The sequence below is a fragment of the Muntiacus reevesi genome, chromosome 8, assembly GCF_963930625.1.
Source record: "Muntiacus reevesi chromosome 8, mMunRee1.1, whole genome shotgun sequence".
Lineage (NCBI taxonomy): Eukaryota > Metazoa > Chordata > Mammalia > Artiodactyla > Cervidae > Muntiacus > Muntiacus reevesi.
In genome coordinates, this window is record NC_089256.1 from 10436097 (window position 1) to 10699142 (window position 263046).

The 263046-nt window shown below is 38.5% G+C and overlaps 2 protein-coding genes, 1 non-coding gene and 2 pseudogenes across 5 annotated transcripts; 3 read left to right on the forward strand and 2 right to left on the reverse strand.

Moving 5' to 3' along the window:
• Positions 1–31389: 31389 nt before the first annotated feature.
• PIK3CB (phosphatidylinositol-4,5-bisphosphate 3-kinase catalytic subunit beta) lies at positions 31390–218843 on the forward strand. The gene is made up of 24 exons (XM_065942782.1): positions 31390–31595; positions 81890–81995; positions 115865–116051; positions 119177–119402; positions 127632–127855; positions 130087–130266; positions 132724–132894; positions 133809–133886; positions 145943–146194; positions 147668–147764; positions 150494–150624; positions 152748–152798; positions 165550–165738; positions 171207–171328; positions 177045–177188; positions 178974–179073; positions 190939–191117; positions 191926–192035; positions 193008–193086; positions 207734–207901; positions 209081–209204; positions 212598–212743; positions 213792–213924; positions 214282–218843. Exons 3-24 carry the CDS (start codon positions 115881–115883, stop codon positions 214417–214419), a joined length of 3213 nt encoding a protein of 1070 aa, XP_065798854.1. The 5' UTR covers positions 31390–31595; positions 81890–81995; positions 115865–115880; the 3' UTR covers positions 214420–218843.
• Positions 56637–79435, reverse strand: LOC136173569 (ubiquitin-like FUBI-ribosomal protein eS30 fusion protein; annotated as a pseudogene).
• On the forward strand, positions 130299–130405 carry LOC136173814 (U6 spliceosomal RNA). The gene has a single exon (XR_010664294.1). It is a non-coding gene; the product is annotated as a U6 spliceosomal RNA (small nuclear RNA).
• Positions 142001–142082, forward strand: LOC136173807 (U4 spliceosomal RNA; annotated as a pseudogene).
• A 14108-nt stretch (positions 218844–232951) lies between the features above and the next one.
• FAIM (Fas apoptotic inhibitory molecule) lies at positions 232952–248411 on the reverse strand. Of its 3 annotated transcripts, none has more exons than XM_065942482.1 (5): positions 248400–248411; positions 242904–243036; positions 242331–242559; positions 238433–238482; positions 232952–233419 (listed from the first exon to the last, which is right to left on the reverse strand). In XM_065942482.1, the coding sequence occupies exons 2-5, from the start codon at positions 243012–243014 to the stop codon at positions 233270–233272; spliced, it is 540 nt and encodes a 179-aa protein (XP_065798554.1). In that variant the 5' UTR covers positions 243015–243036; positions 248400–248411; the 3' UTR covers positions 232952–233269. The 3 variants fall into 3 exon arrangements, with proteins under 3 accessions (XP_065798554.1, XP_065798553.1, XP_065798552.1); XM_065942481.1 differs by lacking the exon at positions 248400–248411 and adding an exon at positions 248106–248373; XM_065942480.1 differs by lacking the exon at positions 248400–248411 and adding an exon at positions 248014–248102.
• Positions 248412–263046: the final 14635 nt, after the last annotated feature.

Below are 263046 nucleotides of genomic sequence, written 5' to 3' on the forward strand. Positions count from 1 at the left end.
CTGCCCCCTTCTCATTTTGCCTTCAATCTTTCCCAGCATCAAGCTCTTTTCCAATGAGTTAGCTCTTCACATCAGGTGACCAAAGTATTGGAGCTTCAGCTTCAGCATCAGTCCTTCCAATGAATATTCAAGGTTGATTTCCTTTAGTATTGACTGGTTTGATCTCCTTGCTGTCCAAGAGACTCTCAAGAATCTTCTCTAGCACCACAATTTGAAGGCACAGTTCTTCAGCACTCAGCCTTTTTTATGGTCCAACTCTCACATCGGTAGTTCCCAGACTAAGGATCAAACCCACACCAACTGCAGTGGAAGTGCAGAATTAACCACTGGACTGCCAGGGAATTCCCACAGAACTTACACTTAATGTGTACTGAATGAATGACTGCAGTAGTGTACAAATACATGCTCAAATGAATAGAGGGGTAAATAAATGCATAAATATATGCATTAATTAATGACACACTTTCTCATGGGGGCAGACAGACATACTATGTATGGGTCATGGATACCGATAGACGGAGAAAGTAGAGATAGGATGTATTGAATGACAGGCATTCGGAGCAGTTCTAATGATGGTTCACAACCTGCAACTATTTGGCCAGAATGGAGTGTGTCTGCATTACAGCAAGTGGCCTGCAAGAAACAAGTGGGGATCCCCAAGGAGGCAGCATACAAGCTGACATGTGGGATGCTCTTCTCTACCCACTCCTTTGTTTGCAAGATGTCCCTGCCAGACATGAAGGACAGCTTTCTGGATTTCCAAACTAGTTGTTACAAGTTCCACTACTATAAGACACTCACTGGGATCAAGGGTTGTCATGAGTACTGACTGGGTGTGGGGCCCAGCCGAGATGTGCCTTGCCACACCCGCAGTGTGCTGTGGGTTCAGCTGGTGGTAAAGAATCCCCTGCGCCCTCTGGGCCAAACTGTGCCAAGTGAGCACTTCCTCTTGGACTGGTCTCCCACGTCCATCTACTCTCTGCCCTTCTCTGCCAGGTTGGGTGAAGGCAGCACTCGACATCACCCTTCAGAAGAATTCCTGTCCATTCCCAGCCCTCTCTAAGCTGTTTCACTTGAGGGCCCCCTACTGAAAGCCCTGCCCCGCCTCAGACCCCTCTAGCCCTCCAGGAAAACAGCCGTAAGCCCTCCCTAGTACCGTCCGGCACAGAAAGGACGCCTACTGGGGTTCCTACACCTCCAAACCAGGCCCTCTCTCCAGGTTTATCCCCTACCTGATGCTGCGCGAAACACCAAATAAATTTTCCATCACCCTAAAAAAAAAAAAAAAAGCAGAGATAGAAACAATGAGCACAATGAGCCCCAAACTGGGGCGCTTTCTGTTGGGACCAAAAATGGCCCCACCTCCTGGTCAGTGGCCAAGACTGTCCCCACAGCGCACAGGGTCACAGCCTTAAGTGGGTGCTTACCATGTGTGGGTCCCTGCAAAGGAAACTTTTATCCTTCCTGAGGGCCAAGGTTCAGCTACGACTTCAAAAAATACCTACCGAAGCCTCCTGATTCCCAAAGAGGGAAAATTGATGCTGAAAGCTCAGCTTCTCTGTACACCAATCCCAAATCAAATCTCAGAGACAGAGCTTGGGGGTAGTAGAAGAGCGTAGCTTTATTGCTTTGCCAGGCAAAAGTGGAGATAGCAGCCTAACGCCTCAAAACCATGTGTCTTAACTTGGGGAAGATAGTGACAGGTTTTATAGTAAAAGAGGGAGTAATCGGCTTGTGGATATTCTTCTGATGGATTCGTGGTGAGGTAAGCAGGAGTCAACATTGCCAGTCTTGAGGTTTAACTGTCCTGGGGTCTACCTGCTTGTGGGCAGCTTACCATAACTTTTCCCATCTGGAGGGGGTTTCAGTATCCACAAAATAGCTCAAAGATGTTGTTGTGGGTTTCCGTTGATGGGGAAATGGCACCTCTCCCAAGGCAGCTCGTGACTTTCTTTCTCCCTGGTCTCACATCCCATCCCCTCTAGTCCCTAACTGACAACTGCTTGAATCTGCCCACTGAAACGCAGGGAAGGTCCTGGAGGCTGAATGAAGGTTGTTTCCTATAGTCAAAAAAATGGGTGACAGGAAAAAGCTTTGTGCTCAGGAGCCCCACAGGGCCCTGCAGAGTATGAAATATATTTGCATAACAGTGCAAACAAGTAAAATGTTGCATTAAACTGTTGCTTCATTTGTTTTCTTTGCCATCTAAGAACTCTACATTTCATTTCTGGACAGTTTCCCAATTTTAGCATAAAATGAAGTATTTTAGACCGGTAGTAATCTTTTTATTTTATCTTCACATATTTCCCTTTACCAGAGGTATGTAAATTTGGGGATGTTAAGGAATTATTTCAGGGCTTCCCTGGATACTCAGACAGGAAAGAACTTGCCTGCAATGCAGGAGACCAGCATTCAGTTCCTGGGTTGGAAAAATCCCCTGGAAAAGGGAATGGCTACCCACTTCAGTATTTTTGCTGGAAAATCCCATGGACAGAGGAGCCTGGCAGGCTACAGTCCATGGGGTCACAAAGAGTAGGACACAACTGAGTGACTAAAACTTTCTTTAAGGAATTATTTAATTCCAAGGTCTGAACTGACAATAAATTGCCTAATTCTACAGAAAAAAAAAAAAAAAAGGTTTTCTCCATATTTGAATCTTTATGATTTAATATTCTATCCCCAATTTTTTTTTTTCTCCACAGCAGGAAACATGTATATGTCCCAGTGTCATCATATCCAAAAAAATTTTTTAATCTCTGTTTCATTCTCTCCCTCTCTTTCTCTTCCTCTCATACAAATGTATACTCTCACACACATACACACCATACCAACAGCAAATGGCAATTATAGCCCAAAAACTTACAAAGTCCAAAATGTGGTCAAGATAAATAATGATATAAAATGCTACTTTGGGCTTCCCTGGTGGTCCAGTGTTAAGAATCCCCCTTGCAATGCAAGGGACACTGGTTTGATCCCTGGTCTGGAAGATCCCACATGCCATGGAGCAACTAAGCCTCTTTGCCACAACTACTGAGCCCAGGAGCTGCAACTACCGAAGTCCCTGTGGCTAGAACCCAAGCTCCACAGTAAGAGAAGCCACCACAATGAGATGCTTGTGTACCACAAGGAAGAGTAGCCTCCACTCACGGCAACCAGAGAAAGCCCAAGTACAACAGCAAAGACGCACTATAGCCAAAAAACAAAAAATAAAATCTTTTAAAAAAAAGAAAGAAAAGTTAAACTGGAAAAAATAAAAGCCCCTTTGACAAAAGGTGAATCACCTATTAAATTGGCAAAGTTTTCTTTTTTAATAAGAATGCTCAGTGTTACTGTTGTCCAAGCTGCTCATTTGGCAAATTCATACTGGTGGCAGTATAAATTGGGAAAACTCTTGGAAGAGTACTGGGCCATCCATCTTGAAAGCCTTAACAAAAAAAAAAAAAAAAGAAAGAAAGCCTTAACAATATTCCCGCCCTATGTCCTTGTGATCTCACTTCTCACAACAAGGAGGTGATACAAAAGAAATTATCCTTTATTCTTAGAATATAATCCCAAAACATTTTAAAAAAGATTTAAAAACAGCAAACCCCACCCCTTCTCCCCATTCTGTAGGCTTTAATCTCTTTTCTTACTTTTCTCCATATTGCATATTATATATTCATGTGTTTGTGTTTCCTCCCCACTGCTCACAAAGAATCAAAGCAAATGGTGTCCTTAATGCCCTTGAATAATTCCTTACACATAGTAGGTACTCATATATATCCATTTAGCTAATAAATTATTTATAATAGTGAAAATTAAAACAAATGCAAAAACTAGAGTAATAATGATTAAGTACATTTTGGCCGTCCTTTGATTGGTTATTTTACAGTTATTACAAATATAATTATAAAAACTATATCCTTCCTATCCTCTCAACCTCTTCAGAGCAGTTCCTTAGAGCTGTCTGAAACACTGTCTCCTAGGCTATAGTCCTCGTTTTGCCCCAAATAAAACTTGACTCACAGCACTAAAAAAAAAAAAAAATTGTAAAATTTGGAAAATAGATAAAATATTTTTTCTTTTTAAAAGGTGTTTACTGGAGTATAGTTGATTTACAATGCTGTGTTAGTTTCAGGGGTACAGCAAAGTGAATCTGTTATACATATATCCACGCTTTTTTAGGTTGTTTTCCCATATAGGCCTTTGTAGAGTATTGAGTAGAGTCCCCTGTGCTGTACAGTAGGTCCTTATTAGTTATCTATTTTATATATAGTAATGTATATATGTCAATCCCAGTCTTCCAATTTATCCCTGCCTCCTTACACCCTGATAACCATAAGTTTGTTTTCCACATCTGTAACTCTTGAAAACAGATACACTGTTAAGGAGGAAATGAAAACACATAATATTATGTAGGTGTGGTAGATTGTTACAGTAATGATCCCAATGAGCCATACCTGCCTCTGTCTGGATTTTCATTAAATCCCCTCTCACACTGACTCTGGGTTTTCCCATATGACTTGTTTTGGATGATGGGACATCAGCAAAGATGATCCAACGGCTGCTTAAGAACTATTTGTACACTGGGTCTTGACCTCTCTCTCTTGTTGCTTCTGGAACCCTGTTACCTAGGTAGCATGCTGGAAATAAACTACCCAGCCCATAGCCAGTGCCAGACACTGAATGTCTTATTCATAAAATAAGGTCATATAGCATATAGCATCCAGCTCCAGTTGGGCCACCAGAAGACTGCAGGGACATGTATGATCCTAGTTGATAAGACCAGAAGAAATGCCCAGTTGAGCTCTGCTCAAACTGATGACTGACAGTATTGTGAGCCAGTGAAAGGGTTGTAGTATTAAGCACTAAGTTTTGAGGTGGTGTGATCGAATACCTGCTTTGTTGAAATAGGTATGCATATGTAGGTCAAAAGTATCAGTACTGTTTACACAGAAAGAACTCATGGCAATCCTGTGATGAAAGAAACTCAGGTGAGGAGAACTCGACTAGGTGTGACTGACCAGGCAAGACTCCCAGTACAAGGATCACCACATTCTAGAGAAAAAAACAGCCACAGAAACAAGCACACAGAGGAGTACAAAGGTTCTCTTTAGAGCAGTGGAAAAGTTTTGGAGGGACTTTTGGTGGTCCAGTGGTTAAGTATCCACCTTGCATTGCAGGGGACATGGATGTAAGATCCCACATGCACTGATGCAACCAAGTCCTTGGCTGCAACTACTGAACCCTTGAATTTTGGAGCCTGCACACCACAGCTAGAGAGTTCACAACTAAAGAGTCTGTGTGCCACATTGAAATATCTCTCATGCTGCAACTACCACCAAACACAGCCAAATTAAAAAAAAGGTTTTGGAATTAGTTAGTAGTGATAGTTGTACAGCATTGTGAATGTAATTATTTACGGTATAATTAAAACATGGTTAGTTAAAATGGCACATTTAGAGGAGTTCCCTGGTGGTCCAGTGATTAGGATTCCATGATCCCACTGCAGGGGGTACTGGTTCAATCCCTGGTCAGTGAGCTAAGATCCCACAAGACCCAGGGTTCGGTCAGAAAACCCCACAAAATAGCAAAACTAAAAAGAGTGAAGTGAAAGTCACTCAGTTGTGTCCAGCTGTTTGTAACCCCATGGAATTCTCCAAACCAGAATGCTGGAGTGGGTAGCTTTTCCCTTCTCCAGGGGATCTCCCCAACCCAGGGATCAAACCCAGGTCTCCTGCACAGCAGGCAGATTCTTTACCAGCTGAACCACTAGGGAAGCCTACTTCCCTACTTCAAGAATACTGGAGTGGGTAGCCTACCCCTTCTCCAGGGGATCATCCCAACTGTAACAGGAGGAAAAGGGGCAAGGCACAACTTTTGAAAGAATGACATAGCCCAAGGACACAACATAAACTGATTAGAATCAAATGGTACTAAGATGGCAGACAAGACTAGACCTTGAGCCTCAATCAGCAAGTGAAATGACACACCCAGAGGTGCCATGACAGTTTCAAGTCACTGCTAAAAGACCAAGGAGTGGGCAGTGGCCCAAATCCTGGAAATCTCTGCCCCTTCCCAAAAATAGTTGGAATAATCCTCCCACTGATTAGCATATGAAATTACCCAGCCTGTAAAAACTAACCACACCCCGAATTTCGGGGTCGCACTCGCCCTCTGCAACAGCCCAGACTCTGTGGAGTGTGCGTCTCTCTGATTCTGAATAACTCCATTTACCTATCACTTTGTCTCTCACTGAATTCTTTCTGCAATGAAACATCAAGAACCTGAGCTTCATTAGGTCCTGAAACCAGATACCAAGGGTTTTGACTGGGTTTGAGTCCCAGCCACAAGGGTTCAAGTCCCAAGCAGGGTTTTGGCTGGGTTCGAGTCCCAGCACATAGGTTCAAGTCCCAATCTGTGGTAAATGGCTTCACAACCCAGGGATTGAACCCAGGTCTCCCACATTGCAGGCAGATCCCTTACCAGCTGAACTACCAGGGAAGCCCAAGAATACTGGAGTGGGTAGCCTATTCCTTCTCCCTCGGATCTTCCTGACCCAGGAGTCAAACCGGGTCTCCTGCATTGCAGGTGGATTCTTTACCATCTGAGTTACCAGGGAAGCTCCTAAAAAAAAAAATCCCCACAAAACCATATAAGCAAAGTCACCTATCTAAAACTTCCTCCAAAGATGGCAACCTTTCCCTTACATGCACTATAATAATCGGTTCCTTAGCCTCTGTGAACCGCTCTCACAGGCTGAGTGCTGAGCTCGCAGGCTGAGTGATGCAACCGGTCCTGCCATCCTTTCAACAATCCTGAATGCCATGATGGGGTGGTGGAACTTACCTTCTTCAAAGGAACTGTTGCAGGAAGGGGGACGCCTTCCAGGGCCCGAAACTGGGCTCTTGTCTAACACTCGGAAATGAATTGTCCGAGGAGACACATGTTGACAAAGCAAGAGATTTTATTGGGAAAGGGCACCCGGGTGGAGAGCAGGAGGGTAAGGGAACCCAGGAGAACTGCTCTGCCGCATGGCTCGCAGTCTTGGGTTTTATGGTGATGGGATTCATTTCCGGGTGGTCTTTGGCCAATCATTCTAATTCAGAGTCTTTCCTGGTGGCGCACGCAGCGCTCAGCCAAGGTGGATGCTAGCAAGAGGGATTCTGGGAAGTGGACGGACAGGTAGTGTCTCCTTTCGATCCTTCCCGAACTCTTCCGGCTGGTGGTGGCTTATTAGTTCCGTATTCCTTATCAGGATCTCCTGCCATAAAACAACTCATGCAAATGGTTACTATGGTGCCTGGCCAGGGTGGGCGGTTTCAGTCAGTGTGCTTCCCCTAACAACTCCCCCCTGAGAGACTTCACACTCAAGATGCTTCTTGGGAATTGGGGCGGAGGTCTCTTTCTTCTGTAACTTCTTCCTGCTGTGCCTGGGCGTAGGCCTGCCTAGCAGAGCAGAAGTCTCTCTCTACCTGATCTAAGTTGGGGTGTTTTATATCTGAAACCAGCTTTTACTCTTGTAATAACAGCGACTTAGTTTGAAACTGTCAGCGCCTCTCAGAGGTAAAATAGACAGGGGCCAAACAGGAGACCTAACAGGATGGTCATCACTGGTCCCCAGAAACAGGAGGTACCGCTGGGATGATTGGCTGGTGGTCAAGCGACAGAGCTGTGTTCTAAGAATCTTATGTTTAGTCTGAAGTTACCATCTTTCACCTGGGTGGGGGCTCTAGTTCTGTAGAAGAACTCAAAAGACATTGTTATGCATTTTTTTTTTTTTTTTTTTTTTGAGTAGGAACCAGGACCTGTCTCAAGGCTGTACCACCATTTGATTGTTTCCCCTCTGTTTCTATATTTTTTTCCTTCTCTGATTGGCAATTGTTTGAATCTACCCGTTGGAACTCAGGGAAGGTCAAGGAGGCTGAATAAAGCCTATATTTTACAGTACAGCAGATCTGTACTCCAGAGTCGCCACCCCGCAGAGTCCTGTTCAGTTTTATTTAGGGAACAGGGCAACTATGACTGTGATAACTTTTTGTCAAAATGGGGCATAGGATCGCCTCAGCTTGGAGAAGAGACACTGAATTGGAAGTATTCCTGAGTTCTAAGTCTTAGATCTGAGTCTTGTATGATTAAAATCTCAATCTCTTGGTCTGCCATTTTGTTGTAACATACCCAGTTAGTAGTAGCTGGAGAAGGGATAACTGGAGTTTTAATAGACAAAGTAAATCTCTTTTTTTTAGAAGAATAGGCCTGAAATCCAGTCCGGACCTGGCACTTCAGGGAGACTTATAGCCAGGTGGCCAGTTGCCTAGTTTTATAAAAAGTAAGATAGAAGTTACTCGCTTCCAGCAGACACTTTTGAGAATGGTAGCATCTAAGCCTGACATGACTCAGAAAACTCAAGTGTTTAGCAATACAATGTCTAATCTGAAATTATACCCATAGTAACACCTGGTTATTTCCCAGGATGTCTGAACCATAGCTGAGTACTCTATTTGACATTTAATTGTAAAATTTTTCTTTAATAGCCAAAGCAGATGGCACCATTAATGATGTCAGTGTTTCTCTAGGTATGAGAAGATGCAAGAATTGGGACTCATAAAATCTCTTGAAAAGATCTAACTATCTGAAGGCCTGTTCTGCCAGTTTTTCCCAGAGCACGGAGCGCCTCATTCCTGATCTTCACCCTGAACTCCTTTCAGGGCCGTTGAAAGTCAGCAGTTGCAGTGGCCATGATATATAATCACTGTAGATGTAGATGGCAAGTGTCAATCTTCAATTGGCAAAGCCCCTTTTTGCTCACAAACTTGACGACGACTTTGAGGGGGGCATTTCATGACCATTTTATCCCATGGTGCTGAGAATGTCCATTCTCAGGTTTGGCAAAGATTTTGTCGACCGGCTTCTCAATGTGCTGTTACTGGATTAGGCCATAAAACAGTATCTAAAATTCTCTGGACCACCTGTCTTACTAGCCTCTTGGTCCAGGAAAACATTCCCTCTTGTTGCTTTTTCTCATATCTAGAGTTACACTGTCATATCATCGATTTCATAAGGAACTATATATTATTTTATCAGAGGCCTCAGTCACACATTTGGCAGTGTAAGAAACAGCAATTTTGTAAAACAGGTGAAATACAAAGAACATAGCCAGCAGTATTAGTAAAGTCACGAGTAAGACTTAAGAGCTTCCATTAGATGTAGCCCAGTATATCCCAGGTCGTCTGACTTAGTCTACTCTGTACGAATCTTTATCTTTCAGGGAAATTATACATTGGCACCACCATCTATAACGCACATAGCCCAGTTTTTTTAGTGTTACTAGACTGATTATCCTTAGTATGATTTAATTGTTTTTAACACAGAGGAGACTTTAAACCTAAATTACCATAGCTTAGTGTTATCTATATAAATCTATCTCATAATTGTGGGAGACTTTTTTTCTCCTTTGCTAAAACTTTTTTGTTGCTCTGATTTAGCTTGAGGAATAGAAAAAGGCTCAAATTTATGGCCAGAGTCAGAGTAGGCATTATTAATTGGCCCAGTGAGGGGATCTCGTCTGGTAGTATCACAGTGACCTGAATATGACTATAATTTTCTTTTTTTTAAGTAAATTTCCTCAGGGCCAACCAGTTAGAGTCTTGTAATAGAGAAATTTACCAAGGTAACCCAGAACTAGATACAGGTAATTGGCCACAAACCCAACAATTGGATTGATTTTTAAAACTAGCATAGGATCAGGCCTATGATAGAAAAGCATTTGATTTATATGCAAAGGTCTAAGAAGTCAAGAAAACATTATAAATGATCATATGAATCAGGGCCAGCATCTTGGACAAGCTCTCTACCTCTGATGTCGTTGTCGTCTCATCATGGTGTAGTGTAGTTTCTCTTGTTTGAGCATCATTTTAAGGTGAGATCAGGTCAGCTGTCTTCTCTATAGACCAATCCAGTGTAGGGGACTTTGGAAGTGGGAATTAATCTAAGAGTTAATTTTCTTTAGTTTCATTGTGCAAGAGCTAGTTAAGAGTACCTGATAAAAAGTCCTTCCATCCAGGTTGGAGACAGTCCCTTAAATTATGTCTTTTTCCAGTCCTGGTTGCAGGTCATGAGGCATCTAATCTTCATCCAAAGATAGATTATTGAGGTAAGCTTCAGAAACAAACTTAGGGTGTTCTTTAAGAATTTAATTAAATTTTGCATTAATATCACATAACAGCAAAGAACTATCTAAGAAATGAGTCTTACTACATACAGACCTCCATAAACAAACTGGGATTTAACATTTTTTGAAATATCTTTTTTCCCCAAAGTTACCCTCATTTTTATCAAATATAACCAAATTAAGGCTATTTTGTTTGCAAAATAGGTCTGTTCTCACTAATTTTGGTCTGATGATTTATATAACCATAATTGATTATAGACTTTTTATTTTGCTGAAACACCTATAGAATCTCAGACTGAACTTTTAATATAAAACAGGGCTGGGAAACTCACACCAAAGGTTTATCACAGATTTTGAATAACAAATTTAGGTGAACTCTTCTCTTTTTAAGGTCTCAAAAATTCCTTGAGATTTTTGTACCTGTTAGTGAGATAACATTTTTAGCTCATTTGATAAACTTACTGGAAACTTAAGAGTTTCAAATTTCTGGAGGAGTCAGATAGAGAGAAAATACAATTGTTTTGTTCATAACGTATAATTTTACCAAATTATTTTCATAATTAGTTTGAGAGGAATGTTTTCCTTACTCCCGGAAAACACAAGATTAAACCTGTAATTTTTCAGATAGAAACCATAAAAATTATAAGCATATTCGCTGGTTCATTTAGTCCTTTGTTAACTTTTGTGAAGTCATCAGGTTTCTCATTAGAACACCAAGACATATCAAAATGTTAAGAACTCCATATAATTTCTAGGATATCTGTATTAGTAATTTTACCATACATTATAACATGAGCAGATTTTTTGCTCATTTGATAATCTTTTTCATGTAATTTAACCAACCAAATAAACACAGTTTAATATCTCTCTTTGGGATGTTTCAGGGGCCCTCTGAAGCACCCCAAAGTTAGCTAGAGGTCAAAGGAATTTTAAAAGAATTCGATTTAGGAATTTTTATCGAAAAGATCAATTAAAAGCGTTTAGAACATTTGGTCAGATTTAGTCAATGTTGATGGCTGTATCATTTAGTTTGTTGATATGTCACAATGGGCGTAAATACCAAGGCTCAAGGTCTAGTGAAAGTCAGCTCCGCTATCTTGGACCTAATTGGCTCTAAGCAGTTTTCTTACACCCATGTCATTCTTAACAAAATCTACTTATCTAACTAATTGTAATCCAATTTTAGAAAATCCTGATTATGCATAACTCTTTTTAATACTTTTTTTATACTTTTTACTGAAAGCACACTTCCTGCTTTCCTTTAGCAACCAAGAGCTAACTTTTATATTAGCATTTTATAGATTGGTGAGCATAAATACCAGGGATAAATTCTAAAACCCTTGCTTTCTTAAAACATTTTAGGATGGCATCAAACATTATTTATTTATGGTCCCAAATCTCTTTAGTTTTTCTGTAAAAGCAAATCAGTGTTTAGTAGTAAATGTTTCAAAATCTTATTTCATTTGGAAATGACCTAATTATTTAATAGACTTCCAATACTTGGTTTAGCACAACCCTTAGAAATTCAAGTTACGCCAATCTGGGGAGACTATTGTAGACAGATATTCTTAAAGAATACAAACTCATATCTCATTTACATTTTTTAGAAGTTTCTTCACTCGAGGTAATTTCCTTGTTGACAAACTTGTAACAGATATAATATTTAACTTATATTAAACCTAGGTTTAATCTTCTTCTTGATGTTAATTACTCTAAGACATGTCTATATTAGATAGGTCAACAAACAAACATTAATATCAGATATTTAATACTGAATATTTCCCAGTTCACCTGAACCTGGAATTTATTGTTTAATTTAGAATTATTTGATTTGTAAGCGCTTACCTTTTTTAAGCCAATTAAATAGAGCTCATTTACAAATTAACCTAAAAAATATTACCCAGAGACAAAAACATACCAAGACATATTTAGACAGACACACTGCAAGATCTAGCTTCATTTTCGAAGTTTGGTCATGAATTAGATATTACAATATAAAATTTAAATAACATTTTAAAAGGCTTTTTTCCTTTTTCTCTCAGTCTCAGGTGTTAGAGATGGTCTAGATAAGTGTTCCTGAGAGCCCTGGCCTCAAGGCACAGGGAAAGAAAATCAAGTTTTAACAAAATGGCAGCAGGTCTAAATGGTGGCCAGACAAAGCAAAATGGCCGTCACAAATCACAACACAGAACAGAGTTAAAACACACACATATAAACCTGGCAGTCCTCATCAGACACTCCCTTAAACACAAGAATGCAGTCTCTCAGAAAACCTTCCATAGAGACACAGAACTTCAGATGTCTTCAAAGATTTCAAAAGGAGGAAAGGAAGCCAGGTTGAAAGAAGGAGGAGGAGGAGGCGGGAAAGGGGGGCAAAAGGGGTGGCCTTACAGACGTCTCCTGCCACCTGCAGACACCCAGGCGTTACGGGACTTTTCCCTGGGCTTCCAGAGAAGGGAGGACTGGAACTCGGCCCTACCAGAAACAAGACCAGAATTCGAGTTCTCTGCCAAGAGGAGGTGATCAGTCTCCAATCCACAGCTCAGGCTGAGGCCCTTCGACCAGATTCCTGCGTCCAGGACCGGGGGACTAGAAAAACGGGAAGGATAGGAAGGGCTAAGGAGAGGAAAGAGAGAGGGAAGGGGAGGGAGGTCAATAAAATCTCTTGTTCCTTACCGGTCGGGGCACTCTGGCCAGTTGTCCGCGTCAGGAGGAGACCAGGGACAAAAGGGTCCCAGTCGCGGCCGCTGGGTCTGGTCCATTGGCAGGCAAACTGGCGCCTGAGTACCCCGAGTGGTCAGGATGTCAGTCTCAGCGAAGAAGATGTCCCTTCGTGGTCGCCATTTGTTGCAGGAAGGGGGACGCCTTCCAGGGCCCGAAACTGGGCTCTTGTCTAACACTCGGAAATGAATTGTCCGAGGAGACACATGTTGACAAAGCAAGAGATTTTATTGGGAAAGGGCACCCGGGTGGAGAGCAGGAGGGTAAGGGAACCCAGGAGAACTGCTCTGCCGCATGGCTCGCAGTCTTGGGTTTTATGGTGATGGGATTCATTTCCGGGTGGTCTTTGGCCAATCATTCTAATTCAGAGTCTTTCCTGGTGGCGCACGCAGCGCTCAGCCAAGGTGGATGCTAGCAAGAGGGATTCTGGGAAGTGGACGGACAGGTAGTGTCTCCTTTCGATCCTTCCCGAACTCTTCCGGCTGGTGGTGGCTTATTAGTTCCGTATTCCTTATCAGGATCTCCTGCCATAAAACAACTCATGCAAATGGTTACTATGGTGCCTGGCCAGGGTGGGCGGTTTCAGTCAGTGTGCTTCCCCTAACAGAACCACATGCCAGTTGGCCAGATCCCCACACCATTCCTCAGTCTCCCCTGTGAGGCACCCAAGCACTCTGTGTACTTACAGCCACACCCGAGACCGAGAATATTCTTTAGTTTCCAGGTTTCCTTGCCTCCCGCAGCAAGGCGTGACAGTCACAGCCATCAGCTGGGACTCACCCCTCTGCCCTCTGTGCTCTGCCAACCTTGGCTTTAGATAGCTTTATGAAACTAATGGGCAGCATGTCTGGCAGAAACCTCCTGTAGAGGAAAGAAGGTGGATTACGTGGGCACTTCACTCTCCTTCTCTCAGAGAAGGAACTCTTCTGCAGGGGCCAGGGACCCCCTAGTTTCCTGCATAGGGCCAGGGCTTGGGTGGTGAGATAGCCCTCTCACAGGAAACGCGTTTGCCCGGTGCCTTCCAGAGGCTTTTACCCTGCAGTTGGGTCTGCTGGCACTGACTCATCCTTCCCTTGAGGCACCGATACTCAGTATCAGGCCAAGGCAGCCGCCAAGAAATCCTGGCGGGGCTTGGAGCTTTCTCTCTTCCTCTGGGGATCCTGCCCCGGCCCAGACCTGCCTGCCAATCTCAGCTTTCCTCAGTGCCTGAGCAGTTCAGCTCTGGGCTTTTGACTTTTTTGCTTCTGGACACAAGTGAATATCTGTTACTAATTTCCCCACTCCTCGTCTTTGTGTGCTGTCTTCAGCCCTTCTTTCTGGGAGCTGCTTCACCTCTGCTCCAGGGTCTTGGTAATTCCCCTTCTAATTCAACTAGATGACCTGATTCTTTCCCACTTCCTCTTTCCTTCCATTGTTATGCTGGCGCGGAGAGCTGGATTAGGTAGCAGGGTGACTCCACAGCTCTCTTCCGGGTTCTGCCTCTGCCCTTGAGGTCTCACTTCCAACAAGCCCCACACCCCCTCCACACTATCTTCCCACCTGCAAAATGTGGAACAAAGGAGCTGGGAGTGTGGGAGAAATGAACAAGGGGGCTTTGGCTGAGGCAGGGGAGAGGAGGAAAAAGTTGCACTCTTAGGACCCCTGGCTGGGTATGAAAATGAAACTGGCAAAGACAGGTTAACAGGAAAACTGCATACAGCTTTTAAAACATTTTAATTTAGTTCTTCACAAGTGAATGAAGACGTGATCAGAGCAGGAAGCTTTTCCATCTCTTAGGCAAATAATGAATGTGTGAAGAATTGACAAGACAGAGGGTTTGGGCTAGGAGTAGTAAATGGCCAATAAGTAATTAGGAAGATAACCGTTAGCTTAACACAGTTTGTTTATATAGCCTCTGCCCCAAATTCACTGTTCCTGGCAACAAGAAAGTTCTCCTTCCTCCTGATTTAGGGAGGGTACTTTCACAAGGGAGTTTTATGACCTGTTTCAGGGAAGAAGGGTAGGGAGGTCAGAATGACCATCCTGCTTCTGCGACTTTTTAGAATTATTTTATTTTTAAAAATCTTATTGTCTTTTAAAATTATTATTTTATTTTTAAACTTTTGGCTGCACCAAGAAGTGTGAGGGCTCTTAGTTCTCTAACCAGGGATCAAACTTGAGCCCCCTGCAGTGGAAACACAGAGTCTTAACCACTGGACAGTCAGAGAAGTCCCTCTGCTGCTTTTTAAAATTCCTTCCGAAAAAAAAAAAAAAAATTCCTTCCGATTAAGGCATTTAATATGCCAAGGTGTCATATTTTGGGGTAGCATGTCTTGAACCTCATTGGCATCTCCTTACCATTTCCTCAGATGAACGGGAGATTCTGACATTACCAAGTAACACACCCCAAGAGATTATATGTAGGAAGAAAGCAGTAGTTCAGGAAAATGAATTGGAAGACAAATTTATATAAAACATCCATCTTGGACTATGTTCTTAAGTGATCATCCTTCTGCGGGACACACACCCTTTTGAAAATCTGATGAGTGATTCAGAATCCTATCCTTAGGAAAATACGTATAAACACGGAAACCAAGCCTCAGGGGCTCATTGCCTTCTTGAATCCTGGAGGTACAGGATAAGTGGGTAATCAGGCCTTTCCTTCTTTGTAAATCCCATCCAGAGTCCAGTGTAGTTTGGAGAAAGCATTCATTTGTTCATTCATTCAAGAAGTAACTCTTTGAGAAACTTCCAAGTGTCAGGCCCCATGCTGGGCCACATTGTGAGGCAGAAAGAGGTGAATCGGACACAGTGCCTGCTCCTGGGACGCTCATGGTCTGGCTGGGGAGACCTACAGAGAGCAGACAATGAGGGTACAGTGATGGAAGAGGCAGCCCAGGGAACGGTGGGAGCAGGGAGGGAGGGGGCAGAACTGCTTCCCACACTTCCCCCTTTCCACAGCAGTCAGTTCCTACACCTCTGACTACAAAGCAAAGCGGTTTTAGAAAGCCCAAGTGTAGCCTGAGGGGTTAACTGAGCTCTTACCCCCACCCCCATCCCCACCCCTCACCCCAGCCAGCATTCACACCTCCACGCAATGGACTCCTTTCCCTCTCTCCTCACAGACCCCCTGGGTGCTGTCCATTCACAGCCACCCAACCCCCACCTACCCCATCTGGGGGTGTTCTCAGCCCCCCAGACCGGTTTTTAAGTAAGTAGCCAACAAACCCCCCCACCCCCCACCCCGGCCGCCCCGTTGCACTTCCTCCTTTCTTTGCTTAAAGCTTATTCAGTTTACTAGTTGAGCTGCAGGGAAACGAGGAATAACAAAAATAACCAACTTTAAGGAAGTTACAGATTTGTAAGAAACCTGGGGAGTCCTGGTATGAGCTGGTCTTTATTCATATGACTGAGGGCTGGGCAGGGCTGGGTTGGACCTCGCCCGGCTTCAGCTCACGTCTTCCCTTGATTCCCCATTCTTGGAGTCCTAGGGAAAAGCCACTTGCTACAACTTTGGGTGTCAACCATCCTACCCGTCTCGGTTGGATGCTAGGCTGCTCTGCTTATTCCAGTTGCTTCCCTATCACACCTCTGGCTACTGTCCCCCAAGCACCCCTTGGAAGGCTCTGGCTGCCCCTCTTCCCTTCCTGCTTTCAGCTCTTGACTCCTGAAGAAGAAGGTCCCCTTCCTCTTTGCTATCTGAAGAGCCTTTGTCAGGGCTTCAGGCCCTCTTGGCCGGAGTAGTTTTCACCCCTAGCGGAAGCTCCTCCAGCTTGAAGACCTGGAAGTCTTACTGGCATTGTGCATTTGTTTCTAGACTATTTGAGTTTATTTTAGAAAAAGAACAAACTTATAGTTTTTTAAGATGAAGGCAAAACCCTATATAGATTTGTGAAGTAAAGATAGTAAGTACAGGTCTTCGCTGGTAATCCAGTAGTTAAGACTCTACTTCCAATGCAGGGGACACTGGTTTGATACCTAGTGGGGAACAAAGATCCCACATGCTGAGTGGCACGACCTAAAAAGCAACACAAACAAACACATGACAAGCCTATACCAATTTTTAAAAAAAGGTAGTAAGTACAAGATGTGTGAGTTTAAACACAGAGAGGAAAGATGGAGGGACCAAGAGATACTTAGTATTCTGTGCATGTGTGCCAAGTTGTTTCAGTCGGGTCGACTCTTTGCAACCCCCATGGACTGTAGCCTGCCAGGCTCCTCTGACCATGGGATTCTCCAGGCAAGAATACCGGAGTAGGTTGCCATGTTCTCCTCCAGGGGATTTTCTTGATCCAGGGATCGAACCTGCATCTTTTATGTCTCCTGCATTGGCAGGGGGATTCTTTACCACTAGTGCCACCTGGAAAGCCCACCTAATATTTCTGAGGTACTAAATATATGTGAGGTACTGGAATTCTAAGCATTCATGATACCCTAAATATATAAGGCAGTAAATATTCATGCATGAAATCTTAATGAAGAAGATAGCAACCACTGTGGCTCCATCCTCTCAAAAGTATATAAATAAAACTCACAACTGCTCAACTGACTAATTGGTGAGCAACATCCGTGGCCAAGTATATTGCTGTGGGCATTTCTTTGGCATTTGTTTATTGATGAGGAAATTTCCATCCATAGGCATAACTTTGCTCAAACCTCAAAACTCTGGTCTGTAACTCACCATTAGCAGGGAAGGCTAATGCAACTAAGGGACAATATACAAGCCCTGTGTTCCCCCAAGATTCAAATTCTCCCATGTTTATACCTCTTTGCTTCCTATCTTAAATGTGACAACTGACTCTAACTCTTTCCCCTTGCTTTTCCATATGTATTTTTCCTTGGTTCAATAAAGCATGCAATCCAAGCATTTAATCACATGGCCTCTGAGATAACTGGCCTGATACTGTCCTTAGATGTTCCCATTCAATCATCATCATAAAGCAGCTACTCTCATACCTCTTGTTTCTCCAAATCTTATGCAGCTGGAAACTCAGCAATTCCACCCTGCACACAGTTTTGTCCCCCTCTTTTTTTCCTTCCCCTCAAACACTCCTCTCAATGCCATTCCAAGTCCTTCTGCTGACCCCTACAACAGCCTGAGGAATCTGCAGACTCGGTTACACATCAACACAAGTCCTGTCTTCCAAAGGCAAGGCTAAGGCCCCCACATCTGGGACTACAAAGCTCATTCTCTCAAGTCCAGGTGAGCCCTTCACTACTCTTGGTTTGGTTTGTTGTTATTGTTCATTTTTTTGTTTCTCTTCTGAATGTTAAGGGCTCCTCTTCTGTAAAATCCTTGAAGGCAAGGACTGCTTTCACCTCTGCTATCCTAGCTCCTACTACAGGGTCTAAGACATTCCAGCTACTCTGTGACTGTTTAACTTAGCATTTGTTAAATACCCGTTTAATCCATTCATCTAGACAGTTCAGTCCCTTGTATCTAATCCATGACCAAGTCCTAGCAACTCAACCAAAATTGTTCTTAAATTTGCTTCTCTTGATCTCTATTGTTGGCAGCACATCTTCATTTAAGCCACATTATCTAGATATTTTTTTCTAGCTGGGAATATATTGTAGCTTCCCAGCTTTCTCTAAAAACTCCCCTAACATTTCTCCACTCAGCTGATAAAATAGTGAGAGAGAAAGAAGGAAGGAAGGAAGGAAAGAAGGGAGAAAATGACAATCTCATAAATCTGGAAATCTTGAAACCTGGCATATTCCAGGCAAATTTCCCATTCATGGAAGAAGTGTGTATGTGACCCCACAAACATATTTCTTCTTTAAAAAAGAAATTAATTGTCTTTCTACCCTTCCTTTTCACACTTGCAGTCAGTTGCAAATAGTCAGTTGCAAATAAAACCAGTAATAGGGAAGAATGGAACTATTAGCTCAAACAATTATGAAGTATTGCTGGTTCTGGCTTGAGGCGATCTGGACCCGCAGGGATTTTGTTGTTATTTTTGTTTCTGTTCTTTTCTCTTTTGTTGGCCTCACGGTATGTAGGATCTTTGTTCCTAGACCAGGGATTGAACCCATCCTCCCTGCCGTGGAAGTGTCAGGTGAGTGTATGCTCCTCGGTTCTTTGTCTTGTCACAACAAAAATATGGAGTGATGGACATTGAAGCCCCCTCGGTGGGTCACAGCTCTTGGGTCTTGGACAGACCAGTGTTATAGCTCTTAAATAAATCAGTGTTACAGCTCAGTGTTACAGCTCTATTTTATTTAGATGATAGCAGGAAAATCCATCTTCGAGGTGTGAGGGCACTTTGATCCAAAGACGGGAAGAGAAGAGCGCCCCATCGTGCAGGAGAGAGAGAGCGCGAAGAGGGCTTTGGCTCCTCTTTTTATATGTTTCTCTGTCCCTGGGCCTGTCTTATGTAAATTGGGCCAGCCAGGAGTGTTGTTTGTTTTACCTGAGGTTCTCACTCCGGTCCTCGGACCTTCCTTTGTTCTATTTTTGCGGACTTTTCCCTTCCAGGTCTTTTAGCCAACGCCATTTTGGACTCCTTTTCCCTATTCTAACTACCTAACAGAAGTGTGGTGTCTTAACCACTGGACTACCAGGGAAGTCCTGGACCCAGAGTTTCAATTGATGTTCTTTCTTCTTCTATTCCTCCTGCTCTTAGCACTCTTTTCCTCTGCATTTGGTTTCACTTTCTAACCTACTCCTTCACACAATGGAAGAGAGCTCTGGCTTTACTTATATCCAGAGTTCCAGAGGAAAAAAGACCCTTTCCACATACAAATTATAAAGGTGACTTTGGTCCAGTGAAAGTCACCTGCTCTTCCCTGAATGAATCACATTCATCATTGTGGTCAGGTAGGTGCAGAGCTCTGATTGGCTGGGCCCCAACTCATGCCTGTGAGATAAGAGCAAATCTCCTCCAAAGCAGTCCCACCAGGTCCTTGTAGAGTAAGAGGTCAGGGCTTCTAAAGGAAAAGTGGGGACAGATCCAATAGAGGTCCAGGCTTCTTTCTGCAGACTCTGTGTGAGGAGAGATTTCATGTGTACCTAACTCCTTGTTGCCTCTGTTCACTGATACAGGTGCTCTTTCCTCTGCCTTGAATGCTCTCCCCACCTCTTTGCCACTCACATCCTATGTGGCCAATTTCTTTCCTTTTTTTTTTTTTTTCACTTGAAATATAGTTGATTTACAATGCTGTGCCAATCTGCTGTGTAGCAAAGGGACTCAATTATACACATATAGACATTCTTTTTTAAATATTATTTTTCATAATTGTCTATCACAGGGTATTGAATATAGTCCCCTGTGCTACACATTAGGATCTTGTTTTTTTGTTTGTTTGTTTTGTTTTCTGCACTAAAAGGTATGTGGAACTTCCCCAACCAGGGATCAAACTCCTGCCCCTGCAGTGGAAGCAGGGAGTCTCAACCCTTGAACCACCAGGGAAGTCCCAGGACCTTGTTGTTTATCTATTCTAAATGTGATAGTTTGCATCTACCAACTCCAAACTGGAAGGCCATTGCTCCCCCGCCCCCACCCTTGGCAACCTCAAGTCTGTTCTCTATGCCTATGAGTCCGTTTTGTGGATAGGTTCATTTGTGAGACGACACATATAAGTGATATCATATGGTATTTGTCTTTCTCTTTCTGATTTGCTTCACTTAGTATGATAATCTCTAGCTGCATTCCATGTGGCTAACTTCTATTTGGATGTTAGGTCTCAGCTTAAATGTCACTCTGAGAGATGCCACCCCTAGCCCCACACATTGTTACATATATCTGCTGACATTCTTATGCCAATTTTGTAATTCAAAAATAGTTTTTTATTTAGTTTCGTATTGGTTGAAAGTCTGTCTCCCTCAGTAGGCTATAATCTCCATCAGGGCAAGGATTCCCTCAGCTTTAGCTCTTAGTTTTGCTCTTGGTTGCATACTTAGCTCCTACTTTGGTTGCCTATGGTAGGTATTCACTCCCTTATTTATCCAGAAAAATAAATAAATAAAAGGAAGTGATAGGTGCTAAAGATTCAGGTAAATAAGATATGTATCCCTGGATTCAGGGCTTCCCAGATGGCTCAGTGGTAGAAAATCTGCCTGACAATGCAGGAGACACAGGAGACTTGGATTTGATCCATGGGTTGGGAAGGTTCTCTGGAGGAGGAAATGGCAACCTACTCCAGTACACTTGCCTGGAAAATCCTGTGAACACAGAAGCCTGTCTGGCAGTCCATGGGTTCACAGTCAGATACAACTTAGCGACTGAACACACACATATTCCTGCATTCACGGAGTGTTGCTTGTTGTTTAGTTGCCCAGTCATGTTTGACTCTTTGCAACCCCATGGACTGCAGCACACCAGGCCTCTCTGTTGCTCATCATCACTTCTATATTTGCATTAAACCAGTAATTTTCAAACTGCAAGACTCAATGGATAACAAAATTAACTTGGTGGATTGCAACTACAATTCTTAAAATATGAACTAGTATAGCACAGAAAATAGAAATGGCCTAGAAAACATCAAAATGCATCACACATGATGTGTGTTATTCCATCACATTCTTATTTCATTATATAATATTACAAATACACATATACACACATCCCTCCTTATGTACTTACTGGGTTGCAGTAAAATGCATCTTTTATTGTAGGTTGGGTCAAAAAGGTTTGGAAGCTCTGCATGAAGCTGCTTGGACTAAAGTATGATAAGATGCTATCTTTCCATTTCAGAGCAATCCAGACCTACAGATATTAAGTCATGTCATCTTTGGAAAATAACACCTGGGAAGCTCATTCTCATTCAAAAATCCAGAGTGGAAGTAGAGACACAATTTCAGGATGCTCTTGCAGGGTGAACTCTGGGTTTCTGTGCTTAGATTGGCTTGTGTAACATCCTCAAGCCATTTAATCATCCGTACAATTAGGTGTGTTTTCTCTATTCTTTCTTTTTCAAATAACAGATGACTTAATGTTTTTCAAAGCTGAATACAAAATTAAAAAAAAAAAAACTTTTCCCCATTGTCATGTATGGTTGGGTCATAAATTGCATATTTCTAGAATTCACTGAATTAATTAAGAACCTGGAGGAATAGAACTCAGGGAGGCTAGAGTGGTGTGAGTACGGTGTGGAAGGAACTGGGGCTCTTGTCCTGAACAGATGGGGTTTGAATCCCTGTTTCATGACTTGCTATATGGATTCGGTTAAAGGGATCTAATAAATATTTGTTGAAGACTCACTGAGAGGGAGGCCCTGTGTCAACTGTGGGAAGTATAGAAATAAACACTATACCATGGGCTTCCTCGGTGGCTCAGTGGTAAAGAATCCACCTGCCAATGCCAGAGACACAGGTTTGACCCTTGATCTGGGAAGAACCCACATGCCACAGGGCAACTAAGCCTGTGGGCCACAATTACTGAGCCTGTGCCCTATAGCCTGTGAGCCACAACTACTGAACCCATGTACCGCAACTACTGAAGCATGTGTGACCTAGAACCACTGCTCTACAACAAGAGAAGCCACTGCAAGAAGCCTGCACACAGCAACAAAGGGTAGCTCCCATTCACTGCAACTAAAAAAGCCTGCATGCATCAACAAAGATCCAGTGCAACCAAAAATAAACAACTCTTAAACAAACAAAACACTTATGCTGAAGCTGAAGCTTCGATACTTTGGCCACCTGATGTGAAGAGCTGACTCATTGGAAGACTGATGCTGGTAAAGATTAAGGGCAGGAGGAGAAGGGGGCAACAGAGGATGAGATGGTTGGATGGTATCACTGACTCAGGGGACGTGAGTTTGAGTAAACTCCAGGAGATAGTGAAAGACAGGGAATCCTGGTATGCTGCAGTCCACGGGATCACAAAGAGTCGGACACAACTTAGCGACTGAACAGCAATACCGTATCCTGTCTCCAAGGAATTTACAATCTGGTAGGAAATACAAGTACACTTGAGCCTTAGTGTTCTCATCTAGAAAATGTATATAGTAATAGGCCTTCATTTTGTCTGTTAGGAACATTAAATGAATGAATTCAGATACTTAGTTTGGTGCTAATAGTAGAGTGGTACTTGATAAATGTTTTCTATTCAATTTTATAAAATGAAAAAAAAAGACACTCTTCTTCAGTGTTTAAGACTGAAAGTCAGAAGCTTCAAGTCAGATGCGGTTCTGAAAAGCTAGATATGGAAATTTATAACTGAATAAAGGTCTGTGAATGTAGATGAGATGTAGATATAGTTGTAGATGAAAGAAAGTCTGTGTAAATTCTGAATTAATTTAGTGTTTTTCCTTTGGGTTATGTGTTTCCTCTGAGGAGTTTTTCAAATGTGGGATTGTATCAGTAAGGTATAGGTTTGCTAGGTTTACTGCAATTACAAACAACTTCTAAATCACAATGGTGGAACATGGCGAAGGTTCATACCCAGTCTGCTCCTGTCAGCTTTGCAGGGTAGCCATTCTTCAAGTGTTAGCTCCAAGATCCACAGCACTGATCCTTTCTTCTGGTTCCTTTACATCAGCAGGTGGAAAGGAGAGGATCTGGCGAAAAACACACTCTGTGTCTTAAACGCTTCCACTGAGATGTAGCAGATGCCACTTCTGCTCATATTTCATTGGCCAAAGCAAGCCTTATGTCTGCATTCAACTGCAAGGATTCCATCTAACTCCAAGGGAGCGAGGAAGTATAGGGCTCTATAGGAGAAGAGAAATGGAAATATTAGCAAGTGGTGGTAACCTCTACCAAGGGTCTCATACTGTTACCAAGGCTGTTGCCCCAGAATCATACACTTGCCCTGCTCTCAAGTGGAAACCAATTACTCTTATTGAGCTTCAAGGGGAAAAAAAACAAAACAGCCAAGGCAAGGGTCTTGTGGTAGGAGGGAGCATGGCTATTTGAAAAATCAAAAAGATCTGCAGAAGTTCAGGAAGCATGATATTGTTACCTAATTGGAGGACTAGTTCAGTTCAGTTCAGTTCAGTTCAGTCGCTCAGTCGTGTCTGACTCTTTGCGACCCCAGATTCACACATCCAACAAGGAAACCTATGTTGAGAATGGATAAGTGCTATGGATCTTGGAGACCAGCATCCAGGCCTCCTCCTTCAGAATTTGGGGATTATAAGTAACTTGTTTTAGGGCTTTGTGTAAGGCTTTTCACCTTTAAGGGCTCAGATTTGTCCCTGTGTAAGATGAGTAGGGTATACAATGTAAGTCTCCAGGCTCCAAGCTCTAATAAAATTCTAAGAGCTGCAGAGAGAAAAAAATAACTGTTTAAGCCTAATATGGTGGAAGATTTGACATGCAATACATCTTGAGCCTCATTATATGCTCACTGGAATGCATTAGCATGCTCAGTGAAATAGCCATCAGGCCTTGACAGTTGACAACAACCGGAAAAGCCTCTAGGAGGACTGAAAGCGAAGGTTGCATCTATGAAAGGTCCCAACCACACCCCTGTTCTTCAATAACTCCTGAATATTCCTCCTACTCTTCCCAAATCCCTTTTACTTTGACTTTCCAGTATGTATGGTGTCTCCATCAGAATTGGGTTGAGAAGTTGATTTGCCAGTTAGAATCCTGCTTCTCCACTCTCTGGCCATTGAGTAAAGATCCTGCTGGTCTAGTCTCACCATAGGTTTCCTCATTGGATGTGTGAATCTGATTGGAAAAAGAACCTCCCTGAGACAAGAGGTCTCTGCTGGGGCTAGAACCCTGGAGCTGGTCTAGTCGACCAATTCAACAACAATATCAGGCTTCCAGCACTCCAGCCCATCTTTTTCATTTTTTAAATAGCCATGCTCCCTCCTGCCATAGGACCCTTGCCTTGGCTGTTTTGTTTTGTTTTTTCCCCCAATTGTGACCCTTTGACTTTGCCAGGTCTTAGTTGTGGCATTCAGGATCTTCAGTTGCGGCATCTGGGATCTAGTTCCCTGACCAGGGATTGAGCCCAGCCCCTGACACTGGAAACATGAAGTCTTAGCCACTGGACCACCAGGGAAGTCCCTGATTATGACACTTTTGACTCCCACTCTTTGCTTAGTCTAATTTTCCTTCAGACTGAAGCAAGTTTGCCTTTCCTTAGGGAGTTTTGCTTTCTCTTCTCAGTCAATTCCTCTGGTATTACTTTTAAAGTGTCAGGTGCCCCTACCTATGGCATTTTGCTGTAATGTGCAGTTAATCATGTGATGATTTCATTAAAGACTGTTTCTTTCTCTGCTGCAGGCGCTGTAGGAATCATGTTGTTTTGTCCACCCCGGTATCTCCATCATTTATCCAGTGCCTGGGGCTATTGCTGGTGAATATTCTCAAGTGAATATTCTCAAGAATCCGAGATTTTATTTATTTTTTTTCCCCTCCAAAGAGTTGTGTATTATTGGAATTTGACATGACAAATACTTGCTGATTTCATTCTGGAAGTTCCATCCAGATGTAACATCCCTGAACCCTCTGAATGTGTTAAGTCTTGATCCTTGTACATTTATCCGCATCTTGACCAATTTGGGGGATTGAGGACTGGAGGAGCCATTTCACATTTTGCTTTGGTCCCCACCCTTTCAGATTGAGCAATCCAGGTTTCTGTTTTCCAGACCCATCCTGTACCTGCTAGCTTCCCCAATCACTTGCATAAGTATTTCCAGACTACTCTAGACCTGTGAGCTGGGCTTGACTGAAGTATCAAAGTTGCTACAAAAAGTCAAACCATCTCCTCTACTTACATTTTGAAATAAAGACTTGATTAAGAAGCAGTAAGTAAAGTCAACTCTTTGGTTTGCAGTCTACTTGAAAAAAAGTCTCTGATGAAGCTCATCTTTTTAGCTAAAGAAATTCCCTTTGAAATTTGGGCTTTGTTGTGCAGATACTAGGTCCTGAGTGCTGTCAAAGGATCTGAATATAGGCTCTCCAATAAAATTTCAGTAATGGATTTATTAGGGTGAAAATGTAAGCAGGCCCCTAGGCTGTTTGAGGCATTTCTGCTTCTGACTCCTCCTTAATGGGCCTGAAAATTCTGGATTCCAGTTGTTTAAGTTAGCAGATTATTTAAGACGTTAATTACATTACATCCTTATTTATAAAAACAGGTTAAACTGCAGTTTCAAGTGGCTTGTCCACAACAAAAAACTGGGTAGAACCTTTGTTGATAAATAACTCACATTCCACAAGGCAGAGTCACACCCAAACCTCTTGGGAATCAGAGCTACAATCTTTGATCTAGTTAACTCTGCATACCAGAGCTAATTGGTTTTAGAAGTGCCTGATTTATTTTTTTTCAACATTCAACTTATGTTTCTTTACTGAATGGCACCATTCTAGACTTGCAAGTTAATAGATGATGAAAGTCACTCAGTCATGTCCGACTCTTTGCGAGACCATGGACTGTATTCCAGGTCACAATACTGGAGTGGGTAGCCTTTCCCTTCTCCAGGGGATCTTCCCAATCCAGGGATTGAACCCAGGTCTCCTGCATTGCAGGCAGATTCTTTACCAGCTGAGCCACAAGGAAAGCAAGTTAATAGAGTTGAAGACAAATTGCACTTAAAATACAGTGTGATCAGACTTCTTGATTTGTGAGGCTGGTCCCTGAGTCTACTTCCTGTCCTTCTAGTGCCCTCATTGCCTCACTTGCTCCCTTACTAGGGTCCACCCCTTCCTTTCTTGTTTTTTGTCTTTCCTTCCTCAGTGACAGACATATCTCTGGCTAAATTATATCTCTTTTATATGATTTCTTTATATATATATATATGTCTATTTCTAACTATACAATAGGTTATATGTGAGCATGATAAATATTTCAAAGAGCATAAAACACAATAACCATAAAAACTAATTCTCCCTTCCACTCTTGTTTCCCAATCTCTAGTTCTCCTTTTCCAAGGCAACCACTGTTAGTTTCTTGTGTCTTTCTGATAATAATCTATGCATATACAAATAGTTGCAGACTTACTGTTCTGCATCTTGCCTACTTCATAAAATAGTATTTTAGAGATTGTTCTTGATCAGTTCATATAGAAATGCTTCATTATTTTTGCAGTTGTATACTATCACATAATTCAGTTATGACCTGTGTATGTGTCTGTGTGTGCTCATGGGTGTAACTGTTTTATTGAATTTCCATTCAAAGTCTTATATAGCTCTTTGCTTTCTGGAAGCATGTGGGGTCTGGTTCCCCAGAGTCCTCTCTGTCCTCCACTCCCTTTCACATTCTGTCCCCTTCCTCCCATGGCTGGCGGCCCTGGTGAGTGTGTGTGTATTTGTGGGGGAAGGCTAGGTCTTTTTGAAGTGGTCTTTGAAGGCAGTTGGGGAAGAGGAGGGGAGAGAGGGGCAGCATGCCAGGCGCTGTGGGCAGGACAGGATGTTTGTGGCTTTGTCGGCTCTCTCTGATATGCGAGACCAGCATCCAGGTCTCCTCCTTCAGAATTTGGGGATAAGTAACTTATTTTAGGGCTCTGTGTAAGTCTTTTCACCTCAAAGGGCTTAGATTTCTCTCTGTGTAAGATGAGTATGGTACACGATATAATTTCTGAGTTCCCCAAGCTCCAAGCTCTAAAATTCTAAGAAAATTAATTCTCAGATATTCTGCTGGTGGGAATGTAAAGGGTACATTTCACAGACAGGGCAATTTGGCAATATCTTTCAAAATTACAAATACTGATACCTATTGACCCAATAATTCTACTTCCAGGGATTTATTCTGTAGTTACACTTGCATATGCACAAAATGATATAGATTCAAGGTTGTTCATTACAGCATTATTTGTACATCCAAAGACTGGAAATAGTCTAAAAATATCCATCAATAAGGGACCATTTAAATATAGCGTATATCCTTACAATGGAACATTATACAAGAAAATAGAATGCAGATACAATGAAAATCAGCAAAATACAGTTACATGTAGTAGTGTATGAATATCAAAACAATGTAGAGGAAATGTAGAGCAAAAGAAGCCAAACTCAAAAGAAGCATACACTGTATGAATCTATTTAATTAAAGTTCAAAAACAGGAAATAGGAATCTCTAGTGATAGCAGCAGCAGCAGTGATAGAAACTGGGACTGTAGTTACCCCGGGAGAGAGGCAGTGACTGAAAGGGATCGCAGTGTGTTCTGAGATATTTTGTCATGCTCTCTATTGATTTGAGAAGTTGTTATACAGGTGTGTTCTTGTGAAAATTTTATGATGTGGGCAGTTTTTTTTTGTATTCTATATAGCAGTAAAATTGTAAAAGAATACATAAACTCTATAAGCACTGATATGAAACAACCTGCTAGATATTATGTGAAAAAAAAAAAAAGCATGAATCAAACACTTCCATAGGTGTGAAAAAATGGGGAAGTATACCTGTACTTGGTTATATATTCATACAATACGTTCAGAAAGATGCTCAAGAAACTGACAACTTTGGTTGTATGTGAAGAGAGATTCATAGCCGAGACTTCTACTGTGTGTTCTGTTGTACATTATAAAATGTATAAAGTTCCGTTGTATTATAAAATGAAAAGCACTCAAATTTTAAAGAGAAAAATGAATTTTTTGTGAGCCTAAGAAATACTCAGAAGTAAGGAAATACTCATAAGCAAGAAAAAGGAAAATACGGGTGAAACACTTCCCAAAACACCAAAAGATCATAAACTGAACATATAACTCAATACTCAGTAGTGGGGAAGTGGGGGTCATGTAGAACATTTGAATCTTCTAAAAACTGGAGAGAACTTTTTCTTTAGGTTCACAACTTTAATCATGGCTTAAAAACTAGACACAAGTTGCTTTTTTCCTTTAAAGCTCTACTTATTAAAGGAATAAGATAAAACATACAATGGTTTTAACAGTAAGATATCAAATACCTTTAAAAGAAAAGATAACTCCCTCCCACCTAACCCTTCTTCTTCAGTCCTCTGAACTATCCAATGTGATCAGCTTAGTCTGAAGTTTTCCACCCCTTTTACGATGGCCACATGAATATATCTATAAATGGTCAGCAATATACTAATAGGACCATAGCATTCTTTATCACTCTTCAGTTTGCATTTTCCACTTTAGCAATATATCATGGGCATCCCTCTGGGTCAATATAGATAGGTGTAACTTATTTTCAATGCTGATAATATTGCATAGAAGGGAGACAGTACAATTGGTTCGTGTATTCCACTACCTGTGGACAATCACATTGTTCTTAGTTTGTGTTTCTTTTGCACTTCAAGTAACACAATAAGCATCTGTATTAATTTCCTTTGGCAACTTTAACAATTACCACAAACTGGGTGGCTTAAAACAACAGAGATTTATTCTCTCCAGTTTTTGGAGTTCCAAAGTCTGAAATCAAGGTGTTAGCTCTGAGGATCTGTTCTGTGGTCTTCTCCTAGCTTCTGGAAGATGCCTGCAATCCTTGGCATTCTTTAGCTTTTATGTGCATTACTCCAATTCTACCTCATTCTTTACATCCCCTTTAACTCTGGGTCTCTATCTCAAATCTTTCTCTTGAAAGGATGACTGTCATTGAATTTAGGACCCACTCCAAATTTGGATGATCTCATTTCAAGATCCTTCACTCCTTAATTACATCTGCAAAGATCCTTTCTCCAGAAAGGCTATGTTTCCAGGTTCCTGTGGACACATTTTTTGGAGGGTCAACATTCAACCTGCCACAGCATCCTTGGATCCATCCTTGCAACTAGTATTTTCCTTAATTTTTCAATAGGGTGGAGCTAATGTATTTCTTGGTCCTTGAATAAGTATTATGTATTTAAATTTCAATAGATTACACTTAGAAAGTTTGTGGCAATTTACACTCCCATCAGAGCTTGTTTCTCCAAGTATTATTGATTGGTCTTGTTAATGTTGGCCAATCTAATGAGTGAAAAATGGATTACTGTTTTAATTTGCTTTACCACGAATACTAGTGAAATAAGCATTTTTTTTTTTTCAATAAGCATCTTTTTAATGAATCATTTGGATCTTCTCATCCATTACTTGCCTGTTTATACTTGTTGCCTGTATTATAAAAAGACTTCCCTGATAGCTCAGTTGGTAAAGAATCTGCCTGAGATGCAGGAGACCCTGGTTTGATCCCTGGGTTGGGAAGATCCCCTGCAGACAAGAAAGGCTACCCAGTCCAGTATTCTGGCCTAGAGAATTTCATGGGCTGTATAGTCCATGGGGTTGCAAAGAGTCAGACACCACTGAGAAACTTTCACTTCACTTCACTTCAAGTGGACTTTTAAAAAGCCAAATTTTCTTTTATTCAAAGTCACTCAGCCTTTCCCTTCTCCAGTGATCCTCCCAAACAAGGGATCGAACAGGTCTCCAGCATTGCAGTTGGATTCCTTACCAGTTGAGCCACAAGATAAGCCCAAGAACACAGGAATGGGTTAGCCTATCCACTTAGAGTGACTCACCTATGTTAGAGATATAGTGTGTTTGCCATGTTTAGTGCAGTTCTACTCCATCTATTTATTTCTTTTATAAAAAACTTGTCTTAGTGTGATGTCATGCAAAACTTGCAAAGTATTTATGTATTTTTTTTGGAGGGGCGGAAATAAGTCTGGGTTTCCCGTCTTAACGTTTCCCCTCACTATAGTTATATTACTATTCTTTAAAAAATTTCTTTTGTTTGTTCTGTATATTTTTATGTCTATCTCTTCTGGAACCTAATTTTTGAATATGGCAAGGCTCTAGATTTGACTACTTATGAAGAAATTAAATCAGGATCACTGATCAAATAAACTATTCTTTTATCACTGGCTTGTATGTCACCTTTGCTTTATATTACGTTTACTTGAGATTTCATCCCAAACTACTGTACTGTTTACCTGAGCTATTACACAACTTTACAACAGAGTGCCTTAACTGTAAGCTAAAATTTTGGTTTTCATTAAAAGAAATTCAACTGAGCCACTAAGAAAGAGAACCATGAAATTTCCCAGTTGAGGTCAAAAGATAACAGGAGATAAGGTATGCGAACAGAGCTGGGTAAACTGTAAGGCTCTGCAGATAAACGCTGGTTGTTATCGCAAAAAATAAGCACACAGAAAAAGAATCTTGGGCTTGAAAGGCTGAACTTTTTGGCTTTGATGGCCAATTCAGGGATTGAAGGGTCAGCGCCTGGGAGGCCGACCTAACAGCCCCACCCGTAGAACAGGAGTGACAGAGCCGGAGAAGGAAAAGCAAAGTGCGTACCCAGGAACCTAGTAATCGGTTCAAAGTCGCAGAACTGGGGACAGCGATTGAGAAGAGAAAGCCGGCAAGTAAACGTAGGAACAGAGGAATCTCTCGGAGGCGGCTGCGAGGGTCGAGGGAGGTGTGGGTCTCTCCAGAAAGTAGCTTGCTGGGAATTCCCGATCCCGAATCCTCCCAGAGCTGCAAACAGAAGAACTGCCACACAGCACCACCGCCGCAGGGCGGGCAGCGGTGGAGAAAGAGGCGCGGGTTCCGCCTAACTCCCCTCCCAGCTGGGACCGGCGCGGCAGGGCCCGGACCGCAGATCGGGGATTGGCCGGAGCGGCGCGCGGGGCGGGGCGAGGGCAGCTGGGAGGTGGGGCGGGGAGGCGAGCGCGCGCGCGCGCGGGCACAGCGGCGGCGCGCGCGTGCTCCGTCGGTCGGTACGGCGGCGGCGGAGCTTGCCATGGCAGTGGGCGGCGGGCTGGTGTAGCGCCGAGCGGTCAGGCGGTCGGCGATTGAGAGAGACTGGGATGGGGGCGCCGCAGCTGGAATGTTGCGGCGGCCTGGTCTGCTGACCGCGCACCGGGAGCTGAGAGCGGGCGGCGGCGGCGGCGGAGCGCTGAGCAGGTGAGTGCAGCGGCGCGGGACCCGGATGCGGCACGGCTGAGGCGCGGCGCGGTCGCGGCGGGCCTCTGAGGTACTCCCGCGCGGGCGGCGGGCGCGCTCTTGCCCGCCACAGCCTGCGGCGCCGGCGAATGGGATGCCCGCGCCACGCTTCCTGCTGGCGCCGAGGACACCCGCCCGCCGGCCCGTGGGGGCGCCTGGCTCGCCTGCGGCCTCCCGGGCTTTCCAAGGTGAGCGGCGCTCCCCGGCCTCCGGGCGGCAGGGACGGGGCCGGGCGCCCCAGGCTGCCGGCGATTTGAGTCGCTTTGCTGAGGGGCGTCTGCGGAGAGGCGGCGTCCTCTCCCGCTGCGTCTCTGCGGACACCCGCGAGCTGCCGACTCTCAGATACCTTTTTGCGCAGTGTATTTTAGGGGCGGGGATCATGGACTGTTGGGATAGGGTCGTGTTTTCAGATCCCAGAGCCGCTGGTGACCAGTCCTGGGGCCTTGGGTCTGAGTATCCGGATTTGTTGGTGGGAATAATTACACGTACTTCACCTGGGTTGTTGTGAAGCAAGCACAGGATGATGTGCGTGACCGAACAGCAAGTGCTGGATCAGTGGGTGGCTATCAGGAGTAACTCTGCTGAAGCATCTTACCTTGTTAACTGTTCCTGATACCTGGTTGCTGGTGTACTTTTGGGGTGCACGCCTATTTTCGAAGTGTTTTGATGCTGCAGTAACCTCCACTGAAGTTGCTTAATATTGGAGCCTGTTATCTTAATAGTAGCCAAGATCGTGGAGTCTCTTTTTTTTTTTGCGAAGGCTTTCTTGGAATACCTGTCTCAGGTACTGAATGGGAATTGCTGCTGAAATAAAATTGAGCGAATTTACTATTCTCTTCGGATGCAAGATGGTGGGACACATTAAACTTGAAGTGCTTTGCTGTTTAAAATCTTAAGTGCCACTTAAACTGTCACTTGTTACAGAGTATAAACAGAAGAATATGGAAACAGACTCCTTTTTCTGCATTGCTACATACACGAAGGGAGTGACAAGTGGTTTTGTAAACATCATTGTGGGCAGTGTTACTGTCTGGTGAAGTCATCATAATTAAATTAGATGAGTACTTATTTTGGAGCACTGAATGGATGTTTGAAAATATGAGTCCTAATAAAATCATTGCCAACGAGTCAGAATTCTCAGCAGTTCATTAATCATTTGGGGATTTTTAGGTTACACTGTTAAGATTTTTATGGTAAAAGCAGAACTGCTTAAGTCATGATAATGTAGAATAGGAGAGGGTGGTCAGGATAAAGATCTTAACTTAGTTTCAGAAGGCAAGTGTGGAACAAAGTTAAAATCTTAAACTTTAGAACTGAAATTGTATTCACCAAAGCAAAAAGGCTGAAACCGAAAACTTTGTTGTACAATCTCTGATTCCCATCCTATTGAGGGTCTTCTGCCTTCACAGAGTTTTTTAGAGGTGGAGAAAATTGATTTGGGTTTTATTTCCATTTTGCACTTCTTGTCTGTATTTCCTACTTTTCTTAGAGACTCATCCAGAAAGGTTTTTGATCCAACTTGCTTTGTGACTGTAAACATAATATATAGAAAAAAATTAAAATTAACCTTGTAATCTAAATTATGTACTTCCTTGTAGTCTAATTGTTGTTCTTCCTAAATTAAGACCTTCCCTGTTTCACTGGTGAACCGAACAGTAAAAGCACTACTAGTCACTGAGAAAAGGCTGGGTCGAAAGTCACATCTTGGTTCTTAGGGCTGATTATTGTTTAGTTGCTAAGTTGACTCTTTATGACCCCTTGGACTGTAGCCCGCCAGGCTCCTCTGTCCCTGGGATTTTCTGGGTAAAAATACTAGAGTAGGTTGTCATTTCTTTCTCCAGGGTATCTTCCCAACCCAGGGATTGAACCGACGTCTCTTGCATTAGCAGACATTGGTAGGCAGATTCTTTACAACTGAGCCACCAGGGAAGACTGGTTCTGGGTCCCAAATAGCTGGGACTTTGGGATGCCACCTGTTTTCTTGGGCCTCAGTTGTTTTGTTTATAGAATTTGAGAGTCTCTGTGGCCAGGAGTTGGGAGGGTTGTGGTTCGTTAGAGAATCATTATATAAAGAAATCTTCAGGGTACTACACTTTTATGGTTTTCTTTCTCTTTATCTCTTCTGTTGACTTTTTCTTCTCTTACTGAATTCTGAATATCCTAATGCCTCAGGGCATCCAAGTCCATCTCTCTCTTTTTTTCCACCTGTATTCTCTCTGGGTGATCTCATCCTGTCTGGTGGTTTAAATACTACCACTGTGCTGTGGACTCTTCAGATTTTTATCTCCAGCCCTGACCTTCAATTTCTTCTACCTGCCTATATATCTACACTCCATTTGTCTATATTAAATTTGACATGTTCAAAGTGGAGCTCTTGATTTTCATTCTTCAATCTATTCCTTCTCCAGCAGTCTGGATTTCATAAGAGCACTTGTCTGTCTCCTCTTCCGTCTACTTAAGTGAAAAATCTGGTGGTCATTCTTTCTTTTCTTTCTTAAATTTTGGCTGCCCTGAGTCGTCATTGTGGCTCAAAGGCTTCTCTAGTTGCAGCTCTCTAGTTGTGGCATGCTGATTTAGTTGCCCTGAAACATGTGGAATCTTTGTTCCCTGACCAGGGATCAAACCTGCATCTCCTGAATTGGAAGGCGGATTCTTAATCACTGGACCACCCTGGTGGTCATCCTGTTTTTCTTAAATTTTTTAAAAATTTATTTTTTTAATTGAATTGTGGTCATCCTTAATTCATCACTTTGCCTTACTGCTCCTCCACCACCCAGAACAATCAGTCCCTCAGCAAACCCTGTTGATTTAGCCTCCAAGATATATATATATTTTTTTTTCCCAAGATATATTTATTTTATTTTTATTTATTTTTAAAAAATGAAGCCAACTCTATTTAATTTTATTAATTTATTTTTGGCTGCACTGGATCTTCATTGCTTTGTTTGGGCTTTGCTCTAGTTGCGGTGAGCGGGGGCTTGTCTTTGTTGTGGTGCTCAGCCTTCTTATTACGGTGGCTTCTCTTGTGGAGCATGGGCTCTAGGTACATGGGCTTCAGTAGTTGCCGCACACAGACTCCAGAGTTCGGGCTCAGTAGTTGTAGCTCAGACCCAGCTGCTCCGTGGCATGTGGAATCCTCCCGGACCAGAAGTCTAACACGTGTCCTCCGTGTTGGCAGGCGGACTGTCATTCACTGGGCCACCAGTGAAGTCCGTGTTTGTTTTTATTGCCACCACTCCAGTTCTTCCTGGGTAGTGGCTTCCTAACTGGTCTCCTTGCCCCTGACCTTGCTCTCCTATAGTCCATTTGCAGACAGCAGTCAGGGTGAACTTTACTTACTTTCCTGCTCCAGTGACTTATTACACTAAAAAGTAAACCCAAACTCTTCACCTGTGTTATCAACTAATCTTGTTTATTTCCTTGCTCATTTGTTTGTGGTCTTTTCTCTCCAACATATTATATGCTCTCTGATGGAAGGAACTTTTTCTTCCCTGAGGTTTTCTCAGTAAGCAAAACAGTATCTGGAAAATTTAACTGTTATTGAATGGATGAATGTATGAATGAAATACATATAATTCCAAATATAACATGTTTTGAACACATGATTTTTTTTTTTTTGGTCCCAGGTTTGTGCAAATGAGGAAGTAATCACAGGGCCTAGAATTCTATTCTGGATATCCTTATTCTATTAGTTATCCTTCCTCTCTCAGTCTTCATTAAGGTACTGCACATCCTGAAAAGACTAAGCATTTAGACCTTAAGCCATTGATAGCAAGAACAAATGTGGATTTTGTCCATTGTATACTGGATCATTAGTATTTTTGTGAATAAGAAACCAAGCAAGCTTTTCAGCCTTGTTTTGTTCTTTAGAAGCATTAAATTTTGGTCTTGACTGGAGGGAACTGGTTCTGTAAAATGTACTTTAATCCAGTGTTGCATACCAAATTGTATAGGGTAGCAGTTGGAATTTTTAGAGAACAGGCATTTTTGTTTCAGTTGCATTATATTTTTTGAATGTGAGACTCCCCCTACCCTGCTTGTATGCATTTATGTTTCCTCTGAACCATTTGATTCAGTTGTATCCTAGCATATCTTGGAGATAAATCTCTATCATTTGTCTTCTGTTAACTGCTCACTTGCAAGCATTGTCATGTTGTAGAAAGAGGCAAATATTAATAATTTAGGATTTTTCCCCTGCCTGAGACTGAAGCCCTTAAGACTGTCTACCAGGTTTGTGAAGAAATAAGGGTATGGAAAAATCAAAGTGTAGAGTTCCATTGTCAGAGTAGATAATAGGAAAAAGTTATGTTGGAGAAGGAAATCCTAGACAAGAGGAATAATATTGAATATTTAGTAGAAGAGAAAAAGAAAAAGAAGATAGAGGAGAGCATTATAGATTTCCAGACTTGGGTGGGACAAATTCCCTTCTTACTCCTTTTACCTTCTCACCTTTGTCTCCAAACTTTGATACTTTGGATTATTTTTCCCTCTGACTTCTCTGCATTCCCTGATTTGTATGGGCTATTTTTCTAAGAAATGTCTATGTATCTTTGGTAGTCTGGGACACCTTTTGTGAGAGGATACTAATTCTTTCTTGAAGAGGCCTTTCTACTTCTCATAATCAAGGTCTGACTCTCTGGATTTTCCAGCCACTCATCCAGCTTTACCCTTTAGAGTGACTCTAAACTGGTGTACTTCCTTTTTAAAAAAAATTTTTTTTTTATTATATTTTTATTTGTCTGGCTGGTTCTTAATTGTGACATGTGGGACCTTTTACTGAAGCATGCAAACTTAGTTCAGGCATGTGGGATCTAATTCCCTGACCAGGGATTGAACCCTAGACCCCTGTGTTGGGAGCACAGAATCTTAGCCACTGGACCAACAGGGAAGTACCTGTACTTCCTTTTAAAGTTGTTCTCTCATATATCATGGTAGCCTTTATGTTATTATCTCCAGGTTAAATAATCCTGAGTCACAAGCTTCTAGTTTCGAGAGGAAAAATGAAAGGAATTAGATGTATGGTTGGGTGTGTATAGTGTGTTACCTACCAGTTGTTCTGATACTGCAGATTGCAAATGTCTAATTTAGACCTTTCTTTTTCTGAGTTACTAGATTTTTTTTTTTTTTTAAGTAAGAGGACATTTTTTTTTTAAGTAAGAGGACATTTTTAAAAGGAGAATGACATTGAACTTTAATTTTACAAAAACATTTTCATGTGCAGTCCTATGAGTTTTAACATGTACCTAGATTGTTTTTACTTTCTTTTACTTTTTTTTTCAGTCATTTTTAAAAAAACCTTTTTCTGCCTAGATTTCTGTAACTACAACTAACAGTGTACAGAATAATTTCAACACCCCAAAGAATTCTCTCATGTTACCACCTTTGCAGTCAACGCCCCTTCATTAAAAAAAATAATTAATTTTTTGGCCATGCTGAATCTTCACTGCTGCACGGGCTTTTCTCTAGTTGCAAGTGAGGGCTACTTTCTAGTTGTGGGGCGTGGGCTTCTCATTGCTGTGTCTTGTCTTGTTGTGGAGCACAGGCTTGAGGGCATGTGGCTGCAGCATGTCAGCTTAGTGGTCTCAGCTCCTAGGCTCTAGAGCACAGGCTTAATAGTTGTGGCACATGGGCTCAGCTGCACCATGGCATCAGCAGGTAGATTCTTCACCTCTGAACCACCAGGGAAGCCCACTGCTTTCCTTTTTAACACTTGGACTTACTATTCTTTTTTTCTAAACAGAACATTTCTCGTGGATAGAAAAGGTTAGAACTTGGAGTAAGTGAATAATTGATCAACCTAATTGTTGGTATTCTTTTAGAAAAAAGTACTAAACCTTGTAGATGGAGGAATATTCTCTTGTTGTTCAGGCTGTAAGTCATGTGTGACTCTTTGCGACCTCATGAACTGTAGCACGCCAGGCTTCCTTGTCCTTCACTGTGTCCCCGAGTTTGCTCAAACTCATGTCCATTGAGTCGGTGATGCCATCCAACCATCTCATCCTCTGTCGACCCCTTCTCTTCCTGCCCTCAATCTTTCTCAGCATTAGGGTCTTTTCCAATTAGCTGGCTCTTTGCATTAGATAGCCAAAGTATTGGAGCTTCACCTTCCAATGAATATTCAGGACTGATTTCCTTTAGGATTGACTGGTTTGATCTTGTAGTCCAAGGGTCTCAAGTCTCAAGAGTCTTCTCTAGCACCACAGTTGGAAAGCATAAATTCTTCGGTGCTCAGCCTTCTTTATGGTCCAGCTCTCATATCCCTACGTGACTGCTGTAAAAACCATAGCTTTGACTATATGAACCTTTGCCAGTAAAGTGATGTATCCACTTTTTAATATGCTGTCTAGGTTGGTCAGAGCTTTTCTTCCAAGGAGCAAGCATCTTTTCATTTCTGCAGTGATTTTGGAGCCCAAGAAAATAAAATCTGTCACTATTGCCACTTTTTCACATCTATTTGTCATGAAGCTATGGGACCGGATGCCATGATCTTCGTTTTTTGAATGTTTTAAGCCAGTTTTTTCACTGTCTTTCACCTTCATTAGGAGGCTCTTTAGTTCGTCTTCTCTTCTATCCAAGGTTGTCTATACTGGCAATCTTGATTCCAGCTTGTGCTTCATCCAGCCCAGCATGATGTACTCTGCATATAAATTAAAGAAACAGTGACAACATACAGCCTTGACGTACTCCTTTCCCAAAAGGCTTTAAATTTTTAAAAAATTATTGTGAAACTTCTGGAACCTGTCAAATGAGGCAAATCCCATAATGTCAAGTTACAGTAGGGAACATCTAACAAATTTGGTGGCTGAGTCTGTGATAATATCATAATGGATGACATCACATATCTTTTCATCTCCCTTCAATAAATCCAGAATTCCCACTTACTGCAATTGCAGGGTAGGCTAGGGTAAAGTAGAGATTAATTTTGCGAAGGCTTATGTTATGAAGTCTCAGCTTTTCTCCCTTTTCTCTCTGTCTAACATTGTCACTTTTTGCTGGCTTATCCATTTTATTCTGCATTTAGTTGTTTTAGCTATTCCACTTTTCTAGGATTGGAGGGAAAAGTGTGCTATCTTTATAGCTTTAGTGTTTTGCAAAGGTAGCTTTCTTGTTTCTAGCCTAAAATAGTCAGTAATCTAGAAATTCCCTCATTTCCTCAAAAAAATTTACAAATCCTTCCCCTAAGTCCTGGCTGTAGGATCTTTCCCAGACTTCTTCATCAAGAATGTATAGTTCCTCATTTTCTTAAGTATTTAAAGTAGGTCACCTAAGGTTATTAGCACTTGCCCCTTTAATTGGGAGTATGTATTGCCAAGACAAAGGATGTTAATCTGGCAGTCCCCTGTGTTGTGGTGTTGTAAAAGCCCAGGCCCGCAGTTCACAAGCCCCTGCTGCAAACCCAGGAGGGACTGGCGCGTCCTGGACCTGTAGCTTGTCTTTTGCTGCTCTGGCTACTTGGGCGACCACCAGACAAATGCTCATTTGCCTTCAGTGGAAATGCGATCCTGATTATCCATGCCTTCAGGAAGAGGATTATGTGGATTAAAAGAAATCCATGGATAAGCCAGAAGCTTTATTTAAACTGCAGTTTAACCACATTCCTGACCATAGTTTTTCCTTGCATTTCTAATAACTAGTTTATAATATTTACCAATTTCATGTTTATCTTCTTGTACCATTTAGAAGTAATGGTAGTTACAAAGTAAAGAAGATATGGGAGGGGACAAAGGAGTTGGATAATCTATAGGCTTTGCCCCACATGACTCCCTGTTGACTGGATGGTTTAACCACAGTGCTTACTAGACCTTGAAGACCAGAATTCCATGAATTCCTTACCTGCTGAGCCACTGGAAGAAATTTGAGGTGATTGTCAACAAGAGGCCAAACTCCATTTTGAGACATTTGTACTTTACTAGCTTAAATGATTGAGCTTTTGTGATTTAAATGAGTACTGGAGATTGCCAGGATTATAAATTTACTTTGATTTGAAGTTCTCTTTAATGTTTATTTAATCACTTAACCTGCTAACCATTTTCATAGGAATTAAACTGAAGATTTGCTATTCGAAATACAAGTGTTCATATTTGTAGCCAGGCAGCTATCCTGCTGCCTCTGACATGTTACATCTAGTTACACAGTAGTTAATTTCTATTAAATAGTTGAAATAAGATTATTTAAAAGTGCTTATCCCTGATGCTGGAAAAGATTGAAGGCAAGAGGAGAAGGGGACGATAGAGGTTGAGATAGTTGGATGGCGTCAACTCAATGGACGTGAGTTTGAGTAAGCTCCAGGAGTTGGTGGTGGACAGGGAAGCCTGGCGTGCTGCAGTTCATGGAGTCTCAAAGAGTCAGACATGGCTGAGCGACTGATCTGAACTGAACTGATTCTTGAGGTACTGATTTAGTGCGGGTCTTGTATTTAGATATTATGCTATTAAAATGAATGTTTTCCTCTGGCTTTATAAATCATTACAAATTTCTGCCTTTATGTTATCTGAACAAAAATTTATTTAAAACTTATTTCTGTAGTTGTGATATATTTCAAAAGTTGTTGTTCAGTTTCTAAGTCATGTCCGACTCTTTGTGACCCCATGAACTATAGTACATCAGGCTTCCCTGTCCTTTACTATCTCTCAGAGTTTGCTCAAACTCATGTCCCTTGAGTCGGTGATGCCATACCTTTCTTCTCTTGCCCTCAATCTTTCTTAGTATCAGGGTCTTTTCCAGTGAGTCAGCTCTTTGCATCAGGTGGCCAAAGTATTAGAGCTTTAGCGGCAGTCCTTCTAATGAATATTCAGGGTTGATTTCCTTCAGGATTGACTGGTTTGATCTTCTTGGTGTGGAGGGGATTCTCTAGAGTCTTCTCCAGCACCACAGTTTGAAAGCATCAATTCTTCCGGGCTCAGCCTTTTTTATGGTTCCATATTCATTAGCTCTGTGGATGACATTCCTGCAATTGAGATTCATTGTAGTTAATCGCTGGAGGCATGTCCTGGGGGAAAACCAACTGGATTTCTCTTAATGCACTTGTTTTTTGCTCTGTGAGCCTAAGGAAACATCCACAGAAGAAGGTAGTTGTTGGTTTTGGACAATGTTGTGATCCATTATAATTCTTTAATTTTTGTTCTCTTGATAGCGGTGGAAATTTCCCATTTTCATTGGAAATCATTAGTTGTCTTAAACTGATGTACTTCACCTACCATTCCATTATTAAAGTATATTAAGTTATTAAAATATCCCCTAACTAACTGAGAGGCTTCTGAGTTTAGATTCTCATTCTGCCTACAGGAAAGGAATGTTTCTCTGTGTGTGTGTGTGTGTTATGAGAACTATATATACCATACCAACCAGCAACAATTATTTTATCTTTAATTTGTGAAGAATTCACTGTCTTCTCATTGAGGTATAGGCAGTTACTTTTTAGTCAGTGATTTCTGTAATTCCATGTATTCCGTCTATTGTTACCTGTTTTCTTTTCTTTTTTTTTAACCTGTTTTCTTTTATGTTCGTTTGCCATTCAAAATTGTGGCTTCAATATAGTGTATTAGAGAAACTGTGTGATTTACTATGTAGAATTAAACTATAACCATAGTTAACGTTGTAAAATGTACACCTATGTGTCAGGTTATGCTAAGTGCTCTTTGTGTATTATTCAGTTTATCTTCGTAACAAACTTGTTGTGAAGGTACTAATGATATCCTTATTTAAGAGAAGAGAAAACTGAAGCTGTGGGAAATTAACATGCCAGGTGGCATACAGATTTTAAGTGGGAGACTCAGGTTTCAAATCTGAATCTGTATGACTCTGGAATTTATGTTCTTGTTTATTTTAAAGTTTATTTTTTTATTGAGGAATAGTTGATTTATAATGTTATATAAGTTTCAGGTATACAACATAATGATGAAAATTTTTTAAAGATTATATGGCATTTATAGTTATTACAAAATATTCCATCTTGTACAATATACCCTTCTAGCTTATTCATCTTATATGTAGTAGTTTGTACCTCTTAATCCCCTACCCCACTTTGCTCCTCCCCATTTCTCACTCCCTACTGGTAACCACTAGTTTGTTCTCTATATCTGTCAGTCTTTTTTTTTTTTTTTATTCTTTAGTTTAATTTTTATATTCCCATATAAGTATTATCATACAGTATTTTTCTTTCTCTGTCTGACTTGTTTCACCTAGCACAATAACCTCTGAATCCATCCATGTTGTTACAAATGGCAAAACTTCATTCTTGTTTTTAATGGCAGAGCAGTCATCCATTCTGTATATACCATTCTTCTTTATCCATTCATCTGTTGATGGACATTTAGGTTGTGTCCATATCTTAGCTATTGTAAACAATGTTGCAGTGAAAACTGGGATAGAATTTATGCTTATAACTGATCACCTTAATAATTTTTTTATTTTTTGTTTTTTTCAGAGGAAGGTTGGAAGAGACTATAAGTTTGAAGTGTTGTTTTTTAGCATGATAATCACCACTTTGATTTGACAGTACCTGTGTATTTGGATACAGGAAGCAATTTTTTAGTCCTTTAACCATTAACTTTCTTTTATTCAGTACTCTTTTTTTTTTTTTTTCCCCTCCTTTGGCTGCACTGAGTGGCATATAGGATCTTCGTTCCTCAGACCAGGGGTTGAACCTGCGTCCCCTGCATTGGAAGCATGGACCCTTAACCACTGGCCACCCAGAAAGTTCTTCACTCACTACTCTTAAGCAAGTTTTTATGTGAAGATATAAAGTATTTTTTTTCCCCTCGTCTTTTTAGGTCATTTGTTTGGGTGGTTCATTAAAACATATTACTAAGCTTGATCCTAAATTAATGGGAATAGAGGAAGGTAGACATAAATTTATTTTTAAATAAATGAACCAGTAGACATTTTTTTTTTTTTTCAGTAGACAATTTTTAATCCCTTAACGTTAAAAAAAAATGGTTTGAGAAGAATTGGTACTATTTGGCCTTTTTTTTCCTCTTCACATCCACATGAGAAAGGAATGTGAGCATTCACAATACATATAGCCGTTAGCAGTACCTGGACGCATAGAAGGAAATGCATAGGACAGAGTGGAGATTTTTTGTCTAACTCTGGAGCCCAGGTAACTTGTTTCAGGCAAGTTTCTGGTTGTGATGCCATTATAAGCCATTACGACAGCATATCCTATCTGCACATGGGAGATTTGTGGTGATTTTCTTTTTATTTCTTTATTTCTTTTTGGCTACACTGAGTTGCTGCATGGTCTTTTTCTAGTTGTAGTGAGCAGGGCTACTGTAGCTGTGGACACAGGCTTCTCATTGTGCTGCCTTTTTTTGTTGCTGAGCCCAGGCTCTAGGGCTCAATGGCTTCAGTAGTTTCTGTGCATGGACTTAGTTGCCATGTGGCATGCAGAATCCTCCGGGACCTGGGATCAAACCCGTGTCCCCTTCATTAGCAGATGAACTGTCATCCACTGTGCCACCAGGGAAATCTGTGTGATTATTTTCTTTACTGCCGAAGAGTTGAGATCTTACTGAATATGCTTCTTCCCATAAACAAACTCTAGCGGGCTCAAATTGGGGTAGGTGGGGTCACTTTTCTCTCTTAGAAGTGTGAATTTTTTCTGTTAGCAGTTATCTCAGTGACCACCAGGGTTATTTTAGTTACCTATTTTGCCCTCAACATTATTAACATTTCCCAAACTATTATTTAACAAAATAGAAAGCAAACATTTAGAACAGGAAAATCCTATCTTATAGATTCCATAATAATTATGTTGTTGGCAAAGTGATATCTCTACAAACCTAGACAGCATATTAAAAAGCAGAGACATCACTTTGTTGACAAAGGTCCATATAGTCAAAGCTGTGGTTTTTTTCCAGTTAGTTACGTATGGATGTGAGAGTTGGACCGTGAAGAAGGCCTCAGAACTGATGCTTTCAAACTGGTGCTGGAGAAGACTTCTGAGAGTCTCTTGAACAGCAAGGAGATCAAACCAGTCAATCCTAAAGGAAATCAACCCTGAATATTCATTGGAAGTACTGATGCTGAAGCTGAAGCTCTAGTACTTTGGCCACCTGATGCAAAGAGCCAACTCTTTGGAAAAGACCCTAATGCTGGGAAAGATTGAGGGCAAGAGAAGAGGTCTGCAGAGAATAAGATGGTTGAATTGCATCACCGACTCAATGAACATGTATTTGAGCAAACTCTGAGAGGTTGTTAAGGACAAGTAAGCTTGGTGTGCCGTAGTCCATGAGGTCTGAAAGAGTTGGACATGATTTAGTGACTGAACAAGAAAGGTTTGTCATAGCTTTCCTATCAAGGAGCAAGTGTCTTTTAATTTCATGGCTGCAGTCACCATCTGCAGTGATTTTGGAGCCCAAGAAAATAAAATCTATGACTGTTTGCACTTTTCCCCCTTCTGTTTGCCATGAAGTGATGGAACTGGATGCTGTAATCTTAGTTTTTTAGTGTTGAGGTTTTTGTTTTTTAGTGGTTAGACTTTTTTTAAAATTTATTTTTACTTATTTGTTTGGCTGCACTGGTTGTTAGTTGTGGCATGTGGTATCTATTTCCCCCACCAGGGATTGAACCCGGGCTGCTTGCTTTGGGAGCAAGGAGTGTTAGCCACTGGACCACCAGGGAGGTCCCCCAAGTGTTGAGTTTTAAGCCAGCCTTTTCACTCTCCTCTTTAACCCTCATCAATTTGCTCTGTAGTTCTCTTCAGTTACTATCATCTGCATATCTGAGGTTGTTGATATTTCTCCCGGCAATCATGTTTCCATCATGCAGGCTGGCATTTTGCATGATGTATTCTGCATAGAAGTTTAATAAGCAGGGTGGCAATATAAAGCCTTGACGTACTCCTTTTCCAATTTTGAACTAGTCCATTGTTCCATGTAAGGTTCTAACTGTTGCTTCTTGACCTGCATACAGGTTTCTCAGAAGACAGGTAAGGTGGTCTGGTATTCCCATCTCTTCTTAAGAATTTTCCAGTTTGTTGTGATTCACACAGTCAAAGCCTTTAGTGTAGTTAATGAAGCAGAAGTAGACTTTTTTCTGGAATTCCCTTGCTTTCTCTATGACCCAACAAATGTTGGCAATTTGATCTCTGGCTCCTCAGCCGTTTCTAAACCCAGCTTGTACACCTAGAAGTTCTTGGTTCACGTACTGTTGAAGCCTAGTTTGCAGGATTTTGAGCATTATTTTGCTAGCCTGTGAGCTAGCAAATTGTACAGTAGTTGGAACATTCTGTGGCATTGTCCTTCTTTGGGATTGGAATGAAAACTGACCTTTTCCAGTCCTGTGGCCACCACTGAGCTTTCCAAATTTGGTGACATATAGAGTGCAGCACTTTAAAGCATCATCTTTTCCGATTTGAAATAGCTCACCTGGAACTCCATCATCTCCACTAACTTTATTCATACTAATGCTTCCTGAGGCCCACTTGATTTCACACTCCAGGATGTCTGGCTCTTGGTGAATGACTGCAGCATTGTGGATGATTTAGATCATAAAGACTTTTCTTGTATAGTTCTTCTCTATATTCTTGCCACCTTCTCTTAATCTCTTCTGCTTCTATTAGGTCCTTACCATTTCTGTCCATTTTTGTATTCATGCTTGCATGAAATGTTCCCTTGATATCTCCAATTTTCTTGAAGAGATCCCTAGTCTTTCCCATTTTATTGTTTTCCTCTATTTCTTTGCATAGTTCATTTAAGAAGGGCTTCTTATTTCTCCTTGTTACTCTTTGGAACTCTGCATCCAGTTGAGTGTATCTTTCCCTTTCTCCTTTGCCTTTTGCTTCTCTTCTTTCCTCAGCTATTTGTAAAGTCTCCTCTTACAACCACTGTGCCTTCTTGTGTTTCTTTTTATTTTGGATGGTTTTGGTCACTGCCTCTTGTACAGTGTTATGAACCTCCATCCATAGTTCTTCGAGTACTCTGTCTACAAGATCTAATCCCTTGAATCTCTTCTTCACCCCTCTTGTCTAATCATAAGGAATTTGATTTAGGTCATACCTCAGTGGCCTGGTGGTCTTCTCTAGTTGCTTCAATTGAAATCTGACTTTTACAGTAAGAAGCTTATGATATGAGCTATGATCAGCTTCAGGTAATAGTGCTTGTGTAGAGTCTCTGGCTGACTGTATAGATCTTCTCCATCTTTGGCTGCAAAGAATATAATCAATCTGATTTTAATATTGGCTCTGGTGATGTCCATCTGTAGAGTCTTTGTCTCTTGTGTTGTTGGAAAAGGATGTTTGCTGTGAGCAACGTGTTTTAACAAAACTCTAGTAGCCTTTGCCCTCCTTCATTTTGTACTCCAGGCCAAATTCACCTGTTATTCTGGGTATTTCTTCTCTTCCTGTTTGTGCATTCCAATCCCCTGTGATGAAAAGGACATCTATTTTTGGTGTTAGTTCTAGAATCTTGTAGGTCTTTCTGCTGCTGCTGCTAAGTCGCTTCAGCTGTGTCCGACTCTGTGCGACCCCATAGATGGCAGCCCACCAGGCTCCGCTGTCCCTGGGATTCTCCAGGCAGGAACACTGGAGTGGGTTGCCATTTCCTTCTCCAATGCATGAAAGTGAAAAGTGAAAGTGAAGTCACTCAGTCATGCCCTACTCTTCACGACCCCATGGACTGTAGCCTACCAGGCTCCTCTGTCCATGGGATTTTCCACGCAAGAGTACTGGAGTAGGTTGCCATTGCTTTCTCCATGTAAAACTGGTCAGTTTCAACTTCTTTGGCACCAGTGGTTTGGATATAGATTTGGATTACTGTGATGTTAAATGGTTTGCCTTGGAAATGAACTGAGATTATTCTGTCATTTTTGAGGTTGCACCCAAGTACTGCATTTCAGATTCTTTTGTTGACTTGAGGGCTATGTCATTTCTTCTAAGGGATTCTTACTCATGGTGGTAGATACAATAGTCATCTGAGTTAACAATAAATTTGCCCATTCTTGTCCATTTTAGTTCACTGATTTCTAAATTAGCAGTATTCACTCTTGCCATCTCCTGCTTGACCATATCCAATTGACCTTGATTCATGGCCCTAAAGTTCCAGATTCCTATGTAATAATGTTCTTTACAGCACTGGACGTTACTTTCACTCGCAGACACACCCATAACTGAGCATCATTTCTGCTTTGGCCAAGCAGCTACATTCTTTCTAGAGCTATTGGTAATTGCACTCTGCTCTTCCCCAGCAGCTTAATGAACATCTACCAAGGCTCATTTTCTGGTGTCTTATCTTTTTGCTTTTTCATACGGTCCATGGGGTTCTCCAGGCAAGAATACTGGAGTGGGTTGCCATCTCCTCCTCCAGTGCACCACATTTTCTCACAACTCTCCACTATGACCTGTCCATCTTGAGTGGCCCTTCTGGGCGTGGCTCATAGCTTCATTGAGTTACACAAGTCCCTTTGCCACGACAAGGCTGTGAGCCATGATTTTATCCTGTGGTTAAATAGAATCACTGAGTACAAGTTATGATCTTAACTTACGCTCAGTTAATTACTAGTTTTGTGTGTTAGCATGTTTATCTACCCTTCTATTAGTAGATAGTATGCCTTTTACTTTTTACTTCCTATACATGCTGGCTTAACACTTTGTCTATTTTATTTTTTGGCTGTGCTGGGTCTTTGTTGCTCCAGGCAGACTTTCTCTAGTGGCGGTGCGTGGGGGCTGTTCTTCATTGCGGTGCGCAGGCTTCCCATTGCAGCGACTTTTCTTGTTGTGAAGTGCCTGCTCTTGGTGTGCAGGCTTCTGTATTGTGGCATGTGGCCGCAGTAGTTGAGTCATGCGGGCCCTTGAGTGCATTGGCTGCAGTAGTTGTGGTGCATGGGCTTAGTTGTTCTGCACCATGTGGGAGCTTGCCAGACCAAGGATTGTACCCATGTCTCCTGCACTGGCAGGTGGATTCCTTCCCACTGAGCCACCAGGAATCCCCCTGCACTGACATTTTACCTGGGTGTCTATTTTGCTTAAGTAGACTAATGGTTGCCTGCAAAGATTAGTCCATGCTCTCTGTAGCAAAGCTCTTCTCCACCAAGGATACTTTACAATAATACTGAAAATCAGGAAATAGGAACTCTGTGATTGAGATTGTGTTCAGAGGATTATTTTTGTTTATTTATATATTTATTTGGCTTCACCATATAGCGCATCTTTTGAGATCTTAGTTCTCTGACAAGGGGTTGAACCCAGTCCGTTGGCAGTGAAAGCTTAGAGTCTTAACCACTGGGCCACCAGGGATTTCCCCAGAAGATTAATTTTGTAGAGAACTTTATGTGTGCTTAATGCTCTACAGTATTAACCATGTTTTAGTTGTATACTGGTACATTATCTACTCAGTTCAGTTCAGTCCAGTCCAGTTGCTCAGTCGTTTCCGACTCTTTGCAACCCCATGGACTGCAGCGTGCCAGGCCTGCATCAACTCCCGGAGTTTACTCAAACTAATGTCAGGTAGGGTGAATAAGCTCAGGAATCCTTGGTACTATTTCATGACTCAGTGAAGAAAGGCCCGTTGTTACTAAGAAGTAAATAGTAACCTCCAAGGAGACTACTACCTTCTGGTTTTTAACATTTATTTAATTTTTAAAAAATGAATTTTTTTTTCTTAAAGGGTAGTTGTACAGTATTTTAGGTGTACAATATAGTGATCCATAAGTTTTAAAGATTATACTCCATTTAGAGTTATAAAGTATTGATATAGTCCCTGTGTTGTACAATACTCTCTTTTTTCTAATTTATTTTTTTATTGAAGAGTAATTGCTTTACAGAACCCTGTTGTTTTCTGCCAAACCTCAACATGAATCAGCCATAGGTATACTTATATCCCCTCCCTTTTGAACCTTCCTCCCGTCTCCCTTCCCACCCCATCCCTCTAGGTTGATACAGAGCCCCTATTTGAGTTTCCTGAAACATACAGCAAATTCCCGTTGGCTATCTGTTTTACATACGGTAGTGTAAGTTTCGATGTTACTCTTTCCATGCATCTCAACCTCTCCTCCCCTCTCCCCGTGTTCATAAGTCTATTCTCTATGTCTGTTTCTCCTTTGCTGCCCTGTTAATAAATTCTTCAGAAACATTTTTCTAGATTCTGTACATATGTGTTAGAATACAGTATTTTTTTCTCTTTCTGATTCACTTCACTCTGTATAATAGGTTCTGGGTTCATCCACCTCATCAGAACTGACTCAAATGCATTCCCTTTTATGGCTGAGTAATAGTCCATTGTGTATATGTACCACAACTTCTTTATCCATTCATCTGTTGATGGGCATCTAGGTTGCTTCCATGTTCTAGCTATTATAAATAGTGCTGCAGTGAACAATGGGATACATATGTCTTTTTCAATCCTGGTTTCCTCAGGGTATATGCCTAGAAGTGGGATTGCTGGGTCATATGGCAGTTTTATTCCTAGTTTTTTAAGGAATCTTCATACTGTCTTCAGTAGTGGCTGTATCAATTTACATTCCCATCAACAGTGCAAGAGCCTTCCCTTTTCTCCACACCCTCTCCAGCATTTATTGTTTGTAGACTTTTTTATGATGACCGTTCTGACTGGTGTGTGATGATATCTCATTGTGGTTTTGACTTGCATTTCTCTAATAATAAGCAGTGTTGAGCATCTTTTCATGTGTTTGTTAGCCATCTGTATGTCTTCTTTGAAGAGATGTCTGTTTAGGTCTTTTCCCCATTTTTTGATTCGGTTGTTTGTTTTCTTAGTATTGAGTTATATGAGCTGCTTGTATATTTTGAAGATTAATCCTTTTTCAGTTATTTCATTTGCTATTATTTTCTCCCATTCTAAGGGTTGTCTGTTCACCTTGCTTAGTGTTTCCTTTGCTGTGCAAAAGCCTTTAAGTTTAATCAGGTCCCACTTGTTTACTTTTTTAATTTACGTTACTCTAGGAGGTGGGTCATAGAGAATCTTGCTTTGATTTATGTCGTCTAGTGTGCTGCCTGTGTTTTCCTCTAAGAGTTTTATAGTTTCTGGTCTTACATTTAGGTCTTTAATCCAATTTGAGTTTATCTTTGTGTGTGCTGTTAGGCAGTGTTCTAATTTCATTGTTTTGCTTATAGCTGTTCAGTTTTCCCAGCACCAGTTATTGAAGAGGCTATCTTTGCCCCATTTATATTCTTGGCTCCTTTGTCAAAAATAAGGTACCCATAGGTGCATGGGTTTATTTCTGGGTTTTCTATCTTGTTCCTTTGGTCTATATTTCTGTTTTTGTGCCCATACCATACGGTCTTGATGACTAACTTTGTAGTATAATATGAAGTCAGGAAGCTTGATTCCCACAGCTCTATTCTTCTTTCTCAAGACTGCTTTGGCTTTTCAGGGTCTTTTGTGTTCCCATATGAATTGTGAAATTTTTTGTTCTAGTTCTGTGGAAAATGCCATTGGTAATTTGATAGGGATCAAATTGAATCTGTAGATTGTGTTTGGTAGTATAGTCATTTTCACAATATTGATTCTTCCTACCCAGGAACATGGGCTATCTCTTCATCTGTTTATGTCATCTTTGATTTCTTTCATCAGTTTCTTATAATTTTCTGTGTACAGTTCTTTTGTCTGCTTAGGTAAGTTTATTCCTATATACTTAATTCTTTTTGTTGCAGTGGTGAATGGGATCGATTCCTTAATTGCTCTTTCTGATTTTTCACTGTTAGTATATAGAAATACAAGTGATTTCTGTGTATTGATTTTGTATCCTGCAACTTTGCTAAATTCACTGATTAGCTCTAGTAATTTTCTGATACTATCTTCAGGGTTTTCTATGTATAGTATCATGTCATCTGCAAACAGTGAGAACTTTACTTCTTCTTTTCCGACCTGGATTCCTTCTATTTCTTTCTCTTCTCTGATTGCTGTAGCTAGAACTTCCAGAACTATGTTGAATAATGGTGGTGAAAATGGACACCCTTGTCTTGTTCCTGATCTTAGGGAGAATGCTTTCAGTTTCCCACCATTGAGAATAATGTTTGCTGTAGGCTTATCATATATGGCCTTTCCTATGTTGAGATAGGTTCCTTCTATGCCCATTTTTTGAAGAGTTTTAATCATAAATGGATGCTTAATTTTTGTCAAAGGCTTTTTCTGCATCTATTGAGATGATCATATGGTTTTTATCTTTCAATTTGTTAATATGGTGTTTCACATTGATTAATTTGCTTATATTAAAGAATTCTTGCATTCCTGGAATAAACCCAATTTGATCATGGTGTATGAGTTTTTTGATGTGTTGCTGAATTCTGTTTGCTAAAATTTATTGAGGATTTTTGCATGTATGTTCCTCAGTGATATTGGCCTGTAGTTTTCTTTTTTTGTGTTGTCTTTGTCTGGTTTTGGTATCAGGGTGACTGGCCTTGTAGAAGGAGTTTGAAAGTGTTCCTTCCTCTGCAATTTTTTGAAAGAGTTTTAGAAGGATAGGCATTAACTCTTCTCTCAATGTTTGATAGAATTCTCCTGTGAAGCCATCTGGACCTGGGCTTTTGTGTTTTGGGAGATTTTTGATCACAGCATCAATGTCAGTGCTTGTAATTGTATAGTTCATAATTTCTATTTCTTTCTGGTTCAGTCTTGGAAGATTGAACTTTTCTAAGAATCTGTCCATTTCTTCCAGGTTTTCCATTTTGTTGCCATATAGTTTGTAATAGTCTCTTATAATCCTTTGTATTTCTGCATTGTCTGTTGTAACCTCTCCTTTTTCATTTCTAATTTTTTTGATTTGATTCTGCAATATACTCTTGTAGATTATTATTTACATGATAGTTTGTACTTCTTAATGCCTTACCCCTGTTTTGCCCCTTCCCTTCCCCTCTCATTGGTAACCAGTAGTTTTTTCTCTGTATCTGAGTTTGTTTCTTTAAAAATTTAATTTATTTTTGGCTGCACTAGGTCTTTGTTTCTTTGAATGGGCTTTCTCTAGTTGTGGAAAGGGGGCTTATTCTCTGGTTGTAGTGCTTGAGTTTCTCATTGTAGTGGCTTCTCTTGTGGAGCACAGGCTCTAGAGGGTGGGCTTCAGGCATTTGGTACATTGCTTTAGTTGCCCCAGGGCATGTGAAATCTTCCTGGATGTGGGATGGAACCTGTGTCCCCTGCTGTGGCAGGTGGATTCTTAGTCACTCGACCACCAGGGAAGTTCTTGGATATATTTATTTCTGATAGTAGATACATGCCTATTATTTAAAATTTAAAAAGAATACAGTGAAGTGTAAGTCTTGTGCCTCTCCTAATTCTCTGTGAGGAGATAATTATTCTCTTAAGTTTTTTTTGTTCTTTAGATAACCCGTGTATTTATTTTATATTTTTGGCTGTGCCACTCGGCTTGTGGGGTCTTAGTTCCCCTACTAGGAATTGAACCTGGGCCTTCAGCAGTGAAAGCATGTAGTCCTAAGCCCTGGACCACCTGGGAATTCCCGACCTATTTATTAACAAATATGTTGTTGTTTAGTAGCTAAGTCGTGCCTGACTTTTTTTGTGAACCCATGGACTGTAGCCTGCCAGACTTCTCTGTCCATGGGATTTCCCAGACAAGAATACAGTAGTTGGCTGCCATTTCCTTCTCCAGGGGATCTTCCCAACCCAGGGATTGAACCTGCATCTTCTGCATTGGCAGGTGGATTCTTTACCACTGAAGCATGTGGGAAGCCACTATTGATGAATATACACACAGGTAAAACCCACCCTCACAAATGGTAGCTGACATACTCATTTTTCTTTGTGTCTTTTCTTATTACTTAGCAAGATATTTGATATTATGTATCTATAGTCACAGAACTGCTTTATTCTTTTTCGTGGCTTCTTAGTATTCTGTTGAGTCAATGTAACATAAATTTTCTCTATTTGTATATGAATTAACATTTAAATTGTTTCTAATCTTTTGCCGTAGCTTTGATAGTTTTGATGTGGCCAGATTTGAATTCAAGATTTACAAGCTATGTGTGGAGACAGAGATAGAGAGAAAGGGCATTATAATGTTTGAGATAAGGGAGGAGGATAGCAGGAGAAAATCTGGAGAGCTAGGAGAATAAAGGGAGAGAATATACAATTGAAGAAGGCAGGATTAAAGGATAGGGGTGAAATAAGCCGGATGTTTCCAAGGCAGATACTAAAATTACTGTCTTGGTACCAGACTGTTCCAAGTTATTAACCATGTAATCTTGGGCAAGTTACCTGTTCTCTTTGTGCCTTTATTTCCTTATCTGCAAAATGGGATAATAGCACCTCGTATGTAAATACACGTAAAGCTGTTGGTTTAGCATCCATCCACATTGAGAAAGCTTTCTGTTCCCTGCCCCACCCCTGCTTTGGTATTTTTCAGACTTTACAGCTCAAGTGTAGTTCTCCCCAAAACCATCTTGATTGCACCAAGAGTCCCACTTCTGTATCCTATACCTTTGTCTTAGATTTCACCTCATTCCTTTGAAATTCCCATATCCAATTATTTACCCCTATCTGAGGGTGAAGGACTATCTTTTGTACTGTTTTGTGTAATTTAGTTTTACCCTGCAACCACCACTAAAATACTTGTTAGCACAGTGTCTAGCATATAGTATGGAGAAGGAAGTGGCAGCCCATTCCAGTCTTTCCTGGAGAATACCAGAGACAGAGGATCCTGCTAGGCTGTAGTCCATGGGGTCTCAAAAAGTCAGACACAATGGAATGACCATTACTCACCCACCCATAGCATATATTAGGCACGTGGTAATATTTGTCTTAAACTGAAGAAAGCCACTGGCCTTACGAACATTGAACCTAGAGAAATGCCAATCTTTCCACCCTTTCCCCAGTCACCCAGTTTTAATTCCTGAAGCAACTAGTGGTTGAAAATGGGTTTTTCCTAGGTTTATATAAACAAATACATGTATACATACATATTTATGTATCTCCCCCTCTTTAAAACTAAAACAATATCATACTGTAAACATTGCTATGCACATTGTAGTCATCCCCCAAAAGAATGATGTTTGATTCTGTGCACACTTCACCCATATAAAATTGTAAGCATTGTTAGGTTTTCACATAAGACTCTTGCTATAGTATCAGTAGCTGTGATTGGTGAGTCAGCTGTCTAATTACAGTGAGATGATAAGAGCATTTTTTTCTGTACAGCAAAGAAGCTTTGTAAATAAAATTTTAACATCTTAAAAAAAATGATAGGCACCATTTAATTTTTTTTTTTAAATTTTGAGAATTATAGATTCACATGTAGCTATAAGAATTAAGCAGAAGAATCCTGGTTACCCTTTACTCATATTTCCCTAGTAGTAACATCTTGCATAATTATAGAAAAAACATCTAAATCAGGAAATTGATACAATCCATCTACCTTATTCAAAAGTCACCAGTTTTTCATGTACTTATTTTTGTATTTATTTCTGTACATTTTCATCACATGTATAGATTTGTGTGATCACTACAGTCAAGATAACAACAGTTACATCACAATCTTGCATGCTACCTGTTTCCCTCCCATCCTTTTAACCTCTGACAACTACTCTATGTTCTCCTTCTCTATGATTTTTGTCACTTTAAGAATTTTTTTTTAATGGGTGACTTTAATTTTAATAAGGGATTACTTTCACTGCATTAAATTCTCAAAGCCTTTAAGGTGAGAACCCTGTTTATATTGTGTGCTTAGTCGTTCAGTGGTGTGTGACTTTGTGACCCCATGGACTGTAACCTACCAGGTTCGCCTGACTGTGGAGTTTTCCATGCAAGAATACTGGAGTGGGTTGCCATTTCCCACTCCAAGAATGCTGCTTCTTAAAGTGACTTCTGTGGACTTCTGTGGTGGTCCAGTGGTTAAGAATCTACCTGCCAGTGTGGGGGACAGAGATTTGAACCCTGGTTGGAGAAGATTCTACATACCTCGGGGCAACCAAACCCCTGTGCCACAACTACTAATTCCAAGCTCTAGAGCCCGTGCTCTGCAAGCAAGAGAAGCCACCACAGTGAGAAGCCTGAGCACTGCAACTAGAGAGTAAACCTCTGCTTGTCACAACTAGAGAAAGCCTGAGTGCAGCAACAAAGTCCCAGTGCAACCAAAAATTAAAAATAAGTAAATGAATGTTAAAAAAAGAATGCTGTATAGGGAAGTCCCTGGCATCCAGTGGTTAGGACATAGCACTGTCACTGCTGGGAGCCCAATTTAGAGTCCTAGTCAGAGAACTAAGATCTCACAAGCTGTGTGACGTTCCCCGCCCCCCGCCCCCGCCCCCACCCCCAATCACACAAAAGAATGCTATGTAAATTCTCCAGTTTGTAACCCTTTAGATTGGCTTTTTTCATTCAACATAATTCCTTGAAGATCCATCCAAGGTGTTGCACTTATCAGTAGACATTCTCTTGCATAGCCTTAGTATAGTTATCAGAGTTAGGAATTTAACATTGATAAAATATTATTGTCTAAAGTCCATATTCTAGTTACACCAGTTGTATTAAGTATATTCTTTCCCTAGTGGCTCAGACAGTAAAGAATCTGCCTGCAGTGAGTGAGACCTGGGTTTGGTCCCTGGGTTGGGAAGATCCCCTGGAGAAGGGAATGACCTACTCCCAGTGTTCTTGCCTAGAGAATTCCATGGACAGAGGAGCCTGGCAAGCTACTGTCCATGGGGTTGCAAAGGTCCCATAAGACTCACTGACTGACACTTTCACTTCTTTCACTTTACACTGTCTCTACCGCTGCCAAAGCCACTGTCACATTATGATTGCCAGGTCTCAGTAGTTCCCTCAAATATGGAACTTTTTTTTTCTCCTTTAATAACTGATATATTTGGAAAGTATAGGTCAGTAGTTTATTGTAGAATGTTGCTCATTTGGGTTGGTTGTTCATCATGATTAGATCCATATTATGGATTATGGGTTTTTGGCAGGAGCACCATGTTTGATTACTTGATTAGAGTGATGTTGGCCTGATTTCTCCATTTAAAGTTGTTAAGTTTTGCTTTGGTTGTTAATTTGTGGGAGTCTAAGTAAAGATGGTGTTTCTTATCAAACTGTCACTAATTTTAGCATCCCTTGAGGGGTTTTTTTTTCCCCTGAATTATTATCAAGGTTGCAAAATGGTGATAAAATTTTAAAGATCAGCAAAAAGGCAAAGCTGACTACAGCATCCAGTTAACAAGTAGAAAAAGCAATTCTTTGCATATATGTTAATAATATAAAGACACGCCTAAAAAGGCAAGGGTTAAATTGTATAGAAAAGGATAATAAATTTAGGCCCGCTCCAAAAGTATAATTTATAAGAGAAATTGTTGCAGTAAGGAGTAATTCTTAAGAAGTTAAGATTTGATGATGAATTACAAAATTATAAAAGCTTGTCTGAAGGTAAAAGGTGGTTTAAAAAAATTTTTTAGGACAGTGTTAGATTTCCAAACATTTACAAAGATTGCCCAGAGTTCCTATATACTCTGCATCTAGTTTCTCTTATTAACATTACCATGGTACGTTTGTTACATTGATAAAACAGTGTTGGTAAATTGTTATTAATTGAATTCCATGTTTTATTCAGATTTCTTTGGACTTTAATGTATTTTTTCTGTTTTTGAATTCCACCCAAAATACCACATTGCATTTAATTGTTGTATTTCCTGAAAGGTCCTTTTGCTTCCCTGGTAGCTCGGATGGTAAAACGTCTGCCTGCAATGCGGGAGACCTCTGTTCAATCCCTGGGTCGGGAAGATCCTCTGGAGAAGGAAATGGCAACCCACTCCAGTGCTCTTGCTTGGAAAATCCCATGGACAGAGGAGCCTGGTAGGTTGCAGTCCATGGGGTTGCAAAGAGTCGTACATGACTGAGTGACTTCACTTTCCTTTTCCTTTCCTTTCTTTTAGCTGATAGTTTCTCAGATGTTCTTTATATTTGAAAATGCTGGTAGTTTTGAGGAATACTGATCAGGTATTTTTGCCATGGTATCCTTCAGTTGGATTTCTCTGATTTTTTTTTTAATGATTAGATCAGTGTCATGAAATTTTGAAAGGGAGACTATAGAGATAAAGTGCCATTTTCATCACATACTGTCAGCATGCATTGTTTTTTTCTTTCTTCGATTGGGTAAAGTGGCTTTATTAGAGAAAGCCAAGATTACAGAGGACTTAAAGGAGTTGGCAATGGGGCTCTTCTTGCCAAAGGTGGGCACAACTTTGACAAAGCACAGGTTGTACTAAGTACACCTCTTGGCCTGGCCCGCCTTCTTCATTTTCTCTCGTTTGTCCTCCTTGGGAGTCTGACATGTTAGTTTCCCAGCACAGTCCAGGGAACCATGAACTTTACCTCCAAGCATGTGGCCAGCTACTTCCAGAGTGCTCAGAGCCTCCACCTCACACTGGCCCAGGGTAACCTCATCCTCTAGGGGTGTGCCTGCCAGGAGCAGGACTTGATCTTCTGGAGTGATGCCGTCCAAGAGGCTACATGAGCCTTGATCTGGGCGACTATCTCCTGACCGGTCACCTTGAGAATGTGTAGCTCCTGGCTGTGAGCATGTTGGTGACTAGATTGTGGACAGTGCTGCCACTACCCCGAAGATGGAGTCAAGAAAGGAAGGAGAGAGGGTGCGCATATCCTCTTTGCCTACTGTGTGCTGTGTCACTCAAGAGGACTTGTTGATGTTGCTGGTGATCACCTGGCTGAGAAGGTGCTTGTCAGGTTTCTCCCTTGTAAAGTTGTTTTCTTCCCCTTTTCATGTTATACTCCTTGAATGAAAGAGTATATGTTTTGAATGAAAGGTTATACTCTTTGAATGAACTGTGTGTGACCCACTCTTAAGGAGAGGGGAGCTGTGCTCCATCTCTTTGAGGAGTGGAGTGATTCTACATAAATTAAATTCTTCCTCATGGTATATATGTCTCTGTCCCCACCTCCATTTATTTGTTTATTTTGGTCATTTATATTATTATGGACTTGTGGATATTATACTTTAGGTTATAATCCAGTACTACTTGCTTTATTGTGTTATTTAAAATGGTCCAGCTTGGCCACTGGGAATTTTTCAGTTGACTCCTGTTTCCTTTTGACACTGTTGTTGTTTTAGCACTTTCTTACTTTCTTGTACCACAAGATGCTCAGGGCTTATCTTGTTTATTTTCTGCTTCGCTCCTAGGATTAGTCATTTCTCCAAGGGACCTTGGTTCCTTTTATTGGAGGCTGGTGTTTAGAAACTAAGATGTGCCTATTAAATGTACTTATTACTACTGGTTATCACTGCCTCTAGGCCTTCTTGGCTGACAAAGCAAGGAAATACTCAAGTATATGAACTTGTGAATAAATAATTTCTAAATATATTTCTTTTATATTGTTCTTGATTTTTTAAAATTTTTGGTTGTGCTGTGAAGCATGCAGGATCTTAGTTTCCCAACCAGGGATCAAACCCTTGCCTCCTGCATTGAAAGTGTGGAGTCTTAACCACTGCACCACCAGGGAAGTCCTGTGTTTTTTATTTTTTATTTCTTTATTTAAAAATTAAAAAACAATTTAAGTGTTTCTATTTTTAGCCACCTCAATCCATTATTAAATTAAACATGAGTTTCTACTGATGTTTCCAACTGTAAATCATACTAGCTTTTTGTTGCTTAGCTGCCCCACTGCAGTGGTTAGAAATCTGGCTTTTGGTTTTCTTAGCAGTCTTTCAGTGTTATATCTTTTTGCCTTTTCATATTGTTCATGGATTCTCAAGGCAAAAATACTGAAGTGGTTTGCCATTCCCTTCTCCAGTGGACCACGTTTCATCAGAACTCCACAGTGACCTGTCTGTCTTGGGTGGCCCTGCATGGCATGGCTCATAGTTTCATTGAGTTAGACAAGGCAGTGATACATGTGAACAGTTTGGATAGTTTTCTGTGACTGTGGTTTTCATTCTGTCTGTCCTCTGATAGATAAGGATAAGAGACTTCCTGAAGCTTCCAGATGGGAGGGACTGGCTGTGGGGGAATCTGGGTCTTGCTTTGCTGGGCAGGGTTCATGCTCAGTAATCTATAATCCAATTTTCTGTGGATAGGTGGGGCTGTGTTCCCTCCCTGTAGTTTGGCCTGAGGCCAAACTATGGTAGGGTAGTGGTGACAATGGCTGCCCTCTTCAAAAGGACTGTGCCACACACCACACCTTCCAGATCTGCTGTAGCCAGAGCCCCTGTCCCCACGGCAGGGCACAGTTGGCTTGTGTGTCTGCAGGAGACACGCAAACACTCAAAGGCAGATCTGGCTCAGTTTCCTGTGGGGTCCCATGATCCTGGTGCAGACAAGGTTTTGTTTGACCCCTCTGAGTGTCTGGTGGGTTTGGGGTTTGATTCTAAACGTGATTTCACCCCTCCCACTGTCTCGTTGGGACTCCTCCTTTGCCCTTGGACCTGGGGCATCTTTTTTTGATGGGATCCAATGTTCTCCTGTAGATGGTTGTTCAGTGGTTAGTTGCAATTTTGGAGTTCTTGCAGGAGGAGATGAGCGCACATCCTTCTACTCTGCCATTCAATACCTAAATTAAATCTCTTACCATTATACAGTGTAAAGGACAAACATGTTCAAGGGATTAGATTTGATAGAGAGAGTGCCTGAAGAACTATGGATGGAGGTTTGTAACATTGTACAGGAGGCGGTGATAAAAACCATCCCCAGTAAAAAATGCAAAAAGGCAAAATGGTTGTCTGAGGAGGCCTTGCAAAATAGCTGAGAAAAGAAGAGAAACAAAAGGCAAAGGAAAATATATCCATAGGAAAATATATCCATCTGAATGCAAAGTTCCAAAGAATAACAAGGAGATATAAAAAAGACTTCTTAAGTGCTCAATGCAAAAAAAAAAAAAAAAAAAAAAAAAAGGAAAGGAATAGGATGGGAAAGACTAGAGATCTCTTGAAGAAAATTAGAGATACCAAGGGAACATTTTATGCAAAAATGGGCACAATAAAGGACAGAAATGGTATGGACCTAACAGAAGGTACGAGGAAGAGGTGGCAGGAATACAGAGAAGAACTTATAAAAAAGATCTTAATGACCTACATAAGCATGATGGTGTGATCAGTCACCTAGAACCAGGCATCCTGGAGTGTGAACTCAAGGGAGCCTTAGGAAGCATGACTATGAACAAAGCTAGTGGAGGTGACGGAATTCCAGCTGAGCTATTTCAAATCCTAAAAGATGATGCCATTAAAGTGCTGCACTCAATATGCCAGCAAATTTGGAAAACTCAGCAGTGGCCACAGGAATGGAAAAGGTCAGTTTTCATTCTAATCCCAAAGAAAGGCAATGTCAAAGAATGTTCAAACTACCGCACAATTACACTCATTTCACATTCTAGCAAGTGGAGAAGGAAATGGCAACCCATTCTAGTATTCTTGCCTAGAGAATCCTGTGGACAGAGGATCCTGGTGGGCTGCTGTCCTAGGGTCGCACAGAGTTGGACGCAACTGAAGCAACTTAGCATGCATGCATGTGTTGGAGAAGGAAATGGCAACCCACTGCAGTATGCTTGGCTGGAGAATCCTAGGGACAGACGAGCCTGGTGGGCTGCCACCTATGGGGTTGCCCAGAGTCGGACACGACTGAAGTGACGCGGCAGCAGCAGCACATGCTAGCAAAGCAGTGCTCACAACCCTCCACGCCAGGGTCTAACGGACGTGAACCGAGCGCTTCAGATGCTCAGGCTGGGTTTAGGAAAGGCAGAGGAACGAGACCACATTGCCAACATCCGTTGGATCATAGAAGAAGCCATAGACTTCCAGAAGATCATCTACTTTTGCTTCATTGACTGGCTAAAGCCTTTGACGATGTGGACAACAACAAATTATGGAAAATTCTTCAACAGATGAGGATACTGGATCACCTCACCCATCTTCTGAGTAATCTGTATGTAGGTCAAGAAGTAATAGAACCAGACATGGAGCAATGGACTGTTTCCAAATTGGGAAAGGAGTACGTTAAGGCTGTATATTGTCACCCTGCTTATTTAACTTACATGCAGAGTACATTATGCAAAACGTCAGACTGGATGAAGCACAGGGTGGAATTGGGATTGCCGGGAGAAATATCAATAACCTCAGATATGCATATGACAGCACCCTTATGGCAGAAAGCGAAGAGGAAGTAAAGAGCCTCTTGATGAAAGTGAAAGAGGAGAGAGAAAAAGCTGGCTTAAAACTCAACATTCAGAAAACTAAGATCATGGCAAATAGATGGAGAAACAATGGAAACAGTGGCAGACTTTTGTTTTCTTGGGCTCCAAAATCACTGCAGATGGTGACTGCAGCCATGAAATTAAAAGATGCTCCTTCAAAGAAAAGCTATGACAAACCTAGACAGCATTCTGAAAGACAGAGACATTTCTTTGCCAACAAAGATCTTTCTAGTCAAAGCTATGGGTTTTCCAGTAGTAATGTATGGAACTAACAGTCGGGCCATAAGCAAAGTTAAGTGCAGAAGAAATGAAGCTTTTGAATGGTGGTGCTGGAGAAGACTCTTGAGAGTCCCTTGCAAACCAGTCAATCCTAGAAGAAATCAGTCCTGGTTGTTTGTTGGAAGGACTGATGGTGCAACGCCAATACTTTGGCCACTTGATGTGACTCATTAGAAAAGATTCTGATGCTGGGAAAGATTGAAGGCAGGAGGAGAAGGGGTCGACAGAGGATGAGATGGTTGGATGGCATCACTGACTCAATGGACATGAGTTTGAGCAAGCAAGTTGGTGATGGCTAGGGAGGCCTGGCGTGCTGCAGTCCATGGGGTCACAAAGAGTCAGACACGACTGAGTGACTGAACTATACAGTGTTTCAAAGAACAGAAATTTTTGATTTTAGTTATGTCCAACTTACCACCACTCCACCACCCATGGATCGTGCTTTTTATGTTGTCTAGAAAACTCATAGTGAAATACAAGGTCACCTAGATTTTCTCCTAGAAGTTTCACAATTTTGAATTTAACATCAAAAACAGCTTTTTGAGCTTCTTTTAGATGAGAGATTTTTAGTATTTGAATAAGTAATATATTTTGGTTTTTTTTTTTCCTCCCTTTAATTTCTTGGATGGGATATAGATGTCAGTCGTAAGTTTCATGGTTAGAGAAAGAAAAAGAAATGGTGAAATGAAATTTTAGGACTTCTTTGAGGTGAATAAAAAGACGATATAATAATACCAGAATTAAAATAGCATATGTCATATGGAGAAAATAAATCCTTCTTTCTCCAGCTGTTACTGGTTGAGGGTATAAGACATATACAATAAAATAAACAATGTTAAGAGACAACATATAGTGTAATGTATATAATTGTGTTTTAAAAAACCCTAAAATTCTGAGGAGATCGAAGTCAGAGTGAGCTGGACTAGTGAGGGAAGGCATCCTGGAAGTCAGACTTGAATTAAGTCTTGAAGGACTTGGTTATTAAACTTTCTTAATTGAGAGATGGGACAAAATCTAGATTGTTAGGCAGAAAGGGAGCTAGTGTGGAGTGACAAGTGGAGATAATCATATCTGATAAGGGAAGGAGGAAAATGATTTAAGGAATGCCACCCCCCTTCCACCGCCCCCCACCTCCCTGCCAGTGTACCTCTACTTAATGTAATATGTCAACTCAGTCATTCCTGGGATGCCTCATTCTGCTGACCACGTAACATAAGGTATCATGTGACTGACTTAATGAATGTAATAGTGATGTTTCTTCTGAATGTTTCTCTTAAGTCTGAAAAATTACTGAAGATTTTATAAACAAACCACTGATGTGCTTATAATTGTATGTTAACATACCTGTCTCTTAGCCTATATAGAAACTATTGCCCTGCTTATGTTAAGGAAATCCTGGTTCTGTTTATAAGGGGAAGAATCCTTTTGAAATGGAAAGTTGACTTCCTAATGCTGATTTTAATACTTAGTGAGTTTTCTAAAGGCTGATGCTCAAAGTATGCTGGGAAAGAAATTGCAGAACTTAAGAATTCTTAAGGAATTATATATCATGCATTCAATGACCAGACTTTAGCTGATTTTATAGAGGTGTGCTTAAAAGTTAGTGAGAGTAATAAGCATTGTTGTATCCACTTAATTTAAAGACCATATAAGGCTTTTTGAATCATTGACATAAAAAAAAACAAAAATGAGAATATAGTAAAATTTTAGTGAACATTATGGATAATTTTAGTGAACATCTCTACCCTTTAGAAGAAAAGCCTGTTTTTTTAAATTCACAACCCATGGCTTGCAGGATCCTGGTTCCCAAACAAGGGATTGAACCCTGGCCCTGGGAGTGAATATGCTGAATCCTAACCACTGGACTGCCAGGGAATTCCCAGAAAAGCCTGTTTTTTAACCTATGCCATTAATATAGTTCTGTGAACCTTGTTCTAAGGGTATTGCAAAGTGAATGTCTTTGTGTGGTGCCATATTTACAGGTTGTGGTGCCAATGAAAAATATGTTGTGATTTTAACTACTAAAAGCTTAAGTAATCTGCTTTTATAAAACATAATAGAAACTGGGAAATTATTTTAATGGCTTATTCTTTTCAAGAGGTCAAATAATTTGTCAGGTTATTTCTGTTATTTCTTTATCTAGAAAATGTGATAACGGTGTTAACCCATTTGTTGTTAAATGATCTAACAGTAATTGAATGCTTTGCTAATACGATGTGGCATACTAATGAGCTGACTCTGGTTAAAATTCAGACATTTGGAATGTCAGATTATTCTTCCAAGAGGTTGGGGCTTTCCTAGGCACACAAGTTATACATTTCATGAAAATTGTGGCAGAGAATTTTAGAGCCTCTGCATTTTAGAGCTTTATTTTAGTTGAGTAATAGGAACCTAGAGAAGGAGGCTACCAGCTCTAGGGTGTGCAGGCTGCAATGGATTCCCTAGGGCCATCGGGAAGCTCTTCCTTGAATTTACCCTTCAGGCCTGAGAATTGTTCCAAGAGCTTTTCTAATCATCTTGGTTAGCGTGAAATCCACCCTAACCCCTTCCCTGGCTTTACTGAAAAAGAGTTTCTCTCTGGCACAGGTACTTCTTCAGATATCAGATATTGGAAGCTGTTTTACTGTAGATGTATTTTTAAATCTAAGGAGGTTAGAAAGATTGCGTTTTTGATTTTGTGTTGTTTGCTGAATTGCCAATTTCATTTCAGTTCAGTTACTCAGTCATGTCCGACTCTTTGCAACCCGCAGCACACCAGGCCTCCAAGTCCATCACCAACTCCCGGAGTCCACCCAAACCCATGTCTGCTGAGTTGGTGATGCCATCCAACTATCTCATCCTCTGTCGTTCCCTGATCCTCCTGCCTTCAGTCTTTCCCAGCATCAGGGTCTTTTCCAGTGAGTCAGTTCTTCACATCAGGTGGCCGAAATATTGGAGCTTCAGCTTCAACGTCGGTCCTTCCAATGAACACCCAGGACTGACCTCCTTTAGGATGGACTGGTTGGATCTCCTTGCAGTCCAGGGGACTCTCAAGAGTCTTCTCCAATACCACAGTTCAAAAGCGTCAATTCAGCTTTCTTTATAGTCCAACTCTCACATCCATACGTGACTACTGGAAAAACCATAGCCTTGACTAGACAGACCTTTGTTGGCAAAGTAATGTCTCTGCCTTTTAATACACTGTCTAGGTTGGTCATAGCTTTTCTTTTAAGGAGTATGCATCTTTTAATTTAATGGCTCCAATCACCATCTGTAGTGATTTTGGAGCCCAGAAAAATAAAGTCAGTCACTGTCTGTACTGTTTCCCCATCTATTTGCCATGAAGTGATGGGACCAGATGCTATGATCTTAGTTTTCTGAATGTCGAGCTTTAAGCCAACTTTTTCACTCTCCTGTTTCATTTTCATCAAGAGGCTCTTTAGTTCTTCACTTTCTGCCATAAGGGTGGTTTCATCTGCATATCTGAGGTTATTGATATTTCTCCATGCAATCTTGATTCCAGCTTGTGCTTCTTCCAGCCCAGCATTTCTCATGATGTACTCTGCATATAAGTTAAATAAGTAGGTTGACAGTATACAGCCTTGATATACTCCTTTTCCTATTTGGAACCAGTCTGTTGTTCCATGTCCAGTTCTAACTGTTGCTTCCTGACCTGCATACAGGTTTCTCAAGAGGCAGGTCAGGTGTTCTGGTATTCCCATCTCTTTCAGAATTTTCCACAGTTTATTGTGATCCACACAGTCAAAGGGTTTGGCATAGTCAATAAAGCAGAAATAGATGTTTTTCTGGAACTCTCTTGCTTTTTCGATGATCCAGCGGATGTTGGCAATTTGATCTCTGGTTCCTCTGCCTTGTCTAAATACAGCTTGAACATCTGGAATTTCACAGGTCATGTACTGCTGAAGCCTGGCTTGGACAATTTTGAGCATTACTTTACTAGCATGTGAGATGAGTGCAATTGTGCAGTAGTTTGAGCATTCTTTGGCATTGCCTTTCTTTGGGATTGAAATGAAAACTGACCTGTTCCAGTCCTGTGGCCACTGCTGAGTTTTCCAAATTTGCTGGCATATTGAGTGCAGCACTTTCACAGCATCGTCTTTCAGGATTTGAAATAGCTCAACGGGAATTCCATCACCTCCACTAGCTTTGTTCATAGTGATGCTTTCTAAGGTCAACTTGACTTCACATTACAGGATGTCTGGCTCTAGGCGAGTGATCACACCATCGTGATTATCTGGGTTGTAAAGATCTTTTTTGTACAGTTCTTCTGTGTATTCTTGCCACCTCTTCTTAATATCTTCTGCTTCTGTTAGGTACCTACCATTTCTGTCCTTTATTGAGTCCATCTTTGCATAAAATGTTCCCTTGGTATCTAATTTTCTTGAAGCGATCTCTAGTCTTTCCCATTCTGTTGTTTTCCTCTGTTTCTTTGCATTGATCGCTGAGGAAGGCTTTCTTATCTCTCCTTGCTATTCTTTGGAACTCTGCATTCAAATGGGTATATCTTTCCTTTTCGCTTCCCTTCTTTTCACAGCTGTTTGTAAGGCCTCCTCAGACAACCATTTTGATTTTTTTGCATTTCTTTCTCTTGGGGATGGTCTTGATTCCTGTCTCCTGTACAGTGTCACGAACCTCCGTCCGTAGTTCATCAGGCACTCTGTCTATCAGATCTAGTCCCTTAAATCTATTTCTCACTTCCACTGTATAGTCATAAGGGATTTGATTTAGGTCATACCTGAATGGTCTAGTAGTTTTCTCCACTTTCTTCAATTTCAGTCTGAATTTGGCAATAAGGAGTTCATGATCTGAGCCACAGACAGCTCTTGGTCTTGGCACTTGCCAATTTAGCATTTTGTAAATCAAAGGTGTTCTTTGCTTACAGTACTATCAAGTGTTGACAACATATGAATAATCTGTGACTCCAAATTCTCATACTACCTTAAAGAAATTATTATATCCCTATTAAATGTATGTTTTAGTAACCATTTGTCAGTGGTAACAAGTTCTTGTAAATTGTTTTTAGTATGTTGGTTATGGTTGTAGCTAACACTGACAGTCTAGAGGTTCCCTGGTGGCTCAGCCAGTAAAGAATCTGACTGCAATGTGGGAGACCTGGGTTTGATCCCTGGATTGGGAAGAGCCACCAAAGGAGGGCATGGCAACCCCCTCCAGTATTCTTGCCTGGAGAATCCCCATGGACAGAGGAGCCTGGTGGGCTGCAGTTCATGGGGTTGCAAAGAGTCAGACACAACTGAGTGACTAAGCACAGTGTTCAGATAGAGGACAAATCAGAAAATATTAGCAAAGCATGTATCTGATATGGAATATATGTAATATTATAAAGAAAATGAGAAACTCAATAATAAAAATTTACCATAATCCAACTTAAAAACTGGCAGATTAACTAGCTTGAATAAACATTTTTCTTAGGAAGATACACAAATAGCTAATATGCACATAAACAGTTGCTGAACAGTATTCGTCATTAGGGAAATGCAAATTGAAACCATTCGTTAATACTTCACTTTACAGTTCAGTTCAGCCACTCAGTCATGTCCGAGGCTTTGTGACCCCATAGACTGCAGCACACCAGGCTTCCTTGTCCATCACCAACTCTTGGAGCTTGCTCAAGCTCATGTCCATCGAATTAATGATGACATGTAACCATCTCATCCTTTGTTCCCTTCTCCTCTTGCCTTCAGTCTTTCCCAGCATCAGGCTATCTTCCAGTGAGTCAGTTCTTTGCATCAGGTGGCCAAAGTATTGGAGCTTCAATTGTAGCAGCATCCTTCCAGTGAATATTTAGGACTGATTTCCTTTAGGATTCACTGGTTTGATCTCCTTGCAGTCCAGGGGACTCTCAAGAGTCTTCTCCAACACCACAGTTCAAAAGCATCAGTTCTTTGGCACTCAACTTTCTCTATGATCCAACTCTTAGTTCCATACATGACTACTGGAAAAACCATAGCTTTGACTAGACGGACCTTTGTTAGCAAAGTAATGTGTCTGCTTTTTAATATGCTTTTTAGGTTGGTCATAGCTTTTCTTCCAAGGCCAAGCATCTTTTAATTTCATAGCTGCAGTCACCATCTGCAGTGTTTTTGGAGCCCAAGAAAACAAAGTCTGCACTGTTTTCATTGTTTCCCCGTCTATTTGTTGTGAAGTGATGGGACTGGATGCCATGATCTTTTTTTTTGAATGTTGAGTTTTAAGTCAGCTTTTTCACTCTCCTCTTTCACCTTTTTTCCTTTTTTTTCCTCTTTCACTTTCATCAAGAGGCTCTTTAGTTCCTCTTTGATTTCTGCCATAAGGGTGATGTCATCTACATATCTGAGGTTATTGATATTTCTCCCGGCAATCTCGATTCTAGCTTGTGCTTCATCCAGCTCGGCATTTTGCATGATGTCCTCTGCATAGAATTTAAACATAAGGTGACAGTATACAGCCTCAACAAACTCTTTTCCCAATTTGGAACCAGTCCATTGTGCATGTCTGATTCTTACTGTTGCTTCTTGACCTGCATACAGAGTTCTCAGAAGTAGGTAGGGTGGTCTGGTATTCCCATCTCTTTAAGAATTTTCCACACTTTATTGTGATCCACACAGTCAAAGGCTCTGGCGTAGTCAATAAAGCAGAAGTAGATATTTTTTGGAACTCTCTTGCTTTTTCTGTGATCCAACGGATGTTGGCAATTTGATCTCCAGTTCACTTTACAAGTATGGCTATAATAAAAAAAAAGTGGATAATAATAAATGTTGCATATGGAATTGGAATCCTTACATATTGCTGATTGACTTATAAAGTAGTGTAGCCATTTTGGGAAAGCAGTTTGTCAATTCCTTAAAAAGTTGAACAGAAATACCATATGACAATTGCTACCGCTAGGTTTATACCAAAGAGAATTGAAACATATGTTCATACAAACATTTGTTCATGAGTGTTCAAAGCAGTATTTTCATAATAGCCCCAAGTTGGAAACAATCTATATGTCAACAACTAATTAGTAGATAAAATGCATTTTGTCTGTACAGTGGAATATTATTCAGTCTTAAAAAGGAATACGTTTCTTATACATACTGCCATATGGATGTACCTTGTAAACATTGTGCTAAGTGAAAGAAGCCAGTTACAGAAGACTGTATTATGTGATTTATATAAAATATCCAGAATAGGCAAGTCCATGGAGAAATATTTGAAACAATTTGACTCTAGAGAGTTAAATTTATATGGATTAAAATCTATCCTCAAGACTTTACGTGTTTTCCTTTGGAAGAGATAAACATGTAAATAATAAATGAAGGCTTCCCTGGTGGTCCCAGTGTTTGAGAATATGCCTGCCAGTGCAAGGAACTCGGGTTTGATCTTTGCTGTGGGAAGATCCCACATCCCTTGGAGCAGCAAAGCCTGCGAGCCAAAACTATTAAAGCCTGCTTGTCCTAGAGCCCATACTCGACAACAAGAGAAGCCACTGCAGTGAGAAGCCTGCCAATCGCAACTAGACTGTAGCCCCTGTTCTCGACCACTAGAGAAAGCCTGCATGCAGCAACAAAGACTCAGGAGAGCCAAAAATAGATAAATCTTAAAAAAAAATTTTTTTAAGTTTAAAAAATAATAAATGAGAATGGCAAATACTAGTAAGTGTTATGAAGGTAGTCAAGTGATGTGGTAGCTGATGAATTAGGTTACAGTCTGAATTGTGGAAGGAAAGTTATGACCAACTTAGATAGCATATTAAAAAGCAGAGACATTACTTTGCCAACAAAGGTCCGTCTGGTCAAGGTTATGGTTTTTCCAGTGGTCATGTATGGATATGAGAGTTGGACTGTGAAGAAAGCTGAATGCCAAAAAATTGATGCTTTTGAACTGTGGTGTTGGAGAAGACTGTTGAGAGTCCCTTGGACTGCAAGGAGATCCAACCAGTCCATCCTAAAGGAGATCAGTCCTGGGTGTTCATTGGAAGGACTGATGCTGAAGCTGAAACTCCAATACTTTGGCCACCTGATGCAAAGAGTTGACTCATTGGAAAAGACCCTGATGCTGGGAGGGATTGGGGGCAGGAGGAGAAGGGGATGACAGAGGATGAGATGGCTGGATGGCATCACTGACTCGATGGACATGAGTTTGAGTAAACTCCGGGAGTTGGTGATGTACAGGGAGGCCTGGCGTGCTGCGATTCATTGGGTTGCAGAGTCAGACCCGACTGAGCGACTGAACTGAACTGCACTGAAGTGATTTGGGGTGGTACATAGGAAACCTCTTAGAAGAGGTGACTTTTGAGTTAAGACCTGGATGTTAGAAGGTGAGAGATAACTTGGGACAGTACATTCTAAACTGAAAGAATAACAAGTACAAGAAAGCACTAAGTTAGGAACAAAGTAAGTATGAGAGGGACAAACAGCAAACCATTATGACTGAAAGATAGTGAATGAGGAAGAGTGGAAACTGAGATCAGACTCAGACAGAGCCCAGATCTAGGGTTTTACTAGGTCATAGTTGCTGCTCAGATGGGGTTACAGTGGGAAGTTTGGGAAGGTTTTAAGCAAGCAATTTATGCTATTAATGCTCAATGAGGTGCATTCCGGTTCCTCTGACATACATGAACAGTAGAGCAATTAGGATGGAGGCAGAGACACTGATTTAGGAGGTGTTGAAGCAGAATAGCCCATAAATGCTGATAATGGCTTAGACTGAGACTGGGTCAGCGACAGTCGGAGTGTTGATTGAATTTGGTAAGTTTTGAGCTCAAAGCCAGTTTTTTTTTTTTTTGTCGTTTCATCTGAGATGTTGTTTGAAGGGGGAGCAGAAGTGCAGGATATCAGTAGTTTACATTGTAAAAATATTGGAAATAATCTGTTGTTCTTGTTTAGTCGCTAAGTCATGTCTAACTCTTTTGTGACCCAATGGACTGTAGCCCTCCAGGCTCCTCTGCCCATGGAATTCTCCAGGCAAGAATACTGGAGTGGATTGCCATTCCTTCAGGAGATCTTCCCGACCCATGGATTGATCCCGTGTCTACTGCATTGGCAGGCAGATTCTTTAGCACTGAGCCACCTCACAGTGGTATATCCACACAATGGTTATACCATTGGTATATTCAGAAGTTGAAAAAAAGAATGAGGAGTATGTCCATGAACTGATATAATGTGATTTCCAGGATATATTGCTAAAGGAAAAAAAGCCGAAAAACCAAGTACAGAAGAATGACTATTTTTATGTTAACTTGGTTAACTAAGATGTATTTAAAAGGCATCTTTCAAGTTTGCATTTCTGCATGTTTCCCAGTTTTTACCAGTGTTTGATAAAATTTGAAATCCCATCTTGAATTGTAAACAGTGGTCACACAGTTCTTTGGTGTATGTGAATAGTTGTTTATTCTCTTCTCTGTTCCTTTTCCTTGGGTCACATGGAATAGCCCATGTGTGGATGCTTGTATAAGTTAGTGTTTTGAGACTGGTAGAAATGCTTGGTTCCTATAACCCTGTCTACCTTCTTGCAAAATGTTGCCTATACTTACTTTTTGTTATCATTATATATTATACTTTCTTTAAAACAAGAGAAGAACAAAAGGTTGTGAGAATTTAGCACTGCAACATCAGCTAATTTTTTACTTCATTACCTTTTTTTTGCCACTCTGCAGAGCATGTGGGATACTAATAATGATAATATTAATTATTTTTATTATTTTGACCATGGGGCATGCAGGATCTTAGTTCCCTGACCAGGAATCAAATGAATACACTTCCCCCTCCCCCCCAGTAGTGGAAGCTCAGATTATTAACCACTGGACTGCTGGGGAAGTCTCTTTATTTTATTACCTTTTAATAGACATACTTAGTTTTTACATAGTTTTATGTAACACTTCTGAAGTGAGTGAAATGTTTTCTAAATATTTTCAGCAGCTTTATATCTATGGAAGCCTTACATCTAAGACACTGATAATATTTCAGTAAGTGTTATTGGAGTTGCTGTTTCTTCAAAACAGGGACTAAATGAAGTAAAATGCCTTAGGAGTGAAGCAGAACATTTAAGTGGGATTTTAGCTACATGTGCAGTTTCTTTAATTCATTAAGTGAACATTTTTTATTACCTGATGTGATCAGAGTCATTTTGCAGATAGTTGGATTGTAAATTTGAATGTTATTCTCTACTTGTCCTGCAAGGGATATAAGGAAACTAATTATTTATAATGCACTGTGATAAATGAGATACAAGTCACAGCAGGATCCCATGGGAGTGAGCCATGGGGGATCAGAAAGGGCTCTAGAGAAAATGTCACTGACCTGGAGCTGTTGCATAGGATCTGGCCTGATGGACAGGGTGATGGAATGGGCAACATCTGCACAGGCACCAGAGGTTTACACTCCAAACTCTCATACTTAATTTTGTTGTTACCAGAATTTAGTCAAATAATGTCTTGCATTTTAGGGAAATGAGAGATGTATGATATAATTCACTATGGAGGACAGTTCAAAATAGGGGTTATCTCATTGTTTTAGTTTAAGTAGATATTATTGGTGTCCCTTAGTTCTTGTCTCATCATAGCAAAGATTTGGAACAACAGAACACTTACCACTCAAACAGGCAGGATTTTATTAAGCAGGCAGTTTTTGTAACGACAGACTAGTTACAGCTCTGTTAGAGCTCAAGCAGGGAGCAGGCAGTGAACCCTGGAAAGGTGAGGGCAGGCAGACCTCTGGAGGAGGGCCCTAATCCCTCTTAACTTCCTTTTCTATACTGTCTTCTCCCACCGGAGCCTGACTGGTTCAGCCCTATGCAAAATAGGGCTTGTACCTGCCAACAAAATGGGCATATACCCAAGGCCAATCAGGGAAGGGGGCATGTTTTCCTGCCAGAGGTTCTCACTCTGGTCCTCAGCCTCCTCTTTACTGGGCTTTTTCTTTTTTTTTTCTTTTGTGTGCCCTCTCAGTGGTTCTAGCTATGGCCATCTTGGACTCCTTTTTATATTCCAGCTACCTAACATTGGTGTGTTTGTGTGTGTGTTCAGTTACATTTGACTCTGCAACCCCAGGAACTGTAACCCACCAGGCTTCTCTGTTCATGGAATTTTCCAAGCAAGAATACTGGAGTGAGTTGCCATTTCTGACTCCAGTGGATCTTCCTGACCCAGGGATCGAACCTGAGTCTCTTGAGTTGACTGCATGGGCAGGTGGATTCTTTACTACTGCACCACCTGGGAAATAAACTCTAAATGCTCCCTTTTGTACGTCCCCTTATTTACTAGACCATGATTTAGTTGTTAGGGTGAATTAGTGGTAAGTAGAAAAGACTAGCCCTTGGACCTACAAGGGAGAGTGCGAAAACCTTTCGGTGTGTCTTTTATTCCGAAGAGTCTTGAGGTTTTATGTAACTAGAGGAAAGGAGGTTGACCCGACTCTGAGAGAAGCAAAATGGAATTTTGGAGAAAATGTACTTTCTTAAGGAGGCTAGTGTTAGAGATGGTGACAGTCCAGGTGGATGAGTTCACACTACCAGACTTCAGTGAGATGGATACTGCTGTTGCCTCAGTTACAGATACTGTAAAAGAATAGTTTGTCATCATATGTGTATCCTGGTAGTATTTGGACCCTAATTTGGTTTATTAGTTTACTAATCTATGTACAGACTGGCCCCCAGGTGTAGAATTGCCTGCCAATGCAGGAGATACACGAGACTCAGTTTCTATCCCTGAATCATGAAGATGCCCTGGAGAAGGAAATAGCAACCCACTCCAGTATTCTTGCCTGGAAATTCGCATGGACAGAGGAGCCTGGCAGGCTATGGTCCATGGGGTCACAGAGTTGGACATAGCTTCTTGACTACACCACTACTACCACCACCACCACCACCACCACCAATCTATGCATACTGGTTTTCCCATGGTCTTAAAAACATTTCCGATATAGAAACTCTTCCGCCCTTAGCCCTCAGCCACCCTGTTCCTATTTATGACATTCCTCCAAAACTCCCTCTTTCCAGGAAACTGTTTATTAGCCTTTAATGTAGTCTTCTAGAGTTTCTATATATAAATAAAGGCAGTAAAAATATCTTTATCCAAAAAGGTCACCAACTCCAAAAGTACAGTATACCTGTTGATCTGCAGATTGGTCTTCTTACCCTTTCCTTTGTACATTGTGTTTTTTACTTAACAATGGACCCTTCCCTTTGTATGTTGTGTTTTTTACTTAACAATGGAGATCTTTACAAAAGATCTTCCTGTAGAGTAGTTTTGTTTCATTTTCCAGTATATAGTTTTTGTTTTGTATGATTTCCCTTTGATAATTTATTTAACCAGTTCTCTGTTGACTTGTTTCTGTTTTTTCATCATTGTAACAGTGTTGCAATGAACTACCTTGCACATCTGGCATTTTGCTTGTGTGCAAGTATATAATTATGGAATAAATTCAGATGTGGTACTAGTAATAAAAGGCCATATACCTTTGTAATTTTTATAGATATTGTTAGGTTGCCCTTATGTTTGGACCCTGACTCTCCCACCAGTGAAAAGGGATAATTTGTGTTTCTCTCCTCCTTCCCCAGCTTTATTGAGATTTAATTGATGTATAACATGTTTGAATTCAAGGTGTGTAGTGCGATGATTTGATACAGGTATATCTTGCAAAATATTTACCACAATAAGGTTCTTTAAAATATCGGCCACATAATTTACATACTTACTGTTCTGTTCTTGAGGTGAGTGATTTGTATTTCCTCACAGCTTTGGCAACATTGTACCCAGGCAAAGAGGTTAAATTGGGTCTAAGTATAGTCTTAATTTGCATTTTTCTAATGAGTGAGGTTAAGAATTTCTATAGTTTCAAGACTCTTTCCCTCTCCCCCTGCTTTTTTTGTGACCTTAACTATTTTAGGGTTTTGAAGCAGAAATTGCTATCCTTATTTATACATTTTTTTTTTCCTAATTCAAATTTAACAGGTAAGCAGAGTGTATAAACCTTAAGGGTGTAGTAAGGTTGAATTTTTATAAGCCTCTGACTCTCAATCTGGATTTTTTTTGTTGATTTTTTTACCAGAAGATGTCAACAAAAGTTTCAGACAACAGCCAAGATAGGTATTTTTCTTTTCGGATGGCCCTTACATGATTTGTGTACTGAAATGTTCAAGGGTTGTAGTTGTCTCATTGGGCCATCAGGAAGAAGAATCAGGTTCACATGAGGCATTCGTGCTGCCTGATAGTGACTGTAAGATGCATTTCTATATCAGAGGGGTTCAAATGCAGAAAACATTTCATCTTAAAAGTGATGAAATATGTTAGATAATGCCAGATTATTTTCCTTAGAGAGTTCATACTAATTTACACTGTCAAAAGGAAGGTAAAACATTTTGGTTGTTTAACATAATCTCAAATAGTTGATACTGTCAGATCTTTTTGTCAGTCTAACATGTAGTATGTTCACAGTTTTTTCCCTCCTTTTAACGTTTTTTTTCAGTGAAGTCGAACTCATACAGTAAATGGCAAAAAGTCATCAATGCAATAATAACGCCATGATTTTATCTCAGAGTAAACAGACTCATGTAACTGCCACCGAGAAGCAGAGCGCTGCCGAGAGCCCGCCTGTGTGCCACCCCCCACCCCACTCACTGCTGCTTGTTTCTTTCCAAAGAAGTCTCTATTCTGAAAGCTGACACCCTAGTCAGTTCTGCCCATGTTTTGAATGTTATGTACATGAATCATGCAGTAGGGGTACCTTTTCATCTGATGTCTTTTATTTAACAATATGCTGGTGACACCCGAAGCTAATCTTGTAAACAAACAAAACAAGCCAATATGTCAGTGCCACCACGGGAGGAAAAAATGGGAATACTTTACATTTGAGAATAGCATTATTTTCAAGAGGAACCACTTTTTTCATGATCGAGGCCATAATGATGGGGAGGGCAATGGTCAGAAACCAGGAGCCCAAATTAGGATTCTCATACTGCCTTGCCACAGCTGGATGACTTTGGGATCACATGAACTCAGTGCCTATAATGATCCCTACTCCAGCTACAAGAGAGGCTTTCTGTGAGGATTCTCTAAAATAATACATGGGAAAATGCTCAGCATTAAAACAATGGTGATGCTGTTACTTTAATTCCCATTGTGATGGTAAAGGTGGGTGCCTTTAGAAGATAATCAGATCATAAGTTAGAGCTCTCATTATGGCATTAAAAGTGTGAGTTAGTCTGTCAATCAGATCTGACTCTTTATGACCCCATGGACTATAGCCTGCCAGGCTCCTCTGTCCATGGAAGTCTCCAGGCAATAATACTGGAGTGGGTTGCCACTTCCTTCTCCAGGGGATCTTCCCCATCCAGGGAGTGAACCCAGGTTTCCCGTGTTGCAAGCAGATTCTTTACCATCTGAGCTACTGGGAAGCTCCAATATGGCATTAGTGTCCTTATAAAAAGAGACATGAGGGAGCTTGCTGCCTCTGTCTTCTGTTGTGCACCATATGAAGATACAAGAAGACAGTGGTCTGTAAACCAGGAAGAGGTCCCTCACCAAGAACCTGACCATGATGGCAGCCTGATTTCAAACTTCCAGCTTCTGGAACTGATATTTGTTGTTTAAGTTGATCTCCCCCTTCAAAAAAGAGAAAACTCCAATGTATTCATAACATTTATCCATGTTAAGTGTCATTGTGAGTTGTTCTGTGTGGCTTAGTAAAATGAACAAAGATATGTTCTCATTCTTACAGTGTGTAAAAGAGTGATTCCCACTGTATGTGTATGTTTGAATCACTTATGAGTTTTGTTTTATTGAGGAGTTTGCAAATCGTTTTTATTGCTGAAATATCTTTTTGTAATTCAAGTGCTCATATTTAAATAGATTTAAAACATATATATCTGTGGTCTTCGAATCCTTTTTCTGAATTATTTATATTTGTAATATGTAATAGATTCCTGTGGTTCAAAGATTAAAAGGTATTAAAAAAAGTAGTCTCCCACTTCTACAACTATCCAGTTCATGTCTATCCCAATTGCCTAATATCTGACTCTGCCCAGGAAACTAATATTACTAGTTTCTGTATAATCTTCCAGGGTCTTTTAATTGTGGTGGTAGTGATGATTGCTCAGTCGTGACACTCAGTCATGTTTGACTCTCTGCAGCTCCATGGACTTTAGCCTGCCAGGCTCCTCTGTACTGGAGTGGTTTGTCGTTCTCGTCTCCAGGGGGTCTTCCTGACCCAGGGATTGAACCCAGGTCTCCTGCGCTGCAGGCAGTTTCTTCACCGTCTGAGCCACCAGGGAAGCCCAGAGTCTTTTATACTTATAAGAAAATATGAATATAAATGACACCTTTATCCCTCTGCCCAAAACACATCACAGCAACTATCCTGTACTTTTTTGTTTGCTTAGCATTTTGCATATTTTTAATGTATCAGAGCATATTAATTATCTCTAAGGTTCTTAATTCATTTTCATTGCAATATAGTATTATATTATGCCAATATATCATCCATTCTGTTTTGCATTTATACTTTTTGGCTAGTTTGAAATAATGCTGCAGTGAACATTCTAGTAAATATCTTTTGGTGAAATGTACATACATTTCTTTTGGATTTATATCTAGGGTGGAATTTCTATGTCACAAGCAATGTAGATTTCCCCTGCTGTACATTTTCAACAAACCTGGGTATCATTAGTTTCTTTAATTTTTACCCATTCTGATGGGTACACACGTGGTATCTTATTGTGTCTTTAATTTTTATTTTCCAGAGTACTAATGAGATTGCCAATTTACCCCCTTCTATTTACTGGCTGTATTGGTCCTCTCAGAAACTGTGTTTTTAATAAAAGCCAGAATATATAATCTCCATTTGTAAGACTAACAAACTCATACACTGATAATCTGATTATTTCTTGAATAATCAAGAAGTATTTGATTTCATGGGTTTCGAAGAAACTTTTTTTGGGAGGAGAGCTGGACTGCTCAGCATGTGGGATACTAGGATTGATCCTGTGCCTTCTGCAGTAGAAATGCAGAGTCCTAACCACTGGACCACCAGGGAATTCCCTCAAAGTTTATTTTGAGTGTTCTAATTGCATTTTACAAAAATAAATGTTAGAATAGAAACTACATTCCTTTGATATAGAGCTAGGACTTTTTGGTAGTGTGTGAGGATGGGCCAGTTGGGAAAGGAGAGAGATTAGCACCTCCACTATGAAGTGATTTTTAGAATTTAATTTTTAGTTATATCATCTTTATGGACTTCCATGGTGATCTTGTGGTGAGGAATCCCCTTGCTAATGTGGGGGACACAGGTTTGATCACTGGTCCAGATAGATTACCCATGTCAAAGAGCAACTAAGCCACAACTACTGAAGCCTGAGTGCCTAGAGCCTCTGCTCCTCAACAAGAGAAGCCACTGCAATGAGGAGCCTGTGCATTGCAACACAGAGTAGTCCCAGCTCTCCACAACTAGAGAAAGCCGGCACAACAGCAATGAAGACCCAGCACAGCCAAAAATAAAATTTCAAGAATTGTTATTTTTAAAATATCAACATTGTTTATTGGTTTATATTTTTTTATTGAGAGATAGTCAATCTAAAATACTAGTTTATATTAGTTTGCAGGTGTATGTACAACATAGTGATTCAAACGTTTTATCAGTTACAGTCCATTTATAGTTCTTGTAAAATACTGACTAAATTCCCTGACTAAAATACTGACTAAAACAGTATATCCTTATAGCTTACTTATTTTATATATAGTAGCAACAGGTGAGTTTATTTCTCTCCTTGGGTTCTTGTGTTGTCATAACAAAGATTTTGAATGACAGATTAATTATAATTACTATAGCTCAAGCAAGCAGGATTTCTCAGCTCTTGTCTTGTTGTAGCAAGAATTTGAAATAACAGGCTGGTTACAGCTCAGGCAGACAGAACTTTTATTAAGGAGACAGTGGATCGTGAACTCCTGAGACTTGGCAACAGGTAACCCTGAAGGATAAGCAGCAATCCCTGTTGGCTTTCCTTTTTATACTTCCTCTTTGTTCTGCCCTGTGCAGAATAGGGCTTGTACCTGTCACCAGTCAGGAAAGGTAATGCAAATTGGGTGTACGTTCAAGGCCAATCAGGGAAGGGAGTATGTCTGGGACCCTGCACAATTGGGTTGTTACATGTTCATCTAGGTGTGCGTGGACTGTTTGGAGTGACGGTTGCACATGACATAACAACAAGCTCTATCGTGTGTGTCTTTCCCATAATTCAGTCTGTTATAATCAGTTGTGTGTATGTATAGAATACTTGTTAACCCATAATGGGCTCCTGGCTGCCTAAGGTTACTTGAGGACACAGCTTGCGTCAGTGGCTCTTGTATGGCTAGTCTGTATCCACGTCGTGCCTAGGGTGCATGGGCAGGAGTTGGAACTCTCTGTGGTTACTCTTTGTAGCGCCTCCGGGACTCTCCTGGGCCTGTCTTGCGAAGGGTTTAGAGATCAGCTTGCGTCCTTTCAGTAGGCTACCTTGTGTTGCTCCCGCCTAACTTCCTGTGTGTATGTGTGCGAATTGTGTCCACCTCCTTGCGTGGGTTTGTGTGTGTGTGTGTGTGTTACTCAATTGTGTCCAGTTCTTTGCAACCCTATGGCCTGTAGATCTCCATGCTCCTCTGTCCATGGAATTCTGCAGGCAAGAATATGGGGGAGTGGTTTGCCATTACCTTCTCCTGGGATCTAACCCCCTTCTGGGGATCTTCCACCCAACAGTAGATTGTACTTCTTAATCCCCTACCTCAGTCACACTCCCCACTGCTCCCCACCCCACCCCGCCCAATCATTAGTTTGTATCTGTGAGTCTGTTTCTCTTTTATGTTGGAATTTAGATTTTTTTCTTTTCTTTTAAATTTTGACTGTGCTGGGTGTTCATTGGCTCATGGCAGGCTTCTCTACTTGTGGTACTCTGTGTGGGGGTTTTGGTTTCATCATGTGCCATTCTCAGTGCTTGGATGAGATTTTGAAATTCTCCCTCCCACCCCCACCCCTTTAAAATTTAATAGATGTTTGTCCAGAAGTTCTTTTAGTAAGTTCTGTTTTCTTTTGACAATAAAGTTGTGAGTGGATCTTCATGTGTTAGGTTATTAATAACATTGTTTTTATCTAAAGGATACTAGAAACTTTAAGAATAAATTGTATTTAATTCTGTTTGAGTAAGTCAGAGTAATTGACTGTCGAACACAAATAAGCAGTATACTTACATTCATTTTTAGCCTGTATTAAATTAATTATTACTTTTTGCTTTCCTTTTCTCTTTTCCCTTTTAAATAGACTTTTTTTGTTGTTGTTGTTACAAAGAGCAGTTTTAGTTTTACAGTAAAATTGAACGGGAAGTGCATAGTTCCCATATATCCAAACACCACCCCCCCCACCCCCGCCCCAACACACATACCCCCACCACATAGCCTCCGTCACTGTCAACGTCCTGCACCAGCATGTTGGTGATTTTTGAGTTGACTAATTCCCTTACTTTTGGGAAAGTGAGCAGTTTGATATATGTTGACATTATTCTAAAATTATAACATTCATTCTATTTTAGAAAGCATATTATTGACCTTATTTCAAAAGAAAAGAAACCAAGACTAGAATTAAATTATTTGCTTCCTAGTCAAATTTTATTTTGAAGTTTCCAAATGAAGATTTTAGCAGCAGTTATGATCTCCTTTGATTCCTTCTAATTTATTGAGAACTTGAAGATTTTTCAGCCTTTTCTCCTTTCTTTTAAATGTAAAACGTTCAAACCGGATGTTTGAAATTTTTGTTACAGTTTCTGATTTGGGGACTTCCCTGGTGGTCCAGTAGCTAAGATTCTGTGCTCCCAGTGCAGGGGACCTGGGTTTGATTCCTGGTCGGGAAACTAGATACCACATGCCACAACTAAAGATTCCACATGCTCCAGCAAAGATCGAAGATCCGAAATACTGCAGCTAAAGACCAGGCACCGCCAAACAAATAAATATTTAAAAAAAAAAATTCTGGCTTGGAGTATTACTGACAAATGTAGATAATTCCAGACGTAGCATGGGGTACAAGTTCCAATTTAGTTTGAATGGACTAGTCCATAAATGAGTTAATGATTAGGATGCTGCTATCATAAAGGTAAAATGCTAGTTGTGATGCATGGGCTTCTTATCACAGTGACTTCTCTTGTTACAGAGTGCAGGCTCTAGAATGTGGGCTCAGCAGTTGTGGTACATGGCCTTAGTTGCCCCTCGGCATCTTGAAACTACCTGGATCAGGGATCCAGCCCATGTCCCCTGCACTGGAGGGGGATTCTTAACCACTGGACCACCAGGGAAGTCCTCCTATGTCTATTTTAATGCTAAGCTGTCAGTGTCTTGAAATTCTTAATTTTATAAAATTTAGTTTTATTTATTTGACTGTGTTGGGGCTTAGTTGGGGCACGTGGGATCTTATTGTGCCATGGGGGAATCTTTTGTTGCAGCTCATGAGTTCTCTAGTTGTGGTGTGGGGACTCAGTAGTTGTGGCTCTCTGGCTTAGTTGCTTCAGGGCATGTGTGATTTTAGTTCCCTTCCTAGGGATTAAACCTGTGTCCCCTGCGTTGCACAGTGGATTTTAAACCACTGGACCACCAAGGAAGTCCCTGATAGTCTTATTTTTGAATAAGTGGCCTAGCTTTTTTATATTGTAATGGGGACTACAAATTATGTAACCAGTCCTGGTCCTGAATAAACCAAGTGTATTATTTAATAAGAAAGAGACAACCCAATAGAAATGTCAAAGACTCTGAACAAAGGGATGCAGAAAGGAACATGAATCATGAATAAACTTGTGAAGAGATCTTCAACCTTACTAAATCTTCAACCTAGTCGGGTATAAACAGATTACAGTGTGATACCATTTTATGTGTTCTGTACTGCTACAAATTATGGAATTTGATTTTACCTAGTATTGGAGAAGTTGTGTTCATATGTTGCTGGTGAATTGGTAAGGTGATCCAATTGAAGACACTTGGGCATTTTTGATAGATGTGAGAATTTGAATGCCCTGTGACCCACCAATTTCCCACTTTGTATATCCCAAAGACGTTCTTGTATAAGCATACCTGGCGAGTTGAATAGTAATGTTGATAAAAGCAAAAAAGTAAGCCATACAGATGTTTGTAAACCAGCTAGATAAATACATTGTGGCATATTTATATATTGTGGAATACCATATAAGGCAGTGAAAATGTAACATGGATAAAGCATAGAAAAATATTAAGTGAAAAAATTCACATCCCTAAATATTTCATTCAGCATACTAGTTTATCAAGCTGAAAAAATGATGATGGGTGGGAGGAGGACACATATCTAAACAAAATATTTAAGGACATATGCATATGTGACAGTGTTATATTTTATTTTATTTTTTTTTAGTGTTATACTTTAAAAAGCAATGGGATAATACATAATTAGGATAAAGGTTAGAAGGACAGGGGCACTAGATAATGTTATTGGTGTTCTTATGTGATGTGGTGATTTACAATTTACAGTGTTCATTTTAAGCTTGCTTACATTCATCTTTCCATGTATTTTGTGTGTGTCAAACATTACCTTAAAGGGGAAAGCTCCTAATGGTTAGACACTTATGACGTAGATGGAGGGGTGGCTTGGAAAGTAGAAAGATAACTAGCATATTACAGAACAGAGGTTTCAAGAAGAGGTGATCAGCGTAAGAGATCAGATAGTTGAATAGGACATGAACTTAATTCCCTTTCAGCGCTAACATTTTGTAATTTAAATATTGTGGTTTATGTGTTTTCTGTATTTTTCCCATATTTAAAATTACAGAGTTATAAGCAATTATGTTATATGTGATATAATTACTTTTAATTTAGTCCATTTAAGTGTTAATATCTTTTATCTTTACCCTTTTTTTTTTTTGTAGTATATCTTCTAATCTGAAAAAGTCTTCCATGAAAACTTCACTTTTAAAGAAACAAGTAATGCCGTCTATTTTTCTAAAACACTGAAATGGGGGCTCTCGTTTCAAGGTAAGTATTAATTTCATATCTTTATCACATTTTTTCAGTAGTTAAATGTAGAAGGAAGGTCTGAATATTGGTTACATTGTAAATCTTTTAGTTATTCTGGGGTGGACATAGGAAGGAAATCCTAAGCTTTGTTTTAAGATAGATGCTTAGGATTATGTTTACCACATATTTTAACAAAACTTCATGAAGGAGAGAGGAGGGGTCAGTGGTATTTAAAGATTTTTAGAGAGGTTAATTAAAAACTGAAAGTTTTTTGGATTTTGCAGTTAAGAGGTCATTGCTGGCTGGTTAGAGGCCATTTTAGGTCTATGTTTGTTGCTAAAAATAAGTTTTCAGTAAAGAGTGAAAGAGAAGTTGAAAAAGTGAATATTTTAGCCCTTAAGTGATTTATTAAACCAATATATGGTAGGTACTTAGTATGTAGCAATCATTTCTCTAAGCACTGTAGTTATAGTGCATAACTATTAACATATATATATATATTATATATGTATAAACCAATATATATCTTGGTTCAAGATAATTTAATGCCCAAATATTTCCCCCCAGCTTTATTTAGATATAATTGACATACAACATTGTGTATTTACCGAACTATTTTTATGCATTTTTTCACTCTTTTGTGTGATAAATTACATGGTCCACCCTAGTTATACCGTTAACAGGGACAGATAATCCCTGCCTGGGTATAACTTGTTTGTTATACTCGGCTGGTGGTCTAGCAGGCAAGTTAGGTGTTGAACAGCACTGGTCACTGTGATAAGTGCTACAAAAGTGAAATAATGACTACCTGAGTGGGGGGTGGGATTGGAAGTTGGTGGTTTGTGAGTTCATTGAGCAGGATAGATTTAAAAGGCAGGCTTGGCAGGGCATATGGAAGAGAGAAATCATGTATATGAATGTAGGGGTTTGAGTGGCTAGAAGTGTGATAGTACCATAAGAAAAGTAAGGAAACTACAAAGAAAGACTGGTTATTAGGGGGCAAGCAGATGGGACTGTAACATGAATTCTGTTAGACCTATTTTGATTTTGGAAGTAAAGGTAGAACTTTCAGAGTATCTCCCTAAATGTGGAAATATGAGACTGAAACTTAGAAAAAAGATACAATTTAGGGCCCAAAGATACAAACTTTGGAGTAATTCACATGAAGTTTAAGCTGTGGAAGGAGGTTACATGTTTAGTATCCTAGCAGAGGCAAACTTTTAGAAATGCCTATTGTGGGAGATGAGAAGGGGGTTCAGGATGGGGAACACATATACACCCATGGCTGATTCATGGCAATGTATGGCAAAACCACTAAAATATTGTGAAGTAATTAGCCTCCAATTAAAATGAATAAATTTATATAAAAAAGATTATATATATAAAAAGAAAGTGCCAATTGTAAATATTGGTGTTAAAAATTAATAAAGGGAGAATAAGAAGAAAAACATGAAGGAGAAGGATGGGATGCTTAGATTATGTATTCTAATATCCTAGAAGGGCATTAAGTTTAATTAAATTCAATAACCTAAGGTATAAATATAACCTAATAATGAATAATTATTAGATTAATTGTATAATAAAGTAACATAGTAATTAGTATGAGATTCTTGATCTGCAAGAACAGATTGAATAGACCAAGATGAATTATAAGAGGTTAAGCAAATGGCTTTACAAAATAGAAAGAAGCGTGAAGAATAAAATAGAATGTTTTTCAAGAAGTTTGCACAGGAACAAAGACAGCAATCATTTTGGAAGGTTAGCCACATGGAAGATATTTTAGCATTTTGTTTGTGTGTGTGTGTGTGTGTGTGTGTGTGAGTGTGAGTGTGCTCAGTCATGTCCGACTCTGTGGCCCCATGGACTGTAGCCCACCAGGCTCCTCTGTCCATGGAATTTTCCAGGCAGAAACACTGGAGTAGGTTGCCATTTCCTACTCCAGGAGATGAATTTAATACAATTAAACAGATTTTTTAAGACCACAGGAAAGTAGAAAGTATAGAAAAAGGTGAATTGGATACATGGAGGGCTTGTAATTCCTGATGGATAAATTTATTTGGATTTGTTTATTTTATTTTTTAATTTTTTTAGTTTTCATTTATTTATATTAGTTGGAGGCTAATTACTTTACAATATTGTCATGCTTTTTGCCATACATTGACATGAATCAGCCATGGATTTACATGTGTTCCCCATCCTGATCCCCCCTTCCACCTCCCTCCCCATCCCTTCCCTCTGGGTCTTCCTAGTGCACCAGCCCTGAGCACTTGTCTCATGCAGCCAACCTGGGCTGGTGATCTGTTTCACACTTGATAATATACATGTTTCAATGCTATTCTCTCAGATCATCCCACCCTCGCCTTCTCCCACAGAGTCGAAAAGTCTGTTCTGTACATCTGTGTCTCTTTTTCTGTCTTGCATATAGGGTTATCGTTACCATCTTTATTTTATTTTAAAAATATTTATTTATTTGACTATGTTGAGTCCTAGTTGCGGCACACAAGGCCTTTCATTGCGGCGCACAGACATTCCCTGGTTGGGGAGCGTGGGCCCCAGACCGTGGGAGTTTCAGTAGATGCAGCACACGGCTGTCAAGTTGTGTTGGGTTCTGGAGTGTATAGACTCAGTAGTTGTGGCTCACAGGTTCAGTTGCTCCATGGCATGTGGGATCTTAGTTTCCTGAACAGGAATTGAACCTGTGTCCCTTGCATTGCAAGATAGATTCTTAACCACTGGACCACCAGGGAAGTCCCTGTTTAAATTGTAAAATGTGCATAACAAAATTGACCATTTGACTATTACTGTTTTCCTTTTTTGTGGTAAGTTAACATTTGCTATATTTGAATGAGGTCTGCTGCTTCATGTGTACAAAGCAGCTGAATGTTCAGTTTCATCTGTACAGTCATTGCTCACTTTTCTTTACTCACAGCAGATATAGGGACTGAGAAATATTGAAATGATTAATTGTTTTATTTCATGTTGTCAGGAGTCCATTCTCTTGCTGTTGCTTCTATCTATAAATTGAGAAGTGAAATATCCAAGAGTACTCCCTCTTTAAAAAGTTTAATAAAAAGGAGATTTCCATGGAGAAGTCAATGGCACCTCACGCCAGTACTCTTGCCTGGAAAATCTCATGGATGGAGGAGCCTGGTAGGCTGCAGACCATGGGGTCGTTCCGAGTCCGACTTGACTGAGCGATTTCACTTTCACTTTTCACTTTCCTGCATTGGAGAAGGAAATGGCAACCCACTCCAGTGTTCTTGCCTGGAGAATCCCAGGGATGGCGGAGCCTGGTGGGCTTCCATCTATGGAGTCGCACAGAGCCGGACATGACTGAAGTGATTTACAGCAGCAGCAGCAGTGACTATATAATACCCAGCTGAAGACTAGCAGGGGGCTACTCTTTCTGCCCCCTTCTGATGCCTATGTCAGAAGCTTTATCTATCTCTTTTATACTTTAATAAAACTTTTTTACAAACACACACACACACACACAAAGGAGATTTCCAAACCACATCGTGATTGACTAAGAGGTGGTGTCAGAGTATAGAAGCAACAAAAAGGTTGTGAAAGACCTTTTCCTGGGAATTCCCTGGCAGTCCAGTGGTTAGGACTCTGAGCTTTCATTGCTATGGGCCCAGATTGAATACCTGGTCTGGGAACTAAGATACTGCAAGCTCCAAGGTGAGGCCAAAAAATAAAGTAAGATAAAATAACACAAACACACACAAAAAATAACACAAACAAAACGTTCCTCTAAACTTCCCTCTAAGGAAGAGGTCTGGTTACTTTGCTCATTGACATTGAATACTAAGAAAAAAACACAGCTGTAGAACTTCAGATTGTCTCTAAATCCTGTGCTCCTTAGCTCCTAAAGCTAATGAAGTATAAAAATACATTAGCCTTCCCCTGTTTGCCTTTTTATACTGTTGATGGGGTTCTCAAGTCAAGAGTGTTGTAGTGGTTTGCCATTCCCTTCTCCAATGGGCCACATTTTCAGATGAATGAGCTTAAATAAATGTTAAGCCATCCACAACTCTATGTGACTTTATTGTTCTTTCTTTATCATCATATTTCATCCTATCAACAACTTGCCTCTAAAATGGAAGTTATCCACAGTTTATAGATGAAGAAATCCTTAAATTGGAGGTATGTACAAATGTGGGCATCTGGAAAGAGGTCAACATGTTCTTCCTAAACTTTGGCCATTTTAACTGTTTCTTAAGTGTACAATTTCCTGACATAAATATATTCATAGTGTTGTGCACCCATCAGCACTATCCATCTCCACAACTTATTCTATCACCCCCAAACCCAGATAACCATTATTCTGTGAAGTTGTCTGTGTCTGTGAATTTGCCTCTACTGTTTAGGTCTTGTAAGTGCAATCATACAGTGTTTGTCCTTTCGTGGCTGGTTTATTTCACTTCGCATAGATGTCCTCAAGGTTCATCTATGTTTAGCATATATCACAATGTCTCTCTTAAGGCTGAATAAATATTCATTTGTATGTATTAATATGTACCACATTTTGTTTATCCACCCATCTATTGAGTCAAATTTGACTTGCTTCCACCTTTGGCTATTGTTAATAATACTGCTGTAAACATGGGTATAGAAATATTGCTGGGTCATTTGGTGAAGTGAGGTGAAAGTTGCTCAGCCATGTCCGACTGTTTGCGACCCCATAAGACTATACAGTCCATGGAATTCTCCAGGCCAGAATACTAGGAGTGGGTAGCCTTTCCCTTCTCCAGGGGATTTTTCCGAACCCTGGGATCGAACCCAGGTCTCCTGCATTGCAGGCAAATTGTCTACCAGCTGAGCCAGAAGGGAAGCCCTGGGTCATATGGTAATTCTATTTAAATATTTTAGGAACTACCATACTCTTTCACAGTATTTGCACCATTTTTCATTCCCACCAGTAACATACAAGGGTTTACAGTTTCTTCACATCTTTGCCTTAATTTGGTTTATAGTGTGTTTTTGGCTTTGAGCACTGGAACGTTTTAAGTATATTTCCTTAAAAGAAGGTTTATCATAGATTGTTTTCTAGTAGTCTTAGAAGGAACGGAAATGTTCATGCTCTGTTGTAAGGTCAGAACTGGTATTTCTTTCCCAGTTGTCACCTAGTTATTAATAAATTTTAGTGAGAGATCCTCACAAAATGAAAATTATGCGGCTTTGGAAGGAATACATTGCCAAAAACTTAGTTATTCTGTGTAATCTGACTGTAATGTTTACTGTACTAAGGACCTTCACTTGGCTTAAGAGAAAGCTATGTGTTTTAATTTCTGAGCAGGAATAACTATGATTTCCAAGGATTGGACAGGATGATTAAATGAGTTAGAATGCTTCCCCTCCCCCAACAGATGTACTTGGAAATTGGAAATTTTATGCGGAGGTGGAGAGAGTTTCATTCTGTTGTTGACTGACACATTGTCTGTTTAATAGTTGGGAAAACACATTCCTTGTTCAGATGGATTGAAGACCAATCAGAGTTATTAAGCAAAAAAATGTGCTGATGAGATTATAGTTTCTGCAGAGAGGTTTTTGAAAGTTTGTACCTTGTTTGCAGTTGTCATTAAGATTTGGAAATATTGAAATAGTTCATATTCATTGGCTTCAGTATTGTTATAATTTTGCTTTTCCCAGGTAAATCTTATGTTCTAACTGGATAATATGGTAATGATAAACTTGAAAGTAATAAACTTGAAGAAGTTTATTTTAGAAGCTGCTTGTCATGTTATATGAACATTATGAATAAACTGAGTGGTTTAAATTTGTCTTCTAGTTTTTACTAGTTCCTCTTATCCCAGTTCGTTGGCACAGGGTTCTTTTTGTTTAATATGCACTAGATGTTTATGCATTAGAAAAATGTTCATAAAGATTATATTGTTGAGTGTCTACTTTTTCTGGTTCTTTGATAACATGCTTTTTGCTTTAACTCAGAAAATAACTGTAGTTAGATTGTCATATAGTCTGCCACAGACAGTAAGGATATTGTGATAGAAATTCTGCTGTCTATGTAGCATGACCTTTCAAAACTGTTTTCTTTGCTGCAAGCATCTCACTTAGCCTTTTGACTGCCACATGACAGAGGAAGTAGTATATATAAGGCGATACAAATGACTGCCTTGTTGATCTCGTTTATGTTGAGGATGAGCTAGTTTTATGCATTATACATAGAGTACATTTTAAGGGTAAGTTAAAAAATTTTTTTTTATTAGAGTATAATTGATTTGCAATACAGTGTTGTGTTGTTTCAGGTGTACAACAAAATGAATCAGTTATACATATATCTACGCTTTTTTTTTTGAAAGATTCTTTTCCCATATGGGCCATCACAGATTACTGAGTAGATAGGTTCCTGTTAGTTACCTATTTTATATAAAATATTTTATGTAGGTATACAGGTAACTAATGAAGTAGTGTGTATATGTCGATCTTAATGTCCCAATTTATCCCTCCCCCTTAAGTGTAATTTTTAAAAGAAAATAATAGTAAATTATAATAGTAAAAATTGAAATGGAAAATCATTTATGTTACTTTGAAGAAAGGTCTAACTTTTTTTTTCAGAGTTTTAAGAATTATTAATTAATGAAGATTATTATATATAGCTGATGACTACGGATCTAGTATTTTTGTGGCAAAGATTTTAAAGCAGCTTTGGAATTGTCTTTCTCTTGTTCCTGAAGATTCTTTTTTAGAACTGTAAAATGGTCTAGCGAACCTGAGAAAGCACCAACTTGATTTTAAACTTTAATCTTACTTTCTACTAGTAGCTTAGCTCCGTAATGTAAGTATTTACTTATTCATCATTTAGTAAATAGTTACTGAGGTCCTGTATCAGTCATGGTGCACAGAGAACCGCAAAGATGACAGAACATGTCCCTGTCATTCAGGAACTGACTATTTAGATTTCAGCAAAGGAGGCAGGAGTAGAGCTGAGCAGGATCACAACTCCTTGCTGCAGATTCTAATGTCACTTCCCTCCTGGAATCTAGAGATAAAGACAAAGTTGATGAGGAGTAGTAGTTAGGGCCATGAGGATAGTTAGGATTCTTAGGTAGGAATAATGCTGGAAAAGAAGCAACTGTCAGTGATAGAAGAAAGTCTAGAGCTTGGGTTTGATTATCATTAACCCTGAGATCATAGGCACAGTAAAATTGGGAATGGGTTCCCATCAAATGGGTTCTTCAGGCTAGGAGCTGCCGAGGAACTTTACATCTGTTACCGCTGTTAATCCATTTTGAAAGAGTGTGAAATTTAGAATCTATGCGGAAGAGCACATGAGAACCTAAATTTATAATTTAAAGAATGATGAAAAATGAACAACTCTGCATAACAGCCAGATTAATCATAGGTGCTTTCTTCTATCTTGCTTCCTCTCCCCAAGCTATTCTTTACTGAATTTTTGTTATTTTCTTGCTTTTCTTTTTAACATTACTATCTCTGTTCATCTCTATCTCTGAACGATATAAGGCTTTGAGTAAATGGAATCATATTGTATATATTCTTTTTTATTTCTCTTAATATTATTTATATGATTCATTTATGGTAGTTTGTATAGCTTTAGTAATTTCCTATATTGTAAAATGTATAATTTATTGAACCATTCTGTTTTTTGAAATTTTAGCTGTTTTTGGTTGCTCTAGGTATTTATTGCTGCGCGTGGGCTTTCTCTAGCTGCAGTGAGTGGGGGCAACTCTTCATTGCAGTTGAAGGCTTCTCATTGCAGTGGCTTCTCTAGTTGAGCACCACAGGCTGTAGGTGTGCAGGCTTCATTCGCTGTGGCCCACGGGCTCTAGAGCACATGGTATATGTCTAGCGTAGTTGTGGCAAACAGGCTTGGTTACTACGTAGCATGTGGAATCTTCCTGGTGCAGGGATCTAACCTGTGTCCCCTGCCTTGGCAGGTGGACTCTCATCCACTGTCCACCAGGGAAGTCCTGATCCATTCTGTTAATGCGCATTTAGTTTGTGTCTAGTTTTTGCATATTATGAAAAGTTTCACATTCCACACCCATGTACATGTTGACAACTTGGATAAGAGGTTTCCTGGCATGGATGCCTAGTGAAGGAATATTTGATGCCAAAATTCTTGGAAGAGGTTGAATCAGTTTACTCTCCCTCCTGATCTGTGAAATGTTAGCTCATTGTGCTTTTAATTTACTTTCCTTGGTGACTAATGATATTTATGGTATATACTCCCAATATGTTAATGGGACTTTTGGCTCCTGTGAAATTTCTATTTAATTATTTTGCACATTTTCCTCTTGGGTTTGTGTTCTTTGTATATTCATTTCTCACTGTGATGTATAAAAATTGTTTATTTGATCAATTTTTATTCACTTGTTTAACATTTATCAGTGAGTCTCCTGTTGTTTTTTGCGTAAAGAATAGTACCTTAATGTGGCCTACCAGAATGTGGATTTGGCCAGCCCTTCCACTACCATTCTGCCCCTGTTTTCCACCTCTCTCTGTTCCAAATGGTAGTCTTTGAATTTCTCAGATAATTAAGGCCTTTGCATATGTTCTTTCTCATTTTGACTAGCCAATTTCCTCTCTTCCATTAAGACTGTTCAAATATCCCTTTCTCTTGGAAAGTACTCTTGTCTCTCCCTGCCTCAAATCCATGTACTTTGTGTCTCTATACTTAGGAAAAATATGGTAGTTTTAATCAGATGATTAGTCAAGAGGAGAAAGCAAGCTGTCAACATGTCCATTTCTACCAGGGGATTACAAAGCGAATGTGCAGTGTGATAAACAAGGGTGAAAGCTAAATGATGAATGATTTCGGAACATCATAACTGTAGCCTCAACAGTGTCCCCACTCCTCTTCATAGTTCTGTTTTCTGTTTGAATGGAGAAGGGTGATTCGAAAAACTCAGTTGGTAGAGTACACAGCGGTAGAGTACACAGCATTGGACTGAATGTAACTGAGGGAGCACGTGTGAGTTTTGTTTTTTTTTTAATAAAGTGAAAGAGTTGAAGTACAATATTATGTTAGTTTCAGGTGGACTGCATATGATTTGACATATGCATACATTTTGAAAAGGGTTTCCCTGGTGGCTTAGATGGTAAGGAATCCACCTGCTATACAGATTAGGTTCGACCCCTGGATGGGGAAAGATCCCTTGGAGAAGGAAATGGCTACCCACTCCAGTATTCTTGCTTGGAGAATCACGTGAACGGAGGAGCCTGGCAGGCTGTAGTCCATAGGGTTGCACAGAGTTGGACATGCCTGAAGCGACTTAGCGTACACACATACATTATGAAATGATCACCACTAGATGGTCTAGTACCCATCTATCCCTAGACAAAGTTATTACAATTTATTATTGACTCTGTTCCTTATGCTGTATATTGTATACTTATGACTTTTTAAAAAATTATATACCTGGAGGCTTGTGCCTTCCCCCTTTATGGCTAAGTAATATTCCATTATAGATACAGATATTAGATCTTTATCAAGTTGTCTGTTGATGGACACTTAGATTGCTTCCATATCTTGACTGTTGTAAGTAATGCTACAGTGGACATTGGAATGCATATATCTTTTTGAATTAGTGTTTTGGTTTGTTTCAGGCAAATGCCCAGAAGTGAAACTGCTGGCAGTTTTATTGTTAATTTTTGGAAGAACCTCCATACTGTTTTTCAGTAATGGCTGCTCCAGTATACAGTCCCACCTACAGTGCACAGTTTCTTTAACCTGGGTCTGCTAGTGCATTATCTCTGCTTTAGTTAATTTAATTGGTCAAGCAGTCACTGAAGTCAGGTTCCAGGGGAGGGAATGTAGCCCTCACTTCCCAAAAGGAGTAAAGTGAAAGAATTTGGGAGCTTTTTAAAAATTCTTTCCAGGTCACTAGGCAGAACTCTTTGTCATGTAATTATAAAGTCTTTTTGAGTTTTCCATAGTCTGTTAATTAATTTGGATTCTTAAAACTCTCTTTCATTGTCAATACATTTTAATTTCCTTGAGAGTATTCCCTCAGTTTCCACATGATGTCAGTTTTGAAGTTGAGAAGTGAAGTCAAATGAATCTCTAATGGTAGCTTTTTTTTTTACTTTAAAAAAAGATCAAAAACAAGAGGCAAAAGTAATGCTGTTTTAATGCCAACAAATTAGACAGCCTAAAGTAAATGGATCGATTTCCAGAAACATAACCTGCCAAGAATGAATGATGAAGAATTAGAAAATCTGAACAAATATTACCAGTAAAGAGATTGATCAGTAGCAGAAAACTCTTAACAAACTAAAGTTCAGGACCAGATAGGTCCATTGGTGAATTCTACTAAACATTTAAGGAATTATCAGTCTTTCTCAAACTCTTTGAAAAAATCTCAGAGGAAAAACACTTCCAAACTTGATACCAAAACCAGACAAGAACACTGCAACAAAAGAAAATTACAGGCTCATACCCCTGATGAACACAGATGCAAAAATCCTCAAAGAAATATTAACAAATCAAATTCAGTATGTTAAAAGAATCATACACCGTGATCAGTTCAGTTCAGTTCAGTTCAGTCGCTCAGTCCTGTCCTACTCTTTGCAACCCCATGAGCTGCAGTACACCAGGCCTCCCTGTCCATCACTAGCTCCCGGAGTCCACCCAAACCTATGTGCATTGTGTCGGTGATGCCATCCAGCCATCTCATCCTCTGTTGCCCCCTTCTCCTCCCGCCCTCAATCTTTCCCAGCATCAGGGGTTTTTCCCAATGAGTCAGCTCTCCACATCAGGTGGCCAAAGTATTGGAGTTTCAGCTTCAACGTCAGTCCTGATGAACACCCAGGACTGATCTCCTTTAGGATGGACTGGTTGGATCTCCCTGCAGTCCAAGGGACTCTCAAGAGTCTTTTCCAACACCACAGTTCAAAAGCATGAATTCTTCGGCGCTCAGCTTTCTTTATAGTCCAACTCTCACATCCATACATGACTACTGGAAAAACCATAGCCTTGACTAGATGGACCTTTGTTGGCAAAGTAATGTCTCTGCTTTTTAATATGCTGTCTAGGTTGGTCATAACTTTGCTTCCAAGGATTAAACGTCTTTTAATTTCATGGCTGCAGTCACCATCCTCACTGATTTTGTAGCCCAGAAAAATAAAGTGAGCCCCTGTTTCCACTGTTTCCCCATCTATTTGCCAGGAAGTGATGGAACTGGATGCCATGATCTTAGTTTTCTGAATGTTGAGCTTTTTTTTTTTTTTTTGCCTTTTTGAATGTTGAGCTTTAAGCCAACTTTTTCACTCTCCTCTTTCACTTTCATCAAGAGGCTCTTTAGTTCTTCTTCACTTTCTTTATATCACTTTTAGTTTTTCTTCACCACCACTTAAGGTTGGTGGCATCTGCATATTCGAGGTTATTGACATAGCTAGGAATAAATTTGCGGACAAGGCAATGGCAGCCCACTCCAGTACTCTTCCCTGGAAAATCCCATGGACGGAGGAGTCTGGTAGGCTGCAGTCCATGGAGTTGCGAAGAGTCAGATGCGACTGAGCGACTTCACGTTCACTTTTCACTTTCATGCATTGGAGAAGAAAATGGCAACCGACTGCACTGTTCTTGCCTGGAGAATCCCAGGGACGGGGGAGCCTGGTGGGCTTCCATCTATGGGGTCGCACAGAGTCAAACACGAATGAAGCGACTTAGCAGCAGCAGGAGTAAATTTAACCAAGGAGATCACAGACTGAAAACTATGAGACATTGATGATAGTGAAGAAGACACAAGTAAATGGATAGATTTATGAGTTGGAAGAATTAATATTGTTAAAATATTCATTCTGTTGAAAGCAATCTATAGATTCCGTAGAACCCCTATCAAAGTTCAAATGACAGGGAGTTCTCTAGCAGTCTAGTGGTTAAGTATCTGCCTGGCAATGCACGGGAAGTAGGTTCTATCCTTGGTTGGGAAGGTAGGATTCCACATGTTGGAGAGCAAGTGAGGCTGTGAGTCACAGCTGCTGACCTGTGTGCCACAGCTAGAGAGCCCAGGTGCCGCAACCACTGAGCCTGCACACCACAACTAGAGAGAGTCTGTGCACTGAAGCGAAAGATCCTGAGTGTCCAAACTAAGACCTGATGCAACCAAACAATTAAATTCAAATGATGGTTTTGCAGAAACAGAACCTCAGAATTTCTGTGGAAACACAGAAGACCCAAATAGTCAAATCATCCTTGAGAAAGTACAAAGGTGGAGGCATTGTACTTCCTGATTTCAAACTATGTCACAAAGTTACAGATATTTTAATAGTATGGTGTTGGCAAAAAAAAAAAAAAAATACACAGACCAGTGGAATAGAATAGGGAGCCCAGAAATAAACCCATGCGTATATGGTCAGTTAGTTTATGACAAAAGAGCCAAGAATATACAGTGGAAAATAGTCTCTTTAATAAAAGGTGTTAGGAAACCTAGACAGACACATGCAGGAGGACAAAACTATATCACTACCTTACATTATACACAAACTCAAGATGGGTTAAGACTTAAGTGTTTAAGACCCAAAGCTATTAACTCTAGAACAAAATATAGGCAGTACCTTCAGTGATGTTGGTCTTGGTGATGATTTTTTGTATTTGACATCAAAAGCAATAGATAAACAAATAGGACTCCATCAAATTGAAAAGCTTCTGCAGGGAATTACCTGGTGGTCTAATAGTTAGGATTCTGTGCTTTCATTGCCATGGCTCAGGTTCAATCCCTACTCAGGCAACTGAGATCTCACAAGCACCATGGTGAAAAAACAAATAATAGCAAAATTTAAAAAACAAAAAGCTTCTGCACAACAAAGGAAACCATTAACAAAAAGAAGAGGCAACCTATCAAATGGGAGAAAATCCTAAATGCAGAAAATAATGAGTGTTTTAAGTGGAGGAAAGGGAACCCTTTTGCACTGTTGAAGGGAATGTAAATTGTTTTAGCCAATTTACATAATTGTAATAAATTGTAAATTTATGAAAATAGTTGGAGTAAATTTATGAAAATATTAAAAATAGATCTATCCTATGATTCTGCATTTTTGCTTCTGGATATTTATCTGAAGGAAGCAAAAACACTCAAAGATACATGCATCCCCATTTTCATTGTAGCATTATTTACAAAAGCCAGCACATGGAAACAAGCGAAGTGTTCATTGATGGATAAATAAATAAATTGTGGTGTGTGTATACACGCACACAAACACAGGAAAATTATTTAGCCATAAGCAAAGAAAGCTTGCCTTTCTGTGACAGCCTGGATGGCCCTTAAAGGCATTATTCTGTGACATAATTCAGACAGAGAAAGACAAGTAAGACGAGTACCTTTTGATCCCACTTACGTCTGAAATCTAAGACAAACAAAACAATAATCTCCAAACTCATAGATACAAAGAACAGATTATTGGTTGCCAGAGGCAGGGGGGTGATGGTGGGTGGGCAAAATGGGTGAAGGGGTACAGACTTCTAGTTATAGAATATGTAAGTTATGGGAATGTAATATACAGCATGGTGACTATGTGTTCTGTCGCTCAGTCATGTCCAACTTTGCGACCCCATGCACTATAGCCTGTCAGGCTCCTCTGTCCGTGGAATTTTCCAGACAAGACTACTGGAGTGGGTTGCCATTTCCTACTCCAGGGGATTTTCCCGAATCAGGGATTGAACCCAAGTCTCCTGCAAGTTTCCTGCACTGGCAAGCAGATTCCTGACCTCTCACGCCATACAGTTGATAATACTGTGTTGTACATTTAAAAATTAAGAGGTGGTGGAAGTCGCTCAGTCACTCAGTCGTGTCCGACCCTTTGCGACCCCAGGGACTGTAGCCTGCCAGGCTCCTCTGTCCATGGAGTTCTCCAGGCAAGAATACTAGGATGGGTAGCCATTCCCTTCTCCAGGGGATCTTCCCGACCCAGGGATTGAACTCAGGTCTCCTGCAAGGCAGACAGATTCTTTACCATCTGAGCTACCAGAGAGTAGATCTTACAAGTTCTCATCATAGAAAAAAGAATGCCAATTTAGAAATATTGCTGTCTGATGTTTTTGAAACAAAATGTGATTTACTAGATTAACTGCAATGTACTCTTGTTAATGGAGAAGAAAATGGAAACCCATTCCAGTGTTCTTGCTTGGAGAATCCCATGGACAGAGAATCCTGATGGGCTACAGTCCATGGGGTCACAAAGAGTTTTACCTGACTCAGTGAGTAAACACAAAGTCTTGTTAATATGGGAGAAATACAAATGTGAAAGGGAAAATCGCTCAGTTGTGTTATGAGTCCATGGAGTATACAGTCCATGGAATTCTCTAGGCCAGAATACTGGAGTGGGTAGCCTCTCGCTCCTCCAGGGAGTCTTCCCAACCCAGGGATCAAACCCAGGTCTCTCGCATAGCAGGGGGCTTCTTTACCTGGTGAGCTACAAGGAAAGCCCAAGGATACTGGAGTGGGTAGCCTATCTCTTCTCCAGCAGATTTTCCCGACCCAGGATTCAAATGGGGGTCTCCTGCATTGCAGGCCAATACTTTACTATCCAATACTTTACAGACCAATACTTTACTATCAATACTTTACTATTTACTAAAATACTTTGCTATCAAGGAAGCGCAAATACGGCGAGTATCCAAAATCTGAGTTTGAAGATTTCAGATTTCTTTGGAATGTAGAAATAGTGACCTGTGATCAATTATTATCCTCCAGGCCATGAAACTCCTAGTACTTATTCTGTTTTACACAGGTTGTAGGTTGGGCAGTGATGCAATAAAGGTGTTACTGGGGTGCTACCTCAGCATTTTAGGTGAGGTCTCCTGATCCCCAGTTAATACTACTTTCTATACCACATTGTGAAATTTATTGCAAGTACTCCAAGTTTTCCCTTTCAGTATTCCATCCTCATCTCTTGTGGTTGAAGTTCTGTGTGGGCTGGTGGAAAACACTGCAAGCAGTCATATAAGCCTTCACTATCTGTCTTTTTCTAATTTTCCCCAGCAGTCTAAGAAGGAGCAGCGTGTGAAGGAAACACATACCTCCACCTCTTTCCACTTGTCTTTCTCAACCGACCTCAGTGCCCTATACATACTGGGTTGCAAACAGCTCAGTTTTATTTTTTGTGATCCTCTCCTCTCCCCATCAGGTGTATGATAAGACATCTTAAACTGCTAAATAGTCAATAACTTAAATTCCAGTCATTTTTCTGTCTTGTCTCTTGATCAAGGCCTAGCACTGAGATGACAGACCTGCATGCCTCTCTGGTGTATTCTTAGCAGAGGATAGGCAGTGAAAGGAAAGTTGGCACCAGGGACAGATATCTCTTGTTTTTCTTTTGTTGTTGTTGTTTTGTATTCCCTGTTTAGTGTCTGAAGTGAAGGGACTATGAAAACTATGCACAGAAGCATTTTGTCATTCATTGTTGGATAGTTTATGAGGAAAATTGGTCGACAGGGAAGTTTTATTTATTTTTGTTTGTTTTAATTAAGGATTTCTTTTGGTAATTTTATTTGTTTTTGGCTTTGCTGGCTCTTTGTTGCTGTGTGGGCTTTTGTCTAGTTGTGATGACCAGGGGCATCTCTAGTTGCAGTGTGCGGGCTTCTTAATTTGGTGGCTTTCCTTGTTAGAGAGCACAGGCTCTGGGGTGTGCGGCCTTCAGCAGCTGGGGCTCCTGGGCTCTAGAGCACAAGCGCAGTAGTTGTGTGCACAGGCTTAGTTGCTCTGCAGCAAGTGCCATCTTCCTGGACCAGGGATCAAACCCATATCTCTTGCATTGGCAGGTGGATTCTTGACCACTGAGCCACCAGGGAAGCCCAGGGAAAAGTTTAAAAACAGAGAAATTCTTGCATAGACCAAACTTAGACCAGTGTGCAGAAGAGTAATCCTGAAATGGTTTCGGAGAAATGCTAGCTTTTTAGGATTCTAATTTTTACATCCTACAACTTAACGTTCAAAATGACAGCAGACGGAAATAACTGAAAGGTTCAGAGCCTGTAATAGTGCTTTTTCTACAGCTGTAAGCTATTTAAAATTCTTCTCGTTTTACCGTTTGCCATTCAGATGACTTTCTGGCACAGAGGCAGTTCCTAGATGTGAGGACTGTTGGGTAGTTACTCACCAGCCTCCCTACACATTTGTACAATCTGGTTCATGACTCACCCTCACAGCACTTATATGTGGGTACTCTTTGCTATACAGTAATTCTTGATTGTTTGATGTCACTTCTTGTAAACAGGTACCATACTTGATTATGATTTCTCAAATCAAGATTTGGTGTCATTTAAAAAGAAAAAGGAAAACCCACCCTAGTCAATCTGTTGGTTCCATTACTACTGGACTGAAAAACAGAAGAGTAGTTAGTTGTCCAGACTATGAAACTTTTGTCTAAAGCATGTATCCCATAATTGATACAACAGTGTATCCACTAAGCCAGGATTATGATATTTGCTTCACTTTGCAGTTTGTCCTGTTACCTAAAATCAGTAAAATGCAAAGAAAGGCTTACCACAGAGTTGTGCTGAGAGATGAGGGAGGCGGTTGCTATTTGGTCGGAGTATCTAAGGAGTCTCTGAGATGCTGGTGTTCTAATTCTTGATATAGATGGTGTTTTTTAAAATAGTAATTTGTAAAGTGCTTTTCTGTTTATGTATTATTTTAAGCAAAAAAAATATTTTGAAATAGAAGTACTTGTACATCATGTTGGAGAATTCCATCAGCTGTATCTTTAATGGTTGGAGAAGACCCCCATATATTAGGAATTGGTAGTGAGTTTTTGTCTGATTAATTTGATATATTTGTAAAAATAATCACATGTACTCTAAATCATGGTAATGGTCCGCCAGTGACTGAAGCAAATTTAGCAGTTAGTTCTTGTGCCTCAACTACTATTCATTGGAAGTGGAAGAGAAGGGACAGGGTGAAGGGAGAACATTGTGGGGATGAAATTCATCTTCTTGGTAATAAATATCCAATTAAAATAATTTATTATTTTTTTCTTATTGGTAAGTATGATTGAACATTTAGATTAAAAGCCAGGAGGGCAGACTGAAAATTAGGAACACTGGAAAAAATAATTAGCATTATTTAATAAAAAATGGAAATATTTCAGGACTTCCCCTGCCTGGCAATTTGGGGGAATGCAGATTCGATCCTTGTTCTAGGAACTGGGATCTCGCGTGAGCCCTCGAGCTCTCCACAGCTGAAGAATCTGTGCACCACGTGTAAAGATCCCCAGTGCTGTGACTAAGACCCAACACAGCCAAAATAAATTTAAAAGTATTTATTCATTTTTTTTCAAAATAAAAAGTATCTAAAACAAAACAAAAAATTAAATATTTTAATGAAAAATATTTAAATAACTTTTAATTGAATATCTTAAAAAGCTAATAGTTTGCAATATTTTGGAATTATGGAATGATGTGTTTTTTATTTTTTCTAAATTTTTGTAGGAAGATTAACATTCTTTAGACCTGGTAATGTGCTGAACTAAATTTTTCATTAGCCCATTGAGTGTGAAGAAATAATACCAATAATGTAATGTCCCCACACACCATGGGAGTACCATTGTTATGGATTAGATATCTAAATTTCTATTGATACTTTTATCTGACAGTAATGACTTTTAAAGAGTTGTTGGGAATGTGGGAGTAATTTAAAATTTTCTACTGCTTTTTAAATAAACAGTGCTAATTTACATGGCTTGTTTCAAACTTTATTCAAACATTCAGAGATTATCAGTGGAAGGAGTAAGAAAAAGTTAAGGTGAAAGTATGAATTGTGGAGCTACCCTGTGGTTTGATGATCCCCAGGCATTTTGAGATTCTTTGCGTTTCTGTTTGTGTGTGCTTCGTCTTTGCAAACCATAGACTGCAACCTGCCAGGCTCCCTTTGTCCATGGAGTTTTCCAGGCAAGAATACTGTAGTGGGTTGCCATTTCTTTCTCCAGGGGGATCTTGCCGACCCAGGGATCTAACCTGTGTCTTTTACCTTCTCCAGGGGGTCTTCCTGACCTAGGTATATAGCCTGTGTCTCTTGCATCTCCTACACTGGCAAGTGAATTCTTTACCACTGGCACGACTTGCAAAGCCCTGTGTCCTAAAGCATAGACTACTGCTGAGATTCTGGTGCTCTATGTGATCTTCAAGATTGTAATTCTCAGACCGTAGGCCTCTGGGATTAGCTTTGACTATTACTGATTCTGGAGACACTGAAACTCTTACCACATAAAAATCCTCAACAGGGAAAGATACCATACCAGTTGGAAATGAATAGCACTGACACTCCAAAATGGGCAGTGGATGACAACAGTTGGTTTAATTTAATTTATTTTAAAAACAGAATATCTTTTATTTGAATGCTGAAAGCATTGTGTTAGCACACAGAGTATGCTGAGAGTAGAATTTTTTTAAAAAATTATTTATTTTTGGCTGCGTTGGGTCTTAGTTGTGGCATATAGGCTCTTTGTTGCATTGCACAGGCTTATCTCTAGTTGAGGCGCACAAGCTCAGTAGCTCTGTGCCACGTGAGGTCTTAGTTCTTAGACCAGGGACTGAACCCACATCTCTTCCTTTGTAAGACAGATTCTTGATTACTGGACCACCAGGGAAGTCCCAAGAATGGAATTTTTAAAAGAAAAATTAACCTCAGTGATTCAATTAAAATGGACAAATATAATTCCTAATAATTTTTAATATAACATGAATGAGAAATAGATATGTCACCATTCTGTGAAGTTCCCTTAGGGCGTTACATTATCTGATAAACTGTTGTTCAGCCGTTCTTAACTGTTGTTCAGCCGTTCTTTGCGACCCCATAGACTGCAGCATGCCAGATTTCCCTGTGCACCACCATCCCCTGGAGTTTGCTCAACCTCATGTTCATTGAGTTGGTGATGCCATCCAACCATTTCATCCTCTGTGTCTTAGTTGTGTCATGTGAGATCTTTGATCTTCATTGTCACGTGTGGCATCTAATTTCCAGACAAGGGATCGAACCCTGGTCCACTGTATTGGCAGTGGAAAGTCTTCACCTCTGGACTACCATGGAAGTCCTAAATCCTTTCTTGAAAGTACCTTTCTAGTTTATTTTGCAATATATGTAAAGAATCTTAAAGAAATTTATAATACAGATTCTAAACCCTGTCAGACCCAGCCTGCCTTTTGGTAGTACGTTTTATTTATTAAAAAAAATGTATTTGGCTGCATCAGGTCTTGGTTGCATATTGCAGGATCTTTCATTGAAGTGCATGGGCTTAGTAGTTGTGGCACTCGGGCCTTCTAGTCATGGCACGTAGGCTTAGTTGCTCTGCGGCATGTGGGATCTTAGTTCCTCAACAAGGGATCAAACCCATGTCCCCTGCGTTGCAAGATGAATTCTTAACCATTGGACCATCAGGGAAGTCACTGTGGTATGTTTTATAATGCTTATTTTGCTATATTAAAAAAGAAATTTATAGGTAATATCTGCTTACATACATTAAGAAAAATGTGATTTAACTAAAATAAAGAAAGGTCATTTGTGATAAAAATATTGTGGTATTTACGTGCTGAAAACACTCAGGTACAATTGTAGTAGACCTCAGTTAAAACAACTCTGTGCAGCCCAATAAGCTGTAGCCCACCAGGCTCCTCTGTCCATGGGATTTCCCGGCAAGAATACTTGAGTGAGCAGCGATTCCCTTCTCCAGGAATCTTCCCGAACCAAGGATTGAACCCTGGTCTCCTGCATTGCAGGCGGACTCTTTACTCTCTGAGCCACCAGGGAAGCCCATGTAGCAGACCATGCTGCTGCTGCTGCTAAGTCGCTTCAGTCGTGTCCGACTCTGTGCAACCCTATGGACAACAGCCCAGCAGGCTCCTCTGTCCACAGGATTCTGTAGGCAGGAATACTGGAGTGGGTTGCCATTTCCTTCTCCAGCAGCAGACCATGCATGAGTGCTGTCACTTCAGTTGTGTCCAATTCTTTGTGACCCTATGGGCTGTAGCCTGATAGTCAGATGCTTATATTAGTAGTTCGATCGCTTGTGAATATATTGACGACAAGTAAAAACTGTCACTGAGATATTGTGTTGGGAACTTAAATTCCATGAATAGTACATGTAGCTGCTACTTTTGAATCTGTATCATGGATCACAAAATAACAGACCAAAATGAATAACCCGTACTCTGGTTGCATGGCTTTTCGTTTGTAAACAGAGCCTAATGTCACTGAACACTTCTCCCTCAGGAACTGTAATAGACACTTCAGGGGTTTGGGGCTTCATAAAGCAGAGTTTCTTCTAATGTACACAAAGGTAGAAATTACTCTGTCATGTTGTATGCCATTGATATTCTGAAAATCTGCGGTTTAGAGATACTGATGAACACAGACATTAAGAATAGTAACCTAGCTCTGACCTGAGTTCTTCCTTTGGATTATTCTCAGTGTCCAGAGTAGCAAAACTTTTAAAAAAAGTCTATAATCTGTATGCCCTCATTGATGAATTATTGAAAAAAGCAAGTATTTATTTATAGTTACTTTTGAACCATATTAATGTATTTCCTTCCAGCCTTAATTTCTTTCATTTTTTTCTTCTAGTTTTGTTGAGATATAATTGACATACAGCACTGTATAAGTTTAAGGTGTGCAACATAATGATTTGGGTTACATATATCATGGAATGATTACCACAGTAGGGCTAATGAATATCTGTTATCTCATATTGAAACAACCTTAAAGAAAATGTATTTTTTCCTTATGATGAGAACAGTAGTGTTAGTTATTGGTATCATGTTATACATTACATCTCTAGTATTTATTTTTCTTGTAACTGGGATTTTGGTACCATTTTACAACCTTCATCTTATATCCCCTTTCTCTCTCTCCCCCTCCCAGACTCTAGCTTTCCAGCCTAAATTTCCATGCATTAGGTTGTACTCATGACTTTTTCCTCTTTGCCGTTAACAGAATTCTAATTGTACTTACTGTACTGCTTTATATGTTACTGTATATATCATCCATAAGCATTTCTGTTATACACATTTGACAAACCAGTGTAAATAGCTGCTTAATATGCCATCAGGTGGGGTATAGCATTGTTTTTCTATTTCTTCATGATTGGACCATTGGTTTATCTGCAAGTTTGTCATTTGTGTATTTCGATTTGTGTATGAAAATTTTTCTGATTTAGGTTTTTAAACAGATAATAAGTTATTAGGTTTAAAAAAATTTTCAAGACTCAATGTATATTTGCACATAGTTTCTAAAAGCACTTTAGAGTGCCATCTTTTTTTTTTCCCCCACAACCAAATGGAATTCAGGAGCTTGGTTCCCGACCAGGGTGGAACCTGTGTCCTCTGCTGTGGAAGCTCAGATTCTTAGCTGCTGGACCACCAGGGAAGCCCTCAAGCTTCTATTTTTAGACGATAAATTTGAATATTTTATTTCAATACAAATGATAAGATTATATTGAAATAACTGCTAAATGATTTAGCAATTTTCTTTAGTAATTTTTAGAAGTACTTTATTTTTTTTTCAGTAAATGATGTCCAGGTGTTTATTATCAAGATTTTGTTTTCTTTTTTTTTTTTTTAAAGAGAGAGCTTTTACATGAAATGATAATGATTCAGAAAAAATAACCATCTTTAACAAATGGAGTTCTATAATGTTCAGTTTTTCAGTGTTCAGTATAATGGATACTTTATTGTAAATGAATCAGTAAATAAGGCTGATAGACATGGGGGGACAGAAACCCAGATAAATCAAAATCCTGTCACTTGTCTGTGATTAGAACCTGCAGGTTTAGTTAGTAAATGTGGTGTTCATGATAAGTGCACTGCCCCTTCCAGTTTTTTTATGATCATTAACTTGTCTTCTAGCTATATGTAGCTAGAAGTTTACTATTATGTAATAGTAAGCAAATAAACATTGAGTAAATACTATTCCATTTAATATTTTTTAAAATTCCCTTTCAGTGTCTACCAAATTTTTTCCCCATGACTTTCTAACAAGTTTTTGTCTGAACTTATTGTTCATCTGTATGAGGTCGATGTTGGTTTCTGCTTATCACTTTATTGAGACAAGTAAAATTCAGTAGTTTCGCTGGCACATTGCTAGGGAAACTGAGAATGTTTAAACCCCTTCCTCTCTTTCTGCAGTGAACAATTGACAGGATACGGGTTTGTAATTATAGTCTAAGGGCTTTGTTGAGCTAATTGTCACTGCTGAAGTTCCTTTGCCCTCTGATAGCTTCCTTGAAAAGTTGTTTTCACAAGTAGTTTCATGCTTGTCTGCAGCCTTTGATCATTTGCTTAATGCTCAAACTAAAGAGCCATACCTGACTGAGGTAGGGTCTTGTGCTTGCTGTGCCAGGGTAAGAATGTGCTAGAGTAACCCAGTGAAGGGTTGTTGTGCTAGGGCAACCCTGTGAAAAATATTTCCTTTAAGGAAGGGGGGGGGGAAAGGGGAAAGGTAAAGAAAAAATAATTATTAAGTATGTTAATTGCTTGGGAAAAAAATCTGACTTTGGTCTTGGCTGTGTCTCTGTGTCGCCGTGGTAATTTACGTAATTTCTCTGGGCCTTAGCTTCCTAATTTTTAAAATAGGAAGGGCCTGCCACTCCTAAGGTACTGCCCAACCTGAAACCATGAGTTACTTCTCATGTTGGACTCTTGGGTGTGATGCTCCATACAAGATAAGCTTGTCTTAGGGGAATAGGAACCAGAACACATTTATTTTTACACATTGCAATTATGTAGCAGTAATTTAATTTTCTTCAGAATATCTTTATAAAAGATTTATCTGATACCAGTTGGTTTGTTACCTTATTTGTTTTAGGTCAGATGAAGGACATACTATTTTTAATTTCAGCACAGCACATTTTGTGAGTATACCCCATCTCTCAGTACTTCGCTTAAAAGTGTTGTGAAAGAAGCTCCTAGGTGCTGCAAGTTACCCTGTGATTTTAGGTAGACTACCCCATCAGCATGTTTACTAAGGGCCTTGAAAACTAAGAGCCATTTATACTCACCTTACATTCCGCTTATCAGATAAGGGGCTAAAGTCTTCTTGACTTATGAGCTTCTTTTGCCCATCAAGAATTAGCTGAAAACAAAATAGCCAAGTATAAGAAACACTATTGATTGACAAGTAGAAATGTATGAGAAATTTTCTTCATTACTGTTCATTCAGTTCAGTTCAATTGCTCAGTTGTGACTGAATCTTTGCGACCCCATGGACTGCAGCACGCCAGGCCTCTCTGTCCATCACCAACTCTTGGAGTTTACCCAAACTCGTGTCCATTGAGTCAGTGATGCCATCCAACCTTCTCATCCTCTGTTGTCCCCTTCTCCTCCTGCTCTCAATCTTTCCCAGCATTAGGGGCTTTTCAGATGAATCAGCTCTTCACATTAGGTGGCCAAAGTATTGGAGTTTTAGCTTCAACATCAGTCCTTCCAATGAACACCCAGGACTGATCTCCTTTAGGATGGACTGGTTGGATCTCCTTGCAGTCCAAGGGACTCTCAACAGTCTTCTCCAACACCACAGTTCAAAAGCATCAATTCTTCGGCGCTCAGCTTTCTTTATAGTCCAACTCTCACATACATACATGACTACTGAAAAAACCATAGTCTTGACTAGACGGACCTTTGTTGGCAAAGTAATGTCTCTGCTTTTTAATATGCTGTCTAGGTTGGTCATAACTTTGCTTCCAAGGATTAAACGTCTTTTAATTTCATGGCTGCAGCCACAATCTGCAGTGATTTTGGAGCCCAAATAGTAAAGTCAGCCACGGTTTCCACTGTTTCCCCATCTGTTTGCCATGAAGTGATGGGACCAGATGCCATGATCTTAGTTTTCTGAATGTTGAGCTTTAAGCCAACTGTTTCACTCTCATCTTTCACTTTAATCAGGAAGCTCTTTAGTTCTTCTTCACTTTCTGCCATAAGGGTGGTGTCATCTGCATATCTGAGTTTATTGATATTTCTTCCAGCAGTCTTGATTCCAGCTTGTGCTTCCTCCAACCCAGCGTTTCTCATCATATACTGTGCATGTAAGTTAAATAAGCAGGGTGACAATGTACAGCCTTGACGTACTCCTTTTCCTGTTTGAAATCAGTCTGTTGTTCCATGTCCAATTCTAACTGTTGCTTCCTGACCTGCACACAGGTTTCTCAAGAGGCAGGTAGGTGTTCTGGTATTCCCATCTCTTTCAGAATTTTCCACAGTTTGTTGTGATCCAGTCAGTGAAAGGCTGTGGAATAGTCAATAAAGTAGAAGTAGATGTTTTTTTGGAACTCTCTTGCTTTTTCGACGATCACACGGATGTTGGCAATTTGATCTCTGGTACCTCTGCCTTTTCTAAAACTAGCTTGAACATCTGGAAGTTCATGGTTCACGTAATGCTGAAGCCTGGCCTGGAGAATTTTGAGCATTACTTCACTGGCATGTGAGATGAGTGCAATTCTGCAGTAGTTGGAGCATTCTTTGGCATTGCCTTTCTTTGGTATTGTAATGAAAACTGACCTTTTCCAGTCCTGTGGCCACTGCTGAGTTTTCCAAATTTGCTGACATATTGAGTGCAGCACTTTCACAACATCTTCTTTTATGATTTGAAATAGCTCAATTGGGATTCCATCACCTCCACTAGCTTTGTTTGTAGTGATGCTTCCTAAGGTCCACTTGACTTCACATTCCCGGATGTCTGGCTCTAGGTGAGTGATCACACCATTGTGAGTATCTGGGTTGTGACGATCTTTTTTGTACAATTCTTTTGTACGTAGTAGGTCTAGATAAATTGTGGAGATCCCATTAATCCTTTGAGAAATAGTAGGAATTATCTAGAGCAGTGATTCTCAAGCTGGACAGTGTGAAATGCCTCCTATAAGATGCTTCTGAAATTTGTGGACAATGCTTTTGTTGTTCCTGTTGTTACAGTGATTCGGGGAGGTAATACTATTACGTAATGGTTAAAAGTCTTATTATTTTCTGAACCTAGATCTGAACTTTATTTACATAAATATATAATACAAAGTATTTTTACATGATTTTAGTACATTAATTTTGGAAGATATTTTTAAAATCTATGGCACCGGTGGCTTCTGTGGCATGTAACCAGTCTGCATTTGGAGTTGTCCCATCCATGGTGATTGTACGCATAGATTCAGACCTCTGACTACGTTATTGTGCACAGAATGATTATATTCAGTTTTTCACATACTGACATATACATTTTTATTTTCTTTTATTTCTTTTTTGTATTATAATTAGAAGATCATATGGGTTTACTTTCAAATCAAGTATATATGTATGTAAATTATTTAATAATTGCATTTCAGCTTTTAAAGTATTTGTAAATTACTTAAAAGTACTGAACATAAGGATTGAAAACCATTCTCTTAGGTAGTATTTAGCTTGAAGTACTTTGAAAACCTTGAGAACTGGTTTAATAAAAGTACTTTTACTGAAGTGACACACAAATACAGTGTTAGGCTCTAATTACATACCATATGTTTATCTGGAATATTTACAAAGCGTGACAACCATTCTAGCTCAGTTGTTAGTAAATGATTAATATGAAAATATCAAGGTAGAAATTTATATACATGGATGTAACTTTTCATTATGGTTCACCTGCAGTATCTGCAGAGGTTTGATTCCAGGAGCCTCACAGATAGTGAAATCTGCCAGTTTTCAAGGCCCTCATGCTATATTCAATATTGTATGATAAACCATAAAGGAAAAGCATATGTAAAAGAATGTGTGTGTGTGTGTGTGTGTAACTGAATCACTTTCTCGAATGGTAGAATTTTACACAACACTATACATTAACTATACTTCCATAAGATATATTTTCAGAAGAAGAAATTGAAGATAGGGGAATTGATTTTGGAGATTGGTGTGATGTTGATTTAGTAAGCAATGACCATGGTTAACTGTAAAGCTAAAGGATTAAACTTTATAATGCATTTTGAGATGGCAGAGAAAATATTTGATTATTGCAATTTATAATATTTTGAAGTTTTTAAATATTTAAGGCATTATAATTGTTAAATATAGCATATTCTGAAGTAAAATTCTACTTTCTTTTCCTCTGTATTAAAAATAATGGTTGTCAGTTGACACCAGATTGGGAGTTCCTGAATCTAAATTTAATAGAAGATGTCTTTTTATGGAATAAACAGTTCTATAGTCAAACATTAGTTGAAAATACATCATTTTTGGTAATGGCTGTAACATTATTGAAATAGTGGCACAGAGGGAGTATAGTAGTTGCTAAGACGTATTTCATGTTTCTCTTCACATGACAGGCATTTATGGATTGGAGACAAGATGGTATTAAGTAATCGGAATTCTGAATGTTGGGACTTCCAGGTAGTCTGGTGGTTGAGAATCTACCTTGTAATGCAGGGCACCCAGGTTTGATTCCTGGTTGAGGAACTAAGATCTCACATGCAGTAGAGCAAATAAGCCCACAGGCCACAAGTTATTGGGCCAATGTGTTCTAGAGCCTGTGCTCCACCACAAGAGAAGCCTGGGTGCCTCAACAAAGATTGTATATAGCACATGAAAGACCCAGCAAATACCTGGTGCCTCCTCCCCCTGTCCCCCTCCCCCCAGGTGAAAAAAGTTATATCTATTTGGAAGCTGTTTATGGTATTCCTTATACTAGGTACTGAGAGACCACATTGATGACCACATAGTTACTTTTTACCTGTCAAACATGATATAAATCACATTTTTAATGGGGACTTCCCTGGCAGTTCACTCGGTAAGATTCAGTGCTTCCACTGCAGGGGGAGCAGGTTCCATCCCTGCTCAGGGAACTAAGTTTGCATGCCATGCTTTGGGGCAAAGAAAAATAAAAGAAAACAAAAAATCACATTTTTAATGATCAAATATAATTGTTCTACTAGTGATTTCCATAGAATTTGAATCCATTAATTCATTCAGCCAGAAGTAAGTGTTTATTGAACTGGAAATAGAAGAGGCTGGGAAACTATCCCATAGCAATGAATTTTAGTATAGTGTACTCCTTCATTGACACAGATAGGCCCTGGTGCTTGAGTGCACAGAGGAATATTAGGGACAGATTCCAAGAGTCTAGAAGTGTGAGAGTTGGTCAGGATGACATGCTAGGGAGAGGAATGATAGATTTCAGGTAGAAGGCAGGAAAGAGTATGAGACATGGTGATAAGTGTCAGCATTTCTGCAGGGCAGGATTAAGGATAGTACGTGTGGGGGTGTTGAATGACACATCTAGAAGAAGGGAAGGCAGGGGCCCATGAGTTCGTTCCTGTAGTTCATTTTAGATCCAACTACTTCATCAGGAATTTCTTAAATCTACCATAGTGATTTTCCCTTTAATACCTAAGAAGTTTAGAATTTTGAATCTGGGGAGTTGATGTTGTTGGGTAGTGAGGTGCAGTTTCTTTGAAAAGGTTGCTACTCTAGGCTCCAGAGGCTCAGCAATCCTTATCATTTCTAGTTGCTGGTATGGGTGAGGTTTCAGAGTCTTTGTTTTTATAGTTTTGTGCTCCTGTATTACTATCAATATTCATCAGGTGATTTGGTTTCAATTGTGAGAATCTTGCCAAAAATCTATGCTAAAGAAACCAGGGGAGTATACAGGTTTATCTTGATTATAATTCTGATGTTTCATAAACCCATCTCAATTTTACATGCTAACTTGAGTTTGTCCTCTCAGTTTTTGTTGCCAACTCCTGACTCTCGTATGTCTCCTGACTCTTGGCGTTCAGGAGATAGCTTTTTCCTGTTTGTCTTTGCATGGTGTTATTTGAATATAAGCAAAGCATGGTCTTTAAAATTTGATGTAGCATGTTTTCAGTATGCAGAAGTTTCTTGAATATCTACCTGCAAAGTTGAGAAGCTCCTCCACTGAAAATAGTTTCTAAGGCTGTTCTGCAGTGATTTGCTTAAAGCATTTCCAGGATCAGTGTCTGTTAATGACATCTTGTAGTAACTTTGTGTGTTTTTTTCTTGTCTGTGAAAGTTATCAGTTTAAAATTACTAAATATAGTGATTTCACTATATGCTTTGGTTAAAGACAGTCTTTTATTTATTTTTTCATTTATTTTTATTAGTTGAAGGCCAATTATTTATAATATTGTAGTGGTTTTTGCCATACATTGACATGAATCAGCCATGGATTTACATGACAGTCTTTTAAAAAGCTAGGCACAAGATGTCAAGGAGCTTACAGTCAGGTAATGTGGTTTATTATGGTTAAATGTCTCAGACTTCTTTTCTGGTGCTTTAGCAGTTATCATAGTATATTATAGTATCATAGCTCAGTTGGTGAAGAATCTGCCTACAATGCAGGAGACCCAGGTTCGATTCCCGAGTCAGGAAGATCCCCTAGAGATGGAAATGGCAACCCACTCAGTATTCTTGCCTGAAGAATCCCTTGCACAGAGGAGCCTGGCAGCCTGCAGTCCTTGGGGTCGCAAGATTGGATACAACTTAGCGCCTAAACCACCACCAGCAGTTATTATGTAGAGTTGGGCTCACCCTCCAGAGCTAGACCCAAGTTTGGACTCATTGGAAAAGGTGTTAATGCTGAGAAAGATTGAGGCCAAGAGAAGGGGGTGACAGAGGATAAGATGGTTGGATGGCCTCACCAACCCAATGACCGTGAGTTTGAGCAAACTCTGGGAGACAGTGAAGGACAGAGAAGCCTGGCTTGCTGCAATTCATGGGGTTGCAAAGAGTCGGACATGATTAGCGACTGAACAACAACAAATGTCTCAGACTCCTTTTCTGCTGCTTTAGCAGTTATCATGTAGAGTGTAGAGTTGGGCTCACTCTCCAGTTAGACCCAAGTTGATATCCCAAGACTGCTACTTTTTATCCATGAATGAGATCTCAAATTATCTAAGTCTCAGGTACTTTCTTCAGGAGTAGTAGTATTACCACAGGGTAGTAGTAGGATAAGATAAAGTAATGCATGTAAAGATTTTAGTAGAATCCTGATACACAGTAAGTACTTACCTTTAGTGTTATAAATTCCATTATCCCTTGAGCTTTTTAAAAAATATTGTAGGAGTAGCAACAATAGTATTTGGTCTTAAGTTCATTAAACAATTGCAAATGGCTACTATGTGTAATCACTTTTGGAGAAACAATGTGGTTGAATATATATAACTCACAGCTCAAAAGAGTTTTTGGTTTTTGAATAAAAATTAATTGTAAGTAGCAACAAACCTTGGGCCTGTTATGGTTGGGCATTCTTTACTCAGTTTTCATAACTCTGATATGATGTAGTTACTGTTGTTTTCACCATTTCACAGGTAAGGGAACTTAAGTAGGAAGATGATAATGTGATTTGCCCAAGACATCTTAATTAGTGAGTGATGGAGCCAGGTTTACAACTCAGGTGTTAGACTCTGAGAACACAGTCTTTAATTATTGTCTGTTCTGTCTACAGAAACAAGGCTGGCATGTCTGAAAGATTCAAAACCTTTAACACAGTGTCAGTGTGCTGGATCTAGGCTATGACGTGTAAGAGTTAAGAAGGAGGGATCAGCCATGGCTAGGATGTTGAGGGGAGGGAGAAATCTGTCATTGAAATGTGTCAGGCACTCCATTTTAGCTCCTTCAGTTGTCACAGTTCCCAGGAGAAATATTTTTGTATGAATCTTTTTTTGTTGTTGTTATTGAAGGTTCAAGAAGTTTAAGTGACTTATAAAAATTCACATAACTGATAAATGGTGTAGGTGGAATTTAACAAAACCTTTTTGTTATGAAAAATAGCAAACATATCCAAAATCAGAGAAGTAACACAGTGTTCTCCTCATGTCCCAACCTCAGTCAATACCAGTGTTTTGTCTCTCATTTCGTCTATTTCTCTCACTTTTATAAACGGCTTTATTGAGGTATGGGCTTCCCTGGTGGCTCAGATGGTAAAGAATCTGCCTGAACAATGCAGGAGACCTGGGTTCAATCCCTGGGTCAGGAAGATCCTTTAGAGAAGGAAACCTCAACCCACACCAGCATTCTTCTTGCCTGGAGAATTCCATGAACAGAGGAGCCTGGTGAACTACAGTCCATGGGAGCACAGAGTTGGACATGGGACTAACACTTACTGAGGGATAATTGACTTAAACCACACATATTTAAAATGTGTAATTTGATATATTTTGACATATGTACATATCCCTGAAACCATCATCTGACAAGATAATGAACATATCCATTACTCCCAAGAGTTTCCTTGTGTCCCTTTCTAATCCTCCTCTTTTACCTCTTCCTGCTTCCCGCCCCTCTCCCATAGAAGGAAAGCACTGATCTGTTACAGTAAACGAATTTACATTTTCTAGAATTTTATATAAATGGAGTCATATGTGCTCTTTTTTTGTCAGGCTTCTTTCACTCTGCATAATTATGTTGAGATTCATCCATATTGTTGCACGTGTCCATGGTGGATTTTTGTTTGTTTTTTGTTTTTTGATTTTTTTGACCATGTAACATTCCCTTGTATGAATATACCACTCTTTAAAATGTTCATTCACTTGTTGATGGGTATTTGAATTTTCCCCAACTTTTGGCTAGTGTAAATAAGGCTTCTATGAACAGTACCAATATGCCAGCAAATATGGAAAACTCAGCAGTGGCCACAGGACTGGAGAAGGTCAGTTTTCATTCCAGTCCCAAAGAAAGGCAATGCCAGAGAATGCTCAAACACTGCACAATTGCACTCATCTCACAGGCTAGTAAAGTAATGCTCAAAATTCTCCAAGCCAGGCTTCAACAGTATGTGAACTGTGAACTTCCCTATGTTCAAGTTGGATTTAGAAAAGCCAGAGGAACCAGAGTTCAAATTGCCAACATTCATTGGCTAATCAAAAAAGCAAGAGCGTTCCAGAAAAGCATCTACTTCTGCTTTATTGACTATGCCAAAGCCTTTGACTCTGTGAATCACAACAACTGTGGAAACTTCTAAAAGAGATGAGAATACCAGACCACCTGACCTGCATGTGAGAAATCTTTATGCAGGTCAGGAAGCAACAGTTAGAACTGGACTTGGAACAACACACTGGTTCCAAATCGAGAAAGTAGTCCGTCAAGGCTGTACATTGTCACCCTGCTTATTTAACTTATATGCAGAGTACATGATGAGAAATGCTGGGCTGGAGGAAGCACAACCTGGAACCAGGATTGCTGGGAGAAATATCAATAACCTCAGATAGGCAGATGATACCATCCTTATGGCAGAAAGCAAAAAGTTAAAGAGCCTCTTGATGAAAGATGAGAGGAAAAAGTTGGCTTTAAACCCAACATTTAAAAAGTTAAGATCATGGCATCCAGTGCCATCACTTCATAGCACATAGGTGGGGAAACAGTGTAAACAGTGACAGACTATTTTTTTGGGCTCCAAAATCACTGTAGATGGGGACTGTAGCCATGAAATTGAAAGATGCTTGCTCTTTGGAAGAGAAGTTGTGACCAATCTTGACAGTATATTAAAAAATAGAGACATTACTTTGCCAACAAATGTCCGTCTAGTCTAAGGTTTGGTTTGTCTAGTAGTCACGTATGGATGTGAGAGTTGGACTGTGAAGAAAGCTGAGTGCCGAAGAGCTGATAGCTTTTCAGCTGTGGTGTTGGAGTAGACTCTTGAGAGTCCCTTGGACTGCAGGGAGATCCAACCAGTCCATCCTAAAGGAGGTCAGTCCTGAGTGTTCATTGGAAGGACTGATGCTAAAGCTGAAACTCCAATACTTTGACCATCTGATTTGAAGAACTGACTCATTTGAAAAGACCCTGATGCTAGAGAAGATTGAAGGAGGGAGGAGAAGAGGATGACAGAGGATGAGGTGGTTGGATGACATCACTGACTCAATGGACATGAGTTTGAGTAAACTCCGGGAGTTGGTGATGGACAGGGAGGCTTGGTGTGCTGTGGTCCATGGGATCGCAAGAAGTTGAACATCACTGAGCAACTGAACTGAACTGAACTATGAACGGTACAAGTTTCTATGTGGACATATATCTTCATATCATTTAGGTGTATATTTAGAAGTGGGATGAGTGGATCATACGATAAATGTTATGTTAAGAAACTGCCGAACTATTTTCCAAAGTTGCTCTGTTGTTTAACCTTCCCATCAGCAGTGTATAGAGTTGCGGTTCTTCTCCCTGTCTGCACTTGGTATGGTTGGTCTTTTTAATTTTAGCCCCTGAGAGAGATGTGTATCACATTATAATTTTAGTTTATATGACTAATGTTATTAAGCCTTTTTGCCATCAGTCTATCTCCTTTGATAGTTTCTGTTCAAATCTTTTGCCAATTCAAGTAAATTGAGTTTTTTTCTTATGGTTATAGTTTGAAAGTTCTTTATGTATTCTGGATACCAGTTCTTTTTATGGTTTGCAAGCATTGTCTTCATACTGTGGCTTGTCTTTTTATGTTATAAATAGTGTCATCCTTAAGGGCAGAAGGTTTTAGTTTTGGTGATGTTCATTTTATTAATCTTTTATTTTGTGAATTGTGCCTGTGGTGGCATACTTAAGAACTGTTTGCCTAATCCAAGAACACAATATTTTCTCTGTGTTTTCTTCTAGAGGTTTTACAGTTTCAGTTTTTACATTTAGACCTACAGCCCATTATGAGTGGTATGAAATGTGGATTGAGCTTCATTTTCTTAGCTTATGGATGTCTAGGTATTCTAAACTAGAATAACTAGTTGAAGCACCATTTGTTTAAGTGACTACCCTTTTTCTCATCAGATTACCTTTTTGTCATTGTTGAAATCAGCTGCCCTTTCACTTTTTAAAAAATGGAATAATCTAAAGCACATGCCAAGGATAGTTTCATTTTTTTCCTATATATACTTTATTATGCATCTCTGAGTGATAAAGACTGATTTTTAGAAACATAACATTCTATTATTATACCTCACAAAATGAAGGTTCCTTAAAATCATCTAATATTTAATTAATATTTTAATTTCCCAGATTATTTCAAAGCAGCCTTCAAAGTTGAACAGTAAAGGGCTTTTTTTAAATTATTATTGTCTCACATTTGTATATATTTGACATGTTTCAATCCATGGATGTCATTTTTGTTTTTGATTCCCCAATGCTGTAAATTGGGTCTTGTATCTTTTGACACAAGATTTGGATTTTTTGAATAAATGAGATTTGAGCCTTTTTCTTTTTTCTTTTTTTCTTTTTTAACTTTATTGCCCATGTTCTTCTTAGGATTATTGTTGTGCTTTCTTGAAGGAAGCACTTAAAACAGATGAGACTTAAATGGCCCACTTGGAGGGGGCACTTGTTTGAATTCTGGTTTGGTAAGGAGAGTGTCAACATATCTGTGAACACAAGTCTAGCAGCAGGAGGCAAAACTTGTGGCATAAGAGCTTGGACTGTGGAATTGTTGGAGAAGCAAAGAAAAACAGGTCAGAGTTATAGGGCAAAAGGCCTTGCCAGCTGGTTTATGGAATTTGATTTTTTTAATACTTTGATGAGGGGTCATGGATCGAAGTTCACGACATTTTGTTTCTCACATCGATTGATAGAAAATTCTTTTTGAAAGAAAGCTCTCTTGATTCCCACTTTTCATGGAATTTGCCAAGAAAAACTTGGCTGAAGAATCCAATATCAATCCTCTAGGATTCTCTGGAGAGAATCCTCTGTTGAGTGGTCATTAACTGAATTTCTCAGGACCCTGTACTTCTTAAACCTTTCATCTTTACATGTCATATAGTTATGTTGAATTTGAGTCAGTATGGTGTATATACATAATTCATGTAGTGATATCTAAAAGTATTTTAAGTAATGTGGCTTAGTCTTGCTTAATTGGCCTCTTGTTACATTGTTGGCTGTATTGAAATCAAGGACTAATATGGATTGGTGGGCTTTATCATGTTTTCGTGTAAAATCTGGCTTATTAATTCACTGAGTTTTACCTACTGATTTCTAGAGCCCCGTGGTTATGAATGTGCTTCTACTTCATGATGCCTCCTGCTATGGCAGACGTCCTTGACATCTGGGCAGTGGACTCACAGATAGCGTCTGATGGCTCAATACCCGTGGATTTCCTTTTGCCCACTGGGATTTATATCCAGTTGGAGGTTCCTCGTGAAGCTACCATTTCCTGTATTAAGCAGGTATGTTACTAGGTGAGCTTTCTGTAAACCTAGCTTACTTACTTTATCACTTGGAGGATATATTCCTCCATTTTACAATGTTATTAATGTAAATCATATGGAAAATTTAAGAGATGTTTATAAGTTATTACATTTTAAAGATTTCAATCCCTATTTTGTCTTGATCTTCTTTTTGGTTTATATGTGTATAGACACATATGCAGACACACTCACAGACACAAACGGCTTCCCTGATAGCCCAGTTGGTAAAGAATGCAATGGAGGAGAGCCTGGTTCGATTCCTGGATTGGGAACATTCACTGGAGAAAGGACAGGCTACCCACTCTAGTATTCTTGTGCTTTCTTTGCGGCTCAGTGGGTAAAGAATCTGCCTGCAATGAGGGAGGGTTTGATCCCTGGGTTGGGAATATCCCTTGAAGAAGGGAAAGGCTTTGCACTCCAGTATTCTGGCCTAGAGAATTCCATGGACGGTACAGTCCTTGGGGTCCCAAAGAGTTGGACTCGGCTGAGCCACTTTCAGTTCCATTTGTGTGTGTGTGTGTGTGTGTGTGTGTGTGTGTGTGTTTGTGTGTATGTGTGTGTGTGTGTGTATAAATGTATTCATTCTTACTCCCACTTACTTTTAATTTAAAAAAAAAATCCATGTGTGATACCTGAGTTAAGACACACTAGCTTATGGCAGCTCGTTTGAAAGATTTGTTCAGCTTATCAAAAGGAATTTGACATTGTCAGAGAGTGTTTTAAGGTAAGGTCTTTGTACTTATTGTCTTTGTATTTGTCACTTTTTTTTTAATATGACTTTTGGTTTGTTTTTTCTTCTCTCTTTTTCCTTCCCTTTCTGTTCCCCATCTTCTGTCCCTATCCTCACTAGTTTTCATGGTCACTCTGGGGGAAGAAAAGGTTTTCTGCTGTTTACTAGATTCTGCCTCCCCACCCCCATAATGAATGGTATGTCCTCACTTGAAAGCAAATTCTTTCATATAACAAGGCTTGCCTGTTTTGTTGGTTGATTTTTCAAGTGAATTGGTGAGTGCTGTTTGATTTGTAAAGACTGTGACTTATAAGTGAAATTATTTTTCTAAACTTTCTCTTTAATGTATTTCAAGTAGCTGAACCCAATATGGAATCCCCGTAGAGGACTGTGATCCTTTTAAGAAAAAAATATTATGACAAAGTACTAGAGTTGGAACAGCCTCTCAACTGTTTTCCAAGCTTCTTTATTGGGGAGCCATAAAATTCTAGAGCTGCATGATCCCTGAAGTGAAAAAAAAATTAAAAATTGTTTTAGGCACTTTACAGGTGCAGTGAGTACAGTTTCTTTTGTAGTCACCAGTTGCAAGTATGGGTGACTGTGGCTAAAGCTGAAGCTTAATTCACTACTGAAACCCTGCTCATTTAAAAAAATGTATTGTTGCAAAATAAAATTAAAATTCATCAGAGTCATTTTTAGGCACATAATTTCTTGGTATTAAGTATATTCACAGTGTTGTCCAATCCATTATCATTATCCATATCTAACACTTTTCATTATCTTAAACACAGACTGTATACTTACTAAATAATAAACTTCTGCTCCCCTAACCCCTGGTAATCTCCATTCTAGTATTTATTCTAGCTACCTCATGTAAGTGGAATCACACAATAATCAGCCTTGTGTCTCGCTTTTTTCACTTAGCCATAATATTTTTAATTTCATTCATGTTGTAATATGTATCCCAATCTCTTTCCTTTTTAACACTGAATATTATTGTATGGATATACCACATTTTGTTTATTCACTCATCTTTTGTTGGACATTTTTGCTATAATCAACTTGTAACTATTGAGAATAATGCTGTTCTGAACATTGATGTTTAAGTTTCAGTATGAATCCTTGTTCTCCATATGTTGGATCATATGGTAATTCTGTTTTAACTTTTTGAGAAGCTGCCAAACTTTTTTTTCATAGTGGCTGACCGTTTTACATTCCCATCAGCAATGCACAAGGGTTCCAGTTTCTCAAAATGTTGGCTAGAACTTGTTATTTTCCTTTTTTAAAAAATAATAGCCATTCTTCTGGTTGTGAAGTGGTACCTCATTTAAATTTTTATTTCCATTTCCCTAATGGCTAATAATGTCACGTTCTCTTCATTTTCTTGTGAACTATTTTTAGAATTTTTTGTTTAGTACCATTGCCCATTTTTTAATTCAGTTATTTTTTTTTGTTGTTGAGTCATGAGAGCTCTTTATGGATACTGGCTGGTAATCTCTTGTGAAATATATATTTTGAAAATATTTTCTTTCTATTCTGTGGGTTGTCTTTTTATTTTCAAAATAGTGTCCTTTGATACCGAAAAGTTTTAAATTTTGATGAAATCCAATTTACCTGTTTTTTCTTTCTTTCTTTTTGCCTAGCCTTGAGTTTTTCTGTTTTATGTACCTGAATCTGAGGTTTGGCCATCATTTTCATTTTTCAGCTATTGGCTTTTGTCCTGGTTGCAATTAAAATATGTAATCCACCTTGTATTTGTATGGTGACCTTCTTTTATACGATCTCATTTAGGAGAATTAAGGGGAGATGATGAAAGATAGATTATGCTCGTCCTGACAAGGCAGTCCTAATTAATGGAGATGACTCTGGTGAATAGAAATGAATTCAGGACAGAAATAATGTAAATTTTGTGTGAAGGTGACAGATGATACATACTTTAAATGTTCTTTTTTTATTAGAAGTTATTTATGTTTAGAAGAATGCTAAATATGAAAGTATTCATTGATTCTTGCTCTTCATAGATACTTACTTTTAATACTTTCGTTTTTATAAATGTATTTTTTAAATTATACCATTATGTCATTTTACAAAAGTGGGTTAAGACTATTTGTATTCTCTTCCAATTTGCTATTTTAAAAGAAACCAACTGTGATTTACCTTGTATACTTTCCACATTACCATGTTTTTCTTTCTTATTTTCGTAGTTCTGTAATATTCTGTAATTCATTTAACCAAACCCATATTGTTAAACATTTGGCTTGTCCTCAGTTTTTGAATTTTCCAACAAGTGCTACAGTAAGCATCCTTGTAGATATGTCTTTGTACATTTGAGCAAGTATTTCCATTTCATAAAATGTCTTATTTTTTTCTGCAGATGTTATGGAAACAAGTTACCAATTACCCAATGTTTAACCTCCTTATGGAAATCGACTCCTATATGTTTGCATGTGTGAATCAAACTGCTGTATATGAGGAGCTCGAAGATGAAACAAGAAGACTTTGTGATGTCAGACCTTTTCTTCCAGTTCTCAAATTAGTGACAAGAAGTTGTGACCCAGGGGAAAAATTAGACTCAAAAATTGGAGTTCTTATAGGAAGAGGTAATTTAAACCATTCTTAGTATGAATTTAGCATTTGTTGCTACATATATCTATAAACATGTAGTAAGTACACTCTATAACATTGCTTTGCAAGGAGTGGTTTATGGTCTTGATGTTACCAGTCTTAGATAAAGTAAAAATAGAAATCAAAATAAATCTTTAGAAACTTCTCTAACAATGTGATATTGCCACAACAAGGGCTTATAAATTCTTTATCTTTTTCTTTTCCAGTGACTTATTTTTTTAATTTATTTTATTGAACTATAGTTGATTTATAATGTTGCATTGATTTCTGCTCTACAAAGAATGATTCAGTTTTATATATACATATATATAATACATACATTCATTTGCATATTATTTCCATTATGATTTATCATAGGATATTTTATTTTATTTTTTTTTAACTTTTAGACAATCTATTCACAAAATCAAATTTTAAATTAATATTTTAAAGTAAAAAAGATTTTAACTAAGTGAAAAGGTCACAAATGGAATTTTCAAAAATTAAGTCTTAACTAAATTTCTAAAACTTTTATTTGCAAAGGTAAATTACATTCTCAAAACTTAAATTTTAAAAACTCAAATTTCTAAATTAAATTTTGAAAAACAGTTAACAGTCAAACTTAATTAATTAAAAAAATGAAATTTCAGTAAACTTCAAAAGTTGAGCCATCCCCCACCTGGAGCCACACCTGAGTCCTTTGGGTAAAATACTACTTTGACCTCTGGAATACAAAGAAAACTCCCCTCACTTCCAGAATAGTTCTCCAAAATTTCTGGAAGAGCATGCCTCATCCCCTCTTTTTGCATCTCACCACGGAATCCTCTAGGGTAAATTATACTCGAGGGTCTACCTCGTCTTTGTCTCGTCAGCTGGGGAGTCAAGGGCTCTCAGGCTTTGAAACTCGTGGCGGACCCAAGGCCTGCTTCTGCCCTCTCCCATAGGATATTTTATTTAGTTCCCTGTGCTACACAGTAAGTAGACTTTGTTGTGTATTCATTCTATATATAATAGTTTGCATTTGCTAACCTCAACCTTCCAATTCATCTGTCCTCCAGCCCCATCCTCCTTGGCAATCATGAGTGTCTTCTCTATGAATCTTTTTTGTAGATAAGTTCATTTGTGTCATATTTTAGATTCTGTATATAAATGATAACATATAGTATTTGTTTTCTTCTTTCTACTTCACTTAATATGATAGCCTTTAGGTCCATCCATTTTGTGCAAATGGCATTATTCTTTTTTAGGACTGAATGTTCCACTGCATATATATACCTCATTTTCTTTATCCATCTATTGTTGATGGGCATTTAGGCTGTTTCTCTGTGAACAGTGCTGCTGTGAATACACAGGGAACCATCTATATTTTTTAATTACAGCTTTGTCTGGATACATGCCCAGGCTTGGGATTGCTGCATCATGTGGCAACTCTGTTTTTATTGTTCTGAGGAACCTCTATACTGTTTTTTTCACGATGGATACACCAATTTATATTGCCACCAACAACGTAGGAGGGGTCCCTTTTCTCCATATCTTTTCCAGCATTTTCTTTATAGACTTTTTAATGAAGGCCATTCTGACTGATGTGAGGTGATACCTCATTGTACTTTTCATTTGTGTTTCTCTAATAATTAGAGATGTTGAGTATCTTTTCCTCTGTCTGTTGGCCATCTGTATGTCTTTGACTTCTTTTTATTTTATAGAAGTATTGCTTTTTGTCAGATTGGAAATGGAAAAAGTTGTTCCTTTGCCTCAGTTAGTTTGAGAAGCCCTTTTCTAAGAGATACATCCCGAGTTTCTTGTAAACTACCCCTGAGGTATGAACATAATTTATATACAACTCTCTGTGGTAATTGAGACTTTAAGGTGATTGATAAGTTTTCATAAATTTGACTCCATAAGTAAAATTATCTTTTAAGTAAAAGTTATTTTTATAGCAAGTCAAGAAATATCATGTCCATATTCTTTGCATATTAATTCCAGGGAAAATTGTGAATAACACAATTAATGTGGAACAGTCATTCTTGTTCTAGTAATCTTAGGTGTTTAGTGGACCAGCGGTGTTCTGCCTTAGACAAGATATTAACTTGAATTATATACTACAAGGGATTACTGAGATGGTGACTTTGTTGGATCTGGATTGTCTACCTATATTGATCAAATTCAGGATATTATAGTACCATCTTTGATCTTCAGTTCAATTCAGTTCAGTCACTCATTCGTGTCTGACTCTTTGCGTCCCCATGAATCTCAGCACGCCAGGCCTCCCTGCCCATCACAAACTCCCTGAGTTTACTCATAACTCATGTCCATTGATTCGGTGATGCTATCCAGCCATCTCATCCTCTGTCGTCCCCTTCTCCTCCTGCCCTCAATCCGTCCCAGCATCAGGGTCTTTTCCAATGAGTCAGCTCTTCGCATGAGGTAGCCAAAGTACTGGAGTTTCAGCTTCAGCATCAGTCCTTCCAATGAACACCCAGGACTGACCTCCTTCAGGATGGACTGGTTGGATCTCCTTGCAGTTCAAGGGACTCTCAAGAGTCTTCTCCAACACCACAGTTCAAAAGCATCAATTCTTTGGCACTCAGCTTTCTTCACAGTCCAACTCTCACATCCATACATGGCTACTGGAAAAACCATAGCCTTGACTAGACGGACCTTTGTTGGCAAAGTGATGTCTCTGCTTTTGAATATGCTATCTAGGTTGGTCATAACTTTCCTTCCAAGGAGGAAGCATCTTTTTATTTCATGGCTGCAGTCACCGTCTGCAGTGATTTTTGGAGCCCCGAAAAATAAAGGCAGCCACTGTTTTCCATCTATTTCCCATGAAGTGATGGGACGAGATGCCATGATCTTAGTTTTCTGAATGTTGAGCTTTAAGCCAAATTTTTCACTCTCCTTTTTCACTTTCATCAAGAGGCTTTTTATTTCCTCTTCACTTTCTGCAATAAGGGTGGTGTCATCTGCATACCTGAGGTTATTGATATTTCTCCCGCAATCTTGATTCCAGCTTGTGCTTCTTCCAGCCCAGCGTTTCTCATGATGTACTCAGCATATAAGTTAAATAAGCTAGGTGATCTTACCCTATAGTTAAAATTCTAATGATTACATTGGGGGACTTAGTAAGCACTCTGAGTGCTTAGAACAGAAGCTTGTTGATTTACTAAGTGACACTCTGGTATTTAAAAACATTTGATTATTTCAGATGGTAACTAGTTTGCTTTGGCAGTATCCTTTTTCCCCATTAAGTAGCTTTGTAATTGTATACCTTACAGATTTTTTAAAAATATATTAATAGCTTCAGTAGAAAGTGTTCCTTTATATTGTCTAGAGCTTCAAATATTTTTTAAAAAGTGTAGTCTGCATTAGAAGTTTTTTGTTTTTTTGAAGAGTACATGTAAAAGTAGAAAGAATAAAAAATCTTATAGTCTTATCCAGAATAGGAATATCCCCTGATAATATTTTGATAGTTATTTTTAAGGGTTTTATAGTTGTTCATGAAAATACTGTTTTTCTGTATTTTTCTGCTGATTTTTAGACAAGCTGAAATATTTGATAATTCAAAAGTTTCACGTCACAGAGTTAACATTTATCAGTTAACGTATAGGTGTCTTTTTGAGACTGACCATCTTTTCAAATCTTAGATCATTGTGTTCTCTTTGGATTTGATCTCTAAAACATATGGATTCATGAGCTACCATTATGTTGACCTATGCTTGTCAGATTTACCATATAAAAATAACATCAAAAATAAATTGATGTTATACTCTTAATGCTAAAATGTCATTCACTACCTAAAATTCAAATAGAATGGTCATGCTTTTTTTTTTTTTTTAATTTGACAGTTCTAACTTTGGCACAGGGATCTCATATATATTATAACTGAATTTTTCTTTTTTTAAACAGTGCACCATATTTTATTTGGTATAAAGCTTATTGTAGAAAAAGTTTTATTCAGTGTGTTCTGCAACTTGAGTGACTAAGAAGATGTCAGGTGTGTTTTATTGAAATTAAGTAAATAGTTTATAAGCTTTTAAAGTTTACAAATTTTATATAATTTAGATCCACAATAGTTTAGCAAAGCTAGCATTATGATCGTATACACAAGTTCAAATGCTAACATTCATTTACGAAGTTGAGTAAGTCTGTTTTGATGTTTTAGAGTGAATTTCCACATTAAATACCTAACAAGTCAAGTTTTGCAGTTGCTGATTTGTATGTGATGACTACAGTCAGTACTTGGTGAGGTCATGCCTCCTGGGGAAACAATAAACAATTATTTCAGTTTAACTTCAGGAACGAGAGTTTGCTGCCTCCTCCTCCTCAAAGATAAGAATAGACCCTTTACAGACATAACTGCCCTGATGGGTCTAAAAATACCTTTTCCTGAAAAATGGTATGACTAATCATTTTATTTTCTCTTTATTCTAAATAATTATTTACAGCGTTGCTGCTGGGGCTCTGATTATTCTCTTTAGTGAAGGTACTTGTCACTCTTGCCTCAATTTCCTCAAACACCCAGCAGTAAATCTTGATCAGAGAATTTTGTCAGCATTGTGATAAAAGTATTTGAACACTCCTTTTTTCCCCTTAATATTCCTTAAAATGATGGAAATATATAGTCTAAGGATTTTAAAGTTATCTGTAGTATGTAGAAATTGTTCATTCAATACTTTTTAATAAAAAATATTCTATTCGATTGTAAACTATACAGTACTCTTAAGATTTAAGCTTTGCTATCAAATTTTCATACACAAGACACATAGGGAATTAACTAGGTTTGAAATTACTCAGCCTAACTTTTTTATTTTTGACAAAGTTTCTATTTTTAAGAAATTTTGGTAGAAATTCCCAAATTCAGACTTCTACAGTTTCTTCTTTTTTAAAAAAAGTTTGTTAGAACATAGTTGATTTACAATGTTGTGTTAGTTTCAGGTGTACACATACACATGTAGCCACTCTATTTTAGATTCTTTTCCCATATAGGCCATTACACACTATTGAGTAGTGTTTCCTGTGTTATATATAGCAGGTTCTAGTTACTTACGTATTTTATATATAGCAGTGTGTATATGTCAGTCCTAACCTCTCAGTTCTTTACCCCCCACCCATCCCCTGGTATCCATTACCATAAGCTTGTTTTCCACATCTCTAATATCATTCCTTTACATATAACTGTCCAGTTTTCCCACTTATTAAAGAGTCTGTCTTTTCTCCATTGAATATTCTCATCTCCTCTGTTAGATTAGGTGACCATTCATCAGTTTCTTGAAATACAAATTTTCAGAGATTGGGATTTAGTGAGTCTGAAGTAAATGAAAGAAATGTGTACTTTTCAGTTGACTCTCATAGTTTTATGAAAGGAGTCCCGTATTTGTAATATATTGAAGAAAATGACCAAAATGATAGCAATTGCAATTCAGCAGTTTATTTTTAGTGTTTTTACTTGAGAACCATAGCAGTGAACTTAGGTGATGTGGTCTTTGCTGCTCTGAGTCACGGAGGGTCACTTCTCTCAGCTAGGTAAGACAGGAAGATCCTCTTAAACTGAGATCTCAGTGCTCATTAGGAGTTAAGCAGGTGAATGGGGTTGGAAGAAGGAAAAGCAAATCAGAATGGCATATGTGAAAGATAGGCTATTCAAGGAATAAAGGAAATTGGCTGTGATTTGTTGACGGGGAACGCCAGGATAAGCAGGAAGTTCAGAAAGGCAGCCAGCTTCAGAGTATGCAGGGCCATCCACGTCATATAAAAAGTAGAGAACTCATAAGAGCAATTGGGAAGCTATTGAAGGGATTTAAATAGGGGCATAACAGCATTACATTTTCAGTTTAGAAAAATTATTCACATTGGGGACTGGAAATGGATTGTGAGAAGATCTAGCAAAAATCAAATGATCTACCCTTTATCTACTAAAAAAAAATGTCATGTCAAATCTACTTTATAAATGTCTCTACCTACTTCTTATAGGTCCTGTAGCCATTAGCTTAAATTATGGTTCCTTCATAACTGATTTAGAGTAATTTGTTTTATTCCAGATCTAAAGTATCCACGAAATTGCATTTTACCCTATGGATTTTACCTTTTTGTATAATGCAACTTAAAACATTTTTAATATTTAATATCAGAAATCAATGCTAATATTTTGAAAATGATAACTTTTAATGTAAGTAGACAATGCTGATGTCTGCTATTGAGGTAATACTCATTGCCATATGTATATTCAAGTGATATGATTTTTTAAAATATAATATTGGTTGTATCTTGTGGAATCAAAAGTAACAACTTGCTTTACTGTGGCTTCCTCTCCAACACTATAAAATTCTATTAATATTATCTCAAGTTTCTTTCCAAGGCAAAAATGTATACATATTGTATATTCTTTCTTTTAAATTTGCATAAAAGGAATCTTGTGAGACCCATTCTGTCCTTGCTTTATAAATTTAATATATCTGGGACCTTTCCCCCTAATAACAGAGAACATTTAAATTTTTTTATCACTTGTACCATTCTGTCATGCTGTATGGGTATACCTTAACTTTTTAAACCACGTCTTAATGATTATTTTTAGGTTATTTCCAATTTTTTATTTATAATAAAGAAAGCTACAGTGAACATTCTTGTACTTCTATCATCTTATTTGTACAATTACTTCCATCAATTCAGTTGAGTCACTCAGTCGTGTCTGACTCTTGGCTACCCTGTGGTCTGCAGCATGCCAGGCTTCCCTGTCCATCACCAAGTCCCAGAGCTTGCTCAAACTCATGTCCATCAAGTTGGTGATGCCAGCCAACCATCTCATCCTCTGTCATCCCCTTCTCCTCCTGCCTTCTATCTTTCCCAGCATCAGGGTCTTTTCTAGTGAGTCAGTTCTTCACATCAGGTGGCCAAAGTATTGGAGTTTCAGCTTCAATGTCAGTCCTTCCAATGAATATTCAGGACTGATTTCCTTTAGGATGAACTTGTTGGATCTCCTTGCAGTCCAAGGGACTCTCAAGAGTCTTCTCCAACACCACAGTTCAAGAGCATCAATTCTTTGATGCTTAGCTTGCTTTAAAGTCCAACTCTCACATCCATACGTGATTACGGGAAAAACCATACCTGACTATGGAAGAATTATTTTCCTATTTCCATAGGTGTGTGGAAAATAACCACTCAAATAAGAACATAATATTTAATCACAACTTGCCAAAATAAAGAAACTTTGTGTTTGGCAGTAACTCAGAGTCAGGCAGGGGAGTGATTAAGTTTCATTCTGGAGAAAGTGGTTGACTTTCTTGTTTAGTTGATTAGTTGTTGGCAGGGGGAAGCTGGAGGTGGGCCCAGAAGAAGCTGGACATCTTCCGTGATTGGTTTTGGGAGCACATTTGACTTTCACTTGTTTGTCCTAAGTCTCTCAGGTTGAAATTCCTGTTGGAATTCCAAGGTCAAAATATGTGTTTTTATGTGTGTAATTTTTAATAAATTATTAAATATGCTTATTTCTCTTCTATCCCTTTCAGCTCAAGGTTTTATCAAAGTATTTGCCAGTCTGATAGGTAAAAATTAATGTGCATATAAAAATGTGTACATGTTCAATTTATTTTAAGTTTCTAGAATTATTTATTAGAATAAGTATAACCTTATGAAAAAGCTGTTGTATAGATGTCTTCATGGTAGAAGTGACTCACAATTAAGTACAGCAAAGAATATATTTGTGAGATTTTTGACTAATTGATATACTGTAACCATTGTTGGAAAATCACAATAAACTAAAAGTTTGTAAAATTTAAGTTTACTGAGTTTTCAGTAATAGCTTGACTTTTAGGCTTATTTGTAACATTTTCAGATTCTTAGCCTTTGTTAGATATTTTAAATGTATTTTGATTTGTAAAGAAAACATGTGGCTCTTTCATGTATAGTTTTAAAATGGTAGTGTGAGTTTCAGTGATTATCTTTTTTTAATTGGTAACCAACTATATTTCTTTAAGCGATTTCAAGTTTGTATTCTTTTGTGTTTGTTTTTTTTTTGTATTCTTTTGATATCTAATTGTATGTTCATCTTCTGTACCTGAAATTCATTATTTTATCTTGAGTATTCTTTTTTATCTTTCATAATATTTTCCTACCGATTTTTTTTTTTAATTTCATAAGAATCAATAATCCTAATTAACTTTCCCTAAGTATATTTTGTATTCTCTTTATTATTAGGTACTCAAAGTGACACCTTTAAAATTTTTGTTTAGGTCTGCATGAATTTGATGCCTTGAAGGATCCTGAAGTGAATGAATTCCGAATAAAAATGCGCAGATTCAGTGAGGAAAAGATTCAGTCGCTTGTGGGATTATCTTGGATGGACTGGCTAAAGCATACCTATCCACCTGAGCTTGAACCATCCATCCCTGAAAATTTAGAAGATAAACTTTATGGAGGAAAGCTCATTGTGGCTGTTCATTTTGAAAATTGTCAGGTAGTATTATATTAAGAGATACTTTATAATAAACTTGTGAATTTTCCCAGAATGCAACACCAATCTTAGAGGAGGCTGTTGCTCATCTAGTAAACACTGACAAAGATCATTTTAGATTTAAGATGGAAATATATTTTAGGATTAGGTATGACAGTCTAAAGTGACATATCGTTTGCACACATACAGTTTTTTGATGCATTTTTGTGTATATCAGGGTCCAAAAACTGCAGTGTTTTTGAATGGTTTTTATATTTTTAAGGTTATATAAAACTCAAACAATTTTGAAGGGATGTTAAAAAGAAAGGAAAGAAAAGGAAGAATATGCTCATTTGTTGTCTGTTGTCAGAAGAAAATAAGACTCATTTGTTGTCAGTAAAGTCTAGTTCTTTAGAGAAAAAGTTTGCCAACTCTGGTTATAAGTAATGTAGATATAATGTAGATATAATTTAATTTAGATATAATTTATTTTCTCTTGTTTTTCTCTTGTTTATAAAATGAAAGATTTGATCAAAAGAGCTCTTTTTCTATTTTCTTACTTTTGCATTCTATGAATATGTGATCTAAGTGCTGATATGGAATTGGGCATTATAACAGGAGTATATTCAGTTAATCTGTATCTGAATGTTCATAGAATTTTACAAGCTAAATTCTGCTTTTCCTTTTGTTTCAAGTATACTCATTTTTTCATGTAAGCTCTGGCCTTAGAATTAGGGGATGAGAACAGGGATATTTTGTTTTGTCCTTCAGTTACTATGATAAAAATGGCAAAACCTTTATCAGTAACCATTCTATATTGAGGGCTTTCCAGGTGACTCTGCTGTAAAGAATTGTTGAAAGAGCTGAAGTAGGAAATTCACTGTTAAAAGGTGATTAGAATCCCGCTTGAAAATATTGACTGTGGGCAATTTGTGAAATCTTGGTCAGTCTGAATTTCATCACATATGAGTCAAATCTCTACTAGATATATAAATTTTAATGTGATTGTTATTATGTATGTGTGTATTAGTCACTCAGTGGTGTCTGACTGCGATGCCGTGCACTAACTGCAGCCTTCCAGGCTCCTCTGTCTGTGGAATTCTCCAGGGAAGATTACTGGAGTGGGTAGCCGTTCCAGCCGTTCCATTCTCCAGAGATATTTCCGACCCAGGGATCGAATCTCCTACGTTGCAGGCAGATTCTTTACTGTCTGAGATACCAGGGAAGCCCCGTGATAATCATTGTAACAGGTTATATGTGAAAAGAAGTGTTCTGAAGTCAGAAGAAAATACTGACATTGTGAAAACTTATTGGATTCCAAGCAGTCGTAGACTGGAAAGGAGTTTAGAGGTCATCTTGGCAGGCTCTTTATATAATATAATAATTCTTTCACCATTTTTTATAGCCTGTGTCTCTGACCCGATATATCCATTAGCTATGGGAAGTGTTCTGCTTACTAAATATTGATAGCACATTGGGAGCAAGAACACATTTAAATATTGTATTTAAAAAAACTAAAAAAAATTCAATCTAGCTTTCTGTGATTTCTGGTATTCTGGTTATACTTTCTTATTTGAATAAGTATCCCTTCAGTCTCCCTTTATTCTACATGCCATGTATTCAGCTAAATGAAATACATCTATCGTATCTCCTTAGTCTCCGTTTCTTCTGGCTACATATTTCCCAGAGATTAAACCAAAAAGTTTTGGATCACATAGAATAATAAATTTTGAAGTTATTAAATCATTTTGGCAGGTCACATAGAGTTGATCGCTTTTTATTTAGGCTGTTATTCCTTGAAAAATACCCTATACCGTGATTTATTACCAACACTATTTCATAATTGAATAAACATTCATGTTGCCATCAAAAAACAGGAATGGCAAAATTTCAGAGTAAAGTACGTTTGGTAACCATCATACATTATTCTCTCCCTGCCCAGTTCTGTAAAGTCCTTATTTGGCCATTTCAGCATCACTGCTGATTACAAGCATTGGGAACCAGCATGTGGGGATACTATAGTAAACATGAGATGAATTGTAACAAAATATTCATTTAGGTTAAAAAATGATTTTCCACATTGGTAGGAGTGAAGAAAATGTACTGAAACATTAAATGTATAGGATGTATATGTGTAAGCATTGTGTCTCACTGGATATAATGTAGTATAAATACTACTAATAAGTACAAATGTAAAGAGTGATATTTTCACTGTAAATATAAAATTGCTTTCTTTTTTCTACCCTTCTTTTTAGGATGTGTTTAGTTTTCAGGTATCTCCTAATATGAATCCTATCAAAATAAATGAATTGGCAATCCAAAAACGTCTGACTATTCATGGGAAAGAAGATGAGGTTAGCCCTTATGACTATGTGTTGCAAGTCAGTGGGAGAGTAGAATATGTGTTTGGTGATCACCCACTAATTCAGTTCCAGGTATGTGTTTTAACTGTCAGTTTACCATTTATGTGCTCGCTTTGGCAGCACATATACTAAAATTGGAACGATACAGAGAAGATTAGCATGGCCCCTGCGCAAGGATGACACTCAAATTCGTGAAGCGTTCCATATTTTTGAAACTGGAGCCCATTATACAGAGTGAAGTAAGCCAGAAAGATAAAGACCAATACAGTATACTAATGCATATATATGGAATTTAAAAAGATGGTAATGATAACCCTATATGCAAAACAGAGAAAGAGACACAGATGTACAGAACAGACTTTTAGACTGTGGGAGAAGGCGAGGGTGGGATGTTCTGAGAGAATAGCATTGAAACAAGTATGCTATCAAGGGTGAAACAGATCACCAGCCCAGGTTGGATGCATGAGACAAGTGCTCAGGGCTGGTGCACTGGGAAGACCCAGAGGGATGGGATGGGGAGGGAGGCGGGAGGGGGATCGGGATGGGGAACACATGTAACTCCATGGCTGATTCATGTCAATGTATGGCAAAAACCACTACAATATTGTAAAGTGATTAGCCTCCAACTAATAATAAAAGGAAAACAAAATAAAGTTCAGACGATTAAAAAAATATATCAATACAAAAAAAAAAAAAACCTGTCCGTTTGCCATTTATGAATTCTTTGAGTAGATGTTTTATGCAGAGCATTCAGGTGCCTCAGATTATTTTCAGAGTATAGTGGAGTTTAAGATACATGTAGTGAGACATCCCTCCCCCAACCATAAGGTTTGCTATTTAAAGAGGGGAATCCTGATTTTGCCTTCAAGGAACGTGAAGATATTTTTGTTGAAATTACATTTGCAGACTGAAAATAGTTGTTACATAAAGAATAATAGACTAAGTGACAAGTTAGAGGTAAATAGTAATTGAATTTTTTTTTCTTAGTAATTGAATTTTAGAAAAGTATTTGGTTGCTCTTATTTGTGATTTTTGGTATTTGTATGAAGCAAGAGGGATAATGGCCTGCCAATTATTAAGTGATGTCTGTTTTGAGAAGGAGCTCTGATTTATTAGCCAGGTAACAGGGCATTTTATATCTCCCTTCTCTTTTTATCAGATATTTAGTGTAGCCTTTAGTTCTTGGTTTTTTAGGTAGAAAATCTTACAGCAGTTATAACCTTCATGCACAGCTTTTGCATCTGTGGCATTCTGACAGTTTGAACTCTAACCCTGAGAGGAAGAAGATGAAAAGTGCTTGGTGGTAACATAAAAGTGTTGACTTCTTCTCTTCATGTTCTGCCATCTTTTAAGTAGCCTTCTGCTTCTTCAATACTTTTTAAAAAAAACCTTAACAAGGGGAAAGTATCTTGTTTTGCCCAAACTGGAATTTGTTATTACAAAGAAAATTAAAGGCATGTGTGCTTTTTTTTTTGTGCAAGGTCGTGTGAGAAAGAAAATATACAATATAGGCTAAGGATTTTGAAAGAAATGGAATGATACATCTTTCATAGTGAAAAGTTTTTGAATGAATGTATTTATCATAGTATCGTGTTAACTCCCACTTGTAGGCCATTCTTTTTAATATCAGAAATGTATTTTCAGTGGTTCTGAATTGAATGCAGTATATTGTATACTTTATACTGTATAAAGTGAATTACACTTTATATCTGTATAGGAAATTTATTCTGGTGAGGAACGCACTGTATTTTTATTCATTTTGTTAGAATCATTGGTATTGTAAGCAACCACCCTTTTTCATATATGCCTCTGGAGAGTTATTTTGGTTTCATGGAAATGAAACAGAGCATCACACTTGGATAGCCAGTGGGTTTTTGATGGAGAGACAGTAATGGTTGCCTTGAGGCCTGTGCTAATAAGGTACCATGTCCACCTCAGGGATCCATGGAAAGCTGGTCACCTCAGGACTTAAAAAAAATGGCTACTTGGGTACTGCATATTCAGCTTTTTTGACTTACTGGCCAGAGCTTGCACTGTAGCATCACAGTCTATGATGATCAAGTTCTGCCCCTGGAAAAGTGTGCCAGTTGGTCATCCTGTCAAGTGTGGAGTGCAGAAAAGAGAAAAAAAACAAAACAACATATATCCTGTGTCACATATTTCTCTAAGGTTTAGCAAAAAAAAAAAAAAAATCAGTCAGGTGGATTTAAATCCAGGTCTTAGAGATGCTAGATGTGTAACTTAGCCTTTCGTTTTAAGTTCTTTAATCTATTAAAGGGGGGAGGTCTGTCTTCTAGAGTTAAGAATATTAGCTCTGACATAGAAGAAGTATCTAGTTTAGTTCTTAGATACTTAAGTGTTCACTTAATGATAACTATTTTATGTTGTGATTTTAATTTCTCGTATTTTTGACATTGAGTTTAATATAGACTTTCAACATTATTCTGATGTTGTTCAGCTTAATTTTATTTTTCTCTTGGTTTAAGTTTTGTTTGAAAATCCGTGCCTTGCTCTCCCTTGCCACTGTAGTACATCCGGAACTGTGTAATGAGCAGAACATTACCCCATTTTATACTTGTGGAGTGTTGCAAGATCAAGAAGCTGTATGAACAGGAAATGATTGCCATAGAGGCTGCCATAAATCGAAATTCATCTAACCTTCCTCTTCCTTTACCACCAAAGAAAACTCGAATTATTTCTGTAAGTTTCACATAGGAACTTTTGGTGACCTTAAAAACCAGTGATTTGGTTGTTGTTTTGTTGTTAGGTTTTATCCTTAAGCCTCCCACACACAGTCTTTGCTCGGTTCTCCTATGGAAACTAATTAATGTTTTGCTGAAGATCCATCACCATTTTTTAATAGTAATTTTTTAAGCTACTATTATTTTTTCTTACTCAAGCTACATATGATTCTAAATAGGTCATTTATGTTTTTGATTATCTTTAGGTGCTAAAGAAAAAAATGCCCTCAAGTTGAGTATATTTCTAGATTAGAGCTAAACATGAGACAGAGAGCAAGCTGAGGCATTCTAGTAGAAAAGTTAGGTGTGCTGAGATAGTTGATTTTCTGGTGTATCTCATTTGTATTAGCTTATAATAGTGTTTTGGTGTAATTTGTCTGTTTTCCTCTTCTTGAACTTTTAGACTTTAAATGTAACAAAGACATTTCTTCTAGAATATAATATTTTTATAAAGCAGACCTTAAGTTTGTGTTCATTGGAATACTTAACAGTTTTTAAATAGTTCTTCCGTCTTAAGAAAAACCATTCCTTGATAATTAAGATAGTACCTGTATATTAATTTATATAGTCAGTTTTTTATTTATCCAAAGCCTTTAATACCATTTGTTTATGGTGCCTAGTGAATTTTGTAGCAGTATTGTTTTGCCTTGAGAAGTAAGTGCTAGTGGTTGTGATGCTTAATATATGTGGTTTTCAGTTGTTAGTTCAGAGTTGTATTTTTATTATTTTCACAGTGCACATGTGAGCTGATAGGCAGTTTCATTGTTAGCCTCAAATTTTCATTTCTTCATTAAGTATTAAGAAATGAGTGATTAAATGAATTCTTAATTAAAATTAAACATTAATACCCTGTATTTTTTCATTTTTTAACAGCATGTTTGGGAAAATAACAACCCTTTCCAAATTATCTTGGTTAAGGGAAATAAACTTAACACAGAAGAAACTGTAAAAGTAAGTACTTGTTTAGATTTTAATTTGTCTTCTGCCCTGTTATTTAAATAATTCACTAATATGCTCAGTTAATGACACATTGGAAACTACATTTTATCCATTTTGGTCAGTTACAGGATATAGAATATGGCAATTTATTATAGAACAATTATAAATTTTTGTTCTAAAATATTCTTTGCATAGTTGGAAATATACTGGATAGATTGACATTTCCCCAGTGTATGTTATGGAAAAGAAATTGGTTTAGATAAAGAATTCAGCAAGTGAAAGTTAAGCCAAAACTGTAGGTCACATGTTTCTGTGCAGGCTTATTCTTCTTTCTCAGCTTTGGTCAGAGCTTCACTCAGCCTCTTTTAGGCGCCACCCCGACCCCGGCCTCCCCCGCCGCACCCCGCCCCGTTTTTTTTTTTTTTTTTCCTCCCTTTTAAACTTGCTGAAGAGACAGAAAATGTAATACCATTCCTGAAATAAAATAGATGACTACATTGTAGACCACAACTTGTTAACATATGGGGATTTATTGCACCACCCTTACAATTAAGTAAAGACTTAACAAGGCATTTTGCTTCAAAGTGTAAAGCATGCATTTTCCTCTGTTTTGCTTGGCAGGAAATGAAGTGAATAGTTTTGTGATCCAAGAAAGAGATTCAGTTAGTTTGAGACGTTTGCTGGCATGAGGATGTATTCAGGAGTACCTTGCCAAAGATTACCAATGGCTTGTTTTTCTAAGTGGACATTAAAGATTCTTTGTGTAGCTGTCATTAAAATAAGGGTGTTTTCTCTTATATTATTAGCTAGATTTTAATTTTTAATGAATACGCTTAAGACCAACTAACCTTGTTTTCTATTTTAATGGTAATTTAATTTTTCCCTTGAATTTAAATTTTCTTTCTTAAACTTTTCCAGTTTTAAAAGTATAACATGATTATTGCAGCAGTTAAAAAAAGTCCAAATATGATTTAAGAAAGAAGTTGCTGATCTCTCCTCCTCATCTCTTTACTATCACATGGGCTTCAAGGTCATTAAGCCTTGAGTGACCTCCATGTTTATACAAATATATGTAAACTTATGCTTGTGTTTATTTTATTGATCGGTTGATTTGTTAAAGAAAAGGGATGATGTTATATATATTAATCTATAATTTGATTTCTTCATTTTATATCTTGGATGGTTCTCTGGATTATTAAATATTCAGTAGAGTTCCTTGGATGTTACTTTTCTAAGGTTAGAAGTCATACATAGGCAAATATACCCTTATATATACCCAATATACCTATACATATGGAGTGTTTTTTTAAACATATATGTATCATTTTGCTCAGTGATTTTGTATGAATCCATGTATAATTTGCATTCTAAAAATGGGAATTACTACTTATTCTTACCATTTGATTATTGTTATTGTTAGGTTATTGTTATTCATTAGCTGTTTAATTCTTTTCTAGTTATTGTTTCTCTAAAGCCTTTCATCCTTACTCAGTTTCTTCCTAAAGAAGACGAAAGAAGCATTTACTATATGCCTTTATTTTTCTTGAGCATCATGTTTTATTTTTGTCTTTGACAGATTACTTGTGAGTAACATTTTATTTCTATAGGTTTTACCAACTTCCATCAGCTATTCCAAGTTGGATTGATTTTATTGTTTGTGGTCATATATTTTTAGGACTAGTGCCCTTAATATAGTATTTCAAGTACCCTCTCCCTCCCCACTCCATCTACTTCTCTGGTTCTCCCTCCTCTACCCTTTTTCTCTTTTCAGAGAGAGATTACATAGTTGAATTGAAGTAAATTAATGCAATTATGACATCACTTTCTTGTAGGTACATCTCATTTTTTAAAAATTGCTGTTTAGATTAGGAGTTCCAGTATAATGTTGAAGAGAAAACTGGAGGGGAAAAAAAAGATTAGGGGTAGATGGGGAGCAGGGAACTTCTTTCTTTCCAAACTTTTCTTGATGTACTGACTAGGACCTTCAGGGTGCTACTAAATAAAAATGATGAGAGCAAACATCAGTCAGGATTCTCGCAAGAAAAATAATGATAGGGTGTTTGTGTGTGTGTATGTGTGTGTATATATATATATGCATACACACAGACATTTATTTATTTTTAAGTTTTGACTATGCTTGATCTTTGTTACTGCAAGGGCTTTCTCTAGTTGCTTTGAGCAGAGGCTGTTCTCTAGTTATGGTTTGCAGACTTCTTTTGTTGCAGTGCACAGATTCTAGGGCCTTTGGGCTTCTGTAACAGTGGCACATGTGGAATCTTCCTGGGCCAGAGATGCACCCATGTCCCCTGCATTTGCAGGCAGATTCTTAACCACTGAACCACCAAGAAAGTCCACCACACATAGATTTATTTAAGGAGTCAGCTCATATGATCATGGAGTTAAGATCCACAATCTGTGAAGTTTGTTTGCAAACTGAAAACCAGAAGACCCGACAGTTTAGTTCCAGTCTGAGTCTGTTCGTATTTCGTCGCTCAGTCATGTCTGACTCTACAGCCCACCAGGCTCTTCTGTCCATGGGATTTCCCAAGCCACAGTACTGGAGCATGTTGCCATTTCCTACTCTAGCGGATCTTCCAGGCCCAGGGACTGAACGGGCATTTCTTGTATCCCCTCATTGGCAGGTTGGTTCTTTACCACTAGTACCACCTGGAATGCCTGAGAAACAGGAGGCACCTATGGTGTAGTTCCTGTGGAAGTTCTATATGCTCAAGATCCAGGAAAAGCTGATGTTAGTCAGGCAAGAATTCTCTCTTACTCTCAGGAGGGCCAATCTTTTTGTTCTGTTCATTCCTTCCACTGAATGGATTAGAGCCACCTATTCTAAGGACAAAAGAACTGTAAAAAAGGATTTTCACGGCTCAGATAATCACGATGGTGTGATCACTCACCTAGAGCTAGACATCCTGGAACGTGAAGTCAAGTGGGCCTTAGAAAGCATCACTACGAACAAAGCTAGTGGAGGTGATGGAATTCCCGTTGAGCTATTTCAAATCCTGAAAGACTGATGCTGTGAAAGTGCTGCACTCAGTATGCCAGCAAATTTGGAAAACTCAGCTGTGGCCACAGGACTGGAAAAGGTCAGTTTTCATTCCAGTACCAAAGAAAGGCAATGCCAAAGAATGCTCAAACTACCGCACGATTGCACTCATCTCACACGCTAGTAAAGTAATGCTCAAATTCTCCAGGCCAGGCTTCAGCAATACGTGAACCGTGAACTTCCAGATGTTCAAGCTGGTTTTAGAAAAGGCAGAGGAACCAGAGATCAAATTGAAATTGCCAACATCTGCTGAATCATCGAAAAAGCAAGAGAGTTCCAGAAAAACATCTGTCTCTGCTTTATTGACTATGCCAAAGCCTTTGACTGTGTGGATTGCAATAAACTTTGGAAAATTCTGAAAGAGATGGGAATATCAGACCACCTGACCTGGCTGTTGAGAAACCTGTATGCAGGTCAGGAAGCAACAGTTAGAACTGGACATGGAACAACAGACTGGTTCTAAATAGGAAAAGGAGTACGTCAAGGCTGTATATTGTCACCCTGCTTATTTAACTTCTATGCAGAATACGTCATGAGAAACGCTGGGCTGGAAGAAGCACAAGCTGGAATCGAGATTGCCGGGAGAAATACCAACAACCTGAGATATGCAGATGACACCACCCTTATGGCAGAATGTGAAGAGGAACTAAAAAGCCTCTTGATGAAAGTGAAAGGGGAGAGTGAAAAATTTGGCTTAAAGCTCAACATTCAGAAAACTAATATCATGGCATCTGGTCCCATCACTTCATGGTAAATAGATAGGGAGACAGTGGAAACAGTGTCAGACTTTACTTTTTTGGGCTCCAGAATCACTGCAGATGGTGATTGCAGCCATGAAATTAAAAGACGCTTACTCCTTGGAAGGAAAGTTATGACCACCTAGACAGCATATTAAAAAGCAGAGACATTACTTTGCCAACAAAGGTCCATCTAGTCAAGGCTATGGTTTTTCCAGTGGTCATTTATGGATGTGACAGTTGGACTGTGAAGAAAGCTGAGTGCCGAAGAATTGATGCTTTTGAACTGTGGTGTTGGAGAAGACTCTTGAGAGTCCCTTGGACTGCAAGGAGATCCAACTAGTCCATCCTGAAGGAGACCAATCCTGGGTGTTTATTGGAAGGACTGATGCTGTAGCTTAAGCTCCAATACTTTGGCTATCTGATGTGAAGAGTTGACTCATTGGAAAAAACCCTGATACTGGGAGGGATGGGGGCAGGAGGAGAATGGGATGACAGAGGATGAGATGGCTGGATGGCATCACTGACTCGATGGACATGAGTTTGAGTAAACTCCGGGAGTTGGTGATGGACAGGGAGGCCTGGCATGCTGCGATTCATGGGGTCGCAAAGAGTCAGACACGACTGAGCGGCTGAGCTGAACTGAACTCTAAGGAAGGTAATCTGCTTTAGTCAGTCTACCATTTAAATGTTAATCTTATGAAAAAGAAAACACTGTCACAGAAATAACCAGAATATCTGGACACCCCAAGATCCAGTCAATGGATAAATGAAATTAATAACATCACAGTACATGTTTCTGTTTTGTTCTTTATTTTACCAAAAACCATTTAGTCTTTCAGCTTTAAGTTTAATATTACCTGTAGGTTTTTCACACATGCCCTTTATTCAAGAAATTCTCTTCTCGTTTTACTTAGCTGAGAGTTTTTATCCTGAAAGAGATAGAATAAGTTTTACTTTGTTCGGTGCCTTTTCTGTATTTATTTAGATGATTTTGTAGGTTTTATATTTTAGTCTATTAATTGGATTTCCTTTTCTTTTTTTTTTTTAATTAATTACTCTTTTTGATTGTGCTCAGTCTTCCTTGCTGCATGGGCTTTTCTTTAATTGTAAGCGAGGGCTTCCATTGCAGTGTGCTGGCTTCTCATTGCCTTGACTTCTCTTGTTGCAGAGCACTGGCTGTAAGGCACGCAGGCTTCTGTAGTGGCGGCATGTGGGCTCAGTGGGTGTGGCTCTCCAGCTCTAAGAGTACAGGTGAATAGTTGTGGCAAAAGGGCTTTGTTGCTTCCTTGCAAGTGGGATCTTCTCAGATCACGGATCAAACCTGCGTTTCCTACATTGGCAGGCAGATTCTTTACCACTAAGCCACCAGGGAAGCCCCAATTTGATTGATTTTCAAAAGTTTTATGCACTACATGTTGAAGATGTAGTAGCCTTTTATATGTTGCTGATATTGACTTATTAATATTTTGGTATGCATTTTTATGTCTGTGCTCATGGGGAATATTGGTCTGTACTTTCCAGTAATATCTCTCTCTGATTTTAAAGTTGGGTTAATGTTGACCTTATAAATTGGGTTGAGAAGCCTTTCCCTCCTCAGTTTTCTGAACAAGTTTAAGTAGGATTGGTATTGTTTCTTCCGTATTTGGTAGAATTTACTCTAAGCACCTGAACATAGAGTTTTTTTAGTGAGAATGTTTTTAATTAGAAATTTAGTTTCTTTACGGGATAGATAGATAGTCATAATTTCTGTTTCTTTTGTGTCAGCTTTGATTATTTTTGTCTTTTGAAGAATTTAAGTTGATAAATTTATTGGCATTAACTTCATTATAGCATGTTAAATTAGTTCTTTGTTGCTGTGTAGCAAATTAACACAAACCTAGCAGCTTAAAACAACACATATTTGTTAGTTCATATTTCTGTTGTTCAGAGGTCTGGGCATGGTGTGGCTGGGTTTTCTGTGTATGATCTTACAGGGTTGAAATCCAGATGTTAATTGGGCTACATTACTTACTGAAGCTCTTGGGAAGAATCTGCTTCCAAGATGATTTAAGTTATTGGCCAAACTCAGTTCCTTGCAGTTATAGGAGTGAGGTTCTCAATTCTTTGATGGCTTTTGGCTGGGAATTGCTCTCAGAATCTTCCAGGTTCTTGTTCTTGGCTCTATTTTCAATACTTGAAACAGAGTATTTCTCAAGCGTTAAATCCTTTTCTGGCTTTGAATATCCTACCAGAAGAATCTGGTCCCTTTAAGGGCTCACCAATGGTCAGGCCCATGAAGGATAATCTCTCTCCCTTTTTGTTTTGTTTGGGCATGCTGTGTGTCATGTGAAGCCTTAGTTCCCCAACCAGGGATTGAACCTGCACTCCCTGCAGTGGAAGCACAGAACCTTAACTATAGGATTGCCAGAGAAGTCCCTCCCTTTCTTAAAGTCACCTGTGTCTTATAGTAAAACCTAATCATGGGAGTGAAATCCATTTTAATTACAGTCCCAGAGAACTTATGATTCTATGGAGTCTATGATGAAATCCTAGGTGTTCAGTGAAGATTCATTACTCTGCCTGGCTGGCACTTGAATGTCTTTCATTGTGAAAGTGCTTAGAATTCTGTAGTGTAGAGCTTACTGGCCGATCTTTTACCAGCCTTGTGGTATTCCCCTTTTCATATGTCCATCTTGATATTCAGCAGAATCCCGAAATCAGTGATGCTCAAAATCTAGAAGGTGTTACTTGTGTAGACAGAGAGCTCAGATTGCCCTCTAATTATACCACCATTTGGAAGGGTTTCTTCTGAGTCTTAAAAAAGAGAGTGGGAATTTCCCCATATTTGGCCTCTCTTCTTTGTTTTCTATTCTCATTTGTCGCAGTCTCCCTAGAAGTCCTGAGGCAGCAGTAGCAGAGCGCTAGTGGTAACAGAACAGCAGTGGTTGCTAAAAATGCAGAGTTGAACCTCCCTCTTTGATTAGAGGAGTTGTCCTCCTAAGGGAAATGGTGACTATCATGATCCCTGCTCGCCTGCGCCTCCCCCAACCCCAACCCCCCACTCCGCCGCCTTCTCTGTTCAGAATTGTTGTAGGAAATGTGGGTGAATGAAGCCTCAGTTTTCTCGCTGGGTGACAATAAAAGGGAGGCCTTAGGCAGCCACAAAATATACTTGAATGATTTCAGACTGGGATGAGCTCAGAAAACTTCTAGGTTTAAAACTTCTAGGTTTATTCCTGAGCTGTACGTATATGGATCAGAGTCACAACTGCCTCTATACTTTGAGAACTGTGGCATAAACCATCACCAGTGTCTCAGACTAGTCACTGTATTATGGTGCACACACAGGACAGTTCCAGATAGCCCTACAAAGAATTTGAAAACTGAACTGGTATTGGAACCACAACTTACAGAAGGTTTGTTCAAACTTGCAGCTTGAAACTAATTATTGTCTCCTAAAACAAATCATTAGCAGTCTCTATAGAATATAAATAAAACCCAGAGACTTATAATAATCAAAATGTATAGGATAGGACTTCCTGGGTGGTCCAATGGAGAAGAATCTGACTGCCAATGCAGGGACATGGGTTCAGCCCCTGGTCTGGGAAAATTCCACAGGCAGCTAAGCCGGTGCACCACAACTCCTGAGCCCAGCCCCCTAGAGCCTGTGCTCCACAATGAGAGAGGCCCCCACAAGGAGAAGCTCCTGCGCCACAACTAGAAAAAGTCCCTGAGCAGCAACGAAGACCCAGTGCTGCCAAAATAAATAAATTTAAAAAATTTTCAGGGTACAATTCAGAAGTAATTGGCTTAAAAAGAACCAGGAAAATCTCAAGCCTTATGGACTATGAGAATCAACAGACAGCAGTGCTGAGATAACATGAATGTTGGAAGTATTCACAAAGATGTTAAAGAAATTATTATAAAAATGCTCCAGCAACTAAGGGCAAAACAAACACAATAGAAAATAATTGGAAAAAATGAGAAAGTCTTAGCCACAATACACAGTTGTACTTCAGTATCTGCAGGGGTTTGCTTCCAGGACTCTTGTAGGAAGTTCAAATTACTATATAAAATGGCATAGTAGTTTTATAAAACCTATGTACAGCCTATACTTTAAACCATCCTTTAATTACTTATAATACCTAATACAATATAAATGCTGTGTAAATTGTTACTGGAGTACAGCAAATTCAAATGTGCTTATTATAACTTTTTGGAATTTTTTTCCAAAATACTTTTTATATTTGATTGGTTTTATCTGAGGATGTAGTACCTGTGGATATGGAGGGAGAATATATAAGGAGGAACTAAGTGAAAAACAATAATGAATTAAAAAACTCTGAATGAGCTTTGCGCAGTGGCAGTATCGTAGCCAATGAGGTTTATCCGAGGCGCGATTATTGCTAATTAAAAAAAAAAAAAAACTCTGAATGGACTGAATAATGGAAATAGTGTGAAAAGAAAGAATGAAGTTGAAGATTAATCAGTAAAATTTTCCATTTTGAACAACAATTTGAGAGACAAATGGAGGAGAGAAAACTCTACAGAGCCTCAGATACCTGAGTAACAATACCAGAAGGTCTAATCCCAAAAGGAATGAGAGAGTATGGCTGAGAAAAACTAAAGTAATTATTACTGGGAACTTTCCAAAAGTTGGCAAAAGACATAAATATAACAGATTTAAGAAACCCAGTGAACCCTAAGCATGATAAACTCAGACAATTCCAAATGCAGATACTTTCTATTTCAAAAATCATAATTTGATTCTTATTAGTCAAAAATCTTAACACTTCATAAGCCTAATTATGTGGCTGTCATCACTCCTAACATGTTAAAATAGATATAACCTCAGGAAATAAAAAGCTATCTTAATCTTTTTATCTTCTTATTTCAGTAGCTGTAACACTAGATAAATATTTGTGCAGTGAATTAATACATTTTAATGTAACTGCTTCTGACATCTGTAAATCCTTAGTTAAATGTAAGACAGGGCTCCTCCCACTAAGCCAGAGCAACCATGCCTTTTTATTCAGTGGTTCTCCAGTGGCTAAGTGGTAAAGAATCCTCTGCAATGCAAGAGATGAGGGTTTGATCCTTGAGTTGGGATGATCCCTTGGAGAAGGAAGTGGCATCCCACTCTAGAATTCTTGCCTGGAAAATTCCGTGGACAGAGGAGCCTGGCAGGCTATAAGTCCATAGGGTCACAAAAAGTTGGCACGACTAAAGTGAATGAACATAACCCATACTTCTTGAAGGTTTCTCAGCTGCCTTAGTGGTAAAAAATCCACCTGGCAATGCAAGAGACACAGGAGATGTGGGTTTGACTCCTGGGTCAGAAAGATGCACTGGAGAAGGAAATGGCAACCCATTCCAGTATTCTTGCCTAGAAAATTCCATGGACACAGGAATCTGGTAGGCAGTAGTCCATGGGGTTGCAAAGAGTCAGACACAACTGCGCATGCATGCACACACTCGTATTTCATGAAACAATGGGAATTTCAACCTGTTCAGACTACTGGTCATTTTTTAGTTGTCTTATATAAAAAGGGAAAATATAGTGGGACGAAAAGGAAATTAGGTGTTGATGTTGGGAAAAAGTTTCATATCTTGCCCAACACAGTATTCCTAATTGGTGAGTTCAGGAATGGAGGCTATGTGTAGGCTTGGCACATCCTGGCTGCAGCACAGTAGAAAGTCATTTCCATGACAAAGCCTGCCTTCTCCTGATCTCCAGATATTCTGCGACTTGTGTCTGGAAGTTTACTGAGTTGGGCAATAAAATGTGTGATTGTAATTGAACAAGATGGTGCTTTAAAATTCTCAACTTTTCAGAGCCTGATGGTGATTCAGACAAAGCATCAGGAAATGTGGCGATTTTGTCAAAATTTCACAGATAAAAATTTAGAGAATGATTTTTCTTACTGCTTTTTCTGAAAACAAAAGCCTTTTTAATATCTTCTACAGGAGATTCTAAGTTGAGAAAGCACAAAGCTTTTCATTGCATTTTAAATGAAGATGCTTTTTTACTGCTCTTGTTTATTTTTAACCATGTATGAACTTCAGTTATATTAGTGGATTACTAGGAGTTTTCTCAGTCAGACTTAGTTCTAATGACTTGGTCTTAAATGATCACAGTTTGATTATTAGATAATGATTGGTATTTCAGCAGTTTTCTTCAGAATGTGCTGGGTCTCTTTGTTTATTGTTACCGCACCCAAGTTAGAGTCATTCTTTATAGCTATTCTTTTACACACAACAGCCTTGGCTGTTGCTGTTTACAGCTAGTGTAACTGAATGAACTTTTCTAGTTCATTCTACTTGAGTTCTTTTTTGAGTTTTATATTCAACTAACCCAGGCATTCCTCTCCTGTATTCTTTCTGAATTCCATGGACAGAGGAGCCCATGGGGCTATAGTCCACAGGGTTGCACAGAACTGGACAAGACTGAGAGACTAACACTTTCACTTTTCCCGTATGTCTGGATTTTGCCAATAGTTGGTTGATTGAGTGAAAACTAACATTTTTTGTTTTTGTTTTTAAAGTATTAACTAACATTTCAATTGAGTACTTTTTCTACAGTGGGCTAATTTATATTTCTCAAAAATTGTCAAAAACCAAGAGATGCAAATGTTTTTAAGCTCAGCAATTTATATTTAGTATCTTGTCTTTATCACAAAAACATGGAAGAATATTTATTTTTAAACTTGTGATTTTTCTGAATAAACTATATATTCTATATATAAAAGGTGATAGGTTCATAAGCCTTTAATGTCACTGAGAGTAAGAACTGAATATCATTTTTATTCTGAAATTCCTATCTTCCATTCTATCATACAAAAGATGCAAAATATGGTTTATTTATATTTTGTTTTATTTATAATTTCCCTAATCTCATTTCACAAATGGTTTGAGGTAAGCATGCTTCCCCACCCCCCCCCACACATACACTCACACACAGTCTCATATATATGCAAAGAATATATAAAATATGACTTCTTAAAAAATAATTGAGATGTTTAATAGTTTAAAAAGCCAGGAGCAAGATTTGCAGTAGTTATTTATATAGTAAGATCCTATGTAACTATTTGGTGTGTACTACAGGATTTACTCTTTGCTTGCAATGTAGACAGCGTCCAAAGTAAAGCAAACATGCTCAGTTATAATACCCAGAATCTCTTAAGATAAAAACAGTCTAGTTAGTCGTGTGGTTGTAGTTCATCCTTTTATTGGAAATGGAGAGATGTTTAGCAGTTTCTTATGAAGGAGACACAGTGGGTGATGGTGCACCAAAATCCCTGCCACCATCATTGTAGTAGGTAAAATAATGTTTCATATATATGTTCTTTATAATGTCTTTCATTGGATAGACTTAGAGTGTTGACAATGCAGTTCAGAAAAAGTCATTCTGTATAATTCAGTCTGTACTATACTTGGCCATGTGAATATAATTGAATAGTAATATTTGAACTTTGCAAAGTCAAAGATTTTCTGTAAGTTCCATATGTGTATTTTTACTCAAAACTGGGTTTTGTATCAATTCTTTTTTTGACCATGCTGTGTGACATGTTGGATCTTAGTTCCCCAACCAGGAATTGAACCCTTGCTCCCTGCAGTAGAGGTAAAGAATCCTAATCACTGGACTATTGGGAAAGTCTCAGGTTCTGCGTTTTAGTACTCATTTTACTGTTGCCACTCACTTTTAAATTGGAGATAATCTTGTCATGTTGTTTCATAAAACTATGTAAATGACTGAATAAAATTTTCTGGGACATGTTGCATATGTCCTAAATCACTCTGAACCTGAGTCTTTCACAAATGAAAGATAGTGGTGCGTAGGATAATCGTAAATATGGATAGACTATCTTTAAGTTGACTTTTATAATGACTGATTCATAAATTATTTGTAAGTAGAGATGTTGGAGACATTTTATCGACCCTTTCCTTCCCAGCTATACAGAAGACTAAGACAAGGCCCTTAATAAATGATTGATTGGAAGTAAGCATATAGTGGCAGTTTTTATACTTATGGTCTTGGTTTCTTTAGATCCATTTACACCATTGAGATATTTTTTAGTTAATCTGCTTAGTATGTGAAAAATAGGTTTTAACTAACAGTTTGTGAATTACGTGCTGATTAATTATCATTTAGTGGTTCTGTGGACGAATAGATTTTTCTAGAGTTTGTCTGCATCTTCTGCCTGTATGTGTTTCTCCATTCTTCAAAACAAAGATGTTTTACTGGTGCAGTGTTTATGATTCTCTCTTTGTTTTTGTCTCCATCATTACAGGTTCATGTCAGGGCCGGCCTTTTTCATGGTACTGAACTCCTGTGTAAAACTGTCGTAAGCTCAGAGATATCAGGGAAAAGTGATCATATTTGGAATGAACCACTGGAATTTGATATCAACACTTGTGACCTGCCACGAATGACTCGATTATGTTTTGCTGTTTATGCAGTTTTGGATAAAGTGAAAACTAAGAAATCAACTAAAACCATGAATCCCTCTAAATATCAGACCATCAGGAAATCTGGAAAAGTGGTAGTTATATACTAATTTCTGAAAAAATTTTATAATGGAATAATAATAACATAATGGAATAATTTTAAAAATTTAAAATAATAGAATAATATAAATGAAATTATATCATATAACTTCGGTCCCTAAGAATTGGTTTTTAAAAAGACAGTAAGTCTCCCTTATGTCGTTTTCATTTTTCTTTTGGCAAATTTAGTAAATATCATAAATATAAGTGTTCTATTATAAATGTCTGCTTTTTAGAACATATAGTTAAGAATGAGAAAAGTTAAAATATTACAGGTTAACTGAAAGTTCAGGTGTTAGATGAATTTAAGAATTCAAAATTTTATGCATTTTAGAAAGATCATAGATCACTCAACACCCCATGTAGAGTCTGGGGCAACTCAGTAATCAAACACATCACTTTCTAGACGTGAAATAAATGAATATTCACATTAAATGAGACAAATGAAGGCTATCAGTTAGCTTCATGTCATTTCTGGTCATGTTTTATTGTCAAATGAGTTACAAATGAACCTTTGTTTTTCAAGAGTTTCTTAGACTTTGAAATTGTGGATAAAGGATGGTGAACCTATTCTCATATCTCATCTTCCATTTCACATTTTCAAGTCTTTTTTGTTTTCTTCTTACTTTATAGAAAGGGGTTTTTTTTGAGGATGGGTATATGAATCTTATATGTTAAAAAATACGGTTACTATATTTATGTACAATAATTTGTATCCTTTTATTCTTAACATGAGAATGTAAGCATTTCCTCTGGTTATTATCATGTAGTTTTTAAAAAACGAATATTATTGTTTAAAAGTCAGAGAAGAGTTATTTCCTTAGTATTTTTTTCCTCCACTGATACATAATTTTAGTCAAAGTGTTCAAGCATTTATAGCCTTTTGTATACTGTACTGTACTGTATCTCCTTAATCGTGTACAACTCTTGTGACCCCATAGACTGTAGCCTGCCAGGCTCCTCTGTCCATGGGATTATCCAGGCAAGAATACTGGAATGGGTTGCCGTTTCCTGGAACTAGGTTAATTAGTCTAATTGTCTACATAAAATTTCTTTTAGCTTGGTGTTTCCTTTTTAGAAATGTAAATAAATTCTACAATACCTAGAGACATTGCCTTTTGCTGAATTAAGATTTCTGTAGACTGAAAGCTGTTAAAACATATTATCTGACATTGTATCAGACATTTTCTTGAATTATTAAAAATTCCTCATTACTTGCAATGGCTGCACAATAAATGTTCTATTTTTTGGATACTCTATTGTGAGGGACATTAATTAGCTTTTAGAATTTTCTTAAACCATTATAAAGATATTGAATATCTTTCCATGTACATCTTGTTTTTATATTGGGTCATTTGGGGGGAAATTATCTAGAACTCTAGAAACAATATTGAAGCAAAAGGTATGTGCCTATTCATACCTTAAAGTTCATTCTTAGCGTATTGATGCAATGGTGTCTTTTTCAACAGCATTATCCTGTAGCCTGGGTAAATACAATGGTTTTTGACTTTAAAGGACAGTTGAGATGTGGAGATATAACATTACACAGCTGGTCTTCATTTCCTGGTAAGATTTATATTCTAATCCTTAGTGTTAAAGAGTAATTTTTGGCATGTGGGGACTAGTTAACATGTTTTTATGACTCATTCTTTTTTCAGTCTGGTAAAGAAACCATCTTTTCATATTTTTATTGTTTATTCTAAAACAGATTTTCCCCAGAATTGTATTAATATATTTACAAGTGGTTTGTATCTGAATATATTTACTTTGATGATTATTTTCTCACATTAACTGTTTTATTTTTTATAGGTTTCTGAGAAATTCTCCTTAAGAACAGTGTCTTTTTATAAGAAGCTCTATTGTTGCTAGTTGTTCTAAACTTCTACAGCAGAAGAAACATTAACTAACATTGGAAGGATAGTAAAAATATTTTTTCTTTAGTTAGCTTTAGCCTGAAACTTGAGCTAGGAGAGGAGCATCTTCCATACACCTATATTTCTTAAATAGTACTCTTGTGAGGTAGATGGCTTTCTTCCATTTTATGGATGAAAAAGGGAAACTCACTGATAAGTCAGTCAGTCTTATGTAATTGGTTCAAACCTAGGATTTGTGCAAAAGATTACTTGACTCTTTCCATTGTTCTTATAGCTTTCTCAAATGTTGGAAATTTTTAGTCTTATTTTGTGTTAAAATACTGGCTCCCCCCCCCCCTCCGACTTCATCATTGGTTAATCTTCATCATTGGTTAATCTAAATTTACTAAATATAGTAAAATTGTGAACCTCCTTGCTTTTAAAAATTATTTTGTGGGTGACAAACATTTTTAAATGTTCCATCTTAGTCATTACTACCTGAGAAACTGTTTTTGGATAATCAGTTATCCACAGACATATTTATAAACTGCTCACATCCTAGTACTTTATTTGTGTATGTTCTTTTATCCCTACCCTTTCCTGCATACACCTCCGTGAATTTTTACTAACCACATTATTCCCTAAATATAGAGTAGTGTGCATTTACCCATTTCTTAGAGGAGCTGTAGTTTCAGAATAAAAGTTGTTCATTTCAGTAGTATACTTTGTTGAAAATTTTAATTTAGACTCACACATGTTCTCCAAAATCAGTAAGTAACTTGACTGATGTTTTTAGAAAAATTGACAATTTTTGCAATGAACTTGGCATCCCATGGACCTAAATTTATCTCTAACAAAATGTTAGAGATATTTGTTCTGCTTGTTGTGTTTCTAGAATTCACATTTATCCTTGTAGGTACAAGCTGGAAACACAGGAACTCTAAATACTCTCATTTCTAGAGTTCTTAGCTTATCATCAGAAGCTTTATAATCACATTAATTCTTTATATATATAGCAGGAAATACAAACAGGAACTTCTAGTTTTCTCCCTATTTTAAAGCAAAATAGCGTATTTTGTGCAGTGTTCTGTTCTCCATATGTTTGAGTTTGATAATACTGAAATACTACACTGGACTTTAGATAGGTTGCAATTGATAGGACAGACTAACACTACTATGTAGATTACACAGATAAAGGATATTATTTGCTGAGAAGTCAGCTTTAGAAGTGTGAAAATTATGAGAATTCCTTCAATCTAGGTCAAAATGGAATCTGTAAGATTTGAGAGTATTAAACATAATAAGCAAGGGGCTAATTAAAGAGCTGAAACTTAAATATTTTGTAAAGATTTTCTAGCTTTCAGAGATAATTCTGAATTTGCATGCAACCTGGACATCAGGTCTGGAGAGAATGTAATTTTATCTTTTATTTCCTTACTAAAGTACAAAGGAATGTGCGAAAAATCTGTTATGAGAGAAATAGTTTGGAGAGGGGAGACTTTAGTTTGTATTGCTAACTCTGTTTCCTCAGAGTTTCATGTCTTCAACAGTTTACTTCTCTGTGAAGTGAGAAAGTTATATGACCTCCAGAGTTTAAGATAATGTTGAATTTCTGATTACCATGCATTATCTGTGAATGGGCGATACTTAGAGTGATAGAGAAGATGAAGGAGTGTCTTGAAGAAGTACCACTTGGATGGAATGTTTCAGAAACTACCAAAGAAGGTGTTTATATCTCTGTGTTTATATCACAGAGAAATATTACCAACATTAGGTTTGTCAAAAGGAATGTCATTGATGACACTCAAGATACCAGTTTGGGTACTATAATGACTATGAAAATCAGAATATATGTTCATATCAGAGCATAAGAAATTAATGTATAGTGATGAAATAATAAAAATTCCTGTGGACCACCTAATTTTGAGTGAGTGAGAGTGCCAACTTTTTTTATTTGTGGATTGAGAATACTTGAACAAGTTTGAAGAAAGGTGTGAGGTAGCTATTAATTTTTATTAATTTTTTTTCATTTTAAAGATGCTATGTAAACTCATATTCAAATTTTGTGCCAAGTATTAAGAAAATTATAGGCTTAGTGATATTGTCTATCACACTTCCATAGGTGACGCAGTTGTCATCCCCCGGGCACCCCCCCGCCTCCCGACACACACACGCACACAAATATTTATTTAGTAGACTGTGCTGGGTCTTAGTTGTGGCATAAAGGATCTTTAGTTGCAGCATGCAGAATCTTGTTCCCTGACCAGGGATCACACTGGGGCCCTCTGCCCTGGGGAGCTGGGAGTCTTAGCCACTGGACCAACTGAGTGGTCCCAGTGACACACTTTAAGGTAATTTTCATGGTAGAAATCCATTAAGGTTTTGTTTTAGTTTAGTTTTAAAAACATTTTCCTAAGAATCAAAATTATTTATATGTTTTAGATGAACTTGAAGAAATGTTGAATCCCATGGGAACTGTTCAAACAAATCCATATACAGAAAATGCAACAGCTTTGCACATAAAATTCCCAGAGAATAAAAAGCAACCTTATTACTATCCTCCCTTTGATAAGGTAAGCTCATTATTTAAAGGGGCACTATGTATGAAATAATTCAGTTATTAGTTCTTGGCTCTGTATCTTTATCACTTAAGGTAGATATGTCTGTTTCTCTTTGAAGATGTCATATACATTTACAACTTGGTTCAGTGGAAAGACTACTGAGTCGGAAGCCAGCTCTGTTTAGTACTGACTTTATCACTGAGCAAGTGAGACATGGTATCTGTGGAGTTCAGATTCCTTATTTATAAAATGAGGAAATCATAATTGTTCTCTGAGGTTCTTTCCAATTTAAAAGGGCTATAAATGCATTCATGTATGGCTCTAAACGTGTGAAATATTCAGTGTGTTGGTTCAGTTTAAAGATAATCACTAGTGTGATTAGAGTTGGTATTCAAAGAACAGATTATTTATCTTGCATATGGTCTTAGTAGGACTTACTTTTGTAAAAGCTGCAGTAAGGGCTTCCAACTTTTATATCTAACTTATGACTTTTTAGTGTATAAGCTGCATGTCTTGGGGATATGGAGAGTGTGTGGTGGAGGTTGAAAATTAGGCTATTATCTTTTACATGCTAAGAGAGCTAAGCTGTCACATATTTTATCTTCAGGTTTGGCATCTTTGTCTCAGGTATGATTGATGCTGGGTTTTTTGAGGAAATTTTGATCACATTCTCAGATAATAAATAAGAAATGTATTTTATTTACTTAAGTCATTTGAGTCCAAGCTGCCTTTAAACACTTATGTTATAGTACAATTTCAATTAATATATTGTACACCTAATTGTATTTTAACATTCTGTACCACCAAATAATTCTTCCTTTACTTTCATTTTAATTGAATTTTATCCACGTAGATGTAATTTTTCATTTTCTTCTAGAATCTTTTTCTGTTCAGTAATATACAACTAAATTAAAATTTGTGACTATTACAGTAGAAATCTCAAATATATCGAGAACCATATACTTTAATGTACACTAGGTAGAAAGTACATTTTGATGCATCCATTACATTTATTCTGTGGCTTTATTCAAGTATTTTTAATCTAATATTTTTAAGAGAAGTCCAGTTTTTTGACATGTTCAATTTCAGCATTGTTGTCAACAGAATCATCTACACCTGATCATTAAACTTTACTTTTGCCTTTTTGATCCCATGGAGAGTTTGTCTTTGAAGATCTACGTAAGATGGAAAGTTTAGTCTGTAAATGTGTTTAATATATTTTTTAGTTTTCTTTTAATTGTACAATTGCATATATGATCAGTTAAAAAACATAATGCAGATATAAAAAGTGAAAATTTCTTATGTTTTTATTTGATGTTTTCTGCTTTACCCACTTGTATACATTTTACTGTTCAAATTACTTTTATGATTATTGCTTAATATTAATAACTATGATATAATTTTATCACATAACAACCTTATGAAATAGGATGGCAATTACCAGTACACTTTATACATATGGATACAATTAAATCATTTGCAGAGAATTAGTTAACTCAGTAACTGGATATGGGTCTTCAGGTTTTTTTACCTGCTGAGCCTTTCCAGTAGACCAGTAGGTTCCCCATCTTTTCAAGAATCAGAGCCAGAGCCGCTTTTGAACTTACTAAATTCAGAAAATATTTTAAGGTTTTCTCTTGACATTACTTCTGCTTTTGTTATCTGCTAATTCAGAAGAAAATCGTGCCCAACTCTGAGACACCATGTACTGTAGCCCACCAGGGTCCTGTGTTCATGGAAATCTCCAGGGAAGAACACTGGAGTGGGTTGCCGTTTCCTTCTCCAACTATTACATACTTTTGCATTTTCTTAACCAGAAAATATTTACCTATATTAAAAATTTGTTCATATATGCTCGCCACTGCTTGTTTTATCTATAGAGAATCCTAGTATACTCTGGGAGTCAATAGTCCTTTATAGTAAAGAGTTTCTCAAGTGTTTGAGGATTGGGAATTACAGCATAATACCACTTTGCATTTAAAATTCACGCTTACATTATAAACCATAGAAATGCCATATCATATGTAGCTCCTGTACATGTGGATGTATAAGTCTATGTACAAGTCTAGACATTTACACCTATAATTTTACAAATACATGAGCCAAATTTTAATTTTTTCAATTTTTTTAAACAGATTATTGAAAAAGCAGCTGAGATTGCAAGCAGTGATAGTGCTAATGTATCAGTAAGTATCAAGGTTTTAAAATAGCCTTATGTTACAAAGTTGTGCTTATTATTAGTCACTTTCTTGTCATTTACGGTAATGGACTTATGGAAGACCATACTCATATGCAAGAATAGTCTGAATGTGTGTGAGTATGTACATTCTAATATTTTGTTAAATGGCAGCTTTTTCTGGTTGGTCTGTGTTTAGTTAGTAAGCACTTTTCTGGTTCAAGCACAGGTTCAGCAGCTGGTCTGTGAGGGATGCTCCGACACTTCATAAATTAGCGATACCATGTTTTAAATGTTACTTAATTGAATGAGGGCATTATATTTTCTTAACTTCTCTGACATAATAGAGCAGATATATTTAAGGCAGGTTTTGCAGTGCTGGGGACCCAGGTTTTTTGCATCTTGGTAATCTTTCTTGTTAATATGTAGTTTTTATCTCATTTAATATTGTTGCTTCAGCTTTCTACATTACTACGTTCCAGCCCGCAGGAACAGGAAAAGTTAGACTAGAGACCTAACGATAAGTGAGACAGAAATGTTGTCCTTGACTGGCAGTCATGTACTTGGCTAAGAGTAAGAGATTATAGTTAATAAAGCAAGAAGGGGACAGTGCACATTGACAGACAAACAGCAGTCTCTGCTACACACACCATACCCATTGTTTCTGCCCAGACTTCAAAATAGATTACTTTGTTTATTTTGTTTACAATGTGTGTGATATTTCTACCATCTATATTTTTTAATAATAATTTTTTTACTTTGACCTGAAGACTTTTCTGAGTTTTCATCTGATATTATCTTTTCATGTCATCATTTTATAATTTTCAAGTGACTATAGTAATGCCACTTTATATGGAATGGTCATTAGTTTAGAAGCCAGGAGGCAAATGGAGATAACGTATATGCTTTTATTATTTGTACAGAATGAATGCAATATTTAATGTTGTAGTTAGAGAAACGTCTGGCCCAGGCTGTCTTCTTCTTTTCTTTTTCTTTTTTTTTTCTTTAATTAAGAAAATTTTAAAGATTGTTGTTTAATTGCTTTTTAAGCTTTGTTTGCCCTGGGTCTTGCTTGCTGTGCACAGCCTTTCTCTAGTTGCGGTGCGCAGGGGCTCCTCTGTAGTGGCAGCACATGTGTTTCTCACTGTTGTGGAACAGGGGCTGTAGGGCGTGTGGGCTCTAGAGCCTGGGCTCAGTAGTGGTGATGCATGGGCTTAGTTGCTCCATGCCATGTGGAATCTACCTAGACCAGGGATTGGAACCTGTATCGCCTGTGTTGGCAGGCATATTCTTAACCATTGGACTACCAAGGAAGCCCTTTTTTAATTAAGGTACAATTGCTTTACAGTGTTTCAGGTGTACAGCAGAGTGATTCAGTTTTATGTATATGTTTCAGATTCTCTTCCATTATCAATTATTACAAGATACTGAATAGAGTTCCCTTTGCTATACAATAGATCTTTATTTTCTGTTTTATATATAGTTGTGTGCATCTGTTAATTCCAAGCTCCCAATGTATTCCCCTTAACTTTCTACTTTGGTAACTGTGAAGTTTGTTTTTTGTGTTGATATCTATTTCTGTTTTGTAGATAACGTACTTCAGTTAGTGTGATAATCTCTAGGTTCATTCCTTTTGCTGTAAGTGGCAATATTTCATTCTGTTTTTAAATTTTATTTTATTAAAGTATAGCTGATGTACAATATTGTGACAATTTCTACTGTATAGCAAAGTGATTCAGTTATACATATATGTACATATTCTTTTCCATTATGTTTTATCACAGGATATTGAATATAGTTCCATGTGCTATACAGTAGGAAATACTTCATCCTTTTATGACTAATACTCCGTTGTAAGATGTGTATGTATACACACTACGTCTCTGTCCATCCATCTGTCAGTGACCATTCATCCTCCCATATCTTGGCTGTTGTCAGTAGTGCTGCTATGAACATCAGTGAGCAGGGGTCTTTTTAAGTGAAGAGTTTTCATCTTTTCTGGATATATGTCCAGGAGTGGAATAGTTGGATCACATAGCCACTCTAGTTTTCGATCTTTTAAGGAACCTCCATACTGTCTTGTATAGTGGTTGCAGCAGTTTACATTACATTCCTACCAACAGTGTAGTGGGGTTCTTTTTTCTTTACCCACTTTTCACCATTTATGAATTGTAGGCTTTTTGATGATTACCATTTTGACTGGTGTGAAGTGGTACCTCATTTTTGTCTTGATTTGTATTTCTCTAATAATTAGAAATGTTGAGAATCTTTTCTTGTGCCTATTGGCCATCTGTATGTCTCCTTTGGAGAAATAGCTATTAACATTTAGATGTTCTAAACATTAAAAAAATTTTTTTAATTGAGCTGTATAAGCTGTTTGTATATTTTGGAAATTAATTTCTTTTTGGTTTCATTGTTTGTAAATATTTTCTCCCATTCTGTAGATTGTCTTTTCATTTTGTTTAGGATTTCCTTTACTGTGCATAAGCTGTTAAGTGTAACTGGCTCCCATTTGTTTACTTTTGCTTTTGTTTCCATTACTGTAGGAGACAGATAAAAAAATGTTGCTACAGTTAATTTCAAAGAGGATTTTGCTTATGTTTCCCTCTAGGAGTTTTATAGTACCATTTTGAGTTTATTTTTGTATGTAGTGTTAGAGAATGTTCTGATTTCATTCTTTTACATGTAGCCGTCCACATTTTCTCAAGGCCACTATTGTATATACTTGCCTCCTTTCTTGTAGACTAGTTGACGATAAGTGTATGGATATATTTCTGGGCTTTCTGTTCATTTCCATTGATCTATGTGTCTGTTTTTGTGCCAGTGCCATCCTCTTTGATTACTGTAGCTTTGTAGTATAGTCTGAAGTCAGGGAGTGTGACTGCTCCAGCTTTGTTCTTCTTTCTTAAGATTGTTTTGGCTATTTCCCAGGCTGTCATCTACTTTTTTTAGAGTTCTCAAAAATGTGCATAGCCCTGCAGTGCAGGTAACTCCTACTCCAAATACTTTCTGAGTACAGTTGACCCTTGAAGAACACAGTTACTGCGTAGGTCCTTTTACACACAGATTTCTCATTAAATACATACTATAGTACCACGTGATCTGCAAGTTGATTGAATTTGTGGATACAGAACCTCAGATACAGAGTATCAGCTGTAAAATTGTACATGGTTTTCGACTGTGCCGAGAGTCTTCATCCCTAATCCTCATGTTGTTTAAGGGTCAAGTGTAGTTCTCTTTAAGGAAATAAAATAATTTTATTACAGGTATACACTTATCTGGTTGTCTGGAAATTATGGAAGCATACAATTGCAGTCTAAGAGATAACATTTATATAGGCCTATCTTCATTCTCATGCCTGTTTTTAGTTACCCTTTATTAGTCTTAATATTGCTCTTTGAATATCAGAAGTCTAAATTTGTGTTATTTCTCCTATGATCTACTGCTATCTTACATAAATCAGAGGTTCTTTCCTTAATGAGGATGCAATATTCTTGTCCAGGTTTGCTGTATTTTTTTGTTTTTAGTGGGGATAGTTGTTGTCCAGTTACTCAGTCATGTTGACTCTTTGCGACCCCATGGACTGTAGCACATCAGGCTTGCCTGTCCTTCACCATCTCCTGGAGTTTGCTCAGAACTCATGTCCATCGAGTCAGTGATGCCATCCAAACATCTCATCCTCTGTCGTCCCCTTCTCCTCCTGCCTTCAGTTGTTCTCAGCATTAGGGTGTTGTCCAGTGAGTCAGCTCTTCGCATCAGGTGGTCAAATAGTGGAACTTCAGCTTCAGCATCAGTTCTTCCAATAAATATTCAGGGTCAGTTTCCTCTAGGATTGACTGGTTTGATCACCTTGCTGTCCAAGAGACTCTCGGAAGTCTTCTCCAGCACCACAGTTCAAGGCACCAATTCTTCAGTGCTCAGCCCTTTTTATTGTCTAACTCTCACATTCGTACTTAACTACTGGAAAGACCAGAGCTTTGATGATATGGACCATTGTAGGCAAAGTAATGTCTCTGCTTTTTAATACGCTGTCTAGGTTTGTCATGGTACAATGAGTAAATTGTATGGAACCAGAAATGTAAGTTTTTTTACTAACTGCTGCTTACCTCTCTCTCCTAGAGATACGTGTATAAACAGTTTAGCTTTGTGTGTACATATCTGTATATTGTTTAAAAAGTTCGAGATCTTTTTAGTTTCTCCCTTTTTCATCCAATGTATTTTATGTATCTTGTAATGTTTGTAGGAAGAGTTCCACTTCTCTCTTTATGAAAGCCTTGTTAATATTTCATGACATTAATTACTGATAGCCATTAGTTATTAAATATTCATATCTCCACTGAGGTATGTTTGCTTATTTCCACTTATTCTCTACTAAAGCTTTGTTGCAGTGACTATTTTGTATGTCTTTATACATGTTTGTGTTTTGTAGGATAAATTCCTATAAATAAAATTATAGATTGAAAGGTTTGTCCCCTTTTAGTAAGAAGTCTATCAAGTTGCATACCCTAAAAGAGTTAAAACACACTGTGGGAGGGTTTCTATCCTTTTGCGTTTCTGCCCACCCTTTTAATGTATTGATTCAGTGAACATAAACTGATGTCACATTATTTTAACTTGCATTTTCTTATGATTACTCAGGTTGGAGTTTGTTTCTTTAGATTTTTATCTTTTAAAAGATTTCTGTTTATTCCTTTTTCATGGCTATTCTGTCACATTAGTTCTTTCTGAGGAATAAAACAATCTTATCTTTAAGGTGGTCTCGCTTCTTCTTTTGGCATATATCTTTTCTTCTTATTTTGGCTTTTCTCAATGTTTGGTGATTCTTAGTTTAGCTCTTTTGTACTTGTGGCTCCCTGGTTGTTTGCTTATTCACTGTAACCCGCATTCAGTATTTGTAGGGCTTGGGGTAGGCTGTGCTGAAAATGAGTTTCCTATATGTGAAATTTGCCTCTCTTCTGAGACCAAGTGGCTCCCAAGCACTCAGGGAGTACCCAAGTACTCCCTGCTCCTCACTTCAGGTTTGGGCTGATCCCGTTGCTGTTTCAGCTCAGCACAAACAAAGCAAGGGGCATGCGTGACCACAGCAGCTGCTCAACCTGCAGATCCTTTACTAACTCCCCTGACGATCCCCCTGGCCTCCTCTCATTCCTTGTATCCTCTGATTCTAAGCTGGAATGCCTCCTGGAACTGTGTTTCTCACTACTGCTTGAATCCTATCAGATCTGATCCCTGATCCTGTCTGCTTTCTCTCTTTAAAGGTTTCCTATGTTAGACACTTTCTCTTGTATCCCAAAACTGTTACTGGTTCGTATTTTTAAATACTTAAAATACTTCATCTTTTTAAATGAAAGGAATAAAGAGAAGTATGTTCTCGTTCCACTGTTTTAATCCCCTCTTCATGTATATGTCAAGAGCATGTTACATTCCTTAATAAGATCATGGTAAGTTCACTTGTTGAATTCTGTGTGTGTGTGTGTGTGTGTGTGTTTAGTCACCGTCATGTCTGACTCTTAGTGACCCCGTGGATTGCAGTTCTCCAGGCTCCTCTGCCCATGGAATTTTCCAGGCATGGGCAGTGGAGTAGGGTGCCAGTTCCTCCTCCAGGGGATCTTCCCATCCAGGGATCCAACCCATGTCTCTTGCATTGGCAAGCAGATTCTTTACCACTGGCGCCACTAATAACCCAGTTTATGTACTACATTTTGTTTATACACTTGTTTGATTCCACATTTTAGCTATTGTGAATAACACTGCTATGAACATGAGTGTGCAAATAAATTTTGAGATGTTTCTGTCAATTCTTTTGGCTATGTACCCATAAATAGAATTATTAGATCATGTGGTAATTCTGTTTTTTATCTTTTGAGGAACTATCATTCTTTTCTAAAAAACTGTTCCATTTTACATTCCCACCTGCAAAATCCAACTGCAAAAGGATTACTAGTTTTTTCATATCCTTCTCAACAGCATTTCTGTTCTTTTGAAAGTGTTAAGTCTAAGAGATATTGGCATTTTAAAAAACATGTAGTTGCCAAAGATTGTGGGATATCTATAGAATAGAAAAAAATGTGATCTTTGTGAATTATCATTCTTGAATTGGCAGCTTTTGATCTTCCTAGCCAGTAGTTCTCAACCTGCGACTCTTTTTTGCCTCAAGTGGGGCATTAGTACGTGTTAAGTTTTCTTATTTGTCTCAACTCACTGGAGGTTGTTTCTGACAGGTAGTGAATGGCGTTCAGGGGCTACTCAACTTCCTTCAATGCACAAGACCATCCTCCTATGAGATGGCATGGGGGTTAGAAATCCTGCTTTAATCTAAAACATCTGTGTTAAAAAATTTGTTTTATTTTCTTATTGCTGAATCTCAGGCACAAAATCTTTAACGACTGGCTTTTGTGAATGCAGATGGTGACTCAGCCTATAGTTCAGAGGTTCTGGGGATCTACCTAGAATACTTTCTTTTGTTTTTTTTCCTATCGTTTTTATTTTTATTTTTTTTTCATTTATTTTTATTAGTTGGAGGCTAATTACAATGTGTGACAAAAACCACTACATTATTGTAAAGTAGACTGTTTTCTTAATAGAATGATATGGAATCTTTAATGCCCTCCATTTGATAGAAGAAAAGAGCAAACATTTAAAAAATAAAATCTCAGACTTTCTGAAAACCTGAGAGAAGAGTATGAAGAATTCCCGTACAGCTTTCTCCAACTTCCCCAACTGTTAACACTTGCTGTATTTGTTCTATCGTTCCATGTGTGTATATGCATTTCTTTCAGAATCATTTGAGATGAAGTGGCATCCATTATGCCATTTATCCTTTAATTCTTCAGTGTACATTTCCTAAAAATGAGGACATTCTCATAGTTAACCAGAGTCAATTCATGAAAATCAGGGAAATAATGTTGATACAGTTCTATTGTCTGTTCCCCACATTCCATTCGTATTTAGCCAATTGTCTCTGTAGTGTTCTTTAGGCCCAGGATTCAACCCAGGATTACTTGTTGTATTTCTTTGACATGTGTCTCTAGTTTCCTTCATTCTAGAAGAGTTCCTCAGTCTTTCCTTATCTTTAATGAGTGATTGGTTTTTTAAAGGATACAGATCAGTTCATTTGTAGAATGTCACTCAGTTTGGATTTGCCTAATGTTTTGTCATGATCGGATTCTAGCTATGCATTTTTAGCATGAATACATTGAAGTGGTGGGGACTTCCCTGATGACTCAGTGGTAAAGAATCTGCTGCCAATACAGGAGACACACAAGACGAGGATTTGATCCCTGGGTTGGGAATATCCTCTGGAGAAGGAAATGGCAACCCAATCCAGTATTCTTGTCGGGATAATCCCATGGACAGAGAAGCCTGGCGGGCTACAGTCTATGGGCTTGCAAAGAATCGGACACAACCGAGCACATTGAAGTGGTGATGTATCCTTACTGCATTTTACTCACAGGCAAACAATGTCAATTGGTCGTTTTGGTTCTTTTTTTTTTTCGTGGTTCTTGTTCCATTACTGTTGATATTAATTATTATTACTTGGTTAGGATAGTGTCTAATATGTTCTTCTACTATGAAGTTAATAAGTAAGTAGTTTGTGGAGTTATTTTGAGACTTAGGAAACATACTGTTTCACAGCTAACTTTCACCCACTTGTTTTAGTTATTAATACAGATTGTCTGAACCAGTATTACAGTAGTTTCCAAAGTGCTGATTTTCAATTTTATTTTCCTTTTGAGTTTGTTAGTTGACTTATACTGTAGGTTAAATGTTTTTCTCACACATAGCCCCGCCCCCCCATTTATTTACTTAAAAAATTATAGTAGTTTGAATTTGTGATTTCTTATTTATTTAATGACATAGTTAATTTCAATGTGCAGATTTGACCCAGATTTTGCCTGTGGCAAGTCAAGTTCTATCTTGTGTCTGTTTGACCTTTGGTATCATTCTTTTGAGCGTCTCCTTCTTATGGTACAAAAAAGTGTTCCAGGCTCATATGGTGATTTCTTTACGCCCATTTTGGTTTCAGTCATTCCTCCTGGGAGTCCTGATTCCTTTTGTTTGTCAAAAGTATTTAGATTCCCAATCATGGGCACTCAGTATTCTCATTGTCCTTGGCATGCAATTGCATTAGGTATTTTCATGAAACAGAGCTAGGTAGTATGTGCTCGGCTGCATATTTGAGCATCCCTGGTGAGTCAGTGGTGAAGAACTCACCTGCCAATAAACAGGAGATGCAAGTTTGATTCCTAGGTCAGGAAGATCCCCTGGAGGACTACAAGATAGTCCACTCCACTGTTCTTACCTGGGAAATCCCATGGACAAAGGTACCTGGCAGGCTACACTCCATGGGGTTGTAAAAGAATCAGACATGATTTAGTGACTAAACGACAACAAAAATCACCGAGACATGTTTCTTTCCTTTATCTACTAAAAACCACGAGTTCTTATCACTGTCTCTAATATGGATTCACTACCATAGGATTTCTTTTTAGTCTGTGCCTTAATGTATTTTAATTTACCTTTTCTGACAGTGAGTAATCTGGATTCCTATCAACCTTAACATACTTATTTGCTCAGTCCTCTGTTTGTAATCAATCTCCCAATCATTTAACTGTCTTCTCAGTCGCTGTCCCACCCACTGTGACTGCATGTACTGTCTCATCCTCAGCTGTATGTTTTTCAGGTCCCCAGTCTGGCCAATGCTTAGTTAATTCTGTCCTTTGAAAGCATATTGCTAACACGTTTTGAGTTTCTAGCCTCTCTGAATATGACAGATGAATTTTCCAGACCCATGACCCCCCCACCTCCAGTGAGCAAGGGGAAAGAGCCATAATCTTTTTTCCATATGCTCATGGCAGGATACATATGTTGTGTTTCATTTTGGTCAATAAAGCATAATATGTATATGATTTGAAAAATATAGATGTTTTTTGCTTCCTGCAACATTTCCGGTAGTTGTTTGTTTTTACCTTGGATTTATTCAGTACTGTGCTTCTCATAGCTCAGTAAACAATCACAGTGCAATTACACAGTTAACTCATTGCTCTTCCCTCTTCCTTTACTGCTCTGTCTTCAGGATATTTACTTGTAGCAGGTCTGTAAAGTCTTATTTTGATCCATGAGATTATAGTAGATCTGCTAGGTTTTTTCACTATTTAACTCAATAGCAGTCTGCCTTTCTCTGGCATGAACAATTTATATTCTTTGTTGTTTGCAGTATCAGCTTTCACTTTTATATGTAAGTGTAGGATTCTGATTACTTGCAATGATCATTTTTCAAAGAAACTCAGTCAAGTTTGTGAAATAAAGCATATGATTTATAGATTGAGGCTCTGGATATAAACCCACTGTAGTTCATACATGGGGGGAGAGATTAGAGTTTGTGTCTGTATGGATATGGATACATGTCTATAAAAAGACTTTATTTTTGCTAAGAGCAGTTTTACACTCAAAACATTTAGGAGGACTGTACAGAGATTTGCCACATATCCCTGCCCCTGCACGTATATAGGCCTCCTGTTTATTAGCATCACTCACCAGAATGGTACATTATTACTAGGGAAGAATTTATATTAATATATCATAATTACTCAATGGCCATAGTTTGCCTTAGATTTCCTTCCTGCTGTTCTGTATTCTGTGGGTGTGGACAAATGTACAATGACATACAGGACTTCCAAAGTAGTGCAGTGGTAAACAAAACACCAGCCAGTGCTAGAGACTCAGGAGAGGTGGGTTGGATCCCTGGAACAGGAAGATTCCCTGGAGGAGAAAATGGCAGCCTACTTCAGTATTCTTGACTAGAAAATTCCTTGGGCAGAGCCTGGTGGTTAAAATCTATATGATCGGCAGGTTGGACACACTGAGCATATATGCACACATGCATAATGACATATCTGTCCATGGCAACCACTGATCTTTTTAATGTCTCCATAGTTTTGCTTTTTCCAGAATGTTGTAGTGGAACCATTTCGCATATAGACTTTTCAGATTGTCTTGTTTCTGTTAGTCATATGCATTTAAAGTTTCTCTGTGTCTTTTTGTGACATACATGACAGGTCATTTCCTTTAGTGCTAAATAGTTTTCCATTTTGTGTATTACAGTTTATCCATTTAGTTACCCATTCACCTACTGAAAAACATCTTGGTTGCCTCCAAGTTTTGGAAACTTTATTTATTTATTTATTTTAATTTTTTATTTATTTATTTTTTTGGAAACTTTAAAGCTGCTATAAACATCCATGTACAGGTTTTTGTGTGGACATAAGCTTTTGACTCCTTTTGGTAAATATAAATAACCAAGGAGCGTGATAACTGGATTGTGTGGTAAGAGTGTTTAGTTTTGTAGGAAATTGCCAAACGGTCTTCCTAAATGATTGTAGTATTTTGCATTCCCATCAGCATTGAACAGAGTAGCTCCACATCCTTAGCAGGTTTAGATATTGTCAGTGTTTTCGATTTGGGCCATTCTAATAGGTATGTAGTCATATTTCATTTTGTTTTAATTTGCATAACCCTGCTGACATGTGATGTTAAACATCTTTCCATATATCATCAGTTCAGTTCAATTGCTCAGTCATGTCCGACTCTTTGTGACCCCATGAACTGCATGCACCACACCAGGCTTCCTGGTCTATCACGAACTCCAGGAGCTTGCTCAGACTCATGTCTATCGAATTGGTGATGCCATCCAACCATCTCATTCTCTGTTGTCCCCTTCTTTTCCTGCCTTCAATCCCTCCCAGCATCAGGTTATTTTCCAATGAGTCAGTTATTTGCATCAGGTGGCCAAAGTATTGGAGTTTCAGCTTCAGCATCAGTCCTTCCAATGAATATTCAGGACTGATTTCCTTATATATATGTATATATTTTACCATCTGTATTTATTATTTTTGAGGTATTTCTTCAGGTCTTTGATCTATATTTTTGTCTATTGTTTGTTTTCTTGCTGTTGAGGTTTAAGAATTCTTTGTATATTTTGGATACCAGTCCTTTATTATAAGATATGTGCACATATTTCCCCCCAGTCTGTGGCCTGTGTTTTCATTCCATTGACATCTTCTTTTGCAGAGCAGATAATTTAAAATTTCAGGAAAGTTTAGCTTATCAATTATTTCAGTGATGGATCATGCATTTAGTTTTATATGTGATAAGTTATCACCAAACCCAAGGTCATTTAGATTTTCTCCTGTTTTCTTCTAGGAGTTTTATAGTTTTGTATTTCACATTTATTGTTACCTAAGTCATGTAGTTTTGGCCCTTAACCTTGTTCTTTCTGTTTTGATAATGTGTTGACTCTTCTGGGTTTTTTGCCCTTCCATATAAACTTTAAAATCAGTTTTTTGATAGCCACATAATAACTTACTGAGATCTTAATTGGGTTAGAATTGAATCTATTCATATTAAGTTGAGGAAAACTAACAGTATTGAATCTTCTTATCCATGAACATGGAATATAGCTCCATTTATTTAATTCTTTGATTACTTTCATCAGAGTTCTATAGTTTTCCTTATATAGATCTTGTATGTATTTTGTTAACTTTATACCTGTTTACTTACTTTGGGGTAGTAATGTAAAGGGCATTGTGTTAATCAATTTTAAATTCCACTTGTGTATTGCTAATACATAAGAAGATGATTTACTTTTATATATTAAACTTGTATCCCACACTTGGTGTAATTGCTTATTGGTTCCAATGGTGTTTTTGTTGACTGTTTCAGATTTTGTCTATGGGGAATTGTGTTATCCTAATTCTTTTTAACATATGCATGTACTATTTTGAATCTCACTACTTTAGAAAGTTAGTGGTTTGATTTAATTAAGTTTAATGTTGATATGAAATCCCAGCTAAAGTAATTTCAAGTACCAAATGGCAAACTAATAGAATATGTTAATAAATCCTTACACAATCTTGTCAGATAGTTCTGGAGATTTTTTGAGGGGGTGGGCTAAGGGAGATACATTTTTGCCTAAATGGTATAGTTTTTCTTTATATTTGGGAAAATGTATCTTTACTTTCATGTTAGTCTCAATTCAGAGTCTGAATTGAACAAACAGTATGGTCCATTTTCTTTATTTCAATATATTCTTATAAGAATTGTTAAAGAAAATGGGATAGCTTTTTTTTTTAATGTTTGATTTTAGCCACGATTCAATTCTTAATCTAAATGGTTTAGTGCCTCAGAGCTAAGAAGGCACCTATTACTTTTTTCTAAAAAAGAAAACTTCATAGTTTTGGTTCATCTTTGTTTTTTTCTTTGTAGCAATTAAAAATTTTAAAAGATGAGAAACTCAGTTCAAATATGACTTCTTTTTAATCCAAATTGTAATTCTGCCACCTAGTGTTTGTACATGGACTTTAAAAGAGGATTCTTTTTTTTTCTTTCTTTTAAAAAAACTAAGGATAATTTTTCCTTAATCTTTAGTTTACAAATTTAATACTCAGCTTAATGAAACTTTTGAAGGGAGCTGCAACTTTCTAATGAATTAAATTGTACATATCTCACATTTTAAAGTTCATTATTTTCAAAATTCATGATATAATTAACCCTTGAACAACATGGGTTTGTCTTGTGCAGATCAAATGAATTTTGTTTTAATATACACATTCTACAGTACCACATGATTCGTGGTTTGGTTAAATGCATGGATTTAGGGGTTTTCTACTGCTTGGGAGTTGGTGCCCCTAACCCCTGTGTTCAAGGTTTACCAGTTATGTTTACATGATTCAGTTTTGTAACCAGTAATTTTGCTCTCTTAGAGTCGAGGTGGAAAGAAGTTTCTTGCTGTACTGAAAGAAATCTTGGACAGGGATCCATTGTCTCAACTGTGTGAGAATGAAATGGATCTAATTTGGACTTTGCGACAAGACTGCAGAGAGAATTTCCCACACGCATTGCCGAAATTGCTGCTGTCGATCAAGTGGAATAAACTTGAGGATGTAGCTCAGGTAACAAGAGATCATTTTTGTAACTCCATCTGGTGGTTATGTTACTTTATTGATTTCACGTAAATTGTCCTTTCCTACAAACATATGTTTCCACAGGTTGGATAATTTTCTGCAGGAGAAGTTTTCGGGTTTTAAACTCTTAGGTCTTTTGATCTAAATGGTAGACCAGAAAGTTTTAAGATTTCAAAATCCCAAATTCTGAGTAGGTTTTCTATGTCCTTTACTAAAGATAATTAAAACTTAGGTCTTGGAATAATTTCTGCCAGCATATGGTAGATGCTGGGTTACTTTTACCAGCTTTATCAATAAAGTCCTAGGTTTTCATCTTAAGACCCTTTGCAACGAATGTCTAAAATGCATATGTATTATTTGAAATTAACCTCTATTTTTAGAAGTTAACGGTTTAGATAACAAATTAAATGATCTAAAACATCTCTTTTACGATTTATTTAAAGCTGGGCAGTGTTGATGAATGTTTGCCTTTAGGCAGTATAGAAAAAAGGAAAAAAAATTTGGATCCAGAAGAAGCCACCAGATTTTAGCTACTTAACTTTATTTTCAAGAACCTTTGAAAAAACAGTGGCATTACAAAATGCATTTGGTTACCAATTTTCTCCAGAAAGATTCTTGAATTGATTTTTTAATCAGAATGAATACATTTGTTATATTAAGAGAACCACATTTATTCACCTTACTTACTTGAATTCAATTAGTCTTTTACATTTTTTCTTGTTTTATTAAATCTATAATGACTTAAATTTAGTTGAGAAATACATATTTATTTGAATCTTATATTTTGAAGATCTTTGCTTTATTTTATTTCTCAAATTAAGTTTAGAAAGGATTTCTTTTGAGTTTATTCCTGGTGTCTAATGTTTTTTTTTTGGAATCATGCTACAAAATTATAGGATATGCCTTGTTTAAGCTGTTTATACAGCTAGGCCACATGACCATTACTTTGAAAAGGAGTTATTTTTGTCAGATGTCTGTTTTTTAAAGCTAGGTTTTAATTGTTCTGATATAGTTGTCATCTAACCAGTTATTTCTTTAAATTCAAGGTTAGTTTTCTGTGAACCCCCATAATGATTGAATGTAAGATATAAGAATTTTTTAGTTGGCACATTTGCCTATTTCTTATGAATAGTGTTCATCTCCAAGTGCCTATCCAAGAAATACATCATTTTATTATTTTGAATAGAATTAGAATAGAAAAAAATTCTTGCTGTACTCTTAAGATATCTGAAAGAGAGGTTTTGTATTCTAGCTGTCAGAAAATAGAATAAGACAGTTCAAGCTTAATATTTCTTTATTTGAACCCCAGGGACACAGATTTTTTTTTTTTTAATAAAATTTTTATTGGAGAAAAATAGAACCACCACGTACACAGGGAAAAGAACACAAAAATTCAACTGATACAGAACTGTCACAACTCCCCAATGTTGTTTGCGATTACTTTTCAATTTCTTAAATGGCTTCCCTCAATTTTTTAAATAGCCTTGCCAATTTTCAGCTGAAATAGAATCAAGTTTTCAAAAAATTAAGAGCCTCAGCGAAGGGACCAGCTTTTAAGATAACAAAGGTGACACCAAGAGTCTCCTAATAGGACCAATTCTACCGAAAAATTCCTGAAGCACATAACTACTGAGTCTGGTAGAACAGTAGCTCAGAGACCATCAGGGATTAGTTAGAACACTGACTCAGACGGTCCAGTATGCAGAGAGGGCAAACAAAAAAGCTGCATTTCCCTGTCAGATGAGTTCACGTAAGAAAACCAAGGAGGTACTAAGAAAATACAGGCAATGGCTGCTCAAAATAATTAAGAAGGCAATCTAAATACCACATATTATTAGACAACAGTGTGTAAAGTGATGCAATTAGAAAACAGGCAACTTTAAAAAAATATGGTCACAGGTTTTTGAGAACTCAAGTAAACAATCAATAGCAAACAAGAGCTGAAAGTCTTCTCAGCTGAGGGTTGAAAGTGAAAGTGAAGTCGCTCAATCACATCTGACTCTTTGCGACCCTGTGGACTGTAGCCCACCAGGCTCCTCCGTCCATGGGATTCTCCAGGCAAGAATACTGGAGTGGGTTGCCATTTCCTTCTCCAACAGATTTTTATACTGAGGAATTTAGTATACTTGTCTCATTTCCATGAGTGAATCTAAAGCATTGTGTTTCAGATGTAAGTTACTTTCCTCCATTGTGTAGAAAAAGTCAGTAGTGTAACTTAATACTCAAAAAGAAAAATTTAAATGTGTATAGGCAAGTGCAGGAAGCAGAGAAGGCATTGGGAACCCACTTCAGTACTCTTGCCTGGAAAATCCCATGGATGAAGGAGCCTAGTAGGCTGCAGTCAATGGGGTCTCGAAGTCGGACACAACTAAGCGACTTCACTTTCACTTTTCATTTTCATGCATTGGAGAAGGAAATGGCAACCCACTCCAGTGTTCTTGCCTGGAGAATCCCAGTGATGGCGGAGCCGTTGGGCTTCCGTCTGTGGGGTCGCACAGAGTCGGACAGGACTGAAGCGACTTAGCAGCAGCAGCAGCAAGTACAGGAAGACATGAATTTCATGATCCTAAGCCCCCCTTTTAGTAGTCTAGAAAGGTAGAGCAAAAGAATAAAAAAATAGTGTGTTTTATTTTCTCCCTGGTCCTATCCCATTGCCAGTTACACTAATCTGGTAGAAGAGACTATAAACCATATTTTCAATAAATTGATTTCCTGACTTCCCTAGTGGTCACTTGGTTAAGAATCCGCCTGATGATGTAGGTGACGTGGTTTGATCCCTGGGCTGGGAAGATTCCTCATGCCATGGGGCAGCTGAGCCCATTCTTCACAGTTACTGAGCCTGTGCTCTGTAGAGCCTAAGAGCCTTAAGTACTGATGGCCACGTGCCCTAGAGCTCATGCCCTATAACTAGAGTGACCCCGCTCACCAAAACTAGGGAAAGCAATTGAACGGCCACTAAGATGCAGTGCAGTCAAAAATAAATAAATGTGGAGAAGGAAATGGCAACCCACTCCATTACTCTTGCCTGGAAAATTCCATGGATGGAGGAGACTAGTAGGCTACAGTCCATGGGGTTGCAAAGAGTCAGACACAACTGAGCAACTTTGCTTTCAGTAGTATTTTATTTGTAATACTATGTGTTGTTTATTGGTCAAGTTTTGCCTATTAAAATGAAGAAAGTCTACTAAAATAAATAAATAAATGAAGAAATAAAAATTTTTTAAAAATTGGCTGCCTAAGAGAAGTGGAGAGTCAGAACCTGGTGCTAATTTTACTGTGATTCTGAAGGTATAAGCCATGGGTGAAAATTGTGTAACAGATTAGCCTCCCATTAATCCACAAGAAAGTATTCTTTTAGCATACTGCAGAAGGGATTTCAATAGCCATATAAATAGTGAAATTAATTCAATCGTCTCTGCAGCAGATGAATAATTAATTACATGTTAATTTCACTATTTTTTTTGGCTAAGTCATATTTGCCTTCCCTGTTTGCTTCCATAGCTTTCATCAAACTGAAGTGATGAGTGTTTGTAATTTAATGTTTGTATTTCAATTTAATAATTATAAATAACATGCTAAGAGAATTACTTTTCAGTAGTAGGGCTGTTTTTAACCCATAACATAGTTGAACCTCTGGTATTATATAACATTATGCATCCCAGTATTGTTTTTGTGGAGCAGTGTATTCCATGTGTTAACTGCGGATGCTAGGAGTTTTTTTAAACTATTAGTTCCTTAGGAAACAGTCCCCCTTATCTATATAAGAAGGACTACTGGTCCATTAGAATTTTGGAGAAAGTGGGTGATAAAACCTGGGGTGAGGTAGGTGTTGCATATCTTTAAACTAATATTCCTCAATCTTTTCTCATTATTACCCTCCTAGGAAGCATTTTACATATTTTTCCCCTAATAGCCCTATCCCCATGGGGTTTTGATACCACAGATAAGTGTATGTTCATCTGCCTGTGTACTGTATGCGTACATATACTGTATACATTAAAAGAGCAAGTATAAGAGGTAAACATTTTCTTTAGTAGTTTAAGAATAATTGAATCAAGATTTAATGTAAAAGTTAAAATGTAAAAAGTAACATTTCACTGTATTTGTTGAATAACTTTGACATAATTAATTATGTAAATTGCACATTTATATCCAAGTTAGTAATTTATGTAAATGTATATTAAAAATAGTAATGTAATCAGCTTCTAAAATTTACTGAAAAGGCTTATTTTTTTCTGCTAATGTAAAGCAATTTAAAATTAATATCTCTGGTCTTGATGTCAGTGCTGTTTAAGTAATACCCAGGAAAACCCAGTGATATAAGTTAGAAATTAAGGAATAAGACTTTGTTGTATAAAGTTGAGCTTTGGACAGTCACAACTCATAATTATCAGAAAAGTGTTTCACTCGCCTCCATATCCACTTTTCTTTCCACTTCCCTTCTGCGGTAAGAATGTAAGCTATAAGCATATCAAAATCATGAGGAGGAAGGGACTCTACAAAATCAACCCTTCATAAAAGGAAATCATAAAAGGAAGCTCTGATGAGTCTCACTGCATTCTGATGGGAGGCAGATAAAATCCTTTCTAGAAATTTGGGTTTTCTGGAACTTAGGTTTCCATGTCCATCTGAGCTCAGCCTTCACTGGTACTCCCAAGTCATCCCCCCATGGGATGCTTTTTTATCCTATGTCTCGATAATTTCTAAGTGGCATCTGTAGATGGGAAACTGGCTGTATTTAGTAAACTAGGTACTGTTTATTTCCTATGGGTAACTTACTATGATTTAAAGGATTTACTAAAGTTTTATAAAGTGATAGATACTCTTAAACTCAAGATAATTTTATGTTGATTTATTAATGTACTTTTTATATGTAAAGTGCCTTTTATTAGTTTGCGTCTTGCAGCTTATATTTGTACTTTGAATTTTACTTTTAAGTATTTCTTTTTTTTTAAATTTATTTTTAATTGGAGGATACTTTCTTTACAGTGTTGTGTTGATTTCTGTTGTACAACAAGATGAATCAGCTTTAAGTATATATATATATATATATCCCTCCCTCTTTAGCCTTCCTCAAAGGTGTTTAAGTATTTTTTGGTCATTTCTCTTTCCTCCCCTTCCTCTCACCTTCTCCTCTCCTCTTGCCCCTGCCTTTATTTCCTTTAAAAAGTTTTTAATGGTTAATGATTGTAGAATTCATATATTCAGTGTGTCATTCTACTTCCAGCTAAGTACATAATCACTTTTTGCCTGCTTACCTAGAGAATAGTCAGCAGAGACCATCTTTTATTAACCTATATTAGCAATAATGGATTTTTGAGACCTTAGTAATTGCACGTGTGCTTCTCCTTTCTTTTGACCCATCTCTGTTCCTGTGTACCGAGAAAAAACAGATAAGTGGTTCAGAAATGATAGGAGAGAAAAGTAATCTTTTTTTCCTTTCAATTTTTGAACAGCTTCAAGCACTACTTCAGATTTGGCCTAAACTGCCCCCCCGGGAGGCCCTCGAGCTTCTAGATTTCAACTATCCAGATCAGTATGTGCGAGAGTATGCTGTGGGCTGCCTGCAACAGATGAGGTATCTCCTGCAGGGGCTTTTTGGGGTCAAGGAATAACTTGTGGGTGAGAAGAGAAGTTGAGATCTGCTTGAATGTTCTGTAAGAAAGGAAAAGGCTAGGAATGATTCAGGTCAGAGCGCTTGTCCCCTTCCTCCCTGTTGTTCTGTCACACTCTCAAGTCTCCTATCCAACACACACACACACACACAAACACACACACACACACACACACGTCAGAGCGCTTGTCCCCTTCCTCCCTGTTGTTCTGTCACACTCTCAAGTCTCCTATCCAACACACACACACATACACACACACACACATCAGAGCGCTTGTCCCCTTCCTCCCTGTTGTTCTCTCTCAAGTCTCTCCTATCCAACAACACACAGACACACACACGCTAGGAATGATTCAGGTCAGAGCGTTTGTCCCCTTCCTCCCTGTTGTTCTATCTCTCAAGTCTCTCCTATCCAACACACACACACACACACACACACACACACACACACGTCAGAGCGTTCGTTCCCTTCCTCCCTGTTGTTCTATCTCTCAAGTCTCTCCTATCCAACACACACACACACACACACACACGTCAGAGCGTTCGTTCCCTTCCTCCCTGTTGTTCTATCACACTCTCAAGTCTGTCTTATCCAACACACACACACAATACAGATGTTTTTGTTTTTGGCCACACCACATGGCATGCAGTATCTTAGATCCTTGGCCAAGTATTAAACCCACACCCCCTGCAGTGGAAACACAGTACCTTCACCACTGTACCATCAGGGAAGTCCCCTCTCTATAACAAACAAAAAAGCAGTCAAAAACTGCATTTGGTGGTCCCCAAGATCACTCTCCAGTGTCATGACTCTTGGCTAAGATTTATTATAGCAAAAGAATCCAGAGCAGAATTGGCAGAGGAAAAATTCAGGGGGCAAAATCCCGTGGAAACCAGAGAGATGCTGCTATGAGTTCTTTCCAAAAGGAGTCACACTGACTGCACTTAATTCCCCCAGCAACAATTCATGACGGCATGCCTGAATACTGTCTACCAGAGAGCTTGTTAGAGACTTGGTTGTACTTTGTTTGTTGGCTAGTTTGATTTTTATTAAGACCTAGTCAGTTAAGTACCTCTGTCTAGCATATTCCCAAATCCTAGACTCCCGAAATGAAAATGGGTGTTGGGCATAAGCTGTACTGTTTGCAAAAGCAGTTTAAGCAGTGACCCAGTCTTATCCGTTAGGGTGGTGAGAAGCCTTCCCAGTCTATATTCCCAGATGCCAGCCAAGGGCTAACCTTGTAAGCTTACTTTTTCAAAGGATAGCAATCTGGCTTGCTATTCTATTAACTTTTTTTTTTTTTTTAAGTCTTTTTTTTTTTTTTTTTTTTAATTTTTCAGTGGGTTTTGTCATACATTGATATGAATCAGCCATAGAGTTACACGTATTCCCCATCCCGGTCCCCCATCCCACCTCCCTCTCCACCCGATTCCTCTGGGTCTTCCCAGCCCACCAGGCCCGAGCACTTGACTCATGCCTCCCACCTGGGCTGGTGGTCTGTTTCACCACAGATAATATACATGCTGTTCTTTCGAAACATCCCACCCTCACCTTCTCCCACAGAGTTCAAAAGTCTGTTCTGTACTTCTGCGTCTCTTCTTCTGCCCTGCATATAGGGCCATCGTTACCATCTTTCTAAATTCCGTATATATGTGTTAGTATACTGTAATGTTCTTTTATCTTTCTGGGTTACTTCACTCTGTATAATGGGCTTCAGTTTCATCCATCTCATTAGAACTGATTCAAATGAATTCTTTTTAACGGCTGAGTAATATTCCATGGTGTATATGTACCACAGCTTCCTTATCCATTCATCTGCTGATGGGCATCTAGGTTGCTTCCATGTCCTGGCTATTATAAACAATGCTGCGATGAACATTGGGGTGCACGTGTCTCTTTCAGATCTGGTTTCCTCAGTGTGTATGCCCAGGAGTGGGATTGCTGGGTCATATGGCAGTTCTATTTCCAGTTTTTTAAGAAATCTCCACACTGTTTTCCATAGTGGCTGTAATAGTTTGCATTCCCACCAACAGTGTAAGAGGGTTCCCTTTTCTCCACACCCTCTCCAGCATTTATTGCTTGTAGACTTTAGGATAGCAGCCATCCTGACTGGCGTGTAATGGTACCTCATTGTGGTTTTGATTTGCATTTCTCTGATAATGAGTGATGTTGAGCATCTTTTCATGTGTTTGTTAGCCATCTGTATGTCTTCTTTGGAGAAGTGTCTGTTTAGTTCTTTGGCCCATTTTTTGATTGGGTTGCTTATTTTTCTGGAATTGAGCTGCAGGAGTTGCTTGTATATTTTTGAAGTTGATCCTTTGTCTGTTGCTTCATTTGCTATTATTTTCTCCCATTTTGAAGGCTGTCCTTTCACCTTGCTTATAGTTTCCTTTGTTGTGCAAAAGCTTTTAAGTTTCATTAGGTCCCATTTGTTTGTTTTTGCTTTTATTTCCAATATTCTGGGAGGTGGGTCATAGAGGATCCTGCTGGTACCACAATTTTCTTATCCACTCATCTGCTGATGGACATCTAGGTTGCTTCCATGTCCTGGCTATTATAAACAGTGCTGCGATGAACATTGGGGTACATGTGTCTCTTTCAGATCTGGTTTCCTCAGTGTGTATGCCCAGCAGTGGGATTGCTGGGTCATATGGCAGTTCTATTTCAGTTTTTTAAGGAATCTCCACACTGTTCTCCATAGTGACTGTACTAGTTTGCATTCCCACCAACAGTGTAAGAAGGTTCCCTTTTCTCCACACCCTCTCCAGCATTTATTGCTTGTAGACTTTAGGATAGCAGCCATCCTGACTGGCGTGTAATGGTACCTCATTGTGGTTTTGATTTGCATTTCTCTGATAATGAGTGATGTTGAGCATCTTTTCATGTATTTGTTAGCCATCTGTATGTCTTCTTTGGAGAAATGTCTGTTTAGTTCTTTGGCCCATTTTTTGATTGGGTTGCTTATTTTTCTGGAATTGAGCTTCAGGAGTTGCTTGTATATTTTTGAGATTAATCCTTTGTCTGTTTCTTCATTTGCTATTATTTTCTCCCAATCTGAGGGCTGTCTTTTCACCTTACTTATAGTTTCCTTTGTTGTGCAAAAGCTTTTAATTTTCATTAGGTCCCATTTGTTTATTTTTGCTTAATGGAACTGGAGGAATCAACCTGCCTGACTTCAGACTCTACTACAAAGCCACAGTCATCAAGACAGTATGGTACTGGCACAAAGACAGAAATATAGATCAATGGAACAGAATAGAAAGCCCAGAGATAAATCCACGAACCTATGGACACCTTATCTTTGACAAAGGAGGCAAGGATATACAATGGAAAAAAGACAATCTCTTTAACAAGTGGTGCTGGGAAAACTGGTCAGCCACTTGTAAAAGAATGAAACTAGAACACTTTCTAACACCATACACAAAAATAAACTCAAAATGGATTAAAGATCTAAATATAAGACCAGAAACTATAAAACTCCTAGAGGAGAACATAGGCAAAACACTCTCCGACATAAATCACAGCAAGATCTTCTATTAACTCTTTTCTGTCTACTACCTAGAACTAAGAAATATTAATTTCTTAATTTGTATTTTTAAAGTTTTTTTTAAATTTGTATTTGTTAAGCAGTTAACATTACAGTTAGAATCTTCATAGTTTGCTTATTTAGTCCCGATTACTTTCACTTCCCAGAGACAACTGTTACCAAAAATTTGGTGTATATCCTTCTATACATCATTTTTCTGTTTTTATCACTTTCATACATCTATAAAGTATAGGTATGAGGTAATATCTTACATTTAAAAATTACATAGATGTGCCTTGTCATATATTGTTTCATATATGACAAAAAGTTTTTTTTTTCCTTTATTGAACGTTAGGTTTTTGAGGGCAGTCTTCTCCTGTTAGGTATAAATGTAATTTACTCCTTTCACTACCGTGTAATATTCTGTTGTAGAGATTTATTATGTTTCTCTATTGAAGTACATTTCAAATTTTCTCAAAATTTCCCATTGTTAACAATGCTACAGTGAACATGTTTCTATAGTCCCTTTAGGGTAGTACATGTATGAGAATCTGTGGGATTTATTTGATAAAATATCAATTTGGAGACAATCTCAGACAATGAGCATTTAAAATTTTTTCCATTTTCCTTCTAGCCTCAAAAGGAGGGGTTATACTGTATGGTTTTTATTTTTCTTTTGGCTGTGACGCACAGCATGTGGAATCTTAGTTCCCAGACCAGGGGTCAAACCTGCCCCCCCTGCATTTGCAGTGCAGAATCTTAACCATTGGACCACCAGGGAAGTCTCTGTATGATTATTTAAAAAGCAAAACTTCTCAGAAAATTAAGGATATAGTGATTTTTTTTTTTCTACTTTTAAAAATATATCATTTATGTTCTAAATTGTGTGATATTCAAAACAAATTATACAAAACATTTTTTCAGGTATGTCTGTGAGACATCTTTTTCAGTATGAGGATAGAGGAAGCCTCTTTTATAATTCTGTCATTTACACTATTTATAGATTTTATAATGGGCATGGATTTTACAGTAAGCTTAAGATAGTTGTATAGATAGTTTTTAAAAATGAGGCTCCCAATTGTTCCTCAGCCTCCCTAAGTTTGCATTGGATACCTGAGGGGTAGGGTCTACCTGGCCACCTCCTTGGAATGAGCCAATTGTTTTTTTCAAATATGTTGAACCCTAGGCAGAGATTGGGAGAAGGCAGTGGCAACCCACTCTAGTACTCTTGCCTGGGAAATCCCATGGATGGAGGGGCCTGGTAGGCTACAGTTCATGGGGTTGCGAAGAGTCGGACACGACTGATGTGACTTAGTAGCAGCAGCAGGCAGAGATTGTTGTGGTTCCATGTTTCAAATAGGTAATTCTAATGTGTCTTCCTCTGTTAAATTTTCTACTTACGAGGTCTTTTTTTTTAGGTGAATAATGTCCTAGATTTAGGTTCCACATCTGATTTAGACTACATTTTTAACCATTTATTATCCAAGATGAATCACCAAGTAGAGGACTTGAGATACGTATCTTAACCTGACTACAGGAATTGCCTCTAATGAGACTGTTTACATGTGAATGGTTTGGAGATAGATACAAAATAGAGAGCCACAATCTTAATTAATTCAGCTCATTTAATTATAGTGTTTTGTTAATTCCTTGAGTCCTTCCAACTTATAAATGCACTCTTTATTCTTCAAACTATTTGAAGATTTTAATTGTTCATTCATTATCTGGGAGCAAAATTTACTTAACCCTTTGATAGGAAAGGAAAATTAAGTTGCTGAAGTACTGATGGAATTTGTGTTTTAAAAAACTGGTTGACTGAGTAGTAAACTTCTTCAGCATGATCAGAAAACTATTTTTATTATAACTCTGGGATGATTGTAAATACAGTCATCAGTTGTATCAACCTAGTTAACTTACTGAAAGTGCCCCATATAGCTGTTCTTTGCTTCTTTTCACACACTCTTCTGCCCACCAGAAATCCTCAGCTTATCTTGTGTTATTGTAGTTGTGAAACTGAATGTACAGCATGCAACAAGCTTGACCCCAAAGAACGACTGTTTCAGTAAGTTAGTGTTTGGAGTTTGATAAGTGAAAAGGGGTCTTTTTCCAGCTCTGATTGTTGAGTGACTTACTCTGTATTTTGTTTCTTTCAGTGATGAAGAACTCTCTCAGTATCTTTTACAATTGGTGCAAGTTTTAAAATATGAGCCTTTTCTTGATTGTGCCTTGTCTAGATTCCTACTAGAAAGAGCACTTGCTAACCGGAGGATAGGGCAGTTTTTATTTTGGCACCTCAGGTAAGTCTTTTATATTTCAAATTGAGTCCACTATATGCTTTTGTAAGTATTAATCAACATAATATAGGCTATTTAGCAGAAGAGTCCAGCTGCTTTCATTGTTTCTGAGTCATCGATAACATTTATGCTTTCCTGGTGTCTCCTCCTATTTCTCAATACCCAGATTCTCAGTTTTCATTTGGCAATGTAACTCAGATAAATGTCCCTCTATGCCTCCTTGATTTTTAACTGTAATTAATAACTTTTATCATAGTAATTTTTATTGCTACTACTGATGGTTATAAGTATTGCTATTTTCCAGTAATGTATCCTTACTGGGTTAACATATTTGGATTAAAAAATACTTACTTATTCCTCGAAAAGATTGTGGGTAGTTGTATCATCATTGCTACTATTGCGTAAATAAAGATTTTAGGGATTCCCTGGTGGCTCAGATGTAAAGAGTCCACCTGCCAACGGAACAGACACAGGTTCAATCCCTGATACAGGAAGATCCGACATGCCGTGGAGCAACTAAACCCGTGTACTATAGTTATTGATCCTGTGGTGTAGAGCCCGGGAGTAGCAGCTACTGAAGTGTGTGCAGCTTAGAACTCAGGGTCTGCAACAAAAGAAGCCAACACAATGAGAAGCCAATGCACCACAACTGGAGAAAAGCCCACCCAGCAACATACACCCAACATAGCCAAAAAATAAATAAATAAAATTATATGTGTGTGTGTATATATATATATATACACACACATACACACATATATAAAAGATTTTAGTTTTCCTAAAACAGCAACTTTATTTTTAGCTTCTTTACTGACAAGGTCATTTTCAGAAATACATCAGTCTTATTAAACCAAGTTTATATGGGAGTAAAATTGGGAAAGAGAACTAAAGTTCTTTTGTTTCCTAGGAAGATTGTCACTTTTTTTTTTTTGAGGTTGTGATATATGGTTTTGTTTTTTTTTTCATTTATTTTTATTAGTTGGAGGCTAATTACTTTACAGTTTATAGTGGTTTTTGCCATACATTGACATGAATCAGCCATGAATTTACATGTGTTCCCCATCCCGATCCCCCCTCCTGCCAAGATTTTCACTTCTTTGTTTCTGACTCTACTCAGACATTTGTGATTTTTTTTCCACCTGGACTTCATATGGAAGCTAATCAGTAACAGAGAAAGATAACTTTTCACCTCTCTGGCTAAGCTTCTTAAAGAAAATAAGCTGTATAGTATTTTGATGTAATTTTAGGGGTTATAGTTCTGAATCTTGATTTCTTTATTATTAACTTTTTAACTTCTTTCTCATCTAGTTCAATCTTCTTATTTTTAAATCCTTAAAGGAATAACAGAATAAGATATTCCTTCCTTTTTCAAGTGTGTTTACCATTCTTTAAATGAGGAAAAAAATCAAATAGTAGTCACTTGAGGAATTTGTTAGTTGTGTGATATGAGTCAGATCTATTTCATCTTAATTGTCTATAAATTGGTAATAATATCATTTCACTCCAAAAAATAAGATGTAAAAACTTTGGATTTCATGGAATAAACAATTAACTAGTGTTAATATCACATATCTTTTTGAACTACAGTGTTTAAAGAATTAAAAAGTTTAGCATCCAACCAGTGACTGTATACATGATATGATCTTCCTTTCTTTTTTTTTTTTTAAATTTTTTTTCTTTCTTTCTTTTATAAGAATCATTAGTTAATTTCATAATAGAATAAAGAAGTATTTTCATTTGGGGACCTGAAGTGTTTGATAAATCTTCTTTCCTGTTAACTTTTTGCAGATCTGAAGTACACATTCCTGCTGTTTCAGTACAATTTGGTGTTATCCTTGAAGCGTACTGCCGGGGAAGTGTAGGTCACATGAAAGCGCTTTCTAAGCAGGTATCAGCTTGCTTTAATCTTAATGTTGTCTTTGCCACATGAAATTTGATAAATTTTGTCATATGTTCTATCTCCCATCACATTGTTTCATAAGAGATTTCCATAACTAAATTCAGTTAATACATGTTTTAATAAAAAATGTAAGCCAAGAAATGAAGTTTTGGCAAATTTAGCAGAATGTTATTGAATGCTATTTGAAAAGTTAGGTTTCCTCGTATATTAGTACCATGACTTAAATTTTAATAGCAAATACCTATTTAGATATGCTTAACAATGGGTTTGATGGTAACAAAGGTTGTGAAATCTTTAGACCCTGTTTATTTCATAGCACTGAGATACTCTTTCCAACTAGAATACTATATGTGATTCATATGCTCTGTCATTTGTTTTAGATTGAGATATTTTGACACCTGAGTTCATAGGTGTTATAGCTTCTAGAATTCAGTATACTCAAGCTGCTTTTTCAAACTGTGTATACGTGCCTGAAACTGATATTTCAGGTATGAAATATCTCTTGTATTCCTTCATTTTCTTCCTAGGTCTTCATTATCATTGCAGATAATGAGGTATTAGTCATTTTTAATAGATCAGATATTAAATGCTTACTATATGCCAGGAGGCATAATAAGTGTTTTAAGTATGCTATTTTACTCTCCTCATAATGTGCCAGAGTAGTTACTGATACTGCCTGGATATGACAAGGTGGAAAACAAAGTTCTAAGAGATTAAGTAAGATGCCTAAAAGCTCACAGTTATTAAGTAAAAGAAAAGTTTCAGACTTAGGTCTGTCCAACTATAAAACTAAATCTTTTTTTTTTTTTTTTGGTAAATTATATGGGGAGTTTTCAACCCTTTTTGCAAAACTCCTTTTTTTAAATCAAAAGAAAATAGAAAACAATTTCATTTTATCAGTATAAATGTATCTTTGAAGCTAAAGTAAAACATAAGCCAAGAAATAGATGCTGTTTTACTGAAAACAGAAGTCCATCAAGGGTTATTGTTGACAATTGTCTCAGTGTCCAGTTATTTGTATATTTTTGTTTTGGAGATAGTCATGACTCATACAGCTAATAATTGCAAATAGCAATGGTTTTTCAAGAGCTTTCTTGCAAATGAGATGCATAACCATGTCCCAGGTGTGATTTGTTGGTGGCTTCTTGGTGCCCTAGAGGATGAAATGAGAGCATTTCTGCCATCAAGGAAAGCAGCCCTGTATTAGCTTCTTCATTCTGAGATTCTTCCTTGACAGATAGCAGTGACATGCTTTTGTTCATTAGCAATAATTTTTCCTGAATTGAATGTTACCAACCTACCACTATAAGGTTTATAAAAATGACTTAATATATAATTATTCAGAACCTGCTATATGCCAGGGTTTGAGTTAGGTATGGGTGATGTGAAGCCCCGTTAGCTATATTGCTGCCATCAAGGATTTTATATTCCATAGAATAGGTAGGAAGCATCACTATGAACAACGCTAGTGCATGTGATGGAATTCCAGCTGAGCTATTTCAAATCATAAAAGACGATGCTGTGAAAGTGCTGCACTCAATATGCCAGCAAATTTGGAAAGCTCAGCAGTGCCCACAGGACTAGAAAAGGTCAGTTTTCATTCCAATCCCAAAGGCAATGCCAAAGAATGTTCAAACTACTGCACAATTGCACTCATTTCACATGCTAGCAAAGTAATGCTAAAAATTCTCCAAGCTAGGCTTCAGCTGTATGTGAACCAAGAACTTCCAGATGTTTAAGCTGGATTTAGAAAAGGCAGAGGAACCAGAGGTCAAATTGTCAACATACGCTGGATCATATAAAAAGCAAGAGAATTCCAGGAAAGCATCTGCTTCATTGACTATGCCAAAGCCTTTGACTGTGTGGCTCACAGCAAACTGTGGAAAATTCTTACAGAGATGGAATATGAGACCCCCTTACCTGCCTCCTGAGAAATCCATATGTAGGTCAAGAAGCAGCAGTTGAAACCAGACATGGAACAACGAACAGGTTCCACATTGTGAAAGGAGTATGTCAAGGCTGTATATTGTCACCTTGCTTATTTAACTTATATGCAGAGTACATCATGCAAAATGCCGGACTGAATGAAACACAATCTGGAATCAAGATTGCTGGGAGAAATATCAAGAACCTCAGAAATGCGGATGACACCACCCTTAGGGCAGAAAGCAAAGAACCAAAAAGCCTCTTGATGAAAGTGAAAGAGTGAAAAAGTTGGCTTAAAACTCAACATTTAAAAAACTAAGATCGTGGCATCTGGTCCCATCACTTCATGGCAAATAGATGGAGAAACAATGGAAACAGTGACAGACATTATTTTCTTGGACTCCAGAATCACTGCAGATGGTGACTGCAGCCATGAAATTAAAAGACACTTTCTCCTTGGAGGAAAAGCTATGACAAACCTAGATAGTGTATTAAAAAGGAGAGGTGTTACTTTACCAGCTAAGGTCCATCTAGTCAGAGCTGTGGTTTTTCTAGTAGCCATGTATGGATGTGAGAGTTGGACTATAAAGAAAGCTGAGTGCTGAAGAATTGATGATTTTGAACTATGGTGTTGGAGATGACTCTTGAAAGTTCCTTGGACTGCAAGGAGTTTAAAACAGTCCCTCCTAAAGAAAATCAATCTTGAATATTCATTGGAGGGAATGATGCTGAGGATGAAGCTCTAATACTTTGGTCATATGATGTGAAGAGCCAACTCACTGGAAAAGACCCTGATGCTGAGAAAGAGTGAAGGTAGGATGAGAAGGGGTGACAGAGGATGAGATGGTTGGATGGCATCACTGACTCGATGGATATGAGATTGAGCAAGGTCTGGGAGTTGGTGATGAACAGGGAAGCGTAGCATGCTGCAATCCATGGGGCTGCAGAAAGTCGGACACAACTGAGCGAGTCTACTGAACTAAGTAAGAGTAGGTATAAAAATTAGTGATCAAGTATATGATGGAGAAGGAAATGGCAACCCCCTCCAGTATACTTGCTTGGAGAATCCCATGGACAGATGATCCTGATGGGCTACAGACCCTGGCCTTGCAAAGAGTCGGACATGACTGAAGCAGCTTAGCATATGATAACAGTTTCATTAATGGCAGCATTATTTATGGCAGCACAAAAGAAAGCCACATAATCTAGCTTAGAGTGTTACAGAAGAGGTCACAGTTCAGGTGACAGTTGTGGCCTTTGATGATCTAGTTCGTGTTAACTAGTTGGGGATTGCAGTAATGCTCTACAGAGAATGGACAGCTAAGTGTATTTGTGTATATATAGAGAAAGAGTGAAAAGGGCAGTTTGGTGAGATTGAGATTTATTAAGAATTGTTTCGTGATTATGGAGACCCAGAAGTCTCAAGATCTGCAGTCAGGCAAGCTGGAAATCCAGAAGAGCTGATGGTGTAGTTCCAGCCTGAGTTGGAGGCCTGAGAACCCGAAACACCAATAGTATATGAGTACCAGCCTGACAGCAATCAAACTTGACACCCGAGAAGAGTCATCATTTCAGTTCAAGTCTGAAGGAAAGAAAAGAGCCGTGCCTCAGCTCAATACAGTCACACAGGTGGAATTCCTTTTTGCTTACAGGAAGTTCTGTCTTTTTTTCTGTTCAAGTGTTTGGATGAGACCCCCCTGCACAACGGAGAAGGCAATGGCAACGCACTCCAGTACTCTTGCCTGGAGAATCCCAGGGGCGGAGGAGCCTGGTGGGATGCCGTCTATGGGGTTGCACAGAGTCGAACACGACTGATGTGACTTAGCAGCAGCAGCAGCAGCACCTACATAAGGGTGGGCAGTAAACGTTACTCAGTCTATATATTCAAATGTTAATCTCATCCTTAAACACCCTTATTGACACATCTAGAATAATGTTGGACCAAGTATCTGGACATTCCATTACCCAGTGTAGTTGATTTGTTAAACTCACTGTCACAGACCAACTTGGCACCCATGTGTATTTTCTTAAACTCATGCTTATTCTCCAAATATAAAGAATAACAAGGTCAAAATCCCACCTAACATAATACAGCTACCATAACTACCATCAATTATGCATTAACCTCTTTCTTAGATGAGGAGATAATATCCTTGAGTGGCGGTGGTTCTTCTCCTTGATTATCCTGTAAATTAAATAGTATGATTAAAATTAACAGCAGTTAAATATTGTTTCAGATGTAAGTAAAGATATAATAAGTTAATGTGTCTTATGTTACACGATAAAGGTATAAGAGGGGAAAGGAAACTAAGACATTTGTTATATATATGTGTATACATGCATGCACACACATACTTATAACAATAAGAAGATATTCATGACAATTAGTCCTCTTTACTGTATTTGATCATGTGGATATATCTAGTATTTATCATTACCATCTTCTAACTCATCCTGTATTCCCTTTGTCTTTAGGAAGCACCTCAATTGGTTGTGTTCTTTTTCTCATGGGATGACCTAAACCCTCATTGTTGAAGAGTGTGGGGCATTAGTAATTTTATCTGGGTTAACTTGTAATTTCCCATTGATCTTAATCACAGGACATGGTAATTCTAAGAGATCAGCTGTATTCTAGACATATACTCTTCCTAATTTCCACTTTGTAGTAAGGATCAGTCACCTGTAGCCAGCAGCATAATGACCTTCTCTGCCTTTTTTCCAGAAGCATGAGGAGCCCAGAATGGCTGGGCAGGGGTCTACCTTCCAGTTGAATGGAATAATTGGTGTATCTCCCAGTGGAGTCATTCTTTCTGTAATTCAGCCTTCTGTGCCAACAGAGCTCAAGGTCTCCAGAACAGGAACCAAAAATCTTGGTAGTGGGGCACTAAGGGCTTCCCTGGTGAGTCAGTGGTAAAGAATCTGCCTGCCAATGAAGGAGATGCAGGAGACTTGGGTTTGATCCCTGGGTCAGGAAGATCCTGTGGAGGAGGGCATGGCAACCTACCCCAGTATTCTTGTCTGGAAATCCTCAGAGAAGACACTGGCGGGCTACAGTTACTGGGGTCACACAGAGTTGGACACGACTTAGTGACTGAGCAACAAGGGGTAACAGTGGTACGACCACTCAGTTCCACACTTTGATGGACCTGTGAATCCTGGCTGTTGGGAAAATAGCATCATATATTGGATATGCTGATTCGAAGGATATGCTGCCTTTTGTAGAAACTTGCCCCTGCCCTGCAAGGCATTGATGCCTAGCCAGCACTGTAACTATCTTCAAAAGTCCATTCCACTGCTTTTATCAAGGCACTTACTTCAAGATCGTAAGACCAGGGCATTCCATGAACATGAGCCCGTAGACGTACTTTATTTGTTGTAAAATGAGTTCCTTGATCAGAAGCAGTGCTGTGTGGAATGCCATGATGGTAGATAAGGTGTTTTGTAAGTTCATAGATGGTAGTTTTGGTAGATATGTTGCTTGTATGCAATTTCATATCGAGTATGTGTTGCAGTAAGAACAAGACACCGCACTTTCCAAGAGGGAGGCAGTCCCGTGTAATCAAACTTTCATTCCACAACTGGCCCACCACCCCCAGGAGATGGTGCTATACCAGGCATTCAGTGTTAGTCTCTGCTGTTGGCACATCGGGCACTCAGCAGAGGCCATAGCATATGGGCTTTGGTGAGCGGATGTCCCTGTTGCTGAGCCCATGCAGAACCTCCGTCTCTGCAGTGTTTCCCATTGAATGACGACAGGATTGGCTGAGGAAAGAGGCTGAAGGGTATCCATGGAACAGGTCACCCAATCCATTTAATTTTAAAAGTCTTCCAAGGTTAAACTTTTGTAAGGATACAGTGGGGCAGAAGTTATCTTTTATTTTTTTTGCCCATTCAGAGAGGTCTTTCACATACCTCTTCCTCAAATTTTGTGATTTTCTAATCATGTTTCTTCTAAGTCCCTGACCATCAGCTAAACGTTGGTAACAGCTCATGAATTGGTATATAACTGCAGACATGGCCATTTCACCTTCCAAGCAAAATGAACAGCTAGATACACTTTTCAAAGTTCTGCACACTCGGAGTATTTCCCTTCACTGCTGTCCTTTAGATGTATTCCTGAACTGGGCTATAGTACCTCAGTTCTATGCTGCCTGCATGTTGTAATCCATTCATCTGTAAACCATGATTAGGTCTCTTTCTGTATCTACTGGTCATAAAGGACTCCTCATGAGACCATGGTGTAGGCTAGGAGAAAGAAGATAGTGAAACAGGAGTGGGAAATCATGGACATTTGGTCTACTCCTTTATGTAACTTGAGCCATCAGGGCCAGACTGGGCACAATCTCTTATATAACTGCTTTCACTTGATCGGGAAGTCTTGCTGTGCTCATTCATCGTCATGTGTGGTGGGTTAGCTAAAACCTGGTTGTTGACAGGCAGCTCAGGTTGCATGATTACATTCACTCTCTACTAAAACCTAGAAGCAAACTCGAAGAGCTCTGTCTCAAAAAGAGAGTAGATATCAGCAGGGGATGGTAGATTTTTTGTTTCTCTGCCAAATCCTAAGGACTTGTGCTACGATTCAGCTCTAGGAGCCTGCCAAATACAGTTCAAGCCCCATTAGGTCTGTTGGATCATGTGGCTACAACTTGTATGGCAATTTGGGCCTGCTGCAGAGCCTTCTCTTGTTCTCTTGTTCATTCAAAACCAGCACCTTTTTAGTTGCACATCGGCCAAGGTACAAGAAGAATATGTTGCCTCCAAAATTCAAAGAGGCTCACTATGTTGTGCCTTATTTTGCTTGTGAAGAGGGTCCTGAGCACCAAATTATTTTTTGCCTTAGAAGGGACATCTTGACATGCTCCACACTCCTTGAGCTCTAGAAATTTCAGTGAGTTTGAAGGCCTAAAATTTTTTGTTGGATTTATTTCCCACTTTCTGAAATACGTATCTTAAGTCCAAAGAAGTTGCTGCTTTTTATTCACTGGGTTCCGTCAGCATAATGTTATCACTGTAAGGGACCAGTATGATATCTTATTGAAGGGAAAGTCAATCAGGATTCCTTCAAATGAACTATGACATAGAGCTGGAGAATTAATATACTCCTGAGTTAGGGCAATAGGAGTGTATTGTTGGCATTGCTAACTTAAGCAGATTGCTTATGGTGGTCCTTATTGACACACATGGAAAATAAAGCATTTGTCTAATCAGTAGTTACATATCAGATACCAGGAGATAACTTACTTATTTATGCAGTGAAACTGCATCTGGTATATACCACCTAGTTAAAGCTCTAACAATCCCCTGTTATTCTCTAAGAGTCATCTATCTTTTGCATAGGCCAAATAGGCAAGATGAATGAGGATGTGATGGGAATCACCACCTTGCATCTTTCAAGTCCTTGATGATAACACTAATCTGTACAGTTACTCCAGGAATGTATTTACTATTTCCTCAGGTCGAAACAGTTGTAATAACTTCCACCTGGCCTTTCTGACCATAGTAGCCCTCACTCCAGAGATCAGGGAACCAACATGGGAGTTCTGCCAGCTTCTGTTTCAGTTATACATTCCGGAACTACAGAAATTACCAGAAGATGGATTTGGAGCAACTGCCCTTTGAAGAAAGATCTGTGCTAAAACTCTCTTGTTAGCTTGCCCCCACTTAGTTTGAAGAAAGATCTGTGCTAAAACTCCCTTGTTAGCTTGCCCCCACTTAGTTTGGTGATTGTCAGTGACATTTTGAGTCACTTTGCATTAGTGTCATTTTAGAGATAGTGTCCAAAAATCCCTGAAAAGCCTGATTATTTCCTTTCCCCCAGTGTGCAGTTACTGTGGACAAAGGCCACAGTCTCTTTGGGGAAGCCAGTGGAAAGTCAGTTTCAGTCTGCTAGGTACTGTAGAGTTCTCAGGCATCATTTGATGTTGAAGAAAGTATCATGGGATTTATCAACTTCTCAGTTTTTCTACATATATGAGTACATGTTAGAAAAATGAGTCCTGAAGGTTTACCACTTAGGTGTTTATTAATGCTATGGTATAAATTTAGACCATTAGCTGTATATGATTGTAATTATTACAGTATGTAAGCTGTAAGTATTAGGAGGGTAGTTTCATCTCAGTTCAGTTCCGTCGCTCAGTCGTGTCTGACTCTTTGTGACCCCGTGAATCACAGCACTCCAGGCCTCGCTGTCCATCACCAACTCCTGGAGTTTACTCAAACTCATGTCCATCGAGTCGGTGATGCCATCCCACAATCTCCTCCTCTTTCGTCACCTTCTCCTCCTGCCCCCAATACCTCCCAGCATCAGGGTCATTTCCAATGACTCAACTCTTTGTATGAGGTGGCGAAAGTATTGGAGTTTCAGCTTCAGCATCAGTCCTTCCAGTGAACACCCAGAACTAATCTCCTTCAGGATGACAGGTTGGAACTCCTTGCAGTCCAAGGGACTCTCAAGCGTCTTCTCCAACACCACAGTTCAAAAGTATCAATTTTTCAGTGCTCAGCTTTCTTCACAGTCCAACTCTCACATCCATACTTGACCACTGGAAAAACCATAGCCTTGAGTAGATTGACCTTTGTTGTCAACATAATATCTTTGCTTTTTAATGTGCTATCTAGGTTGGTCATAACTTTCCTTCCAAGGAGCAAACGTCTTTTAATTTCATGGCTGCAGTCACCATTTGCAGTGATTTTGGAACCCAACAAAATAAAGTCTGACACTGTTTCTACTGTTTCCCCATCTATTTCCCATGATGTGATGGGATCAGATACCATGATCTTAGTTTTCTGAATGTTGAGCTTTAAGCCAACTTTTTCACTCTCCTCTTTCTCTTTCATCAAGAGGCTTTTTAGTTCCTCTTCACCTTCTGCCGTAAGGGTGGTGTCATCTGCATATCTGAGGTTATTGATATTTCTCCCAGCAATCTTGATTCCAGCTTGTGCTTCTTCCAGCCCAGCGTTTCTCATGATGTACTCTACATATAAGTTAAATAAACAGGGTGACAGTGTACAACCTTGATGTACTCCTTTTCCTATTTGGAACCAGTCTGTTGTTCCATGTCCAATTGGTGTTTATTAATGCTATGGTATATATTTAGACCACTAGCTGTATGTGATTGTAATTATTACAGTATGTAAGCTGTAAGTATTAACAGGGTAGTTTCATCTCAGTTCAGTTCAGGCGCTCAGTTGTGTCCAACTCTTTGCGACCCCATGAACCTCAGCACGCTAGTCCTCCCTGTCCATCACCAACTCCCAAAGTTTTCTCAAACTCATGTGCATTGAGTCGGTGATGCCATCCAACCATTTTATCCTCTGTCGTTCCCTTCTCCTCCTGCAATCTTTGCCAGCATCAGGGTCTTTTCAAATTAGTCACCTCATCGCATCAGGTGGCCAAAGTATTGAAGTTTCAGTTTCAACATCAGTCCTTCCAGTGAATACTCAAGACTGATTTCCTTTAGGATGGACAGGTTGGGTCTCCTTGCAGTTCACGTTTCATCTAGCTGATGTAAACTGAAAGTAGTATATTCAACTCACATAACTGACATTTTTGTAGTATTAAATATGCTCTCCCAGACTATGTTTGTTGTTACTACATTGTGTTTTTCTTGTGCCAAAGACTCGCCTCCCTTTTTAGCTTTTCTAACTTCTCTCACTTAAATGCCATTTGTTTCCCCACTCCTAACCTTCTGTTCAGGGCTTCCCTGCTGGCTCAGAGATAAAGAATCCACCTGTCAGTGCAGGAGATACAGGTTCAATCCCTGTGTGCAGAATATCCCCTAGAGAAGGAAATGGCAACCCATTCCAGTATTGTTGCCTGGGAATTCCTATGGATAGAAGAATCTGGCACGCTCCAGTCCATAGGGTTACTAAAGAGTTGACCACGACTTAGCGACTAAACAGCAATAATTGCCTTTTTTAAAATCCCTGCAGTAATTTTCATTGCATGAATAATAAAATTCAACTTTCAAGAAAGTCAATTAAGATACCACCATCCCCCGCACCTTGATAAAGTCCCTACTTCTTTGGACTCATTCCTGTGATCAAACTATCCTGAGCATTTTCTTGTTTCTCTGAGAACCCCAGTTTGACTTTTATAACAGCAAAAATAAGATATGTGTCAGATCACATTATTCTTACTCTTTCTTGACTAATGAACAGTCAGGGGAAGAGCTTACCCTTTACATGGCAATTCTTGTTACACTGTAAACTTACAGTGTGACAAGGTGTTGAAACACTTAAAAGATTTGGTTAATGGCCGTGTGAGTATTCAGAACATTGTTCCAGGAAATGGATATCAACATAATTATGGATAGGCCCTGAAAATTTGCAACTATATACATATGGAAGAAATTCAAATATGAAATACTTCAAAAAGTTCTTATTTGCATAGTCCACTTTTCAGCTAGTTCCCTTTTCACAAGTGTTTATACAGCTCCTGAAATTGTTGAGAAATGGGCTGTCTGTGGTTTTGACAGATGGCTAACTTGGCAAGCTTCAGCAATCTTCATTTTATCTTCCAACTACATAGAACCTTTCCAGTTTCCTGTGAGCAAGCCCTCAGCCTGTCTGTAGAAACTGCATGTTGAATTCACATCCCTGTAGAGTCTTGGTGGTTTCTTTGTATAGAAGCAAAATTCAGAAGTGAAAACATGGTGTAAAATAAATCTCTTCATGGAAATGCAAACCGTAGTGATCATGTTGTGTTGCATACATATTCTATATGCTTGTTATATGCAGGTTATCTGCTGATGTATGTATTTAATGTTTCTCAATTGTTATTTCGTTTTAATTACATAATAATAAAATGAAATATTCCTTTCTATGTTATATGGCTGGTCAAGGCTAGGTCTTCAAGAATTTGACTAATATGAGCTGGACAGTCCTTAAGTTAGTAAAAATAAGATTGACTTTTAAACACATGATTTGATTCAGTTGGCTATAGTTGATACCCCTTGTACTACTTGTGTAAGTTTTTTTTATTTGCATAACTTTTGATAGAGGCTTCCCTTGTACCTCTGCTGGCAAAGAATCCGCCTGCAATGCAGGAGATTCGACCCAGTTGGATTCCTGGGTTGGGAAGATCCCCTGGAGAAGGGAAAGGCTACCCAACTCCAGTATTGTTGCACTTCCCTTGTGGTTCAACTGGTAAAGAATCAGCCTGAAATGCGGGAGACCTGGGTTCGATCCCTGGGTTGGGAAGATCACAAGGAGAAGGCAAAGGCTATCCACTCCAGTATTCAGGCCTGGAGATTTCCGGGACTGTATAGTCCTTCAGGTTGCAAAAAGAGTTGGACACGTCTGAGCAACTTTTAGTTTCAAGTTTTGATAGCTAGAGTTCACCTCATTGTAAAGAGCAGTAATTTAGACTTGAAGAACAGCTATTGTCTGTATTCGTATTTATTTTATTGTACAGTCATTTACATCATACCCTTAGTGGAAAGAGATTATACTGAGAAAATGTTAAACAAGAGTGATGACAAAGATAGTAATGTCAATCCCAGGATTACTTGAAAATACAGATTTTCCTTTCGTATGGTTGAGTCGCCAAGTTAGAGTGTGGTTCAGATTTATTGTGTTTCAAATTCTATTTGAACTCAGTTACAGAGTTCTGAGTAAAGTTTCATACTTATCTTCTTATCTGCAATCTAGGTCTCTACTTTTCTCTAATTTATAAGATTTTAAGAAAAGGATTTGTGAACATTTGAAAAATTATACTTTAAGTAACAAGTGTTCACAATAAATTTATTTCCTTGTATATAATATATTTGTCATAAACAGAGTACTATTTTTACTTTAGCTGATTACGCTGCCTATATGTTGCAGGGAGGAGAGTTAATAGGGAAATGGTTATTGATTAATAGTACCACGTGATATTATTTTTAACAGAAATGAATTTTGGTGGTGTGGAAACTTATTTTTCAGGTTGAAGCTCTCAATAAACTAAAAACTTTAAATAGTTTAATCAAACTGAATGCAATGAAGCTAAATAGAGCCAAAGGGAAAGAAGCGATGCACACTTGTTTAAAACAGAATGCTTACCGTGAAGCGCTCTCTGATCTGCAGTCACCTCTGAACCCATGTGTTATCCTCTCAGAACTCTAGTAAGTGACCTTCTGTACTATGCTTGGTGAACTTCCCTTTAAATAGCACTGCAGGAGGGATTTTTGAGTGATTGCTTAGGGCAGCAGTGAAGACAGCTGTTGGTAATTGGAATATAATTAAAGAAGGAAACTCTTAAAAGTTCTCTAAAGTTATTCTCATGTTAATAGGATGTTTGCCTTCTAGCTAAATTTACCAGTGGGCTTAGTGGAAATTAATTTCCTTTCAGTTGTATGTAATTAAATTTGTTTTCTATATTACTGGTTTCTTAGAGTTGAAAGTCTTATGTAAGCAAAATGTTGGCAGCCATCATAGATTTTTTACTAATTAATTTTCCTTCAAAATGAAATTTTTGAATGAACTTAGCAAATGATTTCTTATTTTTACTTTTCCTGCAAAAGTAACAATGGGAAAGTAATAATTATGTTCAGTATATCAGGATTCAAAGTTGATCCTTCTTTAGGAAGTCACGAATGAACTCACAATCCAGTGTTATATTCTGATTGTTATTGTCCATGTATGATAACAGAAGTTAAAGAAGAATAAGGAAAGAAAAGGAGGAGCTTTAAATATAGTGGTGAGAAGGGCAAATCTGGATTTTCAGTTCAGCTCATTTGTCATCACTGCATGCTGACCAAGGCTAGTGTCAAAGTTGCTTTTCTGCTAAGAGGAAATGTTCTAGTTCTGTCTTCTGTAGACCTGAAGGGAACAGGTGAGGGGTTTTCCCAGGCCTACTATATCATGGCAACATTACACTCTTGCTATATGTTTTAATTGAAGTGGGCTAATTTTTCCCTTTCTTCCTTTCAGTGTTGAGAAGTGTAAATACATGGATTCCAAAATGAAACCTTTGTGGCTTGTGTACAACAACAAGGTGTTTGGTGAGGATTCAGTTGGAGTGATTTTTAAAAATGGTGATGGTATGTATTGAGTTCTTTACAGTGCCAAATTCCTTAGTAATTTTCATTTTTTGTCTGTTTGCTTTCTCTGAAAGGTGATGTGAAAATGTAGAACAAACACATGGTAGCCAATCGGTAGCTGTTAATGGTCGTTAAGTTGAATTTGACCTATCATAAACCCCCTTTTTTTCTCCTTTTAGAAAGTGATTTGTATAGCTTACTTACATGCATTGTTCTAATAAACCTTCCCTTTCCCCTACAAAACACAATGCTGTGTATTCCTTTGATTAAAAGCTTATCAAGTATAAGAGAATATTTTCAGTATGTTCATAGCTTTGTTTCAATGATAGCAATTTTTTTTTTCATTTATTTTTATTAGTTGGAGGCTAATTACTTTACATTATTGTAGTGGTTTTTGTCATACATTGACATGAATCAGCCATGGATTTACATGTATTCCCCATCCTGATCCCTGCTCCCACCTCCCTCTCTACCCGATCCCTCCGGGTCTTCCCAGTGCACCAGCCCCGAGCACTTGTCTCATGCCTCCAACCTGGGCTGGTGATCTGTTTCACCCTCAATGATAGCAATTTTTGATAATGCTGCCATAGTTTTATATTTTAATTAAAACATTTTACCCATATCTTATAAAAGAAATGCCTCTGAAGTAATCACACCAACCAGAAGGTAGTCATGATTGCCACCATTCATTAGTTTTGTGATTGCAGGCAAATCATGCTCTTCAGGTTCTTCCTGTCCATGAACATTATATCTTCTCTGTGTTGGGTCTGTTAAATGGAATTAAGTGAACCTAACTGTATGTGCTTGCAACTGTTTTTTAAAGAAATTTAAAATTCTGGGAAAAAATTAACAGAACAGTTATTTTCCAGTGTTTTTTTCCAACCAGTTAATTCTAGCTGAATTAGTTAATCTTAAGTTAATGTTATTAAGCATAAAGTATAAAGCACTTATATAAGGGCTTTTCCCCCTTAGATTTACGGCAGGATATGTTGACACTCCAAATGCTGCGCTTGATGGATTTACTCTGGAAAGAAGCTGGTCTGGACCTTCGGTAAGATTTCTAGTGAATTTCTTTTTATCTCATGTTGTATTCCTTCCATGACAAAGTTTCAAAAACTTCTTGTTGATTTCTTCCTGATATTATTATTGGTTGTTGTTCATAGTCATATCCATATAATTCTTTATAGTTTACAACAATTCCTCAATACATTATCTTACTGAAACCTCATCAAGTGTAAAACTACACTTGTGACAGCAAGAGTCACATCCCAATCTGCGGTTTTGGAGGTGGTCTCAGGAAAGATGCACTGGTGGTTGCGAGAGTGATAAGCCAGAGAAGGGCCTGCACCTCTTCTTTTTCAGCCTAGTAACCCTGATTCTTCTAACCTTCCTGAAAGGGAAGTCTTTAGGTGGACTTTCAGGATTTTTTGCTTGCCACCATTGTGAGGGGTAAACAGTGAGCAGAACAGGTTTATGATGATAAAGAAAAAGGAAACATAATGGATTTTTAAAGTTCAATTATTATAAATCTTTTATGATAAAGAGCAGATAATTGCAAACACTGTTGATATGTTTAATTATATAAAACTACAAGGTTCAAGTGTCAACAAACCAAAGTCAGACCTCACCCCAGGTGTTATATTCATAATGAACAGGACAGGGGGATAATAATTCTAAATATTAAAAGAGTTCATAAAAATAAATAAAAGGGAGAGGATGTGAAAAGGCCGTTCAAGTTATAAAATAAATAAGCTAATAATTATGCAAATATCATTAGTTCTAAGGTAGAAGTTCAAGTTGAAAGAACAATTAGATACCATTGATTTCTTACCAAAAATTTTGTTAAATGAAATACAGTCTGAAGCACTGTTGCAGTAACAGAAACAAAAATATTGCCATATGCCATTGTAAATTAATATAAACCTCTCTATCACTTATTTATACTCTATATCCAATATTTCCATAATTTAATTTAAAATTAAAAATGTGAAAAGAGATTCATGCACAAAGGTACTCATTCTTGCTTTATTTATAGTAAAAAAAAAAAGTGGGCCACCCTTTTCACCGTTTGCTCAATAGTATAATGGTTTAAAAAATGAGCTTTCACATATGACGGAACATCTCAGGTATTTAAAAGTATTGTTTATAGAAAATTGCTACCAGTTTGGGGAAAGTACTTTCTTCAAACATCAAATGAAACAAGTGAGATGCAAAAAATATTTTAATAGAATGATTTCAACAGATGCAAAAAATACTTTAATAGAATGATTTCAACCTTTTGAAAAACTTCCTGAAAAATGACACATATTTAAAAATGTTTACAGAAACTAAAATGGTATAATAGACATTACTTATGGGTCGTAGGTTTAAAGATGATACACTCCCCTCTGCCCTTGGCACACCTGGTTCTCTAGTTTTCTACAGTGTACTCCTTTTAAGGAGGGAAAAACATTAACCATATTTCATGATATAGGACCATGCAGTTAAAAAGATTTTTCCATGCTAGTTATTAATAACTTCATCTTTTACTTAATTCTTCGCTTTTTTAAACTGTGAGATATTTTAAACATGAAATATAGATGATAATTGACAATATTTTTGTGCTCTTAAGCCCAGATTTGTGTAACCATTTAATAGTTTAATGACAGATGTTAACATGTTTTCATGTTTACTTTTTTAAAAGAGGAATTAAATATGCAGATAAAATTGATGCATTTTTATGATCTTCTCCTCTCTCACAACTCAGGATTTACCATTCTAAACTGTAATACATGTATGTTTGTGTCTAACTATATATTATATATCCATTGAATGTTTTGAACTTCCAATAAATAACTCTTGTATCACATGTAATTTTTTGCAGTTTACTTTTATTACATGTTTTGAGATTTACCAAGTTTAATATGTAGAGTTCTAATTTGTTATTTTCACTTCTGTATTAATGTTTTGAGTAAATGCAAAAATTTATCCATTCCCCTATTAGTAGCTATTTGTGTTCATTTGAACCTAAAGTTTGTACACTTCTCTTTACTTACATTTGGAAGAGTTCTTTAGTTTATATAGCCAGAAGTGGAGTTGCTGGGTCATAAAGCACGTACACCTTCAGCCTTACCACTGTTGCCCATGTGGCTTCCAGAATGTTTATACCAGTGTCATGTTTCTCCCCAGAAATACCTCCTTGCCAGACTTGTTAGTTTTTTGCAAATCTAGTGGACATCACATGGTGTCTCCTAGACTTTTAACTGCCATTTCTTTGGTTGAATAATTTTTCAGTGTTTATAATTATTGTGTTTTCTCTCTGCTGTGAATTACCTAGGTTACTTTAAGGTTTATGCTTTTTGTATTATTTTTTAAAAATCCTTCTCTGTATAGTTATCTTAAAGATGCTGTCTTTTGTTTTCTGAATTTTAAACTTGACTTCTTTTCTGTCTCTCCAAAAGTTTAGTTCTAGTGTTGACTTCTTTGGGATTTAGGTTTTTTTGACTACTCTTCTTGAGTCCCTTTTGAGGCTAAAAATGTTCTATTTCTTCATTGTTTTTTAATTTATTACCATACTATTTCTAATATCTTCTTGTAATTTTACAACTTCTGCTATGTTTTTTTCTCCTTCTACATTTGTAAAATTTTTTTGTATGCAGTATTTTTTCCATATTAGTCTTTTCTAGATTAGTCTTAGAAGTTTGCATCTTAGTATTTTTAAAGAATGGGCTTCTTATATTTGTTTGTATCATTGATTTCTTTTTTTTTTTTTGTATCATTGATTTCATCTTTATAGTTTCCTTCCTTTTACTTGTGTTAATTCTGTTTCAGATTTTTTGAAACAATACATTGTATGTGTATGTGTTAGTCGCTCAGTCATGTACGACTCTTTGTGACCTCATGGACTTCAGTCTGCCAGGCTTCTCTGTCCATGGAATTCTCCAGGCAAGAATACTGGAGTGGATTGCCATTCCCTTCTCCAGAGGATCTTCCTGACCCAGGGATCGAACCCTGGTCTCCTGCATCGCGAGCAGATTCTTTACCATTTGAGCTAGAGGGACATTAATTTCTGTTTTTTGAAACCGTACATATATTTCTTCTAACTGTCTTAACTGTTTTCCCATCAATTTTTTCACCTAAGTTTTAAAATGTACTTGTTTGTGCTTTTTTATAATACATCACACTATATAGAATTTACTTCTAAATGTTTTATTATTTCCATTTTTATTTCTTCAAGTCCTGAACTAGTTTAAATTATTTGGACTCCCAAATTACTTTGAACTTTTTTGTTGTTGGTGTCTCTGTGATGTCTTAATTTTATTGTACCTGACTATTGTCAGATTTTGTGGTCTATGTAAGATCAATGTCATATTTCTTAAGATTATTTATGCATTACCATATGCCCAGTTTTTCTATCACATTGAGTGTGATATTCATTGATTGAAAATATTTCAGATGCTGTAGTTATTAACTGTAAGATCATAAACTGGTCTGTTATATCAAATTTGTTGATTATGCCCAGATCTCTATTCTTATTAAAGTTTTACTTGTTTGTCACTTCAGAGTTATTTTAAAACCTGCCCTTATAATTGGTATTTGTGAGTTTCTAGCTTGCAATTTTGTTAATTTTCTAATTGTGATTTTAATTTGCATTTTCCTAATGACTAATAATTTTGGCCAGATTTTCATGTGCTTGTCAGTCGTTTGTATATCTTATTTGGAGAAATACCTCTTCAAGTTTTGTTCTCATTGTTGAATTGAGTTATTATATTTGTCTTTTGAGTTATGAGTTCCTTATATATTTTGGATACTAGACTGCTAGTGAATACATTATTGGCAAATATTTTCTCCCATTCTGTGGGTTTGTTCACTTTCATGATAGTGTCCTTAGATGCACAAAATATTTACTTTGATGCAGTTCAGTTTATCTATTTTTTTCTTTAGCTTCTTGTGTTTTTGGTGTCAGGTCTGAGAAACCATTATCTAATCCATTGTCATGAAAATTTACACCTATGCTTTCTTCTGAAAATTTTAGTTTAACACTTACCTAGGAGGTCATTAATCCACTTTTAGTTAATTTTTTTGTATGGTACGTGGTAGGAGTCCAGTTTTGTTTTTGTGTGTGTGTTGGTATCTAGTTGTCGCAGCACCATTGTTGAAAAGATTGTTCTTTCTTCATTGAATTATCTTGGCACTTGTGTCAAACATGAATTGACTATAAATGTGAGGGAATTTTCCTAGAATCTAAATTCTATTTCATTGATCTATATATCTTATTTCTATGCATAGTCTTGATTAATTTGTAGTAAGCTTTGAAATTGGGAATTGTCTGCCTATGATTCCCTTGTAGGAGTTCTGTGGTTTCAGGTCTTTAATCCATTTTGAGTTTATTTTTGTATATGATGTTAGAAGATATTGTTTTCATTCTTTATATGTAACCATCCAGTTTTCCCAGTGACACTTACTGATGGGACTGTCTTTTTCTCAGTTGTATAGTTTTGCTTCCCTTGTCCTAGACGCGTTGTTGATCCATTGAATGAGTTTACTTTTGGACTCTCTGTTCTGTACCATTGATTTATGTGTCAGTTTTCGTGCTGGTTCATGTTGTTTTGATTATTGTAGCACATTCTGAAATCTAGGTATGTGATAAAATTTAGGATTATTCTTGTCCTTTGGAAAATGTCATGGTATTTGGTTCATTTAAATAATTTCTGTCTGTTTAAATATAGACTCTGGTGATTCATCATATTTTCCCCCTAAGTTTTAAATTTATTTTTGGCTGTGCTAAGTCTTAGTTGCTGCATGTGGGCTTTCTCCAGGTGTGGCGAGTGTGAGCCACTCTCCAGTTGTGACGCATGGGCTTCTCATTGTGGTGGTTTCTCACTGTGGAGCATGGGCTTCAGGGTACACGACCTTCAGTAGGGCTCTAAAGCCAAGGTACCTGGGCTTAGTTGGCCTATGGCATGTGGAATCTTCCCAGACCAGGGATTGAACCCATGTCCTTTGCATTGGCAGGTGGATTGTTAACCACTGGATCACTAACAAAATTCGATTCATCATTCTTATACTTCTCTTTTGTTCTTAGACATGGCTCCTTTTATTTCTTTGAACATACTTAATATAGGATTTTAATCTTGTGAACCTTGAAAATCAGTTTCTCTCCCTTGTTCTGGATTTTTTTGTTATTGTTGTTTGTTTATATCATGACTTCTGAACTAATTTTGTAAAGTTTGTGTTCTTTGTCATGCATGGTCACTGATTTCTCTGCTTGGTTAGTTTATTGGTCAGCTAATGATTAACCACAGATTTCCTTAAATACCTGGAATTCTTAAGTCTTCCAGTCTTTGCTGAGGTTTCTTTGTGCATGTTGAGAAATACCTTGAGAAGTCAGCCAGGTAATTTAGACCTGTGACCCCTAATTTGTGTAAGCCTCAAAGTTAGTAAGAAGTGAGTGCTAGGGCCTTCTCAATTCTTTTCTATCCCTTTGCACAACCCCAGAAATGCATACAACCATGCAGCTTCTAGATTCCTTTGGATGTGTTGTAGTCTTTCATATCCTTTATGAACATGTCATTCCACAGTTTTTCCTTTAAGTTTTTTGTCAAAGTTTTTCTTTATTGTTTGACCCAGCTATTATTTACCCTTAAGACAGCCTCAGTGTTAAACACCTTATTCCCGGTTATTTTTGAGAAACACCCTTAGCTAAAAGGCAGTTCACAGTAGGCAAGGTCTCAGTCAGATCAAAGAAACAGAATTGTTAGTGGGATCTTCTTGGAAATTGCAAGAGAGTTCAAAGAATAACAGTTATGTAGAAATGAGGCTTTGAAGGTGCTCCAACCCCTTTTTTCTCCCCTCTAGAGGCTACCAGGTTGCTGTAATCGCGGTGATTATGGGAGATTTGTTGCCATGTCTACTGAAGAAGTGGGAAGTAGATGGGATTAGAATAAGTAACAGTAAAACACACAACTGAGATTCGGCCATTTTCTTCAAGAAATACTCCCCAGATCAGTGCAAAGCATTTTTTTATTTCCAAATTACTGAAAAAGTTGATTCTTGACAATTTTTTGCCAGTGTTTCTTGTTGTTCTTATAGAAGAGGGGATTTTCAAAGGTCCTTAACTTCCTGGTTTTGCTTATATTACCTGGTTATAGAATTTGAAAATACAGATTGACAGCTACTTTCTTTAGAAATCTTGAAGATGTTATGCCATAGTATCCTGACCTCCGTTGTCATTTTCTGAAGTCTGCTGTCAATCTAAATAAGCTGTCTTTTTTTCATTCCCATTGCAGAAAAAAATTTTTCTTTGCCTTTTGTTTCTACAGTTTTACTATAATTTGTCTGTGTTTGGATTTCTTTTGATTTAGTTTTACTTGCCCGTTTTCACTGTATCTTTTTAAGAAAATCACATCTTTTAGTTTCTGCAGAATGAATCCATATTTTTCAACATTGCCATTTTCTTCATAATCTCTTGAAACTTTAATAGTTACATTTTGGCTTTTCCTTTTCTGTCCTACATGTCTTCTTAATATCTTTGCTATTTCTCTCCTTTTTATCTTTTTTGTAGTTTCTTTTATTCTGTCTTCCAGTTCATTAATTATCTCTTCAGTATTGTCTAATCTCTTGTGTATCAGTGTAGTGTGTTTGTTTTGATAACCATTTATTTAGGGGTTGTATTTGATTTGATTTTTGTATACCTCTTCTCCTGTTCATACTGTACTTTTTTCTTTTTATACTTTGTATTCCTTTTCATGTCTTTATCATCTTAGCATCTCTTTCATACTGTTTGTTCTCTCTTAGGGTATCACCTTTTCATTTATATGCTTAATCTTACTCATTTCCTTGTGTAGTCAATAATAGTTTTGAATTCATTATTGGTGAATATTGTGTTTTCTGTGAGGGTCCTTTGCTCCCTAGGCTGTGAAAGTTCCTCCCAAAATGAGTTTTGGTTTAGTTTGTGCTTTTGCCTAAGATCTTTATGCATGAGCAACCAGTTTTTATGTTAATTGTTTGCCTTCAGGCTCTCATACTTCATATTATATTTGAGTCTCATAAGGATATATAGGAAGGCTTGAGTTTTTTGCACTTTCATGAGTCTCTCCTTTTTTATTGCCCACCCCGGGCCCAGGGTAGACCTAAGGCAAACTCTCATGGCATATCCTGTCATCAGTGAGCAGACGTTTTCTAGTTCTCTTCATACGTTTGACAGCCCTTTTATAGCCCCAGCTTTGTGTAGGATTTCAAGTCCAGATCCTGCCTTTCATGGACTCAATGCCATGTCTCTTTTCTCGTGCACATTAAAATGTCAGCCAAGTCAGTAACTTCCTGAGCCACTCCTATGAATAATCTATATATCTGGAATGTAGAAGTCTCCTTTTCTTTCTTTATTTATTGTAACTTTTAAAAAAAATTTTTTTTTATTAGTTGGAGGTAATTGTAACTTTTAAAAAGCTTTTTTACTTTATTATTTTTTATGTGTTTTAGTATCTACAGCAACTTTGTCCATAAGGTTGCTAGCAACAGTTACACTTGTGGTTGACTTTATCCCTGCAAGATTAGGAGTATTTCTTTATTTCTTTTTAGGTTTAATTTATTAAAAACTTAAAACAGTTGATATTTATTGACTGAACAAGGTATTGTATTAGGTTCTTCACATGTGTAATGTCATGTAGTTTACAAGCAAATGAGAAAATTCCTTTTCATTCATGTCAATGTATGACAAAACCCACTGAAATGTTGTAAAGTGATTGGCCTCCAACTAATAAAATAATATTAAAAAAAAAAATAATAAAAAAAAATAAAATAAAATAAAATAAAAAAAAAAAGAAAGAAAATTCCTTTTCAGCAGATGAGAAAATTAAAGTTTAAGGGATTTTAAACAGTTTGTCAAAAGTTACAGAAATAGTAAGTGGTGGAGCTAGATCCAAATTGCGGTCTGTCAGACTCTAAACTTGATTTCAGTTGTTTTATTATTTGGCAGTCAGAAAAAATTATGGTAAGACTTACCTAGTAACTCTTCGTTTATAGAAGTATTCTGGTGGCCCAAGTATGTAATTGTTCATTGTTTTGTTTGTTTGTTTTTAAGAGTTCTTTAGTCTTTGAAATTTTCTATTGTAAACTTTTCCAATACTGTTGAGGTAGAGTAAACAATTTGCCATAGGTTTTGTTCCATAAATAGGACTTGTAGGTGTGATTGGAATACAGAAGTAAAATTATAGTACATCTAAAAGGGACCTTTGAGTATTGTCATTTTAAAAGATTTTTGCTTTTAAATTAGCAGAAATTTCTAATACATATGTGTAAAAGTAGAACAGATAGATTTGAATAGGTAGCAAATTTTTGGTCAATAACTTAGTCATAAGAAATATTATGTATGGAGAATGAAATGGCAACCCACTCCAGTATTCTTGCCTGGAAAATCCCATGGAACAAGGATCCTGGTAGGCTACAGTCCATGGGGTCACAAAGAGTCTGATAGAACTGAGCAACTTCACTTCACTTCACTTCCAGTGTAAAGGCCTATGACTAGTTAGCATTTTGCTGGAGATGGTATTTGGTAGACAAAAGACCTAGATGAGGTGACTTCAAATGCTAAGGATAAAAGTCTGAGGGTGCTAGTAAAGTTTCCAAGGGTAACCACTGGTTGCACAAGAAGCTTCACTCCACTGAGCCCTGCTGGTGGTTCTCTGTCCCTTGAGGAGTCACTTGGGCTGGGCAGACAGGTTGAAACCTTGGGTCTGCCACAGATTTCCCCCCTCTCCCAGGAAGCAACTGCAATCGGTACAGTCCTATTCATATGTTGGTTTTCCAAAATTTTTTTAAATAACCAATAATTTGTTCTTTAAAATTCTACAGTCCATGGGGTTACAGTCCATGCAGGCTACAATCCATGGGGTCGCAGAGTCAGACACAACTGAATGACTAAGCACAGCACAGTGCTTAGTGTGTGACTTAGCACACAGGTTGCAACAAATTCTGATACTGAATACTGGCAGCTTCATGCTAGAGATTGCGAAGTAGATGGGCAGACCCAAGTTTCTGAATAAAAAAAACTTACTGAATTTCAGTATTCTTGTGGGACTATCACAGTCAATAAATAAAAATATCAAAAAAAAAAGAGAAAAATATTATGTAGATAAGAGGGGAATGGGTGATTGTAAGAAATTATTCCCGAGGAGCACAAACTCAGAGGGGTCTGACCTACCTTTTTTCTTTTTCCTTCTTTTTTTTATGACCGCTTTTATGCTGTAGGTACACAATGATTTAATTACCTACAGCACCTAAAATATTTGCTATCTGGTTCAGTTCAGTAAAAGTTTGTTAATTATTCTTATAAAGGAAACCCCAATGAAAATGATTTTACTTGATTTGTGTTATGCCCGATGTCTGAATCCCCGAGCGGGAAGAGAGAAGGCTTCCAAGACAATGCAACTCGCAAAAAAAGGGAAGTTTATTGCTGACTCGAGTCAGGGCTTACTGCCGCAACCAACGCAGTGGTGCAGGGTCAGAAAAGCGCTGAGCCCGAGCTGTTACCCAATTTATAAGGTGTGCATAAGCAGTTGGTAGCTGGCTTAAGCGGATTGGTTACATGTTTGCAAAGTAATCTTACTGGCTCAAACCTTCTCGGCTTTTTTCAAACTTGGGCATTCGTGGGCTTTTCAGCTTTCCCCTGATAGGTTCCCTTTTTCTTACTGGGCGCATATTGATTGGCTGGCTCCAGGTGGCCCGATAATCATGTTACCCTGGAAAACCAGGCCTACTCCTAATCTAGGCTGCCTGTCATGGCGCAGCATCACAATTGGTCCATAAAAAATGGAGAAAACTTTTCAAGCTTTGGCTGGTAACTTGTCACTTGTTTCCAAGGTCAGTACGTAAAGCATCACAGGGCTCTTATACTAAAGTAGAACAGATTCTAGTCATATTATGAGTCTTTTTAATTACAAAAGGCTGAGCTAAAGACTATCTTTAGTTTAATCAGACTAATTGAAAGCCACAACTAAGTTCTTTTCTCCTAGTTTTTTGTTTTGGCCATTCCATTTAACTGTAAAGCACAGTTAGCGTCAAAGGAAGTTCATTGTGACATCATGCAAAGGCAGGCAGCCACTTGTGGGAGTGCTAGAAATAAACTTGATATCTGTCTCAGGGGAAACAATGTGTGTCTAACAAGAAAAAGGATCTTGTCTGTTCAGTGAGATTTTTGCTGACTTTTTGTACTCTGTCATGCTAGTGTATGCTCCTCCGTTCTTTGTCGAGAGAGACAGAGACAGAGACAGAGACAGAGACAGACTTTGGCGCCTCTTTTTATATGTTTTTTTGTTCCCCCTGGGCCTGTCCTATGCAAATTGGACTTAGGCATGTGCGATGTTCTACCCGAAGTCCTTACTCCGGTCCTCGGACCTTCCTTTGCCCTTCCTCTGCTCCATTTTCGTGGGCGTTTCCCCTCCCCGGCATTCAGCCACCGTATTTTGGACTCCTTTTCTGTATTCTAACTACCTAACACTCTAACCCCATGTTTTAAAAAATATGCAGGATTTTAATTCTTTTGAGTTTATTTTCAAACCAATAGCTGTTTTTTTCAGCAAACTTTTTTTTTTTTTAACTGTTTCTATAAATATACATGCCCCAGTGTTCGTGTTGTGTTTGTGTTTCTTTTGGCCAGCTGTTGCAGGTTAAACTGGTTCATGTAGCACACACTATTTTTTTTTTTTTAATAATTTTATTTATTAATTAATTTTGGCCCTGCTGGGTCTTCATGCTGTGCTGACTTTTGTTTTCTTTTTTTTTCCCTGGCTTTTCTTTAGTTGCGATGAAAGGTGGCTATTCTCTAGCTGTGGTAGAATGGGCTTCTCATTCCAGTGGCTTCTCTTCTTGTGGACCATGGTCTTTAGGGTGCATGGACTTCAGTAGCAGCACATGGGCTCAGTAGTTTTGGCTCCCAGACTCTAGAGCAAGGGCTCAATAGTTGTGGCCAACGGGCTTAGTTGGTCCGTGGTATGTGGGATTGTCCCAGATGAGGGATTGGCAGGCAGATTCTTTACCACTGAGCCTCTAGCGAAGTTAGAGGCATTTAAGTTCAATGTCAAATCTTCAGATACCTTCTACACATTACTCTTTTGATCAGACTATTTTAGCTCCTGCAAAAGTGCTACATTAGGATGAATTAAAGTACCTATTTTTCATTTTTTTCTGATGTCTCAAAATCCTCTTGATAGCTTTGCTGCCAAATTAGAACGTTTGTAAGCCATCAGTATTAGAACACTGACCACCAGTCATCAAATAGGTACTGAATTTTGGAGAGTTGTCTTCATTGTGACTTTATATCTGAGTTGTACTAATGGGGGTTTACTTCCCTTTTAAGAGAGCTATACAGCAGTTCTAATGACACTGGTATCTGTAGTTAGAAAGATGAAGGAAGAAGATGGAAGCTATGCAAGCCTTAGGTAAAAGAATTATACTTGCCTCCTCTTGAGGCAATGGGCTAAAGTACCACCAAGACTTGGGTCAGCCAAGTCAGAGTCAAGAGTCAAGGCCAGAGAAGACTTTCTACATACCCATTCAGAGTAGGGTGATGGGGCTGCCAGCTCTGCTACTGTATAATTTATCTCATTTTACAATTCTTGCTGTAATGGAAAGATAACAAATTGCGCCTTGGGTCAGAGAATCTGAGAAAGGAAGATAAACTTACTAAGTGTTGTCATGGTCTTAATGAGAAGTTGAGTGCAAAAGGGGCCCCCATAAGGTAGTCAGGGCTCCAGAAGTTTGTTTGACTTCTGTCAAACTGTCTTTATGACAAGAATGTTTTTTCCTACCCATTGTGAGCATTTTATCCTCAAGACACTAAATGCTTTCATCAGTGTCTGCCTTTGAAGAGGAAGTTGTTGGACTTTTGTACAGTTTGGCTGCAAGTAGGGTAGGAGATGTCCGAAAGTGAGCCAAAGTGCACTTTACCGGACCATGTTTACCTCACATGTGCTGTGTCATGATAAGGATGGGGAGATTGGTAAGAACTGTCATGCTCCATGGCTGCCTTTTCTAGTGAAGGGTAAACTTAAAAAAAAAAATCAATCAATAATGCAGATGTAAAAGCAGGCTATTTGTATATCAGGCTGTCAGCATGTAGTTTCACAATTTTGCTCCCAACCATATTTTGTTAGAACTAGGAAAGAGCTTAAAGAGCCATAACACTGAATTGTTGGTTAGAAGGAAATTCAAAAACTTTTAAATGAAACTCTCCTCTTTTTTCTGATTATTACTCACACTAACATACTCATTCCCCCAACACACACACACACACATTTTTTTTTTCCTCTTTGGTAAAACCCTTACATTACAGATAAAGCTCTACCTGGTCTTTCCAACACTGACCATTTCCTCTCCTCACCTGGCTTTTATGCTCTACCTTGTACTTGCCTCTGTCCATCGTCCTCCTCATAGAGCTCTTTTTTAGTCCTTGACATGTTCTAGTGGCACTTCTCATCCACCCAACAGTCATATGCACATTATAGGTTTGTGGTTTATCTGATCAGTGAGAACAGGGACCTTTTTTTTTTTTTTTGCCCCTTTTTTGTATCACCAGCAGCTAACACAATGATTGACATATAGCTGCACTTGTACGTACTGAATCAGTGAATTCTATACATTGCATTTTCTGTAGACACCAGCCTTATATTTGAAATTTACAAGGTAGATTATTCCATTTTGTATTTGTTCTAGTGATAGTACGGTTTTTAGAAAACCAAAGAAAATGTTAACAACCAAAATGAGAGGATAATACTAATATGTAAAGAATTCACATAAATCTCTAAGAAAAATGTTTAAAACTCTAATAAATAGACCAAATATCTGATTAACTAATTCACAAAAGAAACTCTACTTGAAATGTCTAAAAGAGACCTGAGAAAAATGTTTATTTTTACGAGGGATCATATTTAAGCAAAATGCTACATATCAATTTAGCTAAAATTATTTTGTACAGGAAGCAGCCTGAGAGACCTCTTATATAGTCAGTGACTCTGTAGGCTGTATCAGGTTAAAAAGATCGTTTTAGAGCCACTAGACCTAATTTTAAGTCTTGGATCTTCTACTTAAATGGATAACTTTCTTGCAAATTTAGTTTACATTTTGCTTGTAAAATTGATAAGTAAGGAATTCACCTTACTTTTAGGAATTTTCTTGTTAAATTGGTTTAATTCATTCAGAAATACTTATTGAGTGCCTGCTTTGTAAACACTCTCAGGTCCTGAAGGTACACATTGAACAAATTATCCCTGTCTGATAAAATTTATATCCAAATGGTAGAGACAGACAATAAACAAACATATAAAAAAATGTACAGGATATTGGAGTGTTGAGGGCTATCGAGGAAAACAAAGCAGGAAAGAGATGGCAGGTAGTTTATTGTTATAAGACGATTCGGGAATTCTTTACTGAGACGGTGCCATCTCAGGAAAGATTTCTAAGTGATAAAGGAATAAGCCATGTAGATGTCTTGGGGAAGAATGTTCCAGGCAGAGAAAATAACACAGATAAAGGAATGAAAGAGTGTTGTATCTGATATGTATGAGGAGTAGCAAGGGAGCCAGTATAGTAAAAACAGGTGAACAAGGGAAAGATACTAAGAGAGGGGAAGCAGGACTAGACTGGAGGTCTTGGGAGTTCCAACAGCACGTTGGCTTACACTCAGGTGGAAATCCATTGCCGAACATTGCAGTCAGGGAAGCGATATGAATGCTTGTTTGTTTTTTAAAATCTTTTGGCCACAAAGTGCAGCATGTGGGATATTGGTTCCCTGACCAGGGATCAAACCCACACCCCCTGAATTGGCAGGATGGAGTCTTAACCACCGGTCTGCCAGAGAAGTCCTATGAATGTATTTTAAATGGAGGTGCAGTGGTAAAGAATTTCTCCTGCCAATGCAGGGATATGCAAGGAACGTGGGTTCAATCCCTGGGTCGGGAAGATCACCTGTGGGAGGAAACAGCAACCCACTCCAGTATTCTTGCCTTGACAGAGGAGGCTGGCGGGCTACAGTCCATGGGGTTGCAAAGAGTTGGACACGACTGAGCATACAGCATATATTGCTGTTGCCTTTAGGACAGACTATAGTGTGGAATCAGGGAGACTAGTAAGGAAAGTTAAGTAATTGAATAGGGGTGGTGGTGACCTGAACTAGGGTGGTAGCTTAAGGAAGGGTGTAGAGAAAGAACTTCTTAGACTGTATGCATTTTCAAGATAGGTGAATACTGGGAATGGGAGGAAGAATCATAGATTACCTTAAGTCTGTGGGCTTGAACATTGGAAGGATGGGTTGCTGTTAACCAAGGTAATGTGTAAAGTGCTTAGCCTGCAGTTTGGCACCTACATGCTCTGTAAAGGGTGATTCTCTTCTCCAAAATTTAGGGTAAAAATGAAAGTCTTTTCTTTTATCTAATATGCTTCTGTCTACCTGCATAAATGAGTAGAATATTGCACCAGAATAATCAGGTAATACATTGTCCATTTAGCTGGCACTTTGGAGTTCGATAAAGTACTCTGTTGGCCAAGATATTTATACTCTAAGTGAAAGTGGAACTGTTATCTCTTTATATGACTGATACAATAGTGACAAGGGTATCAATAGTAATAAAACTTTTTGAAAAATTCAAAGAAAAAAATAACTGTCAATCTTGCATTTTATGAATGCATAGACCTGTGACCCTCTATATCCCTTTTCTTCTTTTCAGGATGCTACCTTACGGCTGCTTAGCAACAGGAGACCGCTCTGGCCTCATTGAAGTTGTGAGCACCTCTGAAACAATTGCTGACATTCAGCTGAACAGTAGCAATGTTGCTGCAGCAGCAGCATTCAACAAAGATGCCCTTCTGAACTGGCTTAAAGAATACAATTCTGGGTTCGTGTATTTTTGTTTGTCATTCTTCTGAACAAACTGTCAAACAAAGAACTATTCTCTCAGCTAGACTCATCAGTGTCCTAGAGGAAATATTAGTATTATCTATTGCTTTATTTCTGGTTAGATCAAAATGACAAACAGGCCTTCCTAGAGTCTAACAGAAGATTAGCATTGAATTCTACTTCATCTAGATCAAATTTCAGAGCCGAGCAGTAGTTTAACAAACCTAAGAGTTTTAAGTATTTAACAAGTAACATATAACTTTTAAAGTGCATGAACTTCTGTAATTATGGGAATCTATGAACCTAAGTAAATTTTAAGTAGATTTGTACAGTAGAAGTAAAGGAGCTTGTCAAGTGGTCTCTCCAAACTAAAAAATACAGTACTAGGAATTGTGTTGTGCTGTGTGTGCTTAGTCACTCACTTGTGTCCAACTCTTTGTGACCCCAGAGAACTGCCAGGCTCCTCTGTTCATGAGATGCTCCAGGCAAGAATAGTGGAGTGGGTTGCCATTCCCTCCTCCAGGGGATCTTCCCAGCCCAGGAATCAAACCCAGGTCTCCCGAATTGCAGGCAGATGCTTTTACCACCTAAGTCACCAGGGAAGCCCAGGAATTGTGTTATTTGTGGTTATTGTGTTGGACAAGCCCTAATACATAGGAAATTAAAGAATTTTCAATGAGAAGGAAACACTAAAAGTATTACTGGCTTAAGACTTTGAAGTCAGACTTAAATGTTTATCATTGGGAAAATCCAAGAGCTTGTATATGAGAATTAGTTTTCGGATTCTGATTTAGGGCCTTGTTCCTAAAGGGTCTATATTAGTTGCTTCTGATTTACATCAGTGACTTAAATGATTGGATCATCAATACTTAACTCTTAAATATGCATTTTAGTCTTTGTTCAAAACTACAAAAGTGTTCCACAGCCCAGTATCATCCAGCAAAGCTGATGGTCTCCTCTCATTACTATTCATATGAACCTACCCCCCATCCCTACTGAAACATGAGCCCCAGGACACAGCAGTTTAAATAGTTGATTTCTAGTTATCTGGTATCTGAGCCAGCCTGCTGACTCCTCTCTGCCCTGCTCCTCTGAAAGGAAATAGAAATGTGGATTGGCTCCATCCCTTGCCTTTGGAGACTAAAATCTTTTCTTCTGTTTTTTTCCTCTCCTTCAGGGATGACCTGGACCGAGCTATTGAGGAGTTTACCCTATCCTGTGCCGGCTACTGTGTAGCTTCTTATGTCCTTGGGATTGGTGACAGACATAGTGATAACATCATGGTCAAAAAAACTGGCCAGGTAAGCAGCTTGCCAGAGTCTGCCAAGGACCTCAGTGATGCTGTTATGTGCAGCACAATCTCTTTTGAAACTCAGATTCTTTATGATTCTGAGTCATGTCTTTGTCTTTTCTTTTATTTCCCACCCCTTGTTTCGTATACCATCTGCTTCATATATTGGATTGTTTGCTTTAAGTTAGGTAATCAACATTGATTTAAATGCTTAATAATTATTGAGGTTATTTATAAGTGACCTATTCCTTCAATATAAGAAATTGTATTTGGGGGACACAGGTACCTGCGAATAGAAGAATCAGGTATTATGTAGGGTGTAAAGAAAGAAAAGATTAAGAAAAGAAAAAATTAAGACAAATCCCACTTTATTTTTTTTTTAGAATATCAAATATAGTCATCTGTGGGAGTAAGGAGAAATGGAGTGTGAGTAATCTCATTTTGGGTAGCTTAGGAACTACACCAGGTTATTTATTATAAAGAAACTCTTAGTTTTGAAGTAAAAGACTTCTAAATATTCAGAGTGACTTTTATTTATAAATCTTTTAAGCAAAGACAGATAAAATAATTTGAGATATTTTTCAGTTTAGCCATAATTCCCTGACACTAGAGGAATTACAGAATAAAAATCTCTGCGTCACTATGTGAACTCTGACTCTCAGAGGGACTCAGAGTTTTATACCTCCTTAGCCATCTGAGTAGTTCTGGCTTTGAGAGATGAACCTTGTGTTCACACTTAAAAGAATCCCCTCAGACTTCTGGTTAATCAGATTGAAACACATGTTTTTCTCCTTTCTTCACTCCCTTCTATTAAGATATTAAAGAACAAGAAATATGTAGGGTCACAAATCAAACCTCAGTAAATTTCAGAAAATTGAAATCATGTCAAGCATCTTCTCCAACCACAACGCTATGAGACTAGATATCAATTACAAGAAAAAAACTGTAAGAAGCACAAGGACATGGAGATTAAACAACACATTTCTAGATAACCGACAGGTTACTGACGAAATCAAAAGGGAAATAAGAAAATTTTTAGAAACAAATGACAAGGAAACCACAACAACTCAAAGCAGCAAAAGCAGTTCTAAGAGGGAAGTTTATAGCAATACGATCCTACCTCAACAGACAAGAAACATATCGAACAGACAAACCTAAACTTTGCACCTAAAACAACTGGGAAAAAAAGAAGCAAAAATAACCCCAAATTAGTAGAAGGAAAGAAATCATAAAGATCCAAGCAGAAATAGAAATGAAAGAAACAGTAGTAAAGATTAATAAAACTAAAAGGTGGTTCTTTGAGAAGATAAACAATATTGAGAAACCCTTAACCAGACTTATCAATAAAAAAGAGAAGGATCAAATCAGCAAAATTGAAATGAAAAAGGAGAGGTTATGGCAGACAATGCATAAATACAAAGAATTATAAGAAATTATTATGAACAACTATGTGGCAATAAAATAGATAACCTGGAAGAAATGGACAGGTTCTTAAAACGTTCAATTTTCCGTGACTGAGCCAGGAAGAAATAGAAATTATGAGCAACCCAGTTACAAGCACTGAAATTGAAGCTGTGATCAAAAATGTCCCAAAATGCAAAAGCCCAGGACCAGATGGCTTCACAGAAGAATTCTATCAATCATTTAGAGAAAAGCTAATGCCTATCCTTCTAAAACTCTCATAAAATTGCAGGGGAAGGAACACTTCCAAAGTCATTCCACGAGGACACCATCACCCTGATACCAAAAGCAAACAAAGGCAAAACAAAAAAGAAAACTACAGGCCAACATCACTGATGAACACAGATGCAAAAGTCCTCAACAAAATTTTAACAAACAGAATTCAGCAACACATCAAAAAGCTCAAACACCATGATCATGTTGGGTTTATTCCAGGGATGCAAGGATTCTTCAACATATGCAAATCAATGAATATGATACACCATGTTAACAAATTGAAAGAGAAAAACCATATAATCATCTCAGTAGATGCAGAAAAAGCCTTGGACAAAATTCAGGACCCTTTATGATTTAAACTCTTCAAACAATGGGCATAGAAGGAACCTTCCTCAACAAAGTTAAGGCCATATGTGATAAGCAAACATTTTTCTTAGTGGTGAAATACTGAAAGCATCCCCCAATGATCAGGAACGAGACAAAGGTGTCTACTTTCATCTCTGTTATTTAACATAGTTCTGGAAGTCCTAGCTACAGCAGTCAGAAAAGAGAAAGAAATAAAAGGAGTTCAGATTGGAAAAGAAGAAGTAAAGCTCTCACTGTTTGCAGATGACATGATACTGTACATAGAACCCTAAAGATAGTATAAGAAAATTACTAGAACTAATCAGTGAACTTAGCAAAATTGCAGGATACAAAATCAGTACACAGAAGTCACTTGGATTTCTATATATTAACAATGAAAATTCCGAAATTGAAATTAAGGATTCAATCCAATTCACCATTACAACAAAAAGAATTAAATATCTAGGAATAAACTTACCTAAGGAGACGAAAGAACTGTATACAGAAATGACAATTTCCAAAATATACAAGCAGTTCAAAGAACTCAATACCAGGACAACAAACAACCCAATCAAAAAGTGGGACAAAGACCTAAACAGAAACATTTCTCCAAAGAAGACATACAGATGGCTAACAAGCACATGAAAAGATGCTCAGCATTGCTCATTATTAGAGAAATGCAAATCAAAACTATACTGAGATATCACCTAACACCAGTCAGAATGACCCTCATCCAGAAATCTACAAACAATAAATGCTGGAAAGGGTGTGGAGAAAAGGGAACATTCTTGCACTGTTGGTGGGAATGTAAATAGATACAGCCACTATGGAAGTTGGTATGGAGATTACTTAAAAGTACTAGGAATAAAACCACCATATGACCTAGCAATCGCACTCCTAGGTATATACACTGAGGAAACCATAATTGAAAGAGACACATGTATCCCATTGTTCATTGCAGTGCTATTTACAATAGCTAGAACATGGAAGCAATCTAGATGTAGTAGCATCTAGATTGTAGTGGTGAGGGAACTGGTGGGGCAAGGATGTACTCTCTTTTGGTTTGGTTTTGTGTGTAAAACTGTTTGACTTTTTAAAATCAGACATGTTTATGATATGCATGTATTTCTCTTTTTTAAGATTCATCTTTCCCACTGGGTATATGCAGTTTAATATCAGGGTTATTGTTAAGTATAAAAGACCTATGGATATAAGAAGCACTGTTTTCCCAAATGATCCAAGAGTCTATGAAAAGGGAGAATGGGTCTGTTGACTTTGGATGTAGTACTTCAGGATCTAAGACTGCTGAGACCTTGCCTTTTTATTCAGAACCCACCGAAAAAAAGGCGGGGGTGGAAATTAAATCCCATTTGTTTTTCAGCTCTTCCACATTGACTTTGGACATATTCTTGGAAATTTCAAGTCCAAATTTGGCATTAAAAGGGAGCGAGTGCCTTTTATTCTTACTTATGATTTCATTCATGTGATTCAACAAGGAAAAACAGGAAACACAGAAAAATTTGGCCGGTGAGTGTTGTCCTTGTGTCAAAGTAAACACATCTACTGTTTTCTCGTATGACCAGTTAGGCTAGCATTTCTTAGCTGAGAGATATTTAATCGGGGAGATAAATATCCTGCTAACAGGAGGTTTTGGGGAATTTGCCTGTGAGATCCATGTTCTGATTTAGAGAAGAATGAAAAATAATGCTAGGAATTTGAGATAAATTACTGTTTTATTCCAATAGAATACTGCCTTTTACCTGCATTGGAAAATTCTCTGAAACTGTTAAGACATTTGAAATGCTGAAAGGGACTGGCATTTTGCTGTCATTCAATGTGAAGTATGATAAGAGAGTCAGGGTTCACAGAAAGACTTTGTAATCTCAGATCTATTCTTTGCTGTTTGATGTTTCCAAACACTTTATTTATCATCTCATCTTTGCTTCTTCATTTTCAATGGTGACAAAAATAATTAAGCTTCAGGGGTGTTTTGATAATGAGAGATATGTTATATGATGTGACCGACTCTTATGATAGGCTTAACAAATGATTTCTAGTATTATTTCCAGATCTGCCTGGGCTTCTGCAGAATATATCTCTGGATCCAGTTTTTTCTTTGGCAATATTAGTGAGAAAGGATTGGGTGGTCCTCTTGAATGACCATCTTGAAGAGGAAAGAGAAGGAAGGGAAGCTACATTATTTGGGGGGACATTAAAGAAATTACATCTCTGGAGTCAGACCACAAATCTAGAATGTAGAAATATGGTTAGAAATCCTTATGGGGTATAATTGCCACTTTTTTACAATTTTTTATGTCTTACAGAATAAAGAAGTATAGATTTAGTGTGATGTTACCTTTTATATATTTCTGTTTTGTTTTGTTTCTGGAAAAGATATATGGGGTGTTAGAGAGCTTGATTTATTGTATGTAAATTTCAGTCCTGGGACAAGTTTCAAAGAAGTAAAAATTCCAACTTGTATGGAAAGTCTAGCTATATCTCTTATTTTCATTCATGAAATATGCTATTTCCATTCTGATATCATACTCTTGTGATTTGCTTGCATCAACTGAAGGTTCCGCCAATGTTGTGAGGATGCATATCTGATTTTACGCCGGCATGGGAATCTCTTCATCACGCTCTTTGCACTGATGTTGACTGCAGGGCTTCCTGAGCTCACCTCAGTCAAGGATATACAGTATCTTAAGGTATAAACCTCTTTCTTTTGTAATTTGGGCCTTGTAAACATAGAACTCAGTTCTAACTATCTACCTGTTTCATCCAGACGTTCAAAGGAAATGGAATAAAATCATTTACCCTTGAGTGGTGGTAGCAAGAAGCTAAATAGTTGTCTTGCACTAATTGTAAATTCATTTCATCTGCGATAACCGTTTGGAAGAGGTTATATTATCACCATACCTTGGTGTTCATTCTCTCTCCTGTAAATGGTATTTGAGTAAGAACATGGAGTACCCTGTATGGCCGAGCCGGCCTTCTTCAGACTTTGAGGTTTGCACCTCCCTACTTAGAATACATAAAATCACATTTTTCTCTTTCATTGCCAGGACTCTCTTGCCTTAGGGAAGAGTGAAGAAGAAGCACTCAAGCAATTCAAGCAAAAATTTGATGAGGCACTCAGGGAAAGTTGGACTACTAAAGTCAATTGGATGGCCCACACAGTTCGGAAAGACTACAGATCTTAACGATCAGCCTTTGCTCCTAATGTGTTTGTTGATTTTGTTTAGTTTTCATTTTGCACTTGCACTAAATTGAACATGACCCTGCCAGAGATGTTATAAAGGGAATGAAATCGTGGAACAGAGAGTTAAATTAAGAATGGGGCATCCCACAGAAAACTAATCTGAATAATCCCTGACAAGACCCCCTGCTTTTTGAATGCTTCCAAGATTCAACATGAAAAGTCAACATTATGGATAATCATTTCCTGCTGACTTTGCACGCCAAGGAATGCTACTAGAGATTGTTTTTTGTTTTTGTCTTTTTTTTTTTTTTTTAAAGTATTTGGTACTTTTCTGGAAAGATGTAAATACTTCTTTTCATATTGTGACCAAGTGTTATCACTCAGCCAACTTATCCATACCTGGGGACTAGTAGCTGTTCTTACTTTCCAAATGAGGCTTAAAAGAAAGCTTTCTTTCCTCCCTTTTTAAATTGTGTAAACTACAAATTATAATATAATTTGAAATTATGATTATTTTTCAAGAGAAATCTTTTAAACCTGTGGAAACATTAATTCTTTTGTTGATATTTATCTACCGTGATAGCATCATCTCAGCCAGAATTGCTGAAAATCTGCTTGGTGAGGCAAATATAATTTATGCTGCATATATATTTATAAAATTTCTAATGGGGGTTCTATATAAAAAGATATTATTTTGATTTTCTTCAGCCTTTGTTTTAAAGTTTTACAAAAGCAGAGATTTTTCCTAAGTTACTTTTTAGTTAATATGTGATCCAGTTCTTCCAGCTGCTTCTATAATGAGGCACATATTAATACAGTTTTTACATGGTATCTATGAAAGAGTTCACTTCATAGAGCATAATACTTGAGCAAATGTATCCAAGACAGAAAGCAGATGAACAGGAAACTATTTATGGAATAAACTCCAGACCTAAAATTCAGTGTTTTAGTAAAATGCCAGCTGTTCTTACTGTATTTATTAAAACTTGTAATAATGTGATTTTTCAAGAATATTAGTTCAAATTGAAATGTTTCATGCCACATGGAACTCTTTAATTTATTTGTTGAGGTACCATATATTTAGGGTGCTAGATTGCAGATAATGTTAATATGTGCAATAGGAACTACTGGTTTGAATGTGTAAATGGAGGCTCTTTCTGAGTACTGGCAACATCCAGCAAAACTACTGCTTATTCTCCAAAGACTATCGGGAGCTCTCAGTCCTCTATGACATGGAAAGGAGAACTGAATGTTTGCCCTGAGACTGAGTTTTCTATAGGAATTTTATTAAAAATTGTTGAATTTTGTTGTCTTCCTTAATGTTCTCAGTCAAATAAATGGGTGAGCTGGTTTTGGTTGCTCTTGGGATGTGTGGACCTCTTCTTTATGGGCAGCACAGGCCTTTGAACTTTGGCGCTGGGACCACCAGAAATGGTCAAGTCAGTAGACAAAGCAGCCTCAGGAGTAAGCTGAGGATTATGGTCTCTTCGGTGACTTCTCTCCTTGTTTCCCAGCCCATCAGGCAATATGGGAGGCCTCTTGGACTTCAGAAGCCTGAGACATGAGGGTGTCCTCACTGAGTTCCCATGCCTTTGACAAGGATCCTGAGGTCTGGGAAAATGTCCTTTCAGTTAAACTTGGTACCCAAGGCCAGGCTAGTCACGCTATAGCTCCCTTCAACTAGGCAGATGCACAGAGCACAGTTTCTCAGAAATAACTCAGCTGATTGTAGGGGAGGAGCTCTGAACTGACTGACCATTCAGTTCAGTTCTTGATGAACAGGGACTGTTCTAGACTCAGTGAGATTGCCAGGAATAGGACTGAAGAAGGACAGGTTTGTTTGGGGAGTCTCTGTCTGATAGCAGTCCACCGTTAAATACACCAGGATACGGGTCAGGGGTTTAGAAAGTGGTGAGCGTTGCCATGCAGAAGTGGGTACCACTGTTTCCAAAGACGTCTCAGCCCGTGGGTTCCTTGGTAAACATATGCTTAATCAGTGAGTGTCTTCATAAGAAAGGGAAATGAACCTGCCCAGACAGTGCTGGACCTGAGGCTGGCATGGCTCTCGACTGTCCTGCCTGCTGCCATTGACCCCCATAGATAGCAGTGGTAGCACTCTGTAGCTGCTAAGCACTCTGAGCAGGTGCTCCATACACACTTGCTGACTTGCATGTCTGATTCTCAGGGGCTTCTCCTGAGTCAGAATGATGAACGATAGCCAACGCCCACAGTGGGCTAGGGGTCTGGGCTGCAGAAACAGTTCCCTGCCTGGGGGCTGGTTACTCAGTGCCTTGGCTTCCTACCTTTGGTTCTTTCCCAAAACAAGGTCTTGGAAACCCTATTATACATTTCCATACTTGAGGACAGCATCTGTGTCCACCCAGGTCTGGGATGACAAAGGATGACTTTTAAGTTGTTTCCTGAGTATTCTCCTCATGTCTATAGTCAGACCCTGAGCTACAGAGGCTAGTATTTGCAATCCAGCTCTGCCTCTCTGACCTTGGAATAAGGTGTTTGCTTTCTTTCTCAGGGTCTGAGCTTCCTGTTTGTAGTGTACTTGATTCTGTGGAACAGGCTAGTTTAAGACTGAATGGAAATATGTGCTGAGCCCCAACTCCGAGGCAGCCTCATTTATTTCTCTGCTTCCCCCTCCTGAAGGCCACTGAAGGGAGGAATCTCATGGAAGGGTCCAGAGCTCTGTGCCTGTCTCCAGTCTTCCAGTGTCTTCTCAGTGCTGCCTTGTCCAGCCTATAGCCCTGACTGTCAGCGCCAGATCTTACCCTGAAATGCAGGGATCACTTGTCTGTAGAGGTGAAAGATTGGTCCACAAGGTGAAGAGCAGAGAGGTACTCTGCCATGTGACCCTGACTGTTGGGGCAAACAGCTTTTAGGAGGGAGGGAGCAGGGGCGTCAGTTTCCTGGAGAAGTGGGCCTCTGAGCTGAGTTCTTCAGGGACAGATAGGAGCTAGGTAAAGGGGTAGTGGGAAGGGCATAGTAGGCAAGGAGGTACAGCATATATAAAGCATGACTCATGGGCATTAACAGGATCAACAATTGCTTATTTCTACCTGCTTCTTCCCCTTCCTGCACACCAGAAAGCTGCATCTCTTCCCAAGTAGGATCATGTCATCCCGGAGCCTCCTTCTCTTTCAGTATCGGTAGTGGTTTTATTCCCTTTTCCAATGAAGAAAAAACTGTCTGACATCACTTTCTGGGTTATTAGTACATGAAAATATATAACTAATGGATTTTTGGAACTCCTGATTCCCCTTCACTTTTAACAAAACCCCGGTTTAATACATACAAGTCTGGCTATTCAGATCTTCTCCACCTTCTCTTCTACCATTTTTATTGTGGAAAAGGCACATACTGTAAATTACATAAAACAATAATACATATAATATTAGAATATAGAGCAAACCTCCAGGTCACCACCACACAGATCAAGAAACAACACTGACAGAATCTCAGAAAGCTTTCAAATTCCCCTTCCAGGTAAAGGCTCTGCCAAGGTAATTGCCATATTTTCTTTTATGGCAATCATCAGGATTCTTTCCCTCAGCATTGTGTTTTTAAGGTTCAGCCATTTAATTGCGTGTATCTCCATCCTGTATCATCACTGTATAGTATTCTAAGTTATGGATACCCTATAATTTATATGTCCTGTCTACTCTTGGGCACATGCAGGTTGTTTCTAGTTTGAGGCTATTACAAATGATGTTACTGTGATTATTAGAATTTATCTCCTATTTCACATGTGTGTGTATTTCTATGGATGTATATACTTAAGATTAAAATTGGTGGGTCACAGACTTATAGACATCTTTATATTTACCAAGTAATGCTACAATGAGTGGTTATAACAATTTATTTTCCCTTGGTACTTAATTCTTATTGCTCCACATTCTCACCAACACCCACTTAACCAACGTTTAAAGAATTTTAGCCATTTGTGTTTATAGTAAGCTAGTTTACATTTCCCTGACTAGTAATGAGATTAAATTGCTTTTTCATACCTGTTTTTAGCCAGTTGGATTTTCTCCTCTGTGAAATGCCTGCTTGTGAAAGCCACTCAGTCATGTCTGACTCTGCGACCCCATGGACTATACAGTTCATGGGATTCTCCAGGTCAGAATACTGGAGTGGGTAGCCTTTCCCTTCTCCAGGGGATCTTATCAACCCAGAGATCGAACCCAGGTCTCCCACATTGCAGGCGGATTCTTTACCATCTGAGCCACAAGAGAATAAGTCCTTTATCTGTTTACTTAGTTACTTGTCATTTTGGATTTTTGTTTTAGGAAGGATATTTTTAATTTTGGTTTTCAATTTTTGTTATGTGAAATTCTGTATATATTTTGTATACAAGCCTTATGTTTCTTCTAATAACATAAAATCTTAATTGTAATGTCCAGTTTATCATTATTTTCCTTTCTGGTTAATATCCTTTGTATAGTATTTAAGAAATCTTTCCCTATCTCAAGGTCACGAAGATATTCATCTGGATTATCCTCTGAAAGCTTAATTTTTTTCCTAATCTGTTTTGACCTGTAAACTACTTGGAACTTCTTTTTACGTATAGTGTGGTGTTTTTCCTAATACCTTTCATTTGGAAATATAATCCTCTTTCCCCACTGTTCTGTATCTCCCTTGGTTAAGCTATCTGTCCACATATGCATGAGTCTGCATCTGAACTCTAGAAGATATCCAGTAGATTTCATTTTCATGTTTTTATTTTATTTTACATAATTAAACTCATGCATAGTATTTCATGTGTGCTGGGCATACATCTAAACTATATATATTTAATCTTTTTAACAATCATGTGATAGTTCTTTCCTAATTTACAAGTGACATAATGCACAGTCACTAAGTAGGAGGCAGTATTCAAATTCAGGGAGTCTGTCTTAAGTGTCCATGCCCTTTACTCACAGTTATCTGTGATGCCTCAGTCTACATTTCAGAATCTACTTCCTAGTTGCACCAAATATGAAAATTTTAAATGGAGTTGAGGTGATCTGACATACTCAGAATGTTGACTCTTACAATCCATGACAATAGAATATCTATCCACAGTGATTTGACTAGAGGTACTAGCATCACCTTGGAACTGAGCTGAATGCAAATTCTTGACCCCCACCTCAGAACTAAATCAGAAATTTGAGAGTTGGAATCCAGCAACCTGTGTTTTAACAGTTTTAACTAAAGTTTCAGGGCTATCAATAGATACTGATGTTTCTATTTAGCAGTCATTAGAATTCTTATTAAGTAACCATTTATAGAAATCATTTTTGATTTTGCATATATCATGTGAAAATGATTAGTAGCTTTATTTCTTCTTTTCCATTCCCTTCAGCATTTTATTTCTTTTTCTTGCCCTTCTGCACTGGTTAGGAATTCCAACAAAAGATGAATAGAAGCAGTATTTAACCTTTTGCTGATCTCAAAGGGAAAATCTTCAATAGGTACGGTGTTTACTTTGGAATCTGGATCTTTTACCAGGTTAAAGAAGCATGTTTCAGTTCCCACAGGACTTGTTTCAAAAATCATGAAGAATGCTGAATATTATTAAGTTATTTTTCTATATTTTACAAAAATGATCATATAATTGTTCTCATTTGGTGAGTTATATCACTGTGTGCAAGCTACTTGCTCAGTTGTGTCCTACTCTTTGAAACCCCAGGAACTGTAGCCTGCCAGGTTCTTCTGTCCATGAGATTTCCCAGACACGAATAATAGAGTGAGTTGCCATTTACTCCTCCAGAGGATCTTCCCAACAGAGTTCAAACCCACATCTACTTTTTACGACTGAACCACTTGAGAAACACTGAGTTATATTGATTGATGTTCATATATTTAACCAAACAATTACATTTCTGGAATGAGCTCAAATTGATTGTGATGTATAATTTAAAAAATATATATATTCCTGGATTATATTTGCTAATAATTGATTTGAGATTTCTCTATTTTCATCAGTTGGATTGGTTGCATAAATTTTTTTAAGGTGTGTTTCAGCTTTTGTCACTAAGTTTTCCGTGACCTTACAACACAGGTAAGGTTTGCATTATTTCTTAAATGTTTAATAGAATCTTGGTAGTGACCTTATCTCTGATGTTTCTTTGAGGTATGGATTTAGTTTCTTTAATAGCTAGAAGAAAATTAGATTATAAAAACATGTTTCGAAGAGTTGTGATTTTCTAGTATGTGTCCATTTCACCTACCGTTTCAAACTTATTTTTCTAAGATAATCCGTATGTTAAGAGTTTATTTATGTTGCAGGATTGATAGTGATATCCTCTTTTCATTCTTGGTTTTGGTTAGTGCCTTCTCTGTTTTCTCAGTTACTTTCACTAGAAGTTTTTCAATTGTCTTACAAAAATCAGTTTTTGGCTTTTGATCCTCTGTTGTTTATTTGTTTTCTACTCTCCTTTTATCCCTATTATTTCCTTCTTTGTACTTTATTTAGGTTTGTTTTGCTATTATTCCTCTCTTACATCTTTATAAGAAGGTTGCTTAGCTGCTCAGTTTTAGCTTTTATGATAACAATCTTTATCTGCATCCTATAAATTTTGATATGAAGACTTTTCATCACAATTCAGTAGAAAATATTTCTAAAATTATCATCTTGGTGTCTTTGTGACCTGCAGGTTACTTTGAAGTATATTTATTTCCAAATACACATGTATTTTATTATTATCACTTTGTTACTGTTTTTTAGATATGATGGCATTCATAGGACATGAGTTTAAATTCTTTCAAAATTGTGGAACTTACTTTTTATGACAAAATATTGTCATTATGACATTTCAAGTTTCATAAATGTTCAGTGTGCATATGAAAAAAATCCCTATTTAAGTTACAGAACAGCTCTTTTACATATGTTCATTAGAACTATTCTGCTATTAAATTTATTTATTTTTACTGAATTTTTGCCTAGCATTTATAAAAGTGGTAAGTTAAAATATCCTACTATAATTTTGAATTTGCCTATACTGGTTATGTCCATTTTTATTTTATAGTTTGAAACAATATTATTAATTGAATCCAAATTTAGAGATGATTTATTTTTGTTCTTCAGTCATTCAGTCGTGTCTGACTCTTTGTTTCCCTGTGGACTGCAGTATGCCAGACTTCCCTGTCCTTCACCATCTTCTGGAACTTGCTGAAACTCATGTCCATCGAGTCAGTGATGCCATCAACCATCTCATCCTCTGTTGCCCCATTCTTCTTCTACCTTCTATCTTTCCAAGCATCAGGGTTTTTTCCAGTGAGTCAAATCTTCACATCAGATGGCCAAAAGTTTGGGGCATCAACTTCAACATCAGTCCTGCCAATGAATGTTTAGGACTGGTTTCCTTTAGGATGGACTGGTTGGATCTCCTTGCAATCCAAGGGGACATAAGCTGTAGGTATCACTTTGAATCATTAGTGTATAAAACCTAAGTGAGATTATCAGGCTAGCTAAATATTTAAAGTAGGGTTCATCCCAGGAAAGAGAGATGGTTCTGGTTTAGAAAGAAACATCAGTGAAGTTGATCACATTAATGGATGAAAGGGAAAAAAATAACTTGAGTAGCTCAATAGATATGAGAAAGTATATAGACTTATCCAGGTATAATGTTTACTGGTACTTGTATCATTTTTCCAGACAACACAAGAACCTAGAACTCTTTAAATCTGTTTAAGTTTCTATCAACCTATATGCTGTTGTATTGGATTTTAATCATATATCAGCCTTAAATCCCACAAGAAAATATTATTTTATACAGCCATTGTTCATTAAATATACAATTAACCCTTGAACAGCATGGAGGCTGTGGGAGCCAATATCCCGCACAATCAGAAATCTGAATGTAACTTTAGTCACCTGCTCCCTATATGTGGTTCTATATCCACAGATTCAGTTAACTGTGGATCATTTAGTATACTTCAGTCCAAGGGCAGAATGGCTCAAAAGTAAAGAATCTGCCTGCAATGCAAGAGACCTGGATTCAGTCCCTGCGTCAGGAAGATTCCCCTGGAGAAGAGAATGGCAACCCACTCCACTGTTCTTGCCTGGAGAACTGCATGGACAGAGGAGCGTGGCAGGCTATAGTTCATGGTCTCACCAAGAATTGAACATGATTGAGTGACTAATACTTTCACTTTACCTATATATGGTTCTATATCCACAGATTCCATCAACTGTGGATCATTAGTATACTTTAGTATGTATTTATTGGGGAAAAGAAAGTTTGTTGTAAGTGGACCTGTGTAAGTCCAACCCATTTTGTTCAAGGGTCAACTGTATATTTTTACTATTATCATTACTTTTTATCTTTTATTATCCTGCGTTTTCAAGTTTTCATCTGGGATAGTTTTTATCTTAGACCAAAGAATACCCTTTCATAATTCCTAAAGGTTCTCTAGTCTTTTATTTTTTTTTAGTTTAGTTTATTTTCTGCAGCACTGGGTCTTCATTGCTTTGCATGGGCTTTCTCTAGTTGTGGTGAATAGGCACTAGTCTTCCTTGTGGTGTGAGTGCTTCTCATTGTGGTGGCTTCTCTTTTGAGGAGCACAGGCTCTAGGTGCTTGGGCTTCAGTAGTTGCAGCAAGTGGGTTCAGTAGTTGTGACTAGCAGGCTTTAGGGTGTGGGCTCAGTAGTTGCGGCACATGGGCCTAGTTGCTCTGTGACATGTGAAATCTTCCTGGACCAGGGATCAAGCCCGTGTACCCTGCACTGGCAGGAGGATGCTTAATCACTGCACTACCAGGGAAGTCCTAAGTTGTTCTCCACTTGATTAATTTGCTCAGCTTTTATTTGTCTGATTACTAAATGGTACTTGTGCTGGGTACAGAAATTTAGCTTGGTAGTTACTTATTTCAGCACTTTGGAGGATTTTTTCCAATGTTCTCTTATTTCTATTATTTCTGTTAAGAAATTAACTATTTTTAATATGCATTTTTTCCCACTAGACACTTTTACAAATTTTTATGTTTTTCTTCAGTTTTTAGCAGTTTTCCTATGATATACCGAGGGCTGGTTTTCTTTCTACTTGGTGTCTGCAGATTTTCCTCCGTCTATTGCTTGCTACCTTTTCTCATTTGGAAAATTCTTTTCAAATCTACTTTTTCATAATTCTCTGTCTTTTTAGAATTCTGTTTACACATATTTGACCTTTAACTACATATAGTCTATATTTTAATTACTCTTCTCTATAATCTCTTTTCTCCTAGATATTTTTCTCCTACTATTATTAGTATTTTTCTCCTAGATATTTTCTTCTCACCTATTTCCCAATTAATTATTTTTCTGATTTTGTGTTATTAATTTCATAATTAAACTTTTCAGTTCTACAGCTTCTAATATGGTTCTTTTCAAACTTTCCTATGCCTTTTTATGTTTTTTTGTTCTCTGAATTTTTCGGAGTTGTCTTTTTATTACCATGAACATTTTAAACATAATCATTTTGAACTTTATATCTAATGAATTCTTAATCTATAAATCATATAGGTCTCTTTCTATTGTTGGTTATTTCTGTTGATGCCCATTCATATATTTTGACCAGTTTTTCAGTTGTTAGCAAGAGATTTGTCAGCATTACCTCTTCCACATTTATTCCATCCTCTACTAATTATTTGCCCATTTTCATATGGCTTCTGCCTCATTTCATTGAGGCTTATTTTATTGATTTTGTCACCAAAGTGTGAGAGGGGGTACCCTTTCTTCCATATCTTGGTCATTGCTCCTTCAAATATCTTTAAAATAATACTCCTAATCATAAATTAATTTGAGCATTAAAAAATATATTTATTTGCTATTTGAATTTCCTTTTCTGCAAATAGGCTATTAATATTCTTTATCCATTTTACAATTAGCCCAACTTTTCTTATCAGTTTTTAAGAGCTTTTTACATATATGTTGACTCTTGTCATCTCCATTACAAGTTTCTTCCCCTAGTCTATTATTTGTATATTGGCTTTGCTTATGGTATCCTTTACTATAGAACATTTAGATTTCTAGATAATCAAAGTTTGTCTTTTGCTTGATAGCTTTCCCTTGCCTAAATGCTATAGCCCTTCAGGATTTAATTGTCCTTTTTCATTTCTCTACAACCTTCCTAGTTGATGTTACTCCTTTCCATTGCATTAAATCTCTTCTATATGCTAATGATGTTCATTTTATATCTCCATTCCAAATCTCTCCTCTGAGCTGGCTACAGTAATACAAATCCGGCATTTGAGCCGGGAACTGAAAATGTAGTCCGCCTTTTGACTAAGAGTTGGGTTGCTAACAATAGCATTTTTGAAGATGTCATTGAGACAAGAGGGACAGAATATGCTGGTCTGTACGAGGACATCTCCACTCAAGGCTGGTTTATTGGACCGATGTGTGCAGTTGCTCTGCTCACACTAATATTGCTAACTGTTTGCTTCGTGAGGAGGAACAGAGGTGGGAAGTACTCAGTGAAAGAAAAGGAGGATCTTCATCCAAACCCTGAAGTTCAGTCAGCGAAAGATGAAAGCTTTGGAGAATACAGTGACAGTGACGAAAAACCTCTCAAAGGCAGCCATCGGTCCCTTACCAGGGATATGCTGGCCACAGAGAGTGCCGACAGCTGAGTGGAGTACGGAGAAGGCGACCACGGTCTCTTCAAAGAGGATGGCTCTTTTATTGGTGCCTATGCTGGGTCTAAGGAGAAAGGATCTGTGGAAAGCAATGGAAGTTCCCCCGCAACGTTTCCACTCCGGGCATAAACAGAGCACGTGGCAACAAACCAGTGCTTCACACCAACCTTCCAGAGTTAACTGTTCAAGGGAACAAGAACTTCCTTATAGAATAGAAACATTCTGGCAGAAGCTTTCACCCAGAATTCAAACATCCTACAACTCTGTTAAGAAAAAGAGCACTGCCTTGAAAAAGTGAAAATACCTAGCACTATAGGCCTGTAGTTTGTTGGGTTTTTTTTTCAGATGCTCAAAATGCAAACCACGAAAACAAATCCTGTATTTAGGTTCACCTCAACTGAATCCAAAGTCTCCATCCGGTGAAATGCATACCTGCCTGGTTCCACTCTTCACTGTGTTTGCATAGATGTTGCTGCCTTCTGGGTTTTCTGCATATGCACATGTGTACTCAGTCTCGGAGAACTCTCCGGGACTTCACTTCATGATAGGTTAAAAGATGGTAAGCCACCTGGTTATTTAAGCTGTAAAGAGGAATATGAATGTCTTATTAAATAACACTTCACTGAATATATATAATCTAAATTTATTATTTAAAACGTTACTAGCAGAAGTCTTAGGTGAACAATCAGCTAGTATTTATTGAGCTCCTAACTCTTTGCCCAGAGATATGGTCTTGCTTAAACAGAATTCTTTCAGTTTCAACATGAACTTTGTTTCTGTCGGTTATGACACCTAAAAACATCTTTGTTTTTTATGGTTTTTTTGGACTCAATTCAGCTACAAAAGAAGCAGTGGTCAGAAGGTTATCTTACGAAAGAACAGGCAAGAGAGGTGTCTGTGATGCTGGGTTCTGATAACTATCTATTTGACATCTTCATTCCTAAATTGACTGCTTTTACATTTTCTCTATGTTTGTAAAATGGTATGTTCCATATATTTCGTGAATGCATTGTACATATTATGTTAATATTTACACAGTTTAAAATAGAGATTGTTTTATTTTGAAGTGAGAAGAACATTAACAGGCATGTCTGTACAGCTAGAGTATATAGTAATATACCATTTTTCATCAGTCCACAGCTACGACCAATAACATGAGATTCCCAAACTGAAGACTTTGTACAAAGCATTTGGATTTTGTTCTTATATGCTTTTCCAACAATCTCAAAATAAAATATCATATAAATATTGAGGGCAATGTTTTCATATTTTTAAAGTAAATTTTTGTTGTTGAGTGTACTCCTACCCCAGCCTGCCAAACAGAAAATCCGTTTGTAGCATAAATTCCTATACATACGTTTGCCTATATCACATTTTAAGAATCTTCAGGGTGGGATATTTTTCTGTGTTCTCCTTCTGTCAAAGCTAGTACAAATTCAGAGAATTCATTTCCTGCTATGTGAGGTACTCGTCCTTCTAAAATTGTACATGAGAGCGGTTTAGAAATACTACGAAGGACTGTGCATGTGTGTCAGTAAAATTCAGTGCTGAGCTTCCCATTTTATGGAAATATTTCATAACCTTACCATTAAATCCTTAAGTATATTTCTGAAGTATGTTTACGTGAAACCAGCTCATAGGTTTTACTTTCATTTTTGAACTCTACCCATTGGTATATATTGTTCAAGCCTTGACTTCTATTCCTGTAGCCCATTCTCTTTCTTGTGGACCATAATGAGGGATTGTGTATAATAGTCAAGCAGTAATCCACGCTGAATATCTAATTATCATTTTAAACCTTGTGTGTCCTCCCAAATGGATAGGCAGCAAAAAAGAATGTCTTACTTACAACAATACTTGGTGGGCTCAGGACTTGACCACACTTCTGATGTAAGGATTTCCAAAGTGGGAAGGCTCTGTGGTCCTCAAGCTGGGTATGAGGAGCCACATATCTATCCAGCACCTTGAGCTTGATCCCCATCTAATTTTAAGGCAGAGCTTTTCTCAAGGAAGAGTCATCATGTTCTGACTTACCAGGGGGGAATTTCTGGTACTCAGCTATCAGTGAGGCCAAGGTTAGGACTTCTCCCTGAGTTTAGTTCCTCTAGTATCCCGGTTCCTCATCTTTGTCATCAGCTGAAAATGTTTCTGCAGGTTGGACATAGTCTCAAAAATGCATTAGGATTAATATAAATTTAATCACCTTTCAATTAGAAATTTACACAAATGATGTTTTATTTTCCTGGATCATAGAGTTCTTTAACTTGTGAGCAATAAGCATGTTCCTGCTCATATTTTCTGAATGTCCAAAACATATGGATTTGAAAAACGAGATTGCTTTAAGATTGCCTTTAGCTATGACTCTTCATTACCCTGTTTCAATAGCATTTGGTTTCTGCTGGGAATCTGCACAGAAGGAATAGGTGTATGACTAACTTTCTCTAGCCTACAGCCAATATTATTTCAATGTAATAGATTGTATATAATCTCCAGGGTTGATGGTGGGGTCAGTTCCTAGGGAGCTGTTCAAGGGTTAGGAAAACACAAGTTCTCTTCCTGGTACCAGCACTGATGTTGTATGTAAACCTTAGGCAAGTTGCTTGACCCCTTTGCTTCAAACTGTCTCAACTTTAAAGTGCTAACAATTATCTCAGTTACCTTATCTCTGTCACAGGGTGTTCTTTTGTATGAAGAAAAATTTGAAAATGATAAAAGCTAAGATGCCTTTTAACTTCATAAACAAACCTATAATCTAATGATACGTCAAAAAGTCACTCCACACATACCAACTTTTTTCCTGTGAACACATAAATATATTTTTATAGAAAAATCTACAGGAAATAAATCTGCTCAGTGAGCAGTATGGTTTGCACATGCCATCCGAAGTTATTAATCAGAAGGAAATTAAGCAGGGTCTTTGCTATACAAAAGTGTTTTTCACTAATTTTGCATGTGTTTATAAGAAAATGTGAATTTGGTGGATTTATTCTGTTGGTAAAAAGGCATCTGATATTTTAGATGTATCCATATTTATAAAAGTGTAAAGCACAATGGAATTATGCTGGAAGTCTCAAATAATATTTTTCCTACTTTATATTCATGGAAGAGATGAGCTAAAGAGAGAACAATAATGAGAAATGGTGGTGTGTTTTTCTAAGCATTTAAGACATACTTGCCAATTGAAACCCTAAAAATGTTTACATGTCATTAAGGTTTGATTCTTGTAATAATTTTAAATTGATTATGAATGAATTGGGTCTGTAATCTGTGGTAGTATGTATCCTAGTTCCCATAGTGAAATAAGTAGGGTTGTGCCAAAGCTTACTTTGTTTATATCTTAAATTGTTGGATTACATCATCAAAGCAGATAAAAGATATGCAGAACTGGTTTACCTGATTTTCTTCTGGCTAGAATTAATATTCATAGTAGAACCTTATTAAAATGTGTTTGTATTGTAGGTGGTGTTTGTATTATGCTTATGAATATGTATGGTTTAAAAATATTTTCAGTATACAAGAAATTCAACTTTCCCAATAAACGTTCAACTTCACGTACTCTTAAAAAAAAAAAAAAGTAATACAAATCCCACTGCCCTTCATCTGTGAGGGTGCTAGATCCTGGGCATACAGCAGTACGTGAGCCCTGCCTTCAGAGCTCATTAGAGGATATAAATAGTGTGTGAAGCATGACTGGGAGACTTGTTGACCTGTTGCACATTTTGTACTGCTATCATGGAACGACTACAGTCACGGGATTATGTATCAACAGAAAAATAGTCAAAAGAAATGAAAAAGGTAATTCTTGAGAAAGGACACCTGAATGGCCAATAAACATGTAAGACACCCAATTAGTGATCAGAGAAAATTAAAATGACATACCATTTTTTAAAAAGATTGGCATAATTCTGAGCTCCTGATTATATCAAATTTTGAGGATTTGAGGTAAAAAATTCTGCTGGTCAAAGTTTATAGTGGCACAATCACCTTTAAGAGCATTTTGATAAATCGCCAATAAGATCTTTCATTCAGCAATTCTACTTTGTGATGTACCTACAGCAGTGCTTCTCAATCTTTGATGTACATACACATCACCACAGGATCTAGTTAAAACCAATTTCTAGGTTGTTAGGCTGGAAAGTTCTGAGATTCTGGTTTTTTTTCTTCTTTATCTTCTTTTCCTTTTTAAATTGGAGTATAGTTGCTTTACATTGCTGGGTCAGTTTCTGCTGTACAGCCAGGCAAGTGAATCAGTCATACATATATCCCCACTGTTTTTGGATTTCTTTCCCATTTAGGTCACCATAGAGCATCGAGTAGAGTTCCATGCAGTAGAGTCTCATTACTTATCTATTTTATAAACAGTAGTGTATATATGTCAGGCCCAATCTCCCAATTCATGAGATTCTTAATTTCTGACAAGCTCCTAGGTGACGTCATTGTTGCTGGTCCAGGGACACAGTTTAAATAGCTAAGCCCAAGAGAAACTCTGGCATATCCTCAAGGGACATACACAGAGACACAAAGATGTTTGTTAGAGCTCTGATGCTATAGTGATCATTTGAAAACTACTGAGGCAAGTGGATGGCAAATTCACATGGTTGAATGCAAGAGTTAGAAGGCACTGAAGTTACATGTACACCCCAGATCTGTCTTAAAATCAGTACTGAATGGGAAAAAGGCAAGTTTCAAGAAGAATCTATAGAATCTAACATTTAAAATTTTAAGTAATATTTTTAGGGCTGTACACCTATACAGATAAAGAATACAGACTTGTATGGGAATAATAAGTTCATGATAGTGATTACTTGGGCAAGGGAGAAGTATGGGTATAGCAAGGGCATGTGGCTCTTCAGTTGTGTTTTAATGCTTTAATTACTAAACTAGATGATAGATGCACCCAGCAAAATAATACAAGGCTTGTCATATTACTTTCTATTTTTTGTATATCTAAACCATCCCATTAAACTAAACAAAACAAATAGCTTTATTTGTTAGGATGGAGAAATTGAGGCTCAAGAACTTAAAAATAGAAGATATAAACTGCCTTATAAATAATTTGTATTCTGATTGCATGTTGAAATTAAATTTTGTATATTAGGTAAATAAAATACAGTATTAAAAGAAAACCTTTGGTGCTGAAGTTCAAACATAGGCTGTACCCCTTCCTCATTAACATGCTGCTTTAAATTTACCAAACCAACCAAAAAATATGAGTTCACCGAGTCAAAGGCAAACTACCTTCACAAGGTTTAATCTTCAAAAGACTGAATTAGAGTTCAAAACAAAGTGACTCAAAATAATTGGTTTACTTTGGGACATGGCACAAAATATTTTTTGTACCAGACAAAATATGGCTATTAAAAGACGCCCTTTATTCAAGGGAAATGAAAACCACCACACCCAAATACTTGAAAGCAAATGCAAAATGAGTTTAATAAGCCTCAGAAGTGTCTCTCTTAGTTCATCTCCTGGTCTTTCAGTGGCAGTGAAGGAAAGTGTGGAATGGCATGGGAAAAGCAAGAGGATGGTTTTTGTAAAGCTGGTGTGCTGATCTGCCAGTCATAAGGCTTCAAATAAAACAAATGTCAGAGTAGGCAACGCATGAAGCCAGGCAGGCCACCTTCCCTCACTGTTCTCCTCACAGTTTCTCTGTCTTATGTTAGAGCATGGTTGTACCTCTGTTCTGCCACACATCTCTTAGAAATGAGTGAGTGGCAGGGGGAGAGTAGTAAAGCTAATGGGGTTTAGCATTTGAAAAACCTGGGCTTAAACCCTGACTGTGCTAGCACAAAACAATTCACTAAACTTGAGAAAATGTCTCTAGGCCAGTGCTGTTCAGTTGAACTTGGTGTGATCATGGAAATGTTCTGTTTGTCCAGCGTGGTAGCTGCTAGCTTTGTGTGACTGCTGAGGACCTGAAATGTGGTCGGTGTGATAGAGGAATTGAGTGTTTTTCACTCAATTGTATCTCAATTAATTTAACTTGAATAGTTACCTGACTAATGGCTACTATATGGGATAGAAAAAGTCTAGAAAATGGAATATTCTCCCTCTCATGGAGGATCCCCATGTGATAATAGACATGAAATACCCTGATAAAAGGTTCTTCTATTAAACTGTCCTGCCTTGAAAGAACTTCAGAGATGAAGTTCTCTGTGAAGTCTGTGAGTCTGCCTGAGTGGGCCTCCTTCATTCACAAAATGCTAACACTGGTGCTACCTCCACATAGGCATTCAACTCTGACTTTTTAAACACTTCCTGACGATGCAACTGATGCTGTCTGGTGTAAAGAAGCTTTGCTTCTTCCTCTTTTCTGGGGGGGCCTCGTGGTGATGAAATGAAAACAATTACATTTTCAGAAACCTATTCTTAATTAAATTTTTATGTGACACTATTTGACATTTCCTTAAGTTTCTGAAAATTTCTCATTTTCTCCAATTAAGCTAATATCATTGAACAACAACTGCTTTAAACTAGACTATCTGCACAGGTTAAAAACATACAAAGAGGACTTCCCTGGTGGTCCAGTGGTTAAGAATCTACCTGCCAAGGCAGGGGACATGGATTTGATTCCTGGTCCGGGAAGATCCCACATGCCATGGAGCAACAAAGTCCGAGCACCACAACTACTGAGCCTGATCTCGGAGGGAGAGCAGTGAATGGTCCTGAAGAGAGATCTTAGTTCCCTGCCCAGGAATTAAACCCGAGTAGCCTGAATGGAGAAGGCAATGGCAGCCCACTTCAGTACTCTTGCCTGGAAAATCCCATGGACGGAGAAGCCTGGTAGGCTGCAGTCCATGGGGTCGCTAAGAGTTGGACATGACTGATCGACTTCACTTTCACTTTTATGCACTGGAGAAGGAAATGGCAGCCCACTCCAGTGTTCTTGCCTAGAGAATCCCAGGGATGGGGTTGCACAGAGTCGGACATGACTGAAGTGAGTTAGCAGTAGCCTGAATGAAAACCGAGTCCTACCCACCAGACCACCAGGGACTCGGGGCTAGAAGCAAAGTGACCCTGGTTCTTGCCCCTGTCTGAAAGCAAGAATGTTTCAAGGAGGCAAAAACTGTAAAAACAAGTACAAAGTTTATTATTTAGAGGTACAGCACAATGTATGGGAGAGCACACAGGAAACCAGTTTGCTTATCCAACTCAGAGGCAGGGCAGAGATGCACACCCAAGACAAAGGATATGCGCAGCCTCTCTAATGGGGAGTGCAGTACATCAGACACTAGGCGGAGACACACCTGGAGAGAAATGCAGGTGTCCTGAGTGAGGAGGAGCAGCACAGTACTGAGGTGATGTCATTCACTTGTTAGGACAGGCCTTCTAGGTCTTTGTTTACTCTTGGCCACCTGTTTTTTTTTTCACATCCGAGTGGTCCATAGTTCCTCCCCAAGGTGTTTGCACATTTTGCTAAGATGGATCCCACTGTAGAAGCCTATGGCTGCATATCCACACTGATTATGGAGTGGGGTCCCCTCATTTTTCTACTCCCCAGAAGACTTCCTGCCCATGTAGAGACAGGGAAGTCTTCCTTGACCTGAGGAATGGGCACCTTATCTCTTTGCTTTAGCAGAACTCAGCTTCTACCACTGGCTTTGTCCTTGGAGTATATGTGTGAGAACAAAGGCTCAGTTTTACTCCACTTGACAAGCACCAGGTGTCTGGCCCAGAGACCCACTGTCTCCTGCCTCAAACCCCTACTCTATAGTCTGTGCTCCATGAGAGAAGCCACTGCAATGAGAAGCCTGTGCACCGCAATGAAGAGTAGCCCCTGCTCATCACAACTAGAGAAAGCCCACACGCAGCAATGAAGACACAGTGCGGCCAAAAAATAAAAACAACAACAAAAAGTTTAAAGTGAATACATTGGTTAGAAATCCATTGTAAAAAATATATACAAAGACATCCATTTCAAGAAAGACAAATCAAGTAGCACTCATGTTATTTTATAGTGTTTATTATAGTAAAAGTTGCTCCTGTAAAACATTAGTGATTTTTTGGTCCATATCTTATTTTCCATTTGACTTTAAAACATTTTTTATTATTTACAAAATAGATTGCAATTTTTATGATACATATTTTTTTCCTGATGCTTAAAACACTAGTTTCAAGTAACTATAAAATAAAAACAAGGTGACTAGATGTACTGAAAAGTACATACTAAGCATATTTAATTACCACAGTAATTTAAAAGTCCTGATCTTTACTTCTTAAGATTAAAATTCATTAACATGAAGTCATTTCAGAATTTCCGGGATTTCTCTGTTATCCACAATGAGACTATGAATAATCCCTTCTTTCCGCTTGCCGCTACTGACAGCCTTTATGTAACAGTCATGATTCCCAATATTGAAGTGAGTTTCAGTCCCATCATCTACAAATTCACCCTAGGCAAACAAAAGAAGGAGGAATTAGTGTTCCAGAAACATTTATATTTGTCCAGAGCATTAACATCACTGAGAAAGGGAGACATAATGAAGTACATGTTATCTCAATGGTAAGCTTTGCAAGATTAGAAGCTTGTTTTTAGGTCTCGGTTATAAATTGAAAGTCTTTTATTTGTACCACTGTAGTCTTTAAGAATCTTAAGTTTCAGAGAAAAAAAAAAAGAAGTATACCTCATGGCTATGTGTCCATAACATATACTATACAGAAAATAGAGACTATTTACAAAAGTGAAAATGATAGGAAATTTGTGATTCCTTCTATACAAAGAATGGTTTACATGCATTGCTTTATGGCATCCTCACAATAAGCTGATTGGAGTATAATTATTATCCATATTCTATACATGAGAACACAGGCACACAGTCATTAAATAACTTGCTGAAGCCCCCAGTCAGTGAGAGATGGAGTGTTGTTCACCACTCAGAAAATCGGATTCCTCAGGCTACAAGGTGGCTTACAATAAATACACAATATAAATAACATAAAACCTAACACTACTGTAAGAAGAGGTGGCAAGAATACACAGAAGAACTATACCAAAAAGATCTTCATGACGCAGACAACCATGATGGTGTGATAACTCACCTAGAGCCAGACATCCTGGAATGTGAAGTCAAGTGGGCCTTTTGTTTTATTTATTTTTTTTAATTTTATTTTTCAGTGGGTTTTGTCATACATTGATATGAATCAGCCATAGAGTTACACGTATTCCCCATCCCAATCCCCCCCTCCCACCTCCCTCTCCACCCGATTCCTCTGGGTCTTCCCAGCCCACCAGGCCCGAGCACTTGACTCATGCATCCCTCAAGTGGGCCTTTTGAAGCATCACTACAAACAAAGCTAGTGGAGGTGATGGAATTCCAGTTGAGCTATTTCAAATCATACAAGCTGATGCTGTAAAAGGGCTGCGCTCGATATCCCAGCAAATTTTGAAAACTCAGCAGTGGTCATTGGACTGGAAAAGGTCAGTTTTCATTCCAATCCCAAAGAAAGGCAATGCCAAAAAATGTTCAAACTACCACAAAAATCTCTCTCATCTTGAACACTAGCAAAGTAATGCTCAAAATTCTCCAAGTAAGGCTTCAACAATATGTGAACCATCAACTTCTAGATATTCAAGCTGGATTTAGAAAACCCAGAGGAGCCAGAGATCAAATTGCCAACATCCACTGGATCATCGAAAAAGCAAGAGAGTTCCAGAAAAACAGCTACTTCTGCTTTATTGACTATGCCAAAGCCTTTGACTATGCGGATCACAAAAAACTGTGGAAAATTCTGAAAGAGATTGGAATACCGGACCACCTGACCGGCCTCTTGAGAAATCTGTATGCAGGTCAGGAAGCAACAGTTAGAACTGTACATGGAACAACAGACTGGTTCCAAATAGGGAAAGGAGTCCATCAAGGTTGTATATTGTCGCCCTGCTTATTTAACGTATATGCAGAGTACATCATGTGAAATGCTGGGGTAGATCAAGCACAAGCTGGAATCAAGACTGCTGGGAGAAATATCAATAACCTCAGATATGCAGATGACACTACATTTATGGCAGAAAGTGAAGAAGAACTAAAGAGCCTCTTGATGAAAGTGAAAAAGAAGAGTGAAAAAGTTGGCTTAAAACCCAACATTCAGAAAATTCAGATCATGGCATCCCATCACTTCATGGCAAATACATGGGGAAACAATGGAAACAGTGAGAGACTTTATTTCTTGGGTTCAAAAATAATCACTGCAGATGGTGACTGCAGCCATGAAATTAAAAGACACTTGCTCCTTGAAAGAAAAGCTATGAGCAACCTAGACAGCATATTAAAAAGCAGAGACATTATTTTGCCAACAAAGGTCCGTCTGGTCAAGGCTATGTTTTTTCCAGTGGTCATGTATGGATGTGAGAGTTGGACTATAAAGAAAGCTGAGCACTGAAGAATTGATGCTTTTGAACTGTGGTGTTGGAGTAGACTCTTGAGAGTCCCTTGGACTGCAAGGAAATCCAAACAGTCAATCCTAAAGGAGATCAGTCCTGAATATTCATTAGAATGACTGATGCTGAAGCTGAAACTCCAATACTTTGGCCACCTGATGTGAAGAACTGAGTCACTGGAAAAGACCATGATGCTGGGAAAGATTGAAAGTGGGAAGAGAAGGGGATGACAGAGGATGACATGGTTGGATGACATCACTGACTCAAGGGACATGAGTTTGAGTAAGCTCCAGGAGTTGGTGATGGATAGGGAAGCCTGCGTGCTGCAGTCCATGGGGTCACAAAGAGTTCAACACAATTGAGTGACTGAACTAAATTGAACTGAGTCTAGACTTGCTGTATATGGTACAATAGCCCCTGGCCACAGGTGGCAATTGAGCATGAAATGTGGTGAATCTGAAATGAGATACACTATTAAAGGGGAAAAAAATACACTGGAGGGGCTTCTCTGGTGGCTCAGTGGTGAAGACTCTGCCTGACAGTGCAAGACACTCAAGTTTGATCGCTTACGCAGGAAGATCCCACATGCCATAGAAACTTAGCTGGATTTTAAAAAAAGAAAAGAAAAAATACACTGGATTTGGAAGACTTAGTATGAAACAAAGACTCATTGAAAACTTTATATATTTATTACATTTTAAATAATATTTTTGATACAGTGACTTAAATTTTTATTAAGATGATCTTCACCATAAGACTTTCAAAATGTGGTTACTAGAAAAGTTATACATGAAGCTCATATCTGTGGCTCATACTATATTTCTATTGAACAGCACTGATTCAGAGTAAAAAGGCGCCAAGTAGCACAGAAAAGTAAAGAAGAGCTCGAGGCTAGAGGATAAAAATGAATTATGCCAAGAAGCAAAAGAGCACTATCAGACGTACAACTTGGCTATGAGCTTCCTGGCAGCCAAAGCAGACAGAGCAAGGCCCCGTTGCTAACATTATCTAGCCAAAGAAAGCACAGGAGGCATCAGAGAGGGAAGGTTTTTCTTGGCTCTGGGAAGAATCTGGCCAACACGGATGTGTACTGACCACCACAAGGACTGGGGGTGGGGTGCTGATCCTGGAGTCCAGTGTATTCTTTTAGCCCTTTTCACATTGAGCTTTGAAAAGAGGCTTTAGGGCATACTTCTGTAAATATCAATTTAGAGAGGCAAGCAAGGGTTGAGTACTCAATCCTTGCAAGTTGCTTCTTGGCAATTTGACAGATACATAATCTGGTCATGATGCTTTGAAATGAAAAGGAAATGGAGAAAATAAGCTGCAGCTCACAGGCAGCGAGAGCAGGTGTGCATAGCGCTGGGAAGGCTGCCCGACACAGAGCTGCCAAAACTACCTTGCCAAGTAGGCTGCGGTTACGAGGAGGAGACAACTGGGTGAGAGAGAGTTATTGTCCAGACACTTGTGGCTTCTTGTCAGTTAGGAACAAAGACATTGTGGATGGATATTATTTCAACTTCTTGCTTATTTACAACCACATTCTTGAAACAAAGCTACTTTTGCACGGGAGAATTCCTGGAGGGTTGGAGGGAATGTGACCCCAAACTGCTGACTCTCCATCTAGAAATTTCCGTGGTAGGACAGAGAGAACAGAAAGGACCACCAGGCATGGCCTCGGGCACGACAGCAGGCACCGTCCATGTTAATGGTCGCTGAGTCTGGTCCAAAACAGGCCCCAAAGTATTGAAGAGCTCACTAAGCCTCTGCATAAAAGTCTCAGTGGGTAGATGGAACCCAGAGGATGGCTCAAACGCTTAGGTTCAATTTTGAGTGAACCCTGGTTGCATGTCCCTTCAAGAATTAATACCAGGATTAAGACACAGACACACATTAATCTTTGTAACTTTTGATTTCTGGCTTGTGCAGTTCCTTAGAAGCAGTTGCAAGGCCCACCCAGCAGATTCTAGCTTGTCTACTGAATAAATTCATTCCAGGCCTTCCCTCCAAGGACATCTCCTAACCCTCCCAAACCTACAACGGAAAAAGAAGGTAATAGCAGCAACCACAATAGGTAGCTAGCTACAGTATACCTGGCAAAGAGAGCTTCTCATGATTTTCATCATCTCTAGCTGTAGTGTCACAACTGAAGTCAGCACGAAAGGGGACTTGCCAGCTGATCCCATAACACATGGATATTTCCCCCCAGTCATTCCAGCTCCTAGGCCCACACTCCCTGTGTCCAGTACCGTCTCCTCTGCTTCACTTCCTCCTGCTGCTGTGCACACCACTATTATTTCCTACCTACTTGAAATTCACTTCTATACTCATCCCACCACAGCCATAACACTGCAAGGCAGCAAAAGTCCAACACACTAGGGTTTCTCAGCTACAACGAGCAGGGCAGCCTTTCAGCACTGCTGGTCTACAAATCCCACTTGTCTTCTGGGGTTTGTGACAGTGCCCTTTCCTGTTTGCCTTTGCCTCACCTGACATGTGTGCTTTGTTTCTTTTTCACAACCTTTGCTTTGAGAAAGTACCATCTGTTTTGAGTGTATGGTGTAAAGTTTTCCTATTCAGAGTGTGACCATGGGCCAGCAACTTGGGCATCACCTGAGGACATGTCAGAATATGCATTTTAACAAGATCCAAGATGATTCTGTGCATGCAAATTTGAGAAACAGTAGTATAAAGCACCACTTAAACCAGGATAACACAGGAGGATGCAACCTTTGGGGAGGAAGTTTTTAAATGTGGGTTAGATCTTTTTAGGATAGAGGATGGTACAGGAGAGGACAAGCAGTGTCCGAGGCTGGTACCAGTCATAAGATGAGTTGTTTCTAAACTCTCACTACCCCAGGCACTACCAAGAAAAGGGCTTCAGATTCTGGAGACAGGATTATTTCATCTCTTTTTTGTTTATAACCAAAAGGACCTTCATTAATTATACAAATCTGCATAGTTAGGAAACACAGCAATGTTTCACTGGTCACTCATGGACATGGTGACAGTAATCAAATGATCAACTTACCGCTGTCTCCATTTTTTTACCATTGCACCATACATCCATAGTGTCTTTCTCTGTAAAAGTAACCGATTAGAAAAAAATTATAACCTGCAATTTAAAGATAAATTTAACTCTTTATTATTTTAAGAAAAGTTTGATACACTATATTTTAAAAACTCCATTAACTTTTCATGGCTTTGAAATTCTTCCAAATGTGAAGAAACTGTGTTTTTTTGTTCCTAGACAAAATCAAAATGAAACCAATCTTTTAAGACAAAATCATGATATAATATACACTGATGAAGATTTGTTAAAGAAAATCTATAAAGGAGGATACAGACAAATGAATGTAAGGAGAGACTTTCCATATGAGAATATCCTCTTTTTTTTTTCATATCATCTGAAATGTTTTAATTAAATTTCTAAGGTCTGGTAAAGAATGCTCAAACTACCGCACAATTGCACTCATCTCACATGCTAGTAAAGTAATGCTCAAAATTCTTCAAACCAGGCTTCAGCAATACGTGAACCGTGAACTTCCAGATGTTCAAGCTGGTTTTAGAAAAGGCAGAGGAACCAGAGATCAAATTGCCAACATCTGCTGGATCATTGAAAAAGCAAGAGAGTTCCAGAAAAACATCTATTTCTGCTTTATTGACTATGCCAAAGCCTTTGACTGTGTGGATCACAACAAACTGTGGAAAATTCTGAAAGAGATGGGAATACCACACGACCTGACCTGCCTCTTAAGAAATCTGTATGCAGGTCAGGAAATAACAGTTAGAACTGGACATAGAACAACAGACTGGTTCCAAATAGGAAAAGGAGTTTGTCAAGGCTCTATATTGTCACCCTGCTTATTTAACTTATATGCAGAGTACATCATGAGAAATGCTGGGCTGGAGAAAGCACAAGCTGGAATCAAGATTGCTGGGAGAAATAGCAGTAACCTCAGATATGCAGATGACACCACCCTTATGGCAGAAAGTGAAGAAATAAAGAGCCTGCTGATGAAAGTGAAAGAAGAAAGTGAAAAAGTTTGCTTAAAACTCAACATTCAGAAAACTAGGATCATGGCATCTGGTCCCTTCACTTCATGGCAAATAGATGGGGAAACAGTGGAAACAGTGGCTGACTTTATTTTTCTGGGCTCCAAAATCACTGCAGATGGTGACTGCAGCCATGAAATTAAAAGACACTTTCTCCTTGGAAGGAAAGTTATGACCAACCTAGATAGCATATTAAAAAGCAGAGACATCACTTTGTCAGCAAAGGTCTATCTAGTCAAGGCTATGGTTTTTCCAGTGGTCTTGTATGGATGTGAGAGTTGGACTATAAAGAAAGCTGAGCACCGAAAAATTGATGCTTTTGAACTGCGGTGCTGGAGAAGACTCTTGAGAGTCCCTTGGACTTCAAGGAGATCCAACCAGTCCATTCTAAAGGAGATCAGTCCTGGGTGTTCATTGGAAGGACTGACGTTGAAGCTGAACCTCCAATACTTTGGCCACTTGATGCGAAGACCTGACTCACTGGAAAAGACCCTGATGCTGGGAAAGATTGAGGGCAGCAGGAGAAGGGGACAACAGAAGATGAGATGGTTGGATGGTAACACTGACTGAATGTACATGGGTTTGGGAGGACTCTGGGAGCTGGAGATGGACAGGAAGGCCTGGCGTGCTGTGGTTCATAGGGTCGCAAAGACTCAGGCACGACTGAGCGACTGAACTGAACTGAACTGAAGGTCTGGTATTGAATCAAAGAAGGGTTTACACACTCCCAGGATTACAATATGCTTCCATTAGGATATCAATTTATTTTAGCAAATTACAGAGTGCTTTGGGCTTTTTAAAAACCTACATATTAAAAAAAAAACCTACATATTTCAAGTAATATAATATTTAAACTTATCCCTTTTTCATTTTTGTTCTTTGGTTGTAGCCAATGTTGCTTTTCTTTTTCAGGTTCTTTTCCCTTATAGGTTATTACAAAATACTGAATAGAGTTCCTTGATCTATACAATAGGTCCTTGTTGGTTATCTATTTTATATATGTAGTGTGCGTCTGTTAATCCCAAATTCTTAATTTATCCTTCTCCAAATTTTCTTTAACATCAGAAACTAGATGAATCTCCCTGCCTCTCATACTGACCCACCTGGATGATGGCACAAAGAGACCACAGAAAAGCAGGCATAGGGTTCATATAGACAGACAGCAATTTAGCCTTAAATTTCATACTGAAGAGTACAATAATCTCTATTCATTTTGTTATGATTTCACTTTGGGGGAAATTTATTGAATCATAAAAAAAATATAGGTATAGTATTTGGTGGACTGTGCTGAGTACAGTGCTGACACAATAGAGCAAAATGCTGCCATGATACACGTGGGCATAGCTAAGTGGCCACAGCTCACTCCAGTGAAAGTGAAAGTCGCTGAGTACTGTCCGACTCTTTGTGACCCCACGGACTATACCATGGAATGCTCCAGGCCAGAATACTGGAGTGGGTAGCCTTTCCCTTCTCCAGGGGATCTTCCCAACCCAGGGATCGAACCCAGGTGTCCTGCGTTGCTGGCAGATTCTTTACCAGCTGAGCCACAAGGCAAGCCCAAGAATGCTGGAGTGCGTAGCCTATCCCTTCTCCAGTGAATCTTCCTGACCTGGGAATCAAACCGGCGTCTCCTGCATTATAAGTGGATTCTTTACCAACTGAGCTATATGTGTGCCTTGTGCACAGACATACATGCATTTTGGGGAGGATCCCCAGAACCACTTGTGAATGTCAGGGTTCCCAGGAGTGTCAAGAGAGAAGACTATACTCATCAAGCAGCCAGAAGACAAGCTTTGGTCATTATAACAAAGGCTAGAGAGAGGCAGGACCTGTGTGTTTACAAGGACTCTAGGGGTCAAAGGCCGCCTGGGGGTCAAGGGCGAGGTGCCTTGACTCTAACAAGCCATCTACTCCAGGAACAGGGTCTTTTCTTCCTGCACCTCGAGATAGGACCCTCACTTGGAGAGTGGAGAAAAGACTTGGAGCTGGGCTAGAGGCACAGAGAGAAAGGCAGAGGGCCCAGGAGATATGGGAGTGGCCAACCAGTGGGAGCCTGAATGGGAAGCATCTATGGCAACGGTTGTGGGAAACCCAGCTCACATGGCACGATCGGAGCCCACAGTGCTCAAATAAACCACGATGGAGGTGATAGTTGGAATTTTATTTAGTTGGCCTCCTGAACATGTACACATACTCAGATTTTCTGTAATAGTTGCACGTACTCAGATTTTCTGTAATAGTGGTATTAACATTCCTCTGAAGAACATTGCTAATCAGAAGCCATAAAAGAAAAAGGGAGCAACTCTGACTACATGAAATAAAAAAGATTTCTGCATGATTAAAATAACCCATACACACACACAGAAGCAAAGTCATACAATATGACAAACAGAAAAATATCTGAAGCTCACAGCACTTAGAACTCACAGCACTAAGTTCTGTTACAGCGCTTAGTAACAGAAAGACTCCTAGCAATCAAGGAGAATAAAGACCAACAACCCAAAAGAAAACAGGTCACAGGAAACACATAGGCATTATCAGAAACAAAACACAAAAGGACCTTACATACGAAAAGAGGATCAACCTCACTCAATTTTGAAAAAAGGCAAATTTTTAAAAATGCTGAAATACCATTTTTCGTCTAAAAATAAAGCAGCTGGTGAGCCACTACATTTCTAAACACATCACTGTAAAACTTTGGAAAATAAAAATGAGCCCCCAAAAGCTTCCAGACAGAAAACAATACTAACTAACGAGATTCAGACTGGTGTAAGCTTCTCATTCAAAACCATAGACGATAGAAGAAACTGGAAAAAGGCTTTCAAAAATTCCGAGGAAAAAAAAGAAACTCTGCAGAAATGGCTTTCACTTACCTAACACAACTCTAAAGTCCTCACTATCCAAATGTAATACCCAAGTACTGGTGGTTTTTGATCTGTTCTCCATATACTTCTTGAGACTCTTCCCATTAATTTCCAGAGTATATTCATAAGCAAAAGCACGGACAGGATCAATACTTATGGTTGCTTTGGTCTTTGCGGCTCCAACGCAGAAGGTTTCCTTGCCCACCAATTTGAACATCCATTCTTTTCTTATCTCTTCCTAAGTAATAAAATACGAAAGTTAAAAACATACAAATGGGAGAAAATTAAACGTTTAACTTTGGAAATAATATAATTAAAGAGAATAAATGGCAGTGCTATTTTATTACCTCATGATACAAAGATTTTAGAAAATAAAGGCATTTTAAAGTTAAATATTAGATGTTATAGTCTATGAATCCCACAACTATTATTAGTCTGCTTTGTATGGCAAAATGATAAAAGTCAATATATAAAGATATAACCACTGTAAGGGAAAAGCATTGTATTCACATAGGAAGAATATACATTAGCAAAATCAAGCTTCTCTGTACACTATATTTCACAAAGTAAAATTTTTCCTACCTTCCCATCTACATACACCACTCGCTTGCCTGATGTAGTCCCATGTTCAAATTCAATTTTATGAACTCCATCACTTAAAGCAACTTCCCAAACAGCTACAAGATCTGTCATTTTTTCTAGGCTGTAAGGAGGGCTAAGGGAATAAAATTAAGCAATTATAATAGGCAAAAACAGTAACAGAATAACCAATTAATCCTTCCAAGATGAAAATATCAGATCTTGAAAAGCCCTAAAATTACAAAATATTAAAGTGATATAAGCTAAGAAAGCCTACTTACAATACATGTAACTATTATCACCCTGTTATGCATTCTTCTTTTAAGATGAAATTACTATCTATGGGTATACAGTCAGATAATTCCAAAGTCACCTTAACAGTAATAGGATTAAGAATCAATCAGTTTATCCAGGACAGTATTTTAAGCTTGGCCACAGAAAGGTCAGTAAAAAGTTTCTACTCCTCCCTCCTGTCATTTAAAAAGCACAGGATTTAATTTTATCTTTTCAGATCCTATCACTCTAAAGCAAGAATTCTTAAAACCTTTTATACTTGAACCAATAACTAGGGATTCATTTAAAAAAAAAAAAAAAAGGTTCTAATGTAAAAATACTAAGACTAAAAAAAAAAAAAAATACTAAGACTGAGAAAAAAGTCATGGAAGAAATGTTCCATAATAGATATAAAAATGTTATGGAAGACAGTAATCTTGTCATTATTACAGGAAATTTTTTTTACAGGAAATCTTATTAAAAATATAAAGGATTCTGTTTTGTGACATTTCTGGTACAACTTAAACATGTATTTTATATTAATGTCTTAATATAAAATATATATCATATACAATGCATATATAACATATAAGTAATATTTTTATACTGATACAGAGTTTTAGCTTTGAGAGAAGTAACATTACAGCAGTAGTGTTCATAACTAACAGTTATTCAGTACTTACTGTGTGCCAATCACTGTTCTAACAGCTTTACACACAGTGAGGTGGTTACTATTATTCCTCTATTTACAGATGAGGAAACCAAGACTCAGAGAGGCTAAAGGCTTGTCTAAGGTCACAATGATAGTAAGTGGCAGATGGGATGTAATTTTAGGAGTCTGGTCCCAGAGTCTATTCTCTTAACCACATCCTCCTCTTCATTCACTCTAATCTCCTTTGTAGGCTCTAAACCAGAAACAGTAAATAGGTTGCATATCATTTTGGAAGTAATTGCCGAGAATTTTGTGCTGAGAGGGATTTGCAGACCTCACATCCAGGTTTTATGGGAAAAGATGTCACATTAGTGGTGGCCACCTCCATGCCAGGTGTTCACCACCCTTGCTGGAAATCACGGAGAAGCAAAACTATGCATTTTGCAGTATTAAAAAATGTGTTCTCCAAAAAAGTAGCCTGGATACTCTCCTGAATGATTAAAGCCCATCTTTAAAGCTTCATAATCCAGTTTTATCACAATGCAAGACATTTACCTTTCGTCATCTTCAAAGATAGGACTGTCATCTCCAGATGCCATGGTTGGCAAAATAGTCTTTAATCCAATTAGGAGCCAGGAAAGAAAAAAGCAGAAGTGCAGCAAGGAAAGATTGAGAGCAACAAAGATGACATGTGCAAAGAGTTTTTCTAAGTTTGCAATCCATTTCTTAAAATGCATGCAGTTTCTGATGAAACAGCTTTTACATACAATAGAACTGGAATCTCTAATTGTCAGGGAAAGAAATTAAATCATGCAAGTCACCCAGTCATATTTTTCCCTGTTATGGATTTATAATTTCCTAAAACTAAGAGAATAAACTCTAGTTTATTTCAAGTATCATACCATGTCAGAGTTGCAAGAGATGTAGAGGTCCTCTGGGTCCCTTGCTTCTCAAATTGAGAAGAAGCCCCAAGGGTATGAGGCAGTAGGTCAGGGAATACAGAAAACCCCAGGATAAACAGAATGCATCCTTTGGAGGCAGCCATGTTACATGGTAGCAACAAATTTAAAATTCAATCTTCATATTAGAATTTAGAAAGCTGTATTATGGTACAATACATAATTTAAAAAATTTTTTAAAGATAACTTCAAAGAAATGTTAAGCGTGCAGGAAGCAGCCAGGGATGTGCCAGTTTGCTTTCTAAGAGCAAACTTAATTTGCCCACTTACTCAAACCCACTTAATTTACTAGTGCCAATAATGAATTCACAAAAGTTAAATGGTTTGCTCAGGTCACCAGAAGAGTCCAAGCCAAATCCAGAGTCCAGAACACCTCTGTAATTAACTAAACAGTATCTGGGCTATAACGCTAAAAATCAGAAGCAAATGTAATACTCACATGCATAGAAAACCATCCACATTTGAAGATTTAGGATTAACAATTGTACCCGTCAAACCTATTGAATAATAAATTCAACTATTTTTTTTGCTTCCAAGACCTACTCTAGTCTAGTCTTTTCCATATAGATGTCCAAGGGTGCTCTCTCCTTGTAAAAATGGGAGATTGCCAATCTTTTTTTTGTTTGGAAATAACCAAATGTGACAAATTGCTTTTTTTTTTTTTTTTTTTTTTTTTTTTTTTTTTTGACAAATTGCTTTTTGAAAGATATTAAAGAAGACCTTGTCACCCATAAAAGCAATCCAACAGGCAAAGAAAAGCTAAACATTTTAGAATAAAAACTAAAGATTAAAAATACATTGTACCTAAAATAAATCCCTTTTGTAATTAGCACCTTATATATTTGTAGATTTTTCTAGTCTTAAAAATACCTCTTAGGATATCTCCTATGAAAGTGGAGGGTATCCTAGCACCTTATATATTTGTAGATTTTTCTAGTCTTAAAAATACCTCTTAGGATATCTCCTATGAAAGTGGAGGGTATCCTAGAACAGAGGAATAGAGTAAGCTAAATAGCATAATATAACATAGGATACGTATCTTTCATAAATCAGAGTAGAGTTTGGGATATCACTCAGATTTTGCTCTACAACTTTTAGAGACTCTAGAAAGTTCAGTAATTCAACAAACTTGAAAGAACTGCCCAATTTTTCACTTTAAGTAATTTCAAACATTACCACACTAAGATAAGGTTTAGTACCATCTTAACTATATTTCATATAAAGCATAAAAGGCAACACAACAAATTAGAAGAGAGGTTAGAAATCAAGGTCACATAAAATATTCTCTCTACTATCAACAGTCATTCATACATTCAACATTTACTTAGGGAGTATCAGTTGAAGGTGTTGAAAATGTTTTGGAAATAGTGGTGATGGCTGTACATCATAAATGAACTTTATGTTCATTGAAGTCACTGAACTGGACATTTTTAAATGGCAATTTTTATGTCATATATATTGATCACAACTTTTAAAAATTAATACTGTTACACACAAAAAAAACCCCCACTGAATTGTATCCTTTAGATGGGTGAATTTTATGGCATATGAATTATATCTCAACAAACTTATTACAAAAAAACAACCTGGGTGTCCTGCCAGTAGTGTTTCTTGGAATATGATTTCCCTTATGACCAAGAGATGATCACAGCTGTACATGTCCCAAGTTTCTACCTTACTCATTTGAATAATAAATTTACCTGTCACACAAATCTCTAAGCTATTGTCATATTCTAAATTCATGTCATAATTCTAAATTCATCTGCCAAGCTAGCAGTCATCAGTCACTCATACGCCAGGCACTAAGCTCAGAGTGAGAGGCTCTGCAGAGACAAAAGATGATTACAGCACAGCCATGGGGCTGTCCTAGGAAAGGGAAGCAGTAACGAACAGAACAGGGCTGCCCAGGCGGCTCAGAGGTAAAGAATCTGCCTGCCAACGCCGGAGACAGGGGTGCAGGGGGTGTGGGGGGGTGTGGGTGGGGGTGGTGCTGTTCGATAAATCCCCAGGTCAGGAAGACCACCTGGAGGAGGAAATGGCAACCCACTCCAGTATTCTTGCCTGGAAAATCCTTGGACAGAGAAGCCTGGCGGGCTAAGTATCAAAATTGAGTCAGACACGACTCAGGGACTAAACAACAACAAAGAACCAGAAAAGGTCCCCAGAGAAAGAATCCTGCCAAATGGGTGGAAAGACCAGGAAAGCCTATGCTTTAAAACTTGAGAGAAAGGAATTCATCCATTGTCATTTTAAACTTATGCATACATTTAATTATCAGGACCATGAGATCAAACTGGAAAATGATCATTACAAAGAAAAATTCCCTCTATTTCAGCACACAGGTTTTAAAATTAAGTAAAAAGGGTGGAAAAACAAATTCCATTTATTTTCACTGATAAGGATAATGTCACTTATTTGAAAGCTTACATGTCTTCACGGCAAGTTTCTTGAGGTTCTAGAGACATATCCCTCAGCATAATCATTTAAAATCCCTCTCCTAGCAACTCAACATCCATGTTTCAGAGTAGGACTTTAAAACGTTTCCACTATTTATCTAATCCCAGTCTGAATTTTGCTTTAACTTAGATTTAATCGTACTGGGGACTGTAATGCTTTATCCAAGCTAAACCTAAGTCGGTTTTAAAAATTACTAAGGTATTCAGTTTCTTTTCAGCAAAGCTCTAGGTAAGGCCAGCTATTGCACAAGGCACGTCAAACTTAAACGAAGAGGTGTTGACGGGCCCGCAGGATCAGCACTGGGACCTCCAGCAAAGTCTGTCAGTTAGCTCTCTGAGCCAGGTGTTCCCAAATGTGAGGCACAGAAAACGCGAATAACTTTTCCAAGGAGCATTTTGCAATGAGTACCGCAGGCCTCGCTACAAAATTAAAAAAAAAAAAAAAAAAACCCAGAGGGAACAGTGCTCAACGAATCGTTTTTGGTGAAAACCACCCGTATGTTCACCATCGTGGAGATAATCCGTGGAGTGAATCACAGTCCTGTCACTCAGCAAGCGTCCGGCCCTGGTCAGGCGCGGAAAACCTGGCACCGAAGCACCCGCTCGCGGCCAATAAAAAGGATGGAGACAGACCTCAGCGCGCAGACGCGCGGGGTGTACTGGTAAGACAAAGAAGCCAGGCTGCAGCACTCAGATCCGGGCTCTGCAAAAATACAGCCGGCTCATCTTTGCAGGGAAAAGGGGACTGGAAGGAAAGACGCCTTAATGCTAACCCGGTGCTCCGCGGCAGCGAAGGTTCGCTCCTGCGCTTCCTTCCCTGTGACGTCGGCTCCACTTTCCCGACTGCGACAAATAATGAACTTACAGTCGGGCAGAGGCCGGAGCCGCGGGTTCCAGGGCCTGGCCGGGCAGGAGCAAACCGCCGCCCCGCCGGGTCTCCGCCCCGCCAGCGGCCGGGTCTCCGCGAGACGCCCGGAGCGCCCTTCCCCCTCCCGCGCGGGCCCAGGCCTCGCCGCGGGGTCGCACCGCCGCCGGGACACCGCCCACTGCCCAGCACGCCCGCCGCCGGCGTCGCCGCCGCCGGGAGAGGGCGGCCGCCCGCACCGCGGCGGGGGCTTCCGGGCCGGCCGGGCCGCCCCACCTGGGCCGCGAGGCTCACCTGGGCGCCGTGGGGCTCTGGGGGCTCTGGGCCCAGAGACCGGTGGGTTCCGCCGACTTAGGCCCTTCGCCGAGAACCAGACGCAGCTTCCGCAGCAGCGAGAGCTCCGAGCGCGCCGACTCTGTCGCGCTTCAGGTCCCCGAGGTGCCCAGCGCCAACCGCCGCCCGCCCCTCGCCGGCGCGGCGACCCAACCCCCGCCGCTGTCCGCGCGGCCGGCTTTGCGCTGAGACGCCTCCGTAAGAACCCGCTGACAGCGGGCGCTGGCTGGACGCTGGAGCCAACCGGGTGGGCAAAACCAGACCTTGCCTGCTCTGAAGCACGGGGCAGGTAAATCCGATCAAGGCATTGTCTCCTTGAAGCTCTGTAAAGCTGCTGATTACTCCTAGAAAGATCAAAACTCGTTAGGATGGGCACGAGGCCCCATGTATGATGTTGCCCCGGTCTCCCCTGGCTTCGTTTAGATAGATCCTCAAATGATGTGAAGTCCTTCAGCCCAGGGCCTCTGCAGATGCTCTTTTCTTTGCCTGGACGCTCTTCCCTGCCTCTTCCCTTAGTTAACCTCCATTGCGATTGAGATTGTTCTTCAAATGTCATTTCTTAAGAAAAACTATCCTAAGACTTGCAACACCTGGAATTCTCAGTTCTGTTCAAGTTGGTGCAAGTATTCGTGTAATTTTTGTTGAATGTACATCATAATAGGGTTTCCCCAGGGGTTCAGCGGTCAAGAATCTGCCAGCAATGAGGGAGACCTGGGTTGGGCAGATCCCCTGGAGGAAGCACCACAACCCACGCCAGTATTCTTTCCTGGAGAATCCCATGGACAGAGGAGCCTGGCGGGCTACAGTCCATGGGGTCGCAAAGAGTCGGACACGACTAAAGCGACTGAGCGCGGCTCCCTGGCAGCTTAATGCTAGGCTGAGGTCTGTGGAGTCAAGGACCATGGCCGCTTGGTTCTCACTGTAGCAGCTCCCACGTCTGCACAGTGCAGGCTCCTACTATGCTCTGGTAAGTGTTGTTGATTGAATGAAGAGTAGACCTGAGTAATGTTTCAGGTGGCCTTGATTTTCATTAAGGAAGAGACAGCAATCTCTGCAGAGGAGAGGATGGTTGAGTGAGCCATCTGAAAAGAGCAGTGAGTGGTCCCTGGGGAAAATGGATTCAGCAGCAAAATAAACATGTGAAAGGGTTCTCTGGGGGCTCTGAAGATTTGAGGGCAAAGGGACATGCAGGTCCCAGTTTCTTCCCTCAGCTTGATGTTAATGTAAAGAAGGATTGTTTCACCTATGGGATTGGTAGTGAGGATGCTGAGCAAGTATGTGAGAGAACAGCAGTTGAGAAACAATAAAGAACAATCTGTTGATTCGGTTAACTAGTCTGCAAAGTAAGGGACTGAATTCCCAAGGAAATTATGTTACAGGGATTTTGCTTAGCACTGATTTTTTGTTTGCTACCCTGTATTGAAAGCTCCCTGGAGACAAAGACTTTTCATATTTGCATCTTCTTCTGCACTGGTGTCTTGAATAGAGACTTTTCAATAAATGATGATTGAAAGAATGAATCAGGGAGATAGGGGAGAAGGCAAAAGGCCCAGAGTGGAAATTTCCAGAAATAGATGAAGATGCATCCCTAATTCCTTTTTCTTGTCCTTAGATCTCCTGAGAAACAGTTGTGAATTGTCGGGTTAGGGCCAGGAAACCCTGGTTGAGCAGTAGCTCAAAAATATTGTTTAATGAAGGATCATATTTTCTTGTAAAACTTTGGGAATCAGAATATCTTTTACAAGACCAATAAGGTATAGTTTATTGACTGCTTGCTTTGTGCCTTGTATATAATTGCCTGTAGTTCTCACAACAGTCCAGTAGTTATTCCCATCTTACATAGACTCAAAGGCCTACAGAAGTCGCAGGGCCAGCACATGAAGCCAGCCTGTAGAATTTTCAAAGGTCAGGGGGTACTCTTCTGCCCCCTTCTGATGCCTATGTCAGAAGCTTTCTCTATCTCCCTTATACTTTAATAAAACTTTATTACACAAAAGCTCTGAGTGATCCAGCCTCGTCTCTGACCCCGGATTGAATTCGTCTCCTCCGGAAGTCAAGAATCCCGCGTCTTATCGTTCAGCAACAACCTTTCATCTTGGGGGCTCTCCGGGATCCTTCAGGACAAGATGGGCCTGATAATCCATGTGAGCCTACTTCTACTGACTCCAGAAATCCTGAGTCTGCCGTTTGATCCTCAAGACAATGCCTTCCTGTCCTGGGCTCACTCCTATGCTGCATTCCACAATCAGTCTAATTGCTGGGTCTGCGGAGCACTCCCCTCTTCATCAGTGGAAGGCTTCCCGTGGTGGACATCTCCACTTCAAGGAAAGAACTTTCTCCAAGTCTGCAAATACCTTCAACAATCGCATGTGATGCCTCTTCTTAAACTGATGACATCGACCAACCTTAAGATGGACTGATGTAACTATGGACATAATGTGACTTTTCATTTTGATTTTAACTTGGTTTAATGACTATTTTGCCTTACATCTGTAACTGTATAATGGGGTTTTCTAACCGTCTAAAAGCTTTTAATTTACAAATAGTTGTCCGAGCTCCTATGAGTGCCACAGCCTCCTCCAACTATTACTTGGAGCCCCTGGATCAGACATCCTCACTATGAGGATTAGGAGAATATGTTGCCTCACCAATTTAGGGACAACACCCCTTGTCAGCTCGGAAGCAGTTATGGAATGAGAACGACGCCCCTTTTACCTAGGCAACATAATTCTCCTAAAAGAAAAAGGGGGAGTGAGAGAGTCATTTCCTAGGCAGGTTGATAAGAAGTCTAGGGATCCCCAAGGAGAGAGAGGTCTGGGATATTCAAGGAGGAAGAAAGGACAAACTTTTTACTTTTTCTCCTCTACATTCCTTAGGATTATATAACAGTAATGTATCCTGCCTGAGGACAATCTCTGGATTAAACCCTCTGGCCAACTCTGTTATCTTAAAACATAAATTATGGGAGTAGGTCTGGTCTTTACAAGGATGTATCCTGCCTGAGGACAGTCTTTGGATAAAACCTTCTGGCCAACTCTGTTATCTTAAAATGTAAATTATGGGAGTGGGTCTGGTGAGGTCTTTGCAACCTCCAGACATTCTTTGGATTCACTGGAGAGTATATAACTCCATTGCTAACACTAGCAAAGGGGTACTCTTTTGCCCCCTTCTGATGCCTATGTCAGAAGCTTTCTCTATCTCCTTTATACTTTAATAAAACTTTATTACACACACACACACACACAAAGAATTTTCAAAGGTCATATTATCAGAGTCTGCTGTTAGAAAAGTATTGTGCTTGAATATAGATCCTGTCTTAGGGGTCTGGGGAGCCCCTCTGCCTAAGGGCCCCAGAGTGCAGAGGGGTTCAGCCCACTCACGAAGTGCATTCAAGTCTGTCCCCTAAATAGGTGAGGCAGTCTGATTTTGCCGCTGGCTTATTCTGCACCAATATTTCCTTCTTGGGTATAGTTTCTGGGATATCTGGAATTAAGGAACATGCCAGTTTAGGCTGTATTTTCTACCTACTTATTCCCTGGGCCCAGCACACTGGAGGTAGGCATGGTCACTTGTTATCAAAGAGGATTATTACGAAAAGAAAGTGTGAACAAAACACCGTGAAAGGTATTGACCTGAGCGTGAAACATACTCACCTGGTGATCCTGTTTTTGACTTTATTTCCACTCTGAGATTGTTTTCTTGTTTCCCGAGAAGTGCCTGGATGTTGCTTGCTCTAACCTCTCTAACTACCTCTCACCAGCCCACCCATAGACATCAGTGATTTATTTTAAGAGAGCACCTAAATCCTCTTTCATTCATAATAGTCCATGTTTTCATTGGGCCTCCTTTGGAAAAGGGAATTGTTAATGAACTAATGGATTTTCTGAAATTACTTCTTAAACAGCAAGAATGGACATCAAAATTAAAGGGAAAGGTTACATCACCTGATACCTACAAGTTTAAAACTTTGCATGTGCCCTTCCAATATCGGTCCAGCATGACTATTGGCTATGTGTTAATGGAAGCTGCACCAGAGACTTTCAAATGAGCCCAGAGCCCAGGATTCTGGACTCAGAGGACTGTGTGTCAGCACCAGTGCCAGTAACCAGTCTCCCGCTGCCAGCCAGGCTGCTGCTGCTTGGGCCTCTCTCCTTCAGCGCAAAGAGCCTCTGACTCTACCTACACAAAACACGGAAAGTGGAAAAGGATCAAACCAAGATGGATTGATAAACTTCAAACCAGAAAAATTTGACAGTTTTAGGAGAAAATAGATTTTGGTCTGAGTCATCTGGAGAGTGGGGTTTGTAGATTCACCCTTCCTTAGACCAAAGAACCAAAGGAAGGCACCTTTAAAGTGTCTAAGGAGCATTCCAAGGCTTGTGTTTCAATTTTTTAAGACAAAAATCTGCATCTAGTTTACTTTGAGAAATTTTAAAAATATGGGAAAGTACAGAGAAAAATGCTCATATTCCCACCACCAGCATTGACCATTCTTATTGGCTCAATAAAAAATCGCAATGAATCTGTGCAACTCAGGTTGGATCTTGAACCCATGGCTTTTTAATTTAGATCACACACTGGGTCTCAGGAGGTAATGAAGCTCAGGTTCTCAATGCGGAAAGAATTAAGGGAGAGGCAAAGTGATAGATAAGAAGTGAATTTATCTGGACAGAAACATTCCACAGACAGAGTGTGGGCCATCTCAGAAGAGAGTCTCTGAAATACGGTGTGATTAGTTTTTATTATCTGGGTAATTTCATAGGCTAATGAGTGGGAGGATTATTTCAGCTATTTCAGGGAAGGAGTGAAGATTTCCAGGAATTGGGCACTGCCTACTTTTTGGTATTTTATGATTAGCTTGGAACTCATGGTGCTGTTGAAGTGTGTCTTTTAGCTAATGAATAGAATCAGTGTATAGTGAGGCTTAAGGTCTATTGGAAGTCGAATCTTCCACCATCTTGGAGCTAGTTGGCCCTAGCCAGCTTTTATCATGTCCTATGGCTATGTCATGAGAAATGCTGGGCTGGAAGAAGCACAAGCTGGTATCAAGATTGCTGGGAGAAATATCAGTAACCTCAGATATGCAGATGACACCACCCTTATGGTAAAAAGTGAAGAGGAACTAGAAAGCCTCTTGATGAAAGTGAAAGAGGAGAGTAAAAAAGTTGGCTTAAAGCTCAACATTCAGAAAACTAAGATCATGGCATCTGGTCCTATCACTTCATGGGAAATAGATGGGGAAACAGTGGAAGCAGTGTGAGACTTTATGTTTTTGGGCTCCAAGATCACTGCCATTGTGATTGCAACCATGAAATTAAAAGACGCTTTCTCCTTGGAAGGAAAGTTATGACCAACCTAGATAGCACATTAAAAAGCAGAGACATTACATTGCCAACAAAGGTCCATCTAATCAAGGCTATGGTTTTTCCAGTGTTCACATATGGATGTGAGAGTTGGACTGTGAAGAAAGCTGAGCACTGAAAAATTGATGCTTTTGAACTGTGGTGTTGGAGAAGACTCTTGAGAGTCCCTTGGACTGAAAGGAGATCCAACCAGTCCATTCTAAAGGAGATCAGTCCTGGGTATTCATTGGAAGGACTGATGCTGAAGCTGAAACTCCAATACTTTGGCCACCTCATGCAAAGAGTGGACTCATTGGAAAAGACCCTGTTTCTGGGAGGGATTGGGGGCAGGAGGAGAAGGGGACGACAGAGGATGAGGTGGCTGGATGGCATCACTTGATGGACATGAGTTTGAGTAAACTCCAGGAGTTGGTGATGGACAGGGAGGCCTGGCGTGCTGCAATTCATGGGGTCGCAAAGGGTCGGACATGACTGACCGACTGAACTGAACTGAACCGATGGCTATGTCATTTTTTAGAGGTTGTGCCCTTCCCCCTTCCCTCCTTTTTCACTAGTAGAAGGAAATATTGAAGATAAATTGGTATTTGACTTTCAACCCTAATACCTTTACTTTCTTCTCTTCCCCAAAGGCCAACATTTTTATGAATTTGCTATGTTTGCTTCGAACTACACCTTCAGTAGTTATCTAGAGAAATTATATTTGTTGTTGTTGTTCAGTTGCTGAAACATGTTCAACTTTTTGCAACCCCATAGACTGTAGCATGCCAGGCTCCTCCTGAATCCGTTTACCTCAGATGGGAACTTGAATCTATGTGCTGGGACTCAATCCCAACCAAAATGTAGTTTGGAAACTGAACCCATGAAGCCAAGACTTGAGCCCATCCAAAGCCCAGTGTGGGACCCTAACCCATGTGACTGGGACTCAAACAGCACCAAAACCCAACTTGGGACTTGAACCATTGATCTTTTAATTAGAATCACTCACCTGGTGCCTGAACTTCCTAAGGCTCAAGTTCTTTGTGTCTCAGTGCAGTAATTCAGCGAGAGGCAAAGTGACAGGCAAGAAGTAGATTTATTAATATAGGATGCTTATAAGAGATGCAAGCGGGCAGGCAAAGGAGCGCTGCCCCGAGGATTGAGTGAGCTACAATTTTATAATGAAAAAAAGCAGGGAGGGGAATAGACCACCTTCTTCAAGTAGACATAGATGCAGATGTAAAGCATACATTGTGAGCTCCTCCTTCATTAGCTCCTCCTTATTAGGCACAGAAATGTCTGATCCTATGAGGTCAAACTAGGATTATCAAATTACTAGAAGGGTGGTGACATTTTTCTTCCATCAAATGGCCTGGGGCATAGAATGTCATTTTGTTTATGGTTTTATAGTTCAGTCCAGTCCCTCAGTCCTGGCCACTCTGCAACCCCATGGACTGCAACATGCCAGGCCTCCCTGTTCATCACTAACACCCAGAGTTCACTCAAACTCATGTCCATTGAGTTGGTGATGCCATCCAGCCATCTCATCCTCTGTCATCCCCTTCTCCTCCTGCCTTCTATCTTACACAGCCTCAGGGTCTTTTCAAATGAGTCACTTCTTCACATCATGTGGGCCAAAGTATTGGAGTTTCAGCTTCAGCATCAGTCCTTCCAATGAATATTCAGGACTGATTGCCTTTAGGATGGGTTGGTTGGATCTCCTTGCATTCCAAGGAACTCTCAAGAGTCTTTTCCAACACCACAGTTAAAAAGCATCAATTCTTCAGTACTCAGCTTTCTTTATAGTACAACTCTCACATCCACACATGAAAACTGGAAAACCCATACCTTTGACTAGCAGGACCTTTGTCAGCAAAGTGATGTCTCTGTTTTTTAATATGCTGTCTAGGTTGGCCATAACTTTTCTTCCAAGGAGCAAGCATCTTTTCATTTCATGGTTGCAGTCACCATCTGCAGTGATTTTGGAGCCCAAAAAAATAAAATCTGCCACTGTTTTCACTGTTTCCCCATCTATTTGCCATGAAGTGATGGGACCAGATGCCATGATCTTAGTTTTCTGAATGTTGAGTTTTAAGCTAATTTTTTACTCTCCTCTTTCACTTTCATCAAGAGACTCTTTAGTTCTTCTTCACTTTCTGCCATAAGGGTAGTGTCATCTGCATATCTGAGGTTATTGATATTTCTCCATGCAATCTTGATTCCAGCTTGTGCTTCATCCAGTCTAGCGTTTCTCATGATGTACTCTGCATATAAGTTAAGTAAGCAGGGTGACGATATACAACCTTGACAGACTCCTTTCCTGATTTGGAACCATTCTGTTGTTCCATGTCCAATTCTAACTGTTGCTTCCTGACCTACATACAGGTTTCTCAAGAGGCAGGTCAGGTGGTCTGGTATTCCCATCTGTTTTGGAATTTTCCACAGTTTATTGTGACCACACAGTCAAAAGGCTTTGGCATAGTCAATAAAGTAGAAATAGATGTTTTTCTGGAACTCTGTTGCTTTTTTGATGATCCAGTGGATGTTGGCAATTTGATCTATGGTTCCTCTGGCTTTTCTAAAACCAGCTTGAACATCTGGAAGTTCATGGTTCACGTATTGCTGAAGCCTGGGTTGGAGAATTTTAAGCATTACTTTGAAGCGTGTGAGATGAGTGCAATTGTGCGGTAGTTTGAGCATTCTTTGGCATTGCCTTTCTTTGGGATTGGAATGAAAATGGACCTTTTCCAGTCCTGTGGCCACTGCTGAGTTTTCCAAATTTGCTGGCATATGAGTGCAGTACTTTCTTTCTTTCTTTCTTTTTTTTTTTTTTTTTTTATTAGTTGGAGGCTAATTACTTCACAACAGAGTGCAGTACTTTCACAGCATCATCTTGTAGGATTTGAAATAGCTCAACTGGAATTTAATCACCTGCACTAGCTTTGTTCGCAGCGATGCTTCCTAAGGCCCACTTGACTTTGCTTTCCAGGATGTCTGGGTCTAAGTGAGTGATCACACTATCATGATTATTTGGGTCATGAAGATCTTTTTTGTATAGTTCTTCTGTGGATTCTTGCCACTTCTTCTTAATATCTTTTGTTTCTGTTAGGTCCATACCATTTCTGTCCTTTATTATACACATCTTTGCATTAAGTGTTCCCTTGGTATCTCTAATTTTCTTGAAGAGCTCTCTAGTCTTTCCCATTTCACTGCTTTCCTCTATTCCTTTGCACTGATCACTGAGGATGGCTTTCTTATCTCTCCTTGATATTCTTTGGAACTCTGCATTCAAATGGGTATATTTCCCCCTTTTCCCCTTTGCTTTTCACTTCTCTTCTTTTCATAGCTATTTGTAAGGCCCACCTCAGACTGCCATTTTTCTTTTTTGCATTTCTTTTTCTTGGGGATGGTCTTCATCCCTGTCTCCTGTACAATGTCATGAACCTCAATCCATAGTTCTTCAGGCACTCTGTCTACTAGATCTAATCGCTTGACTCTATTTGTCACATCAACTGTATAATTGTAAGGGATTTAATTTAGATTATACCTGAATGGTCTAGTGGTTTCCCCTACTTTCTTAAATTTAAGTCTCAATCTGCAATAAGGAATTCATGGTCTGAGCCACAATTGACTCCCAGTTTTGTTTTTGCTGACTGTATAGATCTTCTCCATCTTTGGCTACAAAGAATATAATCAATCTGATTTCGTTATTAACCATCTGGTGATGTCCATGTGTAGAGTCTTGTCTTGTGTTGTTGGAAGAGTGTGTTCACTATGACCAGTGCCTTCTCTTGACAAAACTCTGTTAGCCTTTGCCCTGCTTCATTCTGTACTCCAAGGCCAAATTTGCCTGTTACTCCAGGTGTTTCTCGAATTCCTACTTTTGCATTCCAGTCACCTATAATGAAAAGGACATCTTTTTTGGATGTTAGTTCTAGAAGGTCTTGTAGGTCTTCATAGAACCATTCAACTTCAGCTTCTTCAGTGTTACTGGTCAGGGCATAGACTTGGATTACTGTGATATTAAATGATTTGCCTTGGAAACAAACAGAGGTCATTCTGTCATTTTTGAGATTGCACCCAAGTACTGCTTTTCGGACTCTTTTGTTGACCATGATGGCTACTCCATTTCTTCTAAGGGCTTCTTGCCCACAGTAGTAGATATAATGGTCGTCTGAGTTAAATTCACCCATTCCAGTCCATTTTAGTTTGCTGATTCCTGAAAATGTCGATGTTCACTCTTGTCATCTCCTGTTTAACCACTTCCTATTTGCCTTGATTCATGGACCTAACATTTCAGGTTCCTAGGCAATATTGCTCTTTACAGCATTGGATGTTGCTTCTATCACCAGTCCCATCCACAACTGGGTGTTGTTTCTGCTTTGGCTAGGGCTGAGTGAGGTCCATACAACTTAATTTGATAACATTATCACCATCATCATTACATTTATTCAGGATTTATTGACAATCTGTTATATGTGAGGGGATATAGCAATGAGAAGCACCGATGGCTTTTCCTCACTCATGAAGTTTATGTTCTAGAGGAGAAGGCCATCACAAAAATAAGCAAACGGACTGAGGTAGATTTCCTCCAAGATGTCTCCCAAAGAACCTTACTCCTTAATGTTCACATCCTTGTATTATGCTCACGCACATTTCAGCAAGTTTGGTTTGTGTGATCAGTAGCATACAGCAGAAGTGATGCTATGTCATATCCAAGATCAGGTTATGAAAAAGACACCAACTTCTATCTTAGGTGCTCACTCATTCTCTTCATCACTTCCTCTGTGGAAAGCTGTCATGTATGTGGACACTCAGGCAGTCTGTGGAGAGGCCCACTTAACAAGGAACAAACTGAGGCCAGCCGACAACCACACAAGTGAATTTGGAAATGGATCCTTTAGTCCACTTGAACCTTGAGATGACTGCAGTCCTGGCCAGTGTGTTGACTGCACCTTCATCTCATGAAAGATTCTGTCTAGACCTTCCAGTTAAGCTATTCCTTTATTCCTGACCCACAGAAACTTTGAGATAAATGTTTGCTTTAAGCTGCTATGAATAGGGGTAATTTGTTATGCATCAATAGATAACTAATAGACAGACAGATGCAAGTTGGAATAAGCACATACACCACTCTCATGGTAGAGTAGATGCCCGTTGTGAGAAGTGGTATGGTCAACTGGTTAATGACGTGGTTAATGGAGCCTGAATGTTGGTTTCAGATCCTGGATCTGCCATATACTATAATAGCAGTGTGACTTTAGCAAGTCATTTTTCTAAACTTCTACTTTTGAATTTGGTCATTTGTAAACATGACAACAGTACTTACATTAAAGTTGTGAAGAGTCAACAGCTTAGAAATGAATATGCTTAGCCCAGAGCCTGAAACGTTTTAAGGGCTCAATTCATGCAACTATTGTTGCTCTATATGGATTGTTGGGCATTTGTTATTAATACATTTGCCTGAACTGTTTGCTAATTGTCTTTCATACTGGAAAATGGCTACTGAAGCAGAATGCTGCTGAACAAATCTGACTCAAATTTAACAAGATAATTCAGCACTGTATTGAGCACCTACTATGTGCCAGGGACTAAGCTAGGTTCTGGAAAAGTTTAGTGGTATGATCCGTGTCCCCAGGAGTTCAAATTCTCATGGGGAAGTGCAGACCAAACGTGTTAGTGTAATAAGGATTCTAAGTCTGAAAGACTTGTAAGTCAAAGAATCTTCAAGAACTCATCACTAAGTGCCACTCATCTTTGGTATCCTCCTTGTGGGGAGCCACCTGATAGTTCTATACCCAGGAGAGAATTTGAGAGTCAGTTTAGTAGTTTAGAAAATAGATCTAATTGCTAATATAGGCTGTAAATTCTACTGGGAAGTCCAAGCACAGAGGAAAGCAGTCCGGTGAAATGAAGACAGGCTTTGGATCTCAGCTTAAATGTCACTTCTTCAGAGAGGTCTCCTGCACATAACCCTCATCTTTTCCTGCATAGCAGGTATTATAATAGCATGCTTATTTGTATTTGTTCCATATTTCTCTCCTCAACTATACTGTAAGCTCCACGTGGGTAGGAACTTCATCTGGTTTACTCACCACCATATACATAACAGTATCAAGTTGAATCTGCAATACATAACAGTTGCATAATAAGTTTCTGTAAATGAACAAATGTTAAATGACTGTTTGAGCTATTTGAATCCTCGTGGGTAGATGAGGCCCATGGAAGACTCTTGAGACCAGCGCAGCAGGACACCGAGCTAAAGACTGAACTTGTGTGTAGAGTCCTCTCCTTTGCTGGCAAACAGAAGAGCTAGAAAGGCCTTCGGGCTCATAAGAAGGAATTCCTTTGGAGCACATGTTATAGAGCTTCCTTCCCTCTACTTGCTACATACAAAATCCAGGAGCAAATAGAGAGGGGTTGTTATTGTTAGTAATTAGAAAATAATCAGTCTTTTTGTGCTTTGAAAATTGTGAAGGATACTGGTGATCCTCCATCTAGTGTCCATTTTCCTCTCGATCCTTATAAGACTCCAGTTTTACCCACGTAGCCATGCTTCCGCCTTACAACCCATGTGACTCAAGGAGCACCCATCCCACTGCTAATTCCAATTATGCTAACTCCTCTCCCTTCCGGAACTCGGGCTTAAATCATCTGTAAGTCTGCCAGGCAGTTACTGATTGGAGGCAGAGTATGTGCCTAAGTGACCTAACTGGCTCAAAAAAATCAGAAGTAAAGATTTCAGATGGAAAAGGAAGCATGTGGTCCTGATTGCTCCTGGTAGACATCTGGACCAGCACTTTCATTTTAATTTGAAACTTACTATGTTTGCAGCAGAACAGAGGGAAAACTCTTCCTTGATAATTTGATAAACTTGATAGCCTTTACTTTCCAATAACTTGCCCTTGATAGCTTGTTGAACCACTGAGTCAACCTAGTCCAAAGTCTGTGTTGCCTCTGGATGACAGTTGTATGAGATAACAATTTTCTTATTGCTTAAGAAGACAGTTTCATTCAGTGTTCTATTTATAACTCAAATAATCCTAATTGACCAATAATATTTGGCTTCCTACCTATATTAAGCAGCGACACTCAGAAAAGTGGGTAAGTCCCCAGATTACCCTGGAAAAGTCAAGAAGTGAGATTCTTTGTGTTCCAAGTGTTGAAGATGAAAATTTGTCAACCATTGCTAGTGTAAGTAGCTGAGTATGGAATGGGCAGGGGGCAGTGTTGAGGTGAGGACATGTTTCCATGGGCAGACAGATACAGAGATCAAACTCACAGTGGCTCCAGCTGCCTGGAAGAAGGCTGAGTATGGGCCTGAAAGTTGAACCCTAAAAGCTGTGACTCTGAGACCTCCTTGTGAGAGAGACACCGTGACTTTTGCCCTCCATGGGAGATCCCTGTTGGCTATTGTGGGACCTGTTATGCTACAGACCTGCAATCCTTTGAGCAATTGGAAGGTACAGGTTGTCAACAGTGCCATCATGTGGCTACAAGGTGCAATGACAATGGCTGCCAGACCTCCCCTTCAGGTGTATGGCAACTGAGTTTTTACCTTGGGAATTTCTGGGTTGCTTAACCTGCCATGAGTTTTTGAAAAAGGTAGACAGGGGCCCTATTTGTAGATTCTGAATTTATTAAAGTGATCATTAGAGGATTTATGTAATTTCCTTTCATGGAAAAAAAGGAGTATTTGTACCCTGTGGAGTGAATTTTTTTTTCCATTTTAGTTTTTACCTCTATATCAGGATGCAAGAAAGTTAGGCTTGAAAATTCCCAAGCAAAAGCCTTTCCACTTTATACTTCTTTTGAAAACTCATCTATGATTCCCCGTCACCTCCAGGACAAAGTCCCAGCTCCTTAGTGCATCTGCTTAGGCCTTCTTCCTCTGAGTCTCCAATGACACAACACACCCCTCAGCTTCCTCAGGAAGCCTATTATATTGGCCAATGCTTTGGAAGCTAGATTTTTAGGGAGAGCAGATATGAGCTGTACCAAAGGAGCCCAGATTTCATTACAGAAAAAAAAGTAAGGTTTACTGAGCACTTGTGAACTAGGCATTATAATAACATGTTTTGTTGGAGTTATTAGTTTAATTTGCACGTGAAGTTTTCTGTAAATACCCATAGGAACAGAGTAAAGGGCCAAAGTATGTGATTAAATAGTTAATCCCACTAGGGGATTGAAGGTAAAGGAAAAGTATGGGAGACTCTTGTGAGTCAATGCCCACTCAAGAAAGCAGATTTGCTTAGCAACAAAGCCAGGTAACAGAAGCATGAGACATGTTCCAAAAAATAAAACGATGGTGGCATGAGATATGCATCCTGCCCAGTGAGGTCAGTAAATTAATGATTACTAGGACATTACTAGTATTACTACTATGATTACGCCTCTGCACACACTAAAAACAAAAGTATAAGTGAAAGATGGCATTATACTGAAAGCTGAGATGATTCACCATATTTTAGAATATATTACTGCTTTTTTTCCCTCATTTCCATTGAGCCAGGACAGTACCAGTTAGACCATGTAGGGACAAAATAACTCCCAGCCTGATGTGGAGGAGGAACTGATGACGGAAGCCTGATGTCTACTCAAGAATGAGGAAAAAGGTGTCATTCTCTCCCTCCCCACTTTTCCTTTGATTATAAAACTGTAACCCTGTTAAGCTCTCTGAGCAATACTCCCTTGCCCATCTTCCTTGCAATAAATCGCTTCTTGTCTGTCACTTTTCCTCTGGCTGACTTCCTTCTGCACTAAGACATCAACAACCTTAGACCACCCCCTCCCACCCCACCCTCCTCTGCCCTTGAATACATTTCGTGGTTTCAATGTCTTTCTTATCTGTTTTGTTGGGGAACTCGCCATTCTTCTTATGCATCTCTCTAGGTTTGTAGTGCGAAGGCAATAGCACCCCACTCCAGTACTGGAAAATCCCATGGACAGAGGAGCCTGGTAGGCTGCACTCCATGGGGTCGCTGAGAGTCGGACACGACTGAGCGAGTTCAGTTTCACTTTGCACTTTCATGCAATGGAGAAGGAAATGGCAACCCTCCAGTTTTCTGCCTGGAGAATCCCAGGGACGGGGGAGCCTGGTGGGCTGCCCTCTATGGGGTCGCACAGAGTCGGACACGACAGAAGCGACTTAGCAGCAACAGCAGCAGCAGGTTTGTAGCGATAGTTCCCTACCTTGGCTTGGCTGCACACTGGAATCACCCGGGGGAGCTTTAGCAAACTATTGGCCCATGGGTCTGATTCTGATATAC

What these genes read in the sequence shown, in the direction of transcription:
- PIK3CB (XM_065942782.1), top strand. Translation starts at nt 115,881, where the DNA reads ATGTGCTTCTACTTCATGATGCCTCCTGCTATGGCAGACGTCCTTGAC. An exon ending in AGAAAACTCGAATTATTTCT is followed by an intron (nt 132,895 to 133,808) that starts GTAAGTTTCACA and finishes ATTTTTTAACAG; the next exon opens with CATGTTTGGGAAAATAACAA. An exon ending in TCAGGAAATCTGGAAAAGTG is followed by an intron (nt 146,195 to 147,667) that starts GTAGTTATATAC and finishes CTTTTTCAACAG; the next exon opens with CATTATCCTGTAGCCTGGGT.
- FAIM (XM_065942482.1), bottom strand. Translation starts at nt 243,014, where the DNA reads ATGACAGATCTTGTAGCTGTTTGGGAAGTTGCTTTAAGTGATGGAGTT. An exon ending in TGGTGTATGTAGATGGGAAG is followed by an intron (nt 242,560 to 242,903) that starts GTAGGAAAAATT and finishes TTTATTACTTAG; the next exon opens with GAAGAGATAAGAAAAGAATG. An exon ending in GGACTTTAGAGTTGTGTTAG is followed by an intron (nt 238,483 to 242,330) that starts GTAAGTGAAAGC and finishes TTACTTTTACAG; the next exon opens with AGAAAGACACTATGGATGTA.